The 288358-nt window shown below is 31.9% G+C and overlaps 16 protein-coding genes, 3 long non-coding RNA genes and 10 pseudogenes across 28 annotated transcripts in view; 18 read left to right on the top strand and 11 right to left on the bottom strand.

Moving 5' to 3' along the window:
- LOC123213840 (mitogen-activated protein kinase 9-like) overlaps positions 1–2213 on the bottom strand; it is a 4523-nt gene extending 2310 nt beyond the window's left edge. The window contains exons 1-7 of the mRNA XM_044633450.1: positions 1976–2213; positions 1616–1665; positions 886–1294; positions 685–812; positions 478–537; positions 174–323; positions 1–34 (exon numbers count right to left, since the gene is read on the bottom strand). The exon at positions 1–34 is cut by the window's left edge and continues 122 nt beyond it. Coding sequence (XP_044489385.1) covers positions 1–34; positions 174–323; positions 478–537; positions 685–812; positions 886–1291 — 778 coding nt within the window. The 5' untranslated portion in view covers positions 1292–1294; positions 1616–1665; positions 1976–2213. The remainder of the gene's footprint in view (positions 35–173; positions 324–477; positions 538–684; positions 813–885; positions 1295–1615; positions 1666–1975) is intronic.
- A 6837-nt stretch (positions 2214–9050) lies between these two features.
- Positions 9051–14263, top strand: LOC123214752 (annotated as a pseudogene).
- Positions 14264–15898: 1635 nt separating this feature from the next.
- LOC123212825 lies at positions 15899–16480 on the bottom strand. The gene is made up of 3 exons (XR_006501621.1): positions 16431–16480; positions 16068–16162; positions 15899–15975 (listed from the first exon to the last, which is right to left on the bottom strand). It is a non-coding gene; the product is annotated as an uncharacterized LOC123212825 (long non-coding RNA).
- A 4827-nt stretch (positions 16481–21307) lies between these two features.
- LOC123213323 (beta-amyrin synthase-like) lies at positions 21308–26678 on the top strand. The gene is made up of 17 exons (XM_044632728.1): positions 21308–21456; positions 21619–21836; positions 22835–23020; positions 23107–23394; positions 23479–23563; positions 23648–23814; positions 23919–24110; positions 24206–24319; positions 24472–24591; positions 24677–24799; positions 24905–25003; positions 25125–25181; positions 25293–25483; positions 25566–25743; positions 25825–25905; positions 26010–26093; positions 26183–26678. Exons 2-17 carry the CDS (start codon positions 21636–21638, stop codon positions 26300–26302), a joined length of 2286 nt encoding a protein of 761 aa, XP_044488663.1. The 5' UTR covers positions 21308–21456; positions 21619–21635; the 3' UTR covers positions 26303–26678.
- Positions 26679–33631: 6953 nt separating this feature from the next.
- On the top strand, positions 33632–39002 carry LOC123213322 (beta-amyrin synthase-like). Its single transcript, XM_044632726.1, has 17 exons — positions 33632–33780; positions 33943–34160; positions 35159–35344; positions 35431–35718; positions 35803–35887; positions 35972–36138; positions 36243–36434; positions 36530–36643; positions 36796–36915; positions 37001–37123; positions 37229–37327; positions 37449–37505; positions 37617–37807; positions 37890–38067; positions 38149–38229; positions 38334–38417; positions 38507–39002. The coding sequence occupies exons 2-17, from the start codon at positions 33960–33962 to the stop codon at positions 38624–38626; spliced, it is 2286 nt and encodes a 761-aa protein (XP_044488661.1). The 5' UTR covers positions 33632–33780; positions 33943–33959; the 3' UTR covers positions 38627–39002.
- Positions 39003–45888: 6886 nt separating this feature from the next.
- Positions 45889–51258, top strand: LOC123213301 (annotated as a pseudogene).
- A 1446-nt stretch (positions 51259–52704) lies between these two features.
- LOC123215125 lies at positions 52705–53702 on the bottom strand. Its single transcript, XR_006501954.1, has 3 exons — positions 53340–53702; positions 52976–53070; positions 52705–52883 (listed from the first exon to the last, which is right to left on the bottom strand). It is a non-coding gene; the product is annotated as an uncharacterized LOC123215125 (long non-coding RNA).
- A 4488-nt stretch (positions 53703–58190) lies between these two features.
- LOC123213299 lies at positions 58191–63560 on the top strand (annotated as a pseudogene).
- A 1272-nt stretch (positions 63561–64832) lies between these two features.
- On the bottom strand, positions 64833–66003 carry LOC123215084. Its single transcript, XR_006501946.1, has 3 exons — positions 65641–66003; positions 65278–65372; positions 64833–65185 (listed from the first exon to the last, which is right to left on the bottom strand). It is a non-coding gene; the product is annotated as an uncharacterized LOC123215084 (long non-coding RNA).
- Positions 66004–70424: 4421 nt separating this feature from the next.
- On the top strand, positions 70425–75798 carry LOC123214842 (annotated as a pseudogene).
- Positions 75799–80198: 4400 nt separating this feature from the next.
- Positions 80199–119173, bottom strand: LOC123214837 (zinc finger CCCH domain-containing protein 48-like). 2 transcript variants are annotated; one of them, XM_044634839.1, is made up of 8 exons: positions 119034–119173; positions 117961–118420; positions 82127–82312; positions 81909–82010; positions 81504–81653; positions 81014–81190; positions 80648–80742; positions 80199–80553 (listed from the first exon to the last, which is right to left on the bottom strand). In XM_044634839.1, the coding sequence occupies exons 2-7, from the start codon at positions 118021–118023 to the stop codon at positions 80704–80706; spliced, it is 717 nt and encodes a 238-aa protein (XP_044490774.1). In that variant the 5' UTR covers positions 118024–118420; positions 119034–119173; the 3' UTR covers positions 80199–80553; positions 80648–80703. The 2 variants fall into 2 exon arrangements, with proteins under 2 accessions (XP_044490774.1, XP_044490775.1); XM_044634840.1 differs by lacking the exons at positions 117961–118420; positions 119034–119173 and adding an exon at positions 82540–83727.
- Positions 86844–92046, top strand: LOC123214831 (beta-amyrin synthase-like). Of its 3 annotated transcripts, none has more exons than XM_044634830.1 (16): positions 86844–87389; positions 88377–88562; positions 88645–88932; positions 89017–89101; positions 89186–89352; positions 89449–89640; positions 89736–89849; positions 89952–90071; positions 90157–90279; positions 90385–90483; positions 90605–90661; positions 90772–90962; positions 91046–91223; positions 91305–91385; positions 91489–91572; positions 91672–92046. In XM_044634830.1, exons 1-16 carry the CDS (start codon positions 87189–87191, stop codon positions 91810–91812), a joined length of 2307 nt encoding a protein of 768 aa, XP_044490765.1. In that variant the 5' UTR covers positions 86844–87188; the 3' UTR covers positions 91813–92046. The 3 variants fall into 3 exon arrangements, with proteins under 3 accessions (XP_044490765.1, XP_044490766.1, XP_044490767.1); XM_044634831.1 differs by having other exon boundaries at positions 91662–92046; XM_044634832.1 differs by lacking the exons at positions 91046–91223; positions 91305–91385; positions 91489–91572; positions 91672–92046 and having other exon boundaries at positions 90806–90941.
- Positions 103131–104142, bottom strand: LOC123214841 (zinc finger CCCH domain-containing protein 48-like). The gene is made up of 3 exons (XM_044634846.1): positions 103931–104142; positions 103567–103661; positions 103131–103469 (listed from the first exon to the last, which is right to left on the bottom strand). The coding sequence occupies exons 1-3, from the start codon at positions 104075–104077 to the stop codon at positions 103385–103387; spliced, it is 327 nt and encodes a 108-aa protein (XP_044490781.1). The 5' UTR covers positions 104078–104142; the 3' UTR covers positions 103131–103384.
- Positions 119174–122756: 3583 nt separating the features above from the next.
- On the top strand, positions 122757–125421 carry LOC123214838. Of its 3 annotated transcripts, none has more exons than XM_044634842.1 (4): positions 122757–122869; positions 123015–123100; positions 123214–123284; positions 124720–125421. In XM_044634842.1, exons 2-4 carry the CDS (start codon positions 123062–123064, stop codon positions 125117–125119), a joined length of 510 nt encoding a protein of 169 aa, XP_044490777.1. In that variant the 5' UTR covers positions 122757–122869; positions 123015–123061; the 3' UTR covers positions 125120–125421. The 3 variants fall into 3 exon arrangements, with proteins under 3 accessions (XP_044490777.1, XP_044490778.1, XP_044490776.1); XM_044634843.1 differs by lacking the exon at positions 122757–122869 and adding an exon at positions 123390–123525 and having other exon boundaries at positions 122877–123100; XM_044634841.1 differs by lacking the exon at positions 122757–122869 and having other exon boundaries at positions 122877–123100.
- Positions 125422–125549: 128 nt separating this feature from the next.
- Positions 125550–130324, bottom strand: LOC123213646 (receptor-like protein 7). Its single transcript, XM_044633118.1, has 3 exons — positions 129604–130324; positions 129025–129520; positions 125550–125817 (listed from the first exon to the last, which is right to left on the bottom strand). The coding sequence occupies exons 1-3, from the start codon at positions 130322–130324 to the stop codon at positions 125550–125552; spliced, it is 1485 nt and encodes a 494-aa protein (XP_044489053.1).
- A 12711-nt stretch (positions 130325–143035) lies between these two features.
- Positions 143036–160939, top strand: LOC123214833 (beta-amyrin synthase-like). 5 transcript variants are annotated; one of them, XM_044634836.1, is made up of 17 exons: positions 143244–143377; positions 150771–150869; positions 157266–157451; positions 157534–157821; positions 157906–157990; positions 158075–158241; positions 158338–158529; positions 158625–158738; positions 158841–158960; positions 159046–159168; positions 159274–159372; positions 159477–159533; positions 159645–159835; positions 159918–160095; positions 160177–160257; positions 160363–160446; positions 160536–160939. In XM_044634836.1, exons 4-17 carry the CDS (start codon positions 157537–157539, stop codon positions 160659–160661), a joined length of 1902 nt encoding a protein of 633 aa, XP_044490771.1. In that variant the 5' UTR covers positions 143244–143377; positions 150771–150869; positions 157266–157451; positions 157534–157536; the 3' UTR covers positions 160662–160939. The 5 variants fall into 5 exon arrangements, 4 of the variants coding, with proteins under 4 accessions (XP_044490768.1, XP_044490769.1, XP_044490772.1 ...); XM_044634833.1 differs by lacking the exon at positions 150771–150869 and having other exon boundaries at positions 143036–143377; XM_044634834.1 differs by lacking the exons at positions 150771–150869; positions 160177–160257 and having other exon boundaries at positions 143036–143377.
- A 12514-nt stretch (positions 160940–173453) lies between these two features.
- Positions 173454–175023, top strand: LOC123214834 (serine carboxypeptidase-like 50). The gene has a single exon (XM_044634838.1). The coding sequence runs from the start codon at positions 173601–173603 to the stop codon at positions 174918–174920; it is 1320 nt and encodes a 439-aa protein (XP_044490773.1). The 5' UTR covers positions 173454–173600; the 3' UTR covers positions 174921–175023.
- A 1645-nt stretch (positions 175024–176668) lies between these two features.
- Positions 176669–179225, bottom strand: LOC123214836 (annotated as a pseudogene).
- A 5126-nt stretch (positions 179226–184351) lies between these two features.
- On the top strand, positions 184352–197236 carry LOC123213642 (annotated as a pseudogene).
- A 4122-nt stretch (positions 197237–201358) lies between these two features.
- LOC123214843 (beta-amyrin synthase-like) lies at positions 201359–205796 on the top strand. The gene is made up of 16 exons (XM_044634847.1): positions 201359–201559; positions 202284–202469; positions 202552–202839; positions 202924–203008; positions 203093–203259; positions 203357–203548; positions 203644–203757; positions 203860–203979; positions 204065–204187; positions 204292–204390; positions 204512–204568; positions 204680–204870; positions 204953–205130; positions 205212–205292; positions 205397–205480; positions 205569–205796. The coding sequence occupies exons 1-16, from the start codon at positions 201359–201361 to the stop codon at positions 205692–205694; spliced, it is 2292 nt and encodes a 763-aa protein (XP_044490782.1). The 3' UTR covers positions 205695–205796.
- A 16079-nt stretch (positions 205797–221875) lies between these two features.
- LOC123214835 lies at positions 221876–223123 on the top strand (annotated as a pseudogene).
- Positions 223124–224624: 1501 nt separating this feature from the next.
- On the bottom strand, positions 224625–226852 carry LOC123213641 (zinc finger CCCH domain-containing protein 48-like). The gene is made up of 7 exons (XM_044633112.1): positions 226832–226852; positions 226523–226708; positions 226305–226406; positions 225937–226086; positions 225418–225594; positions 225055–225149; positions 224625–224962 (listed from the first exon to the last, which is right to left on the bottom strand). Exons 1-7 carry the CDS (start codon positions 226850–226852, stop codon positions 224875–224877), a joined length of 819 nt encoding a protein of 272 aa, XP_044489047.1. The 3' UTR covers positions 224625–224874.
- On the bottom strand, positions 226703–228053 carry LOC123214840 (zinc finger CCCH domain-containing protein 48-like). The gene has a single exon (XM_044634844.1). The coding sequence runs from the start codon at positions 227377–227379 to the stop codon at positions 226924–226926; it is 456 nt and encodes a 151-aa protein (XP_044490779.1). The 5' UTR covers positions 227380–228053; the 3' UTR covers positions 226703–226923.
- A 5203-nt stretch (positions 228054–233256) lies between these two features.
- On the top strand, positions 233257–233910 carry LOC123212805 (beta-amyrin synthase-like). The gene is made up of 4 exons (XM_044632001.1): positions 233257–233380; positions 233462–233542; positions 233647–233730; positions 233820–233910. The coding sequence occupies exons 1-4, from the start codon at positions 233297–233299 to the stop codon at positions 233829–233831; spliced, it is 261 nt and encodes an 86-aa protein (XP_044487936.1). The 5' UTR covers positions 233257–233296; the 3' UTR covers positions 233832–233910.
- Positions 233911–244929: 11019 nt separating this feature from the next.
- On the top strand, positions 244930–246354 carry LOC123215131 (annotated as a pseudogene).
- A 1256-nt stretch (positions 246355–247610) lies between these two features.
- LOC123213639 (zinc finger CCCH domain-containing protein 48-like) lies at positions 247611–274564 on the bottom strand. Its single transcript, XM_044633111.1, has 12 exons — positions 274501–274564; positions 274296–274379; positions 273329–273452; positions 273135–273200; positions 272609–272650; positions 272159–272522; positions 249757–249942; positions 249539–249640; positions 249171–249320; positions 248652–248828; positions 248288–248382; positions 247611–248195 (listed from the first exon to the last, which is right to left on the bottom strand). Exons 1-12 carry the CDS (start codon positions 274562–274564, stop codon positions 248108–248110), a joined length of 1542 nt encoding a protein of 513 aa, XP_044489046.1. The 3' UTR covers positions 247611–248107.
- On the top strand, positions 256491–257144 carry LOC123212921 (beta-amyrin synthase-like). Its single transcript, XM_044632165.1, has 4 exons — positions 256491–256614; positions 256696–256776; positions 256881–256964; positions 257054–257144. The coding sequence occupies exons 1-4, from the start codon at positions 256531–256533 to the stop codon at positions 257063–257065; spliced, it is 261 nt and encodes an 86-aa protein (XP_044488100.1). The 5' UTR covers positions 256491–256530; the 3' UTR covers positions 257066–257144.
- LOC123212920 lies at positions 268163–269587 on the top strand (annotated as a pseudogene).
- Positions 274565–277513: 2949 nt separating the features above from the next.
- Positions 277514–280634, top strand: LOC123213638 (annotated as a pseudogene).
- Positions 280635–288358: the final 7724 nt, after the last annotated feature.

The following is a 288358-nucleotide window of genomic DNA, read 5'->3' as shown; positions in this document are numbered from 1 at the left end:
TACTCAAATATCTTCTAGCCTTTTCATTCCGAATCTGTGGCCATGACGAACAATTGGAAATGGTGAGATAATGACTTTGACAAGAACTCTAATAAGAATTATGTTGTAACTTGAGAGGAAATCAATTAAACAAAAGCTTCTGCAAAAGCAAAGAGATAGATCAATGTAGCAACCGCTGCTATGGATTCCATGGGAGGAGTGCCAAGCAAATCAGTCACGAGGTCCAGTTGATGCACCACATTCTTCCCAGGAAACAAAGGTCTTCCTGTTATCAATTCTGCAAATATGCATCCTATGCTCCATATATCAATAGCAGGGGTGTACTGCAGACGAAGAAATTTCAGAGAACGCATTACTAAATGCTTAAAGCAATTTCATTCAAAAAAAATATGTTATAACTCAAAGAATCTAGGCAAGCTAGTTGTCAAAATAATTTGTGGGCCACATATATAAGAAAACAAAATCAGTAACCCATACTTTGGAGAAAAATGAACCACAGAGTTCAGGAGCACGATACCATCTAGTCGCCACATAATCCTTGGAAAAGAAAATATATTGATCAGAGGCTAGACAAACATTAATATGAAGGAAACACATTGTTAAAGGACTAGTGCATTAAAAAAGCTAATCAATGCTAAAATAGCACAATAAGTGACAACTGTATCGAATGAAGGAAACACATACAGTCCAAAAAATAGCAGAAGGAGCATCGGTAAATGATACTCGTGCAAGCCCAAAATCACAAAGCTTCAGTTTGCAGTCCGCATTAGCAAGAATATTTTTAGGCTTTAAATCACGATGAAAAACGTTTGCTGGTAAAATGAAGACAAAACCATCAGAAAGATCTTTATTACATCGACGACGATGCGATAAGAAAGAACTAACCCGAGTGAATATATTTGAGAGCTCGAAGAAGCTGGTATAAGAAAAACTTATGATGATCAGGAGTGAGATCATCATTTGCCTTAATGACTTGGTCAAGATCAGCTTCCATCAGCTCAAAAACAACATACATATCTTTAAATTCTCTTCGACAAGGAGGAAGCATTATATGCTTTATTTCCACAATGTCTTGATGTTTCAACATCCGAAGCAGCTTGATTTCTCTTAAAATCCTCGTGGCATCAGAAACATGCTCAAACACATCTTTCATCTTCTTAATAGCTACTTTCTCCCCTGTATGAGTATCCAAAGCAGATGCAACAACACCATAGCTTCCTATCCCAATTATTTCCTGTATTTCATATTGACTTGCCTCACCATATTCCGTGAAGAATTCTTTGTCAAACATGCTCTGCATTAAATAATATGATTATATTCATATTTTAAAGCCAGAAAAAGAAAAAGCATATTTTAAATTCTCTGTTAAATTCATCCTTATTACTAGTCTAACATCTTTCAGTTCCTAAACTTGTCAAAATAGATATATTTTTTTCTATTTTCTTGTGAAGAAATTTCCATCTCATCAATAGCGGTTCGCTGGATCGATTCTCTTCACTAATCAATAATTTCAGAAATTTCACAATAAAATACGCACATAAAACAGCAAAATTCTACAAGATAGAAGAAAATTCCATCAAAATTCCAACCAAAATAAATAATTTCGGAAGCTTACTGTTGAGTTGGTAAATACGGAAGACGAAGTTGCTTGTCGGTGGTAAAAACCTGCAAAATGAAACGCCACAACTTAAACAAAACGCCAGCGTATCCTTATATACAGAACTTTCCAGTTTCCACGAAGCTGCAGCTACCGAATTTGAACATTTCAAGTTGGCAAATTGAATTGTTGTCAAGTTGTTGTACTAGTAACTAGTAAATTAATCAAATCTTCAAAAAAAAAATTAAAAAAAGAGACAAAAAGAAAATCCTCAAAAAGCGTACCTTATCTTATCGCCGAGAATACAGGAAACGTTAAAGAGAGAGAAGAAATAATAAAAAAATAAAAAAAATATCGGCGTAACTCGACAGGCCTTACCTTGTCAAACGCGGTGGAGATCTGAGTCAGTGACAGGTGGAGCTCAGAAGACTGAGAGTTGAAACTTCGGCGGTGCGAGTGGCGACCGTCGTGTCGTCGTATCACGTACAGCGTCGTTTTGCGTCAGAAGAAGAATTGTGAGGGTAAGATCTGATTCGTTGCATGGATGGTTGGTGTTTCATGGCGCTTAGCTTAAAGCGACGAGTCTAGTGTAGGCCCCGCGGTCTCAGCTGTTCAGTTGCGCTGAGAGGCTCCAGTTTTTTGGATGTTATTTTTTTAGGGTTTTGAATATTGATTGGCATTTTCCCACTCAAGGTTTTGTCTCATAACCCCTTCACCCATTAAATGTGAAAGTCACACTTTACACCCAAAATTAACTCCCTGTAAAAAAAAAAAAAATTGTTGTGAAGATGAAATAGCAATTTTATCATCTAAATTTTGACAAAAAAGAATAACCATTTTCAATCTGACCTTAATATTTTAAATAGAATAGTTTGTCCTTTTTTTATAGGAAACATGTAATTCAACCTCTTGAATCAAATTTAAAAACTTTGATTGTCATTTGTTACTAGTATTTCACCATTGTCACCGTCACAATTATCTCAACAACCCACAGTCCCTGTACTATTTTTCAATCATTAAAACAAATCTTAACCATTAAAACAAAATTCACCACAAGAATAAATTCCTTATCTCCAGAAAATGTTGGTTTCAAAGGAGATGACAATGTAAAGACAAAAATCGTGAGCAAGGGAGTGGCAACAATAGTCGACTAGGGTAATGAGGCCATCAGTTGATATGGTAAAAGGGTGGGTTTGGCAAAGTTGCATGCACAAAAAAAGTGAAAGATGATAGATGCAGGAGAGATAGTAGCTTATAAGGTTGGAAGTGTAGGGTGGTGACAGTAGTGATAGAAGAGGTGAGAAATGATGGTTGCAAGAAAGAGATTGGCTTACGATGTTACAAATGTGAGGTAGCTTGTCAGGGTAAATGGTTGGCAACTTCGTGGCAATAGTTGTGATGGTGGGGATTGACCGGATGTAGAATAAGGAGGTAAAAATTATGGGTGTGGGAAAGAGGGTGACTTGTAGGGTTGAAAGTGTGTGATGGATTGCCTAGGTAAGGGATGACAACTCGATGGCAATAAGAGGTAATTAAACTTTTTTATACATTGATCAGACCAATATAATTCACGTAAAATGAAGATAAAAATATAAAAAGAAGAATATGTTGTTAATATAAATTTGATATAAAAATATTTTAATTTATTACTATAGGGGTCATAATTTAAGAAGAGAAATAGTTAAGGATAATATAATAATTTAACTTTTCGATTTTCTATCAAGATTTTTTCATTAATAAGTGATATTTTGGGTGTGAAATGTGATTTATGCATTCTGTGGGTGGAAATGAGTCAGGGCAAACATTACGTGAGAAAATGGTAATCACTTTTAAATATGAGAAAATTAAAAGAAGTGCAGGGAAATAAATTATACCCACCACTAGACCTGCCAGTTGAAGGAGAATGTACTCGTGGTTGAGAGAAGAAAACACGTGTCTATCAGGCCCTCAAAAATTGACTGAACTAATCATCCAACGGTCATAATCAGTGGCTGACCAGAAGGCCATGTGCCCCTAAAAAATTAAAATTATTTTGTACGTTATAATTTTTTATGTGCTACAGTTGTAAATGCAATTGTTCCCTTTTACGTTCTTGACAATAAAATTATGGGAAAATGACTATGTTCCACCATTTTGTTAGATCATTCTCAAATCTATATCAATAGAAGATGAAAAACCTCATTTCTTATTTATAGTCAAACTTCTAATAATTTTTTATGCTTAAAAGAGGGGTAAAATAGTTATTTTATTATTTATATTAAAAAGTTATAACGATTATTACTTTTTACCTCCATTAGGGTTTAGAAACTAATATTTTACTTTTAACTAAAATTTTTAAACTTTAAAAAATAATATTTTTACTTCCAAACTTAGGGTTTCATATTTTTTAAAACACAGCCACCCCTTATAACTTTCAAAAATAACAGTTTCATCCCCATTCTTCAACTTTATCTTCTAACATCGTCACCAGTCTCCTCTTTCTCCTGGTGCAACGACGGTGGTGCGATAAAGAGACGAAGATCTCTTCGTCGCACCACTGTGTGACGAAGAGGGCTCCACCCAGACGACGAAGGACGATGCTTCGTTGTCCTTTTTCGCTTGTCGTATCGCCCAAACGTAATGACAAAGGATGAAGAAGCGTCGTCTTTCGTCTGTTCTTTTAGATCTAGACGACGCTTCATCACCCATATCTGGGTGAGGAAGGGTCGTCCTTTGTAGTCAGAGATAGAAGATCGGTAGAATGTGTCGGTTGTCAGTGGTGACAGAAGAAGGAAACAAACCCTAGGGGTGAAATCTAAACTTTTCAAACTTTGAGAATGGGTTGATGTGTTAGTTTTTAAAACCTGAAGGGGGAATAGTAAAATTTTAAATTTTTAAAGTTTATAATTAAAATAATAATTTTATCCCTATCTCTAACTAAAAATTTGGACGGCAATTCGGTCATGGGTGGAAAAAAAAGTTTTTCATCTTCCATGGGTATAAGTTTGAGATTGGCCTATAAAATGGGTAGGAAATAATGCTTTTCCCTAAAATTATATGTTTAAATAGTATATATAATTTTATATATAAATAATAATATATTAATATATAATTTAATTTAATTTAATTTTAAATTATTTAATTTTTAAAATTTGTTTTAATTAATTATTATTATTTTTTTTTGATCATGTCACACTGCACAACTTGCAAAAAATGTGAACCGTACCATAACGGGTCATGCCTTTTTAGAGTGGATCGAATTGAGCCATGACCTGACCCAATTCCTTAGACATGCCTGCACATGAGCGATTATGCATTTGTTGTTGTTGATATATGACAGCTTCAGAAGACCATTGTGAGTATTTAAAGTTTGTACAAGCATTGATTCTTAAAAATCGTTGAAATCTTTGAGATTTAAAGATGGTTCAAAAACTAATAATTAAAAATTAAAAATAAGAGAAATAAAGTAAGGAGTATTAATAAAAAAATGACAAATTAGGAAGTTCATGAAAATTATCTACACTATTGACTTTCATACCCTTTAGGTAGTTTTTTTTTTGGTAACTGAAAAATCTCATTCGAATTGGTTAGATTGGTAAACTTTGAAATAAGATGATCGGACTCATAATTATTACATTAAGTAAGTTAAAATTTTACAAGTGTGAGAGAGACTCGAACTAAGACTTTCTTCTTAAAAATTTTAATATTTTATCAGTTTTATTAATTTTTTAAAATCACTTTTTAAATAGGTAATCATCAAATTTGAGATAGATAAAATTATCCTTATATATCAACTTAACTGTAAGTTACTTTCCATTTTCAATGCAACATATGTGAGTATCAATGTGATTTTTCCATTACTATTTCTTGGCAAAATCTGACCGGAGGCTCGTATCTTTAGAATTGAAGAGTTACTTGCATTTGAAGTTTTAAGTTTTTCTTTGAGGCACCATGCCATTTCTCACTTACTTCATCACCTTTTGTTGATGTTCACTGTTCAATCTTTGAAAAATGTTAGTTTTTTTTTTTTTCCGGTCAACATTGTACAAATTTCTTCTTCCGTATGCTTTTTTAATTCATCTTTCCTAAAGCTAGCAAGGTTAATTGGGTGGCTGAAGTTGATTGTTACATGTAGAGATAACAATGGGTCGAATTGGACTACATTGGTCTAACCTATCAATTGTGGATAGGGTTAGATTCAAATCGAATTTATTTGAATTCGTTTCGAATGAGTTAGCCCTATATGAGCTCGGTCGAGCTTGAGTTATTCGTTAAATTTTTCAATTAAAAATTTTGATATAAAACGATGTCGTTTTGACTAATATATATTAAAATTACACCATTTTAATAATGAAAAACGAGTCAAACTGAATTTAAATCAAGTTCGAGTTTAGCTTATATGAACTTAAACTCAAATTTGAGCTTGATTATATGTAAATTGAGTTAAGCTCGATTTGACTCGTCTCTAACCTTAATTATAGATTTAATCGGCCAAGGTCGGAGTCGGTCCGTTAGGATTGAAAGGCCTATAACATAGCCCAAAGCGTTCTTGGTTGTGCTTTGCAAGCCAACCTACATGCTTTTATGGACAGTTCACCAAATTATAAAATTTTAATTTTTTAATATTTTTAATAGGTTATGATAGACTTGTAAGTCCCAAGGTTTGCTACAGTAATAAATTGTACCTCCATTGGCCATGCCGAAAAAAGGCGGCATGAACCCCTTGACATATTTAGTGTTTTGTTTGTATTCACGAGTCTTTTTGCATATTTGCTAAACATAGAACGGTTCCACATAGCATAGAAAATTTTGAAGAACCTATGATCATATGTAATGCTATAAACCCCAAGTTTTAAATACCGAATTGAATATTATTTAATTATTTAAATAATATATAATTATATAATTAAATAATATTTTATTTTTAATTTAAAATTATATAATTAGATTATAATATATTATTTAAATAGGCCAAACGACTATTTCCCACCCAAGGTATGCTGTAATGACAAGTTTCCCCCCTTTAACTATGAAAATACCAAACACCCACCCATGGCCAGTTAAATTTAACAGAACCCTAACGCCTGAAAATTTTATCTCCTTTTGCCCCCCTAAAGTTTGAAAACAAAAATTTCCCCCCAGCCTAAGTTTAAGAAAATGGTAGTTTCACCCTAGGGTTTGGTTTTGAAATCTCCGACGACCTCTCCGGCTCCGTTGCCGACGACTTCTCCCTCCCGAAGAATCCTCTCCTTCCGGTGATCGGTTTCCTCCCATTTGGAGGCCCGATCGTCGCCGGAAAAGCGGTGGGAGACGAAGAACTTCGTCGGGGAAGACGAAGTTCTTCGTCTCCCACCGCTTTTCGGTGACGATCGGGCCTCCAAATGGGAGGAAACCGATCACCGGAAGGAGAGGATTCTTCGGGAGGGAGAAGCCGTCGGCAACGGAGCCGGAGAGGTCGCCGGAGATTTCAAAACCAAACCCTAGGGTGAAACTACCATTTTCTTAAACTTAGGCTGGGGGAAATTTTTGTTTTCAAACTTTAGGGGGCAAAAGGAAATTATATTTTAGTTTATTTTTTATATTATAGAGAAAATGACAATTTTACCCTTAACCCGTTACTTTTAAACTGGCCATGGGTGGGTGTTTGGTATTTCCATAGTTAAAAAGGGGGGAAACTTGTCATTACAGCATACCTTGGGTGGGAAATAGTCGTTTGGCCTATTTAAATATCTAAATACTTAAAATAAAAAATATATAGTTTTATGATATAAAAATATGACCGAAAAACCACCCAAATAGGTGACTTCCTCTTCCTGGGGGGGTTTTTGAGCATTTTACACGAACAGTGTTTCTCAGAAAATTCCCACACATCCTTGTGAACACTTTGAATTGACCAGGTCAGAGGAAACACTCATTTTCAATTTGCGTACGTTACAAAGGTTGCGTATTTTCTTGAGTCAACAAAAGTGGTCAGTTTTTCTTTCTTGTCTGGTTTTTTTTTTTTTTTCAAAAAAAACTACTCGAATTGCGTAGACAATAGAAAATTTACATAGGTGGCGTCCTTTTCTACTGAGGTTGCACATTTTTTCGGGTGTACAAAAGTGGTCACCTAATTTTTTTTAATGCATAAAAGGTGTTCTCTTGTTTTCTACCATATTTTTTAAATTTAAAAAAAAAAAACTACTTGAATTGCGTAGACAGTAGAAAATAGGCCACCTACGTACATTCGTACATTTTTACATAGGTGGCATCTTTTTCTACTGAGGTTGCACATTTTCTTGGGTGCACCAAAGTGGTCACCTAATTTTTTTTAATGCATAAAAGGTATTCTCTTGTTTTTTACCGTATTTTTTAAATTTTTCAAAAAAAAACTATTTAAATTGCGTATACCGTGGAAAATAGGCTACCTACGTACATTTGTACATTTTTACATAGGTGGCGTCCTTTTCTATTGAGGTTGCACATTTTCTCGGGTGTACAAAAGTGATCATCTAATTTTTTTTAATGCATAAAAGGTATTCTCCTTATTATCTATTATATTTTTTAAATAATAGTATTGTATATTATTTTTAAATTAATATTTAATTACGAGTAATAATATATTACTTATATATTATATATATATATCTATATAAAATGTCAATTTAATATAGTTGAATAATAAATTTATAAAATTCAACTGTATTAAACTGGCTTGGCATTTTATATATATCAAAATTTATTATTAGTTATATTAAATTGACATTATATATAGATATATATATATATATATATTATATATATTATATATTTATATATATATATTAATTATTCAACTATATAAATAATATAAATAATTCAATTTAATATCACTTGTTAGACAACAATGAAAATCGATATCCAAATATTCAAGTAAAATTCAAGTATACATGTCTACACATTAAAACAATTTATAAACAAAAAAGTTCATAATTTACTAAATATATAATTACACCTCTCTCTCTCTCTCTTATATATATAAATAATGTCAATTGATTATATTGAAAAAATAAATTTATATATATATCAAAATTTATTACCCAACTATATTAAATTGACTTAACATTATATTGAATATATATATATATGTCAGAATTTATTATTCAAGCTGTGTTAGATTGAATTATTGACATTATATTGAATTTTTTATTTATTTTATTATCACACCAATTTCTTCGTGTTAAGTTTATATATTTAATAATATATAGAATAATTTTTATGCACAAATAAAAATATATTATTATATAATAGATAGTTAAAAATTAAAATAAAATAACACCTAATTACATAGTAACATATTATTATTTATGTAAAAAATTATGTGTAAAAATTGTATACACAATATTATTTAAATATATATATATTCGAAAATTTGGAATCATCAGGAAAATGGCATGGTGGTTGTGTGTGTTTGACTATATATATAAATGCTGTATTTCCTCTTTCCTCACCCATCAACGCTCTCTTACTTAATCTATATTAGTCGTCCACTTTCCAACATTTTCATTGCTCATACTTAATTCTATCATCAGATCTCTCTATCTATCTTGCAGGTATACAAATTTATATATCTTTAGCTATTCTCTTCAGATTAACTTACTTCTCTTCACTCTCTCTATTTCTATATTTAGAAGTAACTGAAAGAATACTTTAATATCTGCATGCTGTTTAAACCACCTGCAATTAACACAATCATATTATTGCATGCAAAAGAAAAGCAGCATATCATTATGTGGAAGCTGAAGATTGCAGAAGGTGGCAATGATCCATACATTTACAGCACAAACAACTTTGTGGGAAGGCAAATGGGAGTTTGATCCTGAAGCAGGGACTCCTGAGGAGCGAGCTGAGGTTGAAGCTGCTCGTCAAAAAATTCTACAAAAATCGGTTTCAGGTCAAGCCACTTGGTGATATTCTCTGGCGGAATGCAGGTATTGGTGCCCATCATTTATTTCTATTCTGTTTATATTTGCACTTGTGTCTCTCTTCATTTCTCTTTTCCTTTACACAATTCATCTCCTTTTCAGATGATAAGTCCATCTTGCATCGATATTACTTTTTTCATAGGATGAAGCTGAAACTGTCTTAATTTGGCACTATATATATATTTTTTTTGTTTTAATCACAGATGTGGGTTTAAATAAGTAACCATTATTATTGATTTATCATAGCAACACTACAAAAAAGGAAGGTAAAGTTAACCATCTAAAATAATTAATTACACCAGTAATCCCGGTTATACTAATTAACCTGAAGTTGCTATATGATTCACATATCATTTTTTTATAGAAAATTTTTACATATGGTTTCTGTATATATAATTAACCTACGTAATTATATTCCATTCATAAATTATATAAGATAAGGTTTTAAATATTATCATCTTAAAAATAGAAGATAAACTCATATTACCCAATCATGTATTACTTTGTAAATTTGTTTGCCATTTTCCCACATATGTGACATTACTGTTAAATTTCCGGGAAATGGCCATCAAGAACATCGTTATTTATTAGCAATAGTAAGAACAAGAGACGAGTTTGTGGCAGAAGTTCATAGAAAGTTATGTTATTGGGGGTCTCGACTGTTTTTTTTGTCATTTTCAGAGAGGTAAGATCAATAACTTGTTAAGCTAAAAGATGGAAGAATTAAAGCTTCACTTTAAAAAATTATGAGTTACTTTACATGTAGCTAATACATACGAACTCAAGCCAACCTCTATCTCATTCACGCTGATTTTGTTTCCCCATTATTTTCGGTCCATTCTTCTTAGATGACATTCACAAACCTCCATTTTCAAATGTCAATTAACCAATCATGTTAATTCAATCTCTAGCTTTGTATTTTATGTCCAATCCGTCTTGCTCACACACGTAATATGTATTTGTTTATTGAATAATTTAATTTTCCGTTCTGAAAAATTTCAGTTTCTTCGGGAAAAAAAATTTCAAACAAACACAATCCCAGCTGTAAAGGTGGAGGATGGGGAGAAATAACGTATGGAAACAGCCACAGTCTCGTTGAGGAGGGGGGGGTCCATTTCTTCTCTGCTTTGCAAGCCTCCGACGGCCATTGGCCAGCTGAAAATGCTGGTCCTTTGTTTTTCCTTCCTCCATTGGTAATTAGATAGTACACTGTTTGTTTACAACAGTATCTGAAATTTTTATTAATTACATGTATCTAAAAGAATTGCCCATATGCAGGTGATGTGCACCTATATAACGGGGCATCTTGACAGTGTATTTCCAGCAGAGCATAAGAAGGAAATCCTTCGATACATATATTATCATCAGAATGAAGATGGTGGGTGGGGATTACATTGAAGGCATAGCACCATGTTTTGTACGGCTTTCAGCTACATCTGCATGCGTATCCTTGGAGAAGGACCTGATGGCGGCGAAGATAATGCTTGTGCTAGAGCTCGAAATGAAAATGGATCCTGATCGTGGTGGTGTCACTCACATTCCTCTTGGGAAAGACTTGGCTTTCGGTAACCACATCACTTATCTATTATTAACTTCATTAATATGTCATCAATGCATATGCATTAATTTATCTTTTATCTGTCGTAGATACTTGGTGTGTTCAATTGGTCTGGAAGCAACCCAATGCCTCCTGAATTTTGGATCCTTCCTCATTTTTCTTCCAATGCATCCAGGTTAGTTTTGCATCATTTTGGATTAAGTTTTTGATATTAATTGTTTATTTATTGGTTTATAAGTTTGATTCTTCACAAATGCAGCCAAAATGTGGTGTTACTGTCGCATGGTGTACATGCCAATGTCATATTTATATGGCAAGAAATTTGTTGCCCAAATACTTCTCTCATTCTACAACTGAGGGAAGAGCTCTACATTCAACCTTACAATCAAGTTAATTGGGGAAAGTACGCCATTTATGTGCCAAGGTGAGGTTATAATTGTTCACAGACATATATATATATGCTTGCTATTTGTGTTTCCTTTCTTAATAGTTAATATATATATAAAATTGAAAATTGTTATAATTGCAGGAGGATCTTTACTATCCCCACCCTTTGATTCAAGATTTGATTTGGGACTGTCTATATATATTCTCTGAGCCTTTTCTTACACCATTGGCCTTTCAACAAGTTGATAGAGAGAGAGCACTTCAAGTAACAATGAAGCACATTCATTATGAAGATGAGAATAGTCGGTACATTACCTTGGATGTGAGGAAAAGGTCAAATTGCAATTCACTAGATATGCAAATGCATCATTTCTTTTTTTCTGTGTATCCATCTATCTATTCTTTTGATTGAATTATATATACACAGGTGTTATGCATGCTAGCTTGTTGGGTTGAAGATCCAAATGGAGATTATTTCAAGAAGCATCTAGCTAGGATTCCAGATTTCTTATGGGTTGGTGAAGATGAATGAAGATGAAGGTAAATAATTAATTAATTAATCAATTAGTGTATATCACGAATTCAATGAAGTCTAGTTTTGATTTAGCATTGATGAATTAATTCCATTGTTACAAATGAAGTCTAGTTTTGATTTAGCATTGATGAATTAATTCCATTGTTACAAATGCAGAGTTTTGGAAGCCAGGAGTGGGATATTGGTTTTGCTATTCAAGCTTTGCTTGCTAGTAATCTCACTGATGAAATAGGGCCTGTACTCAAGAGAGGACACGAATTTATCAAAGCATCTCAGGTAATTTAACATTTAATAAACCAAACATTAGTTCCATTGAATTTTCCTTAGAGTTAATGATTTTACATTTTATTTGTAAATTAAGGTGAAGGACAATCCTTCTGGTGACTTCAAGAGAATGTATCGACATATTTCTTAGGGATCCTGGGACTTTCTCTGATGGGGATCATGGATGGCAACTTTCTGATTGTACTGCTGAAGGTTTGAAGGTATTTATAAACTTATTCATTAAATTATTGACCAAACAAAGAAAAGTTATTTATTATTTTCTTGTATCTCACCGTAGATATATATTGTCTCTCATTTTGTTTAGTGTTGCCTGTTTTTCTCAATGATGCCACCCGAATCGTTGGGGAGAAAATGGAAACTGAGAGGTTATATGATTCTGTTAATATCATATTATCATTACAGGTACACATATATCATTAAGTTCTCAAACAAATTTTCTCATGCATACATTTCAAGGTTATATATGTTTTATGTTTTTAAATCAGAACAATAATTCAAAGCTCCATTTTTTGACTCCCTACAGAGCAAAAATGGAGGTGTCGTCGGCTGGGAGCCAGCTGTAGCCCAAGAATGGTTGGAAGTAAGTTTTTGAATCTACATATTGATATGACTTTGCTGTGTTAAATATTTCTAATTAGTTTGTATGACAAATATATTAATGACTGGCACTTACGATGTATTTTGGCTTCAGTTGTTGAATCCTACTGAATTTTTAATGGACATAGTGATTGAGCATGAATATGTTGAGTGCACCTCATCAGCTATGCAAGCTTTAGTTTTGTTTAAAGAATTATATCCAGGACACAGAAAGAGAGAGATTGAAAATTTCATCACAAAAGCAGTTGGCTACTTGGAAAAAGTTCAATTGTCTGATGGTTCATGGTAAAATTAATTATTATTAAGTTTCTTAAAGAACATATGCTTGATACATTTTTTTTCATTGACTATATTTTTATAATATATAGGTATGGAGATTGGGGAGTCTGCTTCATATATGGTACTTGGTTTGCACTCGGAGGACTGGCAATAGCTGGCAAAACTTACAACAATTCTGTAACTGTGCGTAGAGGTGTTGATTTTCTTCTTAAATCACAGAGAGAGGATGGTGGTTGGGGCGAGAGTTATCGTTCTTGCCCAGAAAAGGTATTATTTTGTGTCAATTGATTTCTTACTGTATTACAACGTACTAAACATATGTACTAATTTGTTGTCCTGGGTATTTAGAAATACATACCTCTCAAAGGAAACAGGTCAAATTTAGTTCACACTGCATGGGCTATAATGGGTTTAATTCATGGTGGACAGGTTAGTTTCAATAAACGCTAAAAAATTATATTTTCACGTTTAAGCACCAGGATAAATTTTGTACTATTTATGTTTTTATGTGATTGTTCTTTGGATTATCAGGCAGAAAGAGACCCAACTCCTATTCACCGTGCAGCTAAGTTGATAATTAATTCTCAGCTAGAAGATGGTGATTTTCCCCAACAGGTACAGTTAAAGGAAATGAAAAAATGGGCACATGTTAAGTTCAAATGTTTCAATAAATAATTATTGAATAAATGATGTAATGCTTGCAGGAAATTACAGGAGTGTTTAAAAAGAACTGCATGTTACATTACGCAGTGTATAGAAATATTCACCCATTGTGGGCTCTTGCTGAATACCGAAGGAGGGTTTCGCTGCCTTTCCAAGACTAATGTTCAAGGAAATCAATACAGAAGCAAGTTAATTACTGTTGGAAAATTGGCTCTCTAGATCCCGCATTACATCAGTCTTTTTAGGTTCAGTTACGTCTTTTAAGTTTCTTCTGGTACTCATAACTTTCTTCCCATATACTTTGCATCAGAGAAAGTGAGCAATCTTTTCGAAGTGGATCTGGTGTTGATTCGACCCAAAGCTCAATCCATCTCGACGAATTGAGGATGCCAATGTGAAATTGAAATTTTCCTTTCATTATCTAATTCAATTAAAGTGTATTATTATGCGCATCTATTTCGAATGTATAAATAGATATATATTTATGCATATTATTATGTGATTGGATATTACTTTATCTTTAATTCAAAATAATCTAATTACATAATAACATCCATATGTGTATATCTATCTGTGTACCAAAATTAAGGACGCATAGTTTTTTTTTTTGTTAATTAAAACATATTAAATACAAATTGGAATAATATATAACAAAATAAAAATGCATCCCTATGGCATGGTGCATGCCTTTCCGACAGTTAGAATTTAATCGAATCTAATCAATTACAAAATTTTACAATAATATTAGTATTATGTCATATTGACATTATTGTACTTGTTTAACCGGATTGTTGAATCATGACCTTGTACAAGTTGATTCAATGATTAGCTTAAATCAATTTAAAACTTTTGAACTAGATTGGTCATTAGGTCTTGATCGAACTGATTGAATCAATTGTTTCGGTTTGAGTTTTGAAATAGAGGAAGTCAGAAGCATGTGGTCTTCATTCTTATCTTCAAATCTCCACAAAATCCAAAAATAGAAAAAAGCGCTAAATTTATGAAGACGAAAAACATTATTTCCTGAAGTTAATGTAGCATACCAACTTTGTAAAATGTGTTTCAAAGTTGATTTGAATAGGAGAATATAACTATTCAGGCGTGGCAAAGTACATAAGCTTCCCAATTAAGGTTTAAATATTATTATTATTATTAACTGTAATTTGGCAGTCTTAAACTCTTGATAATAACAAATACTCCATTTGATTTGTGGAAACATTGGGAAAAAAATAAATTAAAATGTACAGAGAGAGAAAGCTAGATTTATCTTCTTGTATTGGTATCTTTCATAAGCAACAAGAGCTTAGATAGCTTTTGTTTAGTCTGTACATTTTTAATTCTTTTATTTTATTATACCTTTTAAGCCAAATTTTTAACTTCGTATCAGTTTTATCCTCGTGCTTAATCTTAGAATTTTAACTTCTTAAACTTGAATGAAATCAGACTCGAACTCAAGTTAGAAATTATGCATTCCATGGTTAGTTCGAATTTGGATTGAATTCACACATGGTTCATGGTTCTTGCAGCATAAATGTTTACCTATAAACATCTGTTGTTGAAAAGAGAAAATAAAAATCTCACAAGGACAAAGAAAAGAGGCAAATGTGTGCACAATCACATGGAATTGCTTCCTGTAACAAGTTAATATCGTACTATTAAGATCTCGATAAGAAAACTACCTTTAAATTTGGGAGGGCGTAATCTTGATGACAAGTCCAAGGAAGACATCATCATCCATAGGTATATGGAATAGAAGTGAACAGTATTGTCAACAAAGCAAAAGCTATTTCCATGGAATGAATGAGATGGCTAACAAAATAATTTTATTCCAGTATTAAATTATACAGTTCTTCTACAAAATTTGAACAGATTGAAAAGCACACCCCATGAAAAAAATTAGAAAAAATCACCGGGGATAAAAAACCCAGTGTTAGGTTCTTTCTATGCCTCTTCATATACAACCAAACGCTGCAATTTATACTGCAACTTGTTTCTCGTACAAATTTTAATGAGAAGGCTCATCCACTTGACTTTGCCAACAGCTTCCATACGCTTAACATTCCGATTCCATCACGGTGAAAATGAGGCCATCAGGACTAATCTGAATGTCTCTGACTTCATGTTTTGACAATATCCTCGCCCTCTCAGTGAACTTATGCCAAATAAAGGTTGCAATTTGTTAGCCAAAAGGAAACATCTATGTCAGCTAGTAAATTATTCTTATACATTAAAGAAGATACTCACGATGGTAAATCATATAGGTGAACAGAATTATCGTTACAAGCGCATAACAATACTGGTTGTCCAGAATCATTCAACCCACAAAGCGCAGGCACACCCTGTAGCAAACATATTACAAGAATACAATCAATTAATGAACTAAAACATCAAAGCTACTAAGGCCACAGAGAAGGAAAAAGATGGAAAGTGGGAGGTGGTATATTTTTATTAAATCCTAAAACTATAATGCATCACATATAATAGACCTGGCAGCAAACATACAAAGTAGGAACTAGAGTAAAGAAGCGTAACAGTTCAAGTGTGGAAACAAATGCACATACAAGCAAAATCATACAGTAGAAAAGAAATGATTACGAAACCACATACATGTTTTTAGTTGTGTATAGGTTACTTCCAAGTTGCCTCCTGCAACACCCAAACTTTTATAGTCTGGCCCAATGAACAGGATAACAAAAATTGATCCCAGCATAGAAGAGACATTGGTGCATCAGTATGACCATCTAGTGTCATAATAGACTGTAGAGTGTCAAGATCCCAAATCTAGTTTAAGAAAGGAAGACAGAGAGAGAGATTAGCACATCAGGAAATATGTATAACTAAAATACAAGTTAAACAAAAGTTCAACATCAGATGCATGTTAAAATAAAATTTTAAATAGAACGCATCAGCTCAATGCCATGATGTATGCTCCAAAATGAAAAGAGTAAAAGCATCAGCCCAGAACCCAAAGAAAAAATCAATAACAAGAAAAATAAATTATCCCTATCAGAATCCCATGTTAATTATATCTATCATTTTGCAAATGTATAAAAGTATAAAAATATCAATTATTATATAAAATTTAATCTATTTTTAATCTGTAAGGTTAATGCGTATCCTCTGAAATATAAGAGATTGATCAGTGAAAACTACTATGAAATCCACTATAAACAGAGAGAAATAAGATGAAGGATACTTTTAGAATGAAAAATATCATTTGCTTAAAACGGTAAAAGTTAAGAATTGTTGCCGAAAAAGGTTTATGTGATAAATCGGCTGTCTATTTTAATTAATTTCCCATTTGGTTATCGATAGGACATGAAATGTTAAAAAACCAATACATAGACTGTTGTATATGCATCACTCCGATTAGCATTTAAAATTATTCAATAATTTAATCGGACTAATTTTTGAATTAAAAATTATATAAAAAAAAGATTATTTGAAAAACTGATTCATATACTAATTTAAAAATATAAAAAAATCGATTTGTCAGTTCAGTTATTGGTCTGTCTAATTTTCAAAATCGATTAACTGAACCAAATCAAATTTAAAAAAAGTTGAATAAAGAATTAATAAAATATTGAACATATTTTCAAAAAAATTGAAAAAGATAAAATAGAATAATTCTTTAAAAAGACTCCCACGATATCAAACAAATAAATTATCATAGTATTTCCAATTATTTGACTTTTATTTTTCCTTTTGGCCGAAGGACTTATTCTCACCCAAAGTATTTCTTTTTTTCAAATTCTTACTCTTTAACTTGGAAAATTTATCAACTCACCCATAGACAATTAAGTATGTTAGTTTTAAAGATAAAATCATCATTTTATCTATAATATTAAAAATAAACTAAAATTTCATCTCTTTTCTCTCTTTAAACTCTAAAACCTAACAATTTTTTATTATACCAAGTTTTAAAAAATAATATTTGCCTCCATAAGGTTTAGTTTTAATTCTCAGCGACATTCTTGGTGCCATTGCTGGCAGCCTTTACCTCTCGGTTCATCCTCTTCCTCTCCAATGGTATCTCAAGCCAGAAATGTACAGTTAAATGAATTTGAGTTTGATTAAATGAATTTGAATTGAATTGAGTCATACTGAATCTATAAAAGAATAAATTTGAATTCAAATCAAATTTGAAATTATGAATTCGAGTTTGAATTTGAATTGGTTTGAATGATGCACGTCGTGTTAGAAAAAAATTTTAGAGAAGAAAAATATTTTAGTTATTCTGCAATGAAGTCAACGTATCTTTAAACTCGAATTGAGTTGTCTTATAAAAGCTTTAGTTTAAGTTTGATTTGTTCATACCAAATATAGATCCGAACTTGAGTCAATTGTGTTGGAATCCATTATAAAAGACGTTTGAAATAGTATTTTAAAATTATAAAGTACGTCAAATTATCCATCAAAGCATAGATTTTAAGTAGTAGCATGTGCTCATGTGATCCTGCTTCATGTGTTAACTTTGGGCAAAATTGTAATATAGGTGCATTCTCTCTTGTAGTCTACTTCTTTCTTAGTTTCTTCCTGGGCTCATTTATGTTATATAAATGGATGAAGTTTTATAAACTTCGTTATCTTAAAATATAGATGTGAAGATTTTGGATAGAATATATTTACGGTCAACATTTTGAGGGAATGTAAGTTTGATTATTTTCCATAAGTAAATGTTTGGCTGTGCTCATAGCAACTTTGGTGATGTTTTATTGTGAATGGTGATTTTTTTCCTATATTAATTACATTTGCCATTTCTCATACAGGGGGAATGAGAGCTGGCTGTTCTTTTTCACTTCTTGAGGTGATAGTTGGTTGTGAGGTGGAAGACAAGAAGGTAAGTTCTGAAGGTATGGATAACGATCTTGTTGTTGCTAGAAATAGATGTGAACATTCAAATCAAGCATATATACTCTTACAAGTAACCATCTAATTCTAATTAATTATTCTTTATTGCTCAAGGCATAAGCTTTAATAGCAACTCCAATTTTAATCTTATATAGGTATATATTTATGTGTGTTATTATATGATTGAATATTATTTTATTTTTAATTCATAATTATCTAATCGTATGATATTATATATTAAATATATATTCATTTATATACTTAAAATAAATATGCATAGTTTTATGAAAACAAAATAGTCACAAATTATACAACAATAAAAATCGACGTCCGAATGTTCACATAAAAATAAAGTATATATGAACATACATACAACATGATTAGAATGTTTACACATTAAAACAATACATGAACAAAAAATTTTATAATTTGCCAAATGTATATATATAAATTTTTTTTTTAAATTATTGAATTATTAAATTGACTTGTTGAAATTATATTGAATTATTTATTTATATATATTATGAAACTTGGAATCATCAGGAAATGGCTATATATGAGTGCTGTATTTCCTCTTCTCCTCACCCATCAAATGCTCTCTTACTTAATCTATATTATGTAAATTTACTTTTACCAAAATTAAGGCAAACAATTTTATCACAGTAATATCTAATATTGTAATTTAAGAAATCTATACAAATCGATTTTGTCTAGACAACAAAGGTTTGAACGAAAAATTTGGACTTTTTTTTTGGATTTCATCGAATCTAACGTCATCAGTTGAAGAGAAAGTGCTAAAGAGAAAGATATCGCTAGGAGAAAGAGAGATCGACTGTCGTTTGTTAGAAAATAGCTGACAAAATTTGAAACCCTAGGTAAGAGAAAAAATGTCACTTTTTAAAATTAAATTTAAAAAAAAAATGTTAGTTTTTTAAATAAAGAGAGGTAAAATGATATATACTTTTATTTTTTAAAAACTTAATATTAAATAATGATTTTACTTTGAACTATAATTGAAAATTTTAATAAAAATTGATTCATATGTGAGTGTTTGTGTTTTTCAAAGTTGAAGGGTGAAAATTTGTGATTTCACTATATCTTGAGTGGGAACAAGTCACCTGTTATACAACAATGAAAATCGATATCCAAATATTTATGTAAAATTCAAGTATACATGTGTGCACATTAAAACATTCTATGTACAAAAAGGTTCATAATTTACTAAATATATAATTATCTCTCTCTCTCTCTCTCTCTCTCTCTCTCTCTCTCTCTCTCTCTCTCTCTATATATATATATATATATATATATATATATATATAATGTCAATTTAATATAGTTGAATAATAAATTTATAAAATTCAACTATATTAAATTGGCTTGACATTTTATATATATCAAAATTTATTGTTCAATTATATTAAATTGACATATCGTGTATATATATATATATATATATATATATATATAAATATATATAATGTCAATTTAATATATTATATATATATATAAAATATCAATTTAATATATATATACATAAAATATATTATATTATTCAATTATTTAAATAATATCAATAATTCAATTTAATATCACTTGCTATACACTAATGAAAATCCACAACACTATATAATTACCTCTCTCTCTCTCTCTCTCTATATATATATATATATAAAATATCAATTTAATATAATTGAATAATAAATTTATAAAATTCAACTATATTAAATTGGTTTGAAGTTTTATATATATCAAAATTATTGTTCAATTATATTAAATTGACATTACATTATTTTATATATATTATATATATATATATATATATATATATATATATATATATATATATCTATATAAAATGTCAATTTAATATAGTTGAATAATAAATTTATAAAATTCAACTGTATTAAACTGGCTTGGCATTTTATATATATCAAAATTTATTATTCAGTTATATTAAATTGACATTATATATAGATATATATATATATATATATATATATATATATATATATTAATTATTCAACTATATAAATAATATAAATAATTCAATTTAATATCACTTGTTAGACAACAATGAAAATCGATATCCAAATATTCAAGTAAAATTCAAGTATACATGTCTACACATTAAAACAATTTATAAACAAAAAAGTTCATAATTTACTAAATATATAATTACACCTCTCTCTCTCTCTATATATATATAAATAATGTCAATTGAATATAATTGAAAAATAAATTTATATATATATCAAAATTTATTACCCAACTATATTAAATTGACTTAACATTATATTGAATATATATATATATGTCAGAATTTATTATTCAAGCTGTGTTAGATTGAATTATTGACATTATATTGAATTATTTATTTATTTTATATCACACCAATTTCTTCGTGTAAGTTTATATATTTAATAATATATAGAATAATATTTTATGCACAAATAAAAATATATTATTATATAATTAGATAGTTAAAAATTAAAATAAAATAACACCTAATTACATAGTAACATATTATTATTTATGTAAAAAATTATGTGTAAAAATTATATACACAATATTATTATAATATATATATATTCGAAAATTTGGAATCATCAGGAAATGGCATGGTGGTTGTGTGTGTTTGACTATATATATAAATGCTGTATTTCCTCTTCTCCTCACCCATCAAACGCTCTCTTACTTAATCTATATTAGTCGTCCACTTTCCAACATTTTCATTGCTCATACTTAATTCTATCATCAGATCTCTCTATCTATCTTGCAGGTATACAAATTTATATATCTTTTAGCTATTCTCTTCAGATTAACTTACTTCTCTTCACTCTCTCTATTTCTATATTTAGAAGTAACTGAAAGAATACTTTAATATCTGCATGCTGTTTAAACCACCTGCAAATTAACACAATCATATTATTGCATGCAAAAGAAAAGCAGCATATCATTATGTGGAAGCTGAAGATTGCAGAAGGTGGCAATGATCCATACATTTACAGCACAAACAACTTTGTGGGAAGGCAAACATGGGAGTTTGATCCTGAAGCAGGGACTCCTGAGGAGCGAGCTGAGGTTGAAGCTGCTCGTCAAAAATTCTACAAAAATCGGTTTCAGGTCAAGCCCAGTGGTGATATTCTCTGGCGAATGCAGGTATTGGTGCCCATCATTTATTTCTATTCTGTTTATATTTGCACTTGTGTCTCTCTTCATTTCTCTTTTCCTTTACACAATTCATCTCCTTTTCAGATGATAAGTCCATCTTGCATCGATATTACTTTTTTCATAGGATGAAGCTGAAACTGTCTTAATTTGGCACTATATATATATTTTTTTTGTTTTAATCACAGATGTGGGTTTAAAATAAGTAACCATTATTATTGATTTATCATAGCAACACTACAAAAAAGGAAGGTAAAGTTAACCATCTAAAATAATTAATTACACCAGTAATCCCGGTTATACTAATTAACCTGAAGTTGCTATATGATTCACATATCATTTTTTTATAGAAAATTTTTACATATGGTATCTGTATATATAATTAACTACGTAATTATATTCCATTCATAAATTATATAAGATAAGGTTTTAAATATTATCATCTTGAAAATAGAAGATAAACTCATATTACCCAATAATGTATTACTTTGTAAATTTGTTTGCCATTTTCCCACATATGTGACATTACTGTTAATTTCCGGGAAATGGCCATCAAGAACATCGTTATTTATTAGCAATAGTAAGAACAAGAGACGAGTTTGTGGCAGAAAGTTCATAGAAAGTTATGTTATTGGGGGTCTCCGACTGTTTTGTCATTTTCAGAGAAGGTAAAAGATCAATAACTTGTTAAGCTAAAAGATGGAAGAATTAAAGCTTCACTTTAAAAAATTATGAGTTACTTTACATGTAGCTAATACATACGAACTCAAGCCAACCTCTATCTCATTCACGCTGATTTTGTTTCCCCATTATTTTCGGTCCATTCTTCTTAGATGACATTCACAAACCTCCATTTTCAAATGTCAATTAACCAATCATGTTAATACAATCTCTAGCTTTGTATTTTATGTCCAATCCGTCTTGCTCATCACCACGTAAATATGTATTTGTTTATTGAATAATTAATTTTCCGTTCTGAAAAATTTCAGTTTCTTCGGGAAAAAAATTTCAAACAAACAATCCCAGCTGTAAAGGTGGAGGATGGGGAAGAAATAACGTATGAAACAGCCACAGTCTCGTTGAGGAGGGGGGTCCATTTCTTCTCTGCTTTGCAAGCCTCCGACGGCCATTGGCCAGCTGAAAATGCTGGTCCTTTGTTTTTCCTTCCTCCATTGGTAATTAGATAGTACACTGTTTGTTTACAACAGTATCTGAAATTTTTATTAATTACATGTATCTAAAAAGAATTGCCCATATGCAGGTGATGTGCACCTATATAACGGGGCATCTTGACAGTGTATTTCCAGCAGAGCATAAGAAGGAAATCCTTCGATACATATATTATCATCAGAATGAAGATGGTGGGTGGGGATTACATATTGAAGGCCATAGCACCATGTTTTGTACGGCTTTCAGCTACATCTGCATGCGTATCCTTGGAGAAGGACCTGATGGCGGCGAAGATAATGCTTGTGCTAGAGCTCGAAAATGGATCCTTGATCGTGGTGGTGTCACTCACATTCCTTCTTGGGGAAAGACTTGGCTTTCGGTAACCACATCACTCTATCTATATATTAACTTCATTAATATGTCATCAATGCATATGCATTAATTTATCTTTTATCTGTCGTAGATACTTGGTGTGTTCAATTGGTCTGGAAGCAACCCAATGCCTCCTGAATTTTGGATCCTTCCATCATTTCTTCCAATGCATCCAGGTTAGTTTTGCATCATTTTGGATTAAGATTTTGATATTAATTGTTTATTTATTGGTTTATAAGTTTGATTCTTCACAAATGCAGCCAAAATGTGGTGTTACTGTCGCATGGTGTACATGCCAATGTCATATTTATATGGCAAGAAATTTGTTGGCCCAATTACTTCTCTCATTCTACAACTGAGGGAAGAGCTCTACATTCAACCTTACAATCAAGTTAATTGGGGGAAAGTACGCCATTTATGTGCCAAGGTGAGGTTATAATTGTTCACAGACATATATATATATGCTTGCTATTTGTGTTCCTTTCTTAATAGTTAATATATATATAAAATTGAAAATTGTTATAATTGCAGGAGGATCTTTACTATCCCCACCCTTTGATTCAAGATTTGATTTGGGACTGTCTATATATATTCTCTGAGCCTTTTCTTACACATTGGCCTTTCAACAAGTTGATAAGAGAGAGAGCACTTCAAGTAACAATGAAGCACATTCATTATGAAGATGAGAATAGTCGGTACATTACCATTGGATGTGTGGAAAAGGTCAAATTGCAATTCACTAGATATGCAAATGCATCATTTCTTTTATTCTGTGTATCCATCTATCTAATTCTTTTGATTGAATTATATATACACAGGTGTTATGCATGCTAGCTTGTTGGGTTGAAGATCCAAATGGAGATTATTTCAAGAAGCATCTAGCTAGGATTCCAGATTTCTTATGGGTTGGTGAAGATGGAATGAAGATGCAGGTAAATAATTAATTAATTAATCAATTAGTGTATATCACCGAATTCAATGAAGTCTAGTTTTGATTTAGCATTGATGAATTAATTCCATTGTTACAAATGAAGTCTAGTTTTGATTTAGCATTGATGAATTAATTCCATTGTTACAAATGCAGAGTTTTGGAAGCCAGGAGTGGGATATTGGTTTTGCTATTCAAGCTTTGCTTGCTAGTAATCTCACTGATGAAATAGGGCCTGTACTCAAGAGAGGACACGAATTTATCAAAGCATCTCAGGTAATTTAACATTTAATAAACCAAACATTAGTTCCATTGAATTTTCCTTAGAGTTAATGATTTTACATTTTATTTGTAAATTAAGGTGAAGGACAATCCTTCTGGTGACTTCAAGAGAATGTATCGACATATTTCTAAGGGATCCTGGACTTTCTCTGATGGGGATCATGGATGGCAACTTTCTGATTGTACTGCTGAAGGTTTGAAGGTATTTATAAACTTATTCATAAAATTATTGACCAAACAAAGAAAAGTTATTTATTTATTTTCTTGTATCTCACCGTAGATATATATTGTCTCTCATTTTGTTTAGTGTTGCCTGTTTTTCTCAATGATGCCACCCGAAATCGTTGGGGAGAAAATGGAACCTGAGAGGTTATATGATTCTGTTAATATCATATTATCATTACAGGTACACATATATCATTAAGTTCTCAAACAAATTTTCTCATGCATACATTTCAAGGTTATATATGTTTTATGTTTTTAAATCAGAACAATAATTCAAAGCTCCATTTTTTGACTCCCTACAGAGCAAAAATGGAGGTGTCGTCGGCTGGGAGCCAGCTGTAGCCCAAGAATGGTTGGAAGTAAGTTTTTGAATCTACATATTGATATGACTTTGCTGTGTTAAATATTTCTAATTAGTTTGTATGACAAATATATTAATGACTGGCACTTACGATGTATTTTGGCTTCAGTTGTTGAATCCTACTGAATTTTTAATGGACATAGTGATTGAGCATGAATATGTTGAGTGCACCTCATCAGCTATGCAAGCTTTAGTTTTGTTTAAAGAATTATATCCAGGACACAGAAAGAGAGAGATTGAAAATTTCATCACAAAAGCAGTTGGCTACTTGGAAAAAGTTCAATTGTCTGATGGTTCATGGTAAAATTAATTATTATTAAGTTTCTTAAAGAACATATGCTTGATACATATTTTTTCATTGACTATATTTATACATATATAGGTATGGAGATTGGGGAGTCTGCTTCATATATGGTACTTGGTTTGCACTCGGAGGACTGGCAATAGCTGGCAAAACTTACAACAATTCTGTAACTGTGCGTAGAGGTGTTGATTTTCTTCTTAAATCACAGAGAGAGGATGGTGGTTGGGGCGAGAGTTATCGTTCTTGCCCAGAAAAGGTATATATTTGTGTCAATTGATTTCTTACTGTATTACAACGTACTAAACATATGTACTAATTTGTTGTCCTGGGTATTTAGAAATACATACCTCTCAAAGGAAACAGGTCAAATTTAGTTCACACTGCATGGGCTATAATGGGTTTAATTCATGGTGGACAGGTTAGTTTCAATAAACCGCTAAAAAAATTATATTTTCACGTTTAAGCACCAGGATAAATTTTGTACTATTTATGTTTTTATGTGATTGTTCTTTGGATTATCAGGCAGAAAGAGACCCAACTCCTATTCACCGTGCAGCTAAGTTGATAATTAATTCTCAGCTAGAAGATGGTGATTTTCCCCAACAGGTACAGTTAAAGGAAATGAAAAAATGGGCACATGTTAAGTTCAAATGTTTCAATAAATAATTATTGAATAAATGATGTAATGCTTGCAGGAAATTACAGGAGTGTTTAAAAAGAACTGCATGTTACATTACGCAGTGTATAGAAATATTCACCCATTGTGGGCTCTTGCTGAATACCGAAGGAGGGTTTCGCTGCCTTTCCAAGACTAATGTTCAAGGAAATCAATACAGAAGCAAGTTAATTACTGTTGGAAAATTGGCTCTCTAGATCCCGCATTACATCAGTCTTTTTAGGTTCAGTTACGTCTTTTAAGTTTCTTCTGGTACTCATAACTTTCTTCCCATATACTTTGCATCAGAGAAAGTGAGCAATCTTTTCGAAGTGGATCTGGTGTTGATTCGACCCAAAGCTCAATCCATCTCGACGAATTGAGGATGCCAATGTGAAATTGAAATTTTCCTTTCATTATCTAATTCAATTAAAGTGTATTATTACGCGCATCTATTTCGAATGTATAAATAGATATATATTTATGCATATTATTATGTGATTGGATATTACTTTATCTTTAATTCAAAATAATCTAATTACATAATAACATCCATATGTGTATATCTATCTGTGTACCAAAATTAAGGACGCATAGTTTTTTTTTTTTTGTTAATTAAAACATATTAAATACAAATTGGAATAATATATAACAAAATAAAAATGCATCCCTATGGCATGGTGCATGCCTTTCCGACAGTTAGAATTTAATCGAATCTAATCAATTACAAAATTTTACAATAATATTAGTATTATGTCATATTGACATTATTGTACTTGTTTAACCGGATTGTTGAATCATGACCTTGTACAAGTTGATTCAATGATTAGCTTAAATCAATTTAAAACTTTTGAACTAGATTGGTCATTAGGTCTTGATCGAACTGATTGAATCAATTGTTTCGGTTTGAGTTTTGAAATAGAGGAAGTCAGAAGCATGTGGTCTTCATTCTTATCTTCAAATCTCCACAAAATCCAAAAATAGAAAAAAGCGCTAAATTTATGAAGACGAAAAACATTATTTCCTGAAGTTAATGTAGCATACCAACTTTGTAAAATGTGTTTCAAAGTTGATTTGAATAGGAGAATATAACTATTCAGGCGTGGCAAAGTACATAAGCTTCCCAATTAAGGTTTAAATATTATTATTATTATTAACTGTAATTTGGCAGTCTTAAACTCTTGATAATAACAAATACTCCATTTGATTTGTGGAAACATTGGGAAAAAAATAAATTAAAATGTACAGAGAGAAAGCTAGATTTATCTTCTTGTATTGGTATCTTTCATAAGCAACAAGAGCTTAGATAGCTTTTGTTTAGTCTGTACATTTTTAATTCTTTTATTTTATTATACCTTTTAAGCCAAATTTTTAACTTCGTATCAGTTTTATCCTCGTGCTTAATCTTAGAATTTTAACTTCTTAAACTTGAATGAAATCAGACTCGAACTCAAGTTAGAAATTATGCATTCCATGGTTAGTTCGAATTTGGATTGAATTCACACATGGTTCATGGTTCTTGCAGCATAAATGTTTACCTATAAACATCTGTTGTTGAAAAGAGAAAATAAAAATCTCACAAGGACAAAGAAAAGAGGCAAATGTGTGCACAATCACATGGAATTGCTTCCTGTAACAAGTTAATATCGTACTATTAAGATCTCGATAAGAAAACTACCTTTAAAATTTGGGAGGGCGTAATCTTGATGACAAGTCCAAGGAAGACATCATCATCCATAGGTATATGGAATAGAAGTGAACAGTATTGTCAACAAAGCAAAAGCTATTTCCATGGAATGAATGAGATGGCTAACAAAATAATTTTATTCCAGTATTAAATTATACAGTTCTTCTACAAAAATTTGAACAGATTGAAAAGCACACCCCATGAAAAAAATTAGAAAAAATCACCGGGGATAAAAAACCCAGTGTTAGGTTCTTTCTATGCCTCTTCATATACAACCAAACGCTGCAATTTATACTGCAACTTGTTTCTCGTACAAATTTTAATGAGAAGGCTCATCCACTTGACTTTGCCAACAGCTTCCATACGCTTAACATTCCGATTCCATCACCGGTGAAAATGAGGCCATCAGGACTAATCTGAATGTCTCTGACTTCATGTTTTGACAATATCCTCGCCCTCTCAGTGAACTTATGCCAAATAAAGGTTGCAATTTGTTAGCCAAAAGGAAACATCTATGTCAGCTAGTAAATTATTCTTATACATTAAAGAAGATACTCACGATGGTAAATCATATAGGTGAACAGAATTATCGTTACAAGCGCATAACAATACTGGTTGTCCAGAATCATTCAACCCACAAAGCGCAGGCACACCCTGTAGCAAACATATTACAAGAATACAATCAATTAATGAACTAAAACATCAAAGCTACTAAGGCCACAGAGAAGGAAAAAGATGGAAAGTGGGAGGTGGTATATTTTTATTAAATCCTAAAACTATAATGCATCACATATAATAGACCTGGCAGCAAACATACAAAGTAGGAACTAGAGTAAAGAAGCGTAACAGTTCAAGTGTGGAAACAAATGCACATACAAGCAAAATCATACAGTAGAAAAGAAATGATTACGAAACCACATACATGCTTTTAGTTGTGTATAGGTTACTTCCAAGTTGCCTCCTGCAACACCCCAAACTTTTATAGTCTGGCCCAATGAACAGGATAACAAAAATTGATCCCAGCATAGAAGAGACATTGGTGCATCAGTATGACCATCTAGTGTCATAATAGACTGTAGAGTGTCAAGATCCCAAATCTAGTTTAAGAAAGGAAGACAAGAGAGAGAGATTAGCACATCAGGAAATATGTATAACTAAAATACAAGTTAAACAAAAGTTCAACATCAGATGCATGTTAAAATAAAATTTTAAATAGAACGCATCAGCTCAATGCCATGATGTATGCTCCAAAATGAAAAGAGTAAAAGCATCAGCCCAGAACCCAAAGAAAAAATCAATAACAAGAAAAATAAATTATCCCTATCAGAATCCCATGTTAATTATATCTATCATTTTGCAAATGTATAAAAGTATAAAAATATCAATTATTATATAAAATTTAATCTATTTTTAATCTGTAAAGGTTAATGCGTATCCTCTGAAATATAAGAGATTGATCAGTGAAAACTACTATGAAATCCACTATAAACAGAGAGAAATAAGATGAAGGATACTTTTAGAATGAAAAATATCATTTGCTTAAAACGGTAAAAGTTAAGAATTGTTGCCGAAAAAGGTTTATGTGATAAATCGGCTGTCTATTTTAATTAATTTCCCATTTGGTTATCGATAGGACATGAAATGTTAAAAAACCAATACATAGACTGTTGTATATGCATCACTCCGATTAGCATTTAAAATTATTCAATAATTTAATCGGACTAATTTTTGAATTAAAAATTATATAAAAAAAAGATTATTTGAAAAACTGATTCATATACTAATTTAAAAATATAAAAAAATCGATTTGTCAGTTCAGTTATTGGTCTGTCTAATTTTCAAAATCGATTAACTGAACCAAATCAAATTTAAAAAAAGTTGAATAAAGAATTAATAAAATATTGAACATATTTTCAAAAAAATTGAAAAAGATAAAATAGAATAATTCTTTAAAAAGACTCCCACGATATCAAACAAATAAATTATCATAGTATTTCCAATTATTTGACTTTTATTTTTCCTTTTGGCCGAAGGACTTATTCTCACCCAAAGTATTTCTTTTTTTCAAATTCTTACTCTTTAACTTGGAAAATTTATCAACTCACCCATAGACAATTAAGTATGTTAGTTTTAAAGATAAAATCATCATTTTATCTATAATATTAAAAATAAACTAAAATTTCATCTCTTTTCTCTCTTTAAACTCTAAAACCTAACAATTTTTTATTATACCAAGTTTTAAAAAATAATATTTGCCTCCATAAGGTTTAGTTTTAATTCTCAGCGACATTCTTGGTGCCATTGCTGGCAGCCTTTACCTCTCGGTTCATCCTCTTCCTCTCCAATGGTATCTCAAGCCAGAAATGTACAGTTAAATGAATTTGAGTTTGATTAAATGAATTTGAATTGAATTGAGTCATACTGAATCTATAAAAGAATAAATTTGAATTCAAATCAAATTTGAAATTATGAATTCGAGTTTGAATTTGAATTGGTTTGAATGATGCACGTCGTGTTAGAAAAAATTTTAGAGAAGAAAAATATTTTAGTTATTCTGCAATGAAGTCAACGTATCTTTAAACTCGAATTGAGTTGTCTTATAAAAGCTTTAGTTTAAGTTTGATTTGTTCATACCAAATATAGATCCGAACTTGAGTCAATTGTGTTGGAATCCATTATAAAAGACGTTTGAAATAGTATTTTAAAATTATAAAGTACGTCAAATTATCCATCAAAGCATAGATTTTAAGTAGTAGCATGTGCTCATGTGATCCTGCTTCATGTGTTAACTTTGGGCAAAATTGTAATATAGGTGCATTCTCTCTTGTAGTCTACTTCTTTCTTAGTTTCTTCCTGGGCTCATTTATGTTATATAAATGGATGAAGTTTTATAAACTTCGTTATCTTAAAATATAGATGTGAAGATTTTGGATAGAATATATTTACCGGTCAACATTTTGAGGGAATGTAAGTTTGATTATTTTCCATAAGTAAATGTTTGGCTGTGCTCATAGCAACTTTGGTGATGTTTTATTGTGAATGGTGATTTTTTTCCTATATTAATTACATTTGCCATTTCTCATACAGGGGGAATGAGAGCTGGCTGTTCTTTTTCACTTCTTGAGGTGATAGTTGGTTGTGAGGTGGAAGACAAGAAGGTAAGTTCTGAAGGTATGGATAACGATCTTGTTGTTGCTAGAAATAGATGTGAACATTCAAATCAAGCATATATACTCTTACAAGTAACCATCTAATTCTAATTAATTATTCTTTATTGCTCAAGGCATAAGCTTTAATAGCAACTCCAATTTTAATCTTATATAGGTATATATTTATGTGTGTTATTATATGATTGAATATTATTTTATTTTTAATTCATAATTATCTAATCGTATGATATTATATATTAAATATATATTCATTTATATACTTAAAATAAATATGCATAGTTTTATGAAAACAAAATAGTCACAAATTATACAACAATAAAAATCGACGTCCGAATGTTCACATAAAAATAAAGTATATATGAACATACATACAACATGATTAGAATGTTTACACATTAAAACAATACATGAACAAAAAATTTTATAATTTGCCAAATGTATATATATAAATTTTTTTTTTTAAATTATTGAATTATTAAATTGACTTGTTGAAATTATATTGAATTATTTATTTATATATATTATGAAACTTGGAATCATCAGGAAATGGCTATATATGAGTGCTGTATTTCCTCTTCTCCTCACCCATCAAATGCTCTCTTACTTAATCTATATTATGTAAATTTACTTTTACCAAAATTAAGGCAAACAATTTTATCACAGTAATATCTAATATTGTAATTTAAGAAATCTATACAAATCGATTTTGTCTAGACAACAAAGGTTTGAACGAAAAATTTGGACTTTTTTTTTGGATTTCATCGAATCTAAACGTCATCAGTTGAAGAGAAAGTGCTAAAGAGAAAGATATCGCTAGGAGAAAGAGAGATCGACTGTCGTTTGTTAGAAAATAGCTGACAAAATTTGAAACCCTAGGTAAGAGAAAAAATGTCACTTTTTAAAATTAAATTTAAAAAAAAAATGTTAGTTTTTTAAATAAAGAGAGGTAAAATGATATATACTTTTATTTTTTAAAAACTTAATATTAAATAATGATTTTACTTTGAACTATAATTGAAAATTTTAATAAAAATTGATTCATATGTGAGTGTTTGTGTTTTTCAAAGTTGAAGGGTGAAAATTTGTGATTTCACTATATCTTGAGTGGGAACAAGTCACCTGTTATACAACAATGAAAATCGATATCCAAATATTTATGTAAAATTCAAGTATACATGTGTGCACATTAAAACATTCTATGTACAAAAAGGTTCATAATTTACTAAATATATAATTACCTCTCTCTCTCTCTCTCTCTCTCTCTCTCTCTCTCTCTCTCTATATATATATATATATATATATATATATATATAATGTCAATTTAATATAGTTGAATAATAAATTTATAAAATTCAACTATATTAAATTGGCTTGACATTTTATATATATCAAAATTTATTGTTCAATTATATTAAATTGACATATCGTGTATATATATATATATATATATATATATATATATATATATATATATATATATATATATATATATATATAATGTCAATTTAATATATTATATATATATATAAAATATCAATTTAATATATATATACATAAAATATATTATATTATTCAATTATTTAAATAATATCAATAATTCAATTTAATATCACTTGCTATACACTAATGAAAATCCACAACACTATATAATTACCTCTCTCTCTCTCTCTCTCTATATATATATATATATATATAAAATATCAATTTAATATAATTGAATAATAAATTTATAAAATTCAACTATATTAAATTGGTTTGAAGTTTTATATATATCAAAATTATTGTTCAATTATATTAAATTGACATTACATTATATTATATATATATATATATATATATATATATATATATCTATATAAAATGTCAATTTAATATAGTTGAATAATAAATTTATAAAATTCAACTGTATTAAACTGGCTTGGCATTTTATATATATCAAAATTTATTATTCAGTTATATTAAATTGACATTATATATAGATATATATATATATATATATATATATATATATATTAATTATTCAACTATATAAATAATATAAATAATTCAATTTAATATCACTTGTTAGACAACAATGAAAATCGATATCCAAATATTCAAGTAAAATTCAAGTATACATGTCTACACATTAAAACAATTTATAAACAAAAAAGTTCATAATTTACTAAATATATAATTACACCTCTCTCTCTCTCTCTATATATATAAATAATGTCAATTGAATATAATTGAAAAATAAATTTATATATATATCAAAATTTATTACCCAACTATATTAAATTGACTTAACATTATATTGAATATATATATATATGTCAGAATTTATTATTCAAGCTGTGTTAGATTGAATTATTGACATTATATTGAATTATTTATTTATTTTATATCACACCAATTTCTTCGTGTAAGTTTATATATTTAATAATATATAGAATAATATTTTATGCACAAATAAAAATATATTATTATATAATTAGATAGTTAAAAATTAAAAATAAAATAACACCTAATTACATAGTAACATATTATTATTTATGTAAAAAATTATGTGTAAAAATTATATACACAATATTATTATAATATATATATATTCGAAAATTTGGAATCATCAGGAAATGGCATGGTGGTTGTGTGTGTTTGACTATATATATAAATGCTGTATTTCCTCTTCTCCTCACCCATCAAACGCTCTCTTACTTAATCTATATTAGTCGTCCACTTTCCAACATTTTCATTGCTCATACTTAATTCTATCATCAGATCTCTCTATCTATCTTGCAGGTATACAAATTTATATATCTTTTAGCTATTCTCTTCAGATTAACTTACTTCTCTTCACTCTCTCTATTTCTATATTTAGAAGTAACTGAAAGAATACTTTAATATCTGCATGCTGTTTAAACCACCTGCAAATTAACACAATCATATTATTGCATGCAAAAGAAAAGCAGCATATCATTATGTGGAAGCTGAAGATTGCAGAAGGTGGCAATGATCCATACATTTACAGCACAAACAACTTTGTGGGAAGGCAAACATGGGAGTTTGATCCTGAAGCAGGGACTCCTGAGGAGCGAGCTGAGGTTGAAGCTGCTCGTCAAAAATTCTACAAAAATCGGTTTCAGGTCAAGCCCAGTGGTGATATTCTCTGGCGAATGCAGGTATTGGTGCCCATCATTTATTTCTATTCTGTTTATATTTGCACTTGTGTCTCTCTTCATTTCTCTTTTCCTTTACACAATTCATCTCCTTTTCAGATGATAAGTCCATCTTGCATCGATATTACTTTTTTCATAGGATGAAGCTGAAACTGTCTTAATTTGGCACTATATATATATTTTTTTTGTTTTAATCACAGATGTGGGTTTAAAATAAGTAACCATTATTATTGATTTATCATAGCAACACTACAAAAAAGGAAGGTAAAGTTAACCATCTAAAATAATTAATTACACCAGTAATCCCGGTTATACTAATTAACCTGAAGTTGCTATATGATTCACATATCATTTTTTTATAGAAAATTTTTACATATGGTATCTGTATATATAATTAACTACGTAATTATATTCCATTCATAAATTATATAAGATAAGGTTTTAAATATTATCATCTTAAAAATAGAAGATAAACTCATATTACCCAATAATGTATTACTTTGTAAATTTGTTTGCCATTTTCCCACATATGTGACATTACTGTTAATTTCCGGGAAATGGCCATCAAGAACATCGTTATTTATTAGCAATAGTAAGAACAAGAGACGAGTTTGTGGCAGAAAGTTCATAGAAAGTTATGTTATTGGGGGTCTCCGACTGTTTTGTCATTTTCAGAGAAGGTAAAAGATCAATAACTTGTTAAGCTAAAAGATGGAAGAATTAAAGCTTCACTTTAAAAAATTATGAGTTACTTTACATGTAGCTAATACATACGAACTCAAGCCAACCTCTATCTCATTCACGCTGATTTTGTTTCCCCATTATTTTCGGTCCATTCTTCTTAGATGACATTCACAAACCTCCATTTTCAAATGTCAATTAACCAATCATGTTAATACAATCTCTAGCTTTGTATTTTATGTCCAATCCGTCTTGCTCATCACCACGTAAATATGTATTTGTTTATTGAATAATTAATTTTCCGTTCTGAAAAATTTCAGTTTCTTCGGGAAAAAAATTTCAAACAAACAATCCCAGCTGTAAAGGTGGAGGATGGGGAAGAAATAACGTATGAAACAGCCACAGTCTCGTTGAGGAGGGGGGTCCATTTCTTCTCTGCTTTGCAAGCCTCCGACGGCCATTGGCCAGCTGAAAATGCTGGTCCTTTGTTTTTCCTTCCTCCATTGGTAATTAGATAGTACACTGTTTGTTTACAACAGTATCTGAAATTTTTATTAATTACATGTATCTAAAAAGAATTGCCCATATGCAGGTGATGTGCACCTATATAACGGGGCATCTTGACAGTGTATTTCCAGCAGAGCATAAGAAGGAAATCCTTCGATACATATATTATCATCAGAATGAAGATGGTGGGTGGGGATTACATATTGAAGGCCATAGCACCATGTTTTGTACGGCTTTCAGCTACATCTGCATGCGTATCCTTGGAGAAGGACCTGATGGCGGCGAAGATAATGCTTGTGCTAGAGCTCGAAAATGGATCCTTGATCGTGGTGGTGTCACTCACATTCCTTCTTGGGGAAAGACTTGGCTTTCGGTAACCACATCACTCTATCTATATATTAACTTCATTAATATGTCATCAATGCATATGCATTAATTTATCTTTTATCTGTCGTAGATACTTGGTGTGTTCAATTGGTCTGGAAGCAACCCAATGCCTCCTGAATTTTGGATCCTTCCATCATTTCTTCCAATGCATCCAGGTTAGTTTTGCATCATTTTGGATTAAGATTTTGATATTAATTGTTTATTTATTGGTTTATAAGTTTGATTCTTCACAAATGCAGCCAAAATGTGGTGTTACTGTCGCATGGTGTACATGCCAATGTCATATTTATATGGCAAGAAATTTGTTGGCCCAATTACTTCTCTCATTCTACAACTGAGGGAAGAGCTCTACATTCAACCTTACAATCAAGTTAATTGGGGGAAAGTACGCCATTTATGTGCCAAGGTGAGGTTATAATTGTTCACAGACATATATATATATGCTTGCTATTTGTGTTCCTTTCTTAATAGTTAATATATATATAAAATTGAAAATTGTTATAATTGCAGGAGGATCTTTACTATCCCCACCCTTTGATTCAAGATTTGATTTGGGACTGTCTATATATATTCTCTGAGCCTTTTCTTACACATTGGCCTTTCAACAAGTTGATAAGAGAGAGAGCACTTCAAGTAACAATGAAGCACATTCATTATGAAGATGAGAATAGTCGGTACATTACCATTGGATGTGTGGAAAAGGTCAAATTGCAATTCACTAGATATGCAAATGCATCATTTCTTTTATTCTGTGTATCCATCTATCTAATTCTTTTGATTGAATTATATATACACAGGTGTTATGCATGCTAGCTTGTTGGGTTGAAGATCCAAATGGAGATTATTTCAAGAAGCATCTAGCTAGGATTCCAGATTTCTTATGGGTTGGTGAAGATGGAATGAAGATGCAGGTAAATAATTAATTAATTAATCAATTAGTGTATATCACCGAATTCAATGAAGTCTAGTTTTGATTTAGCATTGATGAATTAATTCCATTGTTACAAATGAAGTCTAGTTTTGATTTAGCATTGATGAATTAATTCCATTGTTACAAATGCAGAGTTTTGGAAGCCAGGAGTGGGATATTGGTTTTGCTATTCAAGCTTTGCTTGCTAGTAATCTCACTGATGAAATAGGGCCTGTACTCAAGAGAGGACACGAATTTATCAAAGCATCTCAGGTAATTTAACATTTAATAAACCAAACATTAGTTCCATTGAATTTTCCTTAGAGTTAATGATTTTACATTTTATTTGTAAATTAAGGTGAAGGACAATCCTTCTGGTGACTTCAAGAGAATGTATCGACATATTTCTAAGGGATCCTGGACTTTCTCTGATGGGGATCATGGATGGCAACTTTCTGATTGTACTGCTGAAGGTTTGAAGGTATTTATAAACTTATTCATAAAATTATTGACCAAACAAAGAAAAGTTATTTATTTATTTTCTTGTATCTCACCGTAGATATATATTGTCTCTCATTTTGTTTAGTGTTGCCTGTTTTTCTCAATGATGCCACCCGAAATCGTTGGGGAGAAAATGGAACCTGAGAGGTTATATGATTCTGTTAATATCATATTATCATTACAGGTACACATATATCATTAAGTTCTCAAACAAATTTTCTCATGCATACATTTCAAGGTTATATATGTTTTATGTTTTTAAATCAGAACAATAATTCAAAGCTCCATTTTTTGACTCCCTACAGAGCAAAAATGGAGGTGTCGTCGGCTGGGAGCCAGCTGTAGCCCAAGAATGGTTGGAAGTAAGTTTTTGAATCTACATATTGATATGACTTTGCTGTGTTAAATATTTCTAATTAGTTTGTATGACAAATATATTAATGACTGGCACTTACGATGTATTTTGGCTTCAGTTGTTGAATCCTACTGAATTTTTAATGGACATAGTGATTGAGCATGAATATGTTGAGTGCACCTCATCAGCTATGCAAGCTTTAGTTTTGTTTAAAGAATTATATCCAGGACACAGAAAGAGAGAGATTGAAAATTTCATCACAAAAGCAGTTGGCTACTTGGAAAAAGTTCAATTGTCTGATGGTTCATGGTAAAATTAATTATTATTAAGTTTCTTAAAGAACATATGCTTGATACATATTTTTTCATTGACTATATTTATACATATATAGGTATGGAGATTGGGGAGTCTGCTTCATATATGGTACTTGGTTTGCACTCGGAGGACTGGCAATAGCTGGCAAAACTTACAACAATTCTGTAACTGTGCGTAGAGGTGTTGATTTTCTTCTTAAATCACAGAGAGAGGATGGTGGTTGGGGCGAGAGTTATCGTTCTTGCCCAGAAAAGGTATATATTTGTGTCAATTGATTTCTTACTGTATTACAACGTACTAAACATATGTACTAATTTGTTGTCCTGGGTATTTAGAAATACATACCTCTCAAAGGAAACAGGTCAAATTTAGTTCACACTGCATGGGCTATAATGGGTTTAATTCATGGTGGACAGGTTAGTTTCAATAAACCGCTAAAAAAATTATATTTTCACGTTTAAGCACCAGGATAAATTTTGTACTATTTATGTTTTTATGTGATTGTTCTTTGGATTATCAGGCAGAAAGAGACCCAACTCCTATTCACCGTGCAGCTAAGTTGATAATTAATTCTCAGCTAGAAGATGGTGATTTTCCCCAACAGGTACAGTTAAAGGAAATGAAAAAATGGGCACATGTTAAGTTCAAATGTTTCAATAAATAATTATTGAATAAATGATGTAATGCTTGCAGGAAATTACAGGAGTGTTTAAAAAGAACTGCATGTTACATTACGCAGTGTATAGAAATATTCACCCATTGTGGGCTCTTGCTGAATACCGAAGGAGGGTTTCGCTGCCTTTCCAAGACTAATGTTCAAGGAAATCAATACAGAAGCAAGTTAATTACTGTTGGAAAATTGGCTCTCTAGATCCCGCATTACATCAGTCTTTTTAGGTTCAGTTACGTCTTTTAAGTTTCTTCTGGTACTCATAACTTTCTTCCCATATACTTTGCATCAGAGAAAGTGAGCAATCTTTTCGAAGTGGATCTGGTGTTGATTCGACCCAAAGCTCAATCCATCTCGACGAATTGAGGATGCCAATGTGAAATTGAAATTTTCCTTTCATTATCTAATTCAATTAAAGTGTATTATTACGCGCATCTATTTCGAATGTATAAATAGATATATATTTATGCATATTATTATGTGATTGGATATTACTTTATCTTTAATTCAAAATAATCTAATTACATAATAACATCCATATGTGTATATCTATCTGTGTACCAAAATTAAGGACGCATAGTTTTTTTTTTTTTGTTAATTAAAACATATTAAATACAAATTGGAATAATATATAACAAAATAAAAATGCATCCCTATGGCATGGTGCATGCCTTTCCGACAGTTAGAATTTAATCGAATCTAATCAATTACAAAATTTTACAATAATATTAGTATTATGTCATATTGACATTATTGTACTTGTTTAACCGGATTGTTGAATCATGACCTTGTACAAGTTGATTCAATGATTAGCTTAAATCAATTTAAAACTTTTGAACTAGATTGGTCATTAGGTCTTGATCGAACTGATTGAATCAATTGTTTCGGTTTGAGTTTTGAAATAGAGGAAGTCAGAAGCATGTGGTCTTCATTCTTATCTTCAAATCTCCACAAAATCCAAAAATAGAAAAAAGCGCTAAATTTATGAAGACGAAAAACATTATTTCCTGAAGTTAATGTAGCATACCAACTTTGTAAAATGTGTTTCAAAGTTGATTTGAATAGGAGAATATAACTATTCAGGCGTGGCAAAGTACATAAGCTTCCCAATTAAGGTTTAAATATTATTATTATTATTAACTGTAATTTGGCAGTCTTAAACTCTTGATAATAACAAATACTCCATTTGATTTGTGGAAACATTGGGAAAAAAATAAATTAAAATGTACAGAGAGAAAGCTAGATTTATCTTCTTGTATTGGTATCTTTCATAAGCAACAAGAGCTTAGATAGCTTTTGTTTAGTCTGTACATTTTTAATTCTTTTATTTTATTATACCTTTTAAGCCAAATTTTTAACTTCGTATCAGTTTTATCCTCGTGCTTAATCTTAGAATTTTAACTTCTTAAACTTGAATGAAATCAGACTCGAACTCAAGTTAGAAATTATGCATTCCATGGTTAGTTCGAATTTGGATTGAATTCACACATGGTTCATGGTTCTTGCAGCATAAATGTTTACCTATAAACATCTGTTGTTGAAAAGAGAAAATAAAAATCTCACAAGGACAAAGAAAAGAGGCAAATGTGTGCACAATCACATGGAATTGCTTCCTGTAACAAGTTAATATCGTACTATTAAGATCTCGATAAGAAAACTACCTTTAAAATTTGGGAAGGCGTAATCTTGATGACAAGTCCAAGGAAGACATCATCATCCATAGGTATATGGAATAGAAGTGAACAGTATTGTCAACAAAGCAAAAGCTATTCCATGGAATGAATGAGATGGCTAACAAAATAATTTTATTCCAGTATTAAATTATACAGTTCTTCTACAAAAATTTGAACAGATTGAAAAGCACACCCCATGAAAAAAATTAGAAAAAATCACCGGGGATAAAAAACCCAGTGTTAGGTTCTTTCTATGCCTCTTCATATACAACCAAACGCTGCAATTTATACTGCAACTTGTTTCTCGTACAAATTTTAATGAGAAGGCTCATCCACTTGACTTTGCCAACAGCTTCCATACGCTTAACATTCCGATTCCATCACCGGTGAAAATGAGGCCATCAGGACTAATCTGAATGTCTCTGACTTCATGTTTTGACAATATCCTCGCCCTCTCAGTGAACTTATGCCAAATAAAGGTTGCAATTTGTTAGCCAAAAGGAAACATCTATGTCAGCTAGTAAATTATTCTTATACATTAAAGAAGATACTCACGATGGTAAATCATATAGGTGAACAGAATTATCGTTACAAGCGCATAACAATACTGGTTGTCCAGAATCATTCAACCCACAAAGCGCAGGCACACCCTGTAGCAAACATATTACAAGAATACAATCAATTAATGAACTAAAACATCAAAGCTACTAAAGCCACAGAGAAGGAAAAAGATGGAAAGTGGGAGGTGGTATATTTTTATTAAATCCTAAAACTATAATGCATCACATATAATAGACCTGGCAGCAAACATACAAAGTAGGAACTAGAGTAAAGAAGCGTAACAGTTCAAGTGTGGAAACAAATGCACATACAAGCAAAATCATACAGTAGAAAAGAAATGATTACGAAACCACATACATGCTTTTAGTTGTGTATAGGTTACTTCCAAGTTGCCTCCTGCAACACCCCAAACTTTTATAGTCTGGTCCAATGAACAGGATAACAAAAATTGATCCCAGCATAGAAGAGACATTGGTGCATCAGTATGACCATCTAGTGTCATAATAGACTGTAGAGTGTCAAGATCCCAAATCTAGTTTAAGAAAGGAAGACAAGAGAGAGAGATTAGCACATCAGGAAATATGTATAACTAAAATACAAGTTAAACAAAAGTTCAACATCAGATGCATGTTAAAATAAAATTTTAAATAGAACGCATCAGCTCAATGCCATGATGTATGCTCCAAAATGAAAAGAGTAAAAGCATCAGCCCAGAACCCAAAGAAAAAATCAATAACAAGAAAAATAAATTATCCCTATCAGAATCCCATGTTAATTATATCTATCATTTTGCAAATGTATAAAAGTATAAAAATATCAATTATTATATAAAATTTAATCTATTTTTAATCTGTAAAGGTTAATGCGTATCCTCTGAAATATAAGAGATTGATCAGTGAAAACTACTATGAAATCCACTATAAACAGAGAGAAATAAGATGAAGGATACTTTTAGAATGAAAAATATCATTTGCTTAAAACGGTAAAAGTTAAGAATTGTTGCCGAAAAAGGTTTATGTGATAAATCGGCTGTCTATTTTAATTAATTTCCCATTTGGTTATCGATAGGACATGAAATGTTAAAAAACCAATACATAGACTGTTGTATATGCATCACTCCGATTAGCATTTAAAATTATTCAATAATTTAATCGGACTAATTTTTGAATTAAAAATTATATAAAAAAAAGATTATTTGAAAAACTGATTCATATACTAATTTAAAAATATAAAAAAATCGATTTGTCAGTTCAGTTATTGGTCTGTCTAATTTTCAAAATCGATTAACTGAACCAAATCAAATTTAAAAAAAGTTGAATAAAGAATTAATAAAATATTGAACATATTTTCAAAAAAATTGAAAAAGATAAAATAGAATAATTCTTTAAAAAGACTCCCACGATATCAAACAAATAAATTATCATAGTATTTCCAATTATTTGACTTTTATTTTTCCTTTTGGCCGAAGGACTTATTCTCACCCAAAGTATTTCTTTTTTTCAAATTCTTACTCTTTAACTTGGAAAATTTATCAACTCACCCATAGACAATTAAGTATGTTAGTTTTAAAGATAAAATCATCATTTTATCTATAATATTAAAAATAAACTAAAATTTCATCTCTTTTCTCTCTTTAAACTCTAAAACCTAACAATTTTTTATTATACCAAGTTTTAAAAAATAATATTTGCCTCCATAAGGTTTAGTTTTAATTCTCAGCGACATTCTTGGTGCCATTGCTGGCAGCCTTTACCTCTCGGTTCATCCTCTTCCTCTCCAATGGTATCTCAAGCCAGAAATGTACAGTTAAATGAATTTGAGTTTGATTAAATGAATTTGAATTGAATTGAGTCATACTGAATCTATAAAAGAATAAATTTGAATTCAAATCAAATTTGAAATTATGAATTCGAGTTTGAATTTGAATTGGTTTGAATGATGCACGTCGTGTTAGAAAAAATTTTAGAGAAGAAAAATATTTTAGTTATTCTGCAATGAAGTCAACGTATCTTTAAACTCGAATTGAGTTGTCTTATAAAAGCTTTAGTTTAAGTTTGATTTGTTCATACCAAATATAGATCCGAACTTGAGTCAATTGTGTTGGAATCCATTATAAAAGACGTTTGAAATAGTATTTTAAAATTATAAAGTACGTCAAATTATCCATCAAAGCATAGATTTTAAGTAGTAGCATGTGCTCATGTGATCCTGCTTCATGTGTTAACTTTGGGCAAAATTGTAATATAGGTGCATTCTCTCTTGTAGTCTACTTCTTTCTTAGTTTCTTCCTGGGCTCATTTATGTTATATAAATGGATGAAGTTTTATAAACTTCGTTATCTTAAAATATAGATGTGAAGATTTTGGATAGAATATATTTACCGGTCAACATTTTGAGGGAATGTAAGTTTGATTATTTTCCATAAGTAAATGTTTGGCTGTGCTCATAGCAACTTTGGTGATGTTTTATTGTGAATGGTGATTTTTTTCCTATATTAATTACATTTGCCATTTCTCATACAGGGGGAATGAGAGCTGGCTGTTCTTTTTCACTTCTTGAGGTGATAGTTGGTTGTGAGGTGGAAGACAAGAAGGTAAGTTCTGAAGGTATGGATAACGATCTTGTTGTTGCTAGAAATAGATGTGAACATTCAAATCAAGCATATATACTCTTACAAGTAACCATCTAATTCTAATTAATTATTCTTTATTGCTCAAGGCATAAGCTTTAATAGCAACTCCAATTTTAATCTTATATAGGTATATATTTATGTGTGTTATTATATGATTGAATATTATTTTATTTTTAATTCATAATTATCTAATCGTATGATATTATATATTAAATATATATTCATTTATATACTTAAAATAAATATGCATAGTTTTATGAAAACAAAATAGTCACAAATTATACAACAATAAAAATCGACGTCCGAATGTTCACATAAAAATAAAGTATATATGAACATACATACAACATGATTAGAATGTTTACACATTAAAACAATACATGAACAAAAAATTTTATAATTTGCCAAATGTATATATATAAATTTTTTTTTTTAAATTATTGAATTATTAAATTGACTTGTTGAAATTATATTGAATTATTTATTTATATATATTATGAAACTTGGAATCATCAGGAAATGGCTATATATGAGTGCTGTATTTCCTCTTCTCCTCACCCATCAAATGCTCTCTTACTTAATCTATATTATGTAAATTTACTTTTACCAAAATTAAGGCAAACAATTTTATCACAGTAATATCTAATATTGTAATTTAAGAAATCTATACAAATCGATTTTGTCTAGACAACAAAGGTTTGAACGAAAAATTTGGACTTTTTTTTTGGATTTCATCGAATCTAAACGTCATCAGTTGAAGAGAAAGTGCTAGAGAGAAAGATATCGCTAGGAGAAAGAGAGATCGACTGTCGTTTGCTAGAAAATAGCTGACAAAATTTGAAACCCTAGGTAAGAGAAAAAATGTCACTTTTTAAAACTAAATTTAAAAAAAAAATTGTTAGTTTTTTAAATAAAGAGAGGTAAAATGATATATACTTTTATTTTTTAAAAACTTAATATTAAATAATGATTTTACTTTAAACTATAATTGAAAATTTTAATAAAAATTGATTCATATGTGAGTGTTTGGGTTTTTCAAAGTTGAAGGGTGAAAATTTGTGATTTCACTATACCTTGAGTGGGAACAAGTCACCTGTTATACAACAATGAAAATCGATATCCAAATATTTATGTAAAATTCAAGTATACATGTGTGCACATTAAAACATTCTATGTACAAAAAGGTACATAATTTACTAAATATATAACTCTCTCTCTCTCTCTCTCTCTCTCTCTCTCTATATATATATATATATATATATATAAATGTCAATTTAATATAGTTGAATAATAAATTTATAAAATTCAACTATATTAAATTGGCTTGACATTTTATATATATCAAAATTTATTGTTCAATTATATTAAATTGACATATCATATATATATATATATAAATATATATAATGTCAATTTAATATATATATATATATATAAAATATCAATTTAATATATATATACATAAAATATATTATATTATTCAATTATTTAAATAATATCAATAATTCAATTTAATATCACTTGCTATACACTAATGAAAATCCACAACACTATATAATTACCTCTCTCTCTCTCTCTCTCTATATATATATATATATATATATATATATATATATATAATATATATATATATATATAATATCAATTTAATATAATTGAATAATAAATTTATAAAATTCAACTATATTAAATTGGTTTGAAGTTTTATATATATCAAAATTATTGTTCAATTATATTAAATTGACATACATTAATTATATATATATATATATCTATATAAAATGTCAATTTAATATAGTTGAATAATAAATTTATAAAATTCAACTGTATTAAACTGGCTTGGCATTTTATATATATCAAAATTTATTATTCAGTTATATTAAATTGACATTATATATATATATATATATATATATATATTAATTATTCAACTATATAAATAATATAAATAATTCAATTTAATATCACTTGTTAGACAACAATGAAAATCGACATCCAAATATTCAAGTAAAATTCAAGTATACATGTCTACACATTAAAACAATTTATAAACAAAAAAGTTCATAATTTACTAAATATATAATTACACCTCTCTCTCTCTCTCTATATATATAAATAATGTCAATTGAATATAATTGAAAAATAAATTTATATATATATCAAAATTTATTACCCAACTATATTAAATTGACTTAACATTATATTGAATATATATATATATGTCAGAATTTATTATTCAAGCTGTGTTAGATTGAATTATTGACATTATATTGAATTATTTATTTATTTTATATCACACCAATTTCTTCGTGTAAGTTTATATATTTAATAATATATAGAATAATATTTTATGCACAAATAAAAATATATTATTATATAATTAGATAGTTAAAAATTAAAAATAAAATAACACCTAATTACATAGTAACATATTATTATTTATGTAAAAAATTATGTGTAAAAATTGTATACACAATATTATTATAATATATATATATTCGAAAATTTGGAATCATCAGGAAATGGCATGGTGGTTGTGTGTGTTTGACTATATATATAAATGCTGTATTTCCTCTTCTCCTCACCCATCAAACGCTCTCTTACTTAATCTATATTAGTCGTCCACTTTCCAACATTTTCATTGCTCATACTTAATTCTATCATCAGATCTCTCTATCTATCTTGCAGGTATACAAATTTATATATCTTTTAGCTATTCTCTTCAGATTAACTTACTTCTCTTCACTCTCTCTATTTCTATATTTAGAAGTAACTGAAAGAATACTTTAATATCTGCATGCTGTTTAAACCACCTGCAAATTAACACAATCATATTATTGCATGCAAAAGAAAAGCAGCATATCATTATGTGGAAGCTGAAGATTGCAGAAGGTGGCAATGATCCATACATTTACAGCACAAACAACTTTGTGGGAAGGCAAACATGGGAGTTTGATCCTGAAGCAGGGACTCCTGAGGAGCGAGCTGAGGTTGAAGCTGCTCGTCAAAAATTCTACAAAATCGGTTTCAGGTCAAGCCCAGTGGTGATATTCTCTGGCGAATGCAGGTATTGGTGCCCATCATTTATTTCTATTCTGTTTATATTTGCACTTGTGTCTCTCTTCATTTCTCTTTTCCTTTACACAATTCATCTCCTTTTCAGATGATAAGTCCATCTTGCATCGATATTACTTTTTTCATAGGATGAAGCTGAAACTGTCTTAATTTGGCACTATATATATATATATTTTGTTTTAATCACAGATGTGGGTTTAAAATAAGTAACCATTATTATTGATTTATCATAGCAACACTACAAAAAAGGAAGGTAAAGTTAACCATCTAAAATAATTAATTACACCAGTAATCCCGGTTATACTAATTAACCTGAAGTTGCTATATGATTCACATATCATTTTTTTATAGAAAATTTTTACATATGGTATCTGTATATATAATTAACTACGTAATTATATTCCATTCATAAATTATATAAGATAAGGTTTTAAATATTATCATCTTGAAAATAGAAGATAAACTCATATTACCCAATCATGTATTACTTTGTAAATTTGTTTGCCATTTTCCCACATATGTGACATTACTGTTAATTTCCGGGAAATGGCCATCAAGAACATCGTTATTTATTAGCAATAGTAAGAACAAGAGACGAGTTTGTGGCAGAAAGTTCATAGAAAGTTATGTTATTGGGGGTCTCCGACTGTTTTGTCATTTTCAGAGAAGGTAAAAGATCAATAACTTGTTAAGCTAAAAGATGGAAGAATTAAAGCTTCACTTTAAAAAATTATGAGTTACTTTACATGTAGCTAATACATACGAACTCAAGCCAACCTCTATCTCATTCACGCTGATTTTGTTTCCCCATTATTTTCGGTCCATTCTTCTTAGATGACATTCACAAACCTCCATTTTCAAATGTCAATTAACCAATCATGTTAATACAATCTCTAGCTTTGTATTTTATGTCCAATCCGTCTTGCTCATCACCACGTAAATATGTATTTGTTTATTGAATAATTAATTTTCCGTTCTGAAAAATTTCAGTTTCTTCGGGAGAAAAATTTCAAACAAACAATCCCAGCTGTAAAGGTGGAGGATGGAGAAGAAATAACGTATGAAACAGCCACAGTCTCGTTGAGGAGGGGGGTCCATTTCTTCTCTGCTTTGCAAGCCTCCGACGGCCATTGGCCAGCTGAAAATGCTGGTCCTTTGTTTTTCCTTCCTCCATTGGTAATTAGATAGTACACTGTTTGTTTACAACAGTATCTGAAATTTTTATTAATTACATGTATCTAAAAAGAATTGCCCATATGCAGGTGATGTGCACCTATATAACGGGGCATCTTGACAGTGTATTTCCAGCAGAGCATAAGAAGGAAATCCTTCGATACATATATTATCATCAGAATGAAGATGGTGGGTGGGGATTACATATTGAAGGCCATAGCACCATGTTTTGTACGGCTTTCAGCTACATCTGCATGCGTATCCTTGGAGAAGGACCTGATGGCGGCGAAGATAATGCTTGTGCTAGAGCTCGAAAATGGATCCTTGATCGTGGTGGTGTCACTCACATTCCTTCTTGGGGAAAGACTTGGCTTTCGGTAACCACATCACTCTATCTATATATTAACTTCATTAATATGTCATCAATGCATATGCATTAATTTATCTTTTATCTGTCGTAGATACTTGGTGTGTTCAATTGGTCTGGAAGCAACCCAATGCCTCCTGAATTTTGGATCCTTCCATCATTTCTTCCAATGCATCCAGGTTAGTTTTGCATCATTTTGGATTAAGATTTTGATATTAATTGTTTATTTATTGGTTTATAAGTTTGATTCTTCACAAATGCAGCCAAAATGTGGTGTTACTGTCGCATGGTGTACATGCCAATGTCATATTTATATGGCAAGAAATTTGTTGGCCCAATTACTTCTCTCATTCTACAACTGAGGGAAGAGCTCTACATTCAACCTTACAATCAAGTTAATTGGGGGAAAGTACGCCATTTATGTGCCAAGGTGAGGTTATAATTGTTCACAGACATATATATATATGCTTGCTATTTGTGTTCCTTTCTTAATAGTTAATATATATATAAAATTGAAAATTGTTATAATTGCAGGAGGATCTTTACTATCCCCACCCTTTGATTCAAGATTTGATTTGGGACTGTCTATATATATTCTCTGAGCCTTTTCTTACACATTGGCCTTTCAACAAGTTGATAAGAGAGAGAGCACTTCAAGTAACAATGAAGCACATTCATTATGAAGATGAGAATAGTCGGTACATTACCATTGGATGTGTGGAAAAGGTCAAATTGCAATTCACTAGATATGCAAATGCATCATTTCTTTTATTCTGTGTATCCATCTATCTAATTCTTTTGATTGAATTATATATACACAGGTGTTATGCATGCTAGCTTGTTGGGTTGAAGATCCAAATGGAGATTATTTCAAGAAGCATCTAGCTAGGATTCCAGATTTCTTATGGGTTGGTGAAGATGGAATGAAGATGCAGGTAAATAATTAATTAATTAATCAATTAGTGTATATCACCGAATTCAATGAAGTCTAGTTTTGATTTAGCATTGATGAATTAATTCCATTGTTACAAATGAAGTCTAGTTTTGATTTAGCATTGATGAATTAATTCCATTGTTACAAATGCAGAGTTTTGGAAGCCAGGAGTGGGATATTGGTTTTGCTATTCAAGCTTTGCTTGCTAGTAATCTCACTGATGAAATAGGGCCTGTACTCAAGAGAGGACACGAATTTATCAAAGCATCTCAGGTAATTTAACATTTAATAAACCAAACATTAGTTCCATTGAATTTTCCTTAGAGTTAATGATTTTACATTTTATTTGTAAATTAAGGTGAAGGACAATCCTTCTGGTGACTTCAAGAGAATGTATCGACATATTTCTAAGGGATCCTGGACTTTCTCTGATGGGGATCATGGATGGCAACTTTCTGATTGTACTGCTGAAGGTTTGAAGGTATTTATAAACTTATTCATAAAATTATTGACCAAACAAAGAAAAGTTATTTATTTATTTTCTTGTATCTCACCGTAGATATATATTGTCTCTCATTTTGTTTAGTGTTGCCTGTTTTTCTCAATGATGCCACCCGAAATCGTTGGGGAGAAAATGGAACCTGAGAGGTTATATGATTCTGTTAATATCATATTATCATTACAGGTACACATATATCATTAAGTTCTCAAACAAATTTTCTCATGCATACATTTCAAGGTTATATATGTTTTATGTTTTTAAATCAGAACAATAATTCAAAGCTCCATTTTTTGACTCCCTACAGAGCAAAAATGGAGGTGTCGTCGGCTGGGAGCCAGCTGTAGCCCAAGAATGGTTGGAAGTAAGTTTTTGAATCTACATATTGATATGACTTTGCTGTGTTAAATATTTCTAATTAGTTTGTATGACAAATATATTAATGACTGGCACTTACGATGTATTTTGGCTTCAGTTGTTGAATCCTACTGAATTTTTAATGGACATAGTGATTGAGCATGAATATGTTGAGTGCACCTCATCAGCTATGCAAGCTTTAGTTTTGTTTAAAGAATTATATCCAGGACACAGAAAGAGAGAGATTGAAAATTTCATCACAAAAGCAGTTGGCTACTTGGAAAAAGTTCAATTGTCTGATGGTTCATGGTAAAATTAATTATTATTAAGTTTCTTAAAGAACATATGCTTGATACATATTTTTTCATTGACTATATTTATACATATATAGGTATGGAGATTGGGGAGTCTGCTTCATATATGGTACTTGGTTTGCACTCGGAGGACTGGCAATAGCTGGCAAAACTTACAACAATTCTGTAACTGTGCGTAGAGGTGTTGATTTTCTTCTTAAATCACAGAGAGAGGATGGTGGTTGGGGCGAGAGTTATCGTTCTTGCCCAGAAAAGGTATATATTTGTGTCAATTGATTTCTTACTGTATTACAACGTACTAAACATATGTACTAATTTGTTGTCCTGGGTATTTAGAAATACATACCTCTCAAAGGAAACAGGTCAAATTTAGTTCACACTGCATGGGCTATAATGGGTTTAATTCATGGTGGACAGGTTAGTTTCAATAAACCGCTAAAAAAATTATATTTTCACGTTTAAGCACCAGGATAAATTTTGTACTATTTATGTTTTTATGTGATTGTTCTTTGGATTATCAGGCAGAAAGAGACCCAACTCCTATTCACCGTGCAGCTAAGTTGATAATTAATTCTCAGCTAGAAGATGGTGATTTTCCCCAACAGGTACAGTTAAAGGAAATGAAAAAATGGGCACATGTTAAGTTCAAATGTTTCAATAAATAATTATTGAATAAATGATGTAATGCTTGCAGGAAATTACAGGAGTGTTTAAAAAGAACTGCATGTTACATTACGCAGTGTATAGAAATATTCACCCATTGTGGGCTCTTGCTGAATACCGAAGGAGGGTTTCGCTGCCTTTCCAAGACTAATGTTCAAGGAAATCAATACAGAAGCAAGTTAATTACTGTTGGAAAATTGGCTCTCTAGATCCCGCATTACATCAGTCTTTTTAGGTTCAGTTACGTCTTTTAAGTTTCTTCTGGTACTCATAACTTTCTTCCCATATACTTTGCATCAGAGAAAGTGAGCAATCTTTTCGAAGTGGATCTGGTGTTGATTCGACCCAAAGCTCAATCCATCTCGACGAATTGAGGATGCCAATGTGAAATTGAAATTTTCCTTTCATTATCTAATTCAATTAAAGTGTATTATTACGCGCATCTATTTCGAATGTATAAATAGATATATATTTATGCATATTATTATGTGATTGGATATTACTTTATCTTTAATTCAAAATAATCTAATTACATAATAACATCCATATGTGTATATCTATCTGTGTACCAAAATTAAGGACGCATAGTTTTTTTTTTTTTGTTAATTAAAACATATTAAATACAAATTGGAATAATATATAACAAAATAAAAATGCATCCCTATGGCATGGTGCATGCCTTTCCGACAGTTAGAATTTAATCGAATCTAATCAATTACAAAATTTTACAATAATATTAGTATTATGTCATATTGACATTATTGTACTTGTTTAACCGGATTGTTGAATCATGACCTTGTACAAGTTGATTCAATGATTAGCTTAAATCAATTTAAAACTTTTGAACTAGATTGGTCATTAGGTCTTGATCGAACTGATTGAATCAATTGTTTCGGTTTGAGTTTTGAAATAGAGGAAGTCAGAAGCATGTGGTCTTCATTCTTATCTTCAAATCTCCACAAAATCCAAAAATAGAAAAAAGCGCTAAATTTATGAAGACGAAAAACATTATTTCCTGAAGTTAATGTAGCATACCAACTTTGTAAAATGTGTTTCAAAGTTGATTTGAATAGGAGAATATAACTATTCAGGCGTGGCAAAGTACATAAGCTTCCCAATTAAGGTTTAAATATTATTATTATTATTAACTGTAATTTGGCAGTCTTAAACTCTTGATAATAACAAATACTCCATTTGATTTGTGGAAACATTGGGAAAAAAATAAATTAAAATGTACAGAGAGAAAGCTAGATTTATCTTCTTGTATTGGTATCTTTCATAAGCAACAAGAGCTTAGATAGCTTTTGTTTAGTCTGTACATTTTTAATTCTTTTATTTTATTATACCTTTTAAGCCAAATTTTTAACTTCGTATCAGTTTTATCCTCGTGCTTAATCTTAGAATTTTAACTTCTTAAACTTGAATGAAATCAGACTCGAACTCAAGTTAGAAATTATGCATTCCATGGTTAGTTCGAATTTGGATTGAATTCACACATGGTTCATGGTTCTTGCAGCATAAATGTTTACCTATAAACATCTGTTGTTGAAAAGAGAAAATAAAAATCTCACAAGGACAAAGAAAAGAGGCAAATGTGTGCACAATCACATGGAATTGCTTCCTGTAACAAGTTAATATCGTACTATTAAGATCTCGATAAGAAAACTACCTTTAAAATTTGCTACGTTGGGAAGGCGTAATCTTGATGACAAGTCCAAGGAAGACATCATCATCCATAGGTATATGGAATAGAAGTGAACAGTATTGTCAACAAAGCAAAAGCTATTCCATGGAATGAATGAGATGGCTAACAAAATAATTTTATTCCAGTATTAAATTATACAGTTCTTCTACAAAAATTTGAACAGATTGAAAAGCACACCCCATGAAAAAAATTAGAAAAAATCACCGGGGATAAAAAACCCAGTGTTAGGTTCTTTCTATGCCTCTTCATATACAACCAAACGCTGCAATTTATACTGCAACTTGTTTCTCGTACAAATTTTAATGAGAAGGCTCATCCACTTGACTTTGCCAACAGCTTCCATACGCTTAACATTCCGATTCCATCACCGGTGAAAATGAGGCCATCAGGACTAATCTGAATGTCTCTGACTTCATGTTTTGACAATATCCTCGCCCTCTCAGTGAACTTATGCCAAATAAAGGTTGCAATTTGTTAGCCAAAAGGAAACATATATGTCAGCTAGTAAATTATTCTTATACATTAAAGAAGATACTCACGATGGTAAATCATATAGGTGAACAGAATTATCGTTACAAGCGCATAACAATACTGGTTGTCCAGAATCATTCAACCCACAAAGCGCAGGCACACCCTGTAGCAAACATATTACAAGAATACAATCAATTAATGAACTAAAACATCAAAGCTACTAAAGCCACAGAGAAGGAAAAAGATGGAAAGTGGGAGGTGGTATATTTTTATTAAATCCTAAAACTATAATGCATCACATATAATAGACCTGGCAGCAAACATACAAAGTAGGAACTAGAGTAAAGAAGCGTAACAGTTCAAGTGTGGAAACAAATGCACATACAAGCAAAATCATACAGTAGAAAAAGAAATGATTACGAAACCACATACATGTTTTTAGTTGTGTATAGGTTACTTCCAAGTTGCCTCCTGCAACACCCCAAACTTTTATAGTCTGGTCCAATGAACAGGATAACAAAAATTGATCCCAGCATAGAAGAGACATTGGTGCATCAGTATGACCATCTAGTGTCATAATAGACTGTAGAGTGTCAAGATCCCAAATCTAGTTTAAGAAAGGAAGACAAGAGAGAGAGATTAGCACATCAGGAAATATGTATAACTAAAATACAAGTTAAACAAAAGTTCAACATCAGATGCATGTTAAAATAAAATTTTAAATAGAACGCATCAGCTCAATGCCATGATGTATGCTCCAAAATGAAAAGAGTAAAAGCATCAGCCCAGAACCCAAAGAAAAAATCAATAACAAGAAAAATAAATTATCCCTATCAGAATCCCATGTTAATTATATCTATCATTTTGCAAATGTATAAAAGTATAAAAATATCAATTATTATATAAAATTTAATCTATTTTTAATCTGTAAAGGTTAATGCGTATCCTCTGAAATATAAGAGATTGATCAGTGAAAACTACTATGAAATCCACTATAAACAGAGAGAAATAAGATGAAGGATACTTTTAGAATGAAAAATATCATTTGCTTAAAACGGTAAAAGTTAAGAATTGTTGCCGAAAAAGGTTTATGTGATAAATCGGCTGTCTATTTTAATTAATTTCCCATTTGGTTATCGATAGGACATGAAATGTTAAAAAACCAATACATAGACTGTTGTATATGCATCACTCCGATTAGCATTTAAAATTATTCAATAATTTAATCGGACTAATTTTTGAATTAAAAATTATATAAAAAAAAGATTATTTGAAAAACTGATTCATATACTAATTTAAAAATATAAAAAAATCGATTTGTCAGTTCAGTTATTGGTCTGTCTAATTTTCAAAATCGATTAACTGAACCAAATCAAATTTAAAAAAAGTTGAATAAAGAATTAATAAAATATTGAACATATTTTCAAAAAAATTGAAAAAGATAAAATAGAATAATTCTTTAAAAAGACTCCCACGATATCAAACAAATAAATTATCATAGTATTTCCAATTATTTGACTTTTATTTTTCCTTTTGGCCGAAGGACTTATTCTCACCCAAAGTATTTCTTTTTTTCAAATTCTTACTCTTTAACTTGGAAAATTTATCAACTCACCCATAGACAATTAAGTATGTTAGTTTTAAAGATAAAATCATCATTTTATCTATAATATTAAAAATAAACTAAAATTTCATCTCTTTTCTCTCTTTAAACTCTAAAACCTAACAATTTTTTATTATACCAAGTTTTAAAAAATAATATTTGCCTCCATAAGGTTTAGTTTTAATTCTCAGCGACATTCTTGGTGCCATTGCTGGCAGCCTTTACCTCTCGGTTCATCCTCTTCCTCTCCAATGGTATCTCAAGCCAGAAATGTACAGTTAAATGAATTTGAGTTTGATTAAATGAATTTGAATTGAATTGAGTCATACTGAATCTATAAAAGAATAAATTTGAATTCAAATCAAATTTGAAATTATGAATTCGAGTTTGAATTTGAATTGGTTTGAATGATGCACGTCGTGTTAGAAAAAATTTTAGAGAAGAAAAATATTTTAGTTATTCTGCAATGAAGTCAACGTATCTTTAAACTCGAATTGAGTTGTCTTATAAAAGCTTTAGTTTAAGTTTGATTTGTTCATACCAAATATAGATCCGAACTTGAGTCAATTGTGTTGGAATCCATTATAAAAGACGTTTGAAATAGTATTTTAAAATTATAAAGTACGTCAAATTATCCATCAAAGCATAGATTTTAAGTAGTAGCATGTGCTCATGTGATCCTGCTTCATGTGTTAACTTTGGGCAAAATTGTAATATAGGTGCATTCTCTCTTGTAGTCTACTTCTTTCTTAGTTTCTTCCTGGGCTCATTTATGTTATATAAATGGATGAAGTTTTATAAACTTCGTTATCTTAAAATATAGATGTGAAGATTTTGGATAGAATATATTTACCGGTCAACATTTTGAGGGAATGTAAGTTTGATTATTTTCCATAAGTAAATGTTTGGCTGTGCTCATAGCAACTTTGGTGATGTTTTATTGTGAATGGTGATTTTTTTCCTATATTAATTACATTTGCCATTTCTCATACAGGGGGAATGAGAGCTGGCTGTTCTTTTTCACTTCTTGAGGTGATAGTTGGTTGTGAGGTGGAAGACAAGAAGGTAAGTTCTGAAGGTATGGATAACGATCTTGTTGTTGCTAGAAATAGATGTGAACATTCAAATCAAGCATATATACTCTTACAAGTAACCATCTAATTCTAATTAATTATTCTTTATTGCTCAAGGCATAAGCTTTAATAGCAACTCCAATTTTAATCTTATATAGGTATATATTTATGTGTGTTATTATATGATTGAATATTATTTTATTTTTAATTCATAATTATCTAATCGTATGATATTATATATTAAATATATATTCATTTATATACTTAAAATAAATATGCATAGTTTTATGAAAACAAAATAGTCACAAATTATACAACAATAAAAATCGACGTCCGAATGTTCACATAAAAATAAAGTATATATGAACATACATACAACATGATTAGAATGTTTACACATTAAAACAATACATGAACAAAAAATTTTATAATTTGCCAAATGTATATATATAAATTTTTTTTTTTAAATTATTGAATTATTAAATTGACTTGTTGAAATTATATTGAATTATTTATTTATATATATTATGAAACTTGGAATCATCAGGAAATGGCTATATATGAGTGCTGTATTTCCTCTTCTCCTCACCCATCAAATGCTCTCTTACTTAATCTATATTATGTAAATTTACTTTTACCAAAATTAAGGCAAACAATTTTATCACAGTAATATCTAATATTGTAATTTAAGAAATCTATACAAATCGATTTTGTCTAGACAACAAAGGTTTGAACGAAAAATTTGGACTTTTTTTTTGGATTTCATCGAATCTAGACGTCATCAGTTGAAGAGAAAGTGCTAGAGAGAAAGATATCGCTAGGAGAAAGAGAGATCGACTGTCGTTTGCTAGAAAATAGCTAACAAAATTTGAAACCCTAGGTAAGAGAAAAAATGTCACTTTTTAAAACTAAATTTAAAAAAAAAATTGTTAGTTTTTTAAATAAAGAGAGGTAAAATGATATATACTTTTATTTTTTAAAAACTTAATATTAAATAATGATTTTACTTTAAACTATAATTGAAAATTTTAATAAAAATTGATTCATATGTGAGTGTTTGGGTTTTTCAAAGTTGGAGGGTGAAAATTTGTGATTTCACTATACCTTGAGTGGGAACAAGTCACCTGTTATACAACAATGAAAATCGATATCCAAATATTTATGTAAAATTCAAGTATACATGTGTGCACATTAAAACATTCTATGTACAAAAAGGTTCATAATTTACTAAATATATAACTACCTCTCTCTCTCTCTCTCTCTCTCTCTCTATATATATATATATATATATATATATATAAAATGTCAATTTAATATAGTTGAATAATAAATTTATAAAATTCAACTATATTAAATTGGCTTGACATTTTATATATATCAAAATTTATTGTTCAATTATATTAAATTGACATATCATATATATATATATATATAAATATATATAATGTCAATTTAATATATTATATATATATAAAATATCAATTTAATATATATATACATAAAATATATTATATTATTCAATTATTTAAATAATATCACTAATTCAATTTAATATCACTTGCTATACACTAATGAAAATCCACAACACTATATAATTACCTCTCTCTCTCTCTCTCTCTCTCTATATATATATATATATATATATATATATATAATATCAATTTAATATAATTGAATAATAAATTTATAAAATTCAACTATATTAAATTGGTTTGAAGTTTTATATATATCAAAATTATTGTTCAATTGTATTAAATTGACATTACATTAATTATATATATATATATATATCTATATAAAATGTCAATTTAATATAGTTGAATAATAAATTTATAAAATTCAACTGTATTAAACTGGCTTGGCATTTTATATATATCAAAATTTATTATTCAGTTATATTAAATTGACATTATATATAGATATATATATATATATATTAATTATTCAACTATATAAATAATATAAATAATTCAATTTAATATCACTTGTTAGACAACAATGAAAATCGACATCCAAATATTCAAGTAAAATTCAAGTATACATGTCTACACATTAAAACAATTTATAAACAAAAAAGTTCATAATTTACTAAATATATAATTACACCTCTCTCTCTCTCTCTATATATATAAATAATGTCAATTGAATATAATTGAAAAATAAATTTATATATATATCAAAATTTATTACCCAACTATATTAAATTGACTTAACATTGAATATATATATATATATATATATATATATATATATATATATATATATATATATATATATATATATATATATGTCAGAATTTATTATTCAAGCTGTGTTAGATTGAATTATTGACATTATATTGAATTATTTATTTATTTTATATCACACCAATTTCTTCGTGTAAGTTTATATATTTAATAATATATAGAATAATATTTTATGCACAAATAAAAAAATATTATTATATAATTAGATAGTTAAAAATTAAAAATAAAATAACACCTAATTACATAGTAACATATTATTATTTATGTAAAAAATTATGTGTAAAAATTGTATACACAATATTATTATAATATATATATATTCGAAAATTTGGAATCATCAGGAAATGGCATGGTGGTTGTGTGTGTTTGACTATATATATAAATGCTGTATTTCCTCTTCTCCTCACCCATCAAACGCTCTCTTACTTAATCTATATTAGTCGTCCACTTTCCAACATTTTCATTGCTCATACTTAATTCTATCATCAGATCTCTCTATCTATCTTGCAGGTATACAAATTTATATATCTTTTAGCTATTCTCTTCAGATTAACTTACTTCTCTTCACTCTCTCTATTTCTATATTTAGAAGTAACTGAAAGAATACTTTAATATCTGCATGCTGTTTAAACCACCTGCAAATTAACACAATCATATTATTGCATGCAAAAGAAAAGCAGCATATCATTATGTGGAAGCTGAAGATTGCAGAAGGTGGCAATGATCCATACATTTACAGCACAAACAACTTTGTGGGAAGGCAAACATGGGAGTTTGATCCTGAAGCAGGGACTCCTGAGGAGCGAGCTGAGGTTGAAGCTGCTCGTCAAAAATTCTACAAAATCGGTTTCAGGTCAAGCCCAGTGGTGATATTCTCTGGCGAATGCAGGTATTGGTGCCCATCATTTATTTCTATTCTGTTTATATTTGCACTTGTGTCTCTCTTCATTTCTCTTTTCCTTTACACAATTCATCTCCTTTTCAGATGATAAGTCCATCTTGCATCGATATTACTTTTTTCATAGGATGAAGCTGAAACTGTCTTAATTTGGCACTATATATATATATATTTTGTTTTAATCACAGATGTGGGTTTAAAATAAGTAACCATTATTATTGATTTATCATAGCAACACTACAAAAAAGGAAGGTAAAGTTAACCATCTAAAATAATTAATTACACCAGTAATCCCGGTTATACTAATTAACCTGAAGTTGCTATATGATTCACATATCATTTTTTTATAGAAAATTTTTACATATGGTATCTGTATATATAATTAACTACGTAATTATATTCCATTCATAAATTATATAAGATAAGGTTTTAAATATTATCATCTTGAAAATAGAAGATAAACTCATATTACCCAATCATGTATTACTTTGTAAATTTGTTTGCCATTTTCCCACATATGTGACATTACTGTTAATTTCCGGGAAATGGCCATCAAGAACATCGTTATTTATTAGCAATAGTAAGAACAAGAGACGAGTTTGTGGCAGAAAGTTCATAGAAAGTTATGTTATTGGGGGTCTCCGACTGTTTTGTCATTTTCAGAGAAGGTAAAAGATCAATAACTTGTTAAGCTAAAAGATGGAAGAATTAAAGCTTCACTTTAAAAAATTATGAGTTACTTTACATGTAGCTAATACATACGAACTCAAGCCAACCTCTATCTCATTCACGCTGATTTTGTTTCCCCATTATTTTCGGTCCATTCTTCTTAGATGACATTCACAAACCTCCATTTTCAAATGTCAATTAACCAATCATGTTAATACAATCTCTAGCTTTGTATTTTATGTCCAATCCGTCTTGCTCATCACCACGTAAATATGTATTTGTTTATTGAATAATTAATTTTCCGTTCTGAAAAATTTCAGTTTCTTCGGGAGAAAAATTTCAAACAAACAATCCCAGCTGTAAAGGTGGAGGATGGAGAAGAAATAACGTATGAAACAGCCACAGTCTCGTTGAGGAGGGGGGTCCATTTCTTCTCTGCTTTGCAAGCCTCCGACGGCCATTGGCCAGCTGAAAATGCTGGTCCTTTGTTTTTCCTTCCTCCATTGGTAATTAGATAGTACACTGTTTGTTTACAACAGTATCTGAAATTTTTATTAATTACATGTATCTAAAAAGAATTGCCCATATGCAGGTGATGTGCACCTATATAACGGGGCATCTTGACAGTGTATTTCCAGCAGAGCATAAGAAGGAAATCCTTCGATACATATATTATCATCAGAATGAAGATGGTGGGTGGGGATTACATATTGAAGGCCATAGCACCATGTTTTGTACGGCTTTCAGCTACATCTGCATGCGTATCCTTGGAGAAGGACCTGATGGCGGCGAAGATAATGCTTGTGCTAGAGCTCGAAAATGGATCCTTGATCGTGGTGGTGTCACTCACATTCCTTCTTGGGGAAAGACTTGGCTTTCGGTAACCACATCACTCTATCTATATATTAACTTCATTAATATGTCATCAATGCATATGCATTAATTTATCTTTTATCTGTCGTAGATACTTGGTGTGTTCAATTGGTCTGGAAGCAACCCAATGCCTCCTGAATTTTGGATCCTTCCATCATTTCTTCCAATGCATCCAGGTTAGTTTTGCATCATTTTGGATTAAGATTTTGATATTAATTGTTTATTTATTGGTTTATAAGTTTGATTCTTCACAAATGCAGCCAAAATGTGGTGTTACTGTCGCATGGTGTACATGCCAATGTCATATTTATATGGCAAGAAATTTGTTGGCCCAATTACTTCTCTCATTCTACAACTGAGGGAAGAGCTCTACATTCAACCTTACAATCAAGTTAATTGGGGGAAAGTACGCCATTTATGTGCCAAGGTGAGGTTATAATTGTTCACAGACATATATATATATGCTTGCTATTTGTGTTCCTTTCTTAATAGTTAATATATATATAAAATTGAAAATTGTTATAATTGCAGGAGGATCTTTACTATCCCCACCCTTTGATTCAAGATTTGATTTGGGACTGTCTATATATATTCTCTGAGCCTTTTCTTACACATTGGCCTTTCAACAAGTTGATAAGAGAGAGAGCACTTCAAGTAACAATGAAGCACATTCATTATGAAGATGAGAATAGTCGGTACATTACCATTGGATGTGTGGAAAAGGTCAAATTGCAATTCACTAGATATGCAAATGCATCATTTCTTTTATTCTGTGTATCCATCTATCTAATTCTTTTGATTGAATTATATATACACAGGTGTTATGCATGCTAGCTTGTTGGGTTGAAGATCCAAATGGAGATTATTTCAAGAAGCATCTAGCTAGGATTCCAGATTTCTTATGGGTTGGTGAAGATGGAATGAAGATGCAGGTAAATAATTAATTAATTAATCAATTAGTGTATATCACCGAATTCAATGAAGTCTAGTTTTGATTTAGCATTGATGAATTAATTCCATTGTTACAAATGAAGTCTAGTTTTGATTTAGCATTGATGAATTAATTCCATTGTTACAAATGCAGAGTTTTGGAAGCCAGGAGTGGGATATTGGTTTTGCTATTCAAGCTTTGCTTGCTAGTAATCTCACTGATGAAATAGGGCCTGTACTCAAGAGAGGACACGAATTTATCAAAGCATCTCAGGTAATTTAACATTTAATAAACCAAACATTAGTTCCATTGAATTTTCCTTAGAGTTAATGATTTTACATTTTATTTGTAAATTAAGGTGAAGGACAATCCTTCTGGTGACTTCAAGAGAATGTATCGACATATTTCTAAGGGATCCTGGACTTTCTCTGATGGGGATCATGGATGGCAACTTTCTGATTGTACTGCTGAAGGTTTGAAGGTATTTATAAACTTATTCATAAAATTATTGACCAAACAAAGAAAAGTTATTTATTTATTTTCTTGTATCTCACCGTAGATATATATTGTCTCTCATTTTGTTTAGTGTTGCCTGTTTTTCTCAATGATGCCACCCGAAATCGTTGGGGAGAAAATGGAACCTGAGAGGTTATATGATTCTGTTAATATCATATTATCATTACAGGTACACATATATCATTAAGTTCTCAAACAAATTTTCTCATGCATACATTTCAAGGTTATATATGTTTTATGTTTTTAAATCAGAACAATAATTCAAAGCTCCATTTTTTGACTCCCTACAGAGCAAAAATGGAGGTGTCGTCGGCTGGGAGCCAGCTGTAGCCCAAGAATGGTTGGAAGTAAGTTTTTGAATCTACATATTGATATGACTTTGCTGTGTTAAATATTTCTAATTAGTTTGTATGACAAATATATTAATGACTGGCACTTACGATGTATTTTGGCTTCAGTTGTTGAATCCTACTGAATTTTTAATGGACATAGTGATTGAGCATGAATATGTTGAGTGCACCTCATCAGCTATGCAAGCTTTAGTTTTGTTTAAAGAATTATATCCAGGACACAGAAAGAGAGAGATTGAAAATTTCATCACAAAAGCAGTTGGCTACTTGGAAAAAGTTCAATTGTCTGATGGTTCATGGTAAAATTAATTATTATTAAGTTTCTTAAAGAACATATGCTTGATACATATTTTTTCATTGACTATATTTATACATATATAGGTATGGAGATTGGGGAGTCTGCTTCATATATGGTACTTGGTTTGCACTCGGAGGACTGGCAATAGCTGGCAAAACTTACAACAATTCTGTAACTGTGCGTAGAGGTGTTGATTTTCTTCTTAAATCACAGAGAGAGGATGGTGGTTGGGGCGAGAGTTATCGTTCTTGCCCAGAAAAGGTATATATTTGTGTCAATTGATTTCTTACTGTATTACAACGTACTAAACATATGTACTAATTTGTTGTCCTGGGTATTTAGAAATACATACCTCTCAAAGGAAACAGGTCAAATTTAGTTCACACTGCATGGGCTATAATGGGTTTAATTCATGGTGGACAGGTTAGTTTCAATAAACCGCTAAAAAAATTATATTTTCACGTTTAAGCACCAGGATAAATTTTGTACTATTTATGTTTTTATGTGATTGTTCTTTGGATTATCAGGCAGAAAGAGACCCAACTCCTATTCACCGTGCAGCTAAGTTGATAATTAATTCTCAGCTAGAAGATGGTGATTTTCCCCAACAGGTACAGTTAAAGGAAATGAAAAAATGGGCACATGTTAAGTTCAAATGTTTCAATAAATAATTATTGAATAAATGATGTAATGCTTGCAGGAAATTACAGGAGTGTTTAAAAAGAACTGCATGTTACATTACGCAGTGTATAGAAATATTCACCCATTGTGGGCTCTTGCTGAATACCGAAGGAGGGTTTCGCTGCCTTTCCAAGACTAATGTTCAAGGAAATCAATACAGAAGCAAGTTAATTACTGTTGGAAAATTGGCTCTCTAGATCCCGCATTACATCAGTCTTTTTAGGTTCAGTTACGTCTTTTAAGTTTCTTCTGGTACTCATAACTTTCTTCCCATATACTTTGCATCAGAGAAAGTGAGCAATCTTTTCGAAGTGGATCTGGTGTTGATTCGACCCAAAGCTCAATCCATCTCGACGAATTGAGGATGCCAATGTGAAATTGAAATTTTCCTTTCATTATCTAATTCAATTAAAGTGTATTATTACGCGCATCTATTTCGAATGTATAAATAGATATATATTTATGCATATTATTATGTGATTGGATATTACTTTATCTTTAATTCAAAATAATCTAATTACATAATAACATCCATATGTGTATATCTATCTGTGTACCAAAATTAAGGACGCATAGTTTTTTTTTTTTTGTTAATTAAAACATATTAAATACAAATTGGAATAATATATAACAAAATAAAAATGCATCCCTATGGCATGGTGCATGCCTTTCCGACAGTTAGAATTTAATCGAATCTAATCAATTACAAAATTTTACAATAATATTAGTATTATGTCATATTGACATTATTGTACTTGTTTAACCGGATTGTTGAATCATGACCTTGTACAAGTTGATTCAATGATTAGCTTAAATCAATTTAAAACTTTTGAACTAGATTGGTCATTAGGTCTTGATCGAACTGATTGAATCAATTGTTTCGGTTTGAGTTTTGAAATAGAGGAAGTCAGAAGCATGTGGTCTTCATTCTTATCTTCAAATCTCCACAAAATCCAAAAATAGAAAAAAGCGCTAAATTTATGAAGACGAAAAACATTATTTCCTGAAGTTAATGTAGCATACCAACTTTGTAAAATGTGTTTCAAAGTTGATTTGAATAGGAGAATATAACTATTCAGGCGTGGCAAAGTACATAAGCTTCCCAATTAAGGTTTAAATATTATTATTATTATTAACTGTAATTTGGCAGTCTTAAACTCTTGATAATAACAAATACTCCATTTGATTTGTGGAAACATTGGGAAAAAAATAAATTAAAATGTACAGAGAGAAAGCTAGATTTATCTTCTTGTATTGGTATCTTTCATAAGCAACAAGAGCTTAGATAGCTTTTGTTTAGTCTGTACATTTTTAATTCTTTTATTTTATTATACCTTTTAAGCCAAATTTTTAACTTCGTATCAGTTTTATCCTCGTGCTTAATCTTAGAATTTTAACTTCTTAAACTTGAATGAAATCAGACTCGAACTCAAGTTAGAAATTATGCATTCCATGGTTAGTTCGAATTTGGATTGAATTCACACATGGTTCATGGTTCTTGCAGCATAAATGTTTACCTATAAACATCTGTTGTTGAAAAGAGAAAATAAAAATCTCACAAGGACAAAGAAAAGAGGCAAATGTGTGCACAATCACATGGAATTGCTTCCTGTAACAAGTTAATATCGTACTATTAAGATCTCGATAAGAAAACTACCTTTAAAATTTGCTACGTTGGGAAGGCGTAATCTTGATGACAAGTCCAAGGAAGACATCATCATCCATAGGTATATGGAATAGAAGTGAACAGTATTGTCAACAAAGCAAAAGCTATTCCATGGAATGAATGAGATGGCTAACAAAATAATTTTATTCCAGTATTAAATTATACAGTTCTTCTACAAAAATTTGAACAGATTGAAAAGCACACCCCATGAAAAAAATTAGAAAAAATCACCGGGGATAAAAAACCCAGTGTTAGGTTCTTTCTATGCCTCTTCATATACAACCAAACTCTGCAATTTATACTGCAACTTGTTTCTCGTACAAATTTTAATGAGAAGGCTCATCCACTTGACTTTGCCAACAGCTTCCATACGCTTAACATTCCGATTCCATCACCGGTGAAAATGAGGCCATCAGGACTAATCTGAATGTCTCTGACTTCATGTTTTGACAATATCCTCGCCCTCTCAGTGAACTTATGCCAAATAAAGGTTGCAATTTGTTAGCCAAAAGGAAACATATATGTCAGCTAGTAAATTATTCTTATACATTAAAGAAGATACTCACGATGGTAAATCATATAGGTGAACAGAATTATCGTTACAAGCGCATAACAATACTGGTTGTCCAGAATCATTCAACCCACAAAGCGCAGGCACACCCTGTAGCAAACATATTACAAGAATACAATCAATTAATGAACTAAAACATCAAAGCTACTAAAGCCACAGAGAAGGAAAAAGATGGAAAGTGGGAGGTGGTATATTTTTATTAAATCCTAAAACTATAATGCATCACATATAATAGACCTGGCAGCAAACATACAAAGTAGGAACTAGAGTAAAGAAGCGTAACAGTTCAAGTGTGGAAACAAATGCACATACAAGCAAAATCATACAGTAGAAAAGAAATGATTACGAAACCACATACATGTTTTTAGTTGTGTATAGGTTACTTCCAAGTTGCCTCCTGCAACACCCCAAACTTTTATAGTCTGGTCCAATGAACAGGATAACAAAAATTGATCCCAGCATAGAAGAGACATTGGTGCATCAGTATGACCATCTAGTGTCATAATAGACTGTAGAGTGTCAAGATCCCAAATCTAGTTTAAGAAAGGAAGACAAGAGAGAGAGATTAGCACATCAGGAAATATGTATAACTAAAATACAAGTTAAACAAAAGTTCAACATCAGATGCATGTTAAAATAAAATTTTAAATAGAACGCATCAGCTCAATGCCATGATGTATGCTCCAAAATGAAAAGAGTAAAAGCATCAGCCCAGAACCCAAAGAAAAAATCAATAACAAGAAAAATAAATTATCCCTATCAGAATCCCATGTTAATTATATCTATCATTTTGCAAATGTATAAAAGTATAAAAATATCAATTATTATATAAAATTTAATCTATTTTTAATCTGTAAAGGTTAATGCGTATCCTCTGAAATATAAGAGATTGATCAGTGAAAACTACTATGAAATCCACTATAAACAGAGAGAAATAAGATGAAGGATACTTTTAGAATGAAAAATATCATTTGCTTAAAACGGTAAAAGTTAAGAATTGTTGCCGAAAAAGGTTTATGTGATAAATCGGCTGTCTATTTTAATTAATTTCCCATTTGGTTATCGATAGGACATGAAATGTTAAAAAACCAATACATAGACTGTTGTATATGCATCACTCCGATTAGCATTTAAAATTATTCAATAATTTAATCGGACTAATTTTTGAATTAAAAATTATATAAAAAAAAGATTATTTGAAAAACTGATTCATATACTAATTTAAAAATATAAAAAAATCGATTTGTCAGTTCAGTTATTGGTCTGTCTAATTTTCAAAATCGATTAACTGAACCAAATCAAATTTAAAAAAAGTTGAATAAAGAATTAATAAAATATTGAACATATTTTCAAAAAAATTGAAAAAGATAAAATAGAATAATTCTTTAAAAAGACTCCCACGATATCAAACAAATAAATTATCATAGTATTTCCAATTATTTGACTTTTATTTTTCCTTTTGGCCGAAGGACTTATTCTCACCCAAAGTATTTCTTTTTTTCAAATTCTTACTCTTTAACTTGGAAAATTTATCAACTCACCCATAGACAATTAAGTATGTTAGTTTTAAAGATAAAATCATCATTTTATCTATAATATTAAAAATAAACTAAAATTTCATCTCTTTTCTCTCTTTAAACTCTAAAACCTAACAATTTTTTATTATACCAAGTTTTAAAAAATAATATTTGCCTCCATAAGGTTTAGTTTTAATTCTCAGCGACATTCTTGGTGCCATTGCTGGCAGCCTTTACCTCTCGGTTCATCCTCTTCCTCTCCAATGGTATCTCAAGCCAGAAATGTACAGTTAAATGAATTTGAGTTTGATTAAATGAATTTGAATTGAATTGAGTCATACTGAATCTATAAAAGAATAAATTTGAATTCAAATCAAATTTGAAATTATGAATTCGAGTTTGAATTTGAATTGGTTTGAATGATGCACGTCGTGTTAGAAAAAATTTTAGAGAAGAAAAATATTTTAGTTATTCTGCAATGAAGTCAACGTATCTTTAAACTCGAATTGAGTTGTCTTATAAAAGCTTTAGTTTAAGTTTGATTTGTTCATACCAAATATAGATCCGAACTTGAGTCAATTGTGTTGGAATCCATTATAAAAGACGTTTGAAATAGTATTTTAAAATTATAAAGTACGTCAAATTATCCATCAAAGCATAGATTTTAAGTAGTAGCATGTGCTCATGTGATCCTGCTTCATGTGTTAACTTTGGGCAAAATTGTAATATAGGTGCATTCTCTCTTGTAGTCTACTTCTTTCTTAGTTTCTTCCTGGGCTCATTTATGTTATATAAATGGATGAAGTTTTATAAACTTCGTTATCTTAAAATATAGATGTGAAGATTTTGGATAGAATATATTTACCGGTCAACATTTTGAGGGAATGTAAGTTTGATTATTTTCCATAAGTAAATGTTTGGCTGTGCTCATAGCAACTTTGGTGATGTTTTATTGTGAATGGTGATTTTTTTCCTATATTAATTACATTTGCCATTTCTCATACAGGGGGAATGAGAGCTGGCTGTTCTTTTTCACTTCTTGAGGTGATAGTTGGTTGTGAGGTGGAAGACAAGAAGGTAAGTTCTGAAGGTATGGATAACGATCTTGTTGTTGCTAGAAATAGATGTGAACATTCAAATCAAGCATATATACTCTTACAAGTAACCATCTAATTCTAATTAATTATTCTTTATTGCTCAAGGCATAAGCTTTAATAGCAACTCCAATTTTAATCTTATATAGGTATATATTTATGTGTGTTATTATATGATTGAATATTATTTTATTTTTAATTCATAATTATCTAATCGTATGATATTATATATTAAATATATATTCATTTATATACTTAAAATAAATATGCATAGTTTTATGAAAACAAAATAGTCACAAATTATACAACAATAAAAATCGACGTCCGAATGTTCACATAAAAATAAAGTATATATGAACATACATACAACATGATTAGAATGTTTACACATTAAAACAATACATGAACAAAAAATTTTATAATTTGCCAAATGTATATATATAAATTTTTTTTTTTAAATTATTGAATTATTAAATTGACTTGTTGAAATTATATTGAATTATTTATTTATATATATTATGAAACTTGGAATCATCAGGAAATGGCTATATATGAGTGCTGTATTTCCTCTTCTCCTCACCCATCAAATGCTCTCTTACTTAATCTATATTATGTAAATTTACTTTTACCAAAATTAAGGCAAACAATTTTATCACAGTAATATCTAATATTGTAATTTAAGAAATCTATACAAATCGATTTTGTCTAGACAACAAAGGTTTGAACGAAAAATTTGGACTTTTTTTTTGGATTTCATCGAATCTAGACGTCATCAGTTGAAGAGAAAGTGTTAGAGAGAAAGATATCGCTAGGAGAAAGAGAGATCGACTGTCGTTTGCTAGAAAATAGCTAACAAAATTTGAAACCCTAGGTAAGAGAAAAAATGTCACTTTTTAAAACTAAATTTAAAAAAAAAATTGTTAGTTTTTTAAATAAAGAGAGGTAAAATGACATATACTTTTATTTTTTAAAAACTTAATATTAAATAATGATTTTACTTTAAACTATAATTGAAAATTTTAATAAAAATTGATTCATATGTGAGTGTTTGGGTTTTTCAAAGTTGGAGGGTGAAAATTTGTGATTTCACTATACCTTGAGTGGGAACAAGTCACCTGTTATACAACAATGAAAATCGATATCCAAATATTTATGTAAAATTCAAGTATACATGTGTGCACATTAAAACATTCTATGTACAAAAAGGTTCATAATTTACTAAATATATAACTACCTCTCTCTCTCTCTCTATATATATATATATATATAAAATGTCAATTTAATATAGTTGAATAATAAATTTATAAAATTCAACTATATTAAATTGGCTTGACATTTTATATATATCAAAATTTATTGTTCAATTATATTAAATTGACATATCATATATATATATATATAAATATATATAATGTCAATTTAATATATTATATATATATAAAATATCAATTTAATATATATATACATAAAATATATTATATTATTCAATTATTTAAATAATATCACTAATTCAATTTAATATCACTTGCTATACACTAATGAAAATCCACAACACTATATAATTACCTCTCTCTCTCTCTCTCTCTCTATATATATATATATATATATATATATATATATATAATATCAATTTAATATAATTGAATAATAAATTTATAAAATTCAACTATATTAAATTGGTTTGAAGTTTTATATATATCAAAATTATTGTTCAATTGTATTAAATTGACATTACATTAATTATATATATATATATATCTATATAAAATGTCAATTTAATATAGTTGAATAATAAATTTATAAAATTCAACTGTATTAAACTGGCTTGGCATTTTATATATATCAAAATTTATTATTCAGTTATATTAAATTGACATTATATATAGATATATATATATATATTAATTATTCAACTATATAAATAATATAAATAATTCAATTTAATATCACTTGTTAGACAACAATGAAAATCGACATCCAAATATTCAAGTAAAATTCAAGTATACATGTCTACACATTAAAACAATTTATAAACAAAAAAGTTCATAATTTACTAAATATATAATTACACCTCTCTCTCTCTCTCTATATATATAAATAATGTCAATTGAATATAATTGAAAAATAAATTTATATATATATCAAAATTTATTACCCAACTATATTAAATTGACTTAACATTATATTGAATATATATATATATATATATATATATATGTCAGAATTTATTATTCAAGCTGTGTTAGATTGAATTATTGACATTATATTGAATTATTTATTTATTTTATATCACACCAATTTCTTCGTGTAAGTTTATATATTTAATAATATATAGAATAATATTTTATGCACAAATAAAAAAATATTATTATATAATTAGATAGTTAAAAATTAAAAATAAAATAACACCTAATTACATAGTAACGTATTATTATTTATGTAAAAAATTATGTGTAAAAATTGTATACACAATATTATTATAATATATATATATTCGAAAATTTGGAATCATCAGGAAATGGCATGGTGGTTGTGTGTGTTTGACTATATATATAAATGCTGTATTTCCTCTTCTCCTCACCCATCAAACGCTCTCTTACTTAATCTATATTAGTCGTCCACTTTCCAACATTTTCATTGCTCATACTTAATTCTATCATCAGATCTCTCTATCTATCTTGCAGGTATACAAATTTATATATCTTTTAGCTATTCTCTTCAGATTAACTTACTTCTCTTCACTCTCTCTATTTCTATATTTAGAAGTAACTGAAAGAATACTTTAATATCTGCATGCTGTTTAAACCACCTGCAAATTAACACAATCATATTATTGCATGCAAAAGAAAAGCAGCATATCATTATGTGGAAGCTGAAGATTGCAGAAGGTGGCAATGATCCATACATTTACAGCACAAACAACTTTGTGGGAAGGCAAACATGGGAGTTTGATCCTGAAGCAGGGACTCCTGAGGAGCGAGCTGAGGTTGAAGCTGCTCGTCAAAAATTCTACAAAATCGGTTTCAGGTCAAGCCCAGTGGTGATATTCTCTGGCGAATGCAGGTATTGGTGCCCATCATTTATTTCTATTCTGTTTATATTTGCACTTGTGTCTCTCTTCATTTCTCTTTTCCTTTACACAATTCATCTCCTTTTCAGATGATAAGTCCATCTTGCATCGATATTACTTTTTTCATAGGATGAAGCTGAAACTGTCTTAATTTGGCACTATATATATATATATTTTGTTTTAATCACAGATGTGGGTTTAAAATAAGTAACCATTATTATTGATTTATCATAGCAACACTACAAAAAAGGAAGGTAAAGTTAACCATCTAAAATAATTAATTACACCAGTAATCCCGGTTATACTAATTAACCTGAAGTTGCTATATGATTCACATATCATTTTTTTATAGAAAATTTTTACATATGGTATCTGTATATATAATTAACTACGTAATTATATTCCATTCATAAATTATATAAGATAAGGTTTTAAATATTATCATCTTGAAAATAGAAGATAAACTCATATTACCCAATCATGTATTACTTTGTAAATTTGTTTGCCATTTTCCCACATATGTGACATTACTGTTAATTTCCGGGAAATGGCCATCAAGAACATCGTTATTTATTAGCAATAGTAAGAACAAGAGACGAGTTTGTGGCAGAAAGTTCATAGAAAGTTATGTTATTGGGGTCTCCGACTGTTTTGTCATTTTCAGAGAAGGTAAAAGATCAATAACTTGTTAAGCTAAAAGATGGAAGAATTAAAGCTTCACTTTAAAAAATTATGAGTTACTTTACATGTAGCTAATACATACGAACTCAAGCCAACCTCTATCTCATTCACGCTGATTTTGTTTCCCCATTATTTTCGGTCCATTCTTCTTAGATGACATTCACAAACCTCCATTTTCAAATGTCAATTAACCAATCATGTTAATACAATCTCTAGCTTTGTATTTTATGTCCAATCCGTCTTGCTCATCACCACGTAAATATGTATTTGTTTATTGAATAATTAATTTTCCGTTCTGAAAAATTTCAGTTTCTTCGGGAGAAAAATTTCAAACAAACAATCCCAGCTGTAAAGGTGGAGGATGGAGAAGAAATAACGTATGAAACAGCCACAGTCTCGTTGAGGAGGGGGGTCCATTTCTTCTCTGCTTTGCAAGCCTCCGACGGCCATTGGCCAGCTGAAAATGCTGGTCCTTTGTTTTTCCTGCCTCCATTGGTAATTAGATAGTACACTGTTTGTTTACAACAGTATCTGAAATTTTTATTAATTACATGTATCTAAAAAGAATTGCCCATATGCAGGTGATGTGCACCTATATAACGGGGCATCTTGACAGTGTATTTCCAGCAGAGCATAAGAAGGAAATCCTTCGATACATATATTATCATCAGAATGAAGATGGTGGGTGGGGATTACATATTGAAGGCCATAGCACCATGTTTTGTACGGCTTTCAGCTACATCTGCATGCGTATCCTTGGAGAAGGACCTGATGGCGGCGAAGATAATGCTTGTGCTAGAGCTCGAAAATGGATCCTTGATCGTGGTGGTGTCACTCACATTCCTTCTTGGGGAAAGACTTGGCTTTCGGTAACCACATCACTCTATCTATATATTAACTTCATTAATATGTCATCAATGCATATGCATTAATTTATCTTTTATCTGTCGTAGATACTTGGTGTGTTCAATTGGTCTGGAAGCAACCCAATGCCTCCTGAATTTTGGATCCTTCCATCATTTCTTCCAATGCATCCAGGTTAGTTTTGCATCATTTTGGATTAAGATTTTGATATTAATTGTTTATTTATTGGTTTATAAGTTTGATTCTTCACAAATGCAGCCAAAATGTGGTGTTACTGTCGCATGGTGTACATGCCAATGTCATATTTATATGGCAAGAAATTTGTTGGCCCAATTACTTCTCTCATTCTACAACTGAGGGAAGAGCTCTACATTCAACCTTACAATCAAGTTAATTGGGGGAAAGTACGCCATTTATGTGCCAAGGTGAGGTTATAATTGTTCACAGACATATATATATATGCTTGCTATTTGTGTTCCTTTCTTAATAGTTAATATATATATAAAATTGAAAATTGTTATAATTGCAGGAGGATCTTTACTATCCCCACCCTTTGATTCAAGATTTGATTTGGGACTGTCTATATATATTCTCTGAGCCTTTTCTTACACATTGGCCTTTCAACAAGTTGATAAGAGAGAGAGCACTTCAAGTAACAATGAAGCACATTCATTATGAAGATGAGAATAGTCGGTACATTACCATTGGATGTGTGGAAAAGGTCAAATTGCAATTCACTAGATATGCAAATGCATCATTTCTTTTATTCTGTGTATCCATCTATCTAATTCTTTTGATTGAATTATATATACACAGGTGTTATGCATGCTAGCTTGTTGGGTTGAAGATCCAAATGGAGATTATTTCAAGAAGCATCTAGCTAGGATTCCAGATTTCTTATGGGTTGGTGAAGATGGAATGAAGATGCAGGTAAATAATTAATTAATTAATCAATTAGTGTATATCACCGAATTCAATGAAGTCTAGTTTTGATTTAGCATTGATGAATTAATTCCATTGTTACAAATGAAGTCTAGTTTTGATTTAGCATTGATGAATTAATTCCATTGTTACAAATGCAGAGTTTTGGAAGCCAGGAGTGGGATATTGGTTTTGCTATTCAAGCTTTGCTTGCTAGTAATCTCACTGATGAAATAGGGCCTGTACTCAAGAGAGGACACGAATTTATCAAAGCATCTCAGGTAATTTAACATTTAATAAACCAAACATTAGTTCCATTGAATTTTCCTTAGAGTTAATGATTTTACATTTTATTTGTAAATTAAGGTGAAGGACAATCCTTCTGGTGACTTCAAGAGAATGTATCGACATATTTCTAAGGGATCCTGGACTTTCTCTGATGGGGATCATGGATGGCAACTTTCTGATTGTACTGCTGAAGGTTTGAAGGTATTTATAAACTTATTCATAAAATTATTGACCAAACAAAGAAAAGTTATTTATTTATTTTCTTGTATCTCACCGTAGATATATATTGTCTCTCATTTTGTTTAGTGTTGCCTGTTTTTCTCAATGATGCCACCCGAAATCGTTGGGGAGAAAATGGAACCTGAGAGGTTATATGATTCTGTTAATATCATATTATCATTACAGGTACACATATATCATTAAGTTCTCAAACAAATTTTCTCATGCATACATTTCAAGGTTATATATGTTTTATGTTTTTAAATCAGAACAATAATTCAAAGCTCCATTTTTTGACTCCCTACAGAGCAAAAATGGAGGTGTCGTCGGCTGGGAGCCAGCTGTAGCCCAAGAATGGTTGGAAGTAAGTTTTTGAATCTACATATTGATATGACTTTGCTGTGTTAAATATTTCTAATTAGTTTGTATGACAAATATATTAATGACTGGCACTTACGATGTATTTTGGCTTCAGTTGTTGAATCCTACTGAATTTTTAATGGACATAGTGATTGAGCATGAATATGTTGAGTGCACCTCATCAGCTATGCAAGCTTTAGTTTTGTTTAAAGAATTATATCCAGGACACAGAAAGAGAGAGATTGAAAATTTCATCACAAAAGCAGTTGGCTACTTGGAAAAGTTCAATTGTCTGATGGTTCATGGTAAAATTAATTATTATTAAGTTTCTTAAAGAACATATGCTTGATACATATTTTTTCATTGACTATATTTATACATATATAGGTATGGAGATTGGGGAGTCTGCTTCATATATGGTACTTGGTTTGCACTCGGAGGACTGGCAATAGCTGGCAAAACTTACAACAATTCTGTAACTGTGCGTAGAGGTGTTGATTTTCTTCTTAAATCACAGAGAGAGGATGGTGGTTGGGGCGAGAGTTATCGTTCTTGCCCAGAAAAGGTATATATTTGTGTCAATTGATTTCTTACTGTATTACAACGTACTAAACATATGTACTAATTTGTTGTCCTGGGTATTTAGAAATACATACCTCTCAAAGGAAACAGGTCAAATTTAGTTCACACTGCATGAGCTATAATGGGTTTAATTCATGGTGGACAGGTTAGTTTCAATAAACCGCTAAAAAAATTATATTTTCACGTTTAAGCACCAGGATAAATTTTGTACTATTTATGTTTTTATGTGATTGTTCTTTGGATTATCAGGCAGAAAGAGACCCAACTCCTATTCACCGTGCAGCTAAGTTGATAATTAATTCTCAGCTAGAAGATGGTGATTTTCCCCAACAGGTACAGTTAAAGGAAATGAAAAAATGGGCACATGTTAAGTTCAAATGTTTCAATAAATAATTATTGAATAAATGATGTAATGCTTGCAGGAAATTACAGGAGTGTTTAAAAAGAACTGCATGTTACATTACGCAGTGTATAGAAATATTCACCCATTGTGGGCTCTTGCTGAATACCGAAGGAGGGTTTCGCTGCCTTTCCAAGACTAATGTTCAAGGAAATCAATACAGAAGCAAGTTAATTACTGTTGGAAAATTGGCTCTCTAGATCCCGCATTACATCAGTCTTTTTAGGTTCAGTTACGTCTTTTAAGTTTCTTCTGGTACTCATAACTTTCTTCCCATATACTTTGCATCAGAGAAAGTGAGCAATCTTTTCGAAGTGGATCTGGTGTTGATTCGACCCAAAGCTCAATCCATCTCGACGAATTGAGGATGCCAATGTGAAATTGAAATTTTCCTTTCATTATCTAATTCAATTAAAGTGTATTATTACGCGCATCTATTTCGAATGTATAAATAGATATATATTTATGCATATTATTATGTGATTGGATATTACTTTATCTTTAATTCAAAATAATCTAATTACATAATAACATCCATATGTGTATATCTATCTGTGTACCAAAATTAAGGACGCATAGTTTTTTTTTTTTGTTAATTAAAACATATTAAATACAAATTGGAATAATATATAACAAAATAAAAATGCATCCCTATGGCATGGTGCATGCCTTTCCGACAGTTAGAATTTAATCGAATCTAATCAATTACAAAATTTTACAATAATATTAGTATTATGTCATATTGACATTATTGTACTTGTTTAACCGGATTGTTGAATCATGACCTTGTACAAGTTGATTCAATGATTAGCTTAAATCAATTTAAAACTTTTGAACTAGATTGGTCATTAGGTCTTGATCGAACTGATTGAATCAATTGTTTCGGTTTGAGTTTTGAAATAGAGGAAGTCAGAAGCATGTGGTCTTCATTCTTATCTTCAAATCTCCACAAAATCCAAAAATAGAAAAAAGCGCTAAATTTATGAAGACGAAAAACATTATTTCCTGAAGTTAATGTAGCATACCAACTTTGTAAAATGTGTTTCAAAGTTGATTTGAATAGGAGAATATAACTATTCAGGCGTGGCAAAGTACATAAGCTTCCCAATTAAGGTTTAAATATTATTATTATTATTAACTGTAATTTGGCAGTCTTAAACTCTTGATAATAACAAATACTCCATTTGATTTGTGGAAACATTGGAAAAAAATAAATTAAAATGTACAGAGAGAAAGCTAGATTTATCTTCTTGTATTGGTATCTTTCATAAGCAACAAGAGCTTAGATAGCTTTTGTTTAGTCTGTACATTTTTAATTCTTTTATTTTATTATACCTTTTAAGCCAAATTTTTAACTTCGTATCAGTTTTATCCTCGTGCTTAATCTTAGAATTTTAACTTCTTAAACTTGAATGAAATCAGACTCGAACTCAAGTTAGAAATTATGCATTCCATGGTTAGTTCGAATTTGGATTGAATTCACACATGGTTCATGGTTCTTGCAGCATAAATGTTTACCTATAAACATCTGTTGTTGAAAAGAGAAAATAAAAATCTCACAAGGACAAAGAAAAGAGGCAAATGTGTGCACAATCACATGGAATTGCTTCCTGTAACAAGTTAATATCGTACTATTAAGATCTCGATAAGAAAACTACCTTTAAAATTTGGGAAGGCGTAATCTTGATGACAAGTCCAAGGAAGACATCATCATCCATAGGTATATGGAATAGAAGTGAACAGTATTGTCAACAAAGCAAAAGCTATTTCCATGGAATGAATGAGATGGCTAACAAAATAATTTTATTCCAGTATTAAATTATACAGTTCTTCTACAAAAATTTGAACAGATTGAAAAGCACACCCCATGAAAAAAATTAGAAAAAATCACCGGGGATAAAAAACCCAGTGTTAGGTTCTTTCTATGCCTCTTCATATACAACCAAACGCTGCAATTTATACTGCAACTTGTTTCTCGTACAAATTTTAATGAGAAGGCTCATCCACTTGACTTTGCCAACAGCTTCCATACGCTTAACATTCCGATTCCATCACCGGTGAAAATGAGGCCATCAGGACTAATCTGAATGTCTCTGACTTCATGTTTTGACAATATCCTCGCCCTCTCAGTGAACTTATGCCAAATAAAGGTTGCAATTTGTTAGCCAAAAGGAAACATCTATGTCAGCTAGTAAATTATTCTTATACATTAAAGAAGATACTCACGATGGTAAATCATATAGGTGAACAGAATTATCGTTACAAGCGCATAACAATACTGGTTGTCCAGAATCATTCAACCCACAAAGCGCAGGCACACCCTGTAGCAAACATATTACAAGAATACAATCAATTAATGAACTAAAACATCAAAGCTACTAAAGCCACAGAGAAGGAAAAAGATGGAAAGTGGGAGGTGGTATATTTTTATTAAATCCTAAAACTATAATGCATCACATATAATAGACCTGGCAGCAAACATACAAAGTAGGAACTAGAGTAAAGAAGCGTAACAGTTCAAGTGTGGAAACAAATGCACATACAAGCAAAATCCTACAGTAGAAAAGAAATGATTACGAAACCACATACATGCTTTTAGTTGTGTATAGGTTACTTCCAAGTTGCCTCCTGCAACACCCCAAACTTTTATAGTCTGGCCCAATGAACAGGATAACAAAAATTGATCCCAGCATAGAAGAGACATTGGTGCATCAGTATGACCATCTAGTGTCATAATAGACTGTAGAGTGTCAAGATCCCAAATCTAGTTTAAGAAAGGAAGACAAGAGAGAGAGATTAGCACATCAGGAAATATGTATAACTAAAATACAAGTTAAACAAAAGTTCAACATCAGATGCATGTTAAAATAAAATTTTAAATAGAACGCATCAGCTCAATGCCATGATGTATGCTCCAAAATGAAAAGAGTAAAAGCATCAGCCCAGAACCCAAAGAAAAAATCAATAACAAGAAAAATAAATTATCCCTATCAGAATCCCATGTTAATTATATCTATCATTTTGCAAATGTATAAAAGTATAAAAATATCAATTATTATATAAAATTTAATCTATTTTTAATCTGTAAAGGTTAATGCGTATCCTCTGAAATATAAGAGATTGATCAGTGAAAACTGCTATAAAATCCACTATAAACAGAGAGAAATAAGATGAAGGATACTTTTAGAATGAAAAATATCATTTGCTTAAAACGGTAAAAGTTAAGAATTGTTGCCGAAAAAGGTTTAGGCGATAAATCGGCTGTCTATTTTAATTAATTTCCCATTTGGTTATCGATAGGACATGAAATGTTAAAAAACCAATACATAGACTGTTGTATATGCATCACTCCGATTAGCATTTAAAATTATTCAATAATTTAATCGGACTAATTTTTGAATTAAAAATTATATAAAAAAAAGATTATTTGAAAAACTGATTCATATACTAATTTAAAAATATAAAAAAATCGATTTGTCAGTTCAGTTATTGGTCTGTCTAATTTTCAAAATCGATTAAATGAACCAAATCAAATTTTAAAAAGTTGAATAAAAAATTAATAAAATATTGAACATTTTTCAAAAAAATTGTAAAAAATAAAAAAGAATAATTCTTTAAAATTCGATTCAAAACTAGTTAACCGGTATCCAAACCAATTGTTCCCATGTACTTTGCATTAGAGAAAGTGAGCAATTTTTTTGAAGCCAAATCTTGTGTTGATTCAACCAAAAGCTCGATCCGTCTTGACGAACTAATGGTGTCAATGTAAAAGTGAAATTTTATGCACACACATTTTACGTTTTCCTTTCACTAACTAATTCAATCAAAACATATTAAACAAGTATTAGAACAATATATAACAAAATGAGGATACATCACTTTGGTATGGAACATGCTCCCAATGGTTAGGACTTGATTGAATCCCATCAATTATAAAATTTTATGATGATGTTAGTATTATGTTATATTGACATCATTTTAATAGTTTAATCCGATTGTTGAATCGTGACTTGGTATAAACTGATCCAATCATTAGCTCAAATCAATTTAAAACTTTTGGATTGGATTGGTCATTAGATCTTAATTGAACTTATTGAATTGATTGTTTGAGTTTTGAAACAAGGTGAGAAGCACATGGTCCTCGGTCTTGTCTTCAAATTTCAACAAAATCTGAAAAAAAAAAACTAAATAAATTTACGAAGAAGAAAAAACTTATTTTATGATGGTAATGTAAATTATGTTGGTAGGTTGATTCGAATATGAGAATATAATTATTTAAGTGAAATAAGATACATAAGCTTCCTAATCCTAATTAAGGTTTAAATATTATTATTATTATTATTATTAATTGTAATTTGTCATTGTTTTAATCTCTTGATAATAAAAAATATTCCATTTGATTTATTGAAACTTTGAGAAAAAATAAATTAAAATATACAGAGAGAAAGCTAGATTTATCTTGTATTGGGATCTTTCATAAGCAACAAGAACTTGAATAGCTTTTGCTTAGTCTATACATATTTAATTCTTTTATTTTATTTTACCTTTTTAGCCAAATTTTTTCTCTTAGAATCTTAACTTTTCAGACTCGAATGAAATTAAACTCAAACTCAAGTTGAGAATTATGCATTCAATGGTTAATTCGATTTCCGATTAAATCCACAAGGAAAAACAAATGAGGCAAATGCTGACAAAGCTTTTGTATGATATTTGACTTCCACAATCACATTTAACTGCTTCCTATAACATGTTAATATCTTAATTAATATTAAGATCTCGAAAAGCAACTACTTTTAAAATTTGCTGCGTTTGGAAGGAGTAATCTCGATGACAAGTCCAGGGAAGACATCATCATCCATAGCTAAATGGAATAGAAGTGAACAGTATTGTCAACAAAGCAAAAGCTATTCCATGGAATGAATGAGATGGCTAACAACAGAATTTTATTCCAATTTAAATAATACAGTTCTTCTACAAACATTTGAACAAATTGAAAAGCACAACCCATGAAGAAAATTAGAAAAAATCACCAAGGATGAAAACCCCAGTGTTAAGTTCTTTCTATGCCTCTTTATATACAACCAAACTCTGCAATTTATACGGCGACTTGTTTCTTGTACAAATTTTAATGAGAAGGCTCATCCACTTGATTTTGCCAGCAACTTCCACACGCTTAATATCCCGGTTTCATCACCAGTAAAAATGAGGCCATCAGGACCAACCTGAATGTCTCTAACTTCACCTTTTGAAAATATCCTCACCCTTCTCAGTGAACCTATGCCAGAAAAAAATTGCAATTTGTTAGCCAAAAGGAAACATATATGTCAGCTAGTAAATTATCCGTATAAATTAAAGAAGAAGATACTCACAATGGTAAATCATATAAGTGAACAGAATTATTGTTACAAGCACACAATAATACTGGTCATCCAAAATCATTCAACCCACAAAGCGCAAGCACACCCTGTAGCAAACATATTACAAGAATACAATCAATTAATGAACTAAACATCAAGGCTATTAAAGCCACAGAGAAGGCAGAAGATGGAAAGTGGGAGGTGGTATATTTTTATTAAATCCTAAAACTATAATTCATCACATATAATAGACCTGGCAGCAAATATACAAAGTAGGAGCTAGAGTAAAGAAGCCCAACAGTTCAAGTGTGGAAACAAATGCAGAAACAAGCAAAATCATACAGTAGAAAAGAAAAAAAAGATCATGAAACCACATACATGTTCTTCATTATGTGTATAGGTTACTTCCAAGTTGCCTCCTGCAACACCCCAAACTTTTATAGTCTGGTCCAATGAACAGGATAACAAAAATTGATCCCAGCATAGAAGAGACATTGGTGTATCAGTATGACCATCTAGCGTCATAACAGACTGTAGAGTATCAAGATCCCAAACCTAGTTTAAGAAAGAAAGACAAGAGAGAGAGATTAGAACATCAGGAAATATGTATAACTAAAATACAAGTTAAACAAAAGTTCAACTCAGATGCATGTTAAAATAAAATTTTAAATAGAACGCATCAGCTCAATGACATGATATATGCTCCAAAATGAAAAGAGTCAAAGCATCAGCCCAGAACCCAAAGTAAAAAGGGCAGTGTCACATTATATAGACTTCTAAAACAACACAGCCCTGGGTAATTATTTAAAATCCACCTTCTAATCACCAGTCATAACACTAGATGATAATCTTAAAAATGACAACTTACCTTTATTGTATTGTCCATGGAACCAGAGTCAAGCATATTGTGTCCAACAGTTAGACATGTCACAGTGTGAGAGTGGCCTCTTAGAGATCCAACATGATGAAAAGGATTCTCAGCTCCAGGACTGCCTTTCCAGACAAAAATACCACAATCCTGCAAAACCAAATGAAATAATCAACTTTCCAGAGCAATGTAATGACCAAAAAAGATGATGCTGAAATTCAAATGACTAATGACATCCACCATTGTGATTTTCATGTTAAACAGAAAAAAGGGCATGCAATAAAATTTGGTGAATAAAAAACATAAATGATAGTTTTCCTTTCATAAGATCAACAGAACTTGCATTAATAATAAGCACACAAAAACATTTCAATTTCAAAAAAGAATCTTAATTGTTCAAGTTACCTGTGCTCCAGCAAAGAGCATTTCATTAGCAACAACCATGCAATAAACTTGGCCAACTGGTTCATTAAGGATAAATTCAGATGATGACTCAATATTCCATGCCTACAAAATCAACAACAAATGCAGAATTAACTTTGAGCACAAAACTATAAAGGTTTAAAGATGGAACAGATTATAATAAAGGAAACCGAAAAAAATATATTTAGCTATAGGCTAACCTTAACAACATTGGGCATGCCTATAAAGACCCATGGCCCCTCACAAATCAAGCAGCCAACTTCATCACCAAGATTGATTACACTGGCACATTGACCAGTATGACAGTCCCAAAGTCGTACTGTTCCATCTTTACTGCCTGAATAAAGCTTGTCTGACCCTAAAGGAAGGGCAATCCCACTGACAGCCTGTCAATTAGCATTTAAATATTTAATATTCCATAAGTTTTCTTAAAATCATAAATAAAGGAAAAAAGTGTAAAAGCATAATTAAAAAAATAAGTAGTTGGCCGGACAATATATCCATTAACCATTCAAGGAGCTGGCACACATTTGTTAAATTTATCTCCTTCCTTCAAGGCCAAACAGAATTTTAAAATAACCCTGAAAAAACATATCAGCGATCACAAGCTTACCTTCTGGTGCCCATCAAGCTTTGCCAGCATTGAGATCCCATTCCCGCAAAACCATGAATGTATAAACTGGCAGTTATCAGTATTCACAGACCTTTGGTGGAGTCTTTAAAGTACTTATCTTGTCTCCTGACTCAACACTTCCAGAAGAAGAAGCCAAGGCGTTCTTAGGTCTGTTATCAGTGGGGGTCTTTCTGATTCCATCTTTTGAGCCACTCAAAGTCCACACATTCTTCCTGCCACTAAAGTTGGTATTCTTCTTTGGCCGGTTTTCAGGTAAAGCGCTTGAAAGTTCAGTCAGGATTGGTGGTTGTGAATGTAAAAACCTACAGGGGTTTCTGTTGCACTTTCCAACCAGATTGAATTTACATAATGCACGGTTAGCAGGCTGTCCTTCCCTTTGATATGAGAGTCCCCTGGGTACCTTGACCTCCATACTATAATAAAGAAATATATAGAGAGAGAATCAATGGATAACAGAGACATATTAACCATTCCTTCAAAGACAATCCAAATCCCATCAAAGATCCAAATTTCAGAAGCTAATCCCACAATCTCTGTCTGTTAATCAGTAACAAGCAAGGAAATCTAAATTTCCAAAGGAACCAGGCCCAATTACATACAGGAACGCATGAGGAAGAACCCAATTGCATCGAATCCCTTGATGCTCCCATTGCAAGAAAGAAATTAAAAAAAACCCTAACCTACCCAAAAAGTAAAACTAAATGTAGATCAGCAGTAATCGAAATCTTGAAGAGTAATCTTGATATTCCACGTATTAAAAACATCAATCTGCGATCCTTATCTCCTTAACCAACCGCAACGCATCAAGATCAGCAGTAATCAGAATCTTGAATATCTCCTTAACCAATCTCAACGCATCAATATAAAACTCTAAAACCAAACCTATGAAAAAGAATAATAATAAAAAGAGAAGAGAACCCTAATACGCCTTCACGCGTGATTATAGCTTCTCCGATGTCCATTCTATAAATAAACCGCAAGTAATAACAACAGCAGCCTTGATTGAGAGGGAGATATGGCAACAAACCTGAGATTTCAAGAAGTCGAACTCCTAGAATCTTTAGAGAACGAAAAAGAAGAACTCAACAGAATTTTGAAAATGTAGAAGAAAGGAGAATGAGTGTTTATGAACTTGGAAGACCGCGCACACACATACGTAGAGATTCAGGTAGGTGCCGTTACTTTGACGAATTCCGTTTGGAATAAGAAAACGAGTGCCAGATGTATGCCACGTAATCACATGCTTAACGGCTCCCAAATTCAAATCCTATTCTAATTCTAATTCTAATTCAATATAAACTCGAATCATATACCGTTCATTTTATAAGACAAAATAATCTCTAATAATTAATTTTTTAATTTTAATTTTGAATAAATATTACAATAATTTATTTTAGATTAACGGAAAAATTCGATGCCCACTGAGTGTATTCAACCTCATCTAGAAAATGTTTTTTTTCATGAGTTAAATCAAGGTTTTTTATTTTATTTTATATATGTATATAAAATGTCAATTTAATATAGTTGAATAATAAATTTATAAAATTCAACTACATTAAATTGGCTTGACATTTTATACATATCAAAATTTATTATCCAACTATATTAAATTGACATGATATTTTATATATATATATATATATATATATATATATATATATATATATATATATTTATTTATTTATTATTCAACCATGTAAATAATACCAATAAGTTGATTTAATATAGTTGAATAATAAATTTATAGATATATATATATGTCAAAATTTATTACCCAACTATAATAAATTGACTAAACATTATATTTTATATATATATAACATCAATAAGTCAATTTAATATAGTTGAATAATAAATTTATATATATATCAAAATTTATTAAATTGTAGTTTTGTTAAAATTTAGTCAATTGCCACAAAAAACCCATTAACTTCAACTTCTCGAACCGGATAGACCCGAACTTGACCTGTTTTACATTGATGCTAAGTTGTCCCGCCTCTTGATAAGTCTCTTCTTCTTCACTTTCTCTTTTCACCCTCCATCGCGATTGACAACTTAAATCAGACCTATTTTTACTTGTCACTTGAGCTTTCTTTTTAAATTTTCTCGCAATAAAATCTTGAAAAAAAAAATTTAACATTCTTCGATTCAATTCTTTAATTGATGCCCTTGATTGTGTGTTTCAGCAGGTTATGCTGTTGAGGCATGCTCAAATCTTCTACTTGCTTCATTTCAAATGGCTCTTGCAATTGCAGTTACACAATCATGTCGCTTGGTAATTTAATATATAATTTTTTTTCCTTTTCCAGTATTTGTATAAATTATTAATGCTATGAAATGAATATAATTAGTGATGCTTTTAGTAATCAGAGAATCAATTTTTGTAGTGTTTTAGTACGAAACAGTTGAGAAGTGCTATAAGCTGATTGGATCGGTCTAAATTGTTTAATAAGGTAAACAGGTATGTATATCAATTGGCAATAGTGTACTTGCTGTGTTGATTGTTTATTGTGATAAATATTGAAATTATATTCTCTTACAAGTAACTATCTAATTCTAATTAATTATTCTTTATTTTATTGTTAATAGCAACTCCAATTTTATTCTTATATGGGTATAAATCTATATGTATCATTATATGATTGAATATTATTTTATTTTTAATTCATAATTATCTAATCATATAATATTACATATTAAATATGTATTTATTTATATACTTAAAATAAATACGCATACTTTTATGGAAATAAAATAGTCACAAGTTATACAACAATAAAAACCGACGTCCAAATGTTCACGTAAAAATCAAGTATATATGAACATACATACAACATGAGTAGAATGCGTGCACATTAAAACAATATATGAACAAAAAATTATATAATTTGCCAAATGTATAGTTACGCCTATTCATTATTCAAGTATATTAAATTGACTTGTTGACATTATATTGAATGATTTATTTATATATATTCTTAAACTTGGAATCATTAGGAAATGGCTATATTTGAGTGTTGTATTTCCTCTTCTCCTCACCCATCAAACGCTCTCTTAATCTATATTATGTAAATTTACTTTTACCAAAATTAAGGCAAACAATTTTATCACAGTAATATCTAATATTGTAATTCAAGAGATCTATACAAATTGATTTTGTCTAGATAACAAAGGTTTGGACGAAAAGTTTCAACTTTTTTTTTGGATTTTATCGAATCTAGATGTCATTAGTTAGATAGAAAGACATCGCTAGGAGAAAGAGAAATCGATCGTTGTTTGCTAGAAAATAGCTGACAAAATTTAAAACCTTAGGTAAGAGAGAAAATGTAACTTTTTAAAATCAAATTTTGAGAGAAAATTGTTTGTTTTTCAAACGAAGAGGGATAAAATGATATAAACTTTTATTTTTAAAAAAATTAATATTAAATAATAATTTTACTCTTAACTATAATTGAAAATTTTAATAAAAATTGGTTCATAGGTGAATGTTTGGGTTTTTGAAAATTGGAAGGTGAAAATTTGTGATTTCACTATACCGTGGGTGGGAACAAGTCACCTGTTATACAATAATAAAAATTGACATCCAAATATTTACGTAAAATTCAAGTATACATGTGTGCGCAATAAAACACTCTATGAACAAAAAAAGTTCATAATTTACTAAATATATAATTACCCCTCTCTCTCTCTCTCTCTCTCTCTATATATATATATATATATATATAAAATGTCAATTTAATATAGTTGAATAATAAATTTATAAAATTCAACTATATTAAATTGGCTTGACATTTTATATATATCAAAATTTCTTATCCAACTATATTAAATTGACATGATATCTATGTTATCCAACCATGTAAATAATACCAATAAGTTGATGTAATATAGTTGAATAATAAATTTATAGATTTATATATGAAAATTTATTACCCAACTATATTAAATTGACTAAAAATTATATTGAATATATATCTATATATATTAAAATTTATTATTCAAATTGTATTAGATTGAATTATTGATATTATATTGAATTATTTATTTATTTTATATCACACCAGTTTCTCTATATAAGTTTACATCTTTAACAATATATAGAGTAATATTTTATGCATAAACAAAAATATATTATTATATGATTAGATAGTTAAAAATTAAAGATAAAATAACACTTAATCACATGGTGACAGATTCTTATTTGTGTAAAAAGTTATATATAAAAGTTGTATATACAGTATTATTGTAATATATATATTCTGAAACTTGGAATCATCAAGAAATGGCATGGTGGTTGTGTGTGATTGACTATACATACAAGTGTTGTATTTCCTCTTCTCCTCACCCATCAAACGCTCTTCTTACTTAATCTATATTAGTCGTCCACTTTCCAACATTTTCATTGCTCATACTTAATTCTATCATCGGATCTGTCTATCTATTTTGCAAGTATACAGATCTATATATCTTTTAGCTATTCTCTTCTGATTAACTTACTTCTCTTCACTCTCTCTATTTCTATATTTAGAAGTAACTGAAAAAATACTTTAATATCTGCATGCTGTTTAAACCACCTGCAAATTAACACAATCATATTATTGCATGCAAAAGAAAAGCAGCATATCATTATGTGGAAGCTGAAGATTGCAGAAGGTGGCAATGATCCATACATTTACAGCACAAACAACTTTGTGGGAAGGCAAACATGGGAGTTTGATCCAGAAGCAGGGACTCCTGAGGAGCGAGCTGAGGTTGAAGCTGCTCGTCAAAAATTCTACAAAAATCGGTTTCAGGTCAAGCCCAGTGGTGATATTCTCTGGCGAATGCAGGTATTGGTGCCCATAATTTATTTCTATTCTGTTTATATTTGCGCTTGTGTCTCTCTTCATTTCTCTTTTCCTTTACACAATTCATCTCCTTTTCAGATGATGAGTCCATCTTGCATCGATATTACTTTTTTCATAGGATGAAGCTGAAAATATCTTAATTTGGAACTATATATATATTTTTGTTTTAATCACAGATGTGGGTTTAAAATAAGTAACCGTTATTATTGATTTATCATAGCAACACTACAAAAAAGGAAGGTAAAGTTAACCATCTAAAATAATTAATTACACCAGTAATCCTGGCTATACTAATTAACCTGAAGTTGCTATATGATTCACATATCATTTTTTTTTATAGAAAAGTTTTACATATGGTATCTGTATATGTAATTAATTACGTAATTATGTTACATTCATAAATTATATAAGATAAGGTTTTAAATATTATCATCTTGAAAATAGATAATAAACTCATATTACCCAATCATGTATTACCATGTAAATTTGTTTGCCATTTTCCCACATATGAGACATTACTGTTAATTTCTGGGAAATGGCCATCAAGAACATCGCTATTTATTAGCAATATTAAGAAAAGAGACGAGTTTGTAGCAGAAATTTCATGAAAGTTATGTTGTTGCGGGTCTCCGACTGTTTTTTCATTTTCAGAGAAGCTAAAAGATCAATAACAAAGTTAAAAGATGGAAGAATTAAAGCTTCACTTTAAAAAATTATGAATTACTTGTAGCTAATACATACGAACTCAAGTCAACCTCTATCTTATTCACGCTGATTTTATTTCCCCATTATTTTCGGTCCATTCTTCTTAGATCACATTCACAAACCTCCATTTTCAAACGTCAATTAACCAATCATGTTAATACAATTTCTAGCTTTGTATTTTATGTCCAATCTGTCTTGCTCATCACCACGTAAATATGTATTTGTTTATTGAATAATTAATTTTCCCTCTCTGAAAAATTTTAGTTTCTTCGGGAGAAAAATTTCAAACAAACAATCCCAGCTGTAAAGGTGGAGGATGGAGAAGAAATAACGTATGAAACAGCTACAGTCTCGTTGAGGAGGGCGGTCCATTACCTCTCAGCCTTGCAAGCCTCCGACGGCCATTGGCCAGCTGAAAATGCTGGTCCTTTGTTTTTCCTTCCTCCATTGGTAATTAGATAGTACACTGTTTAGAACAGTATCTGAAATTTTTATTAATTACATGTATCTAAAAGGAATTGCTCATATGCAGGTGATGTGCACCTATATAACGGGGCATCTTGACAGTTTATTTCCAGCAGAGCATAAGAAGGAAATCCTTCGATACATATACTATCATCAGAATGAAGATGGTGGGTGGGGATTACATATTGAAGGCCACAGCACCATGTTTTGTACAGCTCTCAGCTACATCTGCATGCGTATCCTTGGAGAAGGACCTGATGGCGGCGAAGATAATGCTTGTGCTAGAGCTCGAAAATGGATCCTTGACCGTGGTGGTGTCACTCACATTCCTTCTTGGGGAAAGACTTGGCTTTCGGTAACCACATCACTTTATCTATATATTAACTTCGTTAATGTGTCATCAATGCATTTGCATTAATTTATCTTTTATCTGTCATAGATACTTGGTGTGTTCAATTGGTCTGGAAGCAACCCAATGCCTCCCGAATTTTGGATCCTTCCATCATTTCTTCCAATGCATCCAGGTTAGTATTGCATCATTTTGGATTAAGATTTTGATATTAATTGTTCATTTATTAGTTATTAATTTTAATTCTTCACAAATGCAGCCAAAATGTGGTGCTACTGCCGCATGGTGTACATGCCAATGTCATATTTATATGGCAAGAAATTTGTTGGCCCAATTACATCTCTCATTCTACAACTGAGGGAAGAGCTCTACATTCAACCTTACAATCAAGTTAATTGGGGAAAAGTACGCCATTTATGTGCCAAGGTGAGATTATAATTGTACACATTCAAATATTCTTGTTATTTGTGTTGTTTTCTTAATAATAAATATATATACAACTAAAAATTGTTATCATTGCAGGAGGATCTTTACTATCCCCATCCTTTGATTCAAGATTTGATTTGGGACTGTTTACATATATTCTCTGAGCCTTTTCTTACACATTGGCCTTTCAACAAGTTGATAAGAGAGAGAGCACTTCAAGTAACAATGAAGCACATTCATTATGAAGATGAGAATAGTCGGTACATTGACATAGGATGTGTGGAAAAGGTCAAATAACAATTCACTAGATATGCAAATGCATCATTTCTTTTATTCTGTGTATCCATTTATCTAATTCTTTTGATTGAATTATATATACACAGGTGTTATGCATGCTAGCCTGTTGGGTTGAAGATCCAAATGGGGATTATTTCAAGAAGCATCTAGCTAGGATTCCAGATTTCTTATGGGTTAGTGAAGATGGAATGAAGCTGCAGGTAAATAATTAATTAATTAATCAATTAGTATATATCACCGAATTCAATGAAGTCTAGTTTAGATTTAGCATTGATAAATTAATTCCATTGTTGCAAATGCAGAGTTTTGGAAGCCAGCTATGGGATGCTAGTTTTGCTATTCAAGCTTTGCTTGCTAGTAATCTCACTGATGAAATAGGACCTGTACTTAAGAGAGGACATGAATTTATCAAGGCATCTCAGGTAATTTAACATTTAATAAGCCCAATATTAGTTTCATTGAATTTTCCTCAGAGTTAATGATTTTACATTTTATTTGTAAATTAAGGTGAAAGACAATCCTTCTGGTGACTTCAAGGGAATGTATCGACATATTTCCAAAGGCTCTTGGACTTTTTCTGATCAAGATCATGGATGGCAACTTTCTGATTGTACTGCTGAAGGTTTTAAGGTATTTATAAACTTATTCATAAAATTATTGATCAAACAAAGAAAAGTTATTTCTTTATTTCTCTATATCTCACTGTAGATATATATTGTCCCTCATTTTGTTTAGTGTTGCCTGTTTTTCTCAATGATGCCACCCGAAATCGTTGGGGAGAAAATGGAACCTGAGAGGTTATATGATTGTGTTAATGTCCTATTATCATTACAGGTGCACATATATTGATAAGTTCTCAAACAAATTTTCTCGTGCATACATTTCAAGATTATATATGTTTTATGCTTTTAAATCAAAACAATAATTAAAAGCTCCCTTTTTTAACTCCTTGCAGAGTAAAAATGGAGGCCTCGCCGCCTGGGAGCCAGCCGGAGCCCAAAAATGGTTGGAAGTAAGTTTTTGAATCTACATATTAATATGACTTTGCTGTGTTAAATCTTTCTAATTAGTTTATATCACAAACATATTAATGACTGGCACTTCCAATGTATTTGTCTTTAGTTGCTAAATCCTACTGAATTTTTTGCGGACGTAGTGATTGAGCGCGAATATGTTGAGTGCACCTCATCAACTATCCATGCTTTAGTTTTGTTTAAAGAATTATATCCAGGACACAGAAAGAGAGAGATTGAAAATTTCATCACAAAAGCAGTTGGCTACTTGGAAAACATTCAATTGTCTGATGGTTCATGGTAAAATTAATTATTATTAATTTTATTAAAGAACATATGCTTGATATATATATTTTTTAATGAATATATTTATACATATATAGGTACGGAAATTGGGGAGTCTGCTTCACATATGGTACTTGGTTTGCACTTGAAGGACTGGCAGCTGCTGGCAAGACTTACAACAATTCTGTAACTGTGCGTAAAGGTGTTGATTTTCTTCTTAAATCACAGACAAAGGATGGTGGTTGGGGTGAGAGTTATCGTTCTTGCCCAGAAGAGGTATGTATTTGTGTCAATTGATTTCTTACTGTATTACAACGTACTAAACATATGTACTAATTTTTTGTCTTGGGCATTTAGAAATACATACCTCTCGAAGGAAACAGGTCAAATTTAGTTCAAACTGCATGGGCTATATTGGGTTTAATTCATGGTGGACAGGTTAGTTTCAATAAATTGCTAAAAAAATTATATTTTCACGTTTACGCACTACAATAAATTTTGTGCTATTTATGTTTTTATGTGTTTTTCTTTGGATTATTAGGTAGAAAGAGACCCAACTCCTATTCACCATGCAGCTAAGTTGATAATTAATTCTCAGCTAGAAGATGGTGATTTTTCCCAGCAGGTATAGTTAAAGGAAATGAAAAAATGGGCACATGTTAAGTTCAAATGTTTCAATAAATGATTAATGAATAAATGATGTAATGCTTGTAGGAAATTGCAGGAGTGTTTAGGAAGAACTGCATGTTACATTACCCGATGTATAGAAATATTTTCCCACTGTGGGCTCTTGCTGAATACCAAAGAAGGGTTTCACTGCCTTCCAAGACTAATGTTTGAGGAAATCAGTACAGAAGCAAGTTAATTACTGTTGAAAAATTGGGTCCTTAGATCTTATGTTGATTATTTTATTCTCTTTATATTTTACCAAAGACTATAAATAAAAGCCTTAGTTTTAATTCAAAATATCTCAAAAACAATTGTATTGAGAGAATCCTATTATTAGAGATTTTTAATAGTTTTATATTTTCTTTGTAACTATTATTTGAAGATAGTGGAAGTAATCAGTGACATCGAGGATGTAGGTATATTTACTGAACCTTGTAAATTCTTGTGTTCTCTTTCTTTTATTTTTCTACATTTTTATTTTTTGTCTTAATTGTTTATTATATTCAATAGCATAGAAATTGTATTTTATGTTTCCGCTGCACAACAAATGGTATTAGAGCCTAGGTTTAGGATAGTGAGTAGTTATTTATATAGTTATGTACATGTTTAGGAAAATACTGTCTAAAGAGGTTGGATTTTAAGGAGGCTCTGTCCCCATCAATCTTTCATGAGTATTTTCCTGGTGCATATATTATCATTTTTGGCACTTACTACTATCCTAGGTTATAGTAATTTTTTTTAGCTATTGAATATAAATTTGTGAAACTTGGTTATTTGAAAAATTATCTGCCAAGTAAATTGTAGTCAACAGAAAATGGCATCAACATAAACAAAGACAATTGTGACAAGCACAAAAATTGATGTGGAAAAATTTGATGGCCGAAACAATTTTGGCTTGTGGCAATGTGAAGTGATGGACACCCTGTGTTAAGAAAATCTTGATATAGCTCTGGGGGAGAAATAACCAGAGAAGATAGATGACAAAGAATAGGCGAATATCAATTGCCAAGCATGTGGTACAATCCATACATGTCTTTGCTGAGAGCATAAATATCCATTCTTGAAAAAGACGTCTATAAGTAAGATGTGGAAGACATTAGAAAACAAGTATATGAAGAAGAGCAATGAGAATAGACTTTATTTAAAGAAGAGATTGTTTCGTCTTCAATTGAAACCTGGTACAAGTATAAGTGATCATATTGATACTTTTAACTAGTTAATAGTTGATTTACTGAACCTAGATGAAACCTTCAAAGATGAAGATAAGACAATACTTATACTAGATCCCTTTCTAAAAAATTGGATCATCTAAGCATTACATTACTTCATGGAAAAGAGAAATTAACTTATGATGAAGTATATGCTACTTTGAATAATAATGAAATTCAAAAAAAAAATCAACAAGAGAATTGAGAGATGACTGTTGAAGACCTTATTGCAAGAGGACGAAGTCAAAGTCGTAAGCAAGAAAGAAGGGGTAGATCTTAGTCAAAGAAAAGACTTAGTAAAGATGAATGTGTTTTTTGTCGAGAGATAGGACATTGGAAGAAAGATTGTCTGAAATTACAAAGGAAAGATAAAGGTAAGACCAAAGTTACTTTAGATGCATGTGTAGTTGAACTTGATAAAGATGAGTCAGACTTTGCTCTAGTAAGCCTACCATTGACATCTCAATATGATGAATGGCTTCTAGATTCGAGTTGCACTTACCATATGTGGCCACACAAGGAGTGGTTCTTCAATTATGAAAAACTAAATAGTGGAGTTGTTTTCATGGATAATGATAGTCCTTGCAAAATAGTGAAGATAAGTTCAATCTGTTTAAAGAATAATGATGGATCAACTAGAGTTTTGACAAACGTTCGACATGTATCACAATTAAAGAAAAATCTCATCTTTTTGGGAGTTTTGGAATCCAATGGCTTCAATGTGTTAATACGATACGAAGTTTTGAAAGTTATCTTTGGTACCCTTGTAGTAATGAAAGGTACAAGAAGAAATAATTTATATTATTATAATGATGGTATAGTTTTTGAATTAGTAGTTGCATTATCTAAAAAAGATGCAGATGTTGAAACAACCAGACTTTGACATATACGTTTAGGACGTGTAGGGGAAAAAACCTTATTTAGTTTGGTGAAACAAGGCTTATTGAAAGGAGAAAGACTTGCAAGTCGGATTTTTGTGAGCATTGTGTCTTGGGAAAACAGACAAAAGTAAAATTTAAGACTGTAATTCATAATATTGAAGGTATTTTAGATTATTTTCACTTTGATGTGTAAGGACTTACTAAGACAACTTCTTTAGGAGGTAGACACTACTTTGTTACTTTCGTTGATGACTTTTCTAGAAGAACATGAGTGTACGCTTTAAAGAAGAAGAATGACGTATTAGGTGTTTTCTTGAAATGGAAAAAGACAATTGAAACTCAAACTGGTAGAAAAATCAAATGACTAAGGACTGATAATGGTGGTAAGTATACTAATGATCCATTTTTTTAAGTTTGTCAGGCTAAAGGTATTGTACGTTATTTCTCAGTCAAAGGAACACCACAATAGAATGGGGTGGCAGAACACATGAATCGAACTTTGTTGGAAAATGTTAGATGTATGTTGTCTAATGCTAGGTTGGGCAAAACATTTTACGCTAAGACAGTTACATATGCATGTCATCTCATAAATCGTTTACCATCCATTATAATTAAGGGGAAAACACCCCTTGAGTTATGGTTTGAAAAACTTGCTAATGACTATGATTCCTTATGTGTGTTTGGTTACACTGCCTAATATCATACAAATGAGTCTAAATTAGATTCGAGAGCTAAGAAAGCAATTTTCATAGGAATTAGTTCTAGAGTGAAAGGATATCATCTTTGGTGCCTATATTTAAAGAAAATCATTGACAGCAGGGATGTTACCTTTGATCAATATGCCTTATTAAAGAAGGTAACAAAAAAGACCAATGATACTCAACAACAAGTGGAGTGTACTCCATAACAAGTGAAGTTTGAGATAATCACAATAATAAACCCAACCAGAATTATTGAAAATAATAATGACACTTTAGTGGCAGAAGAGGAAAGTGAAAATGGAAAGGTTTCAACCCAAGAACCTCAACAATAACAAGAATCAATTGTATCATATAGGCCAAAATGAGAAATACATAAACCTACTTGATTTGTTGATATGTTGGCCTATGCATTTCTAATTGTAGATGATGATATTCCTTCCACATATAAAGAAGCAGTTAGAAGTCTAAAAGCTGAAAAGTGGAAGAAAGCCATGGATGAGAAAAATAAAACTTGGCAGTTCAATTACCAGAGAATAAGAAGGCAATTGGGTGCAAGTGGATGTATGCAAAAAAAGATAGATTTCCTAACAAAAAAGATGTTCACTACAAGGCAAGATTGGTAGCAAAAGGCTATGCTTAAAAGGAAGAGATTGATTTTAATGAGATATTTTTTTCTAGTTGTTAAGCATTCCTCTATTAGAAATTTGTTGGCCTTGGTAGCATAATTGAATCTCGAACTAGTTCAACTTGATGTGAACTGCATTTTTACACGATAATTTAGAAGAAGAAATCTACATGATTCAGCCTGAAGGATTTAAGGTTGTTAATAAAGAGAATTGGATTTGCAAACTAAAGAGATCGTTTTATGGATTGAAATAGTCACTAAGATAGGGGTACAAGCGATTTGATTGATTCATGATGGAGCATATGTACACAAGAAGCAAGTATGAAAATTATGTATATTTTCGTAGGCTAAAAGATGAGTTTTTCATTTATCTATTATTATATGTTAATGATATGTTGATAGGTTCAATGAACCAAGAAGAAATTGAGAAATTGAAAATACAAAATCAATCAAGAATTTGAAATGAAAGATCTGGGAGAAGGCAAGAAGATATTAGGTATGGAGATTAGTAGAGAAAGAAGAAGAAGCTAGGTTAGTTTGACTCCAAAAGAATATCTAAAGAATACAAATCAATCAAGAGTTTGAAATGAGAAATTGAAAATATAAATCAATCAAGAATTTGAAATGAAAGATCTAGGAGAAGCCAAGAAGATTTTAGGTATGGAGATTAGTGGAGAAAGAAGAAGAACCTAGGTTAGTTTGACTCCAAAAGAATATCTGAAGAAGGTACTACATTGTTTTGACATTTTTGAGAAGTCAAAACCTATAAATACTCTACTTGCTCCTTATTTCAAGATTAGTGCATCTTTATCTCCATGTATAGATGAAGAGCGAAGATATATGTCACAAGTTCCATATTCTAATGCGGTTGGTATCTTGATGTATGCAATAGTGTATACAAGGCCTGACATTTCACATGCAGTTGGAGTTGTGAGCAGATATATGCATTATCCTAGTAAGGGACATTGGCAGGTTGTGAAATGGATTCTACAATACTTACTAAAGATTGTAGATGTTGGTTTAGCATTTGAATAGGATGATGTACTTAGTCAAGATGTGATTGGATATGTTGACTCTAATTATGCTAATGATTTGAAAAAACGTTGATCAACTACTAGTTAGTCTGTACACTTGCGAAAGCACCAATCAATTGGAAGTCCACCTTGTAGTCTACAATTGCTTTGTCTACTACTGAGGTAGAGTATATGACAGTTATAAAGGTTGTAAAAGAAGCCATTTGGTTACAAGGATTGTTGGAAGATTTAGGAATTGTTTAAAAACATGTCAATGTGTACTTTGATAGTAAGAGTGAAATTTTGGCAAAAAATCCAATATCCCATGTACAAACTAAGCATATTGACGTTAGACATCATTTTGTATAGGAGATTATTGAAGAAAGGCATATACAACTCCTGAAAATTAGGACTTTTGAGAACCTTACAGATATGATGACCAAAGTGGTAACAATAATCAAGTTCAATCATTGTTTGATCTTAATCAACATCCTACAAGCTTAAATAGCGCCAAAAGGCGCATTTGAAGTCACTGCTAAAGAAAAAAATATACCAAAAATTTGGTGGGACTCCCTAAATTGCCAAGGCGGAGATTGTTGAAAAATTGGCTCTTTAGGTCCCACATTGATTATTTTATTTTCTTTGTATTTTACCAAAGGCTATAAATAGAAATATTGGTTTTAACTTAAAACATCCCAAAAACAATTGTAGTCAAACACAATTGTATTGAAAAAATCTTATTGTTAGGAATCTCTAGTAGTTTTATATTTTCTTTGTAACTATTCTTTGAAGATAGTGAAAGTAATCAATGGCGCCAAGGAGATAGATACATTTATCGAACCTTGTAAATTCTTGTGTTCTCTTTCTTTTATTTTTCTACATTTCTATTTTTTGTCTTAATTATTAATTATATTCAATAGCATAAAAATTGTGTTTTATGTTTCTGCTACACAACAATTACAAGTCATAATAGTATTATTTCTTAAATCTTTGTAATGCAATGTAATGGCCATGGTTTATTTGTTTATGTTTAGGGCAAAAAACACTTATGTATCTTTGAATTAAATGATACCAATTGAGTTAAAAGTTTCTTGTTGCAACCACTGATCGAGCTATTTGTTATAATATTTTGGTGATAATGATGATGATGATGATGATATAAGAAATTAAAAGCCCTTCAGCAGGTATATTTGTCATTCATATACATATATATATAATAAATTAAGATAATCTACGACTTTAGACTAATTCTTACTAGCCGATTTTAATGCTTTTATTAACTTTTTATCATAAAGGAAGTCATAGTGTCCCTCACAACATTTTTTACAAAAATATATCTAATTAAAGTTTAAATAATTTTGAATTAATAATAAAATATCACTTACTTGATAATTTAACTATATAATTGGATATTTAAAACTAAATACATATAACATAAGGGTTTATAAGAGTTGATAAAAAAACGAAGAACCTGCTACAAAAAAAAAAGGAACCAAAAGGAACCAAAAGATGCATTTGCAACTAATGGCAATGTAGAAGGAGATGTCAGAGACTATAAAGCCATCAGAATATTTAAGGGAGAAGAAAATGGATAAGGTGGCAGCAGATGGTTTGGTGGTGTGGAGAATGACCCAAGCAAGGGTAAAGGTTTGTCGGCCCCTTTTTTTTGGTATCATTTGTGGGACGTTGCACTTGTAACTGCAGTTGATGACAAAGATGACGAAGTCAACATTATTACAACAAGTGACATTTAATAATAAGTTGAAAAGGAGTTTATTTTCGATTGTGGTGCTTCAACTATGTTATTAAGAGTTTTTTTTTTAATTTCTTTTTCTTTTTCTTTTTGTTATGGGTGGCTTCTTAGCAAGAAACTTAAAAGGAGGAGTTGGAGACTACAAAGAGGAATGCGAAAAGGTAATGTGAGCTAATGGGATTGGTGGTGGTGGTGGAGAAAGAAGAAACCAGATGAGGTGATCATCTTATGGTGTTTACGTGTTTCTAATTGAGTGAGAAAAGAAATTAAAGCAGAGAAAAAAGAGATTGGAAAAGAAAGTGTCCATCGACCATTGCAATCCCCCCGTGCAAGATTTTGTGGGTTTGTTTTTTAGGATGGTGAGGTGAAAATGTTGCATTTAGTTAGGAAGATATGTTAAAATTTAGTTAAAAAGTATTATAATAACTTTAAAAAGGCTGAACCAATTAAAGTAATATAGGAATTACAAGTTTGCATCTATGTCATAATCCTTTTTGTTAACAAGATTATGAGTGGAAAAATATGATTCATTCCATCAAAGAATGCCGGAGTGTTTTTTGGCCAAATTAAACTTGATGGGAAATTGTAATTTACTCTAATAATATTGATAAAGAAGAAGCTAAGAGGCCAACTAGCTAGAGCCCTTGAGCAGTCATATTATGTACAATAAAACTAAGTATATATACTTTTGACATACAATTTGGATGCACAGATGATGTGTCACTATATGATTGGATGATTTTGAATTAAAAATAAATTAATACTCTATCATACGATGATATATTATCTGTGTATATAAATTATATACTAAAAATATATATACACGGTATTACTTTGTTATATATTTGGTAAAATTTGAAGAATCAAAGACCTTAATTACACTAATTTATTACTAGCAATAGCATATTTTAAAGCCTTTATTATTGTTAACATATAATCTCAAATATATTAATCCTCTTCATAATATGCAGTATCTGTAATAGTTGATATAATTATAAAATAAAATCATAGTCATCAATTGCAAACTCCTATTAATTTTATAGGATTAAATAGAAATTATAATTTATACCAACAGTAAAATTTACGGCTTCTGATGTCAATTTTCATTTACCACCAAATAGGATTTTTTTTTTCTTTTCAACAAAATTCTCTATCCCAGATGGTTTGTCAGAGGAACAAAAGTTAACCGCAGATTCTTGAATGAATTTCCATAAAAAAGAGTTTAAGCTAAATGCAACATTTGAAAAATAATCTATAGTTCAAATATTTAGCTCAGATTCATAATTCGAATTCGTGACTCAATAACAAAATAACGTTGTTTAACAATTACTTAATATAATTCAAAAAGAGTTACAAATCAAATTCAAACCGAATTGAGCTATATATTTAAAGTGTGAGCTAAACTTAGTTGAACTCTCGTTAACTCAAGTTTGGCTTGGTTTAGAAGCAAGCCTAAACTTTTCACTTGAACTCAATTTAAATTCAAATTAAACAAATTTAAACTAAACGAGTTCAAACATAGTTGAATCAATTTTCGAATTCAAACCCAATTTGATTTGGATCCAACCTTATTTTCATGAAAATGAGTCAACCACACAACAAACTACTGTATTAACAACTTGACACAACCAATCCCTCGTCTTCTTTTTTCGTCATCATTTTAGTTATCATTCGAAGAGTTGCTCTTGATAAAAGAACCACGTCAGTGAACAATCATCTATAAATTGTTTTTTTTTTTCATGAGTTAAAAACAAAGTTCTTTTTCTTTTTCAGTAAATCCTAATCTCTTTGATCTTTTTGTAGCGATTGTGTAATCATGAAATGTATCCCACCTTAGAGTATTCATTTTTTTAGTAAGCTTTTGAAAATGAATAAAATTATACATAAGCAATAATTTGTATATTAACAATAATATGTTGCTATATGATTGGATGGTGACAGTTCATTATTAGTATACAAATTAGTACTCATGATTAGTGCACATATTTTATTGTTTTGGAATGTAACTCCAACTAGGGTTAGATTGGATTCGAGTTGATTATGTCTTGAAAGATGACTCGACTCGAGCTCATATTTGTTGAGCCAAAGTTAAGCTTAAGTTGGAGCTCTTGGCTCAAGGAGGAACCAAGTCAAACTTGAACTAAATGGAATTCAATTCGATCTAACTAGCAAGCCAACCGTTTTAATTGGCCCAATTCAAGCTTGGTCTAGATTGATTGGAGTCAAGTCTAATGGTTGGCAGATTGATGTTATTTTAGTTAAGTTTTAAGTCTTTTCTTTTATTAGTAAAATGATGTCATTTTGATATTGAACAAAAAGTTTGAGTCTCAACCTTTAGTTAAACTATGAGCTTCGAACTCTCTTTTAAGTTAAACTTAAACTTTTCTCAAGACCAATTTGAAGAACTCTCATCGAATTCTCGTCGCTTCTTTATCAATTCAAGTCAAACTCAAGGCCAACTTATATTAGGATTGAGCTTAACTTATATCCAATCCTAACTCTAACCCGCATTTTCAATATAAGTTGGAAGGAGATGATCTTTTTAATATTTAGCAAAATTTTCGGAAAGTGATCAATCCAACTATCTATTATGAAAAAGACTCTAAAGTCCTTTAAAACTCTCTCTATTTTCTTTTTAGTCAATAGCCTATTGGTTCATTCTTATCTTCATATTTCATTTAAAAAGAAAAGTAAATTTATGAAGAAGAGAATTTTTATTTCATCATGGTAATGTAGCATACCAATTAATGAAAAGTAAATTCCATTTGAATTATTGAAACTTTGGGAAAATAAACAAATTAAAATATACAGAGAGAGCAGATTAATCTTCTTGTATTTGGATCTTTCACTAAGCAACAAGAACTTAGTTTCTTTTTTTTTTTTTCCATGAGTTTGAAACAAGGTTTTTTTTTTTTTTTTTTTTAAGTAAACCCTACTTTTTTTTTTTGTAATGATTCTGTAATCTCACAATGCATCCAACCTCAAAGTGACGCATCATTGTATTATTGTATAATATAATTATTTATTCTATTGATAATTTATTTATATCAATTAGTATCGAACCATTTATATATAATATGATAAATTTTACTTTCAATAATGATTTAATTTACTAAAATGTAATATTGTGTGTACAAATAATAAACACTAACTTATCAGTAAACAATGACATATTATCATCTGATTAAATATTATTTTATCTCTAATTTAAAATTATCAGTTATATGGTAACATGTTATTATTTATATTTAAGTTTATTTTTATTATTTATACATATAATTTTATTATTTCATGAAAGTCATTTATCATTTCTCAGTCAATACCATCAAAGCATCTATTCAAAATTTCAACCATGTATTTATGGCTCATGCCCACACTAGCACTTATAATTGGTGATGGGTTGACTGACCCAGTAATTCAAGTCAATTCTTATGCTTTGAATCCTTATGTTTCAGGTTTGATCAATGAGAGGCAAAAGAGGGGATATGGAGAAAGTTCAATGGCAGGCAGTTGAGTTAGTCAAAATGGGAAATTGGAGTGAGGCAAGAGATACAAAAAATGAGATTCTGCAGTTGTTGCAAAACATGACTGGTTTACCCACTTTGGATTATTATAGTAAAAAGGCTCCTTACCAAACATACTTGGTAACTAATCTTATGAATATTGCTGAGGTTAAAAGGGCCTTGGGGGCCAAAGAAAGCATAGTTTTTGACACATGAAATCCAAGGTGCTATTGTATCAAGGGTACTTTGATTTGAGAGATGGGCCGGTGTCAACTGAGGCTTGGGTGAAGACAATGAAATGGGAAGGTATTGAGAGGTTTTTGATGGCAGAAAGAAAAGTCTGACGAGTTAATGAAGAGCTTGCTGGGTGGGTACAGAAATGGGGGAGTCTGCGCAATGTTGTTTTGTTTGGTGCTGGGCATCTTCTGCCTGCTGACCAGCCACTTTAACTCACAGACAATGATAGAAGAGTGGGTTCTTCGAAAAAAGGCTTGTATGACAATAGCCAATATTATCTTTTAGCATTTTGATTAATGATCTTGTTACTTAAATTATCATTAAGTGGTTTTGGTTAGTTGAATTTCCACCAAAATGAAGGCACCCAACTCCTCAATTATCAATTTTTGATGCTTCAACATAAAAATTATATAACATATATAAGTGTGTATCTATTTGTATATTAAAATTAAGGATGCATAATTTTATTGTTAATTAAAACATATTAAATACAAATTAGAATAATATATAACAAAATGAAAATGCATCCCTATGGAATGAGGCATGCCTTCCCAACAATTAGGATTTGACCGAATCTCAATATTAGTATAATATCATGTTGATATCATTGTAACAATTGACCCGATTGTTGAATTGTGATTTGATACAAGTTGATCTAATCATTAGTTTAAATCAATTTAAAACTTTTGAACAATATTTGGTCATTAGATCTTGATTGAATTGACTGTTTCGATATGAGTTTTGAAATAGAGAAAATGAGAAGCATGTGGTCTTCATTCTTATCTTCAAATCTCCACAAAATAAAAAAAAAAAACACTAAATATATGAAGAAGAAAAATTTTATTTCCTAAAGTTAATGTAGCATTCCAACCACGAGAATATAACTATTCAAGAGAGACAAGATACATAAGCTTCCCAATTAAGGTTTAAATATTATTATTATTATTATTATTAATTGTAATTTGTCATTGTCTTAATCTCTTGACAATAACAAATATTCCATTTGATTTATTGAAACATTGGGAAAAAAAGAAATTAAAATATATAGAGAGAAAGCTAGATGTATCTTCGTGTACTGGTGTCTTTCAAAAGCAACAAATACTTAGATAGCTTTTGGTTCTATACATTTTTAATTCTTTTATTTTATTATACCATTTTAGCCAAATTTTTAACTTTGTACCAACTGTATCCTCATTCTTAATCTTAGAATCTGAACTTCTCAAACTTGACAAACTCGAACTCAAGTTGAGAATTATGCATTCAATGGCTAGCTAGAATTCGGATTGAATTCACACATAGTTCATGATTCTTACCGCATAAATGTTTACCTATAAACATATGTGGTTGAGAAGGATAAAAAAAATCTCACAAGGAAAGAGAAAAGAGGCAAATGCATACACAATTGCATGAAACGCTTCTTATAACAAGTTAATATCGTAATATTAAGGTCTCGATAAAAAAAACTACCTTTAAAATTTGCTACGCTGGGAAGGAGTAATCTTGATGACAAGTCCAAGGAAGACATCATCATCCATAGGTAAATGGAATAGAAGTGAACAGTATTGTCAACAAAGCAAAAGCTACACCATGGAATGAATGAGATGGCTAACAACATAATTTTATTCCAGTATTAAATTATACAATTCTACAAACATTTGAACAGACTGAAAAGCAGAATCCATGAAAAAAATTAGAAATAATCACCAAGGATTAAAAACCCAGTGTTAAGTTCTTTCTATGCCTCTTCATATACAGCCAATCTCTGCAATTTATACAGCAACTTGTTTCTTGTACAAATTTTAATGAGAAGGCTCGTCCACTGGACTTTGCCAGCAACTTCCATACGCTTAACATCCCGGTTCCATCACCAGTGAAAACATCAGGATCAACCTGAATGTCTCTAACTTCCCGTTTTGAAAATATACTCGCCCTCTTAGTGAACAGAAAAAAGTTGCAATTTGTTAACCAAAAGGAAATATATATGTCAGCTAGCAAATTATTCTTATAAATTAAAGAAGAAGATACTGACAATGGTAAATCATATAGGTGAACAGAATTATCGTTACAAGCACACAATAATACTGGTTGTCCAAAATCATTCAACCCACAAAGCGCAAGCAGACCCTGTAGCAAACATATTACAAGATTACAGTCAATTAATGAACTAAACATCAAAGCTATTAAAGCCACAGAGAAGGCAGAAGATGGAGAATGGGAGATGGTATATTTTTATTAAATCCTAAAACTATAATGCATCACATATAATAGACCTGGCGGCAAATATACAAAGTAGGAAATAGAGTAAAGAAGCCTAACAGTTCAAGTGTGGAAAGAAATGCACATACAAACAAAATCATACAGTAAAAAAAAAAAATGATCACGAAACCACATACATGTTCTTCGTTATGTGTATGGGTTACTTCAAAGTTGCCTCCTGCAACACCCCAAACTTTTATAGTCTTTTCCAATGAACAGGATAACAAAAATTTATCCCAGCATAGAAGAGACATTGGTGCATCAGTATGACCATCTAGTGTCATAACAGACTGTAGAGTATCAAGATCCCAAACCTAGTTTAAGAAAGGAAGACAAGAGAGAGAGATTAGCACATGGGGAAATATGCATAACCAAAATACTAGTTAAACAAAAGTTCAACATTAGAGGTATATTAAAATAAAATTTTAAAAAGAACGCATCTGCTCAATGGAATGATATATAGCATCAGCCTAGAACCCAAAGAAAAATCAATAAGAAAAATAAATTATCCCTATCAGAGCCAATATAAATAGATTACTCCGTGAGTAAAAAGGGCAGTACCACATTATATAGACTTCTAAAATAACACAGCCTTGGGTATTTATTTAAGGCATCCACCTTCTAATAACCAATCATAACACTTGAAGATAATCTTAAAAATGACAACTTACCCTTATTGTATTGTCCATGGAACCAGTGTAAAGCATATTGCGTCCAACAGTTAAACATGTCACAGAGTGAGAGTGGCCTCTTAGAGATCCAACATGATGAAAAGGATTCTTAGCTCCAGGACTGCCTTTCCATGCAAAAATACCACCATTCTGCAATACCAAATGAAATAATCAACTTTCCAGACCACTGTAATGACCAAAAAAGATGATGACGAAATTCAAATGGCTAATGACATCCACCCTTGTGATTTTCATGTTAAACCAAAAAAAGGGCATGCCATAAAATTTGGTGAATAAAAACATAGATGATAGTATTCCTTTCGTAAGATCAACAAAACTTACATTAATAATGAGCACACAAAAACATTTCAATTGTAAAAAAGAATCTAAATTGTTCAAGTTACCTGTGCTCCAACGAAGAGCATTTCGTTAGTGATGTATTTTCGGCTACCTCTCCAACCCTAGCTTCCAAGTCTTTATCAAGTCTCCATTTGGCTCAAGCCACCATTGAGAATGAAGAATTAGCTCCATGCAAGCCCAAAGATTCATTGCTTTTTCCACATTGGCCCAACTTTACTTTTGGGTGCAATCTCATTACTTGCATCCAAGGCCTTAATGAAATAGCAACTTAAATGAGTCCAAGAAGCCAACTACAAGCTTACTTGAAGCCCAAGTAGAGGAGGCAGCCCTCCATCACTTAAATGGAGCCCAAGATGCCATGAAGCCCATTTAGTTGGATTACAACTAAATGGGAAGAAAGTAACTATAGTTGGTGAACATAGTTCCACCTTTTAAGGAAAAGTTGTTCCCTTTTGTTAGTTTATTCATTAATGTAGTATGGCCTTAGTTTAAATGAATGGTTGAGCTTAAATGAAGGGCAAAGCTTCCATGTCAAATTAATTGCCCAATTTTTGCCGCCATATGCACTTGTATATGAAGTAGATTTTCACTTGTAAAAAAGGCTAGACTTCTTGCTAATGAAAAATTCAAGTAAAGCTTTGTAGCTTTTCTTTAGTTGCTCTTTCCTTTATCCAATTCATCTTGGAGGAAGAATTGGTGGTGGAAGACCCCAAGGTTGGTGGAAATTTCCTTTATGCCTTGGTTAACTTTCTTGTTACCCCTTGAAATCCAAAGTGTGAATATGTGTTATATGCCTGGATACTGTTCACAGTATGTAATTTTGCCATTTTCAGATTTTGCCATCAAACTTTGAAACAAGTTTTGAATGCCTTGTTGATTGAGTTGTGATTGCTATCATATACCATTAGAAAACTCTTTGGATGCCCTTTCCAATGAACTATAATTTGTATGTTTTGGAAGTCATTTGATTGGTTAAATTGGAAGCCAAAGTGCTGCTGGGTTATGAACAATAATTTCCAGATTTTGAGTTTGTGACTTGTTGCATTGCCTTGATGGATATGCACCATTTGGTATCAGAGCCTAGGTTGTTTGTGTGAATTGTTGACTAATTTCTATCTCCCGGAGCTACTGTTTACCTCCCGGAATTTACTGTTCACTACAAATTTACTGTTCACAGAACCTTAATTTGCCTTAAACACAAACCTTCCTTAACCTAAACACTTACCAATACTCACCCAACCCAACTACATCAACCAAGAAGACATATTAGACCTTCCCCTCCTCCTCCTAGACATCATAGGGAGGAATTGATGCTTCATGATTATTCAAGTGAGGAAGAACAAGAGAGGTCACCTAGGAGAGAAAAGGATGATGATAGGGGTTTAAGAATTGAAATTCTGGAATTCGAAGGGAGCATGAGTCCGGATGATTTTGTTGATTAGTTACATGCCATAGAGAGAGTTTTTGAATATAAGGGCTATTCGGATGAGAAGAAATGTAAACTTGCCATCTTGAAATTCAAGGATTATGCATCCTTGTGGTGGGAAAATCTTAAGAAGCAAAGGGAAAGGGATGGTAAAGAGAGAGTGAGATCTTGGGAGAAACTAAAGAAGCTTATGAAGAGAAGATTTCTTCCGGACAACCATAAACAAGTTCTTTACCTCAAGCTATACACCCTTAAGCAAGGAAGTGATGGAGTAGAGCATTACATAAGGGAATTTGAGAAGCTATTAATGAGAAGTGAGCTGCCGGAAGTGAAAGAGTAAACCATTGCAAGATTCATTGGTGGTTTAAACCAAGACATTGCTCATATGGTAGAATTGCAACCATATTACACCTTTGAAGATGTTTGTAAGTTGGCTATTAAGGTGGAGAAGCAAAAGAAGGCCATGAAGTCTACGGTTGCCAAGCCATTTACCAAGGGGACTTCATTCTACAAAAACCTTCCTTTCCACAAGGGAACCACCTTTCAAAAGGGTTCCCCATCCAACTATAAGGCTGCCGAAATCACTTCCAAGGAGAAAGGGAAAGAAAAGGTGGTAGAACCTAGCAAGAACAAACCAATTATGGGAAGACTTGATCTCTCCAATAAAAAGTGCTTCAAATGCCAAGGCTATGGACACTTTCAAGCCGAATGCCCAAATAGAAGAACTTTGTCATTGATGGAGATTCAAGCTATTGAAGAATCTCTTCAAGAAAATGAAGAAAATGTAGATTATGGCCATAAAGATGGAGCTGTCGAAGAAGAAGAAGAGGAGGTCATGCAAAGGGCTGATGAAGGAGCGATGTTAGTGATTAGAAGAGCATTGCATTCCAAGTCCTTTCCACATGAGGAACAAAGGCTCCAAATTTTCCAATCAAGATGCACCATTGGAGGCAAGGTGTGTTATTTGATTATAGATAGTGGAAGTTGTGCAAATGTAGCTTCATCTACATTAGTGGAGAAACTTGGATTGTCTACCATACCTCATCCTCAACCATATAAGCTCCAATGGTTGAGCAATAGGACCAGCCTCCAAGTAGCCAAACAAGTACTTGTTTCCTTCTCCATTGGTAAGCATTACCAAGATGAGATTGTGTGTGATGTAGTTCCCATGGATGCATGCCATTTGTTGCTAGGGAGACCTTGGCAATTTGATAGAGAAGTAACTCATAATGGTAAAAAGAACACTTATTCCTTCAAATTCAAGGGGAAAGCCATTACTTTGCTATCTCTTAGTCCCCAAGAAGCTAACAAGGCTATCAAAGGGAAAGAAGCTAAAAGGGAGAGTATGTATATGAATGGGCAGCAAGTAGAAAGGGCTATTTTGAGTTTGTAACCTATATTTGCATTACTTATACTTGAAGGGGAGCTCAAACATGAGAAGAAAGAAGCCCACCTCTTAGTTCAATCTCTCTTGGCTGAATTTGAAGATGTGTTCCCACTAGAGCTTCTATCCGGCCTCCCTCCTATAAGAGGCATTGAGCATCAAATTGACTTGGTTCCGGGTACACCATTGCCTAATAAGCCAGCCTATAGATGCAATCCCATGGAGACTAAAGAGTTGCAAAGGCAAGTGGAAGAATTGATTGAAAAAGGCTTTGTGAAGCCTAGCATGAGTCTATGTTCCGTTCCAGCCCTACTTGTTCCTAAGAAAGATGGCTCATATAGGATGTGTGTGGATAGTAGAGCCATTAACAATATAACCATCAAGTATAGATATCCCATCCCTAGACTTGATGATATGTTTGATGAGTTACATGGTGCTTGTGTCTTCTCCAAAATTGATCTAAGAAGTGGCTACCATCAAATAAGGATGAAAGAAGGAGATGAATCGAAGACAGCCTTCAAGACTAAAAGAGGCTTATATGAATGGTTGGTTATGCCCTTTGGCCTTTCAAATGCTCCAAGCACTTTCATAAGGCTTATGAATGAGGTACTCAAACCTTACATTGGTGTATTTGTTGTTGTTTATTTTGATGACATATTAGTATATAGCAAAACTTTTGATGATCATGTCTTGCATTTGAGAAGTGTTTTTGATGTGTTGAGGAAAAATAAGTTATATGCAAAGGAAGAGAAGTGTGAATTCTTTGTAGACCAAGTTGTGTTCCTTGGATATGTAGTTTCTAAGGATGGTATTCAAGTAGATCAATCCAAGCTAGATGCCATTAAAACTTGTCCCCAACCAAAGACTCTCACTGAAGTTAGGAGCTGTTAGGGCAAGGGTATATGTAAGGAATATGAGCAAGAAGAAAGGGACAGCAAGAGAGGTCCCTGGAGACCAGCAGACTGGAGCAGAAACCATAGGCCAACTTCAGCTGAAAACAAAAACAGCAAGCGTGCGCCAGAAGCCAGAGGAAACTATAAAGGTACCCAAAGCTGATGTGGCAAGGGAAGAACGGGAAAGCAACATTGAGGAGCTTGATATAAAAGGAGAAGAGGAAAGAAATGAAGGCTGACAATTAAGAAGAAAGAGAAGAGCAGGGAGAGGTAGCCTCTCGGGGAAGGGAGATGTGAAGGGATTGATTGGTGTGTACTTTTGATTATGTAAACAGGGAAAAATTGATGTAATCGGAATGCTTAATGTGCAACTGTAGATGAACAATGAATTCATTGCAGTAAATGAAACTAATACAAATCTTTTGCCATTGGGATAGTTAATCAATTCTATGAGTTTATTACATTCTGTTCTCTATATTGTGTGTGCTGATAATAAATCAAGAACATTACCGCATAGTGGAACTGGGTTGCCCTTGGGGGGTTTCAGTTGTGCTACCCTGGTCTTGCTGGAAGGAGCTTCATTCCTGGAGACTTGCTAGAAGAATCTGCAGGGACCATCAGGTTTGTATCAACTAGTATCAGAGCATGACGAGAATGGAATCAAGAGTGGAGAGTTTGGAAGCAGAAGTGGGTGCGGTCAAAGAAGGTATCGAAACACTAGGGTCGGGCATGAAAGACATGACAGGTAGGATGGAGAAGGTGGAAACGAGCATGGAAACGATTAGGGAATACCTGAGGGAACTGAGGGAATTAGTAGTGGATAGGGAGGGAAGCGATAGGAGAAAGGCACCGAGAGGATCGGATCCGTCGCTATCCTATTATCCACCAACCCAGGATAACATAGCATCACCTCAGGGCCGAGCAGAAGACGTCACAGAGGAAGTGGGGGAAATGGCAGCCGAAAATAGAAGGGATTGGCAATACAGGCGATTAGAACTACCCCTGTTCCATGGAGAAGGGGCTCTCGACTGGGTGTCGAAGGTCGAACGGTACTTTCAGGTCAACCGACTGAGCAAACAAGAGAAAATGACAGCGGTAGGTGTATGCATGGAAGGGGACGCCCTACACTGGTTATAGTGGAGGGAGAAACACCAACCCTTTGACGGATGGGAAGACTTTAGGCGTGAAGTTCTGGAGCATTTTCCTCCGACCGACGAGCGGACGACGTAAGAGGAGCTCTTCGCTCTTCGCCAGACGGGGTCGGTACACGAGTTTCGGAGTAGATTCGAATTGTTATCTGCGGTCGTTGAAGGGCTGTCGGAGGAGACGATGAGGGTGACCTTTATGAACGGGTTGGTTGAGGAAGTCAGGGCGGAGGTAAGGATGTTTCAACCCCAAACGCTTGTGGAGACCATGAACCGCGCGTGCCAGGTGGAGAAAAAGAATGCAGTAATTGATGAAAAGTATTTGGGTCGACCCGAAAGAGGATATCCGAGACCCGTGACCCAGCCAGCACGAACCTACTGCTATTCCCACCCCAGCCCAATTCTCATTGCCCCACAATCAGCCACGCGATCCATAAGCAGTCGGCCCAACTCCGGGTCCAATAACCCTCAGCCCAATAGAAGCTATACCAGCCCAGCAACCGACCCGGTAACTGGCCCAAACCATTTCCAGCCAAATATACGCCCTCCCCTTTCGCAAACCCGAATAGAGGCCATATCCACCAGCTCTAATTCTTACAACGCTCCGAATATGCGACCAACGACCGGTTCCAACACCTCCCCTTTTCCGTCGAGACGAGATAGCAATTTTTGATGATTGTCGGACGTCGACTTTCGTGAGCGAGTAGAGAAAGGATTATGTTTTCGGTGTGACGAGAGATTCGTTCCTGGGCACCATTGTCGGTTCTGCCAGTTGAAGATCATGATTTCTGAAGGAGAATCTGACGAAGAAGGAGATGCAACGGAGGAGGAGAGACCGGTGGAAGAAAACGAAGCAGAGGCTAATCTGAACAGTAACTCAGTAATGGGGGTCGATTCGTCGAAAACAATGAAATTGATAGGGGAAATTGAAGGAAAAAGGGTCATAGCATTGATTGATAGTGGGGCGACTCACAATTTCATCTCCAAAAAATTAGTGGCTGAGCTCGAAATTTCGGTACACACAGCAAGGTATACGGTAGTATTGGGCGACAGTAGGAAGGTTACGGGAGTAGGAAGATGTGAAGAGGTTCAGCTGACATTTTCGGAGCTCACAATCCAATAGAACTTTCTTCCTTTCTGCCTGGGAGGGGTGGACATCATCCTTGGAATTGAATGGCTGAAGAGTTTAGGGGAAGTCAAAATTAATTGGGGTAGACAAACTATGAAGTTTTGGTGGAAGGGAAAGATGGTCGAATTGAAGGGAAAATCTTCGTTACGAAGGGTAGAGACGTCCCTCAAGGCCCTGTTTAAACTGATTAGAAAAAGTGGAGAAGCCTTCTGCATGGAATTGAATGCGGTTTCAGAGCAAACTCTTTTGGAGACTAAAACTAGTGTGCTTGAAATCGCCAACCTACTGGAGGAATTCGAAATATTATTCAGGGAGCCGCAGGGTCTCCCACCCAAGAGGGGACAAGACCACGCAATTCGTATACAGGGGGATTCCCAGCCACCAAACTTACGCCCGTATCGCTATCCGTATTACCAAAAGAACGAGATCGAAAGAATAGTGCAAGAAATGCTCTCAACGGGGGTCATACGGCCTAGCATTAGCCCATTCTCAAGCCTGGTGATATTGGTTCGAAAAAAAAATAGAGAGTGGCAATTCTATGTAGATTACCGAGCATTGAACCGCATCACCATACCGGATAAGTTCCCCATCCCCACCATTGACGAACTGTTAGACGAGCTGGGGGGAGCTAAAATCTTCAGTAAGCTAGACCTCAAGTTTGGGTATCACCAGATCAGGGTCCGTGAGGAAGATGTTGGGAAAACAGCTTTCCGAACACACGAAGGGCACTACGAATTTTTAGTCATGCCCTTCGGATTGACCAATGCACCTGCCACCTTCCAAGGGTTGATGAATAAGATATTTCGGTCGTATTTGTGTAAGTTCGTCTTGGTATTTTTCGATGACATTTTGGTGTATAGTAAGGGGCTCCAGGAATACCGGGACCACCTGAGGATGGTACTGTTTACCTTGCAGAGGCATCAGTTAGTGTTGAATAAAAAGAAATGTTTGTTCGGGCAGAGGCAGATCGAATATCTGGGGCACATTGTATCTGAAAAAGGAGTAGAGGCAGACCCCCGAAAAATTAGCAACATGAAAGCTTGGCCGATTCCACGGGACTTGAGAGAGTTGTGCGGGTTCCTAGGGTTGATCGGATATTATCAGAGGTTCGTAAAAGGGTACGAAAAAATTATGGAACCTCTGACTAAATTATTAAAGAAAAATGCGTTCCATTGGACCTCCGAATCGTAAGAGGCTTTCGAAGCTCTCAAGGCTGCTATGACCTCTGTACCTGTTTTAGCGGTTCCAGACTTCTCTCAAGAGTTTGTGGTGGAGACAGATGCGTCAGGAACAGGCTTAGGGGCGGTTCTGATGCAAGGTGGGCGACCTATCTCCTATCTCAGCAAGACTCTCCTTCTCAGGAACCGAAGCAAGTCTGTATATGAACGAGAGCTGATGGCGATAGTCCTGGCGTTCCAAAAATGGCGGCATTACCTCCTCGATAGGCGTTTCAAAGTTCGGACCGATTAGAGGAGTCTGAAATTCCTTACAAAGTAGAAGATAATAGGGCCGAAGCAACAACGCTGGCTGGTTAAGATGCTCGGGTACGATTTTGAGATTATCTATCGGCCTGGATGCGAAAACAAGGCTGCCGACACTCTATCATGTAACCCCAATTTTACAGAAGCCCTACATGCCATCTCGGCCATCCAGACAGAGGGATACGGGTGGGTACAGCAGGAGGTGGAAGGAGATGAAAAGCTGAGGGAGATAATTCAGGGGCTGCTGTGCAAATCCCCTTCCTATCCGGGCTTCTCTTTGAAGGGAGGTGTCCTGTTCTACCGAGGCAGGCTGGTAATCTCCAGGCACTCCAAGTACATTCCTCAACTCATCTCCGAATTTCATTCTTCATCCTACGGAGGCCACTCCGGGTTCTTTCGAACCTATAAGAGACTGACCTCTATTCTATACTGGGAAGGCATGAAACTAGATATTAAGAAATATGTGGCTGAGTGTGATGTATGTCAGAGAATGAAATACGAAGTAGTCTCGCCAGCGGGATTATTACAGCCATTACCGATTCCATCGAATGTATGGGAAGATCTTTCCATGGATTTTATAACTGGGCTGCCAAGGGTGGGATCATGGTGGTAGTAGATCGATTGACGAAATACGGGCATTTCATGGCGGTGCGACACCCGTTTACTGCCAAGGACGTAGCTGAACTGTTTATCCAGGAGGTTGTGCACCTCCACGGGTTCCCTCGCACCATTGTGACGGACCGAGACCGTGTCTTTATAAGCATCTTCTGGAGAGAATTATTCAGAGCAGCAGGCACCACGTTGAAATTCAGCTCGACTTACCATCCACAAACAGATGGTCAAACCGAAGTAGTCAATCGGAGTGTCGAAACATACCTTCGTTGTTTTTGTGGAGTGCAACCGGGAAGCTGGCCACGATGGTTGGCGTGGGCTAAATATTGGTATAATACAACATACCATAGTTCAGCAGGGATGACACCGTTTAGGGCAGTTTACGGAAGACATCCGCCACCACTGCTTAGATGGGTTGAGGAGGGTTCGAAGGTAGAAGCGGTGACGACCATGATTCAGGAGAGAAATCAGATTTTGGATGAGTTGAAGAGCCAATTGAATAAGGCCCAAGAAAGAATGAAGAAGACAACCGACAAAAACAGAAGAGAGGTGGAATTTCAGGAGGGAGATAGAGTTTTTCTAAAATTACAGCTATATCGTTTTTGCTCACTAGCATCTCGCCCGAATAAGAAGCTTAGCCCCCGCTTCTACAGTCCGTACGAAGTCTTGGAAAGAATAGGACAGGTGGCATATAAGCTACGCCTACCCGAAGGAGCCAAAATACACCCTGTTTTCCATGTGTCACAACTGAAAAAACAGGTGGGAACTATGGTGCCAGCACAGCCACTACCCAGCTGCTTGAATGAAGAATTGGAATTAGCAGTGCAGCCCAAAGAGGTTCTGGATTACAGATATACCTCCCAAGGCTTGTTGGAGCTGCTCATCCGATAGGAAGGACTACCGGAATGTGAGAACTCATGGGAGCTGTACACCAATGTCAGTCAACTATTTCCTTATCTGCACCTTGAGGACAAGGTGCCTCTGGATGGGCGGGGTAATGTTAGGGCAAGGGTATATGTAAGGAATAGGAGCAAGAAGAAGGGAACAGCAAGAGAGGTCCCTGGAGACCAGCAGACTGGAGCAGAAACCATAGGCCAACTTCAGTTGAAAACAAAAACAGCAAGCGTGCGCCAGAAGCCAGAGGAAACTATAAAGGTACCCAAAGCTAATGTGGCAAGGGAAGAGCGGGAAAGCAACATTGAAGAGCTTGATATAAAAGGAGAAGAGGAAAGAAATAGAGGCTGGCAATTAAGAAGAAAGAGAAGAGCGGGGAGAGGTAGCCTCTCGGGGAAGGGAGATGTGAAGGGATTGATTGATGTGTACTTTTGATTATGTAAACAGGGAAAAATTGATGTAATCGAAATGCTTAATGTGCAACTGTAGATGAACAATGAATTCATTGCAGTAAATGAAACTAATACAAATCTTTTGCCATTGGGATAGTTAATCAATTCTATGAGTTTATTACATTCTGTTCTCTATATTATGTGTGTTGATAATAAATCAAGAACACTGTCGCATAGTGGAACTGGGTTGCCCTTGGGGGGGTTTCAGTTATGCTACCCTGGTCTTGCTGGAAGGAGCTTCATTCCTGGAGACTTGCTGGAAGAATCTGCAGGGACCATCAGGTTCGTATTAGGAGCTTCCACGGACTTGCTTCTTTTTATAGACGTTTTGTGCCTAATTTTAGCACTCTCATGGCTCCCATCACTGAATGTATGAAGAAAAATGGGTTTGAATGGTCTACAGCAACCTTCAAAGCATTTGAAGAGGTTAAAAAGAAGTTATGTGAAACCCCCATACTTGCTCTACCTGATTTTGATAAGGTATTTGAAGTGGAATGTGATGCAAGTGGAGTTGGCATTGGGGCAGTCCTAACTCAAGCCAAAAGGCCCATTGCTTACTTTAGTGAGAAACTCAATGAGTCCAAGAGAAGATACTCCACTTATGACAAAGAATTCTATGCAATTGTTAGAGCCATTGATCATTGGAGTCATTACCTAAGGCCTAAACAATTTGTGCTTCATTCCGATCACCAAGCCTTGAAGTTTCTTAGTAGCCAACATAAGATAAGTTCAAGGCATGCTAAATGGGTGGAATTCCTCCAGTCTTTCTCCTTTGTTTCAGCATATAAACAAGGCTCTTCCAATGTAGTTGCCGATGCTCTTTTAAGAAGGCATTACTTGTTATCCATTCTTGATGCAAGAGTTCTAGGTTTCCAGCTTATGAGACAATATTACAATGAAGATGATAAGCTTTGGGAGATCATGAAGAAGTGTTCTAGAGGGGCATATGAAGATTATTCTGTCCATGATGGTTTTCTTTTCAAAGGAGCTAAATTATGCATCCCTAAAAGCTTTTTTAGGGAACTTCTCATTAGGGAGACACATGGTGGTGGATTAGCAGGTCATTTTGGCATAAATAAGACCTTAGACATACTTAAAAAGCATTTCTATTGGCCTAAGATGGTGAGTGACGTCCAAGCCATTATTGCAAGGTGTGGCATATGTCAAAGGTCCAAGTCTCATTTCAAACCTGGTCCTTACATGCCTTTACCTATTCCGGAGCAGCTATGGGAGGATCTTAGCATGGATTTTATTGTGGCTCTTCCAAGAACTCAAAGGGGAAAGGATGCTATAATGGTGGTAGTAGATAGATTCTCTAAAATGGCCCACTTCATCCCTTGTTCCAAGACTGAAGATGCTAGCAAGGTGGCTGAATTGTTCTTCAAGGAAGTGGTGAAGCTACATGGAATTCCAAGAACCATAGTTTCGAATCGAGACACCAAGTTCTTGAGCCACTTTTGGAGGACATTATGGAGCAAAATGGGAACCAAGCTCATGTTTAGCACCTTTCATCACCCTCAAACCGATGGTCAAACCGAAGTAACTAATAGGACTTTGGGAACAATCTTGAGGACTTTGGTTAACAAGCACTTAAGGATTGGGACTTGAAGATTGCTCAAGCTGAATTTTCCTATAATAAGAGTCCAAGCGCAACAACCGGACACTCTCCATTTGAGGTAGTCTATGGCCTTAATCCCTTAACTCCTTTAGATCTAACTTCCTTACCTCTTGATGTGCAAGTTCACAAGGATGCCAAAGAGAAAGCTGCTGCCATGAAGAAGCTCCATGAAACCATCAAATCTCAAATCATGAAGGCCAATGAAGCTCACAAGAGGAAGATCAACAAGCATAGGAAGCCATCCATTTTCAAACCGGGTGACTTGGTTTATGTGCATTTGAGAAAAGAGAGATTTCCAAGCAAAAGGAGGAGTAAGCTAGCTCCAAGGGCTGATGGACCATTTGAAGTGCTTGAGAGGGTAAATGACAATGCATACAAGGTGAATCTCCCGGATGAAATGGGAGGAGTCTCGGCCACCTTCAACATTGGAGATCTTTCACCATACATGGAGGATAGCCACCTTGAGGACTTGAGGGCAAGTCCTTCCCAACCCGGGGGGGATGATGTATTTTCGGCTACCTCTCCAACCCTAGCTTCCAAGTCTTTATCAAGTCTCCATTTGGCTCAAGCCACCATTGAGAATGAAGAATTAGCTCCATGCAAGCCCAAAGATTCATTGCTTTTTCCACATTGGCCCAACTTTACTTTTGGGTGCAATCTCATTACTTGCATCCAAGGCCTTAATGAAATAGCAACTTAAATGAATCCAAGAAGCCAACTACAAGCCTACTTGAAGCCCAAGTAGAGGAGACAGCCCTCCATCACTTAAATGGAGCCCAAGATGCCATGAAGCCCATTTAGTTGGATTACAACTAAATGGGAAGAAAGTAACTATAGTTGGTGGACATAGTTCCACCTTTTAAGGAAAAATTGTTCCCTTTTGCTAGTTTATTCATTAATGTAGTATGGCCTTAGTTTAAATGAATGGTTGAGCTTAAATGAAGGGCAAAGCTTCCATGTCAAATTAATTGCCCAATTTTTGCCGCCATATGCACTTGTATATGAAGTAGATTTTCACTTGTAAAAAAGGCTAGACTTCTTGCTAATGAAAAATTCAAGTAAAGCTTTGTAGCTTTTCTTTAGTTGCTCTTTCCTTTATCCAATTCATCTTGGAGGAAGAATTGGTGGTGGAAGACCCCAAGGTTGGTGGAAATTTCCTTTATGCCTTGGTTAACTTTCTTGTTACCCCTTGAAATCCAAAGTGTGAATGTGTGTTATATGCCCGGATACTGTTCACAGTATGTAATTTTGCCATTTTCAGATTTTGCCATCAAACTTTGAAACAAGTTTTGAATGCCTTGTTGATTGAGTTGTGATTGCTATCATATATCATTAGAAAGCTCTTTGAATGCCCTTTCCAATGAACTATAATTTGTATGTTTTGGAAGTCATTTGATTAGTTAAATTGGAAGCCAAAATGCTGCTGGGTTATGAACAATAATTTCCAGATTTTGAGTTTGTGACTTGTTGCATTGCCTTGATGGATATGCACCAGTTAGCAACAACCATGCAATAAACTTGGCCAACTGGTTCATTAAGGATAAATTCTGATGATGACTCAATATTCCATGCCTACAACATCACAAACAAATGCAGAATTAACTTTGAGCACAAAACTATAAAGGTTTAAAGAGGGAACAGATTATAATAAAGGAAACCAAAAAATATATATTTAGCTATAGGCTTACCCTGACAAGATTGGGCATGCCTATAAAGACCCATGGCCCCTCACAAATCAAGCAGCCAACTTCATCACCAAGATTGATTACATTGGCACATTGACCAGTATGACAGTCCCAAACTCGTACTGTTCCATCTTTACTACCTGAATAAAGCTTGTCTGACCCTAAAGGAAGGGCAATCCCACTGATAGCCTGTCAATTAGCATTTAAATGTTCAATGTTCCATAAGTTTTCTTAAAATCATAAATAAAGGAAAAAAAGTGTAAAAGCATAATTAAAAAAATAAGTAGTTGGCCGGACAATATATCCATTAACCATTCAAGGAGCTGGTACACATTTGTTAAATTTATTTCCTTCCTTCAAGGCCAAACAGAATTTTAAAATAACCCTAAAAAAACATATCAGTGATCACAAGCTTACCTTCTGGTGCCCATCAAGCTTTGCCAGCATTGAGATCCCATTCCCGCAAAACCGTGAATGCATAAACCGGCAGTTATCACCTTTCACACAATTTCCAGATAGCCAGTATTCACAGACCTTTGGTGGAGTCTTCAAAGTACTTATCTTGTTTCCAGACTCAACACTTCCAGAAGAAGAAGCCAAGGAGTTCTTAGGTCTGTTATGATTGGGGGTCTTTCTGATTCCATCTTTTGAGCCACTCAAAGTCCACAAATTCTTCCTGCCACTAAAGTTGGTATTCTTCTTTGGCCAGTCTTTAGGTAAAGCGCTTGAAAGTTCAGTCAGGATTGGTGGTTGTGAATGTTAAAACCTACAGGGGTTTCTGTTGCACTTTCCAACCAGATTGAATTTACATAATGCACGGTTAGCAGGCTGTCCTTCCCTTTGATATGAGAGTCCCCTGGGCACCTTGACCTCCATACTATAATAAAGAAAGATATAGAGAGAGAATCAATGGATAACAAAGACATATTAACCATTCCTTCAAAGACAATCCAAATCCCATCAAAGATCCAAATTTCAGAAGCTAATCCCACAATCTCTATCTGTTAATCAGTAACAAGCAAGGAAAACTAAATTTCCAAGGGAACCAGGCCCAATAACATACAGGAACGCATGACGAAGAACCCAATTGCATCGAATCCTTTGATGCTTCCATTGGAAGAAAGAAATAAAAAAACCCTAACCCTACCCAAAAAGTAAAACTAAATGTAGATCAGCAGTAATCGAAATCTTGAAGAGTAATCTTGATATTCCACGTATTAAAAACTTCAATCTCCAATCCTTATCTCCCTAACCAACCGCAACGCATCAAGATCAGCAGTAATCGAAATCTTGAATATCTCCTTAACCAACCTCAACGGATGAACATAAAACTCTAAAACCAAACCTATGAAAAAGAATAATAATAAAAAGAGAAGAGAACCCTAATACGCGTCCAAGCTTGATTATAGCTTCTTTGATGTCCATTCTACAAATAAACCGCAAGTAATAACTACGACATCCTTGATTGAGAGGGAGATATAGCAACAAACCTGAGATTTCAAGAAGTCGAACTCTGAGAATCTTGAAAATAGAAGAAAGATTTTAGAGCACGAAAAAGTAGAACTCAGAGAATTTTGAAAAAAATAGAAGAAAGGCGAATGTCTTTATGATCTCGGAAGAGCGGACACACATATGTATAGAGATTCACTTGGGTAGCCATTACTTTGACGAATTCCGTTTGGAATGACAAAACGAGCGCCAGATGTATGACACGTAATCACATGCTTAACGGCTCCCAATTTCAAATCCTATTTTAATTCTAATGCAATATCAATTTTATAAGACAAAATAATCTCTCATAATTAATTTATTTGATTTTTTTTTCATGAGTTAAAATCAAGGTTTTTTTTTTTAATCCCTAATCTATTTGATTTTTTTTAGTGATTCTTTAATCTCAAAATAAATCCAATCTCAGAGTGTTCATTTTTTTTAGTGAGGTTTCGAAAATGAGTAAAATTATAAACATTAATAATGAGCAATAATTTATGTATTAACAATAATGTATTATAATGTGATTGAGTAATGACATATTCTTGTTAATATAAAAATTAGTATTTATGGTTAATGTACATAATTTTATTATTTGGAAATAGAACTCCAATTAAGATTAGACCGGTTAAGTTTCAAGTTATTTTTCTAATTAATAAAATAATATTATTTTGATATTGTTCAACAAATTTTGAATCTCAAACTTTTCTTTGAATTGAACTTAAACTTCCTTTAAGAATAATTTAAAAAACTCAAATCGAACTATCTTCGTTATTTTATTGATTCAGGCCAAACTCATAATCGATTTATGTTCGAGCTCAACTCAACATAGTATCTAAGTCTAACCATTTAAGTGGCAAGGAGATGATATTTTTAATATTTTGCAAATTTTTTCTTAAAGTAATCAATCCAATTATTTATCATGAAAAGTCTCCAAAATCTTTTAAACTCTTTCTATTTTTTTTTTAGTGAATTGCCTATTGGTTTTTAGTGAATAGACTTATTAATAGACATATTATGAGGGTCAGTCTCACTTATGACATAACCCATACCCCCTTTTTTGACACGATCCGTAAGATTACAAGCTTGTGTTAGGCCCATGGACCATGCAAGTTCCGTTGGAAGTCTTGAGGTAAGATTTGTGGGTCAGTTTAACATAAACTTTTAAAAATATTAAATATTAATTAAATATACTAGAAATTTTGATTTATAAAACATGAATTTAAAAAATTCACATATATTTTCCCACCCACCTACTTTTTTCTTAAAAAAGTTAAAATATTATGTTTTTCACTTATTCGATTTAAAAAATTAAATATGTTTTCATTCTAATGTAGATTTGATGTAAATAAATCATTTTTATAGTAAATTAAATACAAAACAACAACAAAAACTATAAAAACTTATAAATTAACAAAGGTATAATCAAATTAAGAGACAAAGCTTTTAAGGTTAAGGATTAGGGTAAACTGAGTACGAAATTGAAGTTTTAGCAAAAAAAGTATAATAAAAAAATGAGATTAAAAAGGTATAGGATTAAAAAAAGGGCTAAAATAATTAATTTCCTAACCATAATAGCGCAAAACAAGCACCATTGTAAATAACATATTTGAATTTGAGAGACAAATAGGGTTAGACCAAACTAAGCTATTAGTGAATGATTAAATTTGATTCAAGTTTGATTGATGACTCAATTCAAATAATGTAAGCTAATTGTAAAATAATATCGTTTTGTTAATGAGCTACAAACATGAGTTACAAATCTAAGTTGAAACTCTGAACTACAATTTCAAGTTTTGAACTCAAAGCAAGCTTTGAACTTCAAACTTAAGCATCGAGTCAAATTCAAACTATTTTTAACTTTGACATGACACACTTGATTGATCCCATTTTACCAAACTTAAGCCAATGAATGCTTGGGTTCAATTGGCTCGTATCCACTTATAGTGGTAAACAAATCCTATATTTATCTACCTTTCGTTATACATGGTTTTCCATAATCTAAAAAAATTACTAGTTTCTAAGTTAAAACATAAGAGTTTAAATGAGTAAATTCGATCCAAACCAAATATAGGGCCAATTAGAGTTTGAATTGAATTTGAATTATATTCAGCTTGAACTTATTCAAATTGACATACTATATCATTAGATAATCACTGACGAGATGAATAATATCATTAGAAGATCACACGAGTCCTGTATGGGATTAAAATAGGCTAAAATATCTTAATGATTTTTTTTAGAGATGCGTGTGCTTATTTAAAATTAATTAATTATATGTTAAAACATCATAAATAATACTTAAATTTATAATTTTTATTGTTTTTAATTGTATAATTAGGGTTGAACGAATTTGACTTGAATTGAGTCATACTAAATCTTGAAAAGAATATATTTGAATTCAATTCAAATTTGAAATGATTAATTCAAGTTTAAACTCAAATAGGTTTGAATGATGCATGCCATGTTAAAAAAAATTATTAGAGAAGAAAAATATTATAGTTCTTATGTAATGAAGTCAATGTGTTTTTGAACTAGAATTGAGCTATTTTATTGAAGCCTCAATTTAAGTTTTATTTGTTTATACTAAATATAGATTCAATTTTTGAGTTAGTTGTGTTCGAATCTACCACAAAAGACGGTTGAAATAGTATTTTAAAATTATAAAATACAGTCAAATTATAATCTAATTTATTTTTTTCGAATATATAGTCAAATTATAATTATAAAATTATGAAATACAATCTAATTTCCATTTGGCCAAAGGACTATTTCCCACCTAACTTATGTTGTTTTCTCAATTTTCCCCCGTTAACTTTAAAAATCCTATTTATCCACCCATGGTCGGTTAAAATTAACGATTTTAAGGGTAAAATCATTATTTTATCTGTATTATTAAAAATAAACTTAAATTTAATTTTATTTTCTCCTCTAAACCCTAAAAACTAACAATTTCCCCCAACCCAAGTTTTAAAAAACAACATTTTCCCCCCTAGGGTTTTCAATTTTTCAGAGTTAGTTTTCCGACGCTGTTTCTTCCTCTCCGGTGACCTCTAGGCAATGCTTCTTCCTCTTCAGCACGACTTTTTTCCGGTGACCTCCAGGCGATGCTTCTTCCTCTCTTGCACAGCCTCTTTCCGGTGGTTGTCTTGGGAACCGTTGTCAAGACAAAGACTCCTCGTCTTTGTCTTTGAAGAAGATGACTCGTCTTCGTCAAAGACGAAGATGCGTCTTCATCAGAGACAAAGATGTGTCTTCGTCGAGACAAAAACTATGAGTCTTCATTGATGATCGTGCCTAGGATAGTCGTCGAAAGGAGGTCGCATCGGAGAAGAAGAGGCATCGCCTGGAGGTCATCAGAGAGGAAGCAACAGAGCCAGAAAACTAACCCTAAAAAATTGAAAACCCTAAATGGGAAAATGCTGTTTTTTAAAACTTGGGTTGGGGGAAAATGTTAGTTTTTAAAATTTTAGGGGGAAAAATGAGAAAACGTTTTCAAGGGTTAGAGTTCCATTAATTTTAACAGCTCATGGGTAGGTAAATGAGATTTTCAAAGTTAATAGGGGGAAACTTGAGAAAATTACATACTTTGGGTGGAAATAGTCCTTTGGCCTTTCCATTTTTCTAATGATTACGGAAACAATTGTATTTTTGTTAAAATTTAGTCAAGTGTCACCGACCAGTTACCACAAAAACCTAGTAACGTCAGCTTCTTGAACTGAATCGACCCGAACTTCACCCGTTTTACAGTGATGCTAGCTTCTCCTGCCTCTTAATGAGTCTCTTCTTCTACACTTTCTCTTTTTCACCCTTCATCGCGATTGACAACTTAAATCAAGTCTATTTTTACTTGTCACTTGAACTTTCTTTTTAAATTTTCTCGCAATAAATTCAAAATTGTCCGTACAAAAACTTGAAAAAAAAAATTTAACATTCCTCGATTCAACTCTTTAATTGATGCTCTTGATTGTGTGTTTCAGCAGGTTTTGTTGTTGAGGCATGCTTAAATCTTCTACTTGCTTCGTTTCAAATGGCTCTTGCAATTGCACTTACACAATCATGTGGCTTGGTAATTTAATACATAATTTTTTTTTCCTTTTCCCGTATTTATATAAATTATTAATGCTATGAAATGAATTTAATTAGTGATGCTTTTAGTAATCAGAGAATCAATTTTTGTAGTGTTTTAGTACCAGACAAACAATCTTTCAAGCAAAGAGAGGATACCGAAATGTTTTGGGTAGAGAGATGAGGTAATATGTGTGATATTTCTCATTTCAGATGAAGAACAGTTACGATTTTTGGATTCATGTTTTTATTAGTAATGACTTCTTTGAAATTGACTTTACTTGTTGAAGGCTTACTAACTTCTTAGTATCTAAAGTATCGAGAATATGTTATCCATCAAAGCATATGTATGCTGAAAAAACGTTGGTGGAAGTAGACAGTTATGACTCGAAAAGCTTATTGGATCGGTCTAAATTGTTTAATAAGGTAAACACGTATGTCTTTCAATTGGCAATGGTGTGCTTGCTGTGTTGATTGTTTATTGTGATAAATATTGAAATTATATTTTTGCTTTATTGAGTACAGTATATGTCAGTGAAAAGTCATGTTGTTGTAATCCTTAGGAGAAATCGCATGTTTTTGTTGTTCTGATAATTCTGTCTTCATTTATGGTTATACGTGACTTGTTAAGGTCTCCAGCATAGATTTTAACTAGTAGCACGTGCTCATGTGATTCTGCTTCATGTGTTGACTTTCGGCAAAATTATAATACAGGTGCATTCTCTCTTGTAGTCGACTTCTTTCTTAGTTTCTTCCTTGGCTCATTTATATTATATAAATGGATGAAGTTTTATAAACATCATTATCTTAAAATATGGATGTGAAGGTTTTTGGATAGAATATATTTACCAGTCAACATTTTTAGGGATATATAAGTTTGATTATTTTCCATAAGTAGATGCTTGAGACAATGAGGTGTATAAAGCATACAACCATGAGATTGTTAACATCTCTAATATCCATACAGTTTCAATGAATTTTAATGGTGCATACATAAAGTAGAATTAAGTTCCTGGTTTTGCATTTTGTCAGGCCCAACATAGTTTTTCAATTGTTTCTTGGTTTATGGGAATTATTATTGTTGTTGCTCTATTGTTTTTCTTTGTGATTAATCTTTGGGGTTGGTTTTTGTAATATTCCTGTTATCAAAGTAACTGTTCATAAATTGCAATTCAGTTGCCTTTAGGTACTGGTTCTAATGGGTTATAATAGTCTTAATTATTTAATTGAGAGTGTAAGAGGTGAAAAGCTATCTACCATGAATATTAAAGATGCTATGCATGATTTCGATGTTTCCTTGGCTTGTAAGAGGTTTCCATCCATCATTCTGGGCGACTCTCCTTCAGTTCAGTTGTATGATGAGACTAAGTATAGCTCCGAAATGAGTAATCTTTTAGTAGCTCAAAGTGCATTTCTCTGTGATTCTATAGGCGAGAATTGGGACATAGATTTTGATAGTTTCTCTGAAGCATGACCTTTTCTGTGCCCTGCCTCTCCAAATGTGATCTCTTCCTTTTTTGGGGAAGAAAATTCTATTAATTTGCCTTTATCTTCTCAGTTTGTGCCTTTGAACATTGAAGAAAACTTAAATATTCCTTTTACTGTGGATGAATCTGTTAGAGCCCGAGTCTATGTGAGGAAGAAGAAAGGAGAAGGGAAGATAAGAAGAAAGGCACGAGCAGGGGAAGACACTGGAAGGGAAATCATGGTGGCAGAGGGCTGTGATTTTAATACAGATGATAGCAGTGGTGGCGACTCCAATAAGCAGTCCAGTAAGCAGTTTTTTGGAGACCCAAATGACAGCCCTCTAGAAGTAGAAAAAGCAGCAGACAAGCAACCAAAGTTGTGGCACATGCTGGAAAAGAGAGGAATAATGAAGATATGGGAAGCTGAGCTGGCGTGCAAGGATTGGGAGAAAAGTTGGGAGGAATTAAGAAATAGGGACCTGGAGAAGGAGAGAAGGCAGGAAGAAAATTGTAAGAAGGTGTGGGAGAGCTCCAGCCTCTCGAAAGCTGGTTAGCATCGAACTCTCGGAGTTCCTTGGGTCATTGTAATGTGTGAGGGTTTTTGTTACGTTGCCGTGTGAGAGTTAGTCGTGTTATTGTTGTGTTTCTTTTGGTTACTTGTGTGAAGGTTTAGCTATGTGCATGCTACCTTCCTTTTGTTTACTTGTAACCTTTTGGGATTACAGATATAATGTATGAAGGGGATACTGGTCTGAGTCCATAGAGTAAGAGTTGTTTTGTAAATCAGTTGTCTGGGGATGTAAAGACTGTACAACTCTGTTCTTAATGAAATTATTACCAAGAGCATTTCAATTTACATTTTGTTCCTGCGTAAATTCTTTACATTAGTTCACTGTTACATTGGAGACAAACAAAATACAGCCCACAAGGATTCTCGACTTCCTGGGAGATCCTATCCGCATACTTCAGTGAGTCCGAGTGCTGCTAGGCCGACTGCGTAATCTCCAGGTTCCTATCAGAATCTTCATACAGTAAGGCTGTTTTTCCACCAAGTGTTGCACCTATTGAGTTATGGCTTGAGAGATGTATTAGTTGTGTCCCTGGCTTAAAAGGCTCCATGTCAGTTGGAAATCTGTGGCTTTCACACTGTGGATTCTTTCGGACATTGTCCAGAAATTGCCTTTTAGATTTCTTACATTTAGAAGAAAGACTTGGTTTCACATTGCTCTTTTTGTTTCCATGCAGGAAACTACTGCACCATTTTCCTCAGACCTATGCAGATTTACAGAATTCTCAAATTGACATTAAAGACGGACAACACTTTACCTTTGTTTAAAATGTTTTATCTTCCAGGTAATTGGATGTACCCTCAAAATTTTACTTATGTCATGACAGCAGACACAAGTGGTTAGACATTTTTGCCTCATCTTCCATATATTTTATAATGAGTCTCCAGGGTAATCCAGGTAGTGTGGTAGTTGAGGTTCAAACGAAGTGCTCTAATACTCACAGACTAGCTGACTTTAATAAGGTGATCAACTTTAGCTTCTATATAAATCAACAGAAGTTAAAAATAATGTGTTCGAATCAGTGTTCAAGCAATCAAATACGCATAAAGTCTTGTTGCTTTTAAATAGCAAGCACGCATCCAGTGATCATATATTGAATTAGATATATGGTTGTTGAAGATTATCATAGTAACTGATGTAGGAAGTATAGGACTGGTCTAATGTTATTATGTCTCTGATATAATTATCTTAGAGATATATTTGTCAAGAATTTTTTTTTAAGTTCTATTTTGTGGTGAGTTGTTTTAGACTTTATTTTGTATTTGATTAGAACTAAGACTCTATTCTTTAAGCGACTTCAGTTGTTATTGTTGACATGCTTAATTGATAAGTAAATATGATTATTAGTTTTCACTTAGGATTTTCCGTCTCTCTCATAATTTTCTGGTTTTCTTCCATTTCTTGTTGTCTTCTCTAGTCTGTTCTTTATCTATCTTCTGTATTTCCCTTATCTCTACTAATATTTCCATTATTTATCTCGGCTACTGCATCAGTAACTCACCATTATAAAACTTCTTTTTCACTGTTATTAACCAGGTACATAGAAATCATTTGATTTGTGGGGATTTATGTACTCATTAGTATCAGCTTTAGCTAGTGTTCTATATTGTTCATTATGCTTATTAGGTGAATGTATCTTTTTATTGTGCATATTGTTATTAATTCATCTATATATCTGATGTGCTATCCTATTATCTTAAATATGTTATAGCTCTCAGCATATCTGCCTTTCAATGCTTGGATTTTTAAGGTATTGTCCCCTAGGTAAAAGGCAAAAGGCATATTGATCTTCTTTAGCAAAGCCCAAATGTGCAATTCAATTATTTCATCAACCAATATCTCATCGAGGTTAAGATACATAAATAATGTAACCTCATATTAACTTTGATTTGCATTAGTTGATTTCTATAGCATTGATTGGATAACATTAGATTGAGCGACAACCCAATCCCATCATAGACACAAAAACTTAACTCACATAAAGGAAAAGACAAATGAAAGTTGTTGGAAAAATATAAGTTGTGTTCATTGAAGATTGATTGAAAAAAACATTGTTTAAACAGGTCATTATATAGGAACAAAAAGAACCCAAATTTGAGTATACAATGGTGACTTTTCCCTTCCCAAAGCGCTGACCCTTGGTTGGCTGCTCTAGTTGATAAGGATTCATGTACAAGTGGCTATCATAACCCTTGGACTCCCTTGGCTCCACTTGCAAGAATATTGTAGAATTGGACTAAAACCTTGGCCGCTGCATCCCGTGGCTCGAACTCCCTTTCTACACTGCAGGATGATGGGTTGAACACCCCTATATTGCTGTTGCATACCTTGAACCTCACCTGAACTTGCGTTCACACTGCTGTGGGCTTGCGGATTGCACTGCAACAAACCCTTGCCATGCTCGCACTAGTTGCTCCAAGAAATGAATACTCAACAAGAGTGAAATAGCGAGTGACATATAAAATCACAATCATATACTTAAACAACAAATAATAATTCAATACAAGCAAAAGAAATTGTTAATTGTACTTAAATGAATAATCACATGCACTTGTTATAACGAGACAAATTTGTGCACATAAAAACCAAATGAATATTTATAGTTTGTCAAATACTTAACAACAAGTAAACCAGGTCAGAGGTTCAAGCCCTCCTTCTAGCGAAGTCAAGTTTTACGAAGGGGAAAAAAAAACAATAGATAAACAAAAACCATATGCTCTTGCATGATGGTCCGGAACAGGAAGAAAGTTGCTTATTGAATTGCTACTAAAATAAAAATCTACAATTTATACAAAAGCTGGAAGTTTTTGTGGAGACATTTGTACCACAACTTCTGCTCCAAAAGACTCTCTTCAATGCAATAATCAACTCTTCAAAGTCTGAGAAGTTAAAAACAAAGCATGATTTCAATAACCTTTTAGCTAGCTATATTCATTATGATAAAAATAATAATAACAAGAAAGCTGAATTTGGCAATAAGAGAATTAGAGCACTTACAAAGCTGAGGAGCAACTTTCAATTTCTAATTTCTTCTTCTATGTCCTCTATTCAGCTTTCTCACATTTCTTGGATGCTCTCTTTCAATCAATCTTACAAAAAATTGAGGTTTTCTTGTTGTAAACACAATGTAAGCAATAGATATGCCGATTACAAATCCAGATCCGTAACCCATCAAAGCGATTTTCCAATCAAACCAGTTTGAAACACCGCTTTCTTCTTGGTCTATTGTTAGTGATGCCTTATCATTGTTACATTTGTTAGACAATGGTGGTCCACACAAGCCTAAATTTCCAATGTAGAAATCATTTTGAAATGTATCAAATTGATTTCCTTGAGGTATACTTCCCACAAGATGGTTGTAAGACAAGTTTAACACTGAAAGAAATGTTAGACTTGCCAATTGTATAGGAATCTTTCCAAGAAGTTGGTTGAAAGAAATATCTAATGCTTCAAGTTGCGACAAATTTTTCAATGATGAAGGTATTTCACCAGTTAAGCTATTACGAGACAAGTTGAGCAATCTGAGTGATTTGAGTTATCCAATCACCTTTAGAATTTCCCCTTCAAACAGGTTGTTAGAAAGATCTGTGCTTGTGAAAATTGATAAAATCTTTTCTGTATGGGTCTTGACACCTTTTACACACAACATTATTGAATAATATGAACCATAATGTGAATGCATGTAAAATACCAATGGGACCATGTCTCCACTCATCATAGCTTCAAAGCTATTAAAAAAACTTGCTAGTAAAATACCCGAAAAATGATTGTGAGAGAGGTCTAGTACTCGTAAGTAATTGAAGAAAAATCTTGTGTTGGAATTGCCAATGGGACCATGAAATTGATTAGATCTTAAAACAAGTACATTAAGACTTTGAAAATTTACTAACCAATTCGGAAAGCTATCATTAATCCTGTTATTCCCGACATCAAGGATACTCAGATCTTGACAATTAACCAAAGATGATCGTAATGGTCCCTCTAACTGATTGTCATTAAGCATAAGAGCTGTCACATGACATTGATTGGGAAACGTCAGAGATCCTATGCTGCCATGGAAGTTGTTCATTGTCAAATTCAAAAAGTCGAGCGTTATACTGCTGTTCACAAGACATTGTGGAATGTTTCCACAAAATTCATTATGGGACAAGTCAAGAGATTGAAGTGCGCTCAAATTACAATACGATGGAGGGATCTCTCCTGTCAGATCATTGTTTGAGACAGAGAAGAAATAAACCTGAGTTGGTAGATCCATAAGTTGTCCTCGGAGTAAGTTGGATGAAAGGTCTAGTACTTGCAAACTTGAATTACTTGTTAAAAACGGGACTTCAGTTATGCTAGAAGAAGATAAAATAACTCGTACAAGCTGGGGCAAGATGACCTTTCCTGTTAATGACAAAAAAGCATTATATGAAAGATCAATACTCGTTAGATTTTGAGCCCTGAAAGCATCTCCAACTGCACATTGCCACTGAAGTTATTTTTCGCAAGTGCTAGATATGTGAGATCCAAAAGTTGAAAAATTGAATCTGGAATTGGACCATGAAACTCGTTATCACCCAAATCAACTTCACGTAATGGACCAGGCTGTTGGAACTGCTCAATCGGGCTTGTGAGTTTATTCTGGGAAAGATCTAAATTCTCCAGAGACGGCAGAGTAAACAACCATGCCGGTACTCTGCCCCTTAGAAGATTATCGCTTAGGTAGATGCCATGGAGATATGAAAGACCATTTATCTGACTTGGAAACTGACCTTGATATTGATTAAGAGAAAAGTCCAAAGAAAGAAGTCCATTCAGTGTGAATATTGATGTTGGCAACTGACCGGTGAAAATATTATCGAAGAGAGATATAGTCTCTAATTTACTAAGATTACGTAAAACATCTAGAAAATTTCCAGAAAAATAATTAAATGCAAGGTATAGCCAAGTGAGTTGGACAAGTTTAGATAATGAAGTTGGGACTTGACGAGTAAAACCGTTGTCTGACAAATCCATATGGGTGATTTCTGTAAGGTTTCCAAGTGATGGTGGAAGTGACCCATGGAAATAGCAATCATGAAAAGATAGATAATTTAAGTACCTAAGATTGCCAAATGTGTCAGGTAATTTTCTTGAGAAAGTTGTGGAAGAGATATCCAGTACTCTGAGAGGACTACTCTTATTAAACTTTGGCAAATTACCTGTCATGTCTCTATTTGATGATAATTTTAGCCTTTGGAGAAATGGAAATAGAAAAATTTCATTTGGAAACTTGCCTTTTATCTCAATATTTCGAAGGCTAAGGGATATCAAAGAAGAAGACAAGATTACCAAAGAACCAGCTGAAATAGTACACATGTTAACTGAGTCAAGATGAAGATATCTTAATTCCATTAGATTTTGTAAGAGCTTATTGAAACCATGTTGGTCCATACTTAGGCCATAGTTGGAAAGATCAAGTGAAATAAGATCAGATAGGAGAAACATTTCAGTGGGAACTAGGCTAGAAAAATTGGAGTGTGAAAGGTTTAGATGTGTTAATTTGGTGAACTTACCAAATTTAGGTGAGATTTGTGATCCAAGGAAGTCATTGTAAGCTAGATTGAGCCTCTGGCGATGGTGGAGGAGGAAAAGGCTGTTGTTTTCACTGAAAATGCCAACAAGCCAACATGAACTAAGGTTGAGGCCAATCACATGTCCTGTGAATCTATCACAAGTGACACCATCCTACAAACAACAATCACTACCCTCTTTCCAAGACTTTGTCTTAAGATACCCACTCCTTGAAACATATTCATCAGGGGAAAAGGTGTACTTGAAATGAAGTAGAGCAATACTTTGTTGCGATGATGAAGAAGAGGATAAACAAACAACTTGAATATGCAAGATGAAGAAGAAGAAGAACAACCCCCGCATCTTTTGTCTTTTAAAGAAGCAGAAGAAAAAGAAATTGTTGATAGGAAAATGAAATGAATATTTAGATATATATACAAAATGTGAAATATGAAATTCATTGACTTGATTATGACTATGACCAAGTACAGTAATATCCCAAATAACATAACATTTTGAAAGCTGTGGGCAAGTTTCTACAAAATGTGATTATGACTATGACTATGACTATGTACATTAATTGACTTGACAAGTTGACTATGACTATGACTAAGTACTTGAAAATGACTTCCAGCGTATACCTACAGGGGTTTCTGTTGGCCGGTTTTCAGGTAAAGCGCTTGAAAGTTCAGTCAGGGTTGGTGGTTGTGAATGTAAAAACCTACAGGGGTTTCTGTTGCACTTTCCAACCAGATTGAATTTACATAATGCACTGTTAGCAGGCTGTCCTTCCCTTTGATATGAGAGTCTCCTCGGTACCTTGACCTCCATACTATAATAAAGAAATATATAGAGAGAGAATCAATGGATAACAGAGACATATTAACCATTCCTTCAAAGACAATCCAAATCCCATCAAAGATCCAAATTTCAGAAGCTAATCCCACAATCTCTGTCTGTTAATCAGTAACAAGCAAGCATGACGAAGAACCCAATTGCATCGAATCCCTTGATGCTCCCATTGCAAGAAAGAAATTTAAAAAAAACCCTAACCCTACCCAAAAAGTAAAACTAAATGTAGATCAGCAGTAATCGAAATCTTGAAGAGTAATCTTGATATTCCACGTATTAAAAACATGAATCTCCAATCCTTATCTCCTTAACCAACCGCAACGCATCAAGATTAGCAGTAATCAAAATCTTGAATATCTCCTTAACCAATCTCAATGCATCAATATAAAACTCTAAAACCAAACCTATGAAAAAGAATAATAATAAAAAGAGAAGAGAACCCTAATACGCGTCCAAGCTTGATTATAGCTTCTCCGATGTCCATTCTATAAATAAACCGCAAGTAATAACAACAGCAGCCTTGATTGAGAGGGAGATATGGCAACAAACCTGAGATTTCAAGAAGTCGAACTCCTAGAATCTTTAGAGAACGAAAAAGAACAACTCAAGAGAATTTTGAAAATGTAGAAGGTAGGAGAATGAGTGTTTATGATCTTGGAAGAGCGCGCACACATATATGTAGACATTGAGTTAGGTACCGTTACTTTGACGAATTCCGTTTGGAATAAGAAAACGAGTGCCAGATGTATGCCACGTAATCACATGCTTAACGGCTCCCAAATTCAAATCCTATTGAAATTCTAATTCTAATTCAATATAAACCTGAATCATATACCGTTCATTTTATAAGACAAAATAATCTCTAATAATTAATTTTTAATTTTAATTCTGAATAAATATTACAATAATTTATTTTAGATTAACGGAAAAATGTTTTTTTTTTCATAAGTTAAAATCAAGGTTTTTTTTTTTTAATCCCTAACCTGTTTTATTTTTTGTGGTGATTTTGTAATCTTGAAATGTATCCAATCTCAGAGTGTTTTTTTTTTTTTGTGAGGTTTCGAAAATAAATAAAATTATATATATTAATAATGAGTAATAATTTGTGTATTAATAATGATTTGTAATTATGTAATTAAGAAATGACATATTATTGTTAGTGCAAAAATTAGTAATCATGGTTAGGATACATAATTTTATTGTTTGAGAATATAACTTCAATTAGGGTTAAATTGGTTACGCTTTAAGTGATTTTTTTTATTAATAAAATAATATTATTTTGATATTGGTCAACAAATTCTAAAGTCTCAAACTTTCTTTCGAATTGAACTTAAACTTTCTTTAAGAACAACTCGAGAAACTTAAATTAAACTCTCGTCATTGCTTTATTGATTCAAGTCAAACTTAAAACCAACTTATATTCGAACTCAGCTCAATTTGTATCTAAGCCTAATTCCAACCCACATTTTCAATTTAAGTTGCAAGGAGAAGATATTTGTTAATATTTAGCAAATTTTTCTAGAAAGTAATCAATCCAACTATTTATCATGAAAAGACTCTAAAATCCTTAAAACTTTTCTCTGTTTTCCTTTTAGCCAATGGTCCATTGGTTTTGAATATAGTCTAGAATAAAATTAAATGACTACAAAAAATAGAGAGAATTTTTAAAGATATTATAGCCTTTTTATGATACATGTTCACAATTTTTAACATAGTTTTTTCACTAACCGAAAACTCAAAGTGAACTATATTGATTGAAATGTTTCTATAGATAAATCGTAGAGTTTGTTTTATTTTATGAAATATCTATACAAGTTTCTATTAGTAACATATAAAAACTCATAGATGGAGCCCTAAATGGAGGTCAAGATGGTTTCCATCAAATAGAATTTCTATTTAATAGGGTTGTCGATAAATGTCTATTAGTTTCTATTGGTTAAGTGATAAATGTCTTTCTACAAGTGAAATTTTAAAATATATGTATTATCAATGAATGTCACCATATAATTCAAAGATTTTGAATTATGAATAAAGAAATATCAAATCATATTATATTATGATGCGTTATCATTAATATACAAATTAGTATTTATTATTAATATACATAATCTTACTCTTCTGGAATAATTTCATTGAAGTATGTTATTTTTCAATTAAATCATTGACAATGAGCTATTTAATTAATTTTTCAAAAAACATAAACTGAAAATTACATAAATCTGTTTGCCAAAATTTAATATTGATACTAGTAATAATATTAAACATGATGTCGTACTACATGAAAAAATTTGCATTTAAATTATATAAACTTATTAATAGATATATCAAGAGGGTTAGTTTTGCTCGTTGCATAGCCCATACCCCTTTTTAGCACAATCTGAAAGATTACAGGCTTGTGTTAGGCCTATAGACCATGCACGTTGCGTTGGGAGTCTTAAGGTAAGACTTGTGAGTCTGTTTGATATAAACTACTAAAAATACTAATTAAATATATAGGAAGACTTGATTCATAAAACATGAATGAAAAAATTCACTCATATTTTGCCACCGATCCTATTTTTTTCTAGCAAAAACCAAAATATTCTGTTTTTCACTTATTTGATCTAAAAAATTAAATATTTTTTCATTCTAATGTAAATTTGATGTAAATAAATCATTTTTATAGTAAATTAAATACAAAACAACAACAACAAAAACTATAAAAATTTATAAATTAACCAAGGTATAATAAGTTTAAGAGACTAAGTTTTTAAGGTTAGGGATTATGGTAAACCAAGTATGAAATTGATGTTTTAAGAAAAAAGATATAATAAAAAATTGAGATTGAAAAGGCATAACATAAAAAAAGGATGAAAATAATTAATTTCTTTGACCATAATAACCCGAAACAAGACCTATTGGAAATAACATGTTCGAATCTGAGACATAAATAGGGTTAGATCAAACTGGGCTATTGGTGGATGATTATATTTGATTCAAGGTTGACTTACGACTCAATTCAAATAATGTAAAGTAATTGTAAAAATGAGGTTGTTTTTATTATTATTGGATAAAATGATATTGTTTTATTAATAAGCTATAAATACGAGTTACAAATCCACGTTGAAAATCAGAATTACAATTTAGAGTCTTAAACTCAAACCATGCTTCAAACTTCAAATTTAAGGATTAAGCTAAATTCAAACTATTTTTAACTTTAATTCGATGAACTCGATTGATCCCATTTTACCAAACTTAAGCCAGTGAGTGTTTAAATTCAATTGATTCGTATCCACCTATAGTGATAAACAAATCCTATATTTATCTACTTTTCGTTATACGTTATTGTCCATAAACTAACAAATTACTAGTTTCTCACCCAAACAAATGTTAAATTGTTAATAGAAAAAGACCCCCACGATATCAAACAAATAAATTATCATAGTATTTTCAATTATTTCACTTTTATTTTTTCTTTTGGCCAAAAGACTTATTCCCACCCAAAGTATTCCTTTTTCCCAAATTCTCATCTTTTAACTTTGAAAAACTTATTTATTCATCTATAGATAGTTAAGTATGTTAGTTTTAAAGATAAAATCATTATTTTATCTATAATAATAAAAATAAACCAAAATTTCATCATTTTCCCCCCTTTGAACTCTAAAACTTAACAATTTTCCACTATACCAAGTTTTAAAAAACAATATTTTCCCCCATAAGATTTAGTTTTTAATTCTCAACGACATTCTTAGTGCCATTGCTGACAGCCTTTACCTCCTAATGCTTCGTCTTCCTCCAATGGTATCTCAAACCAGAAAGATACTGTCAAATGAATTTGAGTTGAATGAGTCATACTGAATTTAGAAAAGAATAAATTTGAATTCAACTCAAATTTGAAATTATGAATTCGAGTTTGAACTTGAATAAGTTTGAATGATGCACGTTGTGTTAAAAAAAATTATTAGAGAAGAAAAATATTATAGTTATTCTGTAATGAAGTCAACGTATCTTTAAACTCGAATAGAGTTGTCTTATAAAAGAATAAAATACTGTCAAATGAATTTGAATTTGAGTTGAGTGAGTCATACTGAATCTCAAAAAGAATAAATTTGAATTCAACTCAAATTTGAAATTATGAATTCGAGTTTGAACTTGAATAGGTTTGAATGATGCATGTTGTGTTAAAAAAAATTATTAGAGAAGAAAAATATTATAGTTATTTAGCAATGAAGTCAACGTGTCTTTAAACTTGAATTGAGTTGTCTTATAAAATCTTCAGTTTAAGTTTGATTTGTTCATACCAAATATAGGTTCGAACTTGAGTCAATTGTGTTTGAATCCCCCATAAAAGACGTTTGAAATAGTATTTTAAAATTATAAAATACAGTCAAATTATAATCTTTTTTTTTTTCAATATACAGTCAAATTATAATTATTAAATTATAAAATACAATCTAATTTCGTTTTTTTCTAGTGATCACGGAAACACTTGTATTTTTGTTAGAAATTTAGTCAAGCGTCACCGGTCAATTGGCACAAAAACCCAGTAACTTCAACTTCTCAAACTGAATCAACTGGAACTTGACCCGTTTTACAGTGATGCTAAGTTCTCCCGCCTCTTGATAAGTCTCTTCTTCTTCACTTTCTCTTTTTCACTCTCCATCGTGATTGACAACTTAAATCAGGCCTATTTTTACTTGTCACTTGAGCTTTCTTTTTAAATTTTCTCGCGATAAAAACTTGAAAAAAAAAATTGAACATTCTTTGATTCAATTCTTTAATTGATGCTCTTGATTGTGTGTTTCAGCAGGTTATGCTGTTGAGGCATGCTCAAATCTTCTACTTGCTTCATTTCAAATGGCTCTTGCAATTGCAGTTACACAATCATGTCGCTTGGTAATTTGATACGTAATTTTTTATCCTTTTCCTGTATTTGTATAAATTATTAATGCTATAAAATGAATTTAATTAGTGAAGCTTTTAGTAATCAGAGAATCGATTTTTGCAGTGTTTTAGTACGAAACAGTTGATAAGTGCTATAAGCAAAGAGACGATACCATAATGTTTTGGGTAGAAAGATGAGGTAATATGTGTGACATTTCTCATTTTAGATGAAGAACAGTTACAGTTTTTGGATATATGTCAGTGAAAAGTCATGTTGTTGTAATCCTTAGGAGAAATAGCATGTTTTTGTTGTTCTGATAATTTTGTCTTCATTTATGGTTCTGCGTGACTTGCTAAGGTCTCCAGCATAGATTTTAACTAGTAGCATGTGCTCATGTGATTCTGGTTCATGTGTTAACTTTGGGCAAAATTATAATATAGCTGCTTTCTCTCTTGTAGTCTACTTCTTTCTTCGTTTCTTCCTTGGCTCATTTATGTTATATAAATGGATGAAGTTTCATAAACATCTTTATCTTAAAACATTTTTAGGGAAATATAAGTCTGATTATTTTCCATAAGTAAATGCTTGAGACAACGAGGTGTATAAAGCATATAACTCTGAGATTATTAATATCTCTAATATCCATACAGTTTCAACGAATTTTAATGGTGCATACATAAAGTGGAATTAAGTGCCTAGCTCTGCATTTTGTCAGGCCCAATATAGTTTTTCAGTCATTTCTTGGTTTATGGGAAATATTATTGCTGCTGCTGCTGTTGTTCTATTGTTATGCTTTGTGATTAATTTTTGGGGTTGTTTTTTGTAAGGTATTCCTGTTATCAAAGTAACTGTTCATGAATTGCAATTTGGTTGCCTTTAGGTACCGGTTCTAATGGGTCATAATAGTCTTAATTATTTAATTGAGAGTGTAGGAGGTGAAAAGCTATCTGCCATGAATATTGAAGATGCTACGGATGATTTCGACTTTCCTTGGCTTGTAAGAGGTTTCCATCCATCATTCTGTGTAACTCTCCTCCAGTGGAGTTGCATGATGAGACTAAGTATAGCTCTGAAATGAGTAATCTTTTAGCAACTCAAAGTGCATTTCTCCATGATTCTATAGGTGAGAATTGGGACATAGATCTTGATAGTTTCTCTGAAGCATGTTCTTCTCTGTGCCCTGCCTCTCCAAATGTGATCTCTTCCTTTTTTGGGGAAGAAAATTCTATTAATTTTCCTTTATCTTCTTAGTTCGTGCCTTTGAACATTGAAGAAAATTCAAATATTCCAGTTACTGTGGACAAATCTTCATACAGTAAGCCTGTTTTTCCACCAAGTGCTGCACCTGTTGAGTTATGGCTTGAGAGATGTATTAGTTATGTCCCTGGCTTAAGAGGCTCCACGTCAGCTGGAAAACTGTGGTTTTCACACTGTGGGTTCTTTCGGACATTGTCTAGAAATTACCCTTTCGATTTCTTACATTTAGAAGAAAAGACTTGGTTTCACATTGTTCTTTTTGTTTCCATGCAGTTGCGGAAACTACTACACCATTTTCCTTAGACCTATGCATATTTACAGAATTCTCAAATTGACATTAAAGACAGACACCACTTTATCTTTGTTTAAAATGTTTTATCTTCCAGGTGATTGGATGTAACCTCAAAATTTTACTTATGTCATGACAACAGGCACAAGTGGTTAGACATTTTTGCCTGGTCTTCTAGATATTTCATAATGAGTCTCCAAGGTATCCAGGTAGTCTGGTAGTTGAGGTTCAAACAAAGTGCTCTAATACTGATAGACTAGCTGACTTTAATAAGGTGATCAACTTTAGCTTCTATATAAATCAATAGAAGCTAGAAATAATGTGTTGGAAACAATGTTCAAGCAATCAAACACGCATAAGGTCTTGTTGCTTTTAACAAGCATGCATGTTTCTTTGACATCCAATGATGATATATTGAATTTGATATGTGGTTGTTGAAGATTATCATAGTAACTGATGTAGGAAGTATAGGATTGGTTTAACGTTATTATGTCTTTGATATAATTATCTCAGAGATATATTTGTCAAGAATATTTTTTTAAGTTCTATTTTGTGGTGAGTTGTTTTAGACTTTATTTTGTATTTGATTAGAACTAAGACTCTATTCTTTAAGCGACTTCAGTTGTTATTGTTGACATGCTTAATTGGTAAGTAAATATGATTATTAGTTTTCACATAGGATTTTCCATCTCATAATTTTCTGGTTTTCTTCCATTTCTTGTTGTTTTCTCTAGTCTGTTCTTTATCTATCTTCTGTATTTTCTCTATCTCTACTAATCTTTCCATTCTTTATCTCTGCTACTGCATTATTAACTCATCTATAAAAATGTTGTTTACGCTTTTACAAAATTTCTTTTTCACTGTTGTTAACCGGGTACATAGAAATCATTTCATTTGTGGGGATTTATGTACTCATTAGTATCAGCTTTAGCTAGTGTTCTATATTTTTCATTATGTTTATTAGGTAAATGTATCTTTTTATTGTTCATATTGTTATTACTTCATCTCTAAATCTGATGTACTATCTTGTTATCTTAAATACGTTATAGCTCTTAGCACATCTGCCTTTCGATGGTTGGATTCTAGATATTGTAAACTTTATTTTTGAGGTATTCAATTCATCCCCTCTCTCTCTCTCTCATTGTCACATGCACACTCAAAGAACTTTTGAACATTCAAGACATACACACACATGCATTAGAAACTTCATCATTTATGTGTAAACTGTTCATATAATTAAATTGTTTGGCTGTGCTCAAAGCAACTTTGGTGATATCAAATTGTGAATGGTGATTTTTTTTCCTATATTAATTACATTTGCCATTTCTAATACAGGGGAATGAGAGCTGGCTGTTCTTTTTCATTTCTTGAGGTGATGGTTGTGAGGTGGAAGACAAGAAGGTAAGTTCTGAAGGTATGGATAACGATCTTGTTGTTGTTAGAAATAGATGTGAACATTCAAATCAAGCGTATATACTCTTACAAGTAACTGTCTAATTCTAATTAATTATTCTTTATTGCTCAAGGCATAAGCTTTAATAGCAACTCCAATTTTATTATAATATGGATGTATATTTATATATGTCATTATATAATTGAATATTATTTTATTTTTAATTCATAATTATCTAATCATATGATATTACACATTAAATATATATTTATTTATATACTTAAAATAAATACGCATAGTTTTATGAAAATAAAATAGTCACAAGTTATACAACAATGAAAACCGACGTCCAAATGTTCACGTAAAAATCAAGTATATATGAACATACATACAACATGAGTAGAATGTGTGCACATTAAAACAATATATGAACAAAAAATTTTATAGTTTGCCAAATGTATAGTTACACCTATTCATACATATATATAAAATAATTTATTATTCAAGTATATTAAATTGACTTGTTGACATTATATTGAATGATTTATTTATATATATTCTGAAACTTGGAATCATCAGGAAATGGCTTTATATGAGTGTTGTATTTCCTCTTCTCCTCACCCATCAAACGCTTTCTTACTTAATCTATATTATGTGGATTTACTTTTATCAAAATTAAGGTAAACAATTTTATCATAGTAATATCCAATATTGTAATTCAAGAAATCTATACAAATTGACTTTGTCTAGACAACAAAGGTTCAGACGAAAAGTTTTGATTTTTCATTTAGATTTCATCGAATCTAGACGTTATCAATCGGAGAGAAAGTGTTGGAGAGAAAGACATCCCAAGAGGAAGAGAGATTAACTATTGTTTGCTAGAAAATAGTTGACAAAATTTGAAACCTTAGATAAGAGAGAAAATGTCATTTTTAAAACTAAATTTTGAGAGAAAATTATTAGTTTTTCAAATGAAGAGGGATAAAATAATATAAATTTTTATTTTTTAAAAAATTAATATTAAATAACGATTTTACTCTTAACTATAATTGAAAATTTTTATAAAAATTGGTTCATATGTAAGTGTTTCGGTTTTTGAAAGTTAGAGGGTGAAAATTTGTGATTTCACTATACCTTGAGTGGGAACAAGTTACCTATTATACAACAATGAAAATCGACATCCAAATATTTACGTAAAATTCAAGTATACATGTGTGCACATTAAGACACTCTATGAACTCTCTCTTTCTCTCTCTCTCTCTATATATATATAGAACAATGCTATATGTACTCATTTTTGGTACACAATTCATATACACAGTGATGTGTCATCATATAATTAGGTGATTTTAAAAAATGTGTTATCATATACTAAAGAAACATCCAATCATATGATAATACTTCATCTGTGTACACAAATTGTGTACCAAAAATGAGTAAACATAGTTTTATTGATATATATATATATATATTGTTCAACTATATAAATAATATAAATAATTCAATTTAATATAATTTGTTATACACCAATGAAAATTGACATCCAAATGTTCAAGTAAAATTCAAGTATACATGTGTGCACATTAAAACATTTTATAAAAAAAAAAGTTCATAATTTACTAAACATATAATTACACCTCTCTTTTCTCTCTCTCTCTCTATATATATAAATAATGTCAATTTAATATAGTTGAATAATAAATTTATATATATATCAAAATTTATTATTCAACTATATTAAATTGACTTATTGATGTTATTTATATAGTTGAATAATAAATATAAATATAAATATATATATATATATATATATAATTAAATTGACTTAACATTATATTTATATTTATATATATATATATCTATTTATTTATTATTCAGCTATATAAATAATATCAATAAATCAATTTAATAGTACAAATATTCAATTTAATGCTCAGCTATATATAATAAATCAATTTATTATTCAGTTATATATAAATGAAAATTGCTATCCAAATATTCAAGTAAAATTCAAGTATACATGCATGCATATTAAAACAATCTATGAACAAAAAAGTTCATAATTCACTAAACATATAATTACACCTCTCTTTCTCTCTCTCTTTCTATATATAAATAATATCAATTTAATATAGTTGAATAATAAATTTATATATACATCAAAATTTATTGTCCAACTATATTAAATTGACTTGACATTATATTATATATATATATACACTATTCAACTATATAAATAATATCAATAAGTCAATTTAATATAGTTAAATAATAAATTTATATATATATATATATATATATATATATATATATATCAAAATTTATTATTCAACTATATTAAATTAACATTATATATATATAGATATATTTATTATTCAACTATATAAATAATATCAATAAGTCGATTTAATATTACTTGTTATACATTAATAAAAATCAGTATTCAAATGTTCAAGTAATATTCAAATATACATGTGTGCACATTAAAACAATCTATGAACAAAAAAGTTCATAATTTCTTAAAGGCCAAAGGACTATTTCCCACCTAAGGTATGCTTTTTTTCCAAATGCACCCCCGTTAACTTTGAAAATCTCATTTACTCACCCATGGGTCATTAAAATTAACTGAGTCCGTTAATTATATCATTTTTCCCCCCAAACCCTAAAAACTAACAATTTTTCCCCACCCCAAGTTTTCAAAAATTGCATTTTCCCCTTAGGGTTTCCAAACCTTCAGATCCCATTTTTTTGACGATGACTGACGATCTCCAAGTACCTACTCCCCCTCTCCGATGGCCCCTCCTTCAAATCGTACATCTCCTTACGTCATGTGGCATCGTCATCGACGAAGACGATTTGTCTTCGTCGAGACAAAGACGAATCGCCTTCATCTCTGACGAAGACAAATCATCTTCGTTCAGAGATGAAGACGACGTCTTCGTCGACGACGAAGACTCTTTGTCGAAGAAGAGTCTTTGTCATCAACAAAGACATTGTCTTCGTCTCTGAACTAAGACGATTTGTCTTTGTCGATGACGACGCCTAGGAGGGGAAGACGTCGCATGGTCAGAAAGAGGAGACGCTGAGGAGGAAGAGACGTTGCCATAAAATTCAATCCGAAAGTTTGAAAACCCTAGGGGGAAAAATGTTGTTTTTGAACACTTGGGCTGGGGAAAAATTGTTAGTTTTTAGGATTTGGGGGGGAAATAAAATAAAATTTAAGTTTATTTTTAATATTATAGATAAAATGATGATTTTGCCCTTGAAACCGTTTTTTTAGCATCCTATGGGTAGATAAATTGGATTTTCAAAGTTAACGAGGGGTTATTTGGAAAAAAAGAATACCTTGGGTGGGAAATAGTCCTTTGTTCTTTACTAAATATATAATTACACCTCTCTCTCTCCAAACAATGTTAATTTAATATAGTTGAATAATAAATTTATATATTTATATATCAAAATTTATTATCCAACTATATTAAATTGACTTGATATATATATATATATATATCAAAATTTATTATTCAACGGTATTAGATTGAATTATTGACATTATATTGAATTGTTTATTTATTTTATATCACATCAAAATTTATTGTTTATTTATTATTCAACGGTATTTATTGTATATCACACCAACTTAATTCTATCATCAGATCTCTCTCTCTATCTTGCAGGTATACAGATCTATATATATTTTAGCTATTCTCTTCTGATTAACTTCTCTTCACTCTCTCTATTTCTATACTTAGAAGTAACTGAAGGAATACTCTAATATCTGCTTGTTGTTTAAACCACCTGCAAATTAACACAATCATATTATCGCATGCAAAAGAAAAGCAGCATATCATTATGTGGAAGCTGAAGATTGCAGAAGGTGGCAATGATCCATACATTTACAGCACAAACAACTTTGTGGGAAGGCAAACATGGGAATTTGATCCTGAAGCAGGGACTCCTGAGGAGCGAGCTGAGGTTGAAGCTGCTCGTCAAAAATTCTATAAAAATCGGTTTCAGGTCAAGCCCAGTGGTGATATTCTCTGGCGAATGCAGGTATTGGTGTCCATCATTTATTTCTATTATGTTTATATTTGCACTTGTTGTAAGATTTATTTTGCATAAATTGAATAAAATAAATTATTTAACTATAATCCCAAGATCTACACATAGATTATAAAATATTAAATTAAACATTAGGGTTTTAGAAATATCTAGATTGCCATGTAATCTGAATACATAAAACCTTTATGAATCACCTGAAATTACCAGTCGAGATTATCTCTCAATGTGACTTAGTTTTCTACTCTAGAAACCTGCTTGAATGACAGTTTTGAATGGGTAAGCTATACTGCATTAGGTTTTGGAGCAGAGACTTAACCAATTTATAGTAGGTTAATTGACCCTCCCATCAAGGTTCAATAAACCTTAAGACGTATACTTGTGCTGTCTATTCAGATCATAACCTTTGAGTATATTGGACTTATCCTTATTGATCACTTAAGCTCATTTGTAAACTAATATTGGACTATTCTATTCCCGATTTTATTAAACAAAACTATAATTAATGTTAGCTCACATCAAGAAATTTTTAACATTCTTCCACTTGGGAAACATTAATTATTTTATTTTATTTTTAAGAAAAAGAAAACAATTTTGACTTTCGGGTAATTAATATTTTTAACTTTAAGTGACCACTATTTTAGAAAACAAGATAGTTCAAAGATAAATTACACTTTAATAAACAATCCAGTTAACATGACCATCAATAACGAACCAAGACATTATTTATATCCTTTATCAACATAAGATTATCCTTGAACACAATTACTAATAGTCAAATAAATACGGATCAAATCTAGGAGTGTGACAGAAATAGCACCCAACAAAGTGATCACAAACATATGTTATGTTTCTGTTAGTCCTCTTTATGATTTCTCTTTAACCTTATATTTCAAAAGAAACAAGAGAAATCTCTTTGCTTCCAATGAAGCCTTATGTTTCAACCTTACACGAGACTTATGAAATATACACATACAACTGTCATACTCAAGAGAAACTTTATCTTGAGGCACATTTTGTACCTTAACCATATATATGCATACATTCATAGACAAATAAATTTGTCAATATGATCATGATCAATGAATAAATAAATAATAAGTAACAAAACATATCAACAAAAACAATGATAATAAAACTCCCACTAACCTAAGATATTAAAAGACCTTAAACACCCTCATATTTTCAACATAATTTTTGGGTTACAGGTCTTATTCATTTGGTTAGGGGTTTAATCTTTATCAATTTTGCATTTTATATTTTAGCTTAATGTCTCATTCTTTATGAGGATTCTGACTGTAATATATTTTATTTTGTATGTTTCAGTCTACCAGTGATCTTTTACCTAATTACACTACTATCATAGTAGATAAAATCTATCCCAATAGTTCAAACAAGTAATCTATCAACCACATTCTTAAGAAGCTACCCTATGGTAAGCTATAAATTGAATGTCTATGGTTGATGCTGTGACTAATGACTACTTAGTACTTTCTCAAATATGACCCATTTAGCAAGTATAAGAATATATCATAAAATAGACTTTAGATCATCTTTATGACCACCAAAATCTTGATATTTTGTAAATTACCTCTTAAACCATAACTCAACAATCAACCATAAATACAAAAGTTACTTGTGCATTCATTAAGCTTCAAATAATATCATTATAAGGGACATCTCAAATAGATTCCCTTTCTACCTTATTCTTTATACAATGCTTTATGTCGAGTTTATCTCATTTCATTACAGGAACATTGATTGCCCTACAATTTTTCATGTTGACGCATTTTCAAGTATGCATTTAAGATAAACCACTAAGTTTACAAGTCCTTTCATAATGGATCTTAATACCAAGAACAAATGATGTATTTTGAAGATCCTTCACATCATACATCTTGGATAAAATTGACTTATTCTCATGGAACAAATTCATATCACCACTATCAACATATTAAACCATACTATAAAGATAAATTTGCTCCCACTGATCTTCATATTCCTATATTGGTCCAATTTATTCTTTATGAGACTATGAAAAGTGTATTTTATTAAAACACCATTGTTAAAAAGTTTATTTCAACCATATATAGGCTCTTTAAGATCACATATTAAAAGTTTCATCCTTTATGCTTTAATAAACCTGATTGCACCATACAAACTCTTTTACTAAGACTTTCATTTAGAATGACAACTTTGACATTTACCTTTTACAATTCTAATCCAAATGAGCTTTCAACGTTATAAGGTCTTATACTTTATTATTAATCACAAAGTTTATCTTTTCTCATGACTTTAAAACTACATTTTGAACTAATAATTAAAAAAAAAAAGGCTTTCAATTTCATAATCTCCTTTGCTAAAATACATATAATAATTATTAATGATAGCAAATCGTCCTTTTATATAGACAATCACATCAGAATTTTCATACTTTCGTCAGTTGTATTTAATTTATCTATTATAAGATTAGTTATCAATTATTTAGGGAAACGTCTTTTAAGGTGATATCAGATTTCACAGGTCTTTGTAAACCTCATTGACTCCTACTATTGTTTTAGCCATAACACCTTCATACCTTACGAAAATTTTAAGAATTAGATGAATCTATTCCACCTTTTTTAAAAATGGAAGAGTATCACTTTTGTAAATCTCAAAGCCTTAGACCTTTTATATTGGAGTTAATCACTTTAGTATCTTAAATGAGATGATAAATTCCCTTTTTTAGAATGCTCCAAAATTTTGAAGAAATCTTCGACATAGATGTACCAGAACACTCATTTAGATCATACTATGTTTTCTTATCTACTTTACCCAAAGGATGCTCAGTTATAATTGCTTCTCATCATGGCTTTAAAACTACAACTGAGTTTTACAGCTATGTCATTTTAGAGTCACAGAATCTTGGAAATTTGGTAAAATTTTCTTTATGCCAATGTTGCTAACCTTAATGTTCACACAATTTTCAACTTAAATATGGGCTCCACTTACTTAGCCTTTATCTATTGACCAACTTCACATCCAAAATTATAACCTTATTTGGGCAATGAAAACTATTACTTTTATTATTGTTGTTCTTTCTTTATAATTGGGTTTTAATTGAACAATCAAGCCTATCATTAAAACTTCTTCACTTTATGCTTTTCTTATTCAAAAACATTTATGAATTAGATTGATAGTACTTTATATCTTATTCTAAACCATAACTAGGCTTGATTTGATTAAAGTCAAAAGTGAGTCTTATGGTGCCTTTTGAAAACTAACACATACCCATCAATCTTTGACTCATTTGGGACTATCATACCTTGTCAGAGTCTTACTAATTAAATGAGTATCTCTAGTATTGTGAGACATTTTAGTAATCCTAAGGATAAACCTCTAATAGGTAATCAACAATTGGTTCTTTATGGAAAGTAACTTAACCTAATGGATTTCTCCCACTCAATATAGAAATCCTTTTGTTCAATTGAGTTGTTATCTTGGATTTGGCTGGTTCCCCAACTTGCTGGGTCAAAACTATATCCTTAATTAGCAATGCAAATTCAACCTTTGTCTTTAATTCTTTAAAGTTAGAGTCAGTCAAGACCTCAATTGTGGCTTTATTATTATTGTTCACAATAATAAAGTTTATTAGAGATAGGATGCAATAAATAAACAATATCGTTGGTAATAAATAGCTTGAAAACCTTATAAGCTATTATCCACGAAAGTTCTAGGAGCATCATCATATAATCACTTTTGGGCAGAGAAATATGACATGTAATTAGGACCTTCAAGCATAAGGTTACAAATAAAAAGAACAACTAACTTTTGAGAAGTTTATCACATTTGGGCAGATAAACCCCCTGGGTTATTGCTTCCTTTCACACTAATAGGAAAATGTTAGTGAAAATAATACAAATCCAAGATCACAGGAAAAACATACCTGATTTAGAAATTTGACAATTTGATGATGATTGGTGATTTAATGCACTCTTGGCGATATCCATAACACACTTTGTTGGATTTGCTTCCTTGTTTTTGCAAAATTTCTTCCAGAGTATTGAAAAGAAAAAAGTATTGTAATTTTTCTTTGTTAGCATAAGAGTTATTTCACTCTCAATAGAAGTTACGCTAATTAATATAAAGAGGGAGAATGGAAATTATTTTTAATAACTACCAAGGGCAAAATTGAAATTATCGCATATTATGGGTTAACATTGCTTTTGTAACCCTAATGAATCCGATCAACCTATCATGGGTGGACCAGATCCAATATCTCCCACTCACATGATGGGGTAATCCGAATTATAATACTCTTTCACAAAAATCTTACAGAACAAAGCAATTCATATTAGCAAATGTGTCATGCGACCTTGAGAACAACCTGCACTTACAGCTAATTTACTATGCATCTGTTAGGAATAACATAGTTGCTTTAACCTGAAATAAAATAAAGCGTTAGTCTCGCAGTATCCCATACTTACTTGATAAAATTAGCTCCCTTATTTATTATTGTGTTATATTCCTATGTATCTATAATCAAGGCCAATCTCCTATATGGGTGACATGATCGGTCGGTCAATAGACACACGTAATATATAAGTCTTTCTATTCTATTCAAAATTTTCTAGTTATGTTCCACAGACCGAATCATTCATGGCCATAAGTTCCAAGTTAAGATAGTAACACTAACAATAAATATCAAATAACAACAAAAAGTCAAAAAGGTACCATCATGAGGTAATCTTTATAAAGTCTCACATAGTAAAGGAGCAAGGATTCATCCTTCCACTACTTTAAATGGTCGCCTTATTTATGCACACATAGTATGAATCATATGCTACAATGTGTATCTTTTCAAAATGTCATTACCAACATTGTACAAATCTTAGTTCAATCGCTGCACTCAGCTTCTAACCTGAGTTTTTAATCATCTCTCCAATCTTGTAAGTATCCTTATTAATTAAGAACTCACATATGACATTCACAAGTTATTTGGACGTAGGGAATCTAAATAGGTCATTTTCAAATTTATCAAATCATGACCTCATCTTGATTAATCATCAAAGCGACATATCTAATAACTCGTTTCTTGAGAAATTCTCATATTCTAAGTGTGCTCTTTTAGTGGCATCAATCTCAAGAAACATGTCTCATCTTTGCACGTTCTCTTCAGCATCAAAGACGATTGCTCGTGTGAGAGAGGCAATCAAACTAGTGTGATATTATCATCTTGTTGAGTTTTTCAAAAATAATGTGCATATCTATAAACACCAAGAATTCAAACACATAAATAAAATAAATTCGAATTCTTTGATGTTCTAACGTTTTGTTACAAGTACAATATATACTCAATAAGTCATCTATTATATTCTATGCAAGCCAAGAGACTTAACATGTGCAAGATATACATCTCTTGAGATAGGTTTAGTTAGAGGATCAGCAATCATGTTACACATAGAAATATATTGTACCATTACTTTTTTCTTCGAAATGATGTCTTTAACAAAGTTATATCTGATGTCGATATATTTGGTTCTATTGTGGAATTTGGGATCCTTTGTGAAAGCTATCACAACTTGATTATCACAATGCATAACTATAGGACCAACTGCTGCGTCTAGTACACCAAAATTCTCAAAAAATCTTTTCAACCAAATAGCTTTTTGCATAGTTGCAGAACATGCTACAAATTCTGCTTCCATTGTGGATAAGGCTATGCACGTTTGTTTCTTACTTCAAGATGTGGAACCATTTTAGAGTAAGAAAGCATAACCAGAAGTTGACTTGTGTTGGTCCAAATCACCACCCCAATCAACATCCGAATAGCCAACGATACGCAAATCTTTTCCTTGGTAGCATAAACAATAATCCACAATGCCTTTCAGATATCTCAATATCCTCTTGACAACTTTTCAGTGTTCTCTTCCTGGATTTGATTGATATTGACTAACCAATCTGACAACGAAGTATATATCGGGACGAGTACACATCATTGCATACATAAAACTTTCAATTGCACTTGAATAAGGCACTAAAGACATTTCATTTCTTTCTTTTTAAGTCTTTAGACACAAATCTTGGCTCAAAAAATCGCCTTTTGACACAGGATTATCTACGGGCTTGTAGTTTGCCATGTTGAATCATTCTAGAATCTTTTGGATATAACGTTCTTGCAACAAAGCCAAAAGTCTATGTGAATGATCCTTTTGATTTTTATTCCTAAAATATAATCTGTTTCACCCATATCCTTTATGTTAAAATTTGTGGATAACTAATTTTTAATGATCATCACATATTTCAAATCACTCATAGCTATCAGTATATCATCCACATAAAGAGATAGAATTGTAAATTTGTTATCAGACTTTTTCACATAGACACAATGATCTTGTTCTAACATCTTAAAATTATAAGACGATATCGCCTTATGAAATTTTAAGTAACATTGTCTTGATGACTGTTTTAGGCCATATATTGATTTTTGGAGCTTGCATACTTTCAGCTCTTGGCCTTTTACTTCAAACCCTACAGATTTATCTATGTAGATTTCTTCGTCAAGCTCTCCATTAAGAAAAGTTGTTTTGACATTCATCTGATACAATTCTATATCTAAGTGTGTTACTATAGCTAGAATGACATGGATTGAAGTAAACCTCACAACAAGCGAAAACGTTTCTTCATAATCTGTACCTTTTTGTTGGGTATAGCCTTTTGCCCTTAGGCGAACTTTGTATTTATCTATTGGGCCATCCGTCTTTCATTTAATTTTGAGAATTCATTTATTTCCAATAGGTTTTCGATCTAACGGTAAGTCCACTAGACTCCAAACTCGATTAAGTTCCATGGATTTCTTTGCGCTTGAACTGTTTATGCTTGTTCACAGGTCCTTGGTCAATCTCTTTCCTTTTTTTGGATTTTTGCCATTTTCTTTTATAACCAAAAAACTTCTTCAAACTAGACTCAGCAACATATGCATGAGCATTTGGTCCAACAGCCTCTAAACACTCAGCTTCCAGTTTAAGATGGCGAGAAGTGTCATCAAAAGTCCTGATATTGTCATTATAAGTCATATTTACTTTCATGTGCTCCCAACTATCAGACAGAGATCGTATAACAGCCCGAACTTACTGTTCATCAGTCAGTTCATGCCCAACTTTCTTCAGCTCAGTTATCATGTTCGACATTTCCCTCAGATGTTGCTTCATCGGCTTATTAGGAACTTTCTTATGTGTATCGAACTTGATGGTCAACTGCTTTAGTTTGGAGACGGTTGTTTCTCTAAACTTTTCTTTTAATGCCACCCACATAGCATTGCAGTTTCAAATTACTCATACTGATAAGCAATATCATTTTTCACTGAGCTGATAAGTATACCTTGATAGTCGAATCTTTCTTTTTCCAGACATTATAAGCGTCCATATCAAGCTTATGTTGGGTATTGTTAGGATTCTGCCTCTCAGCCAGTTGGGACTCTTCCATGACTTGATTAATAGCTTCCAAGGTATCTTGTTCATCTAAGATATAGTGCATTCTCATTCTCCATATTTTATAATTGTCCCCATTTAGTTTTTCTCCCTTATTCAAATCGGCAATTATGTTTTTCGAAGCCATTTTCTATATATAACTACAAAGATATGCAACACAACACCAACAATAAGATATATACACATTTTATTATCGCAATTGTGCATTAAAAATTAAAATATGTCACATAAGACATAGAGTCAAAAGTTCACTATGTTCTCAATTATCATCTATGACATAAATGTTCCATATTTTAATAATTAATCCAATCACATCAATGTATATTCTAGACGAGAATAATTAAATTCTACTAGTTTTAGAATTCCCATAAATAATCATAATATATATTATATTATATGAACATAGAGTTCAACATATCCATAATTCAAAGAGGTTCAATACAATAACATATTAATAAATGAACAAATACGCATGAAAATAAATATGAACATGAAAATCAATGACTACGACCAACTTCTGAACTATCTTGGCTTAAGATTTGTACGATTTAAAATAGGGCATTTTGATAATTAAACGCTCTCCATATTTATAGGGATTCGATTTCCATCAATCAGATTAAGAAAATACATTTTCTCTATCTCTAACAATATTAGGAGTAACTTTATCTAAGATAAAGTTATTATAATGCTTGCGATAGCCTATATGTCTCGCACTTCGTTGATTTGGTAAAATAAAGAGAGATGTTGATTTTCTTATATTCATTACAATTATGTATTTTTCAACGAGTTGTAATTTATCCACACATTGTCAATAATTTTTGAATTTCTTGTCTCAGACAAGATTATAAATTATTGTAGTCCAATAATCTGGCAATGACCTTAGTAATCCACATATCCTCTCATTTTCAGTTAATTTTATGTCCTTGTCTTTTAAATCATAATATCTCCATGTATGACACCAAGGTGAGTGAAAAGATTGTGTACTGGATTCATCTTGTAGTTTCGATAGTAGTCCTCAGTCAATATGTTCACCCTATATATGACCAACAAATAGACAATAATAAATTATACATGCATAATAATATAAACAACACATGTTCACATGTTTAGCAATGTATAATTCAAAACTATGATCAAAATAACACCTATAAGTGTTCAATTCATACATAAACAAATCGTACAGAATAGAATCTGAGCTAATATAAGCTGTCAGACATAAATAGAAACATGCACGCGTTCCCACTCACCAAAACACGGGCTCACACGTGACCACCAGTTGAAAAACACAATTCACATGTTGTCATGCACTAGAACTAAGTCGTCACGTTTCGCCAGGCATCTTCACACGTTGGTGCAATTTCTCACGCATCAATCAAATATTGACCGTTGATTGGTCAATTGTTTGACTATTGATTGGTCAACATTTGATCGATTTACTTATGGGTCAGTGCTCGAGTTGGGTTAACCTAATTGACTAAATGGGTTGACTCATTGACCAACGGGTTTTTTCCAACTTGATTGCGACCCACGATGCAGTATGAACCCTAATTTTCTGATAATAAAATTGGCCATCTTTCGACCACCCAACGATGACTATTTCATAGGGCTTTTGAATCTCGTGGCACATAGATTCATATCCATGGAATTTTCGGTGAAGATGTCGTTGGATTTTGGCGAATTAGATGTAAGAAAGTCACTGTTTTGGGTGAAGAATAGGCCACTGAAATTTGTCCAATTTCATGCGAATTTGGTGCAATTTTTTCTAATTAAACATGCATCTCATACCCAGAATTCATCCTAACATGATTCTAGGCATCAATTTCACAAAATTGCAACGAATTCATCAATAAGCAAAATACATCCGTACGCATTATATATTAAAAACATTACTGTTCAAGCAAATTAATTTCTAAACATGATTCCTAATCATGTTTATATCACCAACATTACAATTGCACAGATATAATAAGGCTCTGATACCAATGTTAGCGAAAATAATACAAATTCAAGATCACAGGAAAAACATACCCGGTTTAGAAATTTGACAATTTGATGATGATTGATGATTTAATGCACTCTGGTGATATCCATAACACACTATACTGGATTTGCTTCCCTGTTTCTGCAAATTTTCTTCTAGAGCATTGAAGAGAAAAGAGTACTATAATTTTTCTTTGTTAGCGTAAGAGTTATTTCACTCCCAATAGAAGTTACGCTAATTAATATAAAGAGGGATAGTGACAGTTATCTTTAATAACTGTCAAGGGTAAAATTGAAATTATCTATATTATAGGTTAATATTACTTTTGTAGCCCTAATAGATCGAGTCAACCCATCATGGGTGGATCGAATCTAATAGAAAAACTTATGTCAATTGAAAAATCACAATCACCTTTGGGTGAATTGAAATTTTCACGACCAATATAGTTCCACAAACACCTTATACAACCATCAATTTTAACACACAATAACCACCTTTCGGCAAGAAATTGTATGTGTCAATTGAAGAATGTCTTTTTCACCAAATATAGAAATTTTGCAAGCTTCCATGAATGCATTATTTCAACGATTAAACATTCTGACAACTTACAATAATTGCTACTGAGACTAAACAATATTGCCAAAATTAAAATTTCATGAGATACGTCATTGAATTGTCTCTAACAATCTTAATTAAGTATTACAATAAATTCAATTGGACAATAATTAAGGTAACTTTACAACTGTATAAGCCATACCTTATAGGGATTCCTAGTGCATCATCATTAAATCACCTTTAGGCAGAAAAATAACATGTTATTAGGATCCCAAACACAAGGTTAAAGTTATATGAGAGCCTTTGGTACATATGGTTTTTGAAAGAAATATCACCTTTGGGCAAATAAAACTTTCTAGACCATTGTTCCTCCTCTATTTAATAGGGAAACAATGTCAATTAAATAAACCTAACCACTTTTGGGTGTATTGAGTTCTTCACAATCAGTGCATTTTCAAAATTAACCTTATGCATTAAAATCGAAGAATGTATCATTACCAAACAAAAAAATTTGTGAGTCTCAACGATATACCACTTTTATGATTAACATCATGAGAAATCATAAAATATTCCAATGACACTTAATATTATTGCCTTAATTAGATTTCATGAGACATAATACCTTATTATCCCTGACAATCTTCCTTAAAATCGTTGCATCTAACCTAGTGAACAATAATCTTAACTTTATATGATAACTTAATCACGTATGACAGAGTTGATACTTTATTTTATCAATACTAACAATAAGAGAGTACTTTATAACACAATATTTAATCTCAAAATCAATTCTCTTTCAAATGGAGACTTTGTAGAAGTTTATGCCTTTAATATGCTTAATCATTATCTAATATTCTTAATACACTTTAAAAAACCTTTTACATGCACTCGTGAGCCTTAGAAACTTTAAAATTTTATCACATGCAATAATATGACAAAGAAGAAAAACTTTTAAAACTTTATTACATTCTATCAAAGGACTTTGGCATACACAAATATGTCCAAATGATTCTTTATGCATGCATATGCATATGTTAGGAACAAATTACACATAATTACATGCAACTAGTTAATATAATTTACCATTTATATGCATTGACATGTTTTCAAAAGACCCTACATATTACTTGCACAAACTACAAGCTTCTACGTACCTTTAGAGACTACCAATGTGTTGAACGAATGATTTCATGCTCTGCACGCACCAAAGCAATGCCTCCACGTGCGACAAACACAACAATTATAATTACACATATTGACATGCACCCTAAATGATGTTCACATTCCCTTATACACCACTAGAATTAGCCACGCTCTCTCACGCACTTGCAATTAAGTCCTATACGCCATCTTTCCCTGTCACGTGCCATCATGTGCTTCAAGGTCTTCATCATGCCCTTCATGAGCTTGCATGTACCATGCTTCACCAATTGTGCGTGAAACTCACACTCCAGGTTGCTTCAAGTAGGTTTAACCAAAACGGGTTGAGTTCATAGTTGAATGGGTTTGACTTATCTGTTTAAGTTAAAAGGCCAGGTCTTTCAGATTTTCCTAACCCGATTAGACCCACGATTTATAAAAACCCTAGGTTACGAAATTCTCCATTTCAATGTCATAATCTCTAATCTTTGTTTGTTCAACTATTTCGTCTGATATTATAGGGTTTTTAATGGTCCCTTATATTCGATTGATATCGATGGATTAATTTGTCAGATTTTGGTCGATAAGCACAACAAATCAATGAAGAAACAGTGATGCCAACAAACCTTATTTTGCCTTCTCCGATCGTTATTTAGGTTCATGGTGTTGGGGTTTTTACTAGGCACAAGTTCTTGACATTGGCTAACCAAGGTTCAGGCAATACCACCATAGCAATCGCCTTTTATCGCAATAGATCAGAGAGGCAACTACCATAGACAGGCTAGTCAACCTTCAATATAGTCAACTGGAAAACTAACAGAATTGATTCATCTAGGGTGCGATTGAGTCTCCAATTTCTATAATTTGGAATTTTAAAATCTATATTGCAAGATTTTAATTCTTCAAATGAAAAAAAAACATATGATTGAATTTAATGCAAAACCCTAATTTCTGATTTTAGTTCCTAATTCAGAATTATCAATACATAATTTCAAATTGTATAATTCTGGTTATAGTTTCAAAAATTTTTAGATTAAATAAACTTTAAGCATTAAAAGAATTTCAATTAAACCTAATATTGAAATTGAATCAGTCCTTAATTAAAAAAAAATGTTAAGCCTTAATTCTAATTCAAAATCCCCAATTCAGAATTAGAATTATTAAAGACAACAATTAAAAAAACTTTAAAACACTAGATTTAGGGTTTTCAAAATATAATTTCAAGGTTTAATTCCCAAATTCAGATTTCATAACCTAATACATACTGCTTTGATACCACATGTAAGATTTAGTTTGCATAAATTGAATAAAATAAATTATTCAACTATAATCTCAAGATCTACACATAGATTATAAAATATTGAATTGAACTTTAGGGTTTTAGAAATATTTAGATCGCCATGTAATTTGAATACATAAAACCTTTATGACTCACTGAAATTACCTATCGAGATTATCTCTCAATGTGACTTGATCTTCTACTTCAAAAACCTCCCTGAATGACAGCTTTGAATGAGTAAGCTATACTGCATTAGGTTTTGGAGCAGAGACTTAACCAATTTATATTAGGTTAATTGAACCCCCCACCCCCCCAAAGGTCCAATAAACCTTAAAGCCCACACTTGTGTTATCCACCCAGATCATAACATTTAAATGTGTTGGAATTATCCTTATTGATCACTTAAGCCCATCTGTAAACTAACATTGGACTATTCTATTACCCGGTTTTATTAAACAAAACTATAATTAATGTTAGCCCACATTAGGAAATTTCTAACACTTGTGTCTCTATTCATTTCTCTTTTCCTTTACACAATGCATCTCCTTTTCAGATGATAAGTCTATCTTGCATCGATATTACTTTTTTACATAGGATGAAGCTGAAACTATCTTAATTTGGCACTATATATATATACATATATTGTTTTAATCACAGATGTGGGTTTAAAATAATTAACCATTATTATTGATTTATCATAGCAACACTACAAAAAAGGAAGGTAAAGTTAACCATCTAAAATAATTAATTACACCAGTAATCCTGGTTATACTAATTAACCTGAAGTTGCTATATGATTCACATATCATTTTTTTATAGAAAATTTTTACATATGGTATCAGTATATATAATTATTTACGTAATTATGTTCCATTCATAAGTTATATAAGATAAGGTTTTAAGTATTGTCATCTTGAAAATAGAAGATAAACTCATATTACCCAATCATGTATTACTATGTAAATTTGTTTGCCATTTTGCCACATATGAGACATTGCTGTTAATTTCTGGGAAATGGCCATCAAGAACATCGCTATTTATTAGCAATATTAAGAAAAAGAGAAGAGTTTGTGGCAAAAATTTCATAGAAAGTTATGTTATTGGGGTCTCCGACTGTTTTGTCATTTTCAGAGAAGCTAAAAGATCAATAAATTGTTAAGTTAAAAGACGGAAGGATTAAAGCTTCACTTTAAAAAATTATGAATTACTTTACATGTAGCTAATACATACGAACTCAAGTCAACCTCTATCTCATTCACGCTGATTTTATTTCCCCATTATTTTCGGTCCATTCTTCTTGGATGACATTCACAAACCTCCATTTTCAAACGTCAATTGACCAATGATGTTAATACAATTTCTAGCTTTGTATTTTATGTCCAATCTGTCTTGCTCATCACCGCATAAATATGTATTTGTTTATTGAATAATTAATTTTCCATGTCTGAAAAATTTTAGTTTCTTCGGGAGAAAAATTTCAAACAAACAATCCCAGCTGTAAAGGTGGAGGATGGAGAAGAAATAACGTATGAAACAGCTACAGTCTCGTTGAGGAGGGCGGTCCATTTCTTCTCTGCTTTGCAAGCCTCCGACGGCCATTGGCCAGCTGAAAATGCTGGTCCTTTGTTTTTCCTTCCTCCATTGGTAATTAGATAGTACACTGTTTAGAACAGGATCTGAAATTTTTATTAATTACATGTATCTAAAAAGAATTTCCCATATGCAGGTGATGTGCACCTATATAACGGGGCATCTTGACAGTGTATTTCCAGCAGAGCATAAGAAGGAAATCCTTCGATACATATATTATCATCAGAATGAAGATGGTGGGTGGGGATTACATATTGAAGGCCACAGCACCATGCTTTGTACAGCTTTCAGCTACATCTGCATGCGTATCCTTGGAGAAGGACCTGATGGCGGTAAAGATAATGCTTGTGCTAGAGCTCGAAAATGGATCCTTGACTGTGGTGGTGTCACTCACATTCCTTCTTGGGGAAAGACTTGGCTTTCGGTAACCACATCACTCTATCTATATATTAGCTTCATTAATGTGTCATCAATGCATATGCATTAATTTATCTTTTATCTGTCGTAGATACTTGGTGTGTTCAATTGGTCTGGAAGCAACCCAATGCCTCCTGAATTTTGGATCCTTCCATCATTTCTTCCAATGCATCCAGGTTAGTTTTGCATCATTTTGGATTAAGATTTTGATATTAATTGTTTATTTATTAGTTTATAAGTTTGATTCTTCACAAATGCAGCCAAAATGTGGTGTAACTGTCGCATGGTGTACATGCCAATGTCATATTTATATGGCAAGAAATTTGTTGGCCCAATTACATCTCTCATTCTCCAACTGAGGGAAGAGCTCTACATTCAACCTTACAATCAAGTTAATTGGGGGAAAGTACGCCATTTATGTGCCAAGGTGAGATTATAATTGTACACATTCAAATATGCTTGTTGTTTGTGTTGCTTTCTTAATAATTAATATATATACAACTGAAAAATGTTATCATTGCAGGAGGATCTTTACTATCCCCATCCTTTGATTCAAGATTTGATTTGGGACTGTCTATATATATTCTCTGAGCCTTTTCTTATACATTGGCCTTTCAACAAGTTGATAAGAGAGAGAGCACTTAAAGTAACAATGAAGCACATTCATTATGAAGATGAGAATAGTCGGTACATTACCATTGGATGTGTGCAAAAGGTCAAATTGCAATTCACTAGATATGAAAATGCATCATTTCTTTTATTCTGTGTATCCATCTATCTAATTCTTTTGATTGAATTATATATACACAGGTGTTATGCATGCTAGCTTGTTGGGTTGAAGATCCAAATGGAGATTATTTCAAGAAGCATCTAGCTAGGATTCCAGATTACTTATGGGTTGGTGAAGATGGAATGAAGATGCAGGTAAATAATTAATTAATTAATCAATTAGTATATATCACCGAATTCAATGAAGTCTAGTTTTGATTTAGCATTGATGAATTAATTCCATTGTTACAAATGCAGAGTTTTGGAAGCCAGGAGTGGGATACTAGTTTTGCTATTCAAGCTTTGCTTGCTAGTAATCTCACTGATGAAATAGGGCCTGTACTCAAGAGAGGACACAAATTTATCAAGGCATCTCAGGTAATATAACATTTAATAAACCAAACATTAGTTCCATTGAATTTTCCTCAGGGTTAATGATTTTACATTTTATTTGTAAACTAAGGTGAAGGACAATCCTTCTGGTGACTTCAAGGGAATGTATCGACATATTTCTAAAGGATCTTGGACTTTTTCTGATCAGGATCATGGATGGCAAGTTTCTGATTGCACTGCTGAAGGTTTGAAGGTATTTATAAACTTATTCATAAAATTATTGATCAAACAAAGAAAAATTATTTCTTTAGTTCCCTGTATCTCACCGTAGATATATATTGTCTCTTATTTTGTTTAGTGTTGCCTATTTTTCTCAATGATGCCACCCGAAATCATTAGGGATAAAATGGAACCTGAGAGGTTATATGATTCTGTTAACATCCTATTATCATTACAGGTACACATATATCAATAAATTCTCAAACAAAATTTCTCATGCATACATTTCAAGATTATATATATTTTATGTTTCTAAATCTCCATTTTGTTGACTCCCTACAGAGCAAAAATGGAGGTCTCGCCGCTTGGGAGCCAGTCGAAGCCCAAGAATGGTTGGAAGTAAGTTTTTGAATCTACATATTGATATGACTTTGCTATGTTAAATCTTTCTAATTAGTTTATATCACAAATATTTTAACGTTTGGTAGTTTTGATGTATTTTGGCTTCAGTTGCTGAATCCCACTGAATTTTTTGTGGACATAGTGATTGAGCACGAATATGTTGAGTGCACCTCATCAGCTATCCAAGCTTTAGTTTTGTTTAAGGAATTATATCCAGGATATAGAAAGAGAGAGATTGAAAATTTCATCACAAAAGCAGTTGGCTACTTGGAAAATGTTCAATTGTTTGATGGTTCATGGTAAAATTAATTATTATTAAATTTATTAAAGAACATATGCTTGATATATATTTTTTCAATGAACATATTTATACCTATATAGGTATGGAAATTGGGGAGTTTGCTTCACATATGGTACTTGGTTTGCACTTGAAGGATTGGCAGCAGCTGGCAAGACGTACAACAATTCTGTAACTATGCGTAGAGGTGTTGATTTTCTTCTTAAATCACAAAGAGAGGATGGTGGTTGGGGGGAAAGTTATCGTTCTTGCCCAGAAAAGGTATGTATTTGTGTCAATTGATTTCTTACTATACTACAACGTACTAAACATATGTACTAGTTTGTTGTCCTGGGCATTTAGAAATACATACCTCTTGAAGGAAACAAGTCAAATTTAGTTCACACTGCATGGGCTATAATGGGTTTAATTCATGGTGGACAGGTTAGTTTCAATAAACCGCTAACAAAATTATATTTTCACTTTTAAGCACCAAGACAAATTTTGTACTATTTATTTTTTTTATGTGATTGTTCTTTGGATTGTCAGGCAGAAAGAGACCCAACTCCTATTCACCGTGCAACTAAGTTGATAATTAATTCTCAACTAGAAGATGGTGATTTTCCCCAACAGGTACAGTTGAAAGAAATGAAAAAATGGGCACATGTTGAGTTCAAATGTTTCAATAAATAATTAATGAATAAATGATGTAATGCTTGTAGGAAATTACAGGAGTGTTTATGAAGAACTGCATGTTACATTACGCAATGTATAGAAATATTTTTCCACTGTGGGCTCTTGCTGAATACCGAAGGAGGGTTCTGTTGCCTTCCAAGACTAATGTTTGAGAAAATCAATACAGAAGCAAGTTAATTACTATTGAAAAATTGGCTTTTTAGATCCCACATTGATTATTTTATTTTTTTTGTATTTTACCAAAGACTATAAATAGAAGCCTTGGTTTTAATTCAAAACATTCCAAAAACAATTGTAACCAAATACAATTGTTTTGAGAGAATCCTATTATTAGGGATCTCTAATAGTTTTATATTTTCTTTGTAACTATTCTTTGAAGATAATGAAAGTAATCAACAACACCGAGGACATAGGTATATTTATTGAACCACGTAAATTCTTGTGTTCTCTCTCTTTTATTTTCTGCATTTCTATTTTCTACCTTAATTATTTGTTATATTCAATAGCATAGAAATTGTGTTTTATGTTTCTGTTGCACAACAAGTGGTATCATAACCAGATTTAGGACAGTGAGTAGCTATTTATATGGTTATGTGCATGTCTAGAAAAATATTGTCTAAGGAGGTTTTGCCCCCACCAATCTTTCCTAGGTATTTTTCTGGTGTATATATTATTATTTTTGACACTTACTACTATCCTAGGTTATAGTAATTTTTTTTTTAGCTATTGAATATAAATTTGTGAAACTTGGTTATTTGGAAAACTATCTACCAAGTAAATTATAGTTAGTAGAAAATGACATTGATATCAACAAAGACAATTGTGACAACCACAAAAATTGATGTGGAAAAATTTAATGGTCGAAATAATTTTGGCTTATGGCAATGTGAAGTGATAGATGCCCTGTGTCAAGAAAATCTTGATATAGCTCTAGAGGAGGAAAAACCAAAGAAGATGGATAACAAAGAATGGGCGAGGATCAACTACCAAACTTGTGGTATAATTTTTACGTGTCTTTGTAGAGAGCAAAAATATCTACTCATGAAAGAGATGTTTGCAAGTAAGATGTGGAAGACATTAGAAAACAAGTATATGAAGAAGAGTAATGAGAATAGACTTTATTTACAGAAAATATTGTTTTTTCTTTAATTGAAACTTGTTACAAGTATAAGTGATTATATTGATACTTTTAACTAGTTGATAACTGATTTACTGAACCTAGATGAAACCTTAAAAGATGAAGATAAGGCAATACTTCTACTAGGATCCTTTCCTGAAAAATTGGATCATCTAAACATTACATTACTTCATGGAAATGAGAAATTAATTTACGATTAAGTATATGCTACTTTGAATAATAGTGAAATTCGAAAGAAAGATCAACAAGAGAATAGAAATATGACTATTGAAGCCTTTACTACAAGAAGACGAAGTCAAAGTTGTAAGCAAGAAAAAAAGGGTAGATCTTAGTAAAAAAAAAGACCCAGTAATGATGAATGTGCTTTTTGCCAAAAAAAGTGACATTGAAAGAAAAATTATCCGAAGTTACAAAAGAAAGATAAAGGTAAGACCAAAGTTGCTTCAAATGCATGTATAGCTAAACTTGAAGAAGATGAGACAAACTTTGCTTTAATAAGTTTACCATCGACATCTTAGTATGATGAATGGCTTCTAGATTTAGGTTACACATATCATATATGTCCACACAAAAAATGGTTCCTCAATTATGAAAAACTAAATGGTAGAGTTATTTTCATAGGTAATGATAGTCCTTGTAAAATAGTAAAGATAAGTTCAATCTATTTAAAGAATAATGATGGATCAACTAGAGTTTTGATAAACATTTGATATGTACCACAGTTAAAGAAAAATCTCATTTCTTTAGGAGTTTTAGAATCCAAAGGCTTCAATGTGTCAGTGTGAGATGAAGTCTTGAAAGTTGTCTCTGGTGCCCTTGTAGTGATGAAAGGTACAAGAAGAAATAACTTGTATCATTATAATAGTGGTATAGTTTTTGAATCAGCAGTTACAGTATTTGAAAATGATGTAAATGTTGAAATAACCAGACTTTGACATATGTGTTTGAGACATGCAGGGGAAAAAACCTTATTTAGTTTGGTGAAATAAGGTTTAATGAAAAGAGCAAAGACCTGCAAGTTGGATTTTTATGAGCATTGTGTCTTGAGAAAACAGACAAAAGTAAAATTTAGTACTACAATTCATAATATTAAAGATATTTTAGATTATGTTTACTCTTATGTGTGGGGACCTATAAAGACAACTTCCTTAGGAGGTAGACATTACTCTGTTACTTTTATTGATGACTTTTCTAGAAGAACATGAGTGTATGCTTTAAAGAAGAAGAATGTCGTATTAGGTGTTTTCTTGAAATGAAAAAAGATGGTTGAAACTTAGATTGGCAGAAAGATCAAATGACTAAGGATTGATAATGATGGTAAGTATACTAGTGATCCGTTTTTTGAAGTTTGTTAGGCTAAAGGTATTGTACATCATTTCTCAATCAAAAGATCACCACAACGGAATGGGGTGGTAGAACGCATGAATTGAACTTTGCTAAAGAAGGTTAGATGTGTGTTGTTCAATGTTAGGTTAGGCAAAACATTTGGGCTAAGGTAGTTACTTATGCATATCATCTCATAAATCATTTACCATCCACTACAATTGAAGGGAAAACACCCTTAAGGTATGGTCTGGAAAACCTATTAATGACTATGATTCCTTACATTTGTTTGGTTCTACTGCCTACTATCATACAAAGGAGTCTAAATTAGATCCGATAGCTAAGAAAGCAATTTTCATAGGGATTAGTTCTGGAGTGAAAAGATATCATCTTTGGTGTCCAAATTTAAAGAAAATCATTCATAATAGGGATGTTACCTTTGATGAATCTGCCATGTTAAAGATGGTAACAAAGAAGACAATGATACTCAACAACAAATGAAATATACTCTGCAACAAGTGGAGTTTGACACAATCATAATAATAAACCCAATTAGAGTTGCTGAAAATGATTGTAACACTTAAATGGCAGAGGAGGAGAGTGAAGATGGAAAGGTTTCAACCCAAAAACCTTAGCAACAACAAAACGAGAAATATGTAAACCTACTTGATTTACTAATATGGTGGCTTATGCACTTCCAATTGTAAATGATGATATTCCTTTCACATTTAAAGAAGCAGTCAGAAGTCCAAAAGTTGAAAAGTGAAAGAAAGCCATGGATGAGGAATTACAATCCCTTAAGGAAAATGAAACTTGGTAGTTCAATTACTGAAGAATAAGAAGGCAATTGGGTGCAAGTGGGTTTATGCAAGAAAAGATAGATTTCCTAACAAAGAAGATGTTTGCTACAAGGTAAGGTTGGTAGCAAAAGGCTACGCTTAAAAGGAAGGGATTGATTTCAATGAGGTATTTTCTCCAGTTGTTAAACATTCTTCTATTAGAATTTTGTTGGCCTTGGTAGCATAATTGAATCTCGAACTAGTTCAACTTGATGTGAAAATTATGTTTTTACATGGTAATTTGGAAGAGGAAATCTCTATGACTTAGCTTGAAGGATTTAAGGTTGCTGATAAAGAGAATTAGGTTTGCAAACTGAAGAGGTCGCTTTATGGATTGAAACAGTCACCAAGATAGTGGTATAAGTGATTTGACCGATTTATGATGGAGCATAGGTACACAAGAAACAAATATGATAATTGTGTATATTTTCACATGCTACAAGATGGGTTTTTCATTTATCTATTATTGTATATTAGTGATATACTGATAGCTTCAACGAACCAAGAAGAAATTGAGAAATTGAAAACACAACTTAATTAAGAGTTTGAAATGAAAGATCCTGGAGAAGCCAAGAAGATTCTAAGTATGGAGATTAGTAGAGATAAAAAAAGAAACAAGGTTAGTTTGACTTCAAAAGAATATATGAAGAAGGTATTACACCATTTTGTCATTTTTGAGAAGTCAAAACCTGTAAATACTCCACTTGCTCCTTATTTCAAGATTAGTGCATCCTTATTTCCATGTACAGATGAAGAGCGAAGATATATATCATAAGTTCCATATTCTAATATGGTCGGTAGCTTGATGTATACAATGGTGTGTATAAGGCTCGACATTTCACATGCAGTTCGAGTTGTGAGCAAGTATATGCATGATCTTGGTAAAGGACATTGGCAGGCTGTGAAATGGATTCTATGGTACTTACTAAAGACTGTAGATGTTGGTTTAGCATTTGAGTAGGATGATGTACTTGGTTAAGATGTGATTGGATATACTGACTCTAATTATGCTGATGATTTAGATAAATGTCGATTAATTACTAGTTATGTCTTTACACTTGCGAAAGCACTAGTCAATTGAAAGTCTACCTTGTATTCTAAAATTACTTTGTCTATTACAGAGGTAGAGTATATGACAGTTATAGAGGCTGTAAAGAAAGCTATTTTGTTACAAGGATTGTTGGAAGATTTAGGAATTGTTTAGAAGCATGTCAATGTGTACTCTAATAGCCAAAGTTCAATTCATTTGGCAAACAATCTAGTATTCCATGTACAAACTAAGCATATTGACGTTAGACATCATTTTGTACAAGAGATTAGAGAAGAAGGGAATATACAACTCTTGAAAATTGGGACTGCTAAGAACCTTGCAGATATGATGACTAAGGTGGTAACAACAATCAAGTTCAATCATTGTTGAACTTAATCAACATCCCGCAAGCTTAAATAGCACCAAAAGGCGCATTTGAAGTCATTACTAAAGAAGAAAATATACGAGAAATTTGGTGGGACTCGCTAAATCGCCAAGCTTGAGATTATTGAAAAATTGGCTTTTTAGGTCCCACATTGATTATTCTATTTTCTTTGTATTTTACTAAAGGTTATAAATAAAAGCCTTGGTTTTAATTCAAAACATCCTAAAAACAATTGTACCCAAACACAATTGTATTGAGAGAATTATATTATTAGAGATCTCTAATAGTTTATATTTTCTTTGTAACTATTCTTTAAAGATAGTGAAAGTAATCAGCGATGCCGAGACATAGGCACATTTATCAAACCTCATGAATTCTTATGTTCTCTTTATTTTATTTTTCTGCATTTCTATTTTCTGACTTAATTATTTATTATATTCAATAACATAGAAAATGTGTTTTATGTTTCTACTACACAACAATTACAAGTCATGATAATATCTTTTCTTAAATCTTTGTAATCCAATGTAATGGCTATGGTTTATTTGTTTATGTTTAGTCTGCCCCAACACTAAATGATAGATAGAGCAGAAAACACTTATGTACCTTTGAATTAAATGGTACCAATTGAGTTAAAAGTTTCTTGCTGCAACCACTGATTAAACTATTTGTTATAATATTTTGGTGATAACGATGATGATGATAATGATGATATAAGAAATTAAAAGCCCTTCAACAGGTATATTTGTCATTCATATACATATATATAATAAACTAAGATAATATATGGGTTTAGACTAATTCTTACTTGCCAATTTTAATGCTTTATTAACTTTTATCATAAAGGAAGTCATAGTATCCCTCACAACATTCTTTACAAAAATATATCTAATTAAAGTTTAAATAATTTTGAATTAATAATAAAATATCACTCACATGATAATTTAAATGTATAATTGGATATTTTGAACTAAATACGTATAACATAAGGGTTTATAAAAGTTGATAAAAAATGAAGAACCCGTTTATAACAGTCGGTACAAAAAAAGAGGAACCAAAAGATGCATTTGCAACTGATGGCAATGTAGAAGAGATGTCAAAGACTATGAAGCTATCAGAATATTTAAGGGAGAAGAAAATGGATAAGGTGGCAGCAAATGGTTTGGTGGTGTGGAGAATGAGCCAGACAAGGGTGAAGGTTCACTAGTCTCTTTTTTTTTTTGTATCATTTGTAGGATGTTGCACTTGTAACTGCAGTTGATGATAAAGATGATGAAGTCAACATTATTACGAGTGGTGTTTAAATAATAAGTTGAAAAGGAGTTTGTTTTTGCTTGTGGAGTTTCAACTTAAGAGTTTTTTTTTTTCCTTTATGGGTGTGTAATGTTCTCAAATTAATAAAAAGGACAATTTAGTCATTTCGTTATCATTGTCCAATTATTTTGTTAGTATTAAAATTGTGCGTATATGCTTGTATCTAGAAATTATATACATCAAGGGAGAATTCGAAAGAGCATTTCGTTGCTATATTTTTAATATACGAATTAAATATATGTATATTTACACGTTTAGTTTAAAAAGACAAACTGATATGGGAATTTAAGGTCGCAAATGATTTTTGTTCTGGAGGCGTTTTTGGAGTCATTTCAACGCCGAAAATTGGGGGCAGAGAAAGGGAAACGTCTCCTTTTACTATTAAAGTGGTTACTTTTCTGGGGGCGTATACTTTGCTGCTTCCTTATATAAAGAAAAGAAAAACAGCCATTTTTTCTCGGGTTGCTATAGTTTACATCTTCATTGTTTTCTTTTCTTAAAATCGATTCTTTTGGTTAAAAAGGGAGAGAGCTGAACCTGTTGCTTGTCGACCAGGAAAGGAATTAGACGAGGAGTTAACTGCTACATGAAGATCGACGTAATCGCTGGAGGAGAGGTAGGCCATCGATTCCATTGTTTTACGCTGAAATTCCATGTAAAACTTTGCATGTCGTAAACTAGATTCTGAAAGTTGGTTTTATATATATATATGTGTGTGTGTGTGTGTGTGTGTGTGTGTGTGTGTGTATGTGTTTATATGTTTGTATCATGAGGAGGTAGCATACAGTATTGATGATGATGAATGGGATGTTTTGAGGATTGAGAGTTAGAGAGAGAGTGATCATAGATCTCTGATGAATAAACGGAGATCGACTATTATATGCGTGGTAGTAGACGTTAGGCACACTTGCACGAAATCGATGTAGTGGTTGTGACTGGGTCACTTCCTGAAACTGTTAGGAAGCGAGGTCTAAAAGTACATGCAAGTTACCGTCATTTTCTTTCTTGGAAGCCAGCTTAGATTACGCAGTCTGTAGGAATGAAGAAGAAATAAAGAAAAGAAGAGGGAATTAAGCATGCATAAGTTATGTTTGGGAAGACAGGATATTGTGCATGCATCCACACTTACTACAATGCACCTGCACTGTTTAATTGAATCACAGAAAGTATATTAATTAGTTTTCTTTTGATGGATAGAACAAGTTTTATATGATGTAGAGTGATTGATTTATGGTCTTGAATATTAATTTTGTAGACTGCTTTTTCCAGATTAATTTTATGTGTGTATATAAATATATATAAAATTTCATGGAATAATATAATCATACTAATTGAATTAATAGTATCACTCGTAATTGGAGATCAGTGGATGAGACGTTCTGATCTTGTGAATGTTTAAACCGTTTGATGAGACGTCACAGTTTCAGTTAATGAAAAAAAAAAGAAAAATTGTTGTTAACTAGTTTTGTGATAAAAATGTAAACATCTGTGATGGATGTTCGAAATTGGGGAGTATGAAATAAGAGGTATCTGAGATGGATGCCCCAATACATTGGCGTAAGAGACACCTGAGACGGGTGTCCAGCCGAGTGCGTCAATGACGCATGTGATGGTAAAGTTCTGTTGAGAATAACCATAAGGGATATCGAATTTATTTTAAAGGCCTACTGAGTTTTATAACTCATATATATTTATTTTGGGGTGTTGCAGGTAGGAAAAATAGCGGGGCAGGCGGGGAGGCGAGTCGGTCAACACGTTAAAATGCGCTTTTAGCTACACTTATTTTTTTTACCACTATCTTGTTCGTTATTATGATACTTTATTTTATAGAATCTATTCATTTGAACAATTGTTAGTTTATTTATAATTTATGAATTTCTTTTGGGAGACTTTGGAACACTCATTGATTTTTAATAAATATTATAATGGTTTCTCACAAGTATTAAATTTTATGGCTATTATATTATCCTCTTTAAAATAATAATAATAACAATAATATAGATTGTTGCTAAGGGTATGTTCCAAATGAGGGGTATTACAGGGTGGCTTCAAAGTAAGAAACTGAAAAGGAGTTGGAGACTACAAAGAGGAATGCGAAAAGGTAATGTGAGCTAATGGGAATGGTGGTGGTGGAGAAAGAAGAAACCAGACGAGGTGATCATCTTATGGTGTTTACGTGTTTCTGATTGAGTGAGAAAAGAAATTAGACCAGAGAAAGAAGAGATTGGAAGAGAAAAAGTGTCCATCGACCATAGTTGCAATCCCCACGGGCAAGATTTTGTGGGTTTGTTTTTTTGGATGGTAAGGTGAAAATGTTGCGTTTAGTTAGGGAAGATATGTTAAAATTTAGTTAAAGAGTAATATAATAAGTTTAAAAAGGCTGAACCAATTAAAGGTAATATAGAAATTAGAAGTTTGCATCTATGTCATAATCTTTTTTGTTAACAAGATTATGAGTGGAAAAATATGATTCATTCCATCAATGAATGGAAAAGTGTTTTTTGGCCAAATTAACTTGACGGGAAATTGTAATTTACTCTAATAATATTGATAAGGAAGAAGCTAAGAGGCCAGCTAGCTAGAGCCCTTGAGTGGTCATATTATATACAAAAAAACTAAATACACACATTTTTGGTATACAATTTGGATATACAGATGATGTGTCACTATATGATTGAATGATTTTAAATTAAAGATAAATTAATATTCCATCACACGATGATATATTATTTGTATATATAAATTATACACCAAAAATATATATACACAATATTATTTTATTATATATCGGTAAAATTCGAAAAATCAAAGACCTTAATTACACTAATTTATTACTAGCAATAGCATATTTTACCGTCTTTGTTATTGTTAACATATAATCTCAAATATATTAATCCTCTTCACAATATGCAGTATTTGTAATAGCTGATATAATTATAAAAATAGAATCATACTCATCAACTGCATACTCCCAATAATTTTATAGGATTAAATAGAAATTAGTATTTATACCAACTGTAAAATTTAGGGTTTGTATCAATTTTCACCTAGCACTAAATAGGATTTTTTTTTTTTTTCTTTTCAACAAAATTCTCTTTCCCAGATGGTTTGTCAGAGAAACAAAAGTTAACCACAGATTCTTGAATGAATTTCCATAAAAAAGAGTTTAAGCTAAATGCAACAATTGGAAAACAATTTATAGTTAAAATATGTCGCTCAGATTCATAATTTGAATTCGTGACTCAATGACAAAATAACTTCGTTTAATAATTCCTTAATATAATTCGAATAGAGTTACAAACCAAGTTCAAACCAAATTAAGCTATATATTCAAAGTGTGAGCTAAACTGAGTTGAACTCTTGTTAACTCAAGTTTGGCTCGTTTTAGAAGCAAGTAAGTCTAAACTTTTCACTTGAACTCAGTTTAAATTCAAATTAAACGAATTTGAACTAAACGAGTTCGAACAAAGTTAAATCAAATTTTGAATCCGAACCCAATTTGATTTGGATCCACCTTACTTTTGCCTTTTTCATGAAAATGAGTCAACCACACAACAAACTACCATATTAACAACTTGACACAACCAATCCCTCATCTCTTTTTTTTGTCATCATTTTAGTTATCATTCGAAGAGTTGCTCTTGATAAAAGAACCACGTCGGTGAACAATCATCTATAAATTTTTTTTTTTTTCATAGTTAAAAATAAAGTTCTTTTTCTTTTTCAGTAAATCCTAATCTCTTTGATCTTTTTGTAGCGATTGTGTAATCTTGAAATGTATCCCACCTACGAGTATTCATTTTTTTAGTAAGCTTTTGAAAATGAATAAGATTATACATAAGCAATAATTTGTATATTAACAATAATATGTCGCTATATGATTAGATGGTGACATATTATTATTAATATATAAATTAGTACTCATAATTAATGCACATATTTTATTGTTTTGGAATGTAACTCCAACTAGAGTTAGATTGGATTCGAGTTGATTATGTCTTGAAAGATGGCTCAACTCAAGTTCATATTTGTTGAGCCAAAGTTAAGCTCAAGTTGTAGCTCTTGGCTCAAGGAGGAACCAAGTCAAACTTGAATAAAATGGAGTTCAATTCGGTCTAACTAGCAAGCCAACCATTTTAATTGGCTCAATTCAAGCTTGGTCTAACTTGATTCGAGTCAAGTCTAATGGTTGGCAAATTGATGTTATTTTAGTTAAGTTTTAAGTTTTTTTTTTAATTAGTAAAATGATCTCATTTTGATATTGGACAAAAAATCTGAGTCTCAAACTTTAGTTAAACTATGAGTTTCGAACTCTCTCTCAAGTTAAACTTAAACTTTTCTCAAGACCAATTTGAAGAACTCTTATTCAACTCTGGTTGCCTCTTTATCAATTCAAGTCAAACTCAAGGCCAACTTATATTAGGATTGAGCTCAACTTATATCCAATCCTAACTCTAGCCCACATTTTCAATATAAGTTCAAAGAAGATGATATTTTTAATATTTAGCAAAATTTTCGGAAAGTAATCAATCCAACTATCTATAATGAAAAAGACTCTAAAGTCCTTTAAAACTCCCTCTATTTTCTTTTTAGTCAATAGCCTATTGGTCCATTCTTATCTTCATATTTCACTTAAAAAGAAAAGTAAATTTATGAAGAAGAGAATTTTTATTTCATCAAGGTAACGTAGCATACCAATTAACGAAAAGTAAATTCCATTTGAATTATTGAAACTTTGGGAAAATAAACAAATTAAAATATACAGAGAGAGTAGATTTATCTTCTTGTAATTGGATCTTTCACCAAGCAACAAGAACCTAGTTTCTTTCTTTCTTTTTTTTCCCATGAGTTTGAAACAAGGTTCTTTTTTTTTTTTTAAGTAAACCCTACTTGTTTTTTTTTTTTAAATGATTCTGTAATCTCACTTTCAATAATGATATAATATGAAACCATTTATGTATAATATGATAAATTTTACTTTCAATAATGATTTAATTTTCTAAAGAGTAATATTATGTGTACAAATAATAAACACTAACTTATATATAAACAATGACATATTATTATATGATTGAATATTATTTTATTTCTAATTTAAAATTACCAGTCATGTGGTAATATGTTATTATTTATATTTAAGTTTATTTTTATTATTTATACATATAATTTTATTATTTCACGAAGTTATTTATCATTTCTCAGTCAATACCATCAAAGCATCTATTATTTCATGAAGTCATTTATTTTTATTGTTTATACATATAATTTTGTGAAGAGAAAATGGTGGGTGAGTGAGATTGCTCCCACAAGAACCCAACTGCTGAGTGAGATTGCTCGGGGAGGGGCAACTGATGCAGAGTGAACTGAATTCAACTGCTGAGATTTCCTAGCATGAAATTCAGCTGAGATTTTGTAGTATTGTTTTGGTTGGAATACGGTGTCATATGACTAAATAAGGTGATGTTGTTTTGAGGAGAATTGTTCGTTATTTTTCTAATCTTAGCAATCAATTGGTTCGGTGTCAATTTATTAGGCACGTATTATAGGCAAGACTGAGGAATGTATGCTTGAACAATTTTCTGGAATGAAAAACGTGTGACTCTTCTCTCTGAAAATTCTGTCTTCCTTCTTCCTGTGTGTGTTCATTTTCTTCTGCTCTTAAGCATTTTGGAATAGCTTCCTCTGTGTGTTCTTTGGCCCTTTTTCAGGTAATTCGCTTGGAAGTTCAGTCAGGATCGGTGGTTGTGAATGTACAAACCTACTGGGGCTTCTGTTGCACTTTCCAGCCATATAGAATTTTCATAATGCACAGTTAGCAGGCTGTCCTCCAACAAGGAAAGATGACCTTAACGTCCGAGTTCAGGTAATCCCATACTATAATAAAGAAAGATGTACAGAGAGAATCATTGAATAACAGAGTCATATTAAACGGCCCCATCAAAGATCAAAATGTCAGAAGGTAATCCCACAGTCTCTGACTGTTAATTAGTAACAGGAATCTGAATTTCCAAAGGAAGCATGCCCAATAACATACTATTTTAATACAGGACGCATGACGAAGAACGAAATTGCTACCCTTTGATCCCATTGCAAGAAAGAAGTTAAAAAAACCCCAAAAAGTAAAACTAAATCTAGATCAGCAATAATCGAAATCTTGAAGAGTAATCTTGATATTCCACATATTTAAAAATTCAATCCTTATCTCCTTAACCGACCACAACATATCAGTATAAAACTCTAAAATGAGAAGAAAACCCTAATACGAGGCCAAGCGTGATTATGGCTTCTTCAATGTCCATTCAGTAATAACAACAACAGCCTTGACTGAGAGGGAGACATCAACAGACTTGAGATTTCAAGAAGTCGAACTCTGGGAATCTTGAAAGTAGAAGAAAGATTTTACAGCGCAAAAAAGTTGAACACTGAGAATTTTGAAAATAGAAAGAAAGATTTTAGAGCGCCAAGAGTGAGTAGGAGAGAATGTGTTTATGTTCTCGGAAGTGCGCACGCACATAATTTTATTATTTCATGAGGCCAAATATCATTTCTCAGTCAATACCATCAAAGCATCTATTCAAAATTTCAACCATGAATTTATGGTTCATGCCCACACTAGCACTTATAACAGTAACATACTTTATGTCGCAATTGTAAAATTCAACATTTTGTGTCCATAAATGCACCAATCATCCAAGCATTTTCATTCCAACTGTTTTGATTGGGATCTTTGACAACAATTCCTTACTAAAATTGGGTGGAGAAACTTTAAGATACCTTTGGAGATAAGATTTGAATAAAAGGATAGATTCAATACGAGTTAGTTTGAATTTAATTTACAAGTTAAATATAAAATATTTAGATTAAATTCAAAGAAATCAAATTCAATTTTGAACTTGATTCAAAAATTCAGTTCATTGTTATAAACCAGTAGTTTGAGTAAGTCTTCCTCAATCGGCATTGGCTCGAGTCTTATTCTTCATTTTGTCTATAAAAGCCACCAATTCTACAAAATTTGCTACACCACAAACTCAAATCAAAGGCTAGAGACTCCCCAAAACCGATATGCAGTTAACCACCACCGTTGATTTGCTCTTCCTCATCACTTTTGTCCTTCTCATTTCCTCTTCATCGTCTCCTCTCTTCCCCAATGAAGCCCTCCCCACCAAGTCCGGTTACCTTCCCGTGAACCCCGCCACCGGCTCCGCCATTTTCTACACCTTCTATGAAGCACAAACACCCACTTCGCAATTCTCAGAAACCCCACTTCTCGTTTGGCTTCAGGGTGGCCCTGGCTGCTCCTCCATGATTGGTAACTTTTTTGAACTCAGCCCTTGGCGCGTTAACTATTATCAGAGTGAAAATGTCGAACATCTTAGACTCGAACCCAATTCGAGCCCTTGGAACCGCATCTTTGGCCTTCTTTTTCTTGATAATCCCATTGGAACTGGGTTTAGTTTTGCTGCAAGTGATGTCGAGATCCCAAGGGATCAAATTTCTGTTGCTAAGCATCTTTTTAAAGCCATTAATGGGTTTCTTGAAGCTGATCCCTTGTTTAAAAATAGACCTCTTTATGTTACTGGTGGGAGTTATGCAGGAAAGTATGTTCCTGCAATTGGGTACTATATTTTGAAGAAGAATTTGCAGCTGCCAGAGTCTAAAAGAGTGAACTTGCAAGGAGTTGCTATTGGTGATGGGTTGACTGACCCAGTAATTCAAGTCAATACTTATGCTTTGAATGCTTATTTTTCAGGTTTGATCAATGAGAGGCAAAAGAGGGATATGGAGAAAGTTCAACGGCGGGCAGTTGAGTTAGTCAAAATGGGGAATTGGAGTGAGGCAAGAGATACGAAAAATGAGATTCTGCAGTTGTTGCAAAACATGACTGGCTTACCCACTTTGGATGATTATAGTAAAAAGGCTCCTTACCAAACATACTTGGTGACTAATCTTACGAATATTGCTGAGGTTAAAAAGGCCTTGGGGGCCAAAGAAAGCATAGTTTTTGACATATGTAGTGATGTTGTGGGGGATGCATTTCATGAAGATGTGATGAAGAGTGTGAAACACATGGTGGAATTTTTGGTGAAGAAATCCAAGGTGCTATTGTATCAAGGGTACTTTGATTTGAGAGATGGGCCGGTGTCAACCGAGGCTTGGGTGAAGACATTGAAATGGGAAGGACTTGAGAGGTTTTTGATGGCAGAAAGAAAAGTCTGGCGAGTTAATGAAGAGCTTGCTGGGTGGGTGCAGAAATGGGGGAGTCTGAGCAATGTTGTTTTGTTTGGTGCTGGGCATCTTGTGCCTACTGACCAGCCACTTAACTCACAGATAATGATAGAAGACTGGGTTCTTCGAAAAGGCTTGTTTGACAACGGCCTATAAGGAACCCTTCATAAAATTTCTTCCCCTCTTCGTATGTAGCATTTAATAAAAGTCCAAAATGTGTATTATTATAAGATTAAGTTTGGTTTGATATTTAATTTTAGACTATTTAATCACATGATGACATATCATTGTTTGTACATAAAGTTGAGCACATCGCATTAATCTTTAGCATTTTGATTAGTAATCTTGTTACTTAAATTATCATTATGTGGTTTTGATTAGTTGAATTTCTGGCAAAAGTCCAAAATGAAGGCACTCAACTCCTTACTTGTCAATTTTTGATGCTTCAACATCAAAATTATATATAACATACATAAGTGTGTATCTATTTATCTATTAGAATAAGAGACATAATTTTATTGTTAATTAAAATATATTAAATACAAAATAGAATAATATATAACAAAATGAAAATGCATCTCTATGGAATGGCGCATGCCTTCCCAATGGTTAGGATTTGATTTAATTCCATTAATTACAAAATTTTTATGATAATATTAGTATGATGTCATGTTGACATCATTGTAATAGTTTGACCCAATTGTTGAATCGTGATTTGGTACAAGTTGATTCAATCATTAACTTAAATCGATTTAAAATTTTTGAACTATATTGATCATTAGGTTTTAATAAAATTGATTGAATCAACTGTTTGAATTTGAGTTTTGAAAGAGAGAAAGTGAGAAGCATCCGATCTTCATTCTTATCTTCAAATCTCCACAAAATCCGAAAAGAAAAAAACACTAAATCTATGAAGAAGAAAAACTTTATTTCTTGAAGTTAATGTAGCATACCAACTACTAGAATATAACTATTCAAGTGAGACAAGATACATAAGCTTCCCAATTAAGGTTTAAATAATAATAATATTATTATTAATTGTAATTTTTCATTGTCTTAATCTCTTGATAATCACAAATATTCCATTTGATTTATTGAAACATTGGGAAAAAAATAAACTAAAATATACAGAGAGAAAGCTAGATTTATCTTCTTGTATTTTATTATACTTTTTAGCCAAATTCTTTTATTTTGCTATACATTTTTAATTCTTTCATAAGCAACAAGAACTTAGATAGCTTTTGTTAAGTCTATACATTTTTAATTCTTTTATTTTATTATACTTTTTTAGCCAAATTTTTAACTTCTCAAACTCTAAGGAAATCAAACTCGAACTCAAGTTGGGAATTATGCATTTAATGGCTAGCTTGAATTCAGATTGAATCCACACATAGTTCATGATTCTTGTAGCATAAATATTTACCTATAAACATATGTTGTTGCCAAGTACCAAAAAAAAAGAAAAGTTAATATCATAATATTAAGATCTCAAGTTGGGAACTGCTTCTTGTAACAAGTTAATATCGCAATATTAAGATCTCGACATGAAAACTACCTTTAAAATTTGCTACGTTGGGAAGGAGTAATCTTGATGACAAGTCCAGGGAAAACATCATCATCCATAGGTAAATGAAATAGAAGTGAACAGTATTGTCAACAAAGCAAAAGCTATTCCATGGAATGAATGAGAGGGCTAACAACATAATTTTACTCCAGTATTAAATTATACAGTTCTTCTACAAACATTTGAACAGATTGAAAAGCAGAACCCATGAAAAAAATTAGAAAAAATCACCAAGGATAAAAAACCCAGTGTTAAGTTCTTTCTATGCCTCTTCATATACAGTCAAACTCTGCAATTCATACAGCAACTTGTTTCTTGTACAAATTTTAATGAGAAGGCTCATCCACTTGACTTTGCCAGCAACTTCCATACACTCAACATCCCGGTTCCATCACCAGTGAAAATGAGGCCATCAGGACCAACCTGAATGTCTCTAACTTCACATTTTGAAAATATACTCACCCGCTTAGTGAACCTATGTCAGAAAAAAAGTTACAATTTGTTAGCCAAAAGGAAATATATATGTCAACTAGTAAATTATTCTTATAAATTAAAGAAGAAGATACTGATGATGGTAAATCATATAGGTGAACAGAATTATCATTACAAGCGTACAACAATACTGGTTGTCCAAAATCATTCAACCCACAAAGCGCAAGCAGACCCTGTAGCAAACATATTACAAGAATACAGCCAATTAATGAACTAAACATCAAAGCTATAATGCATCACATATAATAGACGTGGCAGCAAATATACAAAGTAGGAACTAGAGTAAAGAAGCCTAACGGTTCAAGTGTGGAAAGAAATGCACATGCAAACAAAATCATACAGTAGGAAAAAAAAGGATCACGAAACCACATACGTGTTCTTCGTTATGTGTATACATTACTTCCAAGTTGCCTCCTGCAACACCCCAAACTTTATAGCCTTGTCCAATGAACAGGATAACAAAAATTGATCCCAGCATAGAAGAGACATTAGTGCATCAGTATGACCATCTAGTGTCATAACAGACTGTAGAGTGTCAAGACCCCAAACCTAGTTTAAGAAAGGAAGACAAGAGAGAGAGATTAGCAGCACATCAGGAAATATGTATAACCAAAATACTAGTTAAACAAAAATTAAACATTAGAGGTATATTAACATAAAATTTTAAATAGAACGCATCTGCTCAATGGTATGATATATAGCATCAGCCTAGAACCCAAAGAAAAATCAATAACAAGAAAAATAAATTATCCCTGTCAGAGTCAATATAAATAGATTACTCCGTGAGTAAAAAGGGCAGTATCACATTATATAGACTTCTAATAACCAGTCATAACATTAGAAGATAATCTTAAAATGACAACTTACCCTTATTGTATTGTCCATGGAACCAGAGTAAAGCATATTGCTTCCAACAGTTAAACATGTCAGTGTGAGAGTGGCCTCTTAGAGATCCAACATGATGAAAAGGATTCTCAGCTCCAGGACTGCCTTTCCATACAAAAATACCACCATCCTGCAAAACCAAATGAAATAATCAACTTTCCAGACCACTGTAATGACCAAAAAAGATGACGACGAAATACAAATGGCTAATGACATCCACCCTTGTGATTTTCATGTTAAACAACAAAAAGGGCATGCCATAAAATTTGGTGAATAAAAACATAAATGATAGTTTTCCTCTCATAAGATCAACAAAACTTACAGTAATAATAAGCACACAAAAACATTTCAATTGCAAAAAAGAATCTAAATTGTTCAAGTTACCTGTGCTCCAGCAAAGAGCATTTCGTTAGCAACAACCATGATAAACTTGGCCGACTGGTTCATTAAGGATAAATTCTGATGATGACTCAATATTCCACGCCTACAACATCACAAACAAATGCAGAATTAACTTTGAGCACAAAACTATAAAGGTTTAAAGATGGAACAGATTATAATAAAGGAAACCAAAAAATATATATTTAGCTATAGGCTAACCTTAACAACATTGGGCATGCCTATAAAGACCCATGGCCCCTCGCAAATCAAGCTGCCAACTTCATCACCAAGATTGATTACATTGGCACATTGACCTGTATGACAGTCCCACACTCGTACCGTTCCATCTTTACTGCCTGAATAAAGCTTGTCTGACCTAAAGGAAGGGCAATCCCACTGACAGCCTGTCAATTAACATTTAAATATTTAATATTCCATAAGTTTTCTTAAAATCACAAATAAAGGAAAAGAAGTGTAAAAGCATAATTAAAAAAATAAGTAGTTGGCCGGACAATATATCCATTAACCATTCAAGGAGCTGGTACACATTTGTTAAATTTATCCCCTTCCGTCAAGGCCAAACAGAATTTTAAAATAACCCTGAAAAAACATATCAGTGATCACAGGCTTACCTTCTGGTGCCCATCAAGCTTTGCCAGCATTGAGATCCCATTCCCGCAAAACCATGAATGCATAAACCGGTAGTTATCACCTTTCACACAATTTCCAGATAGCCAGTATTCACAGACCTTTGGTGGAGTCTTTAAAGTACTTATCTTGTTTCCTGACTCCACTTCCAGAAGAAGAAGCCAAGGAGTTCTTAGGTCTGTTATGATTGGGGGTCTTTCTGATTCCATCTTTTGAGCTACTCAAAGTCCACACATTCTTCCTGCCACTAAAGTTGGTATTCTTCTTTGGCCGGTTTTCAGGTAAAGCGCTTGAAAGTTCAGTCAGGATTGGTGGTTGTGAATGTAAAAACCTACAGGGGTTTCTGTTGCACTTTCCAACTAGATTGAATTTACATAGTGCACGGTTAGCAGGCTGTCCTTCCCTTTGATATGAGAGTCCCCTGCGCACCTTGACCTCCATACTATAATAAAGAAAGATATAGAGAGAGAATCAATGGATAACAGAGACATATTAACAATGATGTATTATTATGTGATTGAATAGTAACACATTTTTATTAATATAAAAATTAGTATTCATCGTTAGTACACATAATTTTGTTGTTTAGGAATATAACTCCAATTAAGGTTAGAACTTTTTTAAGTGGGAATATGGTTTTTTCAACTGATAAACAAAGAAAGACTCCAAGTCTTCCACTATCATTCGAGAACCTTCGAGTAGACAGACTTTGTAAGAAAATAATTGTAAATATATTCATTATTTATACAACCTCTTATTCAATACTTCCAACAGTGCAGAGATCCTCAATTATACCTTTACACATTTTATGTAGGAACATGAATTTTTCAATGGTGGAAGATTTGGAGTCTTCCACTATCATCTACTAATATTTGATTTATTCATTTAAAGTGTTTTTTGAAAAGTGAAAGTTAGTTGGTAATTGAATTAAAGCAATTAATTGGACCTGAGCTATAATAATTTCCAAAGAATTGAATTAAAGTAAAAAGTTTTGTTTCATTCTATTGTTTTGTTTATATTAATATAGCTGGACTTTTGATTATTGTCCCCCTAGACAAAAGACATCTTGATCTTCTTTAGTAAAATCCAAATATGCAATTCGATTATTTATCAACCAAATATCTCACTGAGGTTGAGACGTATAAGTAGTGTATTCTTATATTAACTTTGATTTACAGTAGTTGACTTCTACAACATTGAGTAGATAACATTAGATTGAGCGAAAACCCAATACCATCATAGACACAAAAACTTAACTCACTGAAAGGAAAAGACAAATGAAAGTTGCTGGAAAAATATAAGTTGTGCTCATTGAAGATTGATTGAAAAAAACATTGTTTAAACGGTTCATGTTGGTAAGGATTCATGTACAAGTGGGCATCATAACCCTTGGACTCCCTTAGCTCCACTTGCAAGAATATTGTAGAATTGGACTAAGACCTTGGCCGCTGCATCCCGTGGCCCGAACTCCCTTTCTACACTGCAGGATGATGGGTTGAACACCCCTACATTGCTGCTGCCTACCTTGAACCTGACCTGAACTTGCGTTCACACTGTTGCATGCTCGTGGATTGCACTGTGACAACCCCTTGCCTCACTCGCACTTGTCAGCCCAAGAAATAAATACACAACAAGAGTGAAAGCAGCGAGTGGCACATAGAATCACAACCATTTACTTAAACAACAAATAATAAATCAACACAAGCAAAAGAAATTGTTAATTGTACTTGAATAAAAAAATTACGTATAAATATTCAAACAAAAATGCAGCTATGTGCACACATATAACAAGACAGATTTGTGAACACAAAAATCAAATGTGAACATGAATATTTATAGTTTGTCAAATACTTAAAAATAGGTAAACAAGGTCGGAGGTTCAAGCCCTTCTTCTAACGAAGTAAAGTTTTACAAGGCAAAAAAAAAAAAAAAACAATAGATAAATAAGAACTATATGCTCTTGCATAATAGTCTGAAACGGAATCAAAGTTGCTTATTGAATTGCTACTAAAATAAGAATCTACAATTTATACAAAAGCTTGAAGTTTTTGTGGAGACATCAGTACCGCAACTTCTGCTTCAAAAGACTACTCTTCAAAGTCTGAGAATTAAAAAACAAAGCATGATTTCAATAGTCTTTTAGGTAGCTATATTCATTATGATAAAAAATAATAATAATAATAATAATAAAGCTGAATCTGGCAATAAGAAGATTGAAGCACTTACAAAACTGAGGAGCAACTTTCATTTTCTAATTTCTTCTTCTTCTACATCGTCTATTTAGTCTTCTCACATTTATTGGATGCTCTCTTTCAATCAATCTTATAAAAAAATTGAGGTTTTCCTGTTGAGAGCACAATATAAGCAATAGATATGCCGATTAAAGTATATTGCATATTGCATCCAATAGTTAAACATGTCACAGCGTGAGCGTGGCCTCTTAGAGATCAGCAAGATGAAAAGGATTCTCAGTTCCAGGACTGCCTTTCCATGCAAAAATACCACCATCCTGCAAAACCAAATGAAATAATCAACTTTCCAGACCAATATAATGACCAGAAAAGATGATGCCTAATTCCAAATGACAAATGACATCCACCCTTGTGATTTTCATGATAATAATGAACACAAAAAATCATTCAATTGCAAAAAAGAATCTAAATTGCTCATGTTACCTGTGCTCCAGCAAACAGCATTTCATTACCAACAACCATGCAATAAACTTGGCTGCCTGGTTCATTGAGAATAAATTCTGATGATGACTAAATATTCCACGCCTACAACATCACCAACAAATGCAAAATCAACTTTGAGCACAAAACTAAAAGGATTGAAAGATGGAACAGATTACAATAAAGGAAACCGAAAAAAATATATTTAACCATAGGCTAACCTTAACAACATCGGGCATGCCTATAAAGACCCTTGGCCCCTCACAAATTAAACAGCCAATTTCATCACCAAGATTGATTACATTGCCACATTGACCAGCATGACAGTCCCAAAGTCGTACAGTTCCGTCTTTACTGCCTGAATAAAGCTTGTCTGACCCTAATGGAAGGGCAATCCCACTGACAGCCTGCCAATTTAACATTTAAATATTTAATATTCCATATGTTTTCTTAAAATCATAAATAAAGGGAAATACTGTAAAACCATAGTTAAAAAAAATAAATAAGTAATTGGCCAGACAATATATCCATTAACCATGCATGGAGCTGGCACACATTTGTTGAATTATCCCCTTCCTCCAAAGCCAAACAGAATTTTAAAATAAGCCTGAAAAACATATCAGTGATCACAAGCTTACCTTCTGGTGCCCATCAAGCTTTGCCACTATTGAGATCCCATTCCCGCAAAGCCATGAATGTATAAACCGGCAGTTATCTCCTTTCACACAATTTCCAGGTAGCCAGTATTGACAGACGATTGGTGGAGTCTTTGAAGTACTTATTTTGTCTCCGGACTCAACACTTTCAGAAGAAGAAACCAAGGAGTTCTTAGGTCTGTTATAATTGGGGGTGTTTCTGATTTGATTATGCGTAATTCCATCTTCTGAGCCACTCAAAGTCCATACATTCTTCGGGCCACTAAAATTGGTATTCTTCCTTGGCAGGTTTTCAAGTAAATCACTTGACAGTTCAGTCAGGATCGGTGGTTGTGAATGTAGAAACCTACAGGGGCTCTGTTGCACTTTCCAACCATATAGAATTTGCATAATGCACGGTTAGCAGCCTGTCCACCAACAAGTAAAGATTACCTTTCCCTTTGATATGAGAGTCCCCTGGTCACCTTAACGTCCAAACTATAATGAAGAAAGATGTACAGAGAGAATCAATGAATAACAGAGTCATATTAAACGGTCCCATCAAAGATCAAATTGTCAGAAGGTAGTCCCACAATATCTGACTGTTAATTAGTGACAGGAATCTGAATTTCCAAAGAAACCATGCCCAATAACATACTATTTTAATACGGGACGCATGACGAAGACCCAAATTGCGTCGAATCCTTTGATGCTCCCATTCCAAGTAAGAAATTACAAAAACCCTAACCCTACCCAAAAAGTGAAACAAAATCTAGATAGCAGTAACCGAAATCTTGAAGAGTATTCTTGATATTCCACATATTTAAATCTAGATCAACAGTAATCAAAATCTTGAAGAGTAATCTTGATATTTCGCATATTTAAAAATTCAAACTCCAATCCTTATCTCCTTAACCGACCGCAACACATCAGCATGAAACTCTAAAACGAGAAGAAAACCCTTATACGCGTCCAAGCGTGATTACGGCTTCTTCGATGTCCGTTCAGTAATAACAACAACAGGCTTGATTGAGAGGGAGACATCGACAAACCTGAGATTTCAAGAAGTCGAACTCTGAGAATCTTGAAAGTAGAAGAAAGATTTTAGAGCTCGAAAAAGTTGAACTCTGAGAATTTTGAAAATAGAAAGAAAGATCTTAGAGCGCACGCTCATACATACAGAGATGTGTGTTTATGTTCTCGGAAGAGCGCACGCTCGTACATGCAGAGATGCACATAGTTAGCGTTACTTCGTGGCATTCCGTTTGCCGGGTCAGCAACAGATTTTGCCACGTAATCACATGCTTAACAGGTGTCAGACACGAATCCGATTCTAATTTAAATTCAAAATCAACATAACGGAAATCTTTCATATTAACTGTTTGTCCACCAGCGTTAATTTTATAAGATAATCTCTAATAATTAATTTTTTAATTTTAATGTTTAATAAATATTATAATAATTTATATATTTAGCAAACCAAATCAAGGTAAAAGCGTCAAAGGAAGGATGATGGCCAAGGTCTTTTAAAAAAATAGGATATTCAAGGTTTTCACAATTGGACTGGGATAAAAACCGTTTTATGTACTGATTTTGGTCAGACCGGTTGAACTGTTTAGACCGGTCGGTTGGATCGGAATTACATTTTTATGTAAAAACATAAAAAAATTATGTCTAATTAGTAATTACATATGTTTTACACAGTAAATTTTATATTGTGCATAATTTTTCAGTTTTCACAATTAACAAAATATATGCATTATTAAACATAAATGTAATAAGTAATAACAACTAACTTTGCATCAAAACAAAACAAAACATATGCATTAAACAAATTCAATTCTACAAACACATGCCCTATTAATTATTACAACATATATCCCATCATAGAAAACAATTATATCCAATATAAATAATATTATAGATACTTATTTTGTATATATAATTTTATATATATTTATATATATTAACGTACACTTTAATATTATTTTTATCCATCCATGTAAAGTAGATAATTGTAAGTTATGATAAAGCAAATGTCTCTTCATGATTCACTAACCAAACAAAACGCAGCTCAGCCAGGCAAAAAACCAAGCACAAGGTGGGCAAATCTTCACATGATATTCAACAAACACACAACCACAAACCTCCCACAACTGAAATTGCCAAAATCAAACACCCATAGAATTCAACCAATCTCCAGCAATCATAAGCGAAAACTAATACAACTTCTATCCAAATTCAAATATAAAATCTAAAAGCAGAACTGCATTCTCTTCCAATCTATGATTTCTGTGTTTGCTTCCTATCATGGCTGCTAGAAGAGCAAGTTCGTGTTCCTTAGATGATTGCCGGTTTCTGGATCTCACTCCAGCTCCATTTGTGCAGTCGTCGTTGCCTCTCCGACCACCACCACAATCGCCTGACCATCATCCTTCGATCTTTGATACCCGTCATCCACCACGTCGTTGTTCCTCTGTCACGATAATTTGAGGTTTTGTAGTTGGGTTTTGTGGAACCACCTAGACCGTTTGGACCGTGGTTCATGTTCGAACCAGAGGTTCGACCGCAGTCCAACCCAATTTTAACCTTATACCAGTTCTGTCTTCAACAGTATTCGACTACAGTATCGGTTCACAGACCGACCGATTCGGTTTTTAAATCCTTGGGGATATTAACTAAAATAGATACTAATTTTTTTACCTAAATTTTTTTAAGTAAATTTATAGTGATTTTATTTTTTTTAAACAAATTTTATTTTATTTTTAATAATATCTCTCTTGGCTAATTATGTCACTTTCTCGATTAATTACATTAGAATATTTTTTTCCAATAACCTAGGAACATTTTATGTTTGCTAGGTTATGATTCAAAGATTTAAAATTTATTCGAAATTATCTATTTTTGTTCTAATACAGATCGGAACGAAAAGATAACATAAGTGCGAAGAAGGGCAAAATAAAATTAAAAAAAGTATCTTATATCCATTGAAATGTCTTCTATAGGTAATAATTTATAGAATTATGTTTTTTTCTGCATCATCAGATTGCGACTTTTTTTTTAATTGTTTCATTGAAATCAAATGAATAATTGTTATTACTTAAAAATGATATATTCTAATCTTCATAAGTATGAGTATCTTGATTGATTTTATTTTTACAAATTTTTAAACAAAACCTATTCATTATAATTTGATAATAAGTTGAATCAGTTGATTATTCGGTTGAACAAATCAAGCCGATCGAACTATGAACCAGTGAAACCACCAGTTCAATCACCAATCTAGCTCTAAAAACATTGATTACATACAAACTCAAGTCAACATAGATCTCATTCACACTGATTTTATTTCTCTAGTATTTTCGGCCCATTTTTCTTACAAGACATCCATAAAACCTCCATTTTCAAGCGTCAATTAACCAATCATGTTAATACAATTTTAAACTTTGTATTTGATCTCCAATTTGTCTTGCTCATCAGTACCTAAATATATATTTGTTTATTGAATAATTAATTTTCCTTGTTTGAAAAATTTTAGTTTCTTCAGAAGAAAATTTTCAAGCAAATGATCTCACCTGTAAAGGTGGAGGATGGTGAAGAAATAATGTATGAAACAGCTACTGACAGGACCCATCTTGACCCGCTAATCCCATAACCTTTGTAAGTACCATCATGGCTTAGAGGGTCGAAATGCGTTCTGTATTTATGTTTTAAAAATTTCTACACCATATAATAGCACTTAACCTAATATCATCTATAGATCTCCAACCTTTACCTGGTTACAAAGCATGATACATCTTGATTAAATCCAAAAATCATAAAATAAACCTGGAATCAGGCCTCCAACCTTATCATATACATAACAAAAATTTACATCTTCATTCATTTAAAAAAAAATCATAAGAATAGTTTAATTAGGCCTCTGGCCCTTCAACATAGTTGACATATCAATCACTCATGAATTTTTCACGTTCAACTCAATAACCGTTATAATGTAACAATCAACATACACCTATCAGAAAAATATCATATCAAGGAAAATTTGTCATACCTAAGGGGCGTCCCCACATAGGCAGAACAAGAGGAAAAACAACTGTCATACCCAATATACTGCTACCTCACACAGGCAAAACACTCAAATCTGTCATACTTGATATAAAATAAAGCACTAGCAGAGCACTAAAGTCTGACATACCTGACATAAATATCGCACAGGTAGAACACCTAAATCTATCGTATTTGACATAAATATCACACATGCAGAGCACTAATTGCATAATAGGTAATAACCAAGAACCTCTGAATGATATAATTTCTTATCACCATATATATATAATAAAATGACTTGATAATATGAATTTTTTTGGACAATAATCATCGGCAAATGCCACAACCACCTTAAGCAATGTCAATCACATATAAGGCTAAATTAAACACTCCCAACGCAACCACAACACAACATCAATTTAATCAATTTTCAGAAATTCTCTTGGTCACCAACTAAAATTTTTTTTCTTATCATTGTGGTTATCAGGTACACATAACATAACTTAACTAAGCATTCTGAATCCACATAATAATATAACTTTTACTCTATAGCCACCCATAACATGTATAAAAGAAACTATTATTTCTTTTTTTGAGAGAGATATTTCCACCAAATCCATGTTACCATTTTCAAGGATTCACAATAAATATCATAAAATTTCACAAGACTATAAATGTAAATTATACAAAAAAACTATAGAGAAAAAGTTTATTCCCACCCACTGATTTGGGTCTCTAAGTCGGTGTTGAAATTTCTTGTTATTCTTCATTTTTCTTCACCTATTCAAAACAATTTGAAACAACATGGTTAGAATTTTGGAAATCCCTAAATTGAATAGTGAAAATCAAACCCTAAAATTATTTGAACAAAATTAAATACCCTATTCCCTTTTCCTTTCTCTTCCTTCTTCTTTCTCCCTCTTTCTTTCCTTTCTTCTTTCTTCTTTTCTTTTCTTTCTTCCCTTCTCTCCCTTTCTTTCTCTGTTTTCTCTCATCTGCGTCTCTGCTTCTTTTTGTTGAAGAATGAAAAGAAAAACAAAGCCTAATGGCTTTATTAATATTTATTGGAAAGTTTCATTTAAACCCATACTTACACAAAATTTCACATAGCCTCCCTAAAGTTTCCCATAACTAATATTTGGGTATTTCAGCTACAGTCTCGTTGAGGAGAGCGGTCCATTACCTTTCAACCTTGCAAGCCTCCGACAGTCATTAGCCTGCTAGTCTTTTGTTTTTCCTTCCTTCATTGGTAATTAGATAGTACATTGTTTGGAACAAAATTTCATATTAATGACATGCATCTAAAAAGAATTGCCCATATGCAAGTGATGTGCACCTATATAACGAGGCATCTTGACAGTGTATTTCCAACAGAGCATAAGAAGGAAATCCTTCAATACATATATTATCATTAGAATGAAGATGGTGGGTGGGGATTTCACAATAAAGGTCATAACTCCATGTTTTGTATAGCTCTGAGCTACATTACCATGTGTATCCTTAGAGAAGGACCTGATGGTGGCCAAGATAATGCTTGTGCTATAGCTAAAAAATGGACCCTTGATCGTGGTGGTGTCACTCATATTCCTTCTTGGGGAAAGACTTGGCTTTTGGTAACCACATCACTCTATTTACATATTAACTTCATTGATGTGTCATCGATTCTTATACACTAAATTTTCTTATATTTGTTGTAGATACTTGGCATGTTCGATTGGTCTGGAAGCAACCCAATGCCTCCTTAATTTTGGATCCTTCAATTATTTCTTCCAATACATCCAGGTTAGTTTCGCATCATTTTGGATTCAGATTTTGTTATTAATCAATTTAATTTATAAGTTTGATTCTTCACAAATGCAGCCAAGATGTGGTGTTACTGCTGCTTGGTGTACATGCCAATGTCATATTTATATGGTAAGAAATTTGTTGGCCCAATTACATCTCTTATTCTACAACTGAGGGAAGAGCTCTACGCTCAACCTTACAATCAAGTTAATTGGGGGAAAGTACGCCATTTATGTGCCAAGGTGAGATTATAATTATTCACAGACACACACACACATATATATGTATATGTATATATGTATACAATAAAACTATGTATACTCATTTTTGGTACACAATTTGTATATACAAATGATGTGTTATCATGTGATTGGATGTTTCTTTATCATATGATGACAGATGTTTTAAAATCATCTAATTACATGATGACACATCACTGTGTATATGAATTGTGTACCAAAAATGGGTACACATAGTATTGCTCATATGTATATGCTTGCTATTTGTGTTCCTTTTTTTAAATTATATATATCTATATATATAAATTGAAAGTTGTTATAATTGCAGGAGGATCTTTACTATCCCTATCCTTTAATTCAAGATTTGATTTGGGACTGTATATATATATTCTCTGAGCCTTTTCTTACACATTGGCCTTTCAACAAGTTGATAAGAGAGAGATCACTTCAAGTACCAATGAAGCACATTCATTATGAAGATGAGAATAATCAGTACATTACCATTGGATGTGTGCAAAATGTCAAATTGCAATTCACTAGATATGCAAATGCATCATTTCTTTTATTCTGTGTATCCATCTATTTGATTCTTTTGATTGAATTATATATACATAGGTGTTATGCATACTAGCCTGTTGGGTTGAAGATCCAAATGGAGATTATTTCAAGAGGCATCTAGCTAGGATTCCAGATTACTTATGGGTTGGTGAAGATGAAATAAAGATGCAGGTAGGTAAATAATTAATTAATTAATCAGTTAGTATGTATCACCAAATTCAATGAAGTTTAGTTTTGATTTAGCATTGATGAATTAATTCCATTGTTACAAATGCACAGTTTTGGATGCCAGGAGTGGGATACTAGTTTTGCTATTCAAGTTTTGCTTGCTAGTATTCTCATTGATGAAATAGGGCCTGTACTCATAAGAGGACACAAATTTATCGAGGCATCTCACATAATTTAACATTTAATAAACCAAGCATTAGTTCCATTGAATTTTCCTAAGAGTTAATGATTTTACATTTTATTTGTAAATTAAGGTGAAGGACAATTCTTCTGGTGACTTTAAGGGAATGTATCGACATATTTCCAAGGGATTCAAACTTTCTCTGATCAAGATCATGGATGGCAAGTTTCTGATTATATTGCTGAAGGTTTGAAGGTATTTGTAAACTTATTCTAAAATTATTGATCAAACAAAGAGAAGTTATTTGTTTATTTCCTTGTATCTCACCGTAGATATTGTTTCTCATTTTATTTAGTGTTGTTTGCCTTTCTCAATGATGCCACTCAAAATTGTTGGGGAGAAAATGGAACTTGAGAGGTTATATGATTTTGTTTGTATCCTGTTATCATTACAGGCACACATATGTCAATAATTTCTTAAACAAATTTCCTCATACATATTTTTCAAGATTATATAAGTTTTATGTTTTTCTATTAGATCAATAAAAGCTCTATTGTTTGACTCCCTACAGAGCAAAAATGAAGGTCTCACTGGCTAGGAGCTAGCCGTAGCCCAAGAATGGTTGGAAATAAGTGGTTGAAACTACATACTGATATGACTGTGATGTGTTAAATCTTTCTAATTAGTGTCTATCACAAATATACTAATGACTGGCACTTCTGATGTATTTTGGCTTCTGTTACTGAATCCCACAAAATCTTTTGCTAGCATAGTGATTGAGCACGAATATGTTGAGTGCACATCGTCAGTTGTCTATGCTTTAGTTTTGTTTGAGAAGTTATATCCAGGACAATTTCATCACAAAAGCAGTTGGCTACTTGGAAAACGTTCAATTGTCTGATGATTCATGATAAATATAATTATTGTCAATTATATTAAAGTACATATGCATGATATATATTTTCAATAAAATATATATATATATATATATATATATAGGTATATAGGCATGGGTGTTAGGGAGTCTGCTTCACATATGCTACTTTGTTTGCACTTGGAGGACTAGCAGCCGCTGGCAAGACATACAACAATTCTGTAACTGTGGGTAGAGGTCTTGATTTTCTTCTTAAATCACATATAGAGAATGGTGGTTAGGGAGAGTGTTATCATTCTTGTCCAGAAAAGGTATGTATTTGTACCAATTGATTTCTTACTATATTACAATGTACTAAGCAAATGTACTAATTTGTTGTCCTAGGAACTAGGGCATTTAGAAATACATGCCTCTCGAAGGAAACAGGTCAAATTTTGTTTACACTGTATAGGCTATGATGGGTTTAATTCATGGTGGATAGGTTAGTTTCAATAAACCGCTATAAAAATTATATCTTCAAGTATAAGCACCGGGATAAATTTTATACTATCTCTATCTTTATGTGATTGTTCTTTGAATAATCAGGCAGAAAGAGACCTAACTCCTATTCACCATACAACTAAGTTCATAATTAATTCTCAACTAAAGGATGGTGATTTTCCCCAGCAGGTATAACTAAAGGAGATGAAAAAGTGGGCACATGTTAAGTTCAAATTTTTGAATGATTTATTAATTAATAAATCATGTAATGCTTGCACGGAATTGCAGGAGTGTTTATGAGGAACTGATGTTAGAAATTTTCTAACGTAGGCTAACATTAATTATGGTTTTAGTTTAATAAAATGGGTAATCGAATAGTCCAATGTTAGTTTACAGATGAGTTTAAGTAATTAATAAAGATAAGTCTAATACACTTAAAGTTTATTGTACCTTAATGTGGGGTCAATTAACCTACTATAAATTAGCTAAGTCCCTACTCCAAAACCTAATGCAGTATGACTACATTATAGATTACCCATTCAAAACTATCATTTAAGGAGGTTTCAGGAGTAGAAGCCCAAGTCACATCGAGAAGTGATCTCAATAAGTAATTTCAAGTGATTTTAATAGGTTTTTCGGTTTCAAATTGCATGAAGATCCAGGTACTTCTAAAACCCTAAAGTTTAATTCAATATTTTATATCTTGTGCATAGATTTTGTGGATTTATGATTGATTTATTTTATTCTGTTTTGTAAAATAAATCTTAAATTTGGTATTAGAGATAAACACATTAGGTTATAGAATTTGGATATTTATGATTTTAAATCAAAAAATTTTTAATTTTGAAATTAGGGTTCTTGAATCAAAGTTATAGCTTAAATTTTCAAATTAGGGATTAATTCAATTTCAATTTTAGGTTTTAATTGATGAATCAAATCTTGATATTTGAAATATGCAATCCTAGATTTCAGAAATTAAAAAACGAATTTCAGGTTGGTGCATTAAATTTTTGTATAAATCAAACTTTAGAAATTAGGAATTAAGCTCTTGGTTTATTTTGAGATTAGGGTTTTATATTAGGGTGCTTATTTGAAATTAGGATTTTATATCACAATTTTTTATCAAATTCGATGATGGAATCGCTGAAGATACATCATCGTAATGTGGTCGTTTATTGCTCTCTCAGATGGAACCTTTTCGATGGACGAAATCTTTGAATTCCATTGTCAGCATTGCAAATATTAGGGTTAGGGTTTTTTTTAAAACTCGTGGATCAAGACCAAGTTGGGATAACCCAGAAACCCGAATCTAAAGTTGAATGGCTCAACTCTACCCAAAAGTCAAACAAACCAAGCCAAATCCTACCTAGATTAAAGCCGACTCGTATAGTTTGAGCCGCTAGTTACACGTGTGTCTGTGCACCTCACATGTTCTTATATGGAAATGAATCACGCATGCAAACAAGTGAATGAATCTGACGGTGCATGCAAACGGGTGGTACTTTTGTATCTGTGTGAGGAAGCACATGTCTATTGTATCTAGCACATGGGAGTGCGTGAAACATGTCTAAAGGTGCATGTAGGAGCATGAACTATAGTGGAAGTGTGTGAAATTGTTCTAGTGACCCATAAGGCATGTGGAATGCTTTTGGATGGACATGAGGTGCGTGAATATGCTCTAAAGGCATGTTCAGTGCATTGGCAATTCCTAAAGGTATGTACAAGCTTATGGTTTGTACAAGTAACATGTAAGGTCTTTTGAAATCATGTCAATGCATATAAATGATAAATTACATTGGCAATTCCTAAAGGTGTGTAATTTGTTCCTAATAAGTGTATGTGTATGCACAAAGAATTATTTGGACATATTTTTGTGTGTCAAAGTCCTATAATAGCATGTAATAAAGTTTTTAAGTTTTTCCTCTACATCATGTTATTGCACGTGATAGGATTTTAAAGTTTTTGGGGCACGTGAGTATGCTTAAAAGGTTTTTAAAGTATATTAAAAGTATCAGATAATGCATTATGCATATTAAAGACGTATAAACTTCTATAGGTCTCCATTTGAAAGTGAATTGATTTTTGAGATTAAATATTGTGGCACAAAGTACTCTTCTATTGTTAGTATTAATAAAATAAAATATCAACTTTATCATGCGCAATTAAGTTACCATATAAAGTTAAGATTATTGTTCACTAGGTTAGATGCAACGGTTTTAAGAAAGATTGTCAGAGACAATAAAGTATAATGTCTAATGAAATCTAATTAAGGCAATAATATTAAGTGTCATCGAAATATTTTATGAGTTCTCATGATGTTAATCACCAAAGTGGTACATTGTTGAGACTCACAAAATTTTTTGCTCGGTAATGATACATTCTTCGATTTTAATGCATAAGGTTAATGTTGGAAATGCATTGGTCATGAAGAACTCAATACACCCAAAGGTCGTTGGGCTTATTCAATTGATATGTGCTTCCCTATTAAATAGAGGAGGAATAATGGTTTAGAAAGTTTTATCTGTCCAAAGATGATATTTCTTTCGAAAACCATATGTTCTGAAGATCCTTGTATGACTTTAACCTTGTGTTTGGCATCTTAATAGCATATCATTTTTTGTGCCCAAAGATGATTTAATGATGATGCACTAGGAATCCCTATAAAATATGGCTTATATGGTTTTAAAGTTATCCTGATTATTGCCTAATATGGATTTATTGCAATACTTAATAAAGTAATTTGGAGTGGTATCTCATGAAATCTTAATTTTGGAAATATTATTTAGTCTTAGTAGAATTTATTATAAGTTATCAGAATGTTTAATCGTCAAAGCGATGCATTCATTGAAACTTGCAAAATTTCTATATTTGGTGAAAGAAACATTTTTTAATTGACACATATAATTTCCTGCCGAAAGTTGGTTATTGTGTGTTAAAATTAATGGTTGCATATAAAGTGGTTGTGCAATTACATTGATCGTGAAAAATTCAATTCACCCAAAGGTAATTGTGATTTTTCAATTGACATGTGTTTTTCCAATTAGTGTGAAAAGGAATAGTAACCTAAGAGGTTTATCTATCCAAAGGTGATGAACTTTTCAAAAGTTATTTATTTTTCTTATTTGTAACCTTATGCTTGAGGGTCCTAATTGCATGTCGTATTCTCGGCCCAAAGGTGATTATATGATGATGCGCCTAGAACTCTCATGGATAATAGCTTATGAGGTTTTCAAGTTATTTATTGCCAATGATTTTGCTTATTGCATCCTATCTTTAATAAAATCCATTGTTGTGAACAATAATGATAATGTCACAATAAAGGTTCTGACTAACTCTAACTCTAAAAAGTTAGAGATAAAGGTTGAATTTACACTGTTAATTAAGGACATAGTTTTGACCTAGCAAGTTGGTGAACCACCCAAACCTAAGATAATAACTTAATTGAATTAAAAGGATTTCTATATTGAGTGGGAGAAATCCATCAAGTTAAGGTTGTCTTTCATAAAGAATCTCTAATTGATTTCCTCATTGAGGTTTACCTTAAATCATAAGTGTTAAGAAGGTTCTCATTAAGATTAGGTAGACATCTGAAAATATTGGAATTACTGATCTAGTGAATGATATGGCTTGGACAAGATATGATGGTCATGAAGGAGTCAAAGATTAATGAGCATATGTTGGGTTTTTAAAAGGCACTATAAGGCTCATTTGACTTCAGTTAAATTAAGACTAATATATGTTTTAGAATCATATTTGAGGTATATTATTAATCTGACTTTTAAATGTTCTCGAACAAAGAAAGCATAAAGTGAAGGAGCCTTAATGGTAGGCTTGATTGTTCAATTGATACTTAATTGTACAGGAAAAAGCAATAATAAAAAGTATTAGTTTTGATTGCCCAAATAGGGTTAAGGTTTTGGATATGAAGTTGATCAATAAATAAAGGTTAAATAAATGGGAGTCTACATTTAAGTTGAAAATTGTGTGGATATTAAGGTTAGAAATACGGCATAATGGATATTTTGTCAAAATTTTCAAGATCTTGGGACTTCAAAATGGTGTTGTTATAAAACTCAGTTTTAGGCTTAGAGTTATGATGAGAAGTAAATGTGACTAAGTTTTTATGAGGTAAAGTTGTCAAAATAACTTAGTATTTTCTTAATAGATTTCTTTATATATATGTCAAAGTTATTACCCTAATTAAAGTACTAGAGTGATTGACATCCAATTCTTGAAATATTTATAAGATTAAATAATGTCATGACTAAAATAATCGTGGGAGTAAATGAGGTTTACAAAGACTTATGAAATCTGATATCACCTTAGAGGATGTTTCTACTAAAGAACTGATGGCTAATCACATAGTAGATAAGCCAAAAGCGATTGACATAGTGGTGGAAACCTTAATGGAAAGATTACCATAAAAAGAAGATTATTTATCGTTAAGAATTTTCATATATATCTTAGTAAAGAAGATTATGTTATTAAAAGTTCATTTGGATTAGAGTTATAAAAGGTGAATGTCAAAGTTGTATTTCTGAATGAAAGCCTTAGTAAAGAAGTTTGTATAGTGTAATCAGATTTATCAAAAGCAAAATGGATGAAACTTTTAATATGCAATCTTGAGGAGTCTATCTATAGTTGAAATATATTTCTTAACAATGGTGTTTTAATAAAATGCACTTCTCATGAGCTCGTAAAGAATAAATTAGACCAATATGAGAATATAAATATCATTGGGAGCAAATTTATCTTTATTGTATGGTTCAATATGTTGATCGTGGCGATATTAATTTGTTCCATGAGATTAAATTAATTTTATCCAAGATATATGATGTGAAGGATCTTCAAAATACATTATTTGTTCTTGGTATTAAGATCCACTATGAAAGGACTTGTGAATTTAATGGCTTATCTCAAATACATACTTGAAGTGTATATTTAAGAGACTCAACATGTAGAATTGCAAGGTAGTCACGTGCCTGTAGTAAAAGGAGATAAGTTTGACATAAAGCAATGTGTAAAGAATGAGGTTGAAAGGGACTCCATTTGAAATGTCCCTTATAATGGTACTATTTGAAGCTTGATGAATGCATAAGTAACTTTTGCATTTATAGTTCTCAATTTATACCTTTCAAATCCAAGGTTGATTATTGAGTTGTGGTTTAAGAGATAATGAAATGCTTGCAAAAGATCAAGATTTCGATGGTTGTAAAGATGATCTAAAGTCTATTTTAAAATATATTCTTATACTTACTAAATGGGCCATATTTGAAAAGAATTAAATAGTCGTGAGCAACAGCCTCAACTATAGATATTAGATTTGTAGCTTACCATGGGGCAACTTCTCAAGAGTGTGGTTAATGGACTACTTGATTGAACTATTGGGATAGATTTTATCTACTATGATAACAGTGCAATTAAGTAAAAATCATTGGTAGATTGAGACATACAAAATAAATATATTACAATCATGAACCTCATAAAGAAAGGAGACATTAGGCTAAAATATAAAATGCAAAGTTGATAAAGGTTAAACCCCTAACCAAAAAAATAATATTTGTAACACATAAAGTCATGTTAAAAATATGAGGGTGTTTAAGGTCTTTAGATATCGAGGGTTAGTGGGAGGTTTTGATTGTTGTTGTTTTTATTGATATGTTTGTTACTTATTTTTTATTTATTTATTAATCATGATTGTATTGACATATTTATTTGTCTATGGATGTATGTGCATATATATGATTAAGGTACAACATGTGTCTCAAGATAAAGTTTCTCTTGAGTATGACAGTTGTATGTATATGTTTTATGAGTCTCGAGCAAGGTTGAAACATACAGGCTTCATTGGAAGCAAAAAAGATTTCTCTTATTTCTTTTAAAACAAAAGGTTAGAGAGAAATCATAAAGAGGACTGACAAAGATATAATACATGTTTGTGATCATTTTGTTGGATGCTATTTCTGCCACACTCCCAGATTTGATCCATATTGATTTAATTATTAGTAATTGTGATAAAAACAATCTTATGTTGATAGAGGACATAAGTAATATCTTGGTTTGTTATTAATGATCATATTAACTTGATTGTTTATTAAAGTGTAATTTATTTTTGAACTATTTTGTTTTCTAAAATAATGGCCACTTAAAGTTAAAAATGTTTGATTATCTGAGAGTCAAAAAAATTATTTTCTTTTTCTTAAAGTCAAATAAAATAATTAATGCTACCCAAGTGAGAAAATGTTGAAGTTTCCCGATGTGGGCTAATATTAATTATATTTTGGTTTAATAAAATCGGGTAATTGAATAGTTCAATGTCAGTTTATAGATGAACTTAAGTGATCAATAAAGATAAGTCCGATACAATTAAAAGTTATAATCTGGGTAGACAGCACAAGTGTGAGTCTTAAGGTTTATTAGACCTTAATGGGAGGTCAATTAACATGCTATAAATTGCCTAGGACCCTACTCCAAAACCTAATGCAGTATGACTGTAGTATAATTTACCTATTCAAAGCTGTCATTCAGAGAGGTTTTTGCAGTGGAAGACCAAGTCACGTTGAGAGGTGATCTCGGTAGGTAATTTCAAGTGATTTTAACAGGTTTTTCGGTTTCAAATTACATAAAGATCTAGATATTTCTAAAACCCTAAAGTTAAATTAAGTATTTTATATCATGTGTGTAAATCTTACGGACTTATAATTGATTTATTTTATTCCATTTTGTAAAATAAGTCTTACAACTGCATGCAATATTACGCACTATATAAAAATATTTTCTCACCGTGGGCTCTTGCAGAATACCGAAAGAGGGTTTCGTTGCCTTCCAAGACTAATGTTCGAGGAAGCCAATATAGAAGCTAGTTAATTACAAGTCATATATAATAACAATAAAATTATGTGTACCCACTTTATATATATAAATATGTATATACTTATATGCGTCATCATATGATTAGGTGAATATAAATTAAAGATGAAATAATATTCAATACCTAATCATATGATAACACATATAAGTGTGTACATATTTATGTATCTAAAATGAGTACGTATAATATTGCTCATATAATAATGTTTATATATACCGTTTTCTTTCCTTAAATCTTTGTAATGCAATGTAATGGTTGTAGTTTATTTGTATATGCATGGCATGCCCCAACACTAAATGATAGACGGGGCAGAAAACATATACAATTTAATAGACTTACGTATCTTTGAATTAAATGATACCATGCATAAGAACTTGTATTAATCAACATAACGGTGGCATGCATGAGAACGGTGGAATTAGTATGTGTTAATCTTTGTTTGCTAGATTAATTAGTTGACTAATTAATCCAATAAATAAGATTAATTAGAAGAGTGGGCTCGCCTTTTTTACTTTTGATTTTCTTCAAGTTTTAACTTTCACGTAATCTTGCAAACTCCGTCAATATTACGGTGGCATGCATATGAACTTGTATTAATCAAGAAAGGATTAACCTATCAATTTCCAGCGTCACAAATTTATAAGATTTGGATGTAGACTTTTAATATTTTTAATGACTCTATAGGTAAAATTAGAAACGAAAACTGCCATTCTTCTTGGCTTGTGGACTTTTTTTCTATTTTAGTAATTAACATTTTCCCACCCCAGGTTTGGTGGGAAAACACTTTTTCACCCTCAAATAGTATTAATAACATTTTCACACCCAAATTGTAACTCTGTTAACAGAAACGGTATAATAATATATACAGTTATCATAATACCCTTTTGAATTGATTTTATATTTTTATTTATATGAAATTACTTAAGTACCCTTATAAATTGTGTAGTTAATATAATAATTGAAATGTTCATTAGTTTGATAAAATTAAGAAAAGGACACAGTAATTTATTTCTAATAAAAGTTTTCTAGTTTTCAAAAATCACATTTTAACCCTCAAACCTAGAATTTTTTTTTTCATTCTCCAGCCGCCATCTCTAGCTTTTCCATCTTAAATCATTTTAGGAGAAGCAATTTAAGTAAATGTGAAGTTGTTAGTTTTTAAAACTTAAAGAGAAAATAAATAAATTTAGATTTTTTTATTACTATTAGTAAACTAATAATTTTACTCTTACTTCTAACAGAAAAAATTAACAGTAATTGCCCGATGAGTGAGATTTTAAGTTTTTCAAATCTCATAGATATAATTTTAAAAACATATCAAAACTTGGGTGAAAAATAGTTCTTTGGCCAAATATATATTACAATATGTACAACTTGTCAAGATGTAGATGAGCAATTGTCACACCCACAAGTGATGTCAGTACAAAGATGTGAACATTCAAATCAAGCGTATATACTCTTACAAGTAACCATCTAATTCTAATTAATTATTCTTTATTGCTCAATACTCATCATATATTGATGAATATAGAGGAACTCACCAGTGAAATTGTTATGAAACCCAAAGAATAAATGACAAACAGAACAAAAAATAAGCAACACAAGAACAAAAGATTTTACGTGGAAAACTCAAATCGAGAAAAACAACGGAAAGTAGTTGGATTGCAGAAAATTAGTAAGTGAAGGAGAGACTATTTGTTCTCTACTTACCCATTGATCATATCCCATTAATTACAAATAGCTCCAAATCTATTTTTTCATAGACCACATTTGCTCTATTTGACTAAGTGAACACACGAACAAAAGTTTACCTATTGCACGCTTTAAGTGAGAAGTATAACCGTTGATTCCATATATGAGAAGTTTAGCTGTTAATTCAAGCAATCCATTTGTGATATCACCGCTATATATAAAAAATTAATTCAAGCAATACGTGCAAGATAGGGTTTAGTATTAATTAAAAAAACTATAGCTGTTAATTCAAGTTTAGCCTTCAGGCTTCAGCTAAAGCTATTTCCTGATTCGATATCTGAATCGAGGGATAGAAAGAAATATAAAAAAAAATTAATAAGACAGATACAGCAAAAGACTGCAAACGTTCAAATTAATCGGATAGGGGTTCGTTTATTTTTTTATGCTAGAGTTTCGTTGGTCCATTATTTTGGCCAAATGACCTACACCTTATAATACTAAACAAAAACTAATTTATAATATTTGGTAATTCATTATGACACTGTGCAATTGTTGATCATTTTTATATGGTGGGAAACGTAACTTTTTTAATACTTTGTCAATAACTTGTATATTAATTAACAATAACCTTCATTTTTAGCATCTCTATCAAGATATTACAACTATTAGGATAAATCTTTTGCCAAATCCTTTACATTAGATTCAAATTAGTATCTCATATGAATAATATATGTATATATACACACAAAAATCCTTTTCTACCCCATCAATTCTTTTCCTCAATAGATTATGCCTTCTTCAATATGCCCCCCTTCATTCTCTTATGAATTGGTACGTAGTTGATACTCATATATATGTGTGTGTGTGTGTGTGTGTGTAAGTTAATATCAAATAAGGCAAATACCAACCGAAAGGTAGTGATATGAGTCTGATTTTTTTACTTGGATTGAATAGCTGAAATTAGTTTCTCATTCTACTCTCTAACAACAAGCAACAAATAAAATTTAAAAGCAGAAAAAAAGGGAAAAGAAAAACACTAAATTTTTTATATGATTTAACTAAGATTATTCTTAGTCTATATTTATGGGATCAAGTCTAGCAATTATAAAATCACTAGACAGATAACCAGCTGTTACTTATAAAATTAAGATCAAAGGGGGCAAAGTAAACACTCCTTGTTTGGGAAAATTGATTTCACAACTCCCAATTGTCCAACTATTAAACTGAAATTTGAAATGCCCAAGTATCTCACTCTAGTTATTCAAGCTCCCTTTGAATGATAAGTTGAAATCCCTTAAGTTACAAGTCTTGAGCTCCTTTAAAGTACTAGAGAGAAGACTGAATCTTATGATCCATAACGATGAACAAACCTACAACAGAAAGAGCATAAAACCAAAGCAACACATGCAGCACAAAAAAAAACAAAAAAAAAAAACAAAAACAGAAGGCATAAGCTTTAATAGCAACTCCAATTTTATCCTTATACGGGAATACATTTATATATGTTATTATATAATTAAATATTGTTTTATTTTTAATTCATAATTATCCAATCATATGATATTATACATTAAATATGTATTCATATATATATACTTAAAATAAATACACATAGTTTTATGAAAACAAAATAATCACAAGTTGTGCAACAATGAAAATCGATGTCCAAATGTTCACTTAAAAATCAAGTATATATGAACATACATACAACATGAGTAGAATGTGTGCACATTAAAACAATACATGAACAAAAAATTTTATAATTTGCCAAATGTATAGTTACGTGTATATATATATATATATATATATATATATATATATATATATTGTCAGTAAGTCAATTTAATATACTTGAATAATAAATTATTTTATATATATTTTTATATCAAAATTTATTATTTAAACTGTATTAGATTGAATTATTTATTTATTTTATATCACACCAATTTCTTTGTATAAGTTTATATATTTAATAATGTTTTATACATAAATAAAAATATGTTATTATATAATTAGATAGTTAAAAATTAAAAATAAAATAACACCCAATCATATGATAACACATTATTATTTGTGTAAAAAATTATATATAAGAGTTGTATATTATTGTAATATATAAATGCTGCATTTCCTCTTCTAATCACCCATCAAACGTTCTCTTAATCTATATTAGTCGGCCACTTTCCAACATTTTCATTGCTCATACTTAATTCTATTATCAGATCTCTCTATCTATCTTGCAGGTATACAGATCTATATATCTTTTAGCTATTCTCTTCTTATTAACTTACTTCTCATCACTCTCTCTATTTCTATATTTAGAAGTAACTGAAAGAATACTCCAATATCTGCATGCTGTTTAAACCACCTGCATATTAACACAATCATATTATTGCATGCAAAAGAAAAGCAGCATTTCATTATGTGGAAGCTGAAGATTGCAGAAGGTGGCAATGATCCATACATTTACAGCACAAACAACTTTGTGGGAAGGCAAACATGGGAGTTTGATCCTGAATCAGGGACTCCTGAGGAGCGAGCTGAGGTTGAAGCTGCTCGTCAAAAATTCTACAAAAATCGGTTTCAGGTCAAACCCAGTGGTGATATTCTCTGGCGACTGCAGGTATTGGTTCCCATCATTTATTTCTATTCTGTTTATATTTGCGCTTGTGTCTCTCTTCATTTCTCTTTTCCTTCACACAATTCATCTCCTTTTCAGATGATAATTCCATCTTGCATCGATATTACTTTTTTCATAGGATGAAGCTGAAACTATCTTAATTTTTGGCACTATATATATATATTTTTGTTTTAATCACAGATGTGGGTTTAAAATAAGTAACCATTATTATTGATTTATCATACCAACACTACAAAAAAGGAAGGTAAAGTTAACCATCTACAATAATTATTTACACCAGTAATCCTGGTTATACTAATTAACCTGAAGTTGCTATATGATTCACATATCATTTTTTTTATAGAAAATTTTTACATATGGTATCTGTATATATAATTAACTACGTAATTATATTCCATTCATAAATTATATAAGATAAGGTTTTAAATATTATCATCTTGAAAATAGAAGATAAACTCATATTACCCAATCATGTATTACTATGTAAATTTGTTTGCCATTTTCCCACATATCTGACAGCACTGTTAATTTCTGGGAAATGGCCATCAAGAACATCGCTATTTATTAGCAATATTAAGAAAAAGAGACGAGTTTGTGGCAGAAATTTCATAGAAAGTTATGTTATGTCCAATCTGTCTTGCTCATCACCACGTAAATATGTATTTGTTTATTGAATAATTAATTTTCTGTGTCTGAAAAATTTTAGTTTCTTCGGGAGAAAAATTTCAAACAAACAATCCCAGCTGTAAAGGTGGAGGATGGAGAAGAAATAACGTATGAAACAGCTACAGTCTCTTTGAGGAGGGCGGTCCATTTCTTCTCTGCTTTGCAAGCCTCCGACGGCCATTGGCCAGCTGAAAATGCTGGTCCTTTGTTTTTCCTTCCTCCATTGGTAATTAGATAGTACACTGTTTAGAACAGTATCTGAAATTTTTATTAATTACATGTATCTAAAAGGAATTGCTCATATGTAGGTGATGTGCACCTATATAACGGGGCATCTTGACAGTGTATTTCCAGCAGAGCATAAGAAGGAAATCCTTCGATACATATATTATCATCAGAATGAAGATGGTGGGTGGGGATTACATATTGAAGGCCACAGCACCATGTTTTGTACAGCTCTCAGCTACATCTGCATGCGTATCCTTGGAGAAGGACCTGATGGCGGCGAAGATAATGCTTGTGCTAGAGCTCGAAAATGGATCCTTGACCGTGGTGGTGTCACTCACATTCCTTCTTGGGGAAAGACTTGGCTTTCAGTAACCACATCACTTTATCTATATATTAACTTCATTAATGTGTCATCAATGCATATGCATTAATTTATCTTTTATCTGTCGTAGATACTTGGTGTGTTCAATTGGTCTGGAAGCAACCCAATGCCTCCCGAATTTTGGATCCTTCCATCATTTCTTCCAATGCATCCAGGTTAGTTTTGCATCATTTTGGATTAAGATTTTGATATTAATTGTTCATTTATTAGTTTATAGGTTTAATTCTTCACAAATGCAGCCAAAATGTTATGCTACTGCCGCATGGTGTACATGCCAATGTCATATTTATATGGCAAGAAATTTGTTGGCCCAATTACATCTCTCATCCTACAACTGAGGGAAGAGCTCTACATTCAACCTTACAATAAAGTTAATTGGGGGAAAGTACGCCATTTATGTGCCAAGGTGAGATTATAATTGTACACATTCAAAATATGCCAGTTATTTGTGTTGCTTTCTTAATAATTAATATATATACAACTGAAAATTGTTATCATTGCAGGAGGATCTTTGCTATCCCCATCCTTTGATTCAAGATTTGATTTGGGACTGTCTATATATATTCTCTGAGCCTTTTCTTACACATTGGCCTTTCAACAAGTTGATAAGAGAGAGAGCACTTCAAGTAACAATGAAGCACATCCATTATGAAGATGAGAATAGTCGGTACATTACCATTGGATGTGTGGAAAAGGTCAAATAGCAATTTACTACATATGCAAATGCATCATTTCTTTTATTCTGTGTATCCATCTATCTAATTCTTTTGATTGAATTATATATACACAGGTGTTATGCATGCTAGCCTGTTGGGTTGAAGATCCAAATGGGGATTATTTCAAGAAGCATCTAGCTAGGATTCTAGATTACTTATGGGTTGGTGAAGATGGAATGAAGATGCAGGTAAATAATTAATTAATTAATCAATTAGTATATATCACCGAATTCAATGAAGTCTAGTTTTGATTTAGCATTGATGAATTAATTCCATTGTTACAAATGCAGACTTTTGGAAGCCAGCAGTGGGACACTGGTTTTGCTATTCAAGCTTTGCTTGCTAGTAATCTCACCGATGAAATAGGACCTATACTAAAGAGAGGACACGAATTTATCAAGACATCTCAGGTAATTTAACATTTAATAAACCAATCATTAGTTCCACTGAATTTTTCTCAAAGTTAATGATTTTACATTTTATTTGTAAATTAAGGTGAAGGACAATCCTTCTGGTGACTTCAAGGGAATGCATAGACATATTTCGAAGGGATCTTGGACTTTCTCTGATCAGGATCATGGATGGCAAGTTTCTGATTGTACTACTGAAGGTTTGAAGGTATTTATAAACTTATTCTAAAATTATTGATCAAACAAAGAAAAGTTATTTTTTTATTTCCTTGTATCTCACTGTAGATATATATTGTCTCTCATTTTGTTTAGTGTTGCCTGTTTTTCTCAAAGATGCCACCCAAAATCGTTGGGGAGAAAATGGAACCTGAGAGGTTATACGATTCTGTTAATATCCTATTATCATTACAGGTACACATATATCAATAAGTTTTTAGACAAATTTTCTCATGCATACATTTCAAGATTATATATGTTTTATGTTTTTAAATCAAAACAATAATCAAAAGCTCCATTTTTTTACTCCCTACAGGGCAAAAATGGAGGTCTTGCAGCCTGGGAGCCAGCTGGAGCCCAAAAATGGTTGGAAGTAAGTTTTTGATTCTACATATTGATATGACTTTGTTGTGTTATATCTTTCTAATTAGTTTATATCACAAATATATTAATGGCTGGCACTTCCAATGTATTTTGGCTTCAGTTGCTGAATCCCATTGAATTTGTTGCGAACGTATTGATTGAGCACGAATATGTTGAGTGCACCTCATCAGCTATACAAGCTTTAGTTTTGTTTAAGAAATTATATCCAGGACATAGAAAGAGAGAGATTGAAAATTTCATCATAAAAGCAGCTGGTTACTTGGAAAACGTTCAATTATCTGATGGTTCATGGTAAAATTAACTATTATTAATTTTATTAAAGAACATATGCTTGACATATATTTTTTTAATGAATATATTTACACATATATAGGTATGGAAATTGGGGAGTTTGCTTCACATATGGTACTTGGTTTGCACTCGGAGGACTGGCAACAGTTGGCAAGACTTACAACAATTCTGTAACTGTGCGTAGAGGTGTTGATTTTCTTCTCAAATCACAAAGAGAGGATGGTGGTTGGGGCGAGAGTTATCGTTCTTGCCCAGAAAATGTATGTATTTATGTCAATTGATTTCTTATTGTATTACAATGTACTAAACATATGTACCAATTTGTTGTCTTGGGCATTTAGAAATACATACCCCTCGAAGGAAACAAGTCAAATTTAGTTCACACTGCATGGGCTATAATGGGTTTAATTCATGGTGGACAGGTTAGTTTCAATAAACTGCTAAAAATATTATATTTTCATGTTTAAGCACCAAGATAAATTTTGTACTATTTATGTTTTTATGTGATTGTTCTTTGGATTATCAGGCGGAAAGAGACCCAACTCCTATTGACCGTGCAGCTAAGTTGATAATTAATTCTCAGCTAGAAGATGGTGATTTTCCCCAGCAGGTATAGTTGAAGGAAATGAAAAAATGACACATGTTAAGTTCAAATGTTTGAATAAATGATTAATGAATAACTGATGTAATGCTTGTAGGAAATTACAGGAGTGTTTATGAAGAACTGCATGTTACATTACGCAATGTATAGAAACATTTTCCCACTGTGGGCTCTTGCTGAATACCGAAGAAGGGTTCCGCTGCCTTCCAAGACTAATGTTTAAGGAAATTAGTACAGAAGCAAGTTAATTACTATTGAAAAATTGGCTCCTTAGATCCCATGTTGATTATTTTATTCTCTTTATATTTTATTCTAAAAAACAATTGTAGCCAAACGCAATTGTATTAAGAGAATCCTATTATTAGGGATCTCTAATAGTTTTATATTTTCTATGTAACTTTTCTTTGAAGATAGTGAAAGTAATTAGCAACACTGAGGATAGAGGTACATTTACCGAACTTCATAAATTCTCGTGTTCTCTTTCTTTTATTTTTCTGCATTTATATTTTCTGTCTTAATTATTTATTATATTTAATAACATAGAAATTGTGTTTTATGTTTCCGTTGCACTACAAGTGGTATTAAAGCCTAAGTTTAGGACGGTAAGTAGCTATTTATATGGTTACATGAATGTCTAGGAAAATGTTGTCTAAGAAGGTTGGTTTTTAAGGAGGCTTTGTCCCTACCAATCTTTTCTGGGTATTTTCCTGATGCATATATTATCATTTTTGGCATTTACTACTATCCTAGGTTATAGTAATTTTTTTTTAGCTATTAAATATAAATTTGTGAAATTTGGTTATTTGAAAAATTATCTACCAAGTAAATTGTAGTCAGTAGAAAATGACATTGACATCAACAAAGACAATTGTGACAACCATAAAAATTGATATGGAAAAATTTGATGGCCAAAATAATTTTGCCTTGTGGCAATGTGAAGTGATGGACACCTTGTGTCAAGAAAATCTTGATATAGTTTTGGAAGAGGAAAAACCGGAGAAGATGGATGACAAAGAATGGGCAAGGATCAACCACCAAGCTTATGGTACAATCCATACGTGTCTTTGTAGAGAGTATAAATATCCATTCAAGAAAAAGATGTTTATAAGTAAGATGTGGAAGGCATTAGAAAATAAGTATATGAAAAAGAGCAATAATAATAGACTTTATTCAAGGAAGAGATTGTTTCATCTTTAATTGAAACCTAGTACAAGTATAAGTGATCATGTTGATACTTTTAATCAGTTGATAATTGATTTACTGAACCTAGATGAAACCTTTAAAGATGAAGATAAGACAATGCTTCTACTAGGATCCCTTCCTAAAAAATTGGATCATCTAAGCATTATATTACTCATGGAAATGAGAAATTAACTTATGATGAAGTATGTGTTGTTTTATATAATAATGAAATTCGAAAGAAAGATCAACAAAAGAATAGAGAGATGACTATTGAAGACTTTACTATAAGAGGACAAAGTCAAAGTCATAAGCAAAAACGAAGAGGTAAATCTTAGTAAAAAAAGGACCTAGTAAAGTTAAATGTGTTTTTTGCCAAGATAAATTACAATGTGTTTTTTGACCAAATTACATCCAATCGATCAAATTTTGCGATTTCTGAAAAATTAAAACAGCTCATTTTTGTGCACAACGGTAACTTTCCTCGTTTTTCCCTAAATAAACCCAATCAAATTCATTCGAAAAGCACTTTTGCCACCAAGAACTTTCACATATTTGAGAGCAAATTAGTTTTGAGCTATTTACTTGCAAATTCTTTTCTCTAATCAAAGCCCTTGCTCATATACTTTGTAATTTCATTTGCATTGGGTTGTACTAAGTTTTAACTTTCATATACACTCTTTGAGAGAGATCATATTTCAATTTTGTACTAAAATTCGTACTATAAAAGAGTAAGGTTCACTCTTGGAGAGATTAGAAAATTTCTAGTGAGAGAAATTGAGCTTTAACATTTGTAAAGGTTAATAGCACCTTGGAAGCTATTTTGGTTGTGAAGAAAAGCTTGGTTGAGGTTTTGGTCAACCAAGGATTAGTGGAATACTCCAAGGGAGAAAGCTTGGAGGAGTGGACGTAGGCCGGGTTGAGTCAAACCACTATATATCGTATGTTTGATTTTCTTTTCCCTTTAACTCATACTTTATATTATGTTATTTTGATTGTATTGATTATTTGAAATATTTTTGTTATTCTTATAAATTGGATTAAAAATAGGCAATTTTCATTTATTTGAATAAATTGTTTTAATTTTCTAATTTGGTAAAAATTGTTTTAAATTGCTTAATTCACCCCCCCTCTTAGGTCATTCGATCCTACATCTAGATTCCAGTTACACATATCATATGTGTCTACACAAGAAGTGGTTCTTCAATTATGAAAAACTAAATGGTGGAGTTGTTTTCATAAGTAATGATAGTCTTTGCAAAACAATGGGGATAGGTTCAATCCGTTTAAAGATAATGATGGATTCACTAGAGTTCTAACAGATGTTTGACATATACCACAATTGAAGAAAAATCTCATCTCTTAGGGAGTTTTGGAATTCAAATGCTTCAATACTAGATGGAGTCTTGAAAGTTGTCTTTAATGCCCTTGTAGTGATAAAAGATACAAGAAGAAATAACTTGTATTATTACGATAGTGGTACAGTTTTTGAATCAACAATTGCAGTATTTAAAAAAGATGCAAATGTTGAAATAACTAGACTTTGGCATATACGTTTGGGATATACAAGGGAATAAGTTTTATTTAGTTTGGTGAAATAAGGCTTATTGAAAGGAGCAAAAACCTGCAAGTTGGATTTTTGTGAGCATTGTGTCTTAGGAAAACAGAAAAAAATAAAATTTAGTACAACAATTTATAATACTAAAAGTATTTTGGATTACATTCACTCTGATGTGTGGGGACCTACTAAAACAACTTTCTTAGGAGGTAAGCACTACTTTATTACTTTCATTGATGACTTTTCTAAAAAAACATGGGTGCATGCTTTAAAGAAGAAGAATGACATATTAGGTGTTTTCCTAAAATGGAAAAAAATGATTAAAACTCAAACTGGTAGAAAGATCAAATGACTAAAGATTGATAATGGTGGTAAGTATACTAGTGATCCATTCTTTTAAGTTTTTTGAGCTAAAGGTATTGTACGTCATTTCTCAGTCAAATGAATACCATAACAAAATAGAGTGGTAGATGAATATTGTCCAATGTTAGGTTGGGTAAAACATTTTAGGCTGAGACAGTTACATATGCATGTCATCTTATAAATTGTTTACCATCCACTACAATTGAGGGGAAAACACCCCTTGAGGTATGGTGTATGCAAGAAAAGATGAATTTCCTAACAAAGAATATGTTCACTATAGGGAAAGTTTGGTAGCAAAAGGCTACGTTTAAAAGGAAGGGATTGATTCAAATGAAGTATTTTCTCCAGTTGTTAAGCATTCCCCTTTTAGAATTTTGTGGCTTTGGTAGTACAATTGAATCTCGAACTAGTTCAACTTGATGTGAAAATTGTGTTTCTACATAGTAATTTGGAAGAGGAAATCTCCATGACTCAACCTGAAGGATTTAAGGTTGTTAATAAAGAGAATTGGGTTTGCAAACTGAAGAGATCACTTTATAGATTGAAACAGTCACCAAGATAGTGGTACAAGCAATTTGATCGATTTATGATGGAGCATAGGTACACAAGAAACAAGTATGATAATTGTGTATATTTTTGCAGGCTATAAGATGAGTTTTTCATTTATCTATTATTGCATGTTAATGATATGTTAATAACTTCAAAGAACCAAGAAGAAATTAAGAAATTGAAAACACAACTAAATCAAGAATTTGAAATGAAAGATTTGGGAGAAGCCAACAAGATTCTAGGTATAGAGATTAGTAGAGATAGAAGAAAAAACAAGGTTAGTTTGACTCCAAAAGAATATCTAAAGAACGTACTACACCGTTTTATCATTTCTGGGAAGTTAAAACCAGTAAATACTTCACTTGCTCCTTATTTCAAGATTAGTGCATCCTTATCTCCATGTACAGATGAAGAGCGAAGATATATGTCAGAAGTTTTGTATTATAATGCAATTGGTAGCTTGATGTATATAACAGTGTGTACAAGGCTCAACATTTCACATGCAGTTGGAGTTGTGAGCAGGTATATGCATGATCCTAGTAAGGGACATTGGCAAGCTGTGAAATGGATTTTACGATACTTACTAAAGATTGTAGATGTTGGTTTAGCATTTGAGTAAGATGATATACTTGGTCAAGATGTGATTGGATATGTTGACTCTGATTATGCTAATGATTTTGATAAATGTCGATCAAATACTGGTTATGTCTTTACACTTGCGAAAGCACCAATTAGCTAAAAGTCTACCTTGCAGTTTATAGTTGCTTTGTCTACTATAGAGGCAGAGTATATGGTAGTTACAGAGACTGCAAAGGAAGCTATTTGGTTACAAGGATTGTTGGAAGATTTAGAAATTGTTCAGAAACATGTCAGTGTGTACTCTGATAGTCAAAGTTCAATTCATTTGGCAAAGAATCTAGTATTCTATGTACAAACTAAGCATATTAATGTTAGATATCATTTTGTACGGGAGATTATTGAAGAAGGGAATATACAACTCCTGAAAGTTGGGATTGCTAAGAACCCTGCAAATATAATAACCAAGGTGGTAACAACAATCAAGTTCAATTATTGTTTGAACTTAATCAACATCCTGTAAGCTTAAATAGCGCCAAAAAGCGCATTTGAAGTCGCTACTGAAGAAGAAAATATATGGGAAATTTGGTAGAACTCGCTAAATCGCCAAGGTAGAGATTGTTGAAAATTGGCTCTTTAAGTCCCACATTGATTATTTATTCTCTTTGTATTTTACCAAAAGCTATAAATAGAAGTCTTGGTTCTAATTCAAAACATCCCAAAAACAATTGTACCCAAACGCAATTATATTGAGAGAATCCTATTATTAGAAATCTCTAATAGTTTTATATTTTCTTTATAACTATTCTTTGAAGATTGTGAAAGTAATTAATGGCGCTGAAGACATAAGTATACTTATTGAACCTCATAAATTCTTATGTTCTCTTTCTTTTATTTTTCTACATTTCTATTTTTTGCCTTAACTATTTATTATATTCAATAGCATAAAAATTATATTTAATGTTTCTACTACACAACAATTACAAGTCATAATAATATCTTTTCTTAAATCTTTGTAATGCAATGTAATGGCTATGGTCTATTTGTACATGTTTAGTCTGCCCTAACACTAAATGATAGATAGGGCAGAAAACACTTATGTATCTTTGAATTAAATGGTATCAATTGAGTTAAAAGTTTCTTGCTATAATCACTGATTGAGCTATTTGTTTGTTATAATATTTTGGTGATAAAGATGATGATACAAGAAATTAAAAGCCCTTTGGCAAGTATATTTGTCATTCATACACATATATATAATAAATTAAGATAATTTACGACTTTAGACTAATTCTTACTAGCTGATTTTAATGTTTTTATTAACTTTTATCATAAAGGAAGTCATAGTGTCCCTCACAGCATTCTTTACCAAAATATATCTAATTAAAGTTTATATAATTTTAAATTAATAATAAAATATCACTCACATGATAATTTAAATATATAATTGAATATTTAAAACTGAATACGTATAACATAAGTGTTTATAAGAGTTGATAAAAAAATGAAGAACTTGTTTATAAGAGTCGATACAAAAAAAGAGGAACCAAAAGATGCATTTGCAACTGATGGCAATGTAGAAGGAGATGTCAAAGACTATGAAGCTATCAGAATATTCAAGGGAGAAGAAGATGGATAAAGTGGCAGCACATGGTTTAGTGGTGTGAAGAAAGACCCAGGCAAGGGTGAAGGTTTACTAGTCTCTTTTTTGGGATATCATTTGTTGGACGTTGCACTTGTAACTATAGTTGATGATAAAGATTACGAAGTCAACATTATTACAACAAGCGGCATTTAAATAATAAGTCAAAAAGGAGTTTGTTTTCGCTTATGGTGTTTCAACTATGTTATTAAGAGGTTTTTTTTTTTTAATTTTTCTTTTTGTTATGGGTGGCTTCTAAGTAAGAAACTGAAAAGGAGGAGTTGGAGATTACAAAGAGGAATGTGAAAAGGTAATGTGAGCTAATGTGAAAAGGCTAAACGAATTAAAGGTAATATAGAAATTACAAGTTTGCGTCTATGTCATAATCTTTTTTGTTAACAAGATTATGAGTGGAAAAATATGATTCATTCCATCAAAGAATGCAAAAGTGTTTTTTGGGCAAATTAACTTGATAGGAAATTGTAATTTACTCTAATAATATTGATAAAGAAGAAGCTAAGAGGCCGGCTAGCTAGAGCCCTTGAGCAGTAATATCATATACAATAAAACTAAGTATACACACTTTTGGTATATAATTTAAATACACAGATGATATATTACTATATGAGTAGATGATTTTAAATTAAAGATAAGTTAATACTCAATTATATGATGATATATTATCTGTGTATATAAATTATGTACCAAAAATATATATACACAATATTACTTTATTATATATTTGGTAAAATTCGAAGAATCAAAGACCTTAATTACACTAATTTATTACTAGCAATAGCATATTTTAAAGCCTTTATTATTGTTAACATGTAATCTCAAATATATTAATCCTCTTCACAATGTGCAGTATCTGTAATAGCTGACATAATTATAAAAATAAAATCATACTCATCAATTGCAAACTCCCATTAATTTTATTGGATTAAATAGAAATTAGTATTTATACCAATTGTAAAATTTAGGGCTTCTGATGTGAATTTTCACCTACCATTAAGTAGGATTTTTTTTTTCTTTTCAACAAATTCTCTGTCTCAAATGGTTTATCAGAGAAACAAAAGTTAACTGCAGATTTTTGAATGAATTTCCATAAAAAAGAGTTTAAGCTAAATGCAACATTTGAAAAACAATCTATAGTTAAGATATGTAGCTCAGATTCATAATTCGAATTCATGACTCAATGACAAAATAATGTCATTTAACAATTACTTAATATAATTCTAATATAATTACAAACCAAGTTCAAACTAAAATAAGCTATATATTCGAAGTGTGAGTTAAACTAAGTTGAACTCTCATTAACTCAAGTTTGGCTTGGTTTAGAAGCAAATATAAACTTTTCAATCGAACTTAGTTTAAATTCAAATTAAATGAATTTGAACTGAACGAGTTCGAACAAAGTTGAATCAGTTTTTAAATTCGAACCCAATTTAATTTGGATCTAACCTTACTTTTGCCTTTTTCATGAAAATGAGTCAACCACACAACAAACTACCGTATTAACAACTTGACACAACCAATCCCTCACCTCTTTTTTTCGTCATCATTTTAGTTATCATTCGAAGAGTTATTCTTGATAAAAGAACTACAATGGTGAACAATCATCTATAAATTGTTTTTTTTTTCATGAGTTAAAAACAAAGTTCTTTTTCTTTTTCTATAAATCCTAATCTCTTTGATCTTTTTTATAGCGATTGTGTAATCTTGAAATATATCCCACCTTATAGTATTCATGTGAATCTGTGACATAAAACTAATGGCAGTCTTGTAAATAAGGAGCAAAGTTTGAGTAAAGTTTGGGCTATAGTTATTGTCCAGGGGTAGTTTTGTCTTTTCTTGGTTAAATGTTTTAACTAATGGTTATAAACCATTAGTTGGTTTTGAAAAAAGTGAGGTGAGAAAGTCATTTATGTTGGCTATTTCTTTAGAAAGAAAAAGGCCAGCCTTTTGGGTGTGAAATATTTTTTCTCTGGATTCCTCCATTCTTCTGTGCTAGGGTTTACAAGAAATGCATCAGTCCACTAATTTTGCTTAGATCTAGCTATCTAAACACTTGAGTCAGTGTACAAGGTCGCTGTGGTGCTCGGGTTTAGGAAGGATTCAAGTCGAAAAGGTTGGATTCGTTTTCGTTTGTGTCTGTAATGCAAGATTGGCTTTTGAATCTGTAAGTTATACTATTTTTCTTACTAATTAGTGGATTTGCTAGAGGATTCCTCTACTTGGATGTAGGGTTCTAATCTTTTGAACCTGAACCAAGTAAATATTGGTGTGTTGATTTGTGTATGGTTTATTATATAATTCTTGTGCAATTCTTGACTGAAAATCAGTCCGAAACTCTGATTAATATTCAAACTCGGTAAAACAAAACATTAACAATTCATTTTTTTAGTAAGCTTTCGAAAATGAATAAAATTATATATAAGTAATAATTTGTATATTAACAATAATATGTCACTATACTGTTGGACAAAAATGACCTCATTTTGATATTGGACAAAACATTTGAGTCTCAAACTTTAGTTAAACTACGAGCTTCGAACTCTCTCTTAAGTTAAACATAAACTTTTCTCAAGACCAATTCGAAGAACTCTCATCGAACTCTTGTTGCCCTTTTATCGATTCAAGCCAAACTCAAGACCAACTTATATTAGGATTGAACTCAACTTATGTCCAATCCTAACTCTAACCCACATTTTCAATATAAGTTGGAAGGAGATGATATTTTTAATATTTAGCACAATTTTCGGAAAGTAATCAATACAACTATCTATAATAAAAAACACTCTAAAGTCCTTTAAAACTCTCTCTATTTTCTTTTTAGTCAATAGCTTATTGGTTCATTCTTATCTTCATATTTCATTTAAAAAGAAAAGTAAATTTATGAAGAAGAGAATTTTTATTTCATCAAGGTAATGTAGCATACCAATTAATGAAAAGTAAATTCCATTTGAATTATTAAAACTTTGGGAAAATAAACAAATTAAAATATACAGAGAGAGTAGATTTATCTTCTTATATTTGGATCTTTCACTAAGCAACAAGAGCCTAGTTTCTTTTTTTTTTTCCCTTGTGAGTCTGAAACAAGGTTCATTTTTTTTTTTTAGTAAACCCTACTTGTTTTTTTTTTTTTTGTAATGATTTTATAATCTCACAATGTATCCAACCTCAAAGACGCATCATTATATGATTATTTAATAAATTATTTATTCCATTAATAACATATTTATATCTATTAATATCAAACCGTTTATGTATAATATGATAAATTTTACTTTCAATAATGATTTAATTTACTAAAGAGTAATATTGTGTATACAAATAATAAACACTAACTTATATATAAATAATAACATGTTATCATATAATTGAATATTGTTTTATCTCTAATTTAAAATTATCAGTCATATAATAGCATGTTATTATTTCTATTTAAGTTTATTCTTATTATTTAAACATATAATTTTATTATTTCATGAAGTCATTTATCATTTTTCAGTCAATACCATCAAAGCATCTATTCAAAATTTTAACTATGTATTTATGGTTCATGCCCACACTAGCACTTATAATTGTCAACATACTTTATGTAACAACTGTAAAATTCAACATTTTGTGTCCCATAAATGCACCAATGAACCAACATTTTCAGTCCAACTGTTTTGATTGTGTCCCATAATTCCCTGCTAAAATTTGGTGAAAGAACTTTGAAATACCTTCCAAGATATAACTTGAATAAAATGATAGATTTAATCTGAGTTAGTTTGAATTTAATTTACAAGTTATATATAAAATATTTAGATTAAATTAAAATAAAACAAATTTAATTGAGTTCATTTTTATAAACCAGTAGATTGAGTTAGTATTGTTAGTTTTTTCTTTCTTCATGGCTTCATGCATGGTAACTGCTTTCTTCATGGCTTCATGCATGGTAACTGCTTTCTTCATGGCTTCATGCATGGTAACTGCAGCAGTTACCTCTTCATGGGATAATGGTAACTGCTTCATGCAGTTACTTCTTCATGGTGTAATGGTCTGTAACTCCCATGTCATAACTCCACAATTTGCGTAGCATTCTTGATGGTAGAATGCTTCTTCAGGCTATAAATAGGGTCCCTGGGTGAGCTTTTTCTACACTGAAAACATACACCATTCTATGAGAAAAAGAGATCACCTGGAAGACGAAGGTTCAGAACAATTCCAGAGGATTATTCTGCATCAAATCGTCAAGCAATGGCTGGAGGTTAGTGTTTAATATTCCGCAATTTAGTTTTGGTTTCTATCTTGCATATTCAGTATATATATATGCTTAGATAGAGACCATATACATGATTCTTTCATTTGGTATCAGAGCTTTTTTATGCCTCTGCCTTGCTTTGATGTGTTAAACATGCATAATTTTATGAAATCCCGAATTTCTTTAGAGAGAGAAAGTTGGCTGTTGGCATTTTTTGAATAAAATTTTTATTTAGATGAATTCTACATCAAAAACTGAGAATTTTGATATATGGAACGTCAAAATCAGAGTTTTATAGGCTGATTTAGAGTGCAAAATGTATACGGGTCTGTCGACCCGAATCTTGACCCGGCTAGAGGTCAAGGACGATCTTCAGATGACATGTCGTTTGCTTTTGGTTTCTATAGACGACATGTCATACGAATCACTTCTGTCTCTTTTGTTATGCACTGCCAGCCGACATGTCATTTGCATTCATCTCCAGTGGATGACATGTCGTTCATCTACTATATTAAAATGTTAAAATTTTCTTCAGTTTCGTGTCTTGAACCCAGGCCACAAGACACAAGGTTCTGAACGAGACACTTGCCGCTCAGCCAATTTCATCTTCGTTGAAAATTTGGGACCTCATACATTGTTATATGCTTTAGGTTTAGTTTTCATGAATTTGGGGTTCAATTTGAATATATTTTTGGCCTTAATAAAATATATTTTATAATATGTGATTGCCAAAATTATTATTATTAATTATTGGATAATTTAAGTTTCATTTATCCAATTTTTAGTAATTTAATATTATTTATATGATTAATTTTATGCATAATTTTAGTTTAATTGAAATTATACTTTAAATAATTTCTTAAGGATTATATGCATAAAATTAAATGTCATGTGATTAGTATAATATTTGATTGATCATAGAGTAGCCACAGCATCTTTGATTATATCAAAGTTATACATTAAGTATCCTGGAATCACATTTAGTTATATGACATCAATTGTAATTAATCAATATAAATATGATAAATTTTATCCCACAGGAATTTTTATTATATTTATGTGATTAATTAGGATGAAATAACAAATTATTTTTCTTATCTACCCACAGGAATTAAGAAAAGGAATATAATTTGATAGTTTTATCATACGGTTTATATAGTTGTAGATAAACCTATTTAAATTAAAAACTTAGCCCACAGGCAGTTTTTATGTTATATGGTTTATATATTTAACGCATGTTTATACATTGGTAGAACATGATATTAATTTTGATAGCTTCAAATTTAGTGACTTAAGCGTGTATGTTAATATTTATTTGCAGTTATTCAACCTGTGAATTTCTCTGATAATGTATGTGATGTTCCTATTTTGAGTGGTGACAATTATAAAATTTGGAAGGAGAGAATTCTTCTCCAATTAGGGTGTATGGACATTGATTATGCTATTAGGAAGGATGAACCACCTTTAGCTACAGAAACTAGCACTCAGAATGAAATTGCCCTGTATGAACGTTGGGAGCGATCTAATCGCTTGAGTATGATGTTCATCAGGACACGCATATCTGCTAGTATTCGTGGTTCAATCCCTGAGTGTAATAATGTCAGGCAATTACTGAAGGCTATTGATGAACAGTTTGAGTCTTCAGATAAAGCACTTGCCAGCACTCTAATAACAAAGTTTACATCAATGAAGCTCACTAGTGTTAGAGGTGTGCGTGAGCACATCATGCAAATGAGGGATCTTGCGGCTCAACTTAAGGCTCTTGAGATTGAGATGTCTGAATCTTTCCTGGTGCATTTCATTCTAAATTCTCTTCCACAACAATATGGACCTTTCAAAATCTCTTATAACACACATAAGGAAAAATGGTCAATCAATGAACTTCTGACCATGTGTGTTCAAGAGGAAGGAAGGTTGTTGATTGAAAGGAATGAAAGTGCACATATGGTTACACAAGGGAAAAAGACGAAAAACCAAGCTAAGTATAAGGGAAAGGATAAAATATTCAATCAGCCCGAATTTAAGAAGGAATCCAAATGTTTTTTCTGTAAAAAAAAAGGACATGTCAAAAAGGATTGCATTAAGTTTAAAGCTTGGCTTGAAAAGAAAGGTAATCCAATCTCACTTGTATGTTATGAATCTAATATGGTTGATGTTTGTCATAACACTTGGTGGATTGATTCTGGTTCAACAATCCATGTTTCAAATACCTTGCAGGGCTTTCTAAACCAAAGGAAGCCGATGGCCAGTGAACAAAGCATCTATTCAGGAAATAAGATGCGTTCACATGTGGAAGCGGTCGGAACGTGCAGATTAGTTTTAGATTCTGGTTTTGTTTTGGATTTAGAACGAACCTTTTATATTCCAAGTTTCTCTAGAAACTTGATTTCTGTTTCAAGACTTGTACCCTTTGGATTTTCCTTTACATTTAATGAAACTGCATTTAGTTTGATTTATAAATCTGCAGTTGTGGGAAATGGTACATTGTCTGATGGTTTGTTCCGAATTCATTTACAAAATAATGTTTCATTTAATTTGATGCATGTTCAAGATAATGTTGGTATTAAAAGAAGTGTTATGAATGAAAATTCTTCTACATTGTGGCATCGGAGATTGGGACATATCTCCATAGAAAGAATTAAAAGGTTAGTGAATGATGGAGTACTAGATACTCTAGATTTTACTGACTTTGATACTTGTGTGGATTGTATAAAGGGAAAACAAACCAACAAGTCAAAGAAAGGTGCCAAGAGGAGTTCAGACATATTAGAAATCATACATACAGATATTTGTTGTCCTGATATGGACGCTTATGGTCAAAAATACTTCATCTCATTTATTGATGATTATTCACGATACATGTATCTCTACATGCTCCATAACAAGAATGAAGCATTAGATGCCTTTAAGGTTTTCAAGGCAGAAGTAGAGAAACAATCTGGAAAACAAATTAAAATCGTGAGATCAGATAGAGGTGGAGAATATTATGGTAAATACACTCATGATGGACAAGCACCTGGTCCATTTGCAAGGTTTCTTGAAGAAAATGGGATTGTTGCCCAATACACTATGCCTGGTTCTCCGGACCAAAATGGTATAGCAGAAAGAAGAAACCGAACTCTATTGGACATGGTGCGGAGTATGTTTAGCAGCTCCAAACTTCCTAAATCACTGTGGGTAGAAGCTCTTAAAACGGCAGTGTATATATTGAACCGAGTTCCAACCAAGGCTGTTTCTAAAACACCATTTGAGTTATTTAAAGGTTGGAAACCGAGTTTGCGACATATACGCGTTTGGGGATGCCCGTCTGAAGTAAGAGTTTATAATCCACATGAGAAGAAATTAGACCCAAGGACTATAAGTGGTTATTTCATTGGATATGCTGAAAAGTCTAAGGGTTATAGATTTTATTGTCCATCACATAGCACTAGAATAGTGGAATCTCGAAATGCAAAATTTCTTGAAAATGACTTAATCAGTGGGAGCGATCAATCTCAGGATTTAATTTTTGAGAAAGATCATTCAGGTACTCAACCACCCATTTCGAGTAATAGATTGGTTGTTATTCACAACACCCCTCAAGTTCAAATGGATGTTGAACAACCAATCAATGAAATTCCACAAGTTGCTGATAATACTCTAGTAGATCAAACTGTTCAACAACCGTCAGATATTGTTGAACCTCCAGTTGTACACTCTACTCCACAAGAGGATAGTGTTACAACATTAAGAAGATCAACTAGAATGAAGAAATCAGCTATTTCTAGTGATTATATAGTGTATTTACAAGAAATTGACCATAATTTAGGAGCCGAAGATGATCCTGTTACGTTTTTACAAGCAATGGATTGCAGTAAATCTATTTTGTGGTACAATGCTATGAAAGATGAGATGGAATCTATGAAGAGTAATGGAGTCTGGGATCTTGTCAAGTTACCTAATGGGGCAAAGGCCATTGGGTGTAAATGGGTCTATAAAACAAAGAAAGACTCATTAGGTAACATCGAGAGATATAAAGCAAGACTCGTTGCTAAGGGTTTCACTCAAAAGGAGGGAATCGATTATACAGAGACCTTTTCTCCTGTATCTAAGAAAGATTCTTTTCGTATTATAATGGCATTAGTAGCCCATTTTGACTTAGAACTGCATCAAATGGATGTGAAAACGGCATTCCTCAATGGAGATTTAGAGGAAGAGGTATATATGAAACAACCTGAAGGATTCTCCTCTAGTGATGGTGAGCAATTGGTGTGCAAGCTTAGGAAGTCCATATATGGATTGAAACAAGCATCCCGTCAATGGTATTTGAAATTCCATGAGGTTATCTCTTCATTTGGTTTTGAAGAGAATATCATGGATCAATGTATATACCAGAAGGTCAGTGGGAGTAAAATTTGTTTCCTTGTTCTATATGTGGATGATATATTACTTGCAACCAATGATAAAGGATTGCTTTATGAGGTGAAACAATTTCTCTCTAAAAACTTTGATATGAAAGATATGGGTGAAGCGTCTTATGTCATTGGCATTAAGATTCATAGGAACAGACCTCAAGGCATACTAGGTCTATCTCAAGAAACCTATATCAACAAAGTTTTAGAAAGATTTCGGATGAAAGATTGTTCGCCGAGTATAGCACCAATTGTGAAGGGTGATAAGTTCAATTTGAACCAATGCCCTAAAAATGAACTTGAAAAGGAACAAATGCAGAACATTCCCTATGCTTCAGCTATTGGAAGCCTTATGTATGCTCAGGTTTGCACAAGACCTGATATTGCATTTGCTATTGGGATGTTAGGAAGATATCAGAGTAACCCAGGTATAGACCACTGGAGAGCTGCAAAGAAAGTGATGCGGTACCTTCAAGGGACCAAAGAATACATGCTTATATATAAACGGACTGATAATTTAGAGGTAGTTGGTTACTCCGATTCGGATTTTGCCGGCTGTGTTGATTCAAGAAAATCAACATCTGGATATATTTTCTTGTTAGCCGGCGGAGCCATATCTTGGAGGAGTGCTAAGCAGTCATTGATTGCTACATCTACCATGGAGGCTGAGTTCGTTTCTTGTTTTGAGGCTACATCACATGGTGTATGGTTGAAGAGTTTCATATCTAGGCTTAGGATTGTGGATTCTATTTCTAAGCCGTTAAAAATTTATTGTGACAATTCAGCTGCTGTTTTCTTGGCTAAAAATAATAAAAGTAGTAGTCGAAGTAAACATATCGACATTAAGTATTTAGCCATTAAGGAACGTGTAAAAGAAAATAAAGTGGTCATTGAACACGTCAGCACTGAATTGATGATAGCCGATCCTTTGACAAAAGGCATGCCACCAAAAAGTTTTAAGGATCATGTAGAGCGAATGGGAGTTGGTCTTATGTTGTAATAGTGATGGTAGTGAGTTCCATCATGTGATTTGATGTATATACATTTTCTATAATAAAATTATTCAGTTTTTCAATTGATTAAGTTTTCTCATTTTATGTGCACATTTTGGTTGAGAAAATAATCAATTTTGGACCTAGAATAAACATAAGGTTTATTCATTAAGTCATAAAGGAATGAATACATCGTGATACATGGAAGATAATACTCGTTCTTAGAGGACTTATCGCCATGATTCATGTATTTTATTTCTTTACTTCAGTATGTGGATTGATGGGTTACAGACCAAGTGGGAGAATGTTAGTTTTTTCTTTCTTCATGGCTTCATGCATGGTAACTGCTTTCTTCATGGCTTCATGCATGGTAACTGCTTTCTTCATGGCTTCATGCATGGTAACTGCAGCAGTTACCTCTTCATGGGATAATGGTAACTGCTTCATGCAGTTACTTCTTCATGGTGTAATGGTCTGTAACTCCCATGTCATAACTCCACAATTTGCGTAGCATTCTTGATGGTAGAATGCTTCTTCAGGCTATAAATAGGGTCCCTGGGTGAGCTTTTTCTACACTGAAAACATACACCATTCTATGAGAAAAAGAGATCACCTGGAAGACGAAGGTTCAGAACAATTCCAGAGGATTATTCTGCATCAAATCGTCAAGCAATGGCTGGAGGTTAGTGTTTAATATTCCGCAATTTAGTTTTGGTTTCTATCTTGCATATTCAGTATATATATATGCTTAGATAGAGACCATATACATGATTCTTTCAAGTATTACTCAATCGGAATTGGCTCCAATCTTATTCTTCATTTTGCCTACAAAAGCCACCAATTCTACAAAATTTGCTACATCACAAACTCAAATCAAAGGCAAGAGACTCCCCAAAACCGATATGCAGTTAACCACCACCGTTGATTTGCTCTTCCTCTTCACTTTTGTCCTTTTCATTTCCTCCTCATCGTCTCCTCTCTTCCCCAATGAAGCCCTCCCCGCCAAGTCTGGTTACCTTCCCGTGAACTCCGCCACCGGCCCCGCCATTTTCTACACCTTCTATGAAGCACAAACACCCACTTCGCAACTTTCAGAAACCCCACTTCTCATTTGGCTTCAGGGTGGCCCTCGCTGCTCCTCCATGATTGGTAACTTTTTTGAACTCGGCCCTTGGCGCGCGTTAACTCTTATCAGAGTGAAAATGTCAAACATCTTAGACTCGAACCCAATTCGGGCTCTTGGAACAGCATCTTTCCCCTTCTTTTTCTTGATAATCCCATCGGAACTGGGTTTAGTTTTGCTGCAAGTGATGCCGAAATCCCAAGGGATCAAATTTCTGTTGCTAAGCATCTTTTTAAAGCCACTAATGGGTTTCTTGAAGCTGATCCCCTGTTTAAAAACAGACCTCTTTATGTTGCTGGCAAGAGTTATAAAGGAAAGTATGTTCCTGCAACTGGTTACTATATTTTGAAGAAGAATTTGCAGCTGCTAGAGTCTAAAAGAGTGAACTTGCAAGAAGTTGCCATTGGTGATGGGTTGACTGACCCAATAATTCAAGCCAATACTCATGCTTTGAATGCTTATGTTTCAGGTTTGATCAATGAGAGGCAAAAGAGGGATATGGAGAAAGTTCAATGGCGGGCAGTTGAGTTAGTCAAAATGGGGAATTGGAGTGAGGCAAGAGATACAAAAAATGAGATTCTGCAGTTGTTGCAAAACATGACTGGTTTACCCACTTTGGATGATTATAGTAAAAAGGCTCCTTACCAAACATACTTGGTGACTAATCTTATGAATATTGCTGAGGTTAAAAGGACCTTGGGGGCCAAAGAAAGCATAGTTTTTGACACATGAAATCCAAGGTGCTATTGTATCAAGGGTACTTTTGATTTGAGAGATGGGCCGGTGTCAACTGAGGCTTGGGTGAAGACAATGAAATGGGAAGGAATTGAGAGGTTTTTGATGGCCGAAAGAAAAGTCTGGCGAGTTAATGAGGAGCTTGCTGGGTGGGTGCAGAAATGGGGGAGTCTGAGCAATGTTGTTTTGTTTGGTGCTGGGCATCTTGTGCCTGCCGACCAGCCACTTTAACTCACAGGCAATGATGGAAGAGTGGGTTCTTCAAAAAGGCTTGTTTGACAATAGCCAATAAGAACCCTCCATAAAATTTCCTCCCCTCTTTATATTTAGCATTTAATTAAATTATATGCATAAACAATGATATGTCATTATATGATTAAATATTATTTAATATTTAATTTAAACTATTTAATTATATAATGATACGTCATTTTTTGTACATAAAGTTGAGTACATAACATTACTCTTTAGCATTTTGATTAATAATCTTATTACTTAAATTATCATTAAGTGGTTTTGGTTAGTTGAATTTCTAGTAAAAGTCCAAAATGAAGGCACCCAACTCCTCAAATATCAAATTTTGATGTTTTAGCATCAAAATTATACATAATATATATAAGTGTGTATTTATTTGTATATCAAAACTAAGAATGCATAATTTTATTTTTAATTAAAACATATTAAATACAAGTTAGAATAATATATAACAAAATGAAAATGCATCTCTATGGAATGAGGCATGCCTTCCCAACAATTAGGATTTGATCGAATCTCAATATTAGTATAATATCATGTTGATATCATTGTAATAGTTTGACCCAATTGTTGAATTGTGATATACTACAAGTTGATCTAATCATTAGCTTAAATCAATTTAAAACTTTTGGACTATATTTGCTCATTAAATCTTGATCTAGTTGATTGAATCGATTGTTTTGATTTGAGTTTTGAAACAGAGAAAGCGAGAAGCATGTGGTCTTCGTTTTTATCTTCAAATCTTCACAAAATCTCAAAAAAAAAAAAAAAACTAAATTGACGAAGAAGAAAAACTTCGTTTCTTGAAGTTAATGAAGCATACCAACTACGAGAATATAAATATTCAAGTGAGACAAGATAAATAAGCTTCCCAATTAAGGTTTAAATATTATTATTATTATTAATTGTAATTTTTCATTGTCTTAATCTCTTGATAATAACAAATATTCCGTTTAATTTATTGAAACATTGGGAAAAAAAGAAATTAAAATATACAGAGGGAAAACTAGATGTATCTTCTTGTGCTGGTATCTTTCATGAACAACAAGAACTTAGATAGCTTTTGGTAAGTCTATACATTTTTAATTCTTTTATTTTATTATACCATTTTAGCCAAATTTTTAACTTTGTACCAATTTTATCCTCATTCTTAATCTTAGAATCTTAACTTCTCAAACTTGAACTCATGTTGGAAATTATGCATTCAATGGCTAGTTCAAATTCGGATTGAATTCACACATAGTTCATGATTCTTACCGCATAAATGTTTACCTATAAACATATGTTGTTGAGAAGGAAAAAAAAAATTTCACAAGGAAAGAGAAAAGAGGCAAATGCATACACAATCGCATGAAACTGCTTCTTATAACAAGTTAATATCGTAATATTAAGGTCTCGATTAAAAAACTACCTTTAAAATTTGCTACGCTGGGAAGGAGTAATGATGACAAGTCCAAGGAAGACATCATCATCCATAGGTAAATGGAATAGAAGTGAACAGTATTGTCAACAAAGCAAAAGCTATACCATGGAATGAATGAGATGGCTAACAACATAATTTTATTCCAGTATTAAATTATACAATTCTACAAACATTTGAACAGACTGAAAAGCAGAACCCATGAAAAAAATTAGAAAAAATCACCAAGGATTAAAAACCCAGTGTTAAGTTCTTTCTATGCCTCTTCATATACAGCCAAACTCTGCAATTTATACAGCAACTTGTTTCTTGTACAAATTTTAATGAGAAGGCTCATCCACTTGACTTTGCCAGCAACTTCCATACGCTTAACATCCCGGTTCCATCACCAGTGAAAATGAGGCCATCAGGACCAACCTGAATGTCTCTAACTTCCCGTTTTGAAAATATATAAACCTATGTCAGAAAAAAGTTGCAATTTGTTAACCAAAAGGAAATATATGTCAGCTAGTAAATTATTCTAATAAATTAAAGAAGAAGATACTGACGATGGTAAATCATATAGGTGAACAGAATTATCGTTACAAGCGCACAATAATACTGGTTGTCCAAAATCATTCAACCCAAAAAGCGCAAGCAGACCCTGTAGCAAACATATTACAAGATTACTGTCAATTAATGAGTAAACATCAAAGCTATTAAAGCCACAGAGAAGGCAGAAGACGGAAAATGGGAGGTGGTATATTTTTATTAAATCCTAAAACTATAATGCATCACATATAATAGACCTGACAACAAATATACAAAGTAGGAACTAGAGTAAAGAAGCCTAACGGTTCAAGTGTGGAAAGAAATGCACAAACAAACAAAATCATACAGTAGAAAAAAAAAATGATCACGAAACCACATACATGTTCTTCGTTATGTGTATGGGTTACTTCCAAGTTGCCTCCTGCAACACCCCAAACTTTTATAGTCTTGTCCAATGAACAGGATAACAAAAATTGATCCCAGCATAGAAGAGACAATGGTGCATTAGTATGACCATCTAGTGTCATAACAGACTGTAGAGTATCAAGATCCCAAACCTAGTTTAAGAAAGGAAGACAAGAGAGAGAGATTAGCACATGAGGAAATATGTATAACCAAAATACTAGTTAAACAAAAGTTCAACATTAGAGGTATATTAAAATAAAATTTTAAATAGAACGCATCTGCTCAATGGCATGATATATAGCATCAGCCTAGAACCCAAAGAAAAATCAATAAGAAAAATAAATTATCCTTGGGCATTTATTGCATGAGTAAAAAGGGCAGTACCACATTATATAGACTTCTAAAATAACATAGCCTTGGGCATTTATTTAAGGCATCCACCTTCTAATAACCAGTCATAACACTAGAAGATAATCTTAAAAATGACAACTTACCCTTATTGTATTGTCCATGGAACCAGAGTAAAGCATATTGCGTCCAACAGTTAAACATGTCACAGTGTGAGAGTGGCCTCTTAGAGATCCAACATGATGAAAAGGATTCTCAGCTCCAGGACTGCCTTTCCATACAAAAATACCACCATCCTGCAATATCAAATGAAATAATCAACTTTTCAGACCACTGTAATAACCAAAAAAGATGATGACGAAACACGTTAAACAACAAAAAGGGCATGCCATAAAATTTGGTGAATAAAAATATAAATGATAGTTTTCCTTTCGTAAGATCAACAAAACTTACATTAATAATGAGCACACAAAAACATTTCAATTGTCAAAAGAATCTAAATTGTTCATGTTACCTGTGCTCCAGCAAAGAGCATGTCGTTAGCAACAACCATGCAATAAACTTGGCCGACTGGTTCATTAAGGATAAATTCTGATGATGACTCAATATTCCATGCCTACAACATCACAAACAAATGCAGAATTAACTTTGAGCACAAAACTATAAAGGTTTAAAGAGGGAACTGATTATAGTAAAGGAAACCAAAAAATATATATTTAGCTATAGGCTAACCTTAACAACATTGGGCATGCCTATAAAGACCCATGGCCCCTCACAAATCAAGCAACCAACTTCATCACCAAGATTGATTACATTGGCACATTGACCAGTATGACAGTCCCAAAGTTGTACTGTTCCATCTTTACTGCCTGAATAAAGCTTGTCTGACCCTAAAGGAAGGGCAATCCCACTGACAGCCTGTCAATTAGCATTTAAATATTTAATATTCCATAAGTTTTCTTAAAATCATAAATAAAGGGAAAAAAGTGTAAAAGCATAATTAAAAAAATAAGTAGTTGGCCGGACAATATATCCATTAACCATCAAGGAGCTGGTACACATTTGTTAAATTTATCTCCTTCCTTCAAGGCCAAACAGAATTTTAAAATAACCCTGAAAAAACATATCAGTGATCACAAGCTTAACCTCTGGTGCCCATCAAGCTTTGCTAGCATTGAGATCCCATTCCCGCAAAACCATGAATGCATAAACCGGCAGTTATCACCTTTCACACAATTTCCAGATAGCCAGTATTCACAGACCTTTGGTGGAGTCTTTAAAGTACTTATCTTGTTTCCTGACTCAACACTTCCAGAAGAAGAAGCCAAGGAGTTCTTAGGTCTGTTATGATTGAGGGTCTTTCTGATTCCATCTTTTGAGCCACTCAAACTCCACACATTCTTCCTGCCACTCAAGGGCCAGTTTTCTGGTAAAGCGCTTGAAAGTTCAGTCAGGATTGGCGGTTGTGAATGTAAAAACCTACAGGGGTTTCTGTTGCACTTTCCAACTAGATTGAATTTACATAATGCACGGTTAGCAGGCTGTCCTTCCCTTTGATATGAGAGTCCCCTGGGCACCTTGACCTCCATACTATAATAAAGAAAGATATAGAGAGAGAATCAATGGAAAACAAAGACATATTAACCATTCCTTCAAAGACAATCCAAATCCCATCAAAGATCCAAATTTCAGAAGCTAATCCCACAATCTCTGTCTGTTAATCAGTAACAAGCAAGGAAAACTAAATTTCCAAAGGAACCAGGCCCAATAACATACAGGAACGTATGACGAAGAACCCAATTGCATCGAATCCTTTGATGCTTCCATTGGAAGAAAGAAATTGAAAAAACCCTGACCCTACCCAAAAAGTAAAACTAAATGTAGATCAGCAGTAATCGAAATCTTGAAGAGTAATCTTGATATTCCACGAATAAAAAACTTCAAACTCCAATCCTTATCTCCCTAACCAACCGCAACGCATCAAGATCAGCAGTAATCGAAATCTTGAATATCTCCTTAACCAACCTCAACGGATGAACATAAAATTCTAAAACCAAACCTATGAAAAAGAATAATAATAAAAAGAGAAGAGAACCCTAATACGCATCCAAGCTTGATTATAGCTTCTTTGATGTCCATTCCACAAACCTGAGATTTCAACAAATCGAACTCTGAGAATCTTGAAAATAGAAGAAAGATTTTAGAGCACGAAAAAGTAGAACTCAGAGAATTTTGAAAAAAATAGAAGAAAGGCGAATGTCTTTATGATCTCGGAAGAGCGGACACACATGTATAGAGATTCACTTGGGTAGCCGTTACTTTGACGAATTCCGTTTGGAATAAGAAAACGAGTGCCAGATGTATGACACGTAATCACATGCTTAACGGCTCCCAATTTCAAATCCTATTTTAATTCTAATTCAATATCAATTTTATAAGACAAAATAATCTCTCATAATTAATTTTTTATTTTTATTTTTAATAAATTTTACAACAATTTATTTTAAATTAACGGAAAATTTCAATGCCTACTGAGTGTATTCAACCCCATCCAAATTTTTTTTTTTTTCATGAGTTATAAAATCAAGGATTGTTTTTTAATCCCTAATCTGTTTGATTTTTTGTAGTGATTCTTTAATCTCAAAATGGATCCAATCTCAGAGTGTTTATTTTTTTTAGTGAGGTTTCGAAAATGAGCAAAATTATAAATGTTAATAATGAGCAATAATTTATATATTAACAATTATGTATTACAATGTAATTGAGTAATGATATATTCTTGTTAATATAAAAATTAGTATTTATGGTTAATGTACGTAATTTTATTATTTGGAAATATAACTCCAATTAAGATTAGACCGGTTAAGTTTCAAGTTATTTTTCTGACTAATAAAATAATATCATTTTGATATTGTTCAACAAATTTAAGTTTCAAACTTTTCTCTGAATTGAACTTAAACTTCCTTTAAGAGTAATTCGAAAAACTCAAATCAAACTATCGTCGTTGTTTTATTGATTCAGGCCAAACTCATAACCGATTTATGTTCGAGCTCAACTCAACATAGTATCTTAGTCTAACTATTTAAGTGGCAAGGAGATGATATTTTTAATATTTTGCAAAATTTTTCTTAAAGTAATCAATCCAATTATTTATCATGAAAAGTCTCCAAATCTTTTAAACTCTTTCTGTTTTCTTTTTAGTGAATCGCCTATTGGTTTTTAGTAAATAGACTTATTAATAGACATATTATGAGGACCAGTCTCAACTGTGGCATAGCCCATACCCCCTTTTTTGACACAATCCGTAAGATTACAAGCTTGTGTTAAGCCTATGGACCATGCAAGTTGCATTGGAAGTCTTGAGGTAAGACTTGTGGGTCAGTTTAACATAAACTTTTTAAAATATTAATTAAATATACTAGAAATTGTGAGTCAGTCCCACCTACTCTTTTCTAGAAAAAGTTAAAATATTATGTTTTTCACTTATTCGATCTAAAAAATTAAGTACGTTTTTATTCTAATGTAGATTTGATATAAATAAATCATTTTTATAGTAAATTAAATACAAAACAACAACAAAAACTATAAAAACTTATAAATTAACAAAGGTATGATCCGTTAAAGAGACTAAGTTTTTAAGGTTGAGGATTAGGGTAAACCGAGTATGAAATTGAAGTTTCAACAAAAAATGTATAATAAAAAATGAGATTAAAAGGGTGTAGGATAAAAAAAAGCGCTAAAATGATTAACTTCCTAACCATAATAGCGCAAAACAGACACCATTGTAAATAACATATTTGAATTTGAGAGATAAATAGGGTAGAGACCAAACTAAGCTGTCAATGAATGATTAAATTTGATTCAAGTTTGACTTATGACTCAATTCAAATAATATAAACTAATTGTAAAAATGAGGTTGTTCTTATTATTATTGGGTAAAATAATATCGTTTTGTTAATGAGCTGCAAACATGAGTTACAAATCTAAGTTGAAACTCTGAACTACGATTTCGAGTCTTGAACTCAAAGCAAGCTTTGAACTTCAAACTTAAGGATTGAGTCAAATTCAAATTATTTTTAACTTTGACATGACAAACTTGATTGATCCCATTTTACCAAACTCAGGCTAATGAATGCTTGGGTTCAATTGGTTTGTATCCACCTATAGTGATAAACAAATCATATATTTATCTAACTTTTGTTATACATGGTTTTCCATAATCTAGCAAATGACTGGTTTCTAAGTTAAAACATAAGAGTTTAAATATGAATAAATTAGATCCAAACCAAATATAGGGCCAATTAGAGTTTGAATTGAATTCGAATTATACTCAGCTTGAACTTATTCAAATTGACATACTATATCATTAGATAATCACTAACGAGATGGATAGTATCATTAGAAGATCACGTGAATCCCGTCTGGGATTAAAACAGGCTAAAATATCATAATGATTTTTTTTAGAGATGCGTGTGCTTATTTAAAATTAATTAATTATATGTTAAAACATCATAAATAATGCTTAAATTTATAATTTTTATTGTTTTTTAATTGTATAATTAGGGTTGAATGAATTTGAGTAGAATTGAGTCATACTAAATCTTGAAAAAATTAAAATTAAATTTGAATTCAACTCAAATTTGAAATAATTAATTCGAGTTTAAACTTAAATAGGTTTGAATGATGCACATCATGTTAACAAAAAATTATTAGAGAAGAAAAATATTATAGTTATTATGCCATGAAGTCAATGTGTTTTTGAACTAGAATTGAGTTGTTTTATTGAAGCCTCAATTTAAGTTTGATTTATTCAAACCAAATATAGACTCAAATTTTGAGTCAATTGTGTTCGAATCTACCATAAAAGACGGTTGAAATAGTATTTTAAAATTATAAAATACAATCAAATTATAATCTAATTTATTTTTTTCGAATATATAGTCAAATTATAATTATAAAATCATGAAATACAATCTAATTTCCATTTTTCCAATGATTACGGAAACAATTGTATTTTTGTTAAAATTTAGTCAAGTGTCACCGACCAGTTGCCACAAAAACCTAGTAATGTCAACTTCTCAAACCGAATCGACCCGAACTTGACCCGTTTTACAGTGATGCTAGCTTCTCCTGCCTCTTGATAAGTCTCTTCTTCTTCACTTTCTCTTTTTCACCCTTCATCGCGATTGACAACTTAAATCAAGTCTATTTTTACTTGTCACTTGAACTTTCTTTTTAAATTTTCTCGCAATAAATTCAAAATTGTCCATACAAAAGCTTGAAAAAAAAAAATTTAATATTCCTCGATTCAACTCTTTAATTGATGCTTTTGATTGTGTGTTTTAGTAGGTTTTATTGTTGAGGCATGCTCAAATTATCTACTTGCTTCATTTCAAATGGCTCTTGCAATTGCACTTACACAATCATGTGACTTGGTAATTTATATTGGAAATCAAATCATATCACATCCCTGGAAATCCTACATTATTCCTGGAAATCATATCCCTGATTATTAGAAATCACACATTGATTAGCAGATTATTTTTCCATTCAAAGCATAACTTTATTTGTATAATTTATATTTCATTACCAAAGATAGATTAGAGTTTACAGTATATAAGTCATTGCATGTAAAGATTGTATATACAAGTAATAGAAAACAATAATTCTTTCTTTACTTTTTCTGAGCTTCTCTAGTTCACTGTATTGAGCTAACTCTGCTCTCTTAGATTTTGGCATAGTATTAGAGCAAGGTTCCGAATTGCTCATTTTTTAATCTTTTGTTCAGTTCCAATACAAGACAGCCTCACTTATATCCCATTAACCTGCATAAAGAAGAACTGGATTAGATGAAGCCAATCAAAGCAACATCCGTTGATCTTATATCGATTGAATCCATTACTGAAACATCACAAATGCCAGCTTTTCTCCTGATTCCTACAAACAAAAATAAATCGGAGCCTGGAGATGTTCTTTATGCTTCACCATCAGATAGACCAGAACTCGTTTTGATAAAACAAATGTTAACTGGAGCTGAGAATTATGCATAGTGGGCTAGAGATTTCAGAAGAGTGCTCATTGGAAAGGACAAGATTGGATTCGTTGATGGCATTGTACCTATGCCATCTGAACCCGATCTTGCCTGATTTTGGGTATGATGTAATACCCTTATTTGAGCCTGGATTAGCAACTGTTTGACTGAGGAAATCGCAACTGGCCTACCACCTATAGAAGACGCCGACGAGCTATGGGGATTCATCAAACACATGTATAGAGCTTTAGATCTTGCGAAGATCTATAGTGTTCAACAAACCTTTGCAAAGATCCGACAAGAAAATCAGAGTGTCACAAACTACTTCAATAGACTTTTCGCTACCTGGAACGAATTAGATTCTGTCGAAGAGTCAATCGTTGCACCATCAAAGGTTCTCAGATAGATTCAACGTGTAAAGGAACGGGAAAGGCTGACGCATTTCCTAATAGGGCTAAATGAGGGATTTGTCGCTTTCAGAACTCATATACTTACCTTTGCAGAGGTGTCATCACTACGACGAGCATATCATCTTGCCATTCAAGATGAAAGTCAGAGGAGCATCGAGCATGATGAGGAGAAAAGAGCGATTGCCCTCAATATTTATCAAAGGAAGCAGGTAGCTGGAGAAGAAAATGAATTAGGGCCATCTTAAGCTTTTAATTTATATGGCAAGATGAATGGACAGGATGGAGTCAAGCGATCCAATGGCTTATTTTCATCCACAACACAAAATCAAATTGGCACCCAGACTTTTAACAATTTTCGTCAAGTCTCAAACAGTTTTAATAATTACAATCAACCACCCAAACAAAAGGAAAATTATATTGTGAGTATTGCAAATGATGTAATCATACCAAGGACACTTGCTGAAAGTTGCATGGTCGTCCTGGATCCAGCAAAACAAAGGCAGAAGGGCCCACTGCAAATCAAACTACTTCAACTAGTCTAGGATCTACAACCAGACTCTCATCTGAATAATATGATCAACTGATTCAACTTCTAAATCAGATACCAAAGGGTAACGACATCTCAACTCCCTACGCAGGTACGATTTCGTGCTTTAATACTTTTATTTCTCCAGATGTTTGGATAATAGATTCAGAGGCTAGTGACCATATAATATGTTCCCCAGAATTTTGTACCAACACAAAATATCTATCTTCTTGAACATTTGTTAAATTACCTAATGGGACCACCACTCAAGCCACACAAATAGAAGATGTCTGATTAGATAAACTCATACTAAAAAATGCCCTTTGTATACCCACATTCCATTTCAACCTCATCTCAGTTTCCAAACTATGCACAAACAACAAATGTGTAGTAACCTTTTTACCTGATATATATTTTTTCAATGAATATATTTATACATATATAGGTATGGAAATTTGGGAGTCTGTTTTACATATGGTACTTGGTTTGCACTTGGAGGATTGGCAGCAGCTGGCAAGACTTACAACAATTCTATAACTATGCGTAGAGGTGTTGATTTTCTTCTTAAATCACAAAGAGAGGATGGTGGTTGGGGTGAAAGTTATCGTTCTTGCCCAGAAAAGGTATGTATTTGTGTCAATTGATTTTTTACTGTATTACAACATACTAAACATATGTACTAGTTTGTTGTCTTGGGCATTTAGAAATACATACCTCTTGAAGGAAACAAGTCAAATTTAGTTCACACTGCATGGGCTATAATGGGTTTAATTCATGGTGGACAGGTTAGTTTCAATAAACCGCTATCAAAATTATATTTTCATGTTTAAGCACCAAGACAAATTTTGTACTATTTATGTTTTTATGTGATTGTTCTTTGGATTGTCAGGCAGAAAGAGACCCAACTCCTATTCACCATGCAACTAAGTTGATAATTAATTCTCAACTAGAAGATGGTGATTTTCCCCAACAGGTACAGTTGAAAGAAATGAAAAAATCAGCACATGTTAAGTTCAAATGTTTCAATAAATAATTAATGAATAAATGATGTAATGCTTGGAGGAAATTACATGAGTGTTTATGAAGAACTGCATGTTACATTACGCAATGTATAGAAATATTTTTCCACTGTGGGCTCTTGTTGAATACCGAAAGAGGGTTTCGTTGCCTTCCAAGACTAATGTTTGAGAAAATCAATATAGAAACAAGTTAATTACTGTTGAAAAATTGGCTTTTTAGATCCCACATTGATTATTATTTTTTTTTTTGTATTTTACCAAAGACTATAATAGAAGCCTTAGTTTTAATTCAAAACATTCCAAAAACAATTGTAACCAAATACAATTGTATTGAGAGAATCCTATTATTAGGGATCTCTAATAGTTTTATATTTTCTTTGTAACTATTCTTTCAAGATAATGAAAGTAATCAACAGCATTGAGGACATAGGTATATTTATTGAACCTCATAAATTCTTGTGTTCTCTTTCTTTTATTTTTTGCATTTCTATTTTGTACCTTAATTATTTGTTATATTCAATAACATAGAAATTGTGTTTTATGTTTCTACTACACAACAAGTGGTATCATAACCTAGATTTAGGATAGTAAGTAGCTATTTATATGGTTATGTGCATGTCTAGAAAAATGTTGTCCAAGGAGGTTGGTTTTTAAGGAGGCTTTGTCCCCACCAATCTTTCCTAGGTATTTTTCTGGTGTATATATTATTATTTTTGGCACTTACTACTATCCTAGGTTATAGTAATTTTTTTTTAGCTATTGAATATAAATTTGTGAAACTTGGTTATTTGAAAAACTATCTACCAAGTAAATTGCAGTCAGTAGAAAATGGCATTGACATCAATAAAGACAATTGTGACAACCACAAAAATTGATATGGAAAAATTTGATGGCCGAAACAATTTTGGCTTATGGCAATGTGAAGTGATGGACGCCTTGTGTCAAGAAAATCTTGATATAACTCTAGAGGAGGAAAAACTAGAGAAGATGGATGACAAAGAATAGACGAGGATCAACCGCCAAACTTGTGGTATAATCTGTACATGTCTTTGTAGTGAGCAAAAATATCTACTCATGAAAGAGACTTTTGCAAGTAAGATGTAAAAGACATTAGAAAGCAAGTATATAAAGAAAAGCAATAAGAATAGACTTTATTTACAGAAGAGATTGTTTTGTCTTTAATTGAAACTTGTTACAAGTATAAGTGATTATATTGATACTTTTAACTAGTTGATAGTTGATTTACTGAACCTAGATGAAACCTTCAAAGATGAAAATAAGGCAATACTTCTACTAGGATCCCTTCCTAAAAAATTAGATCATTTAAGCATTACATTACTTTATGGAAATGAGAAATTAACTTACGATTAAGTATGTGCTGCTTTGAATAATAGTGAAATTCGAAAGAAAGATCAACAAGAGAATAAAAAGATGACTACTAAAGCCTTTACTACAAGAAGACGAAGTCAAAGTCATAAGTAAGAAAAAAGAGGTAGATCTCAGTCAAAGAAAAGACCTAGTAATGATGAATGTGCTTTTTGAAAAAAAAAGTGACATTGGAAGAAAAATTATTCGAAGTTACAAAGGAAAGATAAAGGTAAGACCAAAGTTGCTTCAGATGCATGTATAGCTAAACTTGAAGAAGATGAGACAAACTTTGTTTTAGTAAGTCTACCATCGACATCTTAGTATGATGAATGGCTTCTAGATTTGGGTTATACATATCATATGTGTCCACGCAAAAAATGGTTATTCAATTATGAAAAACTAAATGGTAGAGTTGTTTTCATGGGTAATGATAGTTCTTGTAAAATAGTAGGGATAAGTTCAATCTGTTTAAAGAATAATGATGGATCAACTAGAGTTCTGATAGACGTTTGATATGTACCACAGTTGAAGAAAAATCTTATTTCTTTAGGAGTTTTAGAATCCAAAGGCTTTGATGTGTCAATGTGAGATGAAGTCTTGAAAGTTATCTCTGGTGCCCTTATAATGATGAAAGGTACAAGAAGAAATAACCTGTATCATTATAATGGTAGTATAATTTTTGAATCAGTAGTTACAGTATCTGAAAATGATGCAAATGTTGAAATAACCAGACTTTGACATATGTGTTTGGGACATGCAGGGGAAAAAACCTTATTTAGTTTGGTGAAACAAGGCTTAATGAAAAGAGCAAAGACTTGCAAGTTGGATTTTTATGAGCATTGTGTCTTAGGAAAATAGACAATAGTAAAATTTAGTACTACAATTCATAATACTGAAGTTATTTTGGATTATGTTCACTCTTATGTGTGAGTACCTACAAAGACAACTTCCTTGGAAGGTAGACATTACTCTATTACTTTTATTGATGACTTTTCTAGAAGAACATAGGTGTATGCTTTAAAGAAGAAGAATGATGTATTAGGTGTTTTCTTGAAATGAAAAAAGATTGTTGAAACTCAGACTGACAAAAAGATCAAATGACTAAGGACTGATAATGATGGTATGTATACTAGTGATCCATTTTTTGAAGTTTGTTAGGCTAAAGGTATTGTACATCATTTCTTAATCAAAAGATCACCATAACAGAGTGGGGTGGTAGAATGCATGAATTGAACTTTGCTGAAGAAGGTTAGATATGTGTTGTTCAATGTTAGGTTGGGCAAAACATTTGGGCTAAGGTAGTTACTTTTGCATATCATCTCATAAATCTTTTACCATCCACTACAATTGAGGGGAAAACACCCTTGAGATGTGGTCTGAAAAACTTGCTAATGATTTTGATTCCTTACATGTGTTTGGTTCTACTGCCTACTATCATATAAAGGAGTTTAAATTAGATCCGATAGCTAAGAAAGCAATTTTCATAGGGATTAGTTCTAAAGTGAAAAGATATCGTCTTTAGTGTCTAAATTTAAAGAAAATCATTCACAGTAGGGATGTTATCTTTGATGAATCTGCCATGTTAAAGATGGTAACAAAGAAGACAATGATACTCAACAACAAGTGGAGTGTACTTTGTAACAGGTGGAGTTTGAAACAATCACAACAATAAACCTAATTAGAGTTGTTGAAAATGATTGTGACACTTGAGTGGCAGAAGAAGAGAGTGAAGATGGAAAGGTGTCAACCTAAAAACCTTAGCAGCAACAAAACGAGAAATACGTAAACCTACTCGATTTGCTGATATGGTAGCTTATGCACTTCCAATTGTAAATAATGATATTCCTTCCACATTTAAAGAAGCAGTCAGAAGTCCAAAAGTTAAAAAGTGAAAGAAAGCTATGGATGAGGAATTACAATCCCTTAAGGAAAATGAAACTTGGTAGTTCAATTACCGAAGAACAAAAAGGTAATTGGGTGCAAGTGGGTTTATGTAAGAAAAGATGGATTTCCTAACAAAGAAGATGTTCACTACAAGGTAAGGTTGGTAGCAAAAGGCTATGCTTAAAATGAAGGGATTGATTTCAATGAGGTATTTTCTCCAGTTGTTAAACATTCTTCTATTAGAATTTTGTTGGCCTTGGTAGCACAATTGAATCTCGAACTAGTTCAACTTGATGTGAAAATTATGTTTCTACACGGTAATTTGGAAGAGGAAATCTTTATGACTCAACTTGAAAGATTTAAGGCTGCTGATAAAGAGAATTAGGTTTGCAAACTGAAGAGGTCGCTTTATGGATTGAAACAGTCACCAAGACAATGGTACAAGTGATTTGATTGATTTATGATGGAGCATAGGTACACAAGAAACAAGTATGATAATTGTGTATATTTTCACATGCTACAAGATGGGTCTTTCATTTATCTATTATTGTATGTTAGTGATATGCTGATAGCTTCAACGAACCAAGAAGAAATTAAGAAATTGAAAACATAACTTAATTAAGAGTTTGAAATGAAAGATCTGGGAGAAGCCAACAAGATTCTAAGTATGGAGATTAGTAAAGATAAAAGAAGAAACAAGGTTAGTTTGACTTCAAAAGAATATCTGAAGAAGGTATTACACCATTTTGTCATTTCTGAGAAGTCAAAACCTGTAAATACTCCACTTGCTCCTTATTTCAAGATTAGTGCTTCCTTATCTCCTTGTACAGATGAAGAGCGAAGATATATGTCATAAGTTCCATATTCTAATATGGTCGGTAGCTTGATGTATACAATGGTGTGTATAAGGCCTGATATTTCACATGCATTTGAAGTTGTGAGCAAGTATATGCATGATCCTGGTAAGGGACATTGGCAAGCTGTGAAATGAATTCTATGGTACTTACTAAAGACTGTAGATGTTGGTTTAGCATTTGACTAGGATGATGTACTTGGTTAAGATGTGATTGGATATATTGACTCTAATTATACTGATGATTTAAATAAATGTCGATCAATTACTAGTTATGTCTTTACACTTGCGAAAGCACCAATAAGTTGAAAGTCTACCTTGTATTCTAAAATTACTTTGTCTACTACAGAGGTAGAGTATATGACAGTTACAGAGGCTGTAAAGAAAGCTATTTTGTTACAAGGATTGTTGGAAGATTTAGGAATTGTTCAGAAGCATGTCAATGTGTACTTTAATAGCCAAAGTTCAATTCATTTGGCAAAGAATCCAGTGTTCCATGTACGAACTAAGCATATTGACGTTGGACATCATTTTGTACAAGAGATTATTGAAGAAGGGAATATACAACTCTTGAAAATTGGGACTGTTGAGAACCTTGCAGATATGATGACCAAGGTGGTAACAACAATCAAGTTCAATCATTATTGAACTTAATCAACATCCTGCAAGCTTAAATAGCACCAAAAGGCGCATTTGAAGTCATTACTGAAGAAGAAAATATACGAGAAATTTGGTGGGACTCGCTAAATCACCAAGCTTGAGATTATTGAAAAATTGGCTTTTTAGGTCCTACATTGATTATTCTATTCTCTTTGTATATTACTAAAGGTTATAAATAGAAGCCTTGGTTTTAATTCAAAACATTCTAAAAACAATTATACCCAAACACAATTGTATTGAGAGAATTCTATTATTAGAGATCTCTAATAGTTTATATTTTCTTTGTAACTAATTTTTAAAGATAGTGAAAGTAATCAGCGATGCTGAAGACGTAGGCACATTTATCAAACCTCGTGAATTCTTATGTTCTCTTTCTTTTATTTTTCTGCATTTCTATTTTCTAACTTAATTATTTATTATATTCAATAACATAGAAAATGTGTTTTATGTTTCTATTGCACAACAATTACAAGTCATGATAATATCTTTTCTTAAATCTTTGTAATCCAATGTAATGGCTATGGTTTATTTGTTTATGTTTAGTCTACCCAACACTAAATGATAGATAGAGCAGAAAACACTTATGTACCTTTGAATTAAATGGTACCAATTGAGTTAAAAGTTTCTTGTTGTAACCACTGATTAAGCTATTTGTTATAATATTTTGGTGATAATGATGATGATGATGATATAAGAAATTAAAAGCCCTTCAGCAGGTATATTTGTCATTCGTATACATATATATAATAAATTAAGATAATCTACAGGTTTAGACTAATTCTTACTCGCCGATTTTAATGCTTTTATTAACTTTTATCATAAAGGAAGTCATAGTGTTCCTCACAACATTCTTTACAAAAATATATCTAATTAAAGTTTAAATAATTTTGAATTAATAATAAAATATTACTTACATGATAATTTAAATATATAATTGGATATTTTAAACTAAATACATATAACATAAGGGTTTATAAAAGTTCATAAAAAATGAAGAACCTATTTATAACAGTCGGTACAAAAAAAGAGGAACCAAAAGATGAATTTGCAACTGATGGCAATGTAGAAGGAGATGTCAAAGACTATGAAGCTATCCGAATATTTAAGGGAGAAGAAAATGGATAAGGTGGTAGCAGATGGTTTGGTGGTGTGGAGAATGAGCCAGGCAAGGGTGAAGGTTCACCAGTCTTTTTTTTTTTGGTATCATTTGTGGGACGTTGCACTTGTAACTGCAGTTGATGATAAAGATGATGAAGTCAACATTATTACAACGAGTGGTGTTTAAATAATAAGTTGAAAAGGAGTTTGTCTTTTCTTGTGATGTTTCAACTTAAGAGTTTTTTTTTATTTTTCTTTATGGGTGGCTTCAAAGTAAGAAACTGAAAAGAAGGAGTTGGAGACTACAAAGAGGAATGCGAAAAGGTAATGTGAACTAATGGGAGTGGTAGTGGTAATGGGAGGTAATGGGAGTGAAGAAAGAAGAAACCAGATGAGGTGATCATCTTATGGTGTTTACGTGTTTCTAATTGAGTGAGAAAAGAAATTAGACCAGAGAAAAAAGAGATTGGAAGAGAAAAAGTGTCCATCAACCATAGTTGCAATCCCCACGGGCAAGATTTTGTGGGTTTGTTTTTTTGGATGGTGAGGTGAAAATGTTGCATTTAGTTAGGGAAGATATGTTAAAATTTAGTTAAAGAGTAATATAATAAGTTTAAAAAGGCTGAACCAGTTAAAGATAATATAGAAATTACAAGTTTGCATCTATGTTAACAAGATTATGAGTGGAAAAATATGATTCATTCCATCAATGAATGGAAAAGTGTTTTTTAGCCAAATTAACTTGATGGGAAATTGTAATTTACTCTAATAATATTGCTAAGGAAGAAGCTAAGAGGCCAGCTAGCTAGAGCCCTTGAGTGGTCATATTATATACAATAAAACTAAGTATACATATTTTTGGTATACAATTTGGATACACAGATGATGTGTCAATATATGATTGGATGATTTTAAATTAAAGATAAATTAATACTCAATCACACGATGATATATTATCTGTATATATAAATTATATACCAAAAATATATATACACAATATTATTTTATTATATATCGGTAAAATTCGAAGAATCAAAGACCTTAATTACACTAATTTATTACTAGCAATAGCATATTTTACCGTCTTTATTATTGTTAACATATAATCTCAAACATATTAATCCTCTTCACAATATGCAGTATTTGTAATAGCTGATATAATTATAAAAATAGAATCATACTCATCAACTGCATACTCCCATTAATTTTATAGGATTAAATATAAATTAGTATTTATACCAACTGTAAAATTTAGGGTTTGTGTCAATTTTCACCTAACACTAAATAGGATATTTTTTTCTTTTCAACAAAATTCTCTGTCCCAAATGGTTTGTCAGGGAAACAAAAGTTAACCACATGTTCTTGAATGAATTTCCATAAAAAAAAAGTTTAAGCTAAATGCAACATTTGGAAAGCAATTTATAGTTAAAATATGTGGCTCAGATTCATGATTCGAATTCGTGATTCAATGACAAAATAATTTCGTTTAACAATTCCTTAATATAATTCGAATAGAGTTACAAACCAAGTTTAAACCAAATTGAGCTTCATATTCAGAGTGTGAGCTAAACTGAGTTAAATTCTTGTTAACTCAAGTTTGGCTCATTTTAGAAGCAAGTCTAAACTTTTCACTTGAACTCAGTTTAAATTCAAATTAAACGAATTTGAACTAAACGAGTTCGAACAAAGTTAAATCAATTTTTGAATCCAAACCCAATTTGATTTGGATCCACCGTACTTTTGCCTTTTTCATGAAAATGGGTCAACCACACAACAAACTACCATATTAACAACTTGACACAACCAATCCCTCATCTCTTTTTTTCGTCATTATTTTAGTTATCATTCGAAGAGTTGCTCTTGATAAAAGAATCACGTTGGTGAACAATCATCTATAAATTGTTTTTTTTTTTCATAATTAAAAATAAAGTTCTTTTTCTTTTTCAGTAAATCCTAATCTCTTTGATCTTTTTGTAGCGATTGTGTAATCTTGAAATGTATCCCACCTCCGAGTATTCATTTTTTAGTAAGCTTTTGAAAATGAATAAAATTATACATAAGTAATAATTTGTATATTAACAATAATATGTCGCTATATGATTAGATGGTGACAAATTATTATTAATATATAAATTAGTACTCATGATTAATGCACATATTTTATTGTTTTGGAATGTAACTCCAACTAGGGTTAGATTGGATTCGAGTTGATTATGTCTTAAAAGATGGCTCAACTCAAGTTCATATTTGTTGAGCCAAAGTTAAGCTCAAGTTGTAGCTCTCGGCTCAAGGAGGAACCACGCCAAACTTGAACAAAATGGAGTTCAATTCGGTCTAACTAGCAAGCCAACCATTTTAATTGGTTCAATTCAAGCTTGGTCTAACTTGATTCGAGTCAAGTCTAATGGTTGGCAAATTGATGTTATTTTAGTTAAGTTTTAAGTCTTTTTTTTTTTAATTGGTAAAATGATCTCATTTTGATATTGGACAAAAAATCTGAGTCTCAAACTTTAGTTAAACTATGAGCTTCGAACTCTCTCTCAAGTTAAACTTAAACTTTTCTCAAGACCAATTTGAAGAACTCTCATTGAACTCTAGTTGTCTCTTTATCAATTCAAGTCAAACTCAAGGTCAACTTATATTAGGATTGAGCTCAACTTATATCTAATCCTAACTCTAGCTCACATTTTCAATGTAAGTTCAAAGGAGATGATATTTTTAATATTTAGCAAAATTTTCGGAAAGTAATCAATCCAACTATCTATAATGAAAAAGACTCTAAAGTCCTTTAAAACTCCCTCTATTTTCTTTTTAGTCAATAGCCTATTGGTCCATTCTTATCTTCATACTTCACTTAAAAAGAAAATTAAATTTATGAAGAAGAGAATTTTTATTTCATCAAGGTAATGTAGCATACCAATTAACGAAAAGTAAACATTTGAATTATTGAAACTTTGGGAAAATAAACAAATTAAAATATACAAAGAGAGCAGATTTATCTTCTTGTATTTGGATCTTTCACCAAGCAACAAGAACCTAGTTTCTTTCTTTCTTTTTTTTGTCCCACGAGTTTGAAACAAGGTTTTTTTTTTTTTTTTAAATGATTCTGTAGTCTCACATTCAATAATGATTTAATATGAAACCGTTTATGTATAATATGATAAATTTTACTTTCAATAATAATTTAATTTTCTAAAGAGTAATATTGTGTGTACAAATAATAAACACTAACTTATATATAAACAATGACATATTATTATATGATTAAATATTGTTTTATTTCTAATTTAAAATTATCAATCTTGTGGTAATATGTTATTATTTATATTTAAGTTTATTTTTATTATTTATACATATAATTTTATTATTTCATGAAGTTATTTATCATTTCTCAGTCAATACCATCAAAGCATCTATTATTTCATGAAGTCATTTATTTTTATTGTTTATACATATAATTTTGTGAAGAGAAAATAGTGGGTGAGTGAGATTGCTCCCACAAGAACCCAACTGCTAAATGAGATCGCTCGGGGAGGGGCAACTGATGCAGAGTGAACTGAATTCAACTGCTGAGATTTCCTAGCATGAAATTCAGCTGAGATTTTGTAGTATTGTTTTGGTTGGAATACGGTGTCATATGACTAAATAAGGTGATGTTGTTTTGAGGAGAATTGTTCGTTATTTTTCTAATCTTAGCAATCAATTGGTTCGGTCTCATTTTTATTAGGCACGTATTATAGGCAAGACTGAGGAATGTATGCTTGAACAAGTTTCTGGAATGAAAAACGTGTGACTCTTCTCTCTGAAAATTCTGTCTTCCTTCTTCCTCTGTGTGTTCATTTTCTTCTGCTCTTAAGCATTTTGAAATAGCTTCCTCTGTGTGTTCTTTGGCCCCTTTTCAGGTAATTCGCTTGGAAGTTCAGTCAGGATCGGTGGTTGTGAATGTACAAACCTACTGGGGCTTCTGTTGCACTTTCCAACGATATAGAATTTGCATAATGCACAGTTAGCAGGCTGTCCTCCAACAAGGAAAGATGACCTTAACATCCGAGTTCAGGTAATCCCATACTATAATAAAGAAAGATGTACAGAGAGAATCAATGAATAACAGAGTCATATTAAACGGCCCCATCAAAGATCAAAATGTCAGAAGGTAATCCCACAGTCTCTGACTGTTAATTAGTAACAAGAATCTGAATTTCCAAAGGAAGCATGCCCAATAACATACTATTTTAATACAGGACCCATGACGAAGAACCAAATTGCTATCCTTTGATCCCATTAAAAGAAAGAAGTTAAAAAAAGGCTAACCGTACCCAAAAAGTAAAACTAAATCTAGATCAGAAATAATTGAAATCTAGAAGAGTAATCTTGATATTCCACATATTTAAATCTAGATCAGTCGTAATCGAAATCTTGAAGAGTAATCTTGATATTCTACATATTTAAAAATTCAATCCTTATCTCCTTAACCGACCGCAATATATCAGTATAAAACTCTAAAACGAGAAGAAAACCCTAATACGAGTCCAAGCGTGATTACGACTTCTTCGATGTCCATTCAGTAATAACAACAACAACCTTGATTGAGAGGGAGACATCGACAAACTTGAGATTTCAAGAAGTCGAACTTTGGGAATCTTGAAAGTAGAAGAAAGATTTTACAGCACAAAAAAGTTGAACACTGAGAATTTTGAAAATAGAAAGAAAGATTTTAGAGCGCCAAGAGCGAGTACGAGAGAATGTGTTTATGTTCTCAGAAGTGCGCACGCACATAATTTTATTATTTCATGAGGCCAAATATCATTTCTCAGTCAATACCAACAAAGCATCTATTCAAAATTTCAGCCATGAATTTATGGTTCATGCCCACACTAGCACTTATAACAGTAACATACTTTATGTCACAATTGTAAAATTCAACATTTTGTGTCCATAAATGCACCAATCATCCAAGCATTTTCAATCCAACTGTTTTGATCGGGATCTTTGACAACAATTCCTTACTAAAATTTGGTGGAGAAACTTTAAGATACCTTTGGAGATAAGACTTGAGTAAAGGGATAGATTTAATACGAGTTAGTTTGAATTTAATTTACAAGTTAAATATAAAATATTTAGATTAAAATTAAATAAATCAAATTCAATTATGAACCCGATTCATAAATTGAGTTCATTGTTATAAACCAGTAGTTTGAGTAAGTCTTCCTCAATCGGCATTGGCTCGAGTCTCATTTTTCATTTTGTCTACAAAAGCCACCAATTCTACAAAATTTGCTACACCACAAACTCAAATCAAAGGCCAGAGACTCCCCAAAACCGATATGCAGTTAACCACCACCGTTGATTTGCTCGTCCTCATCACTTTTGTCCTTCTCATTTCCTCTTCATCGTCTCCTCTCTTCCCCAATGAAGCCCTCCCCACCAAGTCCGGTTACCTTCCCGTGAACCTCGCCACCGGCTCCGCCAGTTTCTACACCTTCTATGAAGCACAAACACCCACTTCGCAATTCTCAGAAACCCCACTTCTCGTTTGGCTTCAGGGTGGCCCTGGCTGCTCCTCCATGATTGGTAACTTTTTTGAACTCGACCCTTGGCGCGTTAACTATTATCAGAGTGAAAATGTCGAACATCTTAGACTCGAACCCAATTCGGGCTCTTGGAACCGCATCTTGGCCTTCTTTTTCTTGATAATCCCATTGGAACTGGGTTTAGTTTTGCTGCAAGTGATGTCGAGATCCCAAGGGATCAAATTTCTGTTGCTAAGCATCTTTTTAAAGCCATTAATGGGTTTCTTGAAGCTGATCCCTTGTTTAAAAACAGACTTCTTTATGTTACTGGTGAGAGTTATGCAGGAAAGTATGTTCCTGCAATTGGGTACTATATTTTAAAGAAGAATTTGCAGCTGCCAGAGTCTAAAAGAGTGAACTTGCAAGGAGTTGCTATTGGTGATGGGTTGACTGACCCAGTAATTCAAGTCAATACTCATGCTTTGAATGCTTATTTTTCAGGTTTGATCAATGAGAGGCAAAAGAGGGATATGGAGAAAGTTCAACGGCGGGCAGTTGAGTTAGTCAAAATGGGGAATTGGAGTGAGGCAAGAGACACGAAAAATGAGATTCTGCAGTTGTTGCAAAACATGACTGGCTTACCCACTTTGGATGATTATAGTAAAAAGGCTCCTTACCAAACATACTTGGTGACTAATCTTATAAATATTGCTGAGGTTAAAAAGGCCTTGGGGACCAAAGAAAGCATAGTTTTTGACATATGTAGTGATGTTGTGGGGGATGCATTTCATGAAGATGTGATGAAGAGTGTGAAACACATGGTGGAATTTTTGGTGAAGAAATCCAAGGTGCTATTGTATCAAGGGTACTTTGATTTGACAGAAGGGCCGGTGTCAACCGAGGCTTGGGTGAAGACATTGAAATGGGAAGGAATTGAGAGGTTTTTGATGGCAGAAAGAAAAGTCTGGCGAGTTAATGAAGAGCTTGCTGGGTGGGTGCAGAAATGGGGGAGTCTGTGCAATGTTGTTTTGTTTGGTGCTGGGCATCTTGTGCCTACTGACCAGCCACTTAACTCACAGACAATGATAGAAGACTGGGTTCTTCAAAAAGGCTTGTTTGACAACGGCCAATGAGGAACCCTTCATAAAATTTCTTCCCCTCTTCGTATTTAGCATTTAATAAAAGTCCAAAATGTGTATTATTATAAGATTAAGTTTGATTTGATATTTAATTTTGGATTATTTAATCATACGATGATATATCATTGTTTGTACATAAAGTTAAGCACATAGGATTAACCTTTAGCATTTTGATTAGTAATCTTGTTACTTAAATGATCATTTTGCGGTTTTGGTTAGTTGAATTTCTAGCAAAAATCCAAAATGAAGGCACTCAACTCCTTAGTTATCAATTTTTGATGCTTCAAGATCAAAATTATATATAACATACATAAGTGTGTATCTATTTGTATATTAGAATAAGAGACATATAATTTTATTGTTAATTAAAATATATTAAATACAAAATAGAATAATATATAACAAAATGAAAATGCATCTCTATGGAATGGCGCATGCCTTCCCAATGTTAGGATTTGATTTAATTTCATTAATTACAAAATTTTTACGATAATATTAGTATGATGTCATGTTGACATCATTGTAATAGTTTGACCCAATTGTTGAATCATGATTTGGTACAAGTTGATTCAATCATTAATTTAAATTGATTTAAAACTTTTGGACTATATTGATCATTAAGTTTTGATAGAACTAATTGAATCAACTGTTTGAATTTGAGTTTTGAAAGAGAGAAAGTGAGAAGCATTTGGTCTTCATTCTTATCTTCAAATCTCCACAAAATCCAAAAAGAAAAAAACCATAAATCTATGAAGAAGAAAAACTTTATTTCCTAAAGTTAATGTAGCATACCAACTACTAGAATATAACTATTCAAGTGAGACAAGATACATAAGCTTCCCAATTAAGGTTTAAATAATAATAATATTATTATTAATTGTAATTTTTCATTGTCTAAATTAAATCTCTTGATAATCACAAATATTCCATTTGATTTATTGAAACATTGGAAAAAAAATAAACTAAAATATACAGAGAGAAAGCTAGATTTATCTTCTTGTATTTTATTATACTTTTTAGCCAAATTCTTTTATTTAACTATACATTTTTAATTCTTTTGTAAGCAACAAGAACTTAGATAGCCTTTGTAAGTCTATACATTTTTAATTCTTTTATTTTATTATACTTTTTTTAGCCAAAATTTTAACTTCTCACACTCTAATGAAATCAAACTCGAACTCAAGTTGGGAGTTATGCATTCAATGGCTAGCTTGAATTCAGATTGAATCCACACATAGTTCATGATTCTTGTAGCATAAATATTTACCTATAAACATATGTTGTTGCAAAGCAAAAAAAAAATCTCACAAGGAAAAAGAAAAGAGGTAAATGCTGCTGACAAAGCTTTTGTATTATATTTTGTGTACACAATCACATGGAACTGCTTCCTATAAGAGCTTAATATCGTAATATTAAGATCTCGACAAGAAAACTACTTTTAAAATTTGTTACGTTGGGAAGGAGTAATCTTGATGACAAGTCCAGGGAAGACATCATCATCCATAGGTAAATGGAATAGAAGTGAACAGTATTGTCAACAAAGCAAAAGCTATTCCATGGAATGAATGAGAGGGCTAACAACATAATTTTGTTCCAGTATTAAATTATACAGTTCTTCTACAAACATTTGAACAGATTGAAAAGCAGAACCCATGAAAAAAATTAGAAAAAATCACCAAGGATAAAAAACCCAGTGTTAAGTTCTTTCTATGCCTCTTCATATACAGTCAAACTCTGCAATTCATACAGCAACTTGTGTCTTGTACAAATTTTAATGAGAAGGCTCATCCACTTGACTTTGCCAGCAACTTCCATACACTTAACATCCCGGTTCCATCACCAGTGAAAATGAGGCCATCAGGACCAACCTGAATGTCTCTAACTTCACATTTTGAAAATATATAAACCTATGTCAGAAAAAAGTTGCAATTTGTTAACCAAAAGGAAATATATGTCAGCTAGTAAATTATTCTAATAAATTAAAGAAGAAGATACTGACGATGGTAAATCATATAGGTGAACAGAATTATCGTTACAAGCGCACAATAATACTGGTTGTCCAAAATCATTCAACCCAAAAAGCGCAAGCAGACCCTGTAGCAAACATATTACAAGATTACTGTCAATTAATGAAGTAAACATCAAAGCTATTAAAGCCACAGAGAAGGCAGAAGACGGAAAATGGGAGGTGGTATATTTTTATTAAATCCTAAAACTATAATGCATCACATATAATAGACCTGACAACAAATATACAAAGTAGGAACTAGAGTAAAGAAGCCTAACGGTTCAAGTGTGGAAAGAAATGCACAAACAAACAAAATCATACAGTAGAAAAAAAAAATGATCACGAAACCACATACATGTTCTTCGTTATGTGTATGGGTTACTTCCAAGTTGCCTCCTGCAACACCCCAAACTTTTATAGTCTTGTCCAATGAACAGGATAACAAAAATTGATCCCAGCATAGAAGAGACAATGGTGCATTAGTATGACCATCTAGTGTCATAACAGACTGTAGAGTATCAAGATCCCAAACCTAGTTTAAGAAAGGAAGACAAGAGAGAGAGATTAGCACATGAGGAAATATGTATAACCAAAATACTAGTTAAACAAAAGTTCAACATTAGAGGTATATTAAAATAAAATTTTAAATAGAACGCATCTGCTCAATGGCATGATATATAGCATCAGCCTAGAACCCAAAGAAAAATCAATAAGAAAAATAAATTATCCTTGGGCATTTATTGCATGAGTAAAAAGGGCAGTACCACATTATATAGACTTCTAAAATAACATAGCCTTGGGCATTTATTTAAGGCATCCACCTTCTAATAACCAGTCATAACACTAGAAGATAATCTTAAAAATGACAACTTACCCTTATTGTATTGTCCATGGAACCAGAGTAAAGCATATTGCGTCCAACAGTTAAACATGTCACAGTGTGAGAGTGGCCTCTTAGAGATCCAACATGATGAAAAGGATTCTCAGCTCCAGGACTGCCTTTCCATACAAAAATACCACCATCCTGCAATATCAAATGAAATAATCAACTTTTCAGACCACTGTAATAACCAAAAAAGATGATGACGAAACACGTTAAACAACAAAAAGGGCATGCCATAAAATTTGGTGAATAAAAATATAAATGATAGTTTTCCTTTCGTAAGATCAACAAAACTTACATTAATAATGAGCACACAAAAACATTTCAATTGTCAAAAGAATCTAAATTGTTCATGTTACCTGTGCTCCAGCAAAGAGCATGTCGTTAGCAACAACCATGCAATAAACTTGGCCGACTGGTTCATTAAGGATAAATTCTGATGATGACTCAATATTCCATGCCTACAACATCACAAACAAATGCAGAATTAACTTTGAGCACAAAACTATAAAGGTTTAAAGAGGGAACTGATTATAGTAAAGGAAACCAAAAAATATATATTTAGCTATAGGCTAACCTTAACAACATTGGGCATGCCTATAAAGACCCATGGCCCCTCACAAATCAAGCAACCAACTTCATCACCAAGATTGATTACATTGGCACATTGACCAGTATGACAGTCCCAAAGTTGTACTGTTCCATCTTTACTGCCTGAATAAAGCTTGTCTGACCCTAAAGGAAGGGCAATCCCACTGACAGCCTGTCAATTAGCATTTAAATATTTAATATTCCATAAGTTTTCTTAAAATCATAAATAAAGGGAAAAAAGTGTAAAAGCATAATTAAAAAAATAAGTAGTTGGCCGGACAATATATCCATTAACCATCAAGGAGCTGGTACACATTTGTTAAATTTATCTCCTTCCTTCAAGGCCAAACAGAATTTTAAAATAACCCTGAAAAAACATATCAGTGATCACAAGCTTAACCTCTGGTGCCCATCAAGCTTTGCTAGCATTGAGATCCCATTCCCGCAAAACCATGAATGCATAAACCGGCAGTTATCACCTTTCACACAATTTCCAGATAGCCAGTATTCACAGACCTTTGGTGGAGTCTTTAAAGTACTTATCTTTTTTCCTGACTCAACACTTCCAGAAGAAGAAGCCAAGGAGTTCTTAGGTCTGTTATGATTGAGGGTCTTTCTGATTCCATCTTTTGAGCCACTCAAACTCCACACATTCTTCCTGCCACTCAAGGGCCAGTTTTCTGGTAAAGCGCTTGAAAGTTCAGTCAGGATTGGCGGTTGTGAATGTAAAAACCTACAGGGGTTTCTGTTGCACTTTCCAACTAGATTGAATTACATAATGCACGGTTAGCAGGCTGTCCTTCCCTTTGATATGAGAGTCCCCTGGGCACCTTGACCTCCATACTATAATAAAGAAAGATATAGAGAGAGAATCAATGGAAAACAAAGACATATTAACCATTCCTTCAAAGACAATCCAAATCCCATCAAAGATCCAAATTTCAGAAGCTAATCCCACAATCTCTGTCTGTTAATCAGTAACAAGCAAGGAAAACTAAATTTCCAAAGGAACCAGGCCCAATAACATACAGGAACGTATGACGAAGAACCCAATTGCATCGAATCCTTTGATGCTTCCATTGGAAGAAAGAAATTGAAAAAACCCTGACCCTACCCAAAAAGTAAAACTAAATGTAGATCAGCAGTAATCGAAATCTTGAAGAGTAATCTTGATATTCCACGAATAAAAAACTTCAAACTCCAATCCTTATCTCCCTAACCAACCGCAACGCATCAAGATCAGCAGTAATCGAAATCTTGAATATCTCCTTAACCAACCTCAACGGATGAACATAAAATTCTAAAACCAAACCTATGAAAAAGAATAATAATAAAAAGAGAAGAGAACCCTAATACGCATCCAAGCTTGATTATAGCTTCTTTGATGTCCATTCCACAAACCTGAGATTTCAACAAATCGAACTCTGAGAATCTTGAAAATAGAAGAAAGATTTTAGAGCACGAAAAAGTAGAACTCAGAGAATTTTGAAAAAAATAGAAGAAAGGCGAATGTCTTTATGATCTCGGAAGAGCGGACACACATGTATAGAGATTCACTTGGGTAGCCGTTACTTTGACGAATTCCGTTTGGAATAAGAAAACGAGTGCCAGATGTATGACACGTAATCACATGCTTAACGGCTCCCAATTTCAAATCCTATTTTAATTCTAATTCAATATCAATTTTATAAGACAAAATAATCTCTCATAATTAATTTTTTATTTTTATTTTTAATAAATTTTACAACAATTTATTTTAAATTAACGGAAAATTTCAATGCCTACTGAGTGTATTCAACCCCATCCAAATTTTTTTTTTTTTCATGAGTTATAAAATCAAGGATTGTTTTTTAATCCCTAATCTGTTTGATTTTTTGTAGTGATTCTTTAATCTCAAAATGGATCCAATCTCAGAGTGTTTATTTTTTTTAGTGAGGTTTCGAAAATGAGCAAAATTATAAATGTTAATAATGAGCAATAATTTATATATTAACAATTATGTATTACAATGTAATTGAGTAATGATATATTCTTGTTAATATAAAAATTAGTATTTATGGTTAATGTACGTAATTTTATTATTTGGAAATATAACTCCAATTAAGATTAGACCGGTTAAGTTTCAAGTTATTTTTCTGACTAATAAAATAATATCATTTTGATATTGTTCAACAAATTTAAGTTTCAAACTTTTCTCTGAATTGAACTTAAACTTCCTTTAAGAGTAATTCGAAAAACTCAAATCAAACTATCGTCGTTGTTTTATTGATTCAGGCCAAACTCATAACCGATTTATGTTCGAGCTCAACTCAACATAGTATCTTAGTCTAACTATTTAAGTGGCAAGGAGATGATATTTTTAATATTTTGCAAAATTTTTCTTAAAGTAATCAATCCAATTATTTATCATGAAAAGTCTCCAAATCTTTTAAACTCTTTCTGTTTTCTTTTTAGTGAATCGCCTATTGGTTTTTAGTAAATAGACTTATTAATAGACATATTATGAGGACCAGTCTCAACTGTGGCATAGCCCATACCCCCTTTTTTGACACAATCCGTAAGATTACAAGCTTGTGTTAAGCCTATGGACCATGCAAGTTGCATTGGAAGTCTTGAGGTAAGACTTGTGGGTCAGTTTAACATAAACTTTTTAAAATATTAATTAAATATACTAGAAATTGTGAGTCAGTCCCACCTACTCTTTTCTAGAAAAAGTTAAAATATTATGTTTTTCACTTATTCGATCTAAAAAATTAAATACGTTTTTATTCTAATGTAGATTTGATATAAATAAATCATTTTTATAGTAAATTAAATACAAAACAACAACAAAAACTATAAAAACTTATAAATTAACAAAGGTATGATCCGTTAAAGAGACTAAGTTTTTAAGGTTGAGGATTAGGGTAAACCGAGTATGAAATTGAAGTTTCAACAAAAAATGTATAATAAAAAATGAGATTAAAAGGGTGTAGGATAAAAAAAAGCGCTAAAATGATTAACTTCCTAACCATAATAGCGCAAAACAGACACCATTGTAAATAACATATTTGAATTTGAGAGATAAATAGGGTAGAGACCAAACTAAGCTGTCAATGAATGATTAAATTTGATTCAAGTTTGACTTATGACTCAATTCAAATAATATAAACTAATTGTAAAAATGAGGTTGTTCTTATTATTATTGGGTAAAATAATATCGTTTTGTTAATGAGCTGCAAACATGAGTTACAAATCTAAGTTGAAACTCTGAACTACGATTTCGAGTCTTGAACTCAAAGCAAGCTTTGAACTTCAAACTTAAGGATTGAGTCAAATTCAAATTATTTTTAACTTTGACATGACAAACTTGATTGATCCCATTTTACCAAACTCAGGCTAATGAATGCTTGGGTTCAATTGGTTTGTATCCACCTATAGTGATAAACAAATCATATATTTATCTAACTTTTGTTATACATGGTTTTCCATAATCTAGCAAATTACTGGTTTCTAAGTTAAAACATAAGAGTTTAAATATGAATAAATTAGATCCAAACCAAATATAGGGCCAATTAGAGTTTGAATTGAATTCGAATTATACTCAGCTTGAACTTATTCAAATTGACATACTATATCATTAGATAATCACTAACGAGATGGATAGTATCATTAGAAGATCACGTGAATCCCGTCTGGGATTAAAACAGGCTAAAATATCATAATGATTTTTTTTAGAGATGCGTGTGCTTATTTAAAATTAATTAATTATATGTTAAAACATCATAAATAATGCTTAAATTTATAATTTTTATTGTTTTTTAATTGTATAATTAGGGTTGAATGAATTTGAGTAGAATTGAGTCATACTAAATCTTGAAAAAATTAAAATTAAATTTGAATTCAACTCAAATTTGAAATAATTAATTCGAGTTTAAACTTAAATAGGTTTGAATGATGCACATCATGTTAACAAAAAATTATTAGAGAAGAAAAATATTATAGTTATTATGCCATGAAGTCAATGTGTTTTTGAACTAGAATTGAGTTGTTTTATTGAAGCCTCAATTTAAGTTTGATTTATTCAAACCAAATATAGACTCAAATTTTGAGTCAATTGTGTTCGAATCTACCATAAAAGACGGTTGAAATAGTATTTTAAAATTATAAAATACAATCAAATTATAATCTAATTTATTTTTTTCGAATATATAGTCAAATTATAATTATAAAATCATGAAATACAATCTAATTTCCATTTTTCCAATGATTACGGAAACAATTGTATTTTTGTTAAAATTTAGTCAAGTGTCACCGACCAGTTGCCACAAAAACCTAGTAATGTCAACTTCTCAAACCGAATCGACCCGAACTTGACCCGTTTTACAGTGATGCTAGCTTCTCCTGCCTCTTGATAAGTCTCTTCTTCTTCACTTTCTCTTTTTCACCCTTCATCGCGATTGACAACTTAAATCAAGTCTATTTTTACTTGTCACTTGAACTTTCTTTTTAAATTTTCTCGCAATAAATTCAAAATTGTCCATACAAAAGCTTGAAAAAAAAAAATTTTAATATTCCTCGATTCAACTCTTTAATTGATGCTTTTGATTGTGTGTTTTAGTAGGTTTTATTGTTGAGGCATGCTCAAATTATCTACTTGCTTCATTTCAAATGGCTCTTGCAATTGCACTTACACAATCATGTGACTTGGTAATTTATATTGGAAATCAAATCATATCACATCCCTGGAAATCCTACATTATTCCTGGAAATCATATCCCTGATTATTAGAAATCACACATTGATTAGCAGATTATTTTTCCATTCAAAGCATAACTTTATTTGTATAATTTATATTTCATTACCAAAGATAGATTAGAGTTTACAGTATATAAGTCATTGCATGTAAAGATTGTATATACAAGTAATAGAAAACAATAATTCTTTCTTTACTTTTCCTGAGCTTCTCTAGTTCACTATATTGAGCTAACTCTGCTCTCTTAGATTTTGGCATAGTATTAGAGCAAGGTTCCGAATTGCTCATTTTTTAATCTTTTGTTCAGTTCCAATACAAGACAGCCTCACTTATATCCCATTAACCTGCATAAAGAAGAACTGGATTAGATGAAGCCAATCAAAGCAACATCCGTTGATCTTATATCGATTGAATCCATTACTGAAACATCACAAATGCCAGCTTTTCTCCTGATTCCTACAAACAAAAATAAATCGGAGCCTGGAGATGTTCTTTATGCTTCACCATCAGATAGACCAGAACTCGTTTTGATAAAACAAATGTTAACTGGAGCTGAGAATTATGCATAGTGGGCTAGAGATTTCAGAAGAGCGCTCATTGGAAAGGACAAGATTGGATTCGTTGATGGCATTGTACCTATGCCATCTGAACCCGATCTTGCCTGATTTTGGGTATGATGTAATACCCTTATTTGAGCCTGGATTAGCAACTGTTTGACTGAGGAAATCGCAACTGGCCTACCACCTATAGAAGACGCCGACGAGCTATGGGGATTCATCAAACACATGTATAGAGCTTTAGATCTTGCGAAGATCTATAGTGTTCAACAAACCTTTGCAAAGATCCGACAAGAAAATCAGAGTGTCACAAACTACTTCAATAGACTTTTCGCTACCTGGAACGAATTAGATTCTGTCGAAGAGTCAATCGTTGCACCATCAAAGGTTCTCAGATAGATTCAACGTGTAAAGGAACGGGAAAGGCTGACGCATTTCCTAATAGGGCTAAATGAGGGATTTGTCGCTTTCAGAACTCATATACTTACCTTTGCAGAGGTGTCATCACTACGACGAGCATATCATCTTGCCATTCAAGATGAAAGTCAGAGGAGCATCGAGCATGATGAGGAGAAAAGAGCGATTGCCCTCAATATTTATCAAAGGAAGCAGGTAGCTGGAGAAGAAAATGAATTAGGGCCATCTTAAGCTTTTAATTTATATGGCAAGATGAATGGACAGGATGGAGTCAAGCGATCCAATGGCTTATTTTCATCCACAACACAAAATCAAATTGGCACCCAGACTTTTAACAATTTTCGTCAAGTCTCAAACAGTTTTAATAATTACAATCAACCACCCAAACAAAAGGAAAATTATATTGTGAGTATTGCAAATGATGTAATCATACCAAGGACACTTGCTGAAAGTTGCATGGTCGTCCTGGATCCAGCAAAACAAAGGCAGAAGGGCCCACTACAAATCAAACTACTTCAACTAGTCTAGGATCTACAACCAGACTCTCATCTGAATAATATGATCAACTGATTCAACTTCTAAATCAGATACCAAAGGGTAACGACATCTCAACTCCCTACGCAGGTACGATTTCGTGCTTTAATACTTTTATTTCTCCAGATGTTTGGATAATAGATTCAGAGGCTAGTGACCATATAATATGTTCCCCAGAATTTTGTACCAACACAAAATATCTATCTTCTTGAACATTTGTTAAATTACCTAATGGGACCACCACTCAAGCCACACAAATAGAAGATGTCTGATTAGATAAACTCATACTAAAAAATGCCCTTTGTATACCCACATTCCATTTCAACCTCATCTCAGTTTCCAAACTATGCACAAACAACAAATGTGTAGTAACCTTTTTACCTGATATATATTTTTTCAATGAATATATTTATACATATATAGGTATGGAAATTGGGGAGTCTGTTTTACATATGGTACTTGGTTTGCACTTGGAGGATTGGCAGCAGCTGGCAAGACTTACAACAATTCTATAACTATGCGTAGAGGTGTTGATTTTCTTCTTAAATCACAAAGAGAGGATGGTGGTTGGGGTGAAAGTTATCGTTCTTGCCCAGAAAAGGTATGTATTTGTGTCAATTGATTTTTTACTGTATTACAACATACTAAACATATGTACTAGTTTGTTGTCTTGGGCATTTAGAAATACATACCTCTTGAAGGAAACAAGTCAAATTTAGTTCACACTGCATGGGCTATAATGGGTTTAATTCATGGTGGACAGGTTAGTTTCAATAAACCGCTATCAAAATTATATTTTCATGTTTAAGCACCAAGACAAATTTTGTACTATTTATGTTTTTATGTGATTGTTCTTTGGATTGTCAGGCAGAAAGAGACCCAACTCCTATTCACCATGCAACTAAGTTGATAATTAATTCTCAACTAGAAGATGGTGATTTTCCCCAACAGGTACAGTTGAAAGAAATGAAAAAATCAGCACATGTTAAGTTCAAATGTTTCAATAAATAATTAATGAATAAATGATGTAATGCTTGGAGGAAATTACATGAGTGTTTATGAAGAACTGCATGTTACATTACGCAATGTATAGAAATATTTTTCCACTGTGGGCTCTTGTTGAATACCGAAAGAGGGTTTCGTTGCCTTCCAAGACTAATGTTTGAGAAAATCAATATAGAAACAAGTTAATTACTGTTGAAAAATTGGCTTTTTAGATCCCACATTGATTATTATTTTTTTTTTTGTATTTTACCAAAGACTATAATAGAAGCCTTAGTTTTAATTCAAAACATTCCAAAAACAATTGTAACCAAATACAATTGTATTGAGAGAATCCTATTATTAGGGATCTCTAATAGTTTTATATTTTCTTTGTAACTATTCTTTCAAGATAATGAAAGTAATCAACAGCATTGAGGACATAGGTATATTTATTGAACCTCATAAATTCTTGTGTTCTCTTTCTTTTATTTTTTGCATTTCTATTTTGTACCTTAATTATTTGTTATATTCAATAACATAGAAATTGTGTTTTATGTTTCTACTACACAACAAGTGGTATCATAACCTAGATTTAGGATAGTAAGTAGCTATTTATATGGTTATGTGCATGTCTAGAAAAATGTTGTCCAAGGAGGTTGGTTTTTAAGGAGGCTTTGTCCCCACCAATCTTTCCTAGGTATTTTTCTGGTGTATATATTATTATTTTTGGCACTTACTACTATCCTAGGTTATAGTAATTTTTTTTTAGCTATTGAATATAAATTTGTGAAACTTGGTTATTTGAAAAACTATCTACCAAGTAAATTGCAGTCAGTAGAAAATGGCATTGACATCAATAAAGACAATTGTGACAACCACAAAAATTGATATGGAAAAATTTGATGGCCGAAACAATTTTGGCTTATGGCAATGTGAAGTGATGGACGCCTTGTGTCAAGAAAATCTTGATATAACTCTAGAGGAGGAAAAACTAGAGAAGATGGATGACAAAGAATAGACGAGGATCAACCGCCAAACTTGTGGTATAATCTGTACATGTCTTTGTAGTGAGCAAAAATATCTACTCATGAAAGAGACTTTTGCAAGTAAGATGTAAAAGACATTAGAAAGCAAGTATATAAAGAAAAGCAATAAGAATAGACTTTATTTACAGAAGAGATTGTTTTGTCTTTAATTGAAACTTGTTACAAGTATAAGTGATTATATTGATACTTTTAACTAGTTGATAGTTGATTTACTGAACCTAGATGAAACCTTCAAAGATGAAAATAAGGCAATACTTCTACTAGGATCCCTTCCTAAAAAATTAGATCATTTAAGCATTACATTACTTTATGGAAATGAGAAATTAACTTACGATTAAGTATGTGCTGCTTTGAATAATAGTGAAATTCGAAAGAAAGATCAACAAGAGAATAAAAAGATGACTACTGAAGCCTTTACTACAAGAAGACGAAGTCAAAGTCATAAGTAAGAAAAAAGAGGTAGATCTCAGTCAAAGAAAAGACCTAGTAATGATGAATGTGCTTTTTGAAAAAAAAAGTGACATTGGAAGAAAAATTATTCGAAGTTACAAAGGAAAGATAAAGGTAAGACCAAAGTTGCTTCAGATGCATGTATAGCTAAACTTTAAGAAGATGAGACAAACTTTGTTTTAGTAAGTCTACCATCGACATCTTAGTATGATGAATGGCTTCTAGATTTGGGTTATACATATCATATGTGTCCACGCAAAAAATGGTTATTCAATTATGAAAAACTAAATGGTAGAGTTGTTTTCATGGGTAATGATAGTTCTTGTAAAATAGTAGGGATAAGTTCAATCTGTTTAAAGAATAATGATGGATCAACTAGAGTTCTGATAGACGTTTGATATGTACCACAGTTGAAGAAAAATCTTATTTCTTTAGGAGTTTTAGAATCCAAAGGCTTTGATGTGTCAATGTGAGATGAAGTCTTGAAAGTTATCTCTGGTGCCCTTATAATGATGAAAGGTACAAGAAGAAATAACCTGTATCATTATAATGGTGGTATAATTTTTGAATCAGTAGTTACAGTATCTGAAAATGATGCAAATGTTGAAATAACCAGACTTTGACATATGTGTTTGGGACATGCAGGGGAAAAAACCTTATTTAGTTTGGTGAAACAAGGCTTAATGAAAAGAGCAAAGACTTGCAAGTTGGATTTTTATGAGCATTGTGTCTTAGGAAAATAGACAATAGTAAAATTTAGTACTACAATTCATAATACTGAAGTTATTTTGGATTATGTTCACTCTTATGTGTGAGTACCTACAAAGACAACTTCCTTGGAAGGTAGACATTACTCTATTACTTTTATTGATGACTTTTCTAGAAGAACATAGGTGTATGCTTTAAAGAAGAAGAATGATGTATTAGGTGTTTTCTTGAAATGAAAAAAGATTGTTGAAACTCAGACTGACAGAAAGATCAAATGACTAAGGACTGATAATGATGGTATGTATACTAGTGATCCATTTTTTGAAGTTTGTTAGGCTAAAGGTATTGTACATCATTTCTTAATCAAAAGATCACCATAACAGAGTGGGGTGGTAGAATGCATGAATTGAACTTTGCTGAAGAAGGTTAGATATGTGTTGTTCAATGTTAGGTTGGGCAAAACATTTGGGCTAAGGTAGTTACTTTTGCATATCATCTCATAAATCTTTTACCATCCACTACAATTGAGGGGAAAACACCCTTGAGATGTGGTCTGAAAAACTTGCTAATGATTTTGATTCCTTACATGTGTTTGGTTCTACTGCCTACTATCATATAAAGGAGTTTAAATTAGATCCGATAGCTAAGAAAGCAATTTTCATAGGGATTAGTTCTAAAGTGAAAAGATATCGTCTTTAGTGTCTAAATTTAAAGAAAATCATTCACAGTAGGGATGTTATCTTTGATGAATCTGCCATGTTAAAGATGGTAACAAAGAAGACAATGATACTCAACAACAAGTGGAGTGTACTTTGTAACAGGTGGAGTTTGAAACAATCACAACAATAAACCTAATTAGAGTTGTTGAAAATGATTGTGACACTTGAGTGGCAGAAGAAGAGAGTGAAGATGGAAAGGTGTCAACCTAAAAACCTTAGCAGCAACAAAACGAGAAATACGTAAACCTACTCGATTTGCTGATATGGTAGCTTATGCACTTCCAATTGTAAATAATGATATTCCTTCCACATTTAAAGAAGCAGTCAGAAGTCCAAAAGTTAAAAAGTGAAAGAAAGCTATGGATGAGGAATTACAATCCCTTAAGGAAAATGAAACTTGGTAGTTCAATTACCGAAGAACAAAAAGGTAATTGGGTGCAAGTGGGTTTATGTAAGAAAAGATGGATTTCCTAACAAAGAAGATGTTCACTACAAGGTAAGGTTGGTAGCAAAAGGCTATGCTTAAAATGAAGGGATTGATTTCAATGAGGTATTTTCTCCAGTTGTTAAACATTCTTCTATTAGAATTTTGTTGGCCTTGGTAGCACAATTGAATCTCGAACTAGTTCAACTTGATGTGAAAATTATGTTTCTACACGGTAATTTGGAAGAGGAAATCTTTATGACTCAACTTGAAAGATTTAAGGCTGCTGATAAAGAGAATTAGGTTTGCAAACTGAAGAGGTCGCTTTATGGATTGAAACAGTCACCAAGACAATGGTACAAGTGATTTGATTGATTTATGATGGAGCATAGGTACACAAGAAACAAGTATGATAATTGTGTATATTTTCACATGCTACAAGATGGGTCTTTCATTTATCTATTATTGTATGTTAGTGATATGCTGATAGCTTCAACGAACCAAGAAGAAATTAAGAAATTGAAAACATAACTTAATTAAGAGTTTGAAATGAAAGATCTGGGAGAAGCCAACAAGATTCTAAGTATGGAGATTAGTAAAGATAAAAGAAGAAACAAGGTTAGTTTGACTTCAAAAGAATATCTGAAGAAGGTATTACACCATTTTGTCATTTCTGAGAAGTCAAAACCTGTAAATACTCCACTTGCTCCTTATTTCAAGATTAGTGCTTCCTTATCTCCTTGTACAGATGAAGAGCGAAGATATATGTCATAAGTTCCATATTCTAATATGGTCGGTAGCTTGATGTATACAATGGTGTGTATAAGGCCTGATATTTCACATGCATTTGAAGTTGTGAGCAAGTATATGCATGATCCTGGTAAGGGACATTGGCAAGCTGTGAAATGAATTCTATGGTACTTACTAAAGACTGTAGATGTTGGTTTAGCATTTGACTAGGATGATGTACTTGGTTAAGATGTGATTGGATATATTGACTCTAATTATACTGATGATTTAAATAAATGTCGATCAATTACTAGTTATGTCTTTACACTTGCGAAAGCACCAATAAGTTGAAAGTCTACCTTGTATTCTAAAATTACTTTGTCTACTACAGAGGTAGAGTATATGACAGTTACAGAGGCTGTAAAGAAAGCTATTTTGTTACAAGGATTGTTGGAAGATTTAGGAATTGTTCAGAAGCATGTCAATGTGTACTTTAATAGCCAAAGTTCAATTCATTTGGCAAAGAATCCAGTGTTCCATGTACGAACTAAGCATATTGACGTTGGACATCATTTTGTACAAGAGATTATTGAAGAAGGGAATATACAACTCTTGAAAATTGGGACTGTTGAGAACCTTGCAGATATGATGACCAAGGTGGTAACAACAATCAAGTTCAATCATTATTGAACTTAATCAACATCCTGCAAGCTTAAATAGCACCAAAAGGCGCATTTGAAGTCATTACTGAAGAAGAAAATATACGAGAAATTTGGTGGGACTCGCTAAATCACCAAGCTTGAGATTATTGAAAAATTGGCTTTTTAGGTCCTACATTGATTATTCTATTCTCTTTGTATATTACTAAAGGTTATAAATAGAAGCCTTGGTTTTAATTCAAAACATTCTAAAAACAATTATACCCAAACACAATTGTATTGAGAGAATTCTATTATTAGAGATCTCTAATAGTTTATATTTTCTTTGTAACTAATTTTTAAAGATAGTGAAAGTAATCAGCGATGCTGAAGACGTAGGCACATTTATCAAACCTCGTGAATTCTTATGTTCTCTTTCTTTTATTTTTCTGCATTTCTATTTTCTAACTTAATTATTTATTATATTCAATAACATAGAAAATGTGTTTTATGTTTCTATTGCACAACAATTACAAGTCATGATAATATCTTTTCTTAAATCTTTGTAATCCAATGTAATGGCTATGGTTTATTTGTTTATGTTTAGTCTACCCAACACTAAATGATAGATAGAGCAGAAAACACTTATGTACCTTTGAATTAAATGGTACCAATTGAGTTAAAAGTTTCTTGTTGTAACCACTGATTAAGCTATTTGTTATAATATTTTGGTGATAATGATGATGATGATGATATAAGAAATTAAAAGCCCTTCAGCAGGTATATTTGTCATTCGTATACATATATATAATAAATTAAGATAATCTACAGGTTTAGACTAATTCTTACTCGCCGATTTTAATGCTTTTATTAACTTTTATCATAAAGGAAGTCATAGTGTTCCTCACAACATTCTTTACAAAAATATATCTAATTAAAGTTTAAATAATTTTGAATTAATAATAAAATATTACTTACATGATAATTTAAATATATAATTGGATATTTTAAACTAAATACATATAACATAAGGGTTTATAAAAGTTCATAAAAAATGAAGAACCTATTTATAACAGTCGGTACAAAAAAAGAGGAACCAAAAGATGAATTTGCAACTGATGGCAATGTAGAAGGAGATGTCAAAGACTATGAAGCTATCCGAATATTTAAGGGAGAAGAAAATGGATAAGGTGGTAGCAGATGGTTTGGTGGTGTGGAGAATGAGCCAGGCAAGGGTGAAGGTTCACCAGTCTTTTTTTTTTTGGTATCATTTGTGGGACGTTGCACTTGTAACTGCAGTTGATGATAAAGATGATGAAGTCAACATTATTACAACGAGTGGTGTTTAAATAATAAGTTGAAAAGGAGTTTGTCTTTTCTTGTGATGTTTCAACTTAAGAGTTTTTTTTTATTTTTCTTTATGGGTGGCTTCAAAGTAAGAAACTGAAAAGAAGGAGTTGGAGACTACAAAGAGGAATGCGAAAAGGTAATGTGAACTAATGGGAGTGGTAGTGGTAATGGGAGGTAATGGGAGTGAAGAAAGAAGAAACCAGATGAGGTGATCATCTTATGGTGTTTACGTGTTTCTAATTGAGTGAGAAAAGAAATTAGACCAGAGAAAAAAGAGATTGGAAGAGAAAAAGTGTCCATCAACCATAGTTGCAATCCCCACGGGCAAGATTTTGTGGGTTTGTTTTTTTGGATGGTGAGGTGAAAATGTTGCATTTAGTTAGGGAAGATATGTTAAAATTTAGTTAAAGAGTAATATAATAAGTTTAAAAAGGCTGAACCAGTTAAAGATAATATAGAAATTACAAGTTTGCATCTATGTTAACAAGATTATGAGTGGAAAAATATGATTCATTCCATCAATGAATGGAAAAGTGTTTTTTAGCCAAATTAACTTGATGGGAAATTGTAATTTACTCTAATAATATTGCTAAGGAAGAAGCTAAGAGGCCAGCTAGCTAGAGCCCTTGAGTGGTCATATTATATACAATAAAACTAAGTATACATATTTTTGGTATACAATTTGGATACACAGATGATGTGTCAATATATGATTGGATGATTTTAAATTAAAGATAAATTAATACTCAATCACACGATGATATATTATCTGTATATATAAATTATATACCAAAAATATATATACACAATATTATTTTATTATATATCGGTAAAATTCGAAGAATCAAAGACCTTAATTACACTAATTTATTACTAGCAATAGCATATTTTACCGTCTTTATTATTGTTAACATATAATCTCAAACATATTAATCCTCTTCACAATATGCAGTATTTGTAATAGCTTATATAATTATAAAAATAGAATCATACTCATCAACTGCATACTCCCATTAATTTTATAGGATTAAATATAAATTAGTATTTATACCAACTGTAAAATTTAGGGTTTGTGTCAATTTTCACCTAACACTAAATAGGATATTTTTTTCTTTTCAACAAAATTCTCTGTCCCAAATGGTTTGTCAGGGAAACAAAAGTTAACCACATGTTCTTGAATGAATTTCCATAAAAAAAAAGTTTAAGCTAAATGCAACATTTGGAAAGCAATTTATAGTTAAAATATGTGGCTCAGATTCATGATTCGAATTCGTGATTCAATGACAAAATAATTTCGTTTAACAATTCCTTAATATAATTCGAATAGAGTTACAAACCAAGTTTAAACCAAATTGAGCTTCATATTCAGAGTGTGAGCTAAACTGAGTTAAATTCTTGTTAACTCAAGTTTGGCTCATTTTAGAAGCAAGTCTAAACTTTTCACTTGAACTCAGTTTAAATTCAAATTAAACGAATTTGAACTAAACGAGTTCGAACAAAGTTAAATCAATTTTTGAATCCAAACCCAATTTGATTTGGATCCACCGTACTTTTGCCTTTTTCATGAAAATGGGTCAACCACACAACAAACTACCATATTAACAACTTGACACAACCAATCCCTCATCTCTTTTTTTCGTCATTATTTTAGTTATCATTCGAAGAGTTGCTCTTGATAAAAGAATCACGTTGGTGAACAATCATCTATAAATTGTTTTTTTTTTTCATAATTAAAAATAAAGTTCTTTTTCTTTTTCAGTAAATCCTAATCTCTTTGATCTTTTTGTAGCGATTGTGTAATCTTGAAATGTATCCCACCTCCGAGTATTCATTTTTTAGTAAGCTTTTGAAAATGAATAAAATTATACATAAGTAATAATTTGTATATTAACAATAATATGTCGCTATATGATTAGATGGTGACAAATTATTATTAATATATAAATTAGTACTCATGATTAATGCACATATTTTATTGTTTTGGAATGTAACTCCAACTAGGGTTAGATTGGATTCGAGTTGATTATGTCTTAAAAGATGGCTCAACTCAAGTTCATATTTGTTGAGCCAAAGTTAAGCTCAAGTTGTAGCTCTCGGCTCAAGGAGGAACCACGCCAAACTTGAACAAAATGGAGTTCAATTCGGTCTAACTAGCAAGCCAACCATTTTAATTGGTTCAATTCAAGCTTGGTCTAACTTGATTCGAGTCAAGTCTAATGGTTGGCAAATTGATGTTATTTTAGTTAAGTTTTAAGTCTTTTTTTTTTTAATTGGTAAAATGATCTCATTTTGATATTGGACAAAAAATCTGAGTCTCAAACTTTAGTTAAACTATGAGCTTCGAACTCTCTCTCAAGTTAAACTTAAACTTTTCTCAAGACCAATTTGAAGAACTCTCATTGAACTCTAGTTGTCTCTTTATCAATTCAAGTCAAACTCAAGGTCAACTTATATTAGGATTGAGCTCAACTTATATCTAATCCTAACTCTAGCTCACATTTTCAATGTAAGTTCAAAGGAGATGATATTTTTAATATTTAGCAAAATTTTCGGAAAGTAATCAATCCAACTATCTATAATGAAAAAGACTCTAAAGTCCTTTAAAACTCCCTCTATTTTCTTTTTAGTCAATAGCCTATTGGTCCATTCTTATCTTCATACTTCACTTAAAAAGAAAATTAAATTTATGAAGAAGAGAATTTTTATTTCATCAAGGTAATGTAGCATACCAATTAACGAAAAGTAAACATTTGAATTATTGAAACTTTGGGAAAATAAACAAATTAAAATATACAAAGAGAGCAGATTTATCTTCTTGTATTTGGATCTTTCACCAAGCAACAAGAACCTAGTTTCTTTCTTTCTTTTTTTTGTCCCACGAGTTTGAAACAAGGTTTTTTTTTTTTTTTTAAATGATTCTGTAGTCTCACATTCAATAATGATTTAATATGAAACCGTTTATGTATAATATGATAAATTTTACTTTCAATAATAATTTAATTTTCTAAAGAGTAATATTGTGTGTACAAATAATAAACACTAACTTATATATAAACAATGACATATTATTATATGATTAAATATTGTTTTATTTCTAATTTAAAATTATCAATCTTGTGGTAATATGTTATTATTTATATTTAAGTTTATTTTTATTATTTATACATATAATTTTATTATTTCATGAAGTTATTTATCATTTCTCAGTCAATACCATCAAAGCATCTATTATTTCATGAAGTCATTTATTTTTATTGTTTATACATATAATTTTGTGAAGAGAAAATAGTGGGTGAGTGAGATTGCTCCCACAAGAACCCAACTGCTAAATGAGATCGCTCGGGGAGGGGCAACTGATGCAGAGTGAACTGAATTCAACTGCTGAGATTTCCTAGCATGAAATTCAGCTGAGATTTTGTAGTATTGTTTTGGTTGGAATACGGTGTCATATGACTAAATAAGGTGATGTTGTTTTGAGGAGAATTGTTCGTTATTTTTCTAATCTTAGCAATCAATTGGTTCGGTCTCATTTTTATTAGGCACGTATTATAGGCAAGACTGAGGAATGTATGCTTGAACAAGTTTCTGGAATGAAAAACGTGTGACTCTTCTCTCTGAAAATTCTGTCTTCCTTCTTCCTCTGTGTGTTCATTTTCTTCTGCTCTTAAGCATTTTGAAATAGCTTCCTCTGTGTGTTCTTTGGCCCCTTTTCAGGTAATTCGCTTGGAAGTTCAGTCAGGATCGGTGGTTGTGAATGTACAAACCTACTGGGGCTTCTGTTGCACTTTCCAACGATATAGAATTTGCATAATGCACAGTTAGCAGGCTGTCCTCCAACAAGGAAAGATGACCTTAACATCCGAGTTCAGGTAATCCCATACTATAATAAAGAAAGATGTACAGAGAGAATCAATGAATAACAGAGTCATATTAAACGGCCCCATCAAAGATCAAAATGTCAGAAGGTAATCCCACAGTCTCTGACTGTTAATTAGTAACAAGAATCTGAATTTCCAAAGGAAGCATGCCCAATAACATACTATTTTAATACAGGACCCATGACGAAGAACCAAATTGCTATCCTTTGATCCCATTAAAAGAAAGAAGTTAAAAAAAGGCTAACCGTACCCAAAAGTAAAACTAAATCTAGATCAGAAATAATTGAAATCTAGAAGAGTAATCTTGATATTCCACATATTTAAATCTAGATCAGTCGTAATCGAAATCTTGAAGAGTAATCTTGATATTCTACATATTTAAAAATTCAATCCTTATCTCCTTAACCGACCGCAATATATCAGTATAAAACTCTAAAACGAGAAGAAAACCCTAATACGAGTCCAAGCGTGATTACGACTTCTTCGATGTCCATTCAGTAATAACAACAACAACCTTGATTGAGAGGGAGACATCGACAAACTTGAGATTTCAAGAAGTCGAACTTTGGGAATCTTGAAAGTAGAAGAAAGATTTTACAGCACAAAAAAGTTGAACACTGAGAATTTTGAAAATAGAAAGAAAGATTTTAGAGCGCCAAGAGCGAGTACGAGAGAATGTGTTTATGTTCTCAGAAGTGCGCACGCACATAATTTTATTATTTCATGAGGCCAAATATCATTTCTCAGTCAATACCAACAAAGCATCTATTCAAAATTTCAGCCATGAATTTATGGTTCATGCCCACACTAGCACTTATAACAGTAACATACTTTATGTCACAATTGTAAAATTCAACATTTTGTGTCCATAAATGCACCAATCATCCAAGCATTTTCAATCCAACTGTTTTGATCGGGATCTTTGACAACAATTCCTTACTAAAATTTGGTGGAGAAACTTTAAGATACCTTTGGAGATAAGACTTGAGTAAAGGGATAGATTTAATACGAGTTAGTTTGAATTTAATTTACAAGTTAAATATAAAATATTTAGATTAAAATTAAATAAATCAAATTCAATTATGAACCCGATTCATAAATTGAGTTCATTGTTATAAACCAGTAGTTTGAGTAAGTCTTCCTCAATCGGCATTGGCTCGAGTCTCATTTTTCATTTTGTCTACAAAAGCCACCAATTCTACAAAATTTGCTACACCACAAACTCAAATCAAAGGCCAGAGACTCCCCAAAACCGATATGCAGTTAACCACCACCGTTGATTTGCTCGTCCTCATCACTTTTGTCCTTCTCATTTCCTCTTCATCGTCTCCTCTCTTCCCCAATGAAGCCCTCCCCACCAAGTCCGGTTACCTTCCCGTGAACCTCGCCACCGGCTCCGCCAGTTTCTACACCTTCTATGAAGCACAAACACCCACTTCGCAATTCTCAGAAACCCCACTTCTCGTTTGGCTTCAGGGTGGCCCTGGCTGCTCCTCCATGATTGGTAACTTTTTTGAACTCGACCCTTGGCGCGTTAACTATTATCAGAGTGAAAATGTCGAACATCTTAGACTCGAACCCAATTCGGGCTCTTGGAACCGCATCTTGGCCTTCTTTTTCTTGATAATCCCATTGGAACTGGGTTTAGTTTTGCTGCAAGTGATGTCGAGATCCCAAGGGATCAAATTTCTGTTGCTAAGCATCTTTTTAAAGCCATTAATGGGTTTCTTGAAGCTGATCCCTTGTTTAAAAACAGACTTCTTTATGTTACTGGTGAGAGTTATGCAGGAAAGTATGTTCCTGCAATTGGGTACTATATTTTAAAGAAGAATTTGCAGCTGCCAGAGTCTAAAAGAGTGAACTTGCAAGGAGTTGCTATTGGTGATGGGTTGACTGACCCAGTAATTCAAGTCAATACTCATGCTTTGAATGCTTATTTTTCAGGTTTGATCAATGAGAGGCAAAAGAGGGATATGGAGAAAGTTCAACGGCGGGCAGTTGAGTTAGTCAAAATGGGGAATTGGAGTGAGGCAAGAGACACGAAAAATGAGATTCTGCAGTTGTTGCAAAACATGACTGGCTTACCCACTTTGGATGATTATAGTAAAAAGGCTCCTTACCAAACATACTTGGTGACTAATCTTATAAATATTGCTGAGGTTAAAAAGGCCTTGGGGACCAAAGAAAGCATAGTTTTTGACATATGTAGTGATGTTGTGGGGGATGCATTTCATGAAGATGTGATGAAGAGTGTGAAACACATGGTGGAATTTTTGGTGAAGAAATCCAAGGTGCTATTGTATCAAGGGTACTTTGATTTGACAGAAGGGCCGGTGTCAACCGAGGCTTGGGTGAAGACATTGAAATGGGAAGGAATTGAGAGGTTTTTGATGGCAGAAAGAAAAGTCTGGCGAGTTAATGAAGAGCTTGCTGGGTGGGTGCAGAAATGGGGGAGTCTGTGCAATGTTGTTTTGTTTGGTGCTGGGCATCTTGTGCCTACTGACCAGCCACTTAACTCACAGACAATGATAGAAGACTGGGTTCTTCAAAAAGGCTTGTTTGACAACGGCCAATGAGGAACCCTTCATAAAATTTCTTCCCCTCTTCGTATTTAGCATTTAATAAAAGTCCAAAATGTGTATTATTATAAGATTAAGTTTGATTTGATATTTAATTTTGGATTATTTAATCATACGATGATATATCATTGTTTGTACATAAAGTTAAGCACATAGGATTAACCTTTAGCATTTTGATTAGTAATCTTGTTACTTAAATGATCATTTTGCGGTTTTGGTTAGTTGAATTTCTAGCAAAAATCCAAAATGAAGGCACTCAACTCCTTAGTTATCAATTTTTGATGCTTCAAGATCAAAATTATATATAACATACATAAGTGTGTATCTATTTGTATATTAGAATAAGAGACATATAATTTTATTGTTAATTAAAATATATTAAATACAAAATAGAATAATATATAACAAAATGAAAATGCATCTCTATGGAATGGCGCATGCCTTCCCAATGTTAGGATTTGATTTAATTTCATTAATTACAAAATTTTTACGATAATATTAGTATGATGTCATGTTGACATCATTGTAATAGTTTGACCCAATTGTTGAATCATGATTTGGTACAAGTTGATTCAATCATTAATTTAAATTGATTTAAAACTTTTGGACTATATTGATCATTAAGTTTTGATAGAACTAATTGAATCAACTGTTTGAATTTGAGTTTTGAAAGAGAGAAAGTGAGAAGCATTTGGTCTTCATTCTTATCTTCAAATCTCCACAAAATCCAAAAAGAAAAAAACCATAAATCTATGAAGAAGAAAAACTTTATTTCCTAAAGTTAATGTAGCATACCAACTACTAGAATATAACTATTCAAGTGAGACAAGATACATAAGCTTCCCAATTAAGGTTTAAATAATAATAATATTATTATTAATTGTAATTTTTCATTGTCTAAATTAAATCTCTTGATAATCACAAATATTCCATTTGATTTATTGAAACATTGGAAAAAAATAAATAAATAAAATATACAGAGAGAAAGCTAGATTTATCTTCTTGTATTTTATTATACTTTTTAGCCAAATTCTTTTATTTAACTATACATTTTTAATTCTTTTGTAAGCAACAAGAACTTAGATAGCCTTTGTAAGTCTATACATTTTTAATTCTTTTATTTTATTATACTTTTTTTAGCCAAAATTTTAACTTCTCACACTCTAATGAAATCAAACTCGAACTCAAGTTGGGAGTTATGCATTCAATGGCTAGCTTGAATTCAGATTGAATCCACACATAGTTCATGATTCTTGTAGCATAAATATTTACCTATAAAATATGTTGTTGCAAAGCAAAAAAAAATCTCACAAGGAAAAAGAAAAGAGGTAAATGCTGCTGACAAAGCTTTTGTATTATATTTTGTGTACACAATCACATGGAACTGCTTCCTATAAGAGCTTAATATCGTAATATTAAGATCTCGACAAGAAAACTACTTTTAAAATTTGTTACGTTGGGAAGGAGTAATCTTGATGACAAGTCCAGGGAAGACATCATCATCCATAGGTAAATGGAATAGAAGTGAACAGTATTGTCAACAAAGCAAAAGCTATTCCATGGAATGAATGAGAGGGCTAACAACATAATTTTGTTCCAGTATTAAATTATACAGTTCTTCTACAAACATTTGAACAGATTGAAAAGCAGAACCCATGAAAAAATTAGAAAAAATCACCAAGGATAAAAAACCAGTGTTAAGTTCTTTCTATGCCTCTTCATATACAGTCAAACTCTGCAATTCATACAGCAACTTGTGTCTTGTACAAATTTTAATGAGAAGGCTCATCCACTTGACTTTGCCAGCAACTTCCATACACTTAACATCCCGGTTCCATCACCAGTGAAAATGAGGCCATCAGGACCAACCTGAATGTCTCTAACTTCACATTTTGAAAATATACTCAAATGATAGTTTTCCTTTCATAAGATCAACTAAACTTACATTAATAATGAGCACACAAAAAAAATTTCATTTCAAAAATAAATCTAAATGTTCAAAGATTACATTGTGCTCCAGCAAGAGAGACATTTCGTAGCAACAAACATGCAATAAACTTGGCCGACCGGTTCACTTAAGGAAAAATTCTGTTGATGACCAATAACCACGCCTACAACATCCAAACAAATGCAAAATTAACTTTGAGCACAAAACTATAAAGGTTTAAAGATTGAACAGATATAGTAATAAAGGAAACCAAAAAATCTATATTTACTATAGGCTAACCTTAACAACATTAGGCATGCCTATAAAGACCCATGGCCCGTCACAAATCAAGCAGAACTTCATCACCAAGATTGATTACATTGGCACATTGACCAGTATGACAGTCACACACTCGTACTGTTCCATCTTTACTGCCTGAATAAAGCTTGCCTGACCCTAAAGGAAGGGCAATCCCACTGACAGCCTGTCAATTTAACATTTAAATATTTAATATTCCGTAAGTTTTCTTAAAATCACAAATAAAGGAAGAAAAGTGTAAAAGCATAATTAAAAAAATAAGTAGTTGGCCAGACAATATATCCATTAACCATTCAAGGAGCTGGTACACATTTGTTAAATTTATCTCCTTCCTTCAAGGCCAAACAGAATTTTAAAATAACCCTGAAAAAACATATCAGTGATCACAAGCTTACCTTCTGGTGCCCATCAAGCTTTGCCAGCATTGAGATCCCATTCCCGCAAAACCATGAATGCATAAACCGGCAGTTATCACCTTTCACACAATTTCCAGATAGCCAGTATTCACAGACGATTGGTGGAGTCTTTAATGTACTTATCTTGTTTCCTGACTCAACACTTTCAGAAGAAGAAGCCAAGGAGTTCTTAGGTCTGTTATAATTGGGGGTGTTTCTGATTTGATTATGCGTAATTCCATCTTCTGAGCCACTCAAAGTCCATACATTCTTCGGGCCACTAAAATTGGTATTCTTCCTTGGCAGGTTTTCAAGTAAATCACTTGACAGTTCAGTCAGGATCGGTGGTTGTGAATGTAGAAACCTACAGGGGCTCTGTTGCACTTTCCAACCATATAGAATTTGCATAATGCACGGTTAGCAGCCTGTCCACCAACAAGTAAAGATTACCTTTCCCTTGATATGAAGTCCCTGGTCACCTTAACGTCCAAACTATAATGAAGAAAGATGTACAAGAGAATCAATAAATAACAGAGTCATATTAAACGGTCCCATCAAAGATCAAATTGTCAGAAGGTATCCCACAATATCTGACTGTTAATTAGTAACAGGAACTGAATTTCCGAAGAAACCATGCCCAATAACATACTATTTTAATACGGACGCATGACGAAGACCCAAATTGCGTCGAATCCTTTGATGCTCCCATTCCAAGTAAGAAATTACAAAAACCCTAACCCTACCCAAAAAGTAAAACAAAATCTAGATAGCAGTAACCGAAATCTTGAAGAGTATTCTTGATATTCCACATATTTAAATCTAGATCAACAGTAATCAAAATCTTGAAGAGTAATCTTGATATTTCGCATATTTTAAAATTCAAACTCCAATCCTTATCTCCTTAACCGACCGCAACACATCAGCATGAAACTCTAAAACGAGAAGAAAACCCTTATACGCGTCCAAGCGTGATTACGGCTTCTTCGATGTCCGTTCAGTAATAACAACAACAGGCTTGATTGAGAGGGAGACATCGACAAACCTGAGATTTCAAGAAGTCGAACTCTGAGAATCTTGAAAGTAGAAGAAAGATTTTAGAGCTCGAAAAAGTTGAACTCTGAGAATTTTGAAAATAGAAAGAAAGATCTTAGAGCGCACGCTCATACATACAGAGATGTGTGTTTATGTTCTCGGAAGAGCGCACGCCCGTACATGCAGAGATGCACATAGGTAGCGTTACTTCGTGGCATTCCGTTTGCCGGGTCAGCAACAGATTTTGCCACGTAATCACATGCTTAACAGGTGTCAGACACGAATCCGATTCTAATTTAAATTCAAAATCAACATAACGGAAATCTTTCATTTTAACTGTTTGTCCACCAGCGTTAATTTTATAAGATAATCTCTAATAATTAATTTTTTAATTTTAATGTTTAATAAATATTATAATAATTTATATATTTAGCAAACCAAATCAAGGTAAAAGCGTCAAAGGAAGGATGATGGGCAAGGTCTTTTAAAAAAAAAGGATATTCAAGGTTTTCACAATTGGACTGGGATAAAAACCGTTTTATGTACTGATTTTGGTCAGACTGATTGAACTGTTTAGACCAGTCGGTTGGATCGAAATTACATTTTTATGTAAAAACATAAAAAAATTATGTTTAATTAGTAATTACATATGTTTTACACAATAAATTTTATATTGTGCATAATTTTTCAGTTTTCACAATTAACAAAATATATGTATTATTAAACATAAATGTAATAAGTAATAACAATTAACTTTGCATCAAAACAAAACAAAACATATGCATTAAACAAATTCAATTCTACAAACACATGCCCTATTAATTATTACAACATATATCCCATCATAGAAAACAATTATATCCAATATAAATAATATTATAGATACTTATTTTGTATATATAATTTTATATATATTTATATATATTATCATACACTTTAATATTATTTTTATCCATCCATCTAAAGTAGATAATTGTAAGTTATGATAAAGCAAATGTCTCTTCATGATTCACTAACCAAACAAAACGCAGCTCAGCCAGGCAAAAAACCAAGCACAAGGTGGGCAAATCTTCACATGATATTCAATAAACACACAACCACAAACCTCCCACAACTGAAATTGCCAAAATCAAACACCCACAGAATTCAACCAATCTCCAGCAATCATAAGCGAAAACCAATACAACTTCTATCCAAATTCAAATATAAAATCTAAAAGCAGAACTGCATTCTCTTCCAATCTATGATTTCTGTGTTTGCTTTCTGTCGTGGCTACTGGAAGAGCAAGTCCATGTTCCCTAGATGATTGCCTGTTTCTGGATGCCACTCCAGCTCCATTTGTGCAGTCGTCGTTGCCTCTCCGACCACCACCATAATCGCCTGACCATCATCCTTCGATCTTTGATACCCGTCATCCACCACGTCGTTGTTCCTTTGTCACGATAATTTGAGGTTTTGTAGTTGGGTTTTATGGAACCACCTAGACCGTTTGGACCGTGGTTCATGTTCGAACCAGAGGTTCGACCGCGGTCCAACCCAATTTTAACCTTATACCGGTTCTGTCTTCAACAGTATTCGGCTACAGTACCAGTTCACAAACCGACCGGTTCGGTTTTTAAATCCTTGGGGATATTAACTAAAATAGACACTAATTTTTTTACCTAAATTTTTTTAAGTAAATTTTTAGTGATTTTATTTTTTTAAACAAATTTTATTTTATTTTTAATAATATCTCTCTTGGCTAATTATGTCACTTTCTCGATTAATTACATCAGAATATTTTTTTCCAATAACCTAGGAACATTTTATGTTTGCTAGGTTATGATTCAAAGATTTAAAAATTTATTCGAAATTATCTATTTTTGTTCTAATACAGATCGGAACGAAAAGATAACATAAGTGCGAAGAAGGGCAAAATAAAATTAAAAAAAGTATCTTATATCCATTGAAATGTCTTCTATAGGTAATAATTTATAGAATTATGTTTTTTCTGCATCATCAGATTGCGACTTTTTTTTTAATTGTTTCATTGAAATCAAATGAATAATTGTTATTACTTAAAAATGATATGTTCTAATCTCCATAAGTATGGGTATCTTTATTGATTTTATTTTTTACAAATTTTTAAACAAAACCTATTCATTATAATTTGATAATAAGTTGAATCAGTTGATTCTTCGGTTGAACAAATCAAGCTGATCGAACTATGAACCAGTGAAACCACCAGTTCGATCACCAATCCAGTTCTAAAAACATTGATTACATACAAACTCAAGTCAACGTAGATTTCATTCACACTGATTTTATTTCTCTAGCATTTTCGGCCCATTTTTCTTACAAGACATCCACAAAACCTCCATTTTCAAGCGTCAATTAACCAATCATGTTAATACAATTTTAAAGTTTGTATTTGATCTCCAATTTGTCTTGCTCATAAGTACCTAAATATATATTTGTTTATTGAATAATTAATTTTCCGTGTTTGAAAAATTTTAGTTTCTTCAGAAGAAAATTTTCAAGCAAATGATCTCACCTGTAAAGGTGGAGGATGGTGAAGAAATAACGTATGAAACAGCTACTGACAGGACCCATCCCGACCCGCTAATCCCATAACCTTTGTAAGTACCATCATGGCTTAGAGGGTCGAAATGCGTCCTGTATTTCTGTTTTAAAAATTTCTACACCATATAATAGCACTTAACCTAATATCATCTATAGATCTCCAACCTTTACCTGGTTACAAAGCATGATACATCTTGATTAAATCCAAAAATCATAAAATAAACCTGGAATCAGGCCTCCAACCTTATCATATACATAACAAAAATTTACATCTTCATTCATTTCAAAAAAATCATAAGAATAGTTTAATTAGGCCTCTGGCCCTTCAACATAGTTGACATATCAATCACTCATGAATTTTTCACGTTCAGCTCAATAACCATTATAATGTAACAATCAACATACACCTATCAGAAAAATATCATATCAAGGAAAATTTGTCATACCCAAGGGGCGTCCTCACATAGGTAGAACAAGAGGAAAAACAACTGTCATACCCAATATACTACCACCTCACACGGGCAAAACACTCAAATTTGTCATACTTGATATAAAATAAAGCACTAGCAGAGCACTAAAGTCTGTCATACCTGACATAAATATCGCACAGGTAGAACACCTAAATCTATCGTATTTGACATAAATATCACATAGGCAGAGCACTAATTGCATAATAGGTAATAACCAAGAACCTCTGAATGATATAATTTCTTATCACCATATATATATAATAAAATGACTTGATAATATGAATTTTTTTGGACAATAATCATCGGCAAATGCCACAACCACCTTAAGCAATGTCAATCACATATAAGGCTAAATTAAACACTCCCAATGCAACCACAACACAACATCAATTTAATCAATTTTCAGAAATTCACTTGGTCACCAACTAAAATTTTTTTTCTTTTCATTGTGGTTATCAGGTACACATAACATAACTTAACTAAGCATTCTGAATCCACATAATAATATAACTTTTACTTTATAGCCACCCATAACATGTATAAAGGAAACTATTATTTCTTTTTTTGAGAGAGATATTTCCACCAAATCCATGTTACCATTTTCAAGGATTCACAATAAATATTATAAAATTTCACAAGACTATAAATGTAAATTATACAAAAAAACTATAGAGAAAAAGTTTATTCCCACTCACTGATTTGGGTCTCTAAGTCGGTGTTAAAATCTCTTGCTATTCTTCCTTTTTCTTCGCCTATTCAAACCAATTTGAAACAACATGGTTAGAATTTTGGAAATCCCTAAATTGAATAGTGAAAATCAAACCCTAAAATTATTTGAACAAAATTAAATACCCTATTCCCTTTTCCTTTCTCTTCTTTCTTCTTTCTCCCTCTTTCTTTCCTTTCTTCTTTCTTCTTTTCTTTTCTTTCTTCCCTTCTCTCCCTTTCTTTCTCTCGTCTGCGTCTCTGCTTCTTTTCGTTGAAGAATGAAAAGAAAAACAAAGCCTAATGGCTTTATTAATATTTATTGGAAAGTTTCATTTAAACCCATACTTACACAAAATTTCACATAGCCCCCCTAAAGTTTCCCATAACTAATATTTGGGTATTTTAGCTACAGTCTCGTTGAGGAGGGCGGTCCATTACCTTTCAACCTTGCAAGCCTTCGACAGTCATTAGCCTACTAGTCTTTTGTTTTTCCTTCCTTCATTGGTAATTAGATAGTACATTGTTTGGAACAAAATTTCATATTAATGACATGCATCTAAAAAGAATTGCCCATATGCAAGTGATGTGCACCTATATAACGAGGCATCTTGACAGTGTATTTCCAGCAGAGCATAAGAAGGAAATCCTTCAATACATATATTATCATTAGAATGAAGATGGTGGGTGGGGATTTCACAATAAAGGTCATAACTCCATGTTTTGTATAGCTCTGAGCTACATTACCATGTGTATCCTTAGAGAAGGACCTGATGGTGGCCAAGATAATGCTTGTGCTACAGCTCAAAAATGGACCCTTGATCGTGGTGGTGTCACTCATATTCCTTCTTGGGGAAAGACTTGGCTTTTGGTAACCACATCACTCTATCTACATATTAACTTCATTGATGTGTCATCGATTCTTATACACTAAATTTTCTTATATTTGTCGTAGATACTTGGCATGTTCGATTGGTCTGGAAGCAACCCAATGCCTCATGAATTTTGGATCCTTCAATTATTTCTTCCAATACATCCAGGTTAGTTTCGCATCATTTTGGATTCAGATTTTGTTATTAATCGATTTAATTTATAAGTTTGATTCTTCACAAATGCAACCAAGATGTGGTGTTACTGCCGCTTGGTGTACATGCCAATGTCATATTTATATGGCAAGAAATTTGTTGGCCCAATTACATCTCTTATTCTACAACTGAGGGAAGAGCTCTACGCTCAACCTTACAATCAAGTTAATTGGGGGAAAGTACGCCATTTATGTGCCAAGGTGAGATTATAATTATTCACAGACACAGACACACATATATATGTATATGTATATATGTATACAATAAAACTATGTATACTCATTTTTGGTACACAATTTGTATACACAAATGATGTATTATCATGTGATTGGATGTTTCTTTATCATATGATGACACATGTTTTAAAATCATCTAATTACATGATGACACATCACTGTGTACATGATTGTGTACCAAAAATGGGTACACATAGTATTGCTCATATGTATATGCTTGCTATTTGTGTTCCTTTTTTTAAATTATATATATCTATATATATAAATTGAAAGTTGTTATAATTGCAGGAGGATCTTTACTATCCCTATCCTTTAATTCAAGATTTGATTTGGGACTGTATATATATATTCTCTGAGCCTTTTCTTACACATTGGCCTTTCAACAAGTTGATAAGAGAGAGATCACTTCAAGTACCAATGAAGCACATTCATTATGAAGATGAGAATAATCAGTACATTACCATTGGATGTGTGCAAAATGTCAAATTGCAATTCACTAGATATGCAAATGCATCATTTCTTTTATTCTGTGTATCCATCTATCTGATTCTTTTGATTGAATTATATATACATAGGTGTTATGCATGCTAGCCTGTTGGGTTGAAGATCCAAATGGAGATTATTTCAAGAGGCATCTAGCTAGGATTCCAGATTACTTATGGGTTGGTGAAGATGGAATAAAGATGCAGGTAGGTAAATAATTAATTAATTAATCAGTTAGTATGTATCACCAAATTCAATGAAGTCTAGTTTTGATTTAGCATTGATGAATTAATTCCATTGTTACAAATGCACAGTTTTGGACGCCAGCAGTGGGATACTAGTTTTGCTATTCAAGTTTTGCTTGCTAGTATTCTCATTGATGAAATAGGGCCTGTACTCATAAGAGGACACAAATTTATCAAGGCATCTCACGTAATTTAACATTTAATAAACCAAGCATTAGTTCTATTGAATTTTCCTAAGAGTTAATGATTTTACATTTTATTTGTAAATTAAGGTGAAGGACAATCCTTCTGGTGACTTTAAGGGAATGTATCGACATATTTCCAAGGGATTCGAACTTTCTCTGATCAAGATCATGGATGGCAAGTTTCTAATTATATTGCTGAAGGTTTGAAGGTATTTATAAACTTATTCTAAAATTATTGATCAAACAAAGAGAAGTTATTTGTTTATTTCCTTGTATCTCACCGTAGATATTGTTTCTCATTTTATTTAGTGTTGTCTGCCTTTCTCAATGATGCCACTCAAAATTGTTGGGGAGAAAATGGAATCTGAGAGGTTATATGATTTTGTTCGTATCCTGTTATCATTACAGGCACACACATGTCAATAATTTCTCGAAGAAATTTCCTTAAACATATTTTTCAAGATTATATATGTTTTATGTTTTTATATTAGATCAATAAAAGCTCTATTGTTTGACTCCCTGCAGAGCAAAAATGAAGGTCTCACTGGCTAGGAGCTAGCCGTAGCCCAAGAATGGTTGGAAATAAGTGGTTGAAACTACATACTGATATGACTGTGATGTGTTAAATCTTTCTAATTAGTGTCTATCACAAATATACTAATGACTGGCACTTCTGATGTATTTTGGCTTCTGTTACTGAATCCCACAGAATCTTTTGCTAGCACAGTGATTGAGCACGAATATGTTGAGTGCACATCGTCAGTTGTCCATGCTTTAGTTTTGTTTGAGAAGTTATATCCAGGAAAATTTCATCACAAAAGCAGTTGGCTACTTGGAAAACGTTCAATTGTCTGATGATTCATGATAAATATAATTATTGTCAATTATATTAAAGTACATATGCATGATATATATTTTCAATTAAAATATACATATATAGGCATGGGTGTTAGGGAGTCTGCTTCACATATGCTACTTTGTTTGCACTTGGAGGACTAGCAGCCGTCGGCAAGACATACAACAATTCTGTAACTATGCATAGAGGTCTTGATTTTCTTCTTAAATCACATATAGAGAATGGTGGTTAGGGAGAGTGTTATCATTCTTGTCCAGAAAAGGTATGTATTTGTACCAATTGATTTCTTACTATATTACAATGTACTAAGCAAATGTACTAATTTGTTGTCCTAGGAACTAGGGCATTTAGAAATACATGCCTTTCGAAGGAAACAGGTCAAATTTAGTTTACACTGTATAGGCTATGATGGGTTTAATTCATGGTGGATAGGTTAGTTTCAATAAACCACTATAAAAATTATATCTTCAAGTATAAGCACCAGGATAAATTTTATACTATCTCTATCTTTATGTGATTGTTCTTTGAACAATCAGGCAGAAAGAGACCTAACTCCTATTCACCATACAACTAAGTTCATAATTAATTCTCAACTAAAGGATGGTGATTTTCCCTAACAGGTACAACTAAAGGAGATGAAAAAGTGGGCACATGTTAAGTTCAAATTTTTGAATGATTTATTAATTAATAAACATGTAATGCTTGCACGAAATTACAGGAGTGTTTATGAGGAACTGATGTTAGAAATTTTCTAACGTAGGCTAACATTGATTATGGTTTTAGTTTAATAAAATGGGTAATCGAATAGTCCAATGTTAGTTTACAGATGAGTTTAAGTGATTAATAAAGATAAGTCTAATACACTTAAAGGTTATGATCTTGATAGACAGTACAAGTGTAGATCTTAAGGTTTATTGTACCTTAATGTGGGGTCAATTAACCTACTATAAATTAGCTAGGTCCCTACTCCAAAACCTAATGCAGTATAACTACATTATAGATTACCCATTCAAAACTATCATTTAAGGAGGTTTTAGGAGTAGAAGCCCAAGTCACATCAACAAGTGATCTCAATAAGTAATTTCAAGTGATTTTAATAGGTTTTTCGGTTACAAATTGCATGAAGATCCAGGTACTTCTAAAACCCTAATGTTTAATTCAGTATTTTATATCTTGTGCATAGATTTTGTGGATTTATGATTGATTTATTTTATTCTGTTTTGTAAAATAAATCTTAAATTTGGTATTAGAGATAAACACATTAGGTTATAGAATTTGGATATTTATGATTTTAAATCAAAAAATTTTTAATTTTGAAATTAGGGTTCTTGAATCAAAGTTATAGCTTAAATTTTCAAATTAGGGATTAATTCAATTTCAATTTTAGGTTTTAACTGATGAATCAAATCTTGATATTTGAAATATGCAATCCTAGATTTCAGAAATTAAAAAATGAATTTCAGGTTGGTGTATTAAATTTTTGTATAAATCAAACTTTAGAAATTAGGAATTAAGCTCTTGGTTTATTTTGAGATTAGGGTTTTATATTAGGGTGCTTATTTGAAATTAGGATTTTATATCACAATTTTTTGTCAAATTTGATGATGGAATCACTGAAGATACGTCATCGTAATGTGGTTGTTTATTACTCTCTCAGATGGAACCTTTTCGATGGACGAAATCTTTGAATTCCATTGTCAGCATTACAAATATTAGGGTTAGGGTTTTTTTTAAAACTCATGGATCAAGACCAAGTTGGGATAACCCAAAAACCCGAATCTAAAGTTGAATGGCTCAACTCTACCCAAACGTCAAACAAACCAAACCAAATCCTACCTAGATTAAAACCGACTCGGATAGTTTGAGTCGCTAGTTACGCGTGTGTCTGTGCACCTTACATGTTCTTATATGGAAATGAATCGCGCATGCAGGCACGTGAATGAATCTGACAGTGCATGCAAATGGGTGGAACTTTTGTATCCGTGTGAGGAAGCACATATCTATTGTATCTAGCACATGGGAGTGTGTGAAACATGTCTAAAGGTGCGTGTAGGAGCATGAACTATAGTGGAAGTGTGTGAAATTGTTCTAGTGACCCATGAGGCATGTGGAATGCTTTTGGATGGGCATGAGGTGTGTGAATATGCTCTAAAGGCATGTTTAGTGCATTGGCAATTCCTAAAGGTATGTACAAGCTTATGGTTTGTACAAGTAACATGTAAGGTCTTTTGAAATCATGTCAATGCATATAAATGATAAATTACATTGGCAATTCCTAAAGGTGTGTAATTTGTTCCTAATAAGTGTATGTGTATGCACAAAGAATTATTTGGACATATTTTTGTGTGTCAAAGTCCTATAATAGCATGTAATAAAGTTTTTAAGTTTTTCCTCTACATCATGCTATTGCACGTGATAGGATTTTAAAGTTTTTGGGGCACGTGAGTACGCTTAAAAGGTTTTTAAAGTATATTAAAAGTATCAGATAATGCATTATGCATATTAAAGACATATAAACTTCTATAGGTCTCCATTTGAAAGTGAATTGATTTTTGAGATTAAATATTGTGGCACAAAGTACTCTTCTATTGTTAGTATTAATAAAATAAAATATCAACTTTATCATGCGCAATTAAGTTACCATATAAAGTTAAGATTATTGTTCACTAGGTTAGATGCAATGGTTTTAAGAAAGATTGTCAGAGACAATAAAGTATAATGTCTAATGAAATCTAATTAAGGCAATAATATTAAGCGTCATCGGAATATTTTATGAGTTCTCATGATGTTAATCACCAAAGTGGTACATTGTTGAGACTCACAAAATTTTTTGCTCGGTAATGATACATTCTTTGATTTTAATGCATAAGGTTAATGTTGGAAATGCATTGGTCATGAAGAACTCAATACACCCAAAGGTCGTTGGGCTTATTCAATTGATATGTGCTTCCCTATTAAATAGAGGAGGAATAATGGTCTAGAAAGTTTTATCTGTCCAAAGATGATATTTCTTTCAAAAACCATATGTTCTGAAGATCCTTTTATGACTTTAACCTTGTGTTTGGCATCTTAATAGCATATCATTTTTTGTGCCCAAAGATGATTTAATGATGATGCACTAGGAATCCCTATAAAATATGGCTTAAATGGTTTTAAAGTTATCCTGATTATTGCCTAATACGGATTTATTGCAATACTTAATAAAGTAATTTGGAGTGGTATCTCATGAAATCTTAATTTTGGAAATATTATTTAGTCTTAGTAGAATTTATTGTAAGTTATCAGAATGTTTAATCGTCAAAGCGATGCATTCATTGAAACTTGCAAAATTTCTATATTTGGTGAAAGAAACATTTTTTAATTGACACATATAATAACCTGCCGAAAGTTGGTTATTGTGTGTTAAAATTAATGGTTGCATAAAGTGGTTGTGCAATTACATTGATCGTGAAAAATTCAATTCACCCAAAGGTAGTTGTGATTTTTCAATTGACATGTGTTTTTCCAATTAGTGTGAAAGAAACAGTAACCTAAGGGGTTTATCTGTCTAAAGGTGATGAACTTTTCAAAAGTTATTTATTTTTCTTATTTGTAACCTTATGCTTGAGGGTCCTAATTGCATGTCGTATTCTCGGCCTAAAGGTGATTATATGTTGATGCGCCTAGAACTCTCGTGGATAATAGCTTATGAGGTTTTCAAGTTATTTATTGCCAATGATTTTGCTTATTGCATCCCATCTTTAATAAAATCCATTATTGTGAACAATAATGATAATGTCACAATAAAGGTTCTGACTAACTCTAACTCTAAAAAGTTAGAGATAAAGGTTGAATTTGCACTGTTAATTAAGGACATAGTTTTGACCCAGCAAGTTGGTGAACCACCCAAACCTAAGATAATAACTTAATTGAATTAAAAGGATTTCTATATTGAGTGGGAGAAATCCATCAAGTTAAGGTTGTCTTTCATAAAGAATCTCTAATTGATTTCCTCATTGAGGTTTACCTTAAATCATAAGTGTTAAGAAGGTTCTCATTAAGATTAGGTAGACATCTGAAAATATTGGAATTACTGATCTAGTTAATGATATGGTTTGGACAAGATATGATGGTCATGAAGGAGTCAAAGATTAATGAGCATATGTTGGGTTTTTAAAAGGCACTATAAGGCTCATTTGACTTCAGTTAAATTAAGACTAATATATGTTTTAGAATCATATTTGAGGTATATTATTAATCTGACTTTTAAATGTTCTCGAATAAAGAAAGCATAAAGTGAAGGAGCCTTAATGGTAGGCTTGATTGTTCAATTGATACTTAATTGTACAGGAAAAAGCAATAATAAAAAGTATTAATTTTGATTGCCCAAATAGGGTTAAGGTTTTGGATATGAAGTTGGTCAATAAATAAAGGTTAAATAAGTGGGAGTCTACATTTAAGTTGAAAATTGTGCGGATATTAAGGTTAGAAATACGACATAATGGATATTTTGTCAAAATTTTCAAGATCTTGGGACTTCAAAATGGTGTTGCTAGAAAACTCAGTTTTAGGCTTAGAGTTATGATGAGAAGTAAACATGACTAAGTTTTTATGAGGTAAAGTTGTCAAAATAACTTAGTATTTTCTTAATAGATTTCTTTATATATATGTCAAAGTTATTACCCTAATTAAAGTACTAGAGTGATTGACATCCAATTCTTGAAATATTTATAAGATTAGATAATGTCATGACTAAAATAATAGTAAGAGTAAATGAGGTTTACAAAGACTTATGAAATCTGATATCACCTTAGAGGATGTTTCTACTAAAGAACTGATAGCTAATCACATAGTAGATAAGCCAAATGCGACTGACATAGTGGTGGAAACCTTAATGGAAAGATTACCATAAAAAGAAGATTCTTTATCGTTAAGAATTTTCATATATATCTTAGTAAAGAAGATTATGTTATTAAAAGTTCATTTGGATTAGAGTTATAAAAGGTGAATGTCAAAGTTGTATTTCTGAATGAAAGCCTTAGTAAAGAAGTTTGTATAGTGTAATCAGATTGATCAAAAGCAAAATAGATGAAACTTTTAATATGCAATCTTGAGGAGTCTATCTATAGTTGAAATAGATTTCTTGACAATGGTGTTTTAATAAAATGCACTTCTCATGAGCTCGTAAAGAATAAATTAGACCAATATGAGAATATAAATATCATTGGGAGCAAATTTATCTTTATTGTATGGTTCAATATGTTGATAGTGGCGATATTAATTTGTTCCATGAGATTAAGTTAATTTTATCCAAGATATATGATGTGAAGGATCTTCAAAATACATTATTTGTTCTTGGTATTAAGATCCACTATGAAAGGACTTATGAATTTAATGGCTTATCTCAAATACATACTTGAAATGTATATTTAAGAGACTCAACATGTAGAATTGCAAGGTAGTCACGTGCCTGTAGTAAAAGGAGATAAGTTTGACATAAAGCATTGTGTAAAGAATGAGGTTGAAAGGGACTCCATTTGAAATGTCCCTTATAATGGTACTATTTGAAGCTTGATGAATGCATAAGTAACTTTTGCATTTATAGTTCTCAATTTACACCTTTCAAATCCAAGGTTGATTATTGAGTTGTGGTTTAAGAGATAATGAAATGCTTGCAAAAGATCAAGATTTCGATGGTTGTAAAGATGATCTAAAGTCTATTTTAAGATATATTCTTATACTTACTGAATGGGTCATATTTGAAAAGAATTAAATAGTCGTGAGCAACAGCCTCAACTATAGATATTAGATTTGTAGCTTACCATGGGGCAACTTCTCAAGAGTGTGGTTAATGGACTACTTGATTTAACTATTGGGATAGATTTTATCTACTATGATAACAGTGCAATTAAGTAAAAATCACTGGTAGATTGAGACATACAAAATAAATATATTACAATCATGAACCTCATAAAGAAAGGAGACATTAGGCTAAAATATAAAATGCAAAGTTGATAAAGGTTAAACCCCTAACCAAAAGAATAATATTTGTAACACATAAAGTCATGTTAAAAATATGAGGGTGTTTAAGGTCTTTAGATATCCAGGGTTAGTGGGAGGTTTTGATTATTGTTGTTTTTATTGATATGTTTGTTACTTATTTTTTATTTATTTATTAATCATGACTATATTGACATATTTATTTGTCTATAGATGTATGTGCATTGTGATACCCCTAGGCAAATCCCACATCGACAAAGCACGGGAGAGATGCTGGGTCTGTGTGTGCTCTGTCTATGGATCCCACATTGGTTAGTGGTGGGAGAATTGGATTGGTTAAATAGCCTGTGAGCTCCTTAACTGTTAAGACGCGTTTTGGGTTGCAAAGCCCAAAAGCAAACCCATGATGGACTGTGTGTCCAAAGTGGACAATATCTTAACAGTGGGCCGGGTTATTGGACCTGGGGTGTTACAAATGGTATCAGAGCAACTCCACGTGTCCTCTTGATCCATGGTGGGGCAAACCTCAGCGAGGACGCTGAGTCCCGTAAGGGGGGGTGTATGTGATACCCCTAGGCGAATCCCACATCGACAAAGCACGGGAGAGATGCTGGGTCTGTGTGTGCTCTGTCTATGGATCCCACATTGGTTAGTGGTGGGAGAATTGGATTGGTTAAATAGTCTGTGAACTCCTTAACTGTTGAGACGCGTTTTGGGTTGCAAAGCCCAGAAGCAAACCCATGATGGACTGTGTGTCCAAAGTGGACAATATCTTAACAGTGGGCCGGGTTATTGGACCTGGGGTGTTACATGCATATATATGATTAAGGTAAAACATGCATCTCAAGATAAAGTTTCTCTTGAGTATGATAGTTGTATGTATATGTTTTATGAGTCTCGAGCAAGGTTGAAACATACAGACTTCATTGGAAGCAAAAAAGATTTCTCTTATTTCTTTTAAAACAAAAGGTTAGAGAGAAATCATAAAGAGGACTGACAAAGATGTACTACATGTTTGTGATCATTTTGTTGGATGCTATTTCTGCCACACTCCCAAATTTGATCCATATTGATTTGATTATTAGTAATTGTGATAAAAAGAAATCTTATGTTGATAGAGGACATAAGTAATATCTTGGTTTTTTATTAATGATCATATTAACTTGATTGTTTATTAAAGTGTAATTTATCTTTGGACTATTTTGTTTTCTAAAATAATGGCCACTTAAAGTTAAAAATGTTTGATTACCTGAGAGTCAAAAAAATTATTTTCTTTTTCTTAAAGTCAAATAAAATAATTAATGCTGCCCAAGTGAGAAAATGTTATAAGTTTCCTGATGTGGGCTAATATTAATTATATTTTGGTTTAATAAAATCGGGTAATTGAATAGTTCAATCTCAGTTTATAGATGAACTTAAGTGATCAATAAGGATAAGTCCGATACAATTAAAAGTTATAATCTGGGTAGACAGCACAAGTGTGAGTCTTAAGGTTTATTAGACCTTAATGGGAGGTCAATTAACATGTTATAAATTGCCTAGGACCCTACTCCAAAACCTAATGCAGTATGACTGTAGTATAATTTACCTATTCAAAATTGTCATTCAGGGAGGTTCATGCAGTGGAAGACCAAGTCAAGTCGAGAGGTGATCTCAGTAGGTAATTTCAAGTGATTTCAACAGGTTTTTCGGTTTCAAATTACATGAAGATCTAGATATTTCTAAAACCCTAAAGTTAAATTAAGTATTTTATATCATGTGTGTAAATCTTACGGACTTATAATTGATTTATTTTATTCCATTTTGTAAAATAAGTCTTACAATTGCATGCAATATTACGCACTATATAGAATATTTTCTCACCGTGGGCTCTTGCAGAATACCGAAAGAGGGTTTCGTTGCCTTCCAAGACTAATGTTTGAGGAAGCTAATATAGAAGCTAGTTAATTACAAGTCATATATAATAACAATAAAATTATGTGTACCCACTTTATATATATAAATATGTATATACTTATATGCGTCATCATATGATTAGGTGAATATAAATTAAAGATGAAACAATATCCAATACCTAATCATATGATAACATAATAAGTGTGTACATATTTGTGTATCTAAAATGAGTACGTATAGTATAACTCATATAATAATGTTTATATATACCATTTTCTTTCCTTAAATCTTTGTAATGCAATGTAATGGCTGTGGTTTATTTGTATATGTTTGGCATGCCCCAACACTAAATGATAGACAGGGCAGAAAACATATACAATTTAATAGACTTACGTATCTTTGAATTAAATGATACCATGCATAAGAACTTGTATTAATCAACATAACGGTGGCATGCATGAGAACG

Source organism: Mangifera indica, chromosome 4 (assembly GCF_011075055.1).
Source record: "Mangifera indica cultivar Alphonso chromosome 4, CATAS_Mindica_2.1, whole genome shotgun sequence".
Lineage (NCBI taxonomy): Eukaryota > Viridiplantae > Streptophyta > Magnoliopsida > Sapindales > Anacardiaceae > Mangifera > Mangifera indica.
Note: the sequence above shows the minus strand (reverse complement) of the source record. Positions and strands in the feature narration are given on the sequence as shown.

Bases quoted from the DNA above. Each gene is read 5' to 3' on its own strand.
- LOC123214831 (XM_044634830.1), top strand. From the start codon at position 87,189: ATGTGGAAGCTGAAGATTGCAGAAGGTGGCAATGATCCATACATTTAC. The intron at 90,280-90,384 runs GTATTTATAAAC...CATTTTGTTTAG, and splicing joins GTACTGCTGAAGGTTTTAAG to TGTTGCCTGTTTTTCTCAAT. The intron at 90,662-90,771 runs GTAAGTTTTTGA...ATTTGTCTTTAG, and splicing joins GAGCCCAAAAATGGTTGGAA to TTGCTAAATCCTACTGAATT.
- LOC123212921 (XM_044632165.1), top strand. From the start codon at position 256,531: ATGCGTAGAGGTGTTGATTTTCTTCTTAAATCACAAAGAGAGGATGGT. The intron at 256,615-256,695 runs GTATGTATTTGT...TTGGGCATTTAG, and splicing joins ATCGTTCTTGCCCAGAAAAG to AAATACATACCTCTTGAAGG. The intron at 256,777-256,880 runs GTTAGTTTCAAT...TTGGATTGTCAG, and splicing joins GTTTAATTCATGGTGGACAG to GCAGAAAGAGACCCAACTCC.
- LOC123213641 (XM_044633112.1), bottom strand. From the start codon at position 226,852: ATGTGTACCAGCTCCTTGATG. The intron at 226,087-226,304 runs GTAACATGAACA...TTGATATTGCAG, and splicing joins TGCTCTTTGCTGGAGCACAG to GATGGTGGTATTTTTGTATG. The intron at 224,963-225,054 runs GTCAGTATCTTC...TTTCTGACATAG, and splicing joins CACCTATATGATTTACCATC to GTTTATATATTTTCAAAACG.
- LOC123213322 (XM_044632726.1), top strand. From the start codon at position 33,960: ATGTGGAAGCTGAAGATTGCAGAAGGTGGCAATGATCCATACATTTAC. The intron at 34,161-35,158 runs GTATTGGTGCCC...GAAAAATTTCAG, and splicing joins ATATTCTCTGGCGAATGCAG to TTTCTTCGGGAAAAAAATTT. The intron at 36,139-36,242 runs GTGAGGTTATAA...TTATAATTGCAG, and splicing joins TACGCCATTTATGTGCCAAG to GAGGATCTTTACTATCCCCA.
- LOC123214840 (XM_044634844.1), bottom strand. From the start codon at position 227,379: ATGGAGGTCAAGGTGCCCAGGGGACTCTCATATCAAAGGGAAGGACAG.
- LOC123213646 (XM_044633118.1), bottom strand. From the start codon at position 130,324: ATGACAGGTAATTTGCCAAAGTTTAATAAGAGTAGTCCTCTCAGAGTA. The intron at 129,521-129,603 runs GCAATGTGCAGT...TGTCATTAACAG, and splicing joins TGCGAAAAATAACTTCAGTG to GAAAGGTCATCTTGCCCCAG. The intron at 125,818-129,024 runs GTTAGTAAATTT...AAAATGGTGCAG, and splicing joins AATGATAGCTTTCCGAATTG to TAGTTTCCTGCATGGAAACA.
- LOC123214843 (XM_044634847.1), top strand. From the start codon at position 201,359: ATGTGGAAGCTGAAGATTGCAGAAGGTGGCAATGATCCATACATTTAC. The intron at 201,560-202,283 runs GTATTGGTTCCC...GAAAAATTTTAG, and splicing joins ATATTCTCTGGCGACTGCAG to TTTCTTCGGGAGAAAAATTT. The intron at 202,470-202,551 runs GTAATTAGATAG...GCTCATATGTAG, and splicing joins TGTTTTTCCTTCCTCCATTG to GTGATGTGCACCTATATAAC.
- LOC123214834 (XM_044634838.1), top strand. From the start codon at position 173,601: ATGCAGTTAACCACCACCGTTGATTTGCTCTTCCTCATCACTTTTGTC.
- LOC123212805 (XM_044632001.1), top strand. From the start codon at position 233,297: ATGCGTAGAGGTGTTGATTTTCTTCTTAAATCACAAAGAGAGGATGGT. The intron at 233,381-233,461 runs GTATGTATTTGT...TTGGGCATTTAG, and splicing joins ATCGTTCTTGCCCAGAAAAG to AAATACATACCTCTTGAAGG. The intron at 233,543-233,646 runs GTTAGTTTCAAT...TTGGATTGTCAG, and splicing joins GTTTAATTCATGGTGGACAG to GCAGAAAGAGACCCAACTCC.
- LOC123213639 (XM_044633111.1), bottom strand. From the start codon at position 274,564: ATGGTGGTGGTCGGAGAGGCAACGACGACTGCACAAATGGAGCTGGAG. The intron at 273,453-274,295 runs GTTTGTGGTTGT...ACACCTGTTAAG, and splicing joins GGCAATTTCAGTTGTGGGAG to CATGTGATTACGTGGCAAAA. The intron at 273,201-273,328 runs GTATGTATGAGC...TTGAAATCTCAG, and splicing joins GAACATAAACACACATCTCT to GTTTGTCGATGTCTCCCTCT.
- LOC123214833 (XM_044634833.1), top strand. From the start codon at position 143,177: ATGTGGAAGCTGAAGATTGCAGAAGGTGGCAATGATCCATACATTTAC. The intron at 143,378-157,265 runs GTATTGGTGTCC...GAAAAATTTTAG, and splicing joins ATATTCTCTGGCGAATGCAG to TTTCTTCGGGAGAAAAATTT. The intron at 159,169-159,273 runs GTATTTATAAAC...TATTTTGTTTAG, and splicing joins GCACTGCTGAAGGTTTGAAG to TGTTGCCTATTTTTCTCAAT.
- LOC123214841 (XM_044634846.1), bottom strand. From the start codon at position 104,077: ATGACACTAGATGGTCATACTGATGCACCAATGTCTCTTCTATGCTGG. The intron at 103,662-103,930 runs GTATGTGGTTTC...TGTTTGCTACAG, and splicing joins ATACACATAACGAAGAACAT to GGTCTGCTTGCGCTTTGTGG. The intron at 103,470-103,566 runs GTCAGTATCTTC...CTGTTCACTAAG, and splicing joins CACCTATATGATTTACCATT to AGGGCGAGTATATTTTCAAA.
- LOC123213323 (XM_044632728.1), top strand. From the start codon at position 21,636: ATGTGGAAGCTGAAGATTGCAGAAGGTGGCAATGATCCATACATTTAC. The intron at 23,021-23,106 runs GTAATTAGATAG...GCCCATATGCAG, and splicing joins TGTTTTTCCTTCCTCCATTG to GTGATGTGCACCTATATAAC. The intron at 23,564-23,647 runs GTTAGTTTTGCA...TCACAAATGCAG, and splicing joins ATTTCTTCCAATGCATCCAG to CCAAAATGTGGTGTTACTGT.
- LOC123214837 (XM_044634839.1), bottom strand. From the start codon at position 118,023: ATGCATTCACGGTTTTGCGGGAATGGGATCTCAATGCTGGCAAAGCTT. The intron at 82,313-117,960 runs GTAAGCTTGTGA...GCTAATTGACAG, and splicing joins AGCTTGATGGGCACCAGAAG to GCTGTCAGTGGGATTGCCCT. The intron at 80,743-81,013 runs GTATGTGGTTTC...TGTTTGCTACAG, and splicing joins ATACACATAATGAAGAACAT to GGTGTGCTTGCGCTTTGTGG.
- LOC123214838 (XM_044634842.1), top strand. From the start codon at position 123,062: ATGGCTCTTGCAATTGCACTTACACAATCATGTGGCTTG. The intron at 123,101-123,213 runs GTAATTTAATAC...CAATTTTTGTAG, and splicing joins TTACACAATCATGTGGCTTG to TGTTTTAGTACCAGACAAAC. The intron at 123,285-124,719 runs GTAATATGTGTG...TGAATCTGTTAG, and splicing joins GTTTTGGGTAGAGAGATGAG to AGCCCGAGTCTATGTGAGGA.